This window comes from Pleurodeles waltl, chromosome 8, assembly GCF_031143425.1.
Source record: "Pleurodeles waltl isolate 20211129_DDA chromosome 8, aPleWal1.hap1.20221129, whole genome shotgun sequence".
In the NCBI taxonomy this organism is placed as follows: domain Eukaryota; kingdom Metazoa; phylum Chordata; class Amphibia; order Caudata; family Salamandridae; genus Pleurodeles; species Pleurodeles waltl.
The window spans coordinates 1,502,984,406-1,503,239,980 of record NC_090447.1 but is presented as its reverse complement, the minus strand read 5'-3'; the positions used below and the strand labels follow the sequence as shown (position 1 = coordinate 1,503,239,980).

General features: G+C 45.6%; 1 protein-coding gene across 4 annotated transcripts; it reads right to left on the bottom strand.

The window, feature by feature from the left end:
• Positions 1–16,438: 16,438 nt before the first annotated feature.
• On the bottom strand, positions 16,439–179,822 carry B4GALT4 (beta-1,4-galactosyltransferase 4). Of its 4 annotated transcripts, XM_069202770.1 has the most exons (9): positions 179,631–179,822; positions 141,609–141,705; positions 141,145–141,257; positions 91,112–91,561; positions 60,356–60,588; positions 58,311–58,498; positions 48,463–48,585; positions 19,570–19,674; positions 16,439–17,255 (listed from the first exon to the last, which is right to left on the bottom strand). In XM_069202770.1, exons 4-9 carry the CDS (start codon positions 91,395–91,397, stop codon positions 17,114–17,116), a joined length of 1,077 nt encoding a protein of 358 aa, XP_069058871.1. In that variant the 5' UTR covers positions 91,398–91,561; positions 141,145–141,257; positions 141,609–141,705; positions 179,631–179,822; the 3' UTR covers positions 16,439–17,113. The 4 variants fall into 4 exon arrangements, with proteins under 4 accessions (XP_069058871.1, XP_069058874.1, XP_069058872.1 ...); XM_069202773.1 differs by lacking the exons at positions 141,145–141,257; positions 141,609–141,705 and adding an exon at positions 128,121–128,187; XM_069202771.1 differs by lacking the exons at positions 141,145–141,257; positions 141,609–141,705 and adding an exon at positions 94,461–94,576.
• Positions 179,823–255,575: the final 75,753 nt, after the last annotated feature.

Sequence of the window (255,575 nt, the reverse complement as noted above, 5' to 3'; positions counted from 1 at the left end):
AGGTAAAAACATCTGACTGAGAAAGGTGTTCCCATGTAATAATCTTCGAGTTTTTTTATTCTGGAGTACAGAATTTATATAAATAAAGAGATCTCTACCTCCACCTGAGGAGCACATGAGCTCATTCTTTGCTGTCCATTTCATATTTTTGGAAGGGTCTGAGGCGCAGGCAAGCATGAGAGGCTAATGTAGGCGAAAGAACTTGTCACATTTGCTCTTGAAGCTAATAGTTCAGCCACCTCAATGTAGACCGAACAGTACAAGTGAAGGTGCCCTAACTATGTAATTCAACAATAAATAGATAATATCATAATTAAACTGGAGAGCAGTGGCAGGCTGTAAACATTTATTGTAAGCTATGAAATTGTAGTCATCATGGAGATACTCACTACCTAGGAAGTGGTTTTAGGGGTATTTTACATGCACAACCTAATCCAAATAGATCAGTGGTTCCCAACCTTTTGACTTCTGTGGACCCCTACTTTATCATTACTGGGACCCGGGGACACCCACTGAGTCATTACTTAAAGCTGGAGACCTAATCTGTTAAAATTATTTAATTTTCTAAGCAGTCGCGGACCCCCAGGGGTCCCCGGACCACAGGTTGGGAACCACTGAAATAGATAATTCACTACTTAGTGATCACCCTTTATAGGTGCTTAGCTCACTTTTGTACCTTGTCGGCTTGACCCGTATCGGCAGATATAAATAAGGCAGGCTAGTCAAGCTGCTGGCAAATACCGTTAATCTAGCGATTTTCCATATTACCAAGTGAGAAAGAGCTACCAGTGGGCAACGCCCCTGTAGCCGCGGTGGTCGAAAATAATGAATCAGAGTTATAAAAAAATCAAAATTGCTATTGACTGCTATTCTTTCATCATCCCAGCGGCCAGACTGCTGTAGCAGCACAATCAAGCATGGTTGTTCATTAGCATTGTCAACAATAGAAACCAAGTTGAGGTCACTGCGTGTTTTATATTTTTTCTAAAGTAACCTCAGATTACTACTGGGATTATGGGTACTTCCGTCTGCCCCCGACCAGGACTCATTGACCCAAGCACTAATGTTAATAAACTGGGATTTTTACGGCCAAAATGGCTACTATGTAAACTGCCTAAAAAAAAAAACTCCATGGCCCACGGCCCCCAATAAAGTATCCTGTGAAATAGCTGCCACCTCCCGCACTACCTGTGAGGTTCCAGAACCCCTGAAGCGCATCGGCAAGCCTGTAGGGGGCGTTTAGCCGGTTGCACTCTTCTGGGCTGCGGGAACTTGACAGCCAGGTGATGTGGGCTGTGACTTGCGGTGCACCACTGTGGGCTTGAACAGTGAGAATCACCCGAGCCATGGTGGTCCAGCACTAGGGCACAGCGGTTGGGGACTCCTTCCCACCACCACATGGACGTGGAGGATGAGTCCCCATCAGTGAAGGGAGTTGTAGCGGCTGCTGTGCCCGGCTACGTCAGCTGCCTGAGATCAGGCGCGACTGTGCAGTGTGAGAGGCGCCATAAACATAGAGATTCCTGCCTATTACACGAAGACCTCCTGGAGGAGGGGAAAGCACTATCCCTCTGGCTGGTCCTGGATCAGGTGAGTGACCACCAAGAGGGGCCCAGTACCGCAGCTCTGGCCCCCCACTTCCTTCTCCCTCACAACTGTGGACTGGGGCCTCTCCTGCTGAATGACCTGCTCCACCACAGGACCCTGTCCTCCGAATGATATACTGGTGGCCTTGACTCCAGTTTCACTGGGACTACTCCAGCACCGGGGAACCCGGGGTGCGAACGCATATCCTGCCAATGCCCTGGCCCCAAATCTTGGGCACGGGACTAATGGGTCAGTTGTTAAACCATCACCTCCCACCCTCTTGCAGCACCAGGACTCTACATCAACTTACAACACAGTGGTGGAGCACAGATGAGGAGTATTTCACCCGTGTGCCATTCAGACCTAGGAACTGAGTCGCACTTCGGTCTACGTTCGGAGCGCGCAGCACTTCAGACACCCATACACAACATTGCCTATCGCCAAGGTGCACCACCGTCATGTTTCATCCCAAGCCAGACAAAACGACGGCAGTGGCTACATCTAGCACACTGGAGGGATGCTCAAAAGGTGAACAAATACACATTTCGGACAGATCGCTGGGGGCTACTCTGGCAGCGCAATGACGCAGATTTGACAAGATCCTTACGTGCTAGATATCTGGAACCCAAAATCGATGCTCTGTGGATTGACATGAGCCTTATAAGGGACGATCACAAGAAACTGAAGGAGCGTGTTGACACCACTGAATCTACCCTATTATCCCTAGACCCATCGGTCACCGAAACTAACGCACGCATCAAGGCCCTACAGGTTGAAGTGGCATATATTTCTGTCAACACGCGGACGACCAGGAAGGCAAATCCTGGCGCAATAATGTACAGATAGTGGGCCTTTCGGAACATGCAGATAGTCCCAGCATGGAGCTTACTTCTCCACGTCCACCCTGCAGGGAAAGCACTCCACCTTCTCTGTCAAGCGTGCCCACAGAGTGCCAGGTAGACCTCCTACCTCCCGGGAGCTCCTCGATGCCCGGTGGTCGCCCGCCTATATAACTAAAGAGATAGGGACCATATCCTACAGGTCACTTGAGCTAGGTGCCCTTGGACAGTGGAGAACTCTCGAGTTAATATATTCCCAGACTACACTTTAGAGCTGCAGCATCAGAGGTCCTCCTTCTTACCCGCAAAATGAAGTCTGTGCGAAAATATCATCAAATATGCCCTCCAATTCCCTGCAACACTCTGGGTCATGCAGGGAGACAGTATTACTATGTGCACCACCCCAGAAGATGCGTGGTCTTGGCTGGAATGAAAGGGCATCACAGCTTTGGGGGAACCCTCTTCTCCCCCCCTCAGAGTGGAAAGTACAGAGCCATCGCAGATCCTAAAGTGAACGATATCCAGTTGGCCCCACAAAGGAGCAGTCCACCAAGGAGAGGGTGCAGATGGTCACAGAGGTGGAGCAATGAACGGCGGCTCCTTCCCCGACTGGTTCAGTTGTGGGGTTCCCGATGATGTCCCCCCAGATGCAGACTGGAATTTAACGGCTTCCTTACTAGGAGGAGGCCCTAAAGTGACCCCTCAAATGGTCTGATGGGAAATGGCGGGGTGGTTGTGGTAGGGTGTGCGAGGATTTATAGGGGATGCCGGAGAAGGTGAACCCACACCTTTTCCTTCTCTTTATATTTCCCGTTCTATGCATGTTCAATGGTTACAAATGATAATAGAGCAATGTCACATTATCTATTATTGACATGGAATGTAAGGTGGTTGGCGAGCTACACGAAACAATATAGGGTGCACCAATACTTATATAGACCTGTAATCTAGTTTACATGGCTTCAGGACACCAATCTCACTGCCCCGGGCCTTTAGAGTATGTGCACACAATGGCGTTGCACATTGATAGGGACTTCCTACTCACGTTATGCTAGAGGCGCCCTCCTGTGGGTAGCTCCTAGGGTGTCGCTGGAGGTACTACACACCATGATAGACCCGGGAGGGCGATATGTAATTCTAGAGGGTACTGTGATGATTACCTGGTGTCCCTAGTCTCTCTGTCGCTAGCCTCTCTGTATGCTTCCAACACAAATCAGGCCCTCTTCTTGCAATCCCTTACTCCTGCATAACACACTGGTGCCCTACTAATGGCGTGGAGCTTATAACTGCATCCCATGTCCAGACATGGACTGCTCATGCCCACCACTGCCAGGTGCTTATTCTGAAGCACTTGCCCACCACTTGAGACACTGGGCTTCACACGCACAAGTACTAGATGCCTTGCACAGCTTATACCTCAAGTCCCAAGAATACTCCTATTATTCTGGACTCCACGACTTACACACCAGACTCAATCTTATTTACTGCAGTCTGGAGGCACTGGCGAAGGTCACTCATGCTGAATATCTGGGGTGCACCTCTTCCAACCACTGCCCTTTGCACATCCAACTATCAAGGGGCCAAAGGCGCTCCCGAATTCCCACTTGGAGACTTTTTGTTGAGGATCTGTGCGACGGGGCCTTCCACACTACCCTCTCGGAACACATTACCACATACTTCAATGAAAACGAGGGTAGAGCTACTGATGCCTTCTAGGAGTGGGACGCGTTCAAAGCAGTGCTCCGTGAGCATGCCATTAAGAAGGTTTATGGTGTTAAATTGATGCTGCAGAGGGACCTTCAATCCCTTGAAACAGACATCCGACGGTCTGAGCAAAGGTTACCGGATGACAGGCATGGGTGCGACTCGCCCAAAAACCAGCCCTAAATCAATTATCCAAATTGGATTATAATGAATACTTGACCAGAAAACACGTGGAAGGCGACAAAGCCGGCAGGCTGCTGGCCTGGCTCCTCTGCTCCGGCTCCCCTCAGGTCCCTATTATGGCTATTCAAAGTGAGACAGGTGTGCTCCAACACTCAAGATGCTATCAATGACACTTTTAGCGCATATTACACAAGGTTGTGCAAAGCCCAAAGATCAGTAGGGGTGCCCCAAATTATATTATTCTTAAATGACACCTGTCTGCCACAACTGCAGGCAACACAACGAGCGTTCCTCGAGGCACCCCTGACAGAGGTTGAAATCACGGATGCGATGAAACAAACAGCTCGTGGCATGACACCTGGAGCGGATGATTGGCCAATTAAATTTTATTCCGCTTTTCAGGCCACGTTAACTCCCCGCTTTCTAAAACTCTTTAACTGTGCCTATTCCGTGGCATTCTACCTGCCTCTCTCCATGAGGTGATCTTGACTGCCCTGCCTAAGCCTGACAGGGCCCCTCTGTTAATGGGCTCATATTGTGCCATTTCCCTTTTAAATTTGGACTACAAAATTATCAGCAAGTTGCTGACTAACAAGCCAATACCTGTAGAAAAACAAGTAATTCACCCTGACCAGAACAGGTTCATACCCTGTAGGAATTCTTCCTGAACCTTCGCTGCCTATTCATGATAATGGACTGGGCACAATCTGTGAGCAAGAGCCCTTGGATCGCAACACTAGACATAGAAAAGGAGTTTGACACCTTAGGGTGGGAGTACCTGAAAGAAGTCCTCAAGAGAATGGGTATTCCTTAAATGGATTGACCTGCTATACAAGCATCTTTTGCCATGGTTAAAACCGAGAAAACTATTTCTGAGACTTTTAACATTGAGCGAGGCACTCGTCAGGGATGTCCATTGTCCCCCATATTATTCGTGTTAGCAATTGAACCACTGGCCTGTGCACTCAGAGAACAGGGCACAGACTAGGGACTCAGAGTAGACGACCACTGGCATATAATCTCCCTGTACGCCAACAATGCTCTGGTACACTTGTACAACGATGCTACCATTCTCCCCAACTTAATGATGCTTTTACAACAGTTCGGGAAGGAGTCAGGTCTTCGGGTGAACTGAGATAAATCCTGCTTATTCCCTCTCATGGCCTTGGCTGAGGAACAATTGAGAGTACTCCCTCAAATCCCACTCTCCTGGACATGCTACACCTTTAAGTACTTCCGTGTCCTGGTGTATCACTCCGACAAGGATCTGATAGACTGCAATGTGGGCAAAGCTCTTACAAGTGCATCACTCCTGTTTCACACTAACCTCCCACTTTCTCTGACAGGCAGGATTGCTATATCCAAAAGGCTGTTACTTCCTCGGCTCTCATATTTCTTGTTGGCCATACTCATTTTACTGTCCCATAGACTATTTGCAGAAATGCGTTCTCTGCTGACTGCACTGATATAGGGCAGAGGCAGACAATGAGTAGCCCTTGCTAAACTATATGCACAGTTGGAAAGAGGAGTACTGAGTTTCCCAAACTACGAGCACTATTAAACTGCTGCTCAACTCAAGTGGCCAATGCGCTGGTTGGCAGGCCTGAACACATCCGAACTGGGACATTGGTTTGGTAGGGCCACATTGATCTTGGTGCTACACTGGTTGTTAGGCTCTGAGGCAGAAGTAGCTGCGAGGGGCGGTAATGCCCTCATGCGAGTGGCCAAAGCACAATGGAAAACATACATACCCCAGGTGTTGGGGCGTGGCCACTCACCTGAAAACCAGGCTGTCTGCAAGGGCAATGACTGTTCTCCCGACCTTCTGAGGCACCTCTCGGTGCTGCTGATTGCACCAGGAGCCCTGGCAGGTGACCCAAAAGGGAAGGAGATTTGTAAAAAGAAAGAAAGAAACACTGCACTCCTTTTCACCAGGTCCAGCCGGGTGTGGTTCTTCTGGATATGGAGGACTGTCAGTGGAGCCCTTCAAGTTGCCCTTCTGTGATGAATTATGGTATTGGTGAAGCTATGTGCTATTAAGACACTGTTTCACCACATTCAATAAAGCATGCACTAGTCTCATTAAACAGCATTCAAAAAGGCATTCACTGATCTCATTAAATTTATCTAATTTGGTTATCACAGCACATTCACCACGGATGAATACATACAAAAGGTGATGAAATCTTAATGTCTCTAAACAAATTAGGAAGTCCTGCAAGTCTCTTTCATGGATCTGTACTTTCACATTAGGTTTTCTATGGTAAAACGAGTTGCAATACCAAAAGCAAGAAAACTCACATATAGACTATTCCTAGCACTGAATTGCATAATCAATATTAACATAAAATGAATTGCAATACCAAAAGCAAGTAAACTCACACATAAAGTAATGCTAGCACTGAATTGCGTAATCACTATTAGTACAAAAATAAACAAGTGGAGGACAGTGAAGTTCTGTCACAGTTCTCAGTTACAAAACGAAAGTTGTCAAGGGCCCCATGCTAAATCTGTTATTCAACCCTCATCAAGGCACCACTCATTAATCATGTCTGCGTCCTTAGAAGAGGCCTTTCAAAGTTTCAAGAAGGCTAGAGAGGAATCAGTCTGTTTTCAGCTTTCACCATAAAACAAAGTGACCATAATAAAATTCTACAACAACAGATTCCAGACAGCATGCTCCACTTAGCCGACAGAAGTGTGTTCTTTGCAGAACATCTCTGCTGAGGCTCTTTGCTGCCAGCCGAGTCAAGAGAGGAGGGCCTGGAGGGAATTCCAGAGTGCAGAGGACTTTCCTCGCCAGACAGGAAGAAAGCAGAGTCATGTGCACAACAAGAGTATTAATAGCCAGCATGTCTCATGTCTTTGAAAACACAAGGCAGCTGCTCCCTGGAGACCGTGGGGGCATGGTGGTTGCCAGGCAACCAATAAACAAGTGAACCTGACACATTTAGGAGCACGAGGACTTGACACAGTCACATGTGTTCAACAAGCATTGGTGAAAACAACTATATAATGGAACACGCATTGGTAATATCAAGTACATATCAAACATTGGCAATATATATCCTGTAATGCAGACAGTACAATGATGTTACAAGCAACCCAGGGGTGCCACATGCATATGATTAAAACAACTCACGTGTCCATTATTGGAAGCATTTGTGGGTGGAAAACCAAATAGGTAGTGGAAGAGTGATATGCCGTTGGTAGCATGAATGCTATTATTATACACAAATTCCACGAAGGGCAAGGCCTTATCCCATTCTGTGGACCAAGTGGAGATTAAACACCTCAGGATCTGTTCTAGTGACTGGTTGGTACACTCAGATTGACTGTACGTCTGTGGGTGATAGGCAGAGGACAAACGGTTGTCTATCCCTAACGAGGAGCAGAAACTGCGCCAGAAATGAGAAACAAATTGGGGACCACAGTCTGATACTATTCAGGAAGATGACCATGTTATCGAATTATATGTTGCATAAACAGATCTGACAGTCCTTGGGCTGAAGGAAGAGTTTTCAAGGGTATGAAATGGCCCATTTTGGTCAGGTAGTCTACTACTACCCAGATGACTAAATGCCCATTTGAAAGTGGGAGATCCATAATTAAATCCATGCTAATAGCATGCCATGGGGGTGGTGGGATTGGAATAGGTTGCAAAAGACAAGTTGGGGGTATGTAGAGTTTTAGCTTGAATGCAAGTAGGGCAATTCTGGACCTAATCTTTGACATCTTATGGCAAGGTAGGCCACCAAAAATGTCGTTGGCACAAGTCTAATGTTTTTTTCTCCCCGAGATAGCCAGCTAGAACAGAATCATGTCCCTAATGTAATGCAGTATCCCGTAGTTCTTGTGTGGGAATAAAAAGTTGGTCTAAGTGGTAAGGTAATCCCTCGTTTTCAGTGATTTCGGGAGGGTAATACCTAGTGTCTTTTGCAGCACGTATTTGAGTAAGAAACTCATGGGAAGAAAATAGCGCTACAATTTTGTTGGGAGAAATTATATGGTTAGCATGTTTGCTGTTTTGGTCAATTGAAGAGAACCCCCATCTTGAGAGGGAGTCTGCTTTTTGTTGATCACTACCTGGTCTATATGTGATAACAAAATCAAATTTGTTAAAAAAACAGTAACCAGCGGAGCTGTCGTGGAGTTAAGGCCTTTGTGGCTTGAAAAAATTGGAGGTTGCAGTGATCAGTGTAAATGGTAACTGTGTGTCTGGCTCCCAAGAGGTGATGGCGCCATTCTTGAAAAGCTAGCTTAATCGCTAAGAGCTCTTGTTCTGCCACAGTGTAATTTTGTTCAGCTGGTAGCAGCTTTTTAGAGAAGTATGCCACCGGATGAAAATGCCCAGACTCAGCATCTCGTTGGGAGAGAACACCACCCATCGCTTCCTGGAACGCGTCAGCTTATACAAAAAATGGCTGGGTTGGATCAGGGTGATAGAGAATGGGAGCTTCCGTAAAGGCCTTTTTTCGTGACTGAAAGGCTTTCTCAGGTTGAGAACCCCAAAGAAAAGGAACATCTTTCTTCAGCAAGCATGTGATTGGTGACACTACCATGGAAAATTGTGGGATAAAGCGCCTGTAAAAATTGGCAAAGCCAAGAAAGCACTGAATTTCCTTACTTGATTGTGGAGCTTCCCAGTACAGAATGGCCTGCATCTTGTTTTTGTCCATAGCGATCCCATCAGGAGATATGACATATCCCAAAAACTCTATTGTTCTGGCATGAAACACAAACTTCTCTAATTTGGCAAACAACTTGTGTTCGTGTAATTTCTGAAGAACTACCCGTACATGTTCTGTATGTTTCTCTGGGGTAGATGAATAGATCAGAATGTTGTCTATGTAAACTATTACAAAGGCATTGAGGAACTCTTCTAACACCTCATTTATAAAAAAATTGGAAGGCAGCAACGGCTTTACACAGGCCAAAGGGCACCACTGTATATTCAAAGAGCCCAAACTTCATCCGGAATGCTGTCTTCTATTCATCACCATCTAAAACACGGATCAAATGAGAGGCCCCCCTCAAGTCAAGTTTGGTGTAGATGGTGGAGTTACGCACTTGATCTAAAAGAACCGGTATTAGAGGAAGGAGGTAGCGTTTTTTGATTGGCACCCTGTTAACTGCACGGTAATCGACACAGGTGCGCAAATCGCCATTTTTCTTAAGTACGTAAAAAAAAAGGCGAAGATACTGGTGATCTAGAGTGGTGGATAAAACCTTTGTCCAGTAACTCGTCAAGGTAAGTGCGACGGTATTGAGTTTCTGGCTCAGACAGAGTGTATACTCTGCTGCATGTTAGCGTAACTCCAGGGATCAAGTCTACGACAATCGTAAGATCAGCGTGGTGGTAATTGGGTGGCCTGTTGTTCACTGAAGACGTCATGAAAGTCCCGGTAAGGCCTGTGAGTCAGGGACAGAAGCAGCAGGAGTGGATGCGCAGTGCAAGGGTGTCATCAGTTGAGGTGGTTCCTGATAGCAGGAATGCCAGCAGTGCTTCGAGTCCAAAGTGACCGTCCCAGCCACTCAATCTATTTTTGGGTTGTGTACCTGGAGCCATGGGACACCTAAAATGGCACCAAAAACGTTAGTATCAAGGAGATCAAATTGGATCTCCACAAAATGTTTATTAGCACAGATCATAGTTAAAGGACTTGTCTGATGGTCAATGAGTCCGGAGGATAATTCCGAACCATCAACAGCTCTTACTGGCTCTGGAGTGTCTTAATCATATTGATCCCCTAGGTCTTAGCAAGACCTATATCCAAGAAATTCCCACTGGCTCCTGAGTCAAGTACTATCGAAAGGGCCTTTCGTACTTGGGCAGACAAAATCAAGGTGACTATTAGGGTAAAGTTACGAGGTACCTGCGTCATGGTATTAGCTAGGAAATGTGAGCCCTTACTCATATGGTTGCTTGATAAGATGGTCCCAGGTTTTACTGAGCCTGGTAGTTTTCCACCTGCTCGGAAGTTCCTGAATCTGACATAGTACTGCGCCCACTGCTTTCTTAGAAGTAGTGGATTTATTTGTACATTCTCGAGCACAATGCCCAGGTTCGCCGCAATACAAACAAGAATTAAACTTCCTTCTACGCTCCTTCTCTTCCTTGGACAAGGGTCCTCTCACTCCTCCAATTTACATGGGTTCTGAAGAGTAGTGATTATAAGTGGTTGGTTCTTTACTTTCTGCCTTAACCACCACTACTTGAGTTTCACCTTGTGATTTCTCACCTCTTCTTTCTGCCAAACGGTTATCTAAACGAACCACCAGCTCAATAAACTGTGAGCACTCACTGGGCGGGTCAGCTATCTGGGATAGAACATCCTTAAGTTCGTCACGAAGGCCTCAATAGAAGATAGAGGTGCATTTTTTCTTCAGGCCACTCAGTCTTAGCAATCAGGCAATTAAAAGAGGTAATGTAAGTTAACAAATCTTTATTTCCTGGACATAGACTCAGCAACTCATTGTCACTGGCTTGAATAAACAAATGTTTAGTGAAAAGTCTATGCATTGATTCCTTAAAGTGAGCAAAGTCATACAGCAATGGGTCGTTCCGTTCCACTAGGGGAACAGACCAGGTTGCAGCTTTTCCCCCTAGATAAGAGATTATAAATGCCATCTTGGTGGCATCATTTGGGAAGGCTATTGGATGGCAGAGAAATTGTAAGTGACATTGGTTGATAAAGGTTTGGTATTTGGCACGGTCACCAAACAAACGCACAGGGGAGCTAAGGGAACTGGGGTAGGTGTGGTGATGGTGACCTGCATGGGTTGTGTAGGGGAAGATAAACTTGGGTTAGTACTATGGCAGAAGGCGGTATATTGAAAACGAGGTGGATGTACAGTGGGGGTTCTTGGCTTGTATCTAGTGTCTTCCCATGAAAAATCCTGGGGCTTTTGTTTATGTAACTTGAAACGCAATTCAGTATTTTCAAGTCGAAGGGCTGACACCTCCTGCTGTAAGCCCTAGAGGGTCCTTGTGATATCTGCCAAAGAAGGAGAGTCCTCGTCAGGTGGCAAGCATGCTTAAAGGGTTCAGAAGACTCATCCAGGGATTCCATTGCCCAGGCAGCACTCAATGTTGTGGTTGACTTTTATGTTGGGGGGCAGCCACCCACCTGAAACCCAGGCTGTCTGCAGGGGTAATGACTGCTCTCATGACCTCCTGAGGCACCTCGCAGTGCTGCTGATTGCACCAGGAGCCCCAGCAGGTGCCCCAAAAGGGAAGGGGATTTGTAAAAAGAGAGAAAGGAACACTGCACTCCTTTTCGCCAGGTTCAGTTGGGTGCTGTCCTTCGGGTAATGGAGGACTGTCAGTGGAGCCCCTGGAAGTTGCCTTTCCGCAATGAATTACGGTATTGGTGAAGCTATGTGCTATTAAGAGACTGTTTCACAACGTTCAATAAAGTGTGCACTGGTCTCATTAAACAGCATACAAAAAGGCATGCACTGATCTCATTAAATTTGTCTAATTTGGTTATCACAGCACATTCACTTGTTAATGTCAGCAACTTGGCCCTCTCTCTCTTCTCATGGATTAGTATATACAAAAAGGTGAAGAAATCTGAATGTCTCTTAACAAATTAGGAAGTTCTGCAAGTCTCTTTCATGGATATGCACTTTCATATTAGGTTTTCTATGGTAAAACTACAAAATTGAATGAGTTGCAATACCAAAAGAAAGAAAACTGAGTATTCCTGGCACTGAACTGCATAATCACTATAAACATAAAATGATTTGCAATACCAAAAGCAATTAAACTCACACATAAAGTAATCCTAGCACTGAATTGCGTAATCACTATTAGTACAAAAATAAACAAGTTGAGGATAGTGAAGTTCTGTCACAGTTCTCAGTTACAAAACGAAAGTTGTCAAGGCCCCCACGCTAAATCTGTTATTCAACTCTCATCAAGGCCCCACTCATAAATCATGTTTGTGTCCTTAGAGGAGGCCTTTCAAAGTCTCAAGAAGGCTAGAGTGCAAGCAGTCTCAGTTTTCACCAAAAAACAAAGTGACCATAATAACATTCTACACAAACAGATTCCAGACAGCATGCTCCACTTAACAGACAGAAGTGTACTCTTTCCAGAAAATCACTGCTGAGGCTCTTTGCTGCCAGCCAAGTCAAGAGGGCAGCTGGTGGGGCCTGGAGGGAATTCCAGAGTGCAGAGGGCTTTCCTTGCCAGACAGGAAGAAAGCCAAGCAGAGTCATGTGCACAGCAAGAGTATTTATAACCAGCATGACTCATGTCTTTGAAAACAGGAGGCAGCTGCTCACTGGAGACCTTGGGGGAGTGGTGGTTGTCTGGCAACCAATAAACAAGTGAACCTGACACATTTCGAAGCACGAGGACTTGACACAGTCACATGTGTTCAACAGCCATTGGTGAAAAGAACTATACAGTGGAACCAGCATTGGTAACATCAAGTACATATCAAACAAATGCAATATCTATCCTGAAATGCAGACAGTACAATGACGTTACAAGCAACCCAGTGGTGCTACACGCACATGATTAAAACAATGCCCCTGAGGATGTTGACAAATTAGGCAGAGTTGTTGGGGCCTGACACCAGGCTGGAGCCTGTTCCCCTTATGCACCCGAGCAACCCCTCTGGGCTTTACCAAGTTGCACTGACCTTCAAGCGCCTCCAAATACAGCTCTATAGAAAGAGGCGGGCCTCACTGAATGGGGCGACCTTTTCACAGACAAGATTCTAAACACATTTGAAAGCTTGGTGGATGACCATGGGATACCGTTGGGTTCCTTCCTTCTATACGCTTCACTCTCACATTGCCTACACATGGTTTGGCATAAGACACTTGATGAGCCGCAGAGGTCTCTGACCCTTCGGGCGCTGTTATCACTTGTGGGAGGACGCAAAGTTGTCCTGCACCTTTATGGCTCTCTGAGCATGGCCAGAGAACCCCCTCTTCAAGCGCTACTGGGATGCTGTCCCAGCCACCGTTCTAATAGATAAGCAATGTTCTCAAAGCATAGAGTCACCGAAATATACCTCCACAAATGACAGACTGAACTATACACAATTCAGCTATTTACATCTTACTTACCTTAGCCCAGAACGAGTGGCCTGCATGTACTCCCATACTACAGACTAAATAATATCATAATTAAACTGGAGAGCAGTGGCAGACTGCAAACATTTATTATAAGCTATGAAATTATAGTCATCATGGTGATACTCACTGCCTAGGAAGTGGTTTTAGGGATATTTTACATGCACAACCTAATCCACATAGATAATTCACTACCAGGTGAAAACCCTTTGCTTAGCTCACTTTTGTAGCTTGTCGGTTTGACCCATATCAACAGGTACATTCTGCCATGTCAACGGGGCCGACTTCGCACATATAATGTGGTACTGTCCACTACTTGGTCATCACTGGGAGGGAGGTGACAGGATTTCTTTCCAAAGCCACAGGCACACTGGTGTTGCGATCAGGCCCCACTGCCTATTGGGGCCCGCTACCCGCGCAGCTGCAAACAAACCCATTCGCAAATTTAAAGACCTGGCATTGGTCCTTGCGAAACAAAGAATAGCCATGAGCTGGAAGTATGCCGCCGCCGGGTCGCCCTGTGGCTTTCTGAGCTGCGCACCGGCTTATTGGCAGAGAAGCAGGCACTGCAAGCAGTTGGAACACAAGGCACGACCAAGACCAGACTACCGGACTGGCAACATTATTTAAAGAAGGTAGAGGCCAAATCAGACTATAGACCACCTTGAAAGACACTTTGGCCCCCCCAGTCCAGGGACATCCACACTGGGCGGAAGGTCTTCTCTGACCGGGAAGACCTGGCGATGCCCACACCTACGTCACAGACCCCCTTCCACCCTGCCTCAAACCCATGTCAATAATAACCACCTGTAGACCGGAGACATTTTTCTCTGCCCCCAGCCTATTGTAACAAACTAATAAAGACCTATTGGAAAAAATTGGATTACTGGAGAACACATTAAGAAGACACTCCATCACTTCTACAGAAGAGAAGGAAACTGGTGTAAAACTCTTGCTCCTGGAATACATATCCAGGCTGCCCCTTTCAAGCTCAAAGCACCAATATTCACAGTGATTGAATGTAAGAATTTGGATCCAGCAACTGGCTGATAGAGTAGATCAAAAGTTCCACAAAATCATAGAAGCTACCTACCTACCTACGTAATTATCCCTTCAATATCCCACATAGGTGGTACATGGCGAGCGGCGTTCATTTTCATGGCAATGGCTCAAAAACCACTCACCACTGTGAAATAGAACATCCGTGCAGGTGAGAAAGGGACAAGGTTGAATTTAAAGTACCAGCATCTCCTTTCCCCAAGAGAACTGCAAGCTTTTGTGGGAGTTTAAACATTCTGAATTAAGGAGGTGACTAGTATAGATCATGAGGCCATCGGGTTGGTCAGAGAAAGCCTAATCAGACTTCTAACATGGGAATCTGGCCTTTTACAAGACTACGGCAGGGCACCCCATAAGATGGAGCAGCATCTCAGTGGGGACTTGCCTGAACACAAACCTTTCCATGTCTACATGTTTTCTAGAGGTGTGCCAAGGGCTGAAGACAACATGACGGTTATGAAATGACTTCCAGGGCTCTGCAAAGGGTCAAAATTAAGTGTTCAATGCATATGTGTGGGGACTGGATTTTGACTAGATGTTGTGTTTATGGTGCCAATGACCCATCTTTTAAGTCACCTGCAGGACACAGCATCAACAAAACAACCTTAAAGGAACATTTCTTCTCACAATGGGCAGTAACACTCGTAAGGGAGAAGGAATAGAAGCACAAATCCAAATAATAAGTAGGGTTTTTGGAAACATCGAAAAGAAGGGTGGAAATAGGCAAACTTGATTGGCCTGGCCCTATTTTTCGGTGATTTTTTTCTGCAGGACTTAATTACTCTATAAGAATTAATCATTATGCTAAGAGTTTTACAGAGATGTAGGTAGAACTATAGCTTTTGAGAGCAGGTTAAAGGATTTGGAACCTGCTAACTCTGGCAGTTCAAGTTAATCGTAGTATGGATGCATTACACCACATAAGTACATCTCACTAATTTCCACCTTCTTCTAATCTATGCTTGTATATGTTCATGCCCTCCTAGAAATATATGTTGAAGTAAAATATTGTGATGATGAAATCTAAGAATCATGTCAAAATGGAAGGAAGCATTCCCAAATTACCAAAGTCCTCGGACCATTCTGTCCTGTTGTGAAATGAGACTTATGTATGGCTGTCATATAGAACGTCTATCGTCTATTTTAGTTTCTGAATGTTATAAATCACTGCTATGACATAGCAACAGTTGATAACAAAACTGGTTCCCTACTATTGTGATGTCCTAAAGGCCTTCTAGGTCAGGTTGATAGGCCTCCCTAAGAGCCTGTCAGCGCAGCTCTGCTTGTCTGCTTTGAATGAAATCAGAAGGCACAGCTGCAGGAGGGGGGAAGAAAGGTTTGTAAGGTGGTAGGGGTTGGTTAGGGATAGAAGAAAAGTTTTTTTAAAACATTTGGGACAGGGAGGAGCAGCTGCACTTTGCATGGCTCTCCCATAAATCCTCTGCCCCTGCGTAGCATTTGAAAGCAGGGGAAGATTATTTTGGGACCATACGTAACCTAAAATTACAGATGGGTAAAAATTGAATTATGGGGATGTTATTCTCCTTGAGATTCTGAGTGACATCAAAGACAACTGAGGCTTTGCTCTCATTGTCTATTTGATGTCACTCAGAATCCCTTAGTGAAAAACATCCTCGTAATTCAGTGTTACCCATCTTTAATTGTTTATTTTATTTGCCCAAAACCCAAGACATTATCCATAGTGGATAAATCATTCAACCCTAGCAGAGAAGACAATATTTTGAGGATCGTAGGGCCATATGTACCAAAGCATTTTCCCATTGACACAGAATGGGTAAAACCCTTTGATACATCTGGCCCCTAGTCACCCTCCTGCATGCACCTTTATTCACGGTTTGGAGGTAGCATTCCTCAAGCGGCTTGAAGTTCAGCATCCTCATCCGGGTTTTTCCCTGTGTGGGAAGGTGACATAAGGTTTGTATCACAGTTGTAAGAATTACACTCACAATCGATTCTTCATTTTAATGCTTGTTTTTATGAAACCAATACTGATCAAATATAAAAGCATCATTTTAAATAAAAGGGTTTCAATAGGATTCTATTGCATCGAAGAATGTGAAATTGTCCAGCTAGCATTTGGGCTGCTTAGGTTTTGGATGCTGGATGAAGGCAATTAGAGAAATCATACCTATCTAAAATGTTTCTAACTTTCAATTGTCAACTTCACCAATTATGGTACCAGTAGAAGTCTCTTCTGGTTTAAGAACCTCATCAACAAAGTAAGAGCTTCTTATGGGGAGAGTGGAGAATAAAGGGTTTGGGCACATGTTGTATAGTGCAGAGTCCACCTTCCAACAGAAGAACTGTCTTTTAAAGGTAACAAAAGAAAGGCACCTTTCCATGTTCCAGCCAGACACCCAATATAAAGTTTCTCTGTAAAGGCTCCAGAATCACTGTCTCAGTGCTCGAAATGAAGCGCCACGGCAATCTTTAAAATTAACAACAAAAAATAAGTCGCTCATCCTTTTCGGGCTGTCCTTGGTGTTCAAGAAACCTTTTCCAGGCAGGCAGAAATCTTAGTTTACAAAACCAAAGTGGATGTAGCAGTGTCTCTTCTGTGCACACTCAACATGTCCACTCACAGCGCCACAATGTTCTCCTTCCCAGATTCAAAGTGATATAAACCATTAATGTTTCTCCTTTGAGGTGCCAATGTCTGCCGTGATATTGATGTACAGCGGCTTGTGTTTGACTGATAACAACTTATAGGAGCACGTGTTCAGTCCATCAGTCTTCCAGACCTTGGCAACATTCTTCAAAAGCCTCATTCTGAGGGAGAGTGAAGGGGAGAAAAATATAAAATCAGACAAGAAAATATGTCAATATTATGTAGGTAAAGCTCACTCCTGGTAATGTTCTAAGTACATACCAAAATCCAAGACATTCACTAATTAATTATATATTCATTATATATATATTCATTTTTTGACCTTGTTGGCACTCTTCATTACCATCACTGGGCAGACATCTCTCTTCACATCCGCCTTCTTCAAACACTTGTAACACATCCATCATCACTTGAATGAATTTCAGTCTGCAGCGACATTTCACCCTGCGTTCTGCACTGAGCTATTTTAACTCTCTAATCCCGACTTTAAAAGAGGCGCTCGCTCTTCCAAACTTTCTTCTCGTTCACCAGACAGCCAGTCTCTCCGTTTCCTCCTATGATCTCCACCCAGAGCTCTAACTTTCCAACACCGCCCTTCCAATGCTCTTGCTCTTCCAAGCTTTCTTCTTTTTCATCATGTAGTTAGTTCTCACTCGTAATGTGGATGAGCGGTGGGGCGGGCCACACACGAACACGCATACTCACCTATCCATTCACAGCTGCACGCACATAAACCCACCATTCACAAGCACATACATACACCCATTCACAGCACACAAGCACAAACATGCATAAGTTCTTACATGCAACCAAACATTACAAAAAGGTACAAGCCAGGGCAGTGATGGCCGTTCCAGCGGGAGGGGAAGCACAAATCATTGGAATGAGTTCGATACTTCGGGCAGGGAAAACTAGAAAATACTGTCGCCTCGTCTCATTTGCTGGCTTTGTCATGGGTCAGCTAATGACAGGAGGACCTTTCTTCACTCTTCACAGAGTGGTATGTGGTCAGTGAGAGTTGCTTACCCCACTCCGCTCTGTGACGAGGCGTCACTGATTGACAGCCCAGGGCATTTCATGGCTTTTAACTGAAGCGCTTTTACAATCGGTATTCTCCTCTAATGGTGTCATGCTTCATCATTCAGTAACACCCTGGTCTCTGTAAAGTAGGGTGGGCTTAACCATCTTCCAGGGAGCACTGTGGATAACGATCTAATCCTGATGGGGAGAGTACAGCACAGGCGTTTTTGGTAGCATTATTGACTGTCAGTGACACGCAACCCTTGGAGATGCGTCCCACTAGCCCGTAAATAGTGACTGGATACACCTAGGAGGCAAGGCACAATTGTATACCTCTCAACCAGGGCCTCAGGAAAGTAGGGCAGCCGCAGACTTTTTTGTATGTTTGTCTATGTCCTATGGTTGTGACAATCAACAAGCAACAAACTGGACATTGAAATCTTAAAATAGTAATTCACAATCAGTCCTAATGAGAGCTGAGGGTCCCACGAGGGCAGTGAAAGAGAGCTGAAACATGTTGACTTAGCTCAAGGGTATACGGATAGGACCCCTCACCCTAACTGACCCGAATATTAGGTAATTGTACCCAAAATAAAGGGATAGTGGGGTAACCATATTCCCGCGGGAGCAACAGGACTTTATCATTACTTTTTAACATGAGTATAGGGTGGTAGGATACCCATTATAAGTGTGATTCGCAAAGAACACAGTACCCTACGGTCCCCATCACGGAATCTTTTCTCTCTCACCTCCCACACAACTGTGTGGGTTCTCTTTAAAAAAAAAATAATAATCAGTGCCTACGCTCACTAACATCCTCCACCACTCACTTCTATACTACTTAATACTGTATCCTGAACTTAGCTGAAGGTGGCTGGCTCTGGATTTTTTAGAGCATCTATGCAAAACACTGAAGTTGAAAAACAATGGTTATTTTGCATCATTTCCCCAATACATTTTTTGTTTGGTAGGCACAATTTATTCCGCCCCTGCTTCATGTTAATGCATTATGAACTGAGGTGCTTTTGTGCGATGGGGGCTGCACGTCGACAAAAGTAGTGATCAATGATATAGAACTGATGTTTTTGTGTATACTGAAGAAGGATTTCGTATGGTTTAATGGATTTCATGGTGTGAGCAGTGGATACCTGCAGGTCCACCATAGTGAAAGGCATCGCTACCCACAGAAATAGCTCATCCAGCCCTGGGTGGCCTCACTGTGGCTGGTTCAGTCAGTTTTGAACAATGAGTGAACAAGCAAAATTAACTCCACAAATGGTACATCCATTTGCTTCTCAGAAACAGCTAAAAGAATCCAGGGACAGAATGGACTGAAAAGTTAAGTGATGGAAGCGCTTCTGCTACACTTAATAGAGAAGCTCCTTTATAGATCCAAATAATCAAATAACTCCCCCGACCAAATCACATGGGATTTTAAACCTTTTCCACACTTACCTCTCACTATTGACTTCATTGCCGCTGTCTCGTGTGTGGAACACCATAGTGTACTTGGCTATGTCAGGGGATGGTCGTACTACCTTCATCTTCTGCATGGTCACCCTGAAAGAAATCAGATTGTAAAGATGAGAATTCAAAATGGGGACTGCCAGTGCTGTCACATCAGGTTTCACAGGGATATATGACTACAAGTACTTGCTCTCCATTCTAAAGTCTACCCTGTCTCAAAGATAAAAACAAGCATTTGCAATTAAATGGGTCTCGCATTTGCTTGAGTTAGAGCTATTAGCATTGTTAAATCCTAACTGGACTTTTCTTGCCACATAAATTGAAGATGAAAAGTAAAACAGTTGACTTAAGTGAGCCGTTTCAAAGCGCCATGGCCGCCACAAGCATGAGCAGGAAGGAGAGACACAAAAGGAAAAAGAAGTTCGCTCGTAGTCAAACGTATCAGCAAACGTGCAATTATCTATGTTGCAGGGTCTGCGTCAAAGGCAGTAACAAAACCGCCCCAAGAAGGGACAAACGTAAAACATTTACCAATGATAACAAAGGATTTTAGAAAGGCAAGTCCACAAATGAGTGAAAGTGATAGGCGTGCAGTGGGTGTGGCTAAAAGCCCAGAATACTTGCAACAGGTGAAAGCGCTCGACCTACAAAGGATGATCCTCCTCAAACTCGAGATTCCCTTCTGCCATTCTTCTATCACAGGTTATTTAAATAACTTTACAGGGATTATTAAGGAATACTGACCATTGCCAATAGGTGAATAATCTCTCAGATATCCTCCCTTGCATTCTATTCTTCCAGAGTCACTCATTAGAGGGAAATGTCAATTTTCACTGTTGTAAGAAAGTTTTCTACAAGCACAACTCTCCTAGCCAACATAACATAACCTGACACCAACTAGCTGTAATTCATGCATTTATACTACTGATCTGCAAAGGATGCTCGTGATATTATGTTGTCTGCCTTTTTTGCATGCTTACACAGAGCCATTTTATAACTGTATGGGTAGGAAAGTATATAGCAAGTCAGTTGTGAGATGAGAACTTTCTTTTAACAGTTTTACGTATATCATCACCACTGACCAGCACTTATCTCATAATTACATTCTATTGAAAGCGATGACTTCGAACATCACAAAGTGGTTAAATATTAATAAAACAAACCAGATTATGATTTCCCCAATTTTGGCTTTTTTCTGCCTCTTTGTAATAATATTGTAATGTAATTACAGCAATTACAAAAAACACGTATTTCTGTATGACGGTAACAATTTCTTACTCTGTTTAACACGAATTGCTAAAATAGATATGATCCTGCACACAGAATATATAGAGTGCTTTTATGGCTTGCAAATTTAATAGTAACTTGCAATCTTAATATTTCATGTTATGACATAAATAAACCTATTAGAGCATTTTCATTATCAACTTCTATTAGACATTCTGACTTCAGAAGAAATGTTGACTTTGCACTATTAAAAATAAACTAATTACTCGGAAAACTGCAACTGGACTGAACCTAATAAGTGTCAAAAATAGATGTTGTTTAAAAGTTTACCTATATGCTGAGGATTACATTTTCAGAAAATGACAGCTATGTCTGAAAAGAGACAGAATAGAAGTATCCTATAAGTGGGCCCAACAAATAAGTGAATAAGTTGTCAACAACCAATTTTCTGTTCTCTTACTTGTGGAGTGTCTAGTCATATTTTCTTGTAAAACATAAGGTGCCAAAACATAAATAGATATCCAATCTAGATATTTCTGCGCCATTCACATATGTACTGAGATCTGCTTTGAAAAATATATCCCCATGAATTCTGTTTACTGAATCAGCAATCATAGATCATTTACAATTGGGAAAGGTCACCCCTCCTCTATCAAGTGGTTTTCTCAGATATTTTCCAGTTATCCATGGCTGCGTATTCTGCCATACAAAAGGTAGCGTTATCAAAACGTCTACAGTAATACATAGGGAAAGAGCTACAGGTGTCCAGCCTCTCTGATAAAAAGTAGTTAAAAGTGATGCTATGGTTGTGTATTAAGATTAAAAAAAATGTCTTAGCACATACAAATCTTACAAGGAATCTTCAGTTACTTGGACATTGTGCACCAAACCCCAGGAGTTTCAACTCCCTAAAGTGAGCAAGTTACTTCTAAGGCCCATGGTGCAGACAGAAGAGGGGCGTGGAAGCCTCTGACATAATCGAAATCCTTCGTTATGCCTACACCAACACGAGATGCTCAGAGAAATCCTGTTGCACAAACACAAATTGAATGGGAACTCAGTAAACTGCAATCATTAATTCCTCGTCTCATATAAACATCGGGTTTCAAACGAGCTGTCAACATAGCCCATTGAGCATTTATTTATTTAATACAAAGGTTTCAAAAGATGAACCAAAGCAACATGTTTCTGACACCAGGAGTGGCCTTCCTCAGGGCATCCACTGACCGAATCACAGGGAATTAAGTTTACGATCCAATCTATAAAAGCACTCAAATTCAACAGCAAAGGGGCGGGGGGGGGGACACAAACATAACTTTAACAAATGCACCTTACATTGCTTTGTCTAAATCCAAAATTTCTGACTGGACATGTGATATGTTGTAGGCAATCCAGAGGAAAAAATAATATTATTATTCACATTTAAACAGGGAATAGGCCAATATGACTTGTAATTCAATTGCGTTTTGTCCCTTTGTGAGAAAATTGTGAAATTTTGCTAATTGCCAAATTGGTGACTAGTAATTATCTTTGATGAATGTCACAGCGGTTTGCAAAAGTATAGAACAATATGCAGACCAGAAACAAAAAAAACAAAAATATATATATATATGTATAAAAATCAATGCTTTATTTATAACATGTATCATGAGAGGCACGATTACACAACGGTCCCAGCACCCAATTGATGGCATTTACAGAGATCGTGCAGTGTCTCCATCCACCCTCGGTGTAAGAGAGGGCATTATTGGTGAGTCTGTTGGTGACAAACATTGAAGATGATAGCAAAGCAATGAAACATCAATAAACCCTAAGAACACCATCAGCTGCAATAACAATAGAGTCCGGCCTGTGTAGTAGGGCACTGGTATAAATTCTAACGACGTCAGCCCGGGTGGACTGGTGGCCAGGTGGGCGATGCACACAGTCCCCGAACATAACCATCTCGGTGGCCTCAGCTTCCAGGACAGGCAGGGAGCAAGGCCGCAATCACACCAGTTCCCAGTCCGTGGCCCCTCGGGCACGCCACCATCCCCATCATTTACTCTCTCAGCCCCCTCTCCTCCTCATCAGGAGTCCCCGGCAATTCTCCAGTAGTAGTCCTAGAGGGAGTACAACATTACCAGTCTCAGGGAGGGCATCATCAAGCTCCACCACCATCAACTGGTTGACCATCTCCTCCCAACGCAGACCAGAAAATATTTAAGCCACCTACAAGATGGCTGTTTCTCTGCCTACATGCTATGAAAATAAGGCCCAACTAGAAAGTTTTGCTCACTGTTGCGTACATTTATTTGCAGGTGGCAGATACAAATTTATTTGAAGACGAATAGAAGAACTGGCTGTTTCTATGAGGAGGTGATAACAGTAAACAATGCCATTGGTTTACATTAATGAGACCAAATACCCAGGTAAATCATAAAAATGAAAAAGCTGTAGCTACTTGGTCAGCGAGAGCAGCTGAGTTGAACTCTTTCCAGCATTGATACTCAAAGTACGGCCCGGGGGGCGCATGCGGCCGCTCTGATCTTTACATTGGGCGCCAAGGTCAAAACCAGCACTGGGCGGCCATTTTCTTGAATCAGCACTAACATTGACCAAGAAGTTAAATAAACAAACAAGCCTTTATGTGAAGGTTAACTGAAGTACAAGAAAAGAAGTAGCTAATTTATCCTGCACTGTTTAACTTCAGAAACACCTTTATTTTTTAAGACCTCTTGCAGCAAAATTGTAAATATATGATGAAATCTACTCAAAATTCAGAAAGTGCATTTTATTGACATGTATTCTGTTTCGTCGCCGTACATCACATTTTACTGAGAACTATGTTTTTTAAAAGTGCTCGTTTTCAAACATGAATTTACATTCATTTTTTCACCCACCCTGACACCAGTTTCAATAGAGAGCCAAAATGCAAGCCACTCATTAAGTGCACTCTTTAGGCTGGGTTCCTCTTATACAAGAAGAACATTATAGTTTATCAAACACAGGAGAAGGTTTTGCACACTACACATCCTGAAGCCATTTATTTCGACATCCTATTATATGTGATAATGAAGAAAAAAAGGGAAAGTGGAACAAAACAATTGCCTAGGATCACACAATTTGGTAAAGTGGGGTAGATGGGATTAATTCCAGGTGTTCTGGTTTCAGATTGTGCAATTCAGTAGCTGTATATGCTTCGCTTCCAGTACAACCACCTTACGGTCACCACCCCGTGGAACTCTCCTCCTGAGTGCCACCCTGCTGACATCAATGCAGCCCCCGGTCACATCACAAACAAAACATTTTGGCCCACAGAAAAATGTCTGCGTGCCCATGCTCTACAGACACAACATAGATTGTAATGAGACCCTCTCGCACTGTAAAAATAATATGGAAAAATTAATGGGCTTAGGGAATACCTTCTTGAATGTGAGAAGGCAGATTACTGACAGGAACCTTTATCGAGGCATAATTCTTAATTAGCCACAGAAATGACATCCCCACCAGGACCACCTCGAAGGGCAATCGTAGGGAGGACAAAGCAATGATTGAAAAGATCCTGAGATATGTAACAAAGGCCCTGACATTTCTGTTTGAAAACACTTCAAAGAAAGTTGAGGACCAGAGGATTGTGGCTGGCAGCGAAATAAGTAATATGGCACAAAAGCATGAAATACCCCGCAGTAGATATCTCAGCAGGTTAATACCTACTGTTACTAGAGCATTACCTGTGGTGATGATTTCATTAACGTGGAACACTTCAAACATCAGGAGGGGAAGGCGAAAGCTATGAGGAACAACCTTCGTAGGTTTAACTCTGTGTAGCCTCGAACTTGGCAGATCATGTGCATTCTTTATGTGTTTCTGCTTTTAATCCCAGGCTCTTTCCATTTCAAAAAGATATTAAAAATCACTTGTTCAGACTATACCTTCCTTGTTAATATCTTTCTTATATTCTCCTACCTCTACCTACCTTCACTAAATTGGCCTTGAAAACTCAATAACAATTGTTTATCAAAAAATGTATTGTTTTTACTTGTGTTATCTGCAGTTTCTTTCAAAGTTTCTATTTTACTTGTGGTATATGTAAAGCGCTCTACTGCCCTTACGGTATGTTATCAAAACATAAGAATGCATCTTAAATAAGAGTTTCTTCGCAATCTTGGCTTCCTAACCCAACTCACTGACTGCCTGCTGAAATATAATGATTAAACCACTCAGGAGTACGAAATTTGGAGTAATCGTGCAACTATTCACCTGAGTAACACTTGTATTTATACAGCATCCAAAAGACTACACTAAATAATTTCCTTTACACGTTGCTAAAGACTGCGTCCTTTCAGGAAAACAATTTTGTGGCAAAAAACAAGCATCTCAGATGCACATAGAGTGAACCAGTGCACACCCTTGAGCATGAATAGTTTTCTGGAGGTGAAATTTCCTGCAGAAAGGCTATGTGCTATTCAGTTAAAGTTTTCATGCTCCCACAGTACTTCAGAAGACTACAGCTTTGTTATATGTGGGTCACTAAAAGATGGACAATCCTAAAATGTGGTTTTCCTTATGCTTTTTGTTTTTTGGTTGATGGCTAATTGAATGTTCTGAAGCCGGGACTTGGAATGTTATGCAATTATGTGTGCAGATTGGCCAGATTAATTAGAATTACTACACCAGAAATATATATTGTGTATTCGATGTAAGGAAAATGTGCTTACATTTATCACAGCTGTAAATCTCTGTTGATAAAAGTTTGTGAAATAGTTATTTTCCTATTAATAAGCCTGCATGCAGCACGCATCCAGATGAAAGCTACATATATCCCACAGACTATCACAGAATCTACTGCTGGTCATAATAAATGAAGCAAATGGGGTTGTGCTCTAGGGGTGTGTGAAATATTACATTCTGCTGCATAATTGGTGGAATTTTGTCAATTGCCACATGACAGAATATTTTCTTGCACGCAGCTCCAGGACAGTAACTTAGCGAGATATGGCATCCTGTAGCAAGATTTATAAGCGTAAGTAGGACAGCTGGTTAAATGTATCTAATGCGGGCAGTCGCAGCCTCTTCGTTGTCAGAAACCTGCTGCTCGAGTAAAAAATCTACTTGAGTGACAGCAAAATCAACTCGAGCAGCTGCGCCCTCTTGCAGGCTGCCACGCGTGCTGTTTTTTCAGGGCGGAACTTGCTCCTAAGCTAAATAACAGCGCAGGCAATGTGATGTGCCTATTTCCACCCATTGGCGGAACTCCGCGGAATCTCACTGAGTTTTTATAGAACTCTGTGGAATTCTGCAGCATCTAATTCCGTGGGACCCGCCCACCCCTACTGTGCTTCAGAAACTCACAACATGGTCAAGCCCTTTTCCTACCATAATGTCCTAACTTGATAAACTAAAGGGTACCTCACATATGTGCCTACTGTACCTGGAAACAGTATCTGAGCACCCTAGGCTTTGATCACAGGTTTAACCACGTTACCCAAATACATGGAGCTAAACCTATAGAGATTCCCCATAGCTTTCACCTTCCGGTTCTAAGCGTTGACATGTTCCACGCAAATTATGTTATCACCACAGGTAAAGTTCTGGTTATGTATTAACCCACTGAAGATTTATCCCGTCCAAAAGCCTACTAATATTCTTAAAGTTTCTTAGACATATTTTAGATATCAGAATAATTATCTCTGGCTTGTCTTCATTTTGTTACTTAACATACAATACCTAAAAGAGGACTCGAAACATACAAATTACAGCTCCTTTATATTATATAACTCTTTAAACATGATGAACAACATAGAACTTCCATCAAATCATATTAGAGAAAGCACCACACATTTGCCCTACACAGCTAGGAGATACCGCAGTGAGATTTCAGAACTCAAAGCTAAAATCCAACACTAGGCCCACACACCACTGTCTCATATAGGGATTGTTAGAAATTCGTTTTTTGATTGAGGGGGCGAAACCCCTTCATAAGCAACAACCAGAATCCCTGTGACGGTACCACAAAGGTAATTAAATTAACCTGTGTTTAACCCTGTAGTAGCTTGGCACAAAAGCAGTCAAGCTCCACTTAGAGGGAATGTGTTAAGCAGGTATGCAGTACACATCAGGTCATAAAGTGAAAACACAACACAAGAAAAATCCCACACCAATTTAGGAAAATAAAAAAACATTTTAATACATTTTTTTTTAGACCAAAACGACAAAAATCCAATCATTATTCAATTAAATAAAATGGAAGTATAGTGCTGAAAAGCAGAAAGTAGCACTCGTGGTTATCTGGTTGTGTTGGGCTGGGGGAAAATCATAAATTTAGTCTGACTGTGATGGAGCATGGACCGTATACACGGACCATGGCAGTCCAAATTGAAAGGTTACCTTCTCAAAGTCAGACGCGAAGAGTCCAGTTCATGGAGGAGGCTGCAGGGAGGGCATCATGGACAGTCGTAGCTGTAGAGAAGAGCAGGCTGGGCGTCTTGCCAGTGGTTGGAGCCGTGTGTTGGGGGTGACAGCGGGCTGATGATGCTGTAGCACGAAGTACAGATCTCATGCTGCTGGTCCTCCGGAGCTTCACGTTGGCGGTCGTAGTGGGCAGCAAGACCTCGGTGCGAACAGGCCCTTTCATGGTCACGGTCCCAAAACATCAGGCTTTCTCCTTTTCTTCACAGCAGGATCAAGGGCCCAGGACCTGCAGAGACATATCTTGTGGATCAGGAACTTACTCCAGCAGAGTCCAGCAAGGCTCAGGCATGTCCAGCTGCAGGCCCAGTGCAGCAGGCAGTTGCAGAGAGGCATCTGGAGCTTGTTGTGTCCCTGTAGCTCAAAACAGGAGGTAAGCCACCTAACCCTTGCAGTCACTCTGCCAGGGATAAAGAGGTCCAGCCTTCCTTCCCGGAGAGCAGGGCAGGCCTTAAGAAGAAGGGCAGTCCTCCTTTTGTAGTATCCACAGGCCCGAAGTGTACTGAAGAGTGGGTCTCAGGGTCCTATGTTTAAACCTGGTACCAGCTCTAAAGTGGAAGAAACTCCTGGAGTTCAACCAAATAGTTCTGGACCTTCACTCCTCCCTGCCCTGGTCCCAGGATATCTAGGGTGACAAAATACTAGTGTGAAGTCCTTTGTGAATGTGCTGAGGCAGCTCCTTTGAAAGGCAATTGGGGCTGAGCACAGCTCCGTCCCTTCCATCCTGGCAGGATGGCCCATTCTGCCAACAGCAAGCCCTCCTTTGTGTCCCTGTGTGGGAAGAATACATAAAGGCCAAATGCCAAGTACACCTAGTCATGTTACCCAGGATACAGGCACCAAATGGTTAACTGGGACTTAAAATACAACTTTACAATTAAAGAGGATTTTAAATTACAATTCCCTGAAAACCAAACATGACATTTCTACCTGTTTACAAACAAGTTATCACTTATTAAATGTAATAAGGTAACTAAATATCATATCGGAGATGTAGAACTTGGAGTAGAGGAAAACCAATCTAAAGAGTTTTTCACTGCAGAACATGTAAAACTTAAAAGTGCATGCCACTTTTTAAATACAATGCACCCTGCCCTAAATGTTGCTTAGAGCCTTCCCTTGGGTATTAAAAAGGAAGGTTTAGCACTTGCAAAATGGTTATTGTGCCAGGTCGAAATGCAAGTTTAATACTGCACACACAGGCTGCAAGGGCAGATCCGAGGCATTTTTTACTTAAGTGGGTGGCACAATAAGTGCTGTAGACCCACTAGTAGCATTTAATTTACAGGCCCTGGGTACATGTAGTACTATATGACTCAGGATTTATAAGTTCAATAAACTAGACAGAATCCTCAAGACTACGGGGTGAAGGTACCAGAACTCTAAAATAATTTAATATTTGCATGCCTGCTATGCAAATATCTGTATCATAAGATAGGTCTTTACATAATTGATCTGATTTTGATGTGCCCTAACGCACATATATTCTACCAATCAGTCTTTGTCACTCAGCAGCCACGTATATAAAATGCCAGCATCATCAGCGTAGTAAGGATACTGCTTGATCTGACATTCCTGAGAAATAGCTGAGTTTCGATGCTAAGGTAGTCGAGAGATCACTAAATACAGAAGGTCCAACACATGTAACTGATCCAAACCATTATTGAAGGGGAATCTTTTTTGTTAAGAGTACACTAATCTGCAATAGGACACTGTTGAGTTCCTTTGATTTTACTGTCAGCCACAAAGCAACTTTCTGAAATGCAAGTGTGGCACCTACAAAGTAGCAACACATATGAGGCTTCTCTTGCCTGCAAATTTCCGTGGTCTAGTAGACCAATGTACCACCACAATCTGGCATACCTAAACAATCTCTCAGCAGTTAAGTGCTCCCACTCAGCAAATTACCCATTCAGCTCCTGAAAGTTACGTTTTGTGACGGTCATGCCTAGGCAACCAAATAACAAAATTAGTAAAGCAAAGCCAAGTAAGCTTACAGATGTTAGCTGCAACCATTTAAAACTGTAACTAAATGTCTGAACCACATGATCCCACACAAATGTGGTAGCAAGCTGCACTGCATCACTACGTAGCGGTTTTGAGTTTTATGGAGCAGCATCTTAAGGTAAGACAGAAAGTGGCAGAGTCAGCCGGATCACACCACCCAACCTCACATTATCCAAATGCTCCAGACCAGACTATGTCTATATTCAAATACGTCTGAAGGCTTTCACAGCTTCTCAAAAGCCATTATTTTGCCCTTTTATTTTGAAGGGACAATAACAGAGCTAATCAATAACTCTTCCCTTGCAGGAACCTTTAATGATTATCCCTTTGGATTCTGATAGGGTGGAAGTAAGATCAAATATTTTGATCCTTGAATCATACGCTCTACTTGCGCAGAGGTGAAGTATAAGACTGGAAAGACTATAAGACTATAACTGGAAGACTGGCTCCTGACCAACTCAAACATTCAGAACATACTCTTTTCAGATTCTTGCCAGAAAGGATGCAAGTGCAAACAGACCTGAATAACAATATGCAATTAATGTCTAGTGAATAACAATATGCAATTAATGTCTAGTGAAGTAAATAGCTTACGGCTACTTGCCAATTTGAAGACTAAACAACTACAAAGGCTATGTGAATAGTGCAGAGGAGGCTACTTTCTAGTGGGGTATAATCAGTCCTTCAGTGCACAGTTTATATTTCAAGTGGCTGAGTTCTTATGTTGCTAACTTGGAAACCGTTTCATGCTAGTTTGTATTACTATCGAGTCAATGTAATTCACTTCATCGGCGCCACAGACTGCGCCACTCGGTCTGGCAAGCACAGCGATTTCTTAAAAGGCGGCGTGTGATTTATTATTGCTGGAAATAAAGAGCACTGTCATCTACAGTCTGGACTTCAGGGATAAAATATCCTTCTTTCTTATACCTGCAATGTGTGAGTTGTGAAGGTAACTCCTCCAGACTTATACCCACTAATGTTCTACAGCTGAGCCCCTTGACAGCTCACCTGGCCCATATTAAGTGGTTGTGTCACATAAATAGTGGCAGTGACTGAACTACCCACTCATCCAGACTAATGGTAACTCCATGTAATATAATATGTGCTGGTCTGAGGACAGAACCCAACAACATCTTGGGTTCTACCAGGCAGGGCACTGTGAGTATTGCATTAATCATAGCCTCAAAGCTTGGGTGACCTGGGATGGATGTTGGTACTGCCCGCATGAGAATAACCAGCAACATTTGATAGGCACCTTCTTGAAAGGCATTTAGGATCTAGATCAATGCCCATTCAAATAATTTCAGATGGGACATGAATAGGCAACCTCCATGTGGAAGTCACATGCAGCAACCCATTAGGCTCAGCTGTAAAAAAAAAAAAAAAAATGTCCATGTCATCTGCATAAAATTCTATAGCTGTGCAGATGGCAGTCGGCAAATAGTAAAAAAAAAAAAAAAAAAATAAGAAAAAAGAAATCCACAGATGCTGGCGTGAAGGAGCTACTCTGTCCCATGCCTGACTGCATGTTCCTCCTGCTTGGGGGTTGCTCCGGCACCCTCACCCTTCTGTCTCTGTCCTCCAGCCAGGAAGCAGTTCCTTTGGACTGGCATAGTAACAAACTGGATCAGTTTGGGGTGGGCAGCAAGTACCCACCACAAGTAATAATCAGAGTCCTTGTTAGGGTAAACACTAAAGTCACAGAATAAACCTGAACTCAACTCCCTGGCAGCTATGGCACAAAGAAGACAGGCTTAACTTAGAGGCAATGTGTAAAACCAGAAATACTAAACCAGAAACCAGAAATTAAGTCTGAATGTAAAACAATAAAAATCCAAAAACAAATTAGAAAAATAGAGTAAACCTTAATAAACAAATTGACACCAAAATAATAAAAATCCAATAAGACCAAACAAAGATATGATTTTTTAAAGTTTTAAGTAGAAATAGCACCAACAGCCTACAGTGCCAATGACAATCAGTAGTCACGACAGATTAGGACCTAGGAGCAATTTGATGCCTACCGCGCTGGAACAAGGGTTGGGTTTACTAAACAAGATTTTACCTTCCGACTTTTATCTAAGTCCCAATCCTCCAAGGGAGTACACTTGTAAAGCCCCCCACCAAGACCTCAGAGGAGGCACTTAGAGACTCAGGAGAGTTATTGGAGAATCACAGGGTGGCAGACAGAGGCTGAAAGAAGGGTCCAGTTGCTACTGGCCAGTTGTAGGATAATGCCTCTTATAGCTTGTTATGTCTGTAGTTTTAAGAGAAGGTCAGAATTATAACCCTTGGGGGCCACTTCTTTGTCCTGGGTACAAGGAGAGTAGGTCAAGTCTCCCAAACACTTCTCTAGTATCAGACTGCAGGTTCAGTCCTCTTCTGATCTTCCACAGGTCCAGGATTGTTCTGATGTGGGTGCCTGTCGGTGCCACATTTTGAAACTAGTGGGTGTGAATGAGTGGTTAGGGACAACCCACTTGGGGCATTTTCAAAATGGCCAAAGTCTTAGGCCATAATAAATATGGACTATTAGGGCGGGGGGTTCGGTTGTGTTTTATGATAATCCTAGCACTAAAAGATAGCTTTAGGCAGTCCCTGTACCCCCCACCAACCCGGTTTTAGGCAGTCCATGTACCCCCAACAAACTCAGAGACAAAAGTCTTGTAGAACAAATCTGAAGTTTTAGCAATCAGACAGTAAATACACAGAAGTTGCTTACACATTCTGTTTTTCCCCTTAGAAGTGCATCACAAATGTCATTTGAAAAATCACAGCAGAGCGGTCAAGAAAGTCTTGACACTCCAGCAGGATGTGACACTGTGATGTCAAGAAGACACCCACTGTGATGGAGGCCGGTCTGGCTGGGAGGTACCAAAGAAGGGTGCAGGCCTTAGTGTTAGCTACATTTGCTTGTGACACTGTAGGAAGCCTCCTTGTAGTTAATCAAGTCCTAGGGCCAATCCACAGGCCATTCTGTCAAGGGCACAACACCACCTCCCCACATCAACGGCCTTTGTCCCTGTTCTGCAAACAAGTGCACACCTCATTCATGGCTACGTAAGTGCTCATTACTGGCTGATAGAAGAAAGAGAGCAAAATACATATTTTCTAAGTATTTATTACAAATCTAATTTCACCAGTGAATTGGGTTTGTAGTAAATATTTCAAAATGTCCAGAAATTAAACTTGTTACAGTTTCCTGGCAGAGATAACATTTATTGCATTTAATATTGTATCCCAATTCTTTCCTATGAACATTCAACCATGCTACAGTGAAAATAGCTTTCGGGGATATTTCACTGTAAGAACATGTTTAATATGAAACTTTTACATGTTCTACTTTTAAATAAAATGCATCCTGCTTTATTGAAAATAAGGCCTACTTAGGCTGACTTATTACTATATGAAAGGAAGGTTTAAGGCCTGCCAAAAGGAGTTATTCTGACAGGTTGAATTTGCAGTTGTTAGACATGCTTTACAGGGTCACTGCATTGGATGGGACAATGAATACTGCAGATGACTGGTAGCAATCTATTCACAGGACAAGGGTAGACTTGGTATCATATACTAGGTACTTATGAGAAAATTAAATGTGGCAATCACGGTAACACAAATGTTACCATGTTGAAAGGGGAAGCATTAACACTTTACCACTGGTTAGCAGAGGAAAAACTGCACATAGTTCTAAAGCCAGCAAAAAAAAAAAAATCTGGGGTGACCCTCCAGAAAGGGCAAATTTCCACGTGTCATCTCTACCTATTCTTTGTGTCTCACCTTGTCTCCTGCGTCTCTCGGTCTGTGCCGTCTGTCTTTTTCTGTCCTCTTCGTGCCTTGCTCATCTCCTGTCTCATCTTAACTCTTACTGACTCTATCCTGTCTCTTTGTGCCTCTACTCCCCAGTGTCCTTCATTCTCTGCTACTTTTTTGCTCTTTTTTCCATGCTAGCCCTGCTCTGCTCTCCCACCTTTTCCCTGCCATCATGGCTAGGCACTGCTTGCCCTGGCCACCACCCTTTCCGCCTTCATTCCAATAGCCTTTTAATGGCGGCCGCAGCGCTCTCCAACTAGTCAGCCAGGGAGGTTGTCTAGCCCCTGCCTGTTCCTCCTGCTTGGGTGTGGGGTTCCTGTGCCCTCAATTCACTGTCTTACTCCTCTGAACAGAATTTCTTTGCCTTTCGGACCTGCATCACTGCTGTACCCCATCTTAGCTCTTGCTGTATTCTAGGTTTCTGCCTTGTGTCTTTTTTCTGTCACTCTCTTCGTGCCTTGCTCTTGCTCATCTCGTCTTAACTCTCACAACTGCCTCCTGTGTCTCCTAGGTACCTCTAGTTCCCCAGTGCCCTTCATATTCTGATGCTTCTCTTTTGCTATTTACATGTTTTTTTTTTGCTCTTTGGCTCTCTTTTCACACTTGCCACGCTCCACTCTCCTGCCTTTTCCCCTTTTGTGTGGTTGTGCCTAATGCCTTCTCCTCCCCACTCCCAGTAGCCTTTTATTTGCAGCCGCAGAAAAGACCAGCCAGTGAAGGAGGTTGTCTGGCCCCTGCCTGACCTCCTGTTCCTCCTGCTTGGGTGGTGCTCCGGCACCCCCAAATCTGCCTCGGTCCTTCAACCACAACTTCTTGGCCCTTTCAGGCCTGTGTCATCTCTGCATCGCGTTGTCGCCTGATGGCTCTTGGTTTGTGCCTTCTGTATTTTTCTGCTCCTCCCTTCGTGCCTTGCTCTTGCCGGTCTTGTCTTAACTCTGACTCTCTCCTGTATCTCCATTGTGCATCTCAACCCACCCCAGGGGCCCTTTATTCTCGGTCTCTTTTTTGTTCTTGTTCTCTGTTTGTTCTTTTGATTTTATGCTCTTTTGCTCTATTTTTAAACATGGCCCTCTACGCTGCTGATCTTTCTGCCTTTTCTCTTAAAGTGTGCCAAGTACTGCTATCCCGGGTCTCTGCTCTCTCCTCCCCCTCTTGTCGCATTCTGCTCCCCTCCTTCCAGTGACCTTTTAATGGCAGCCGCAGCAGAGACGTGGCACCGGTGCAGCAAAAGCAAGCCTGCCTGTATCTGGCAAAGCGCAGCCTCATGACTCCTGGACCAATAGTCACTGCCTCCAGCCCAGATGCCATTTAGCCAAAACCCTCTGCACCCTCAACACCAGACACCCATCCCTGCGCACTGCCCCCCTCCCCAGAAAAAAGTAGGTGCTTTCATCTGTCTCACACCCGACCCCCACTCTCTACCTCCACCAACTACAGCACACACATAACCACTCCTAGACTGACACCTCCGCCTACAAGACACAATCCACCCTCTCTTGCAGACTCCTCAATATCTGATCACTCACCAGGCATGCTGCGAGAGTTCTCCTGCATGACCTCTCTCCAGACCTCCTATTTCTCACCAAAACCTGACTCAACCCAGCATCTACTCCAGGCACAGCAGTGGCACTCATCGGGTAGAAAATAATAAAATACAAAAGAACCAACAGGCCGAACAGCGGATTAGCCATCATTTACAAAAAGGAAATCAACTTCTCCATCACTTCAGTACAAAGCAGCTACTGGCTGAACGCCTGGTATTCAAATTCAGCACCTCTACCACCACAACTCTTGGAGAAGAGCTACTCTGCCCCACCATGTCGCCCCTCCCCCAGGACACAGATCCAACTTCAGCGCCACTCTCATAGACCTCATCACCCCTCCTGCCCTTGCATCCAACTCCTGCATCCTGCTCAGTGACTCAACTTCCACTTAGAAGACCCAACTGGCCTCCAACTCAGCCACTCTCCAAGAAGATCTCAGCATCTTAGAACTCACACACACAGCCAGACACGCCCTTGACACAATCTTTACTAACTTCTCCAACATCACGGTACACTGACCCTGGACAGACCACTCCCTTGGTCGCTTCAGCCTACACTTCCCCAATCAGTCCAGAACCACCTACACTACATCCACCCACCACCAATGGAATAAAATCCCAGAGGACATTGGGATCACAGAACTTCAGGCTTGACATTCTCCAGACCACAATGACCTAGAATGATCCATCAAAACCTTCAGCCCGTGGATCACCTCCTGTGCAGAATCCCTGGCCCCTCTGAGATCCACCTGCACACCCCAATTCAAGTCACAGTTCAGCTGGTGCTCTAAGGAGATCCGGCTCACAAAGCAACACTGCAAGCAGCTGAAATTATGCTGGTGCCACTCAAGGATACACTCCTACAAATCAGCCCCCGGATCTACCACCAGGGACTCACCAAGCGCCTTGCCCCCACTGAACAGATCTGAAACCGCACCAACACCACAAAAGAATCTTTCACCATCATGAAGGAATTCATGTCCCCATCTGCCTGCTCCATGACAATAACCCCATTTCAGGAACTTTGCACTGAACTCTTCCATTACTTTATTAACAAAATCAACAGCATCAACAATATCTATGCCCCACCAACAGGACATCTGCATCCTCTAAGTCCTCCACTTCAACAAGAGCAACACCCTGGAACCTGAACAAATCTGCTGGCCAGCCATCACCACAACAGAAACTGCCAATACCATGCTCTTCATTCACTCAGGAGCTTCTTCAGAATCTTGCCTGCACCAAATCTTCGCTAAGGGTCTTAACTCCTTCATTCAACCCTCACATCCACTCAAACTTATCACTGTCCACTGCCACCTTCCCAGACTCCTGGAAACAATCCTGCTGCTCCTCAAGAACGGCTCCCTGACCCTGCCCTTGACCAACTACAAGCCCATCTTCTTCCTCCCCTGCCTAACCAAAGTCCTGGAGAGCTCATCCACGCCCAGCTAGCCAACCATCTTTATACCAACCACCTCCTGGATAATTCACAATCAGGTTATAGGCTCAAGTACAGCACTTAGATCACCCTTATCTGCCACTAACATCTTCCTCATAACGGGCAAAGGGCATACGGTGGCACTCATCCTACTTGACCTCTCGGGTGCTTTTAACACGGTCTCCCACTCCATCCTCCTTGAATGCCTCCATGAGACGGGTGTCTGGGTCCCAGCACTACGATAGGTCAGCTTCTTCCTCTCTGGACGCATGCAAATGATCAGCCTAGCCCACTACTCATCAGAAATTGCCAATCTGATTAGTGCATCCCACAAGGAATGTCTCTGAACCCTACACTGTTGAATATCTATGACCCTCCTCTCCAGCATCATCCACTCCCACAGACACAACATCATCTTCTACGCAGACAACACTCAGCTCAATCTCTCCCTATCAGAAGACACCCAGACCACGCAAGCAAATTGTCCATAAGCGTGTCCTTTTCAAACTCTTCACACATACCTACAAAACATTACACAGCATACCTCAGCAACCACTTCCGTTTCACACATCTGCTCGGCCAACCTGCTCCTCACCTGCATCTGCCGAGCCAAAGCCGGAGGTCAAGCTTTCTCGTCCATCAACCCCCAAAGTACTGAACAAACTCCCCTACCACATCGCAGCTGCCAGATACATCCTGGAGTTTGGGGGGAAACTGAAAACGTGCCTCTTACAATAGGCCCTCAAACTAGCCAGCCCACCTTCATTTACATGCATCAGGACACCCTCCTGGGTCATGTGCTCTCTACATATAATAGTAGCATACCATAACACCAGCAGCCCATCTCAGTTTTCTCCTGAGCAGTGTGGTATGCACTGCTCCAACATGGTTGATCTAGTTAAAAATATTGATGTCTTCTTAGAAGCCAAAATTACGTTTGCTCCCCAAATTCCCTCTACAGTTTAGATATCTACCTAGATTTTCTCCTTTGCATTTTCCTGAAGGTTTCAAGCTAACCTTGTGCTCATCATCTCACTTATACACTGTGTGTGAAGCATTTACCCTCATTGGAGGCCACACACCCATAAAGCCTTAGCCTGAGAGGTCCTCAGATAAGGAAACTGAGATTATATACTGAGAGACCTGCTGCCCTATATACACTAAGAGTACAGGCATCTCACTTTTCATGAGGCAGCACCACTAAACCAGCACTTTGGAACAATAATTATTCCCCTGCACTTCTCTAAATTTAACAAAAAACTGATTACAAGACCACAACCTATTAGGATGATCTTCCAATAAACATCCTCCTAATAACTAATTGCCATCTTTTTCAGAAGCCACTTAAAATCTCCTCTTCCCTTAAATATCTGTTGTTTCTATCACACTTCAGCGGTGTCCAATGGAACTGCTCTACTTTGTGCTGGCTCAATATTCTGTGCGCCAGTTCAGCCCCTTAGGTATATGGTACCTGTAACAATCTACATCTTCTGTCCCCATTTAATTTTAAATCATTTCTGAAATGATTACAATTATAAACTGAAGTTCAGGCGAATAGTTGCTCCATGGAGCCTTGTTCCTAGAAGTTTCTTTTTCAAATATTTTCTTATGTATCAGGTGTTTAGTGCATTACGAAATCATTAAGTTACAGCTAGAAACTAAAACAAACTTTGTGTATCAAAATGAGGATTATTAAAGGGAAAGGAAAATCTTAACTTTACATGACATAAGGAGTGCAGTTTTAAAACCTCTAACATCAAAGTTGAAATCTAAAATAATCTATCATTTTTTTCTCCTTAAAGTAAAATGCTACTCTCACTTGAGCATACAAATGTGCAACTGTTAAAAACAGGGCTAATAATTTGGGAGTAGGAACTACCTTTACCAACTCAATAAAGAATCTTTTCTCAACCCCTGGTAGCTATGGCACAAGCAGCAAATAATCCCCAGAGAAGTGTGTGCTAAGCTCTAACAGCACCAACAATTTTAAAGTAAAGAATACAAACCAATAAAATTCCCAAACCAATTTTTAATACAGAGAATGATTTAATGAGCAAGAAGACTCCAAGGTTTTCGGAACAGGTTAAGGGAAACCATAGATATTAATTTTTAAAAGGTTCAAGTAAAGAAAAATCTAGAAAAAGTCAAGCACTATTGGAAAACAACAATTTGCAGTGAAACATGACCTGGGCACAGTGTTAGGTGCCTGTGATGGACTGAAGGTCTGATGCATCAAGCAGGTTGTCCTGGTCGAAAGTTATAACTTCAAATTCTCCAGCTGCTGGGAAAGCTTATTCTGGCCTGCCCTGCAGCCCCAATCTCCTTCAGACAGGCTTCTCAGCACACTGTCTCTCTCCATCCAAGTCTCTTGCAGATCCAGATGGTCCCCTATTGGAGTCCAGAGTCCACTTGCTTTTTGGGCCCCTGAAGCAGGTAAGCAGGAGGCCAACCACTTGACCCTTGGAGCAGTCCCTGGCAGCTAGTAGGATTTTGGAGTCCTTGAATGTGTACTTCTTCCATCACGAGTCAGATTTCTTCTTCCAGCAGGGTCGCCTTCTTCAGATGGAGTCTTCCCAGGTCCAGGAATGTACTGAGGAGATGGAGGTGGATGTGCTAGATTTATCCTAGCCCTAGCCAGTGAGTGGGGGAATTCTACAACCCAATTCTAATGATTGTTTGTAGTGCCTGCACCTCCTTTTGCAGCACTTACACTTTGCCTTATGGTAAGATTTCTCAGAAGATGGTGGGACCTAGCTGCACCCGGCGGGCCCTGTGTTCAGCTTCTTGCCCACTCCCCTGCCCAACAGGATCAAACCGGATTTCCCTGCCACTGTGGCTGGAACCTAACTGTCCAAGAGGGTCTTGGGTAAGAGTGGGATCAACATGCAATTCAAAATGGACACAAGGATGCATTTGACGGTGAGAAATGGCTAAATGTAACGGAACATGAAAGCCACTGACACTGTCTAAATATGCTCTTGGAGTAGGATTTCCCCCCAACTTACAGCCAACATTTAGCGCTATTTTCATAATGCAAAATGCACCCTTGCATTCAAGATGGATGTGAAGATGCATTTTGTGCTAAGAAAGAGAGCTAAATGCATTAGAACACAAACAGCGAGCGCCAGCTCATGCGCGCTAAATGTACTCTCGCATTGGGATTCCCCTCCCCCAAAAGAAAGTACTCTTGATTACGCAAGCAGGAGTAATTGCGTAATTATTGGTTATTCTGCATCGAAGAGAACTGTGGAATTACCGAAATTACTCTGGTGTAACTGAAATTCCGCCCAGGCCTAGCCCTGGGGATGAAAAGAAGAAACCCAACATGGTATCTCCAAGTCAAGAGGTGGTGCTGAAGCTGCCACTTGTTCTGCCAAATGTCCCGGCACACTCCCAGGTAGCTATTCTCCAAGTGGTCAACAGTTAACACACACTGGCCTTTTCTGGGCCCAGAGGCAAGCCGTTGTGCTTTGATTCAGAGGAGTGAACTCTCCAAATCAAGGATGTGCATTCCAGCTCTGGAGGTGTGATGGCTGGCAGAAATGGTTTCAAGGTAGCTCTGGTTCAAGCAGCCGAAAGTAAATTTTTACAAAGTTACTTTTCTGCTTCAGTTATCAAAAACTGATTTCACCATTGTCACATTTAAAAAAACTAAGCAGTGAATAACTCTCAAGCATTTTCTAGCACTTTTGTAAGTGGAGGTTGGAAAAAAATAATTATTCCCACCTATGCCTTCTGATAGCTTTTGAGTTTTATTTCACTGGAAGGGCACACTAACCCCTATTTGTAGTGTGCCTTTTTTCATGTTAGCACCCTTCCCTGTGGGCTTACAAAGCACACTTAGCAGTGACCCATGAATATATAAGAACAGGCTTTTTTTCAATATTGCCAAAGTATTTTTCCCGCCTTGTGTCACTGCAATGCATTTAAATTACAGCTCAGCTAGAACACACTGGTGCTTGTGGCTGAAATATAATGTTGTCAAATGTGGGTGGTGTAAATACAACCGCAGCCCACGTCTGACATTTAAATGTACATGTCCAGTTAAGTGCACTTAAGGCTCCATTTACAAGGGACTTAAAAAGAAGGTTAAATAGGTGTAAAGGAGTTTAAATGTATTGGACACATTTTAGAGGGGAAATAAAGGTGCCTTACATCTATTTAGCAGAGGTAAAATCCATATGGTGCTAAAGCCTGCAAAATACAGTTCAGAAAAACATCTGGGGTGGCCATGCAGAAAGGACGAATTTGCTCCAGAAACTACAATACCCTATGAAAGTGGACTGCATATTAGAACACTATGGGGGTCATTCTGGCCAGGGTCGGCGGGAGCACCGCCGACAGGCCGGCGGTGCCCCGCAGGGCATTCTGACCGCGGCGGTAAAGCCGCGGTCAGACCGGCAACACTGGCGGTCTCCCGCCAGTGTACCGCCGCCCTTTTGAATCCTCCAAGGCGGCGCAGCTAGCTGCGCCGCCGAGGGGATTCCGACCCCCCCTACCGCCATCCAGTTCCCGGCGGTCCGCCCGCCGGGAACCGGATGGCGGTAGGGGGGGTCGCGGGGCCCCTGGGGGCCCCTGCAGTGCCCATGCCACTGGCATGGGCACTGCAGGGGCCCCCGTAAGAGGGCCCCTACGAGTATTTCACTGTCTGCTTGGCAGACAGTGAAATACGCGACGGGTGCAACAGCACCCGTCGCACCTTCCCACTCCGCCGGCTCGATTACGAGCCGGCATCCTCGTGGGAAGGGAGTTTTTCCCTGGGCTGGCGGGCGGTCTTTTGGCGACCGCCCGCCAGCCCAGGGAAAAACTTAGAATACCCTCTGCGGTCTTTTGACCGCGGAGCGGTATTTCGGAGGGGGGAACTCTGGCGGGCGGCCTCCGCCGCCCGTTAGGGTCAGAATGACCCCCTATGTCTGAGTGTGCGACATATCCCTGAGCGGTATTAACAAAATGCCAGAAAAAGTATTAAGGGTTATTTCCACGATGAGTCAAATTGCAATAGTTGACTACTGGAAAAATGTTTTGTGTTTCATGTTTGGAAAAGGAATAGCCACACTGGGTCCAGACAAGTACTAGAACAATACCAGTATCTGTCAAAAGCTGCTGAGAACTTACATCTTCCTCAAATTATAAAAGCCGAAGAATACTCAAGAGCAAAAGCAGTCCTGCAGTAACTCTAGTTTCGCAAGAAGCCAACGGTGTTCCCAAAAGATGGAACATGGAAGCTCCAGGCGTATGGCATGGATTGTATGATGACTAAATGGTAATTGTCTGGTGGACCAAGTAGTCAATGATAACACAAAGTACAGCGATATCTACCAGTTGATGGAAGAGTCGCTTGGGCCTCCAAACAGCCGGCTTCAATTGTACTTGTGACCTCGACGGTAGCCACTCTGGATTCTGTACACTCGGTAAGTTCAGGCATTGAGAGGACACAACTCTCCACTATCCGACAGCAAGCATTCAACGCTAGATTAAGTTTACTTACCAATCGAAGCAGAATCCGCGCCCAAAGAGCTTCCATGTTGTCCAAATGATGGTGCAACAGGATCAACAGACCAGACGTACTAAATTTCGCCTACTTGCATTGAACAGGGTTGCATCTTAAGGTTATGGACAAAAATGCTCAGACTGTGGTTATAGAAAACTGCAAGCAGCCATCCTCAATTCAACCTACTTAGTTCCACCGCAGACACCCAGCTCCACAATAATTCCTTGGGTTTACCACTAGGCTGAGCCTATAATGTGGAGTACTGTAGGATTTTGCAGGCACTCGCCACAAACACGCAATAGCTTGCTGGGCTCGTCTGTTACATCACTTTCAGAAGACAGACTGACATTGTCAACCCAGGCCCTGTGGCATCTGTGACCATGACAACAATCCCTACATCATTCACACACTGCGGATGCTTGTAGCTGCAGCAACAGATGAGCTTGCATTGCAGGCTGACCCTATGCATTTAACAGCAGCAGAGAGGGATGAATGCCCTACCACTGTTTGTGACAAACAAACTTGCGATAGTTCGGAGTTAACAGTGCAAAATTACGTCCCAAGTAGTACTGTATATTTTAAATGACTTACCTGTGTTGAGTAAAAAACAAAGCCTGACATAACATCCTGGTAATGATTTTGTTTAAACTTTATCTGGTGCGAAAAGAAACATCCTTAACATGGTTAATATTGTTGTGAAAAGCACCTGTAATTTAAATGAAACTGCAGAATGGAGCTATCTAGAAAGCCTTGCTTAAGATAAGAACATATTTTAAAAGCAACTTAACCTAATAACCCAGCCATATTAATCACAAGTGTTAGAAGATAAGAGTTAGAAAAATAGTTGTAGCTCCCACGCCAGCTGGCATCCGAGTCGGCGCTGCTGCTTCTCGCAAACATCTGGCAGGCTGTGAGCCATTACAGTCAAGAGTGCGGCACTGGGGCCCGCACCAGAACCCGAGACTGCGCCTGGGAGGCGGCAGGGGAACTACAACGAATCCCCGTGTGACAGCAACGAAACAGCCGCAGCAGCCTCGCAGCACTATGTGGCAAAGGTTAACCATTAGCTAATCTAATCTTCCCCACAAAAAGAATGTCACCCGGCGAGCAGCTCTGAAGTCTCCTCGTGTCCACACTAAGAGTCCGATAGTGCCCGCGGCCTGACGGATACAAATCACCTGGAATCCGAGAAGGCCGCCCCATCTGAGCGCTCACAGGTGAACTCTGCTCCGGTAAACGCAGGCTGCATTTATCCAAAATGGTTCTCACTGTAAAGCGGTCTGGAGTGGAGGCCTCTGCTGTGGCAGAACATTCACAGTGGTAACATTTCTTAATATAACCGTGCGGCCCACCGCTGAGGGGTATATCCAGTGCTTAATTTGTAAATAAAGAGGTGCAGGTGCCCAAAGCCCTCCTCTTAAACACGCGGCTGCTGCAATTAAATGTGTGAACACGGAATACTGAGGCGGTGTAATCCTCAAGCCACCTCGGGCCTCTTCAATCCATTTAAAGCAACTCGCTGCCCCTTCAGCTCACTCTTGCAGCTTTCTGCTTTCTCCCTTTGTGACACTTTTTCGTTTTTGCCTTCCTCTGTCTTTCCCATATGTCTCTTTTGCTTGCAGCAAATGCTTGAGGCGGAAGAGCAAGCCCCGGCCCTCAAAAATAAGAGCCGGTGCTCAGCACCGGAAAAAACAAGCACAAATTAAGCACTGGTTATATCAGTTGTTACAGGCCCGAGCTTCGGGTGAGGGCGTGTAACGAGGGAGAGGGCCTTTAACAACTTGAACAGCTGAATGCCGGCTGCCCTGTCTGCTCTGGGACCGTCACTGACAACTGTGATTTTCAAACCACTCAGCTATAGGGACAGAGAACTCATTCTGCAGGAAGGAGCTGCAGATGCAAATATAATGCTGTTACCAGACTACACAGTCCAGGTGCAGAAGCAGCAATGCTCATTTGAGGATGCTAAACGGAAGTGTAGGGGAAAAGAGCTAATCCAATAAATCTGATATATTTTCTGGACTTGGGAAGTTCGTTCTTTGTTCCTTTTTCCAATAAAGGATTGATTTTGTGTAATTTGTTGGGTTGGCCGCACCTTGCACAGACTGCAGCGTTAGGGGCCCCCCTGATTGCACACACTGCTGCGTTAGTGGCCCCCCTACGATTGCTGGACTTGAATGTTTTGAGATATATATATATATATATGTATATATATATATATGCATATATATATATATATATATATATATATGTATATGTGTACACTACTCCTGATAGCCAGTAGGTATAGTTAGCACCAACTTTTTGATAGACTAACTGTTTTTTTTTTGCCAATAACTTTGGTACCTTTGGACAAATTTTCACACTTTCAAAAATTGTACACTAATTTGTTTCGCTGCTGCCTGGGAAGTTTTGGGGTGATTCATCAAATAGGAGCCAAAAAAAAGGGAGTGTCCCAAAACATGTTGTCCCCATGTTATGTCCATGGGGATTTTTCAATTTTTTAAGGCGACTACAGCCTGAACCGCTGAACGGATTTACACCAAATTTGGCAGAAAGATAGATCTTGGTCCTGAAACATCTCTTTTTGTTTATTTTGTGTAAATCTGTTCAGTAGTTTCGGAGTAATTAAAGGAAATAAAATACAGCTATCTAGGGACGTGGATCCACTCGCAGTGGGTCTTAAGAGAGAGAGATTGTCATTACAGTAGGGCACAAGTTATAGTCACCTTAGGGCATGAGTTATAGTTACTCGAGATAATTACCTTTAACAGGTCAATTTCTATGGTTTTGTACGTTTAAAATATGAGCCTAACCATAATTCCATCTAACCTTTGATTTTTTAAGTGAATATATATGTATATAATGTTTTTTTTCCCTGTCAACTAAAGATGTTACATAGAAACAGATTGCATTTCTTCAAAATGTCCCAGCAGGCATGGAACCTGTTAGAGACACTTTGCAAACAAGGACTGAAGCAAGAGTTCTTATTTGGACGTAAAATGCTGCCTGCGGATGCTGAAAAATACACAGAGGAAGAAGATGGCGGCACAAACAAGATGGCATAGTAGACTGTTCAAGTATGAGGGTGTACGAGAACTGGGATATTAGGAAGACACCACAACTTCTATATGACAGTATAAAAGCCAAAGTGCCTCCCACAATCCCGCTCCCATGGATCAATCCCAACAAGCGCATGTTTAGTGATGGCCCTTCAGGCAAAGGATCAGCAAAAGAACAAAATTGTGCAAAACTGATTTAGTTAAAAGTTTTGAACACTAGCACACCGCACATTAGGGACCGAGAGCACACTCACGGGGATGGGCAGGTTCCTGAAACATGATTATATGGGCTTTGAGTAGAGCCAGGGTGCACCGCAATTCACCATCTGAGTTAATGCAAACTATTACTCTAGCTGAAGGGCTGATGACGGCTAGACGCGCAGCAAGGGATGGGATGAGGGGCAGGAGCAGTACAGCAGGCACACTGAAAACCGAGCATAACAGACATCATAAAGAGGGTAGCCTAGAATGTTAAAAGGTTAAATAACTACACAAAAAGAGCTACGGTAGAAAAGTATTTACACAACTGGCGAGTGCAGATCGCCTGTTTGCAAGAAATCTTTTGGGGGAAGAAGACAAACTAAGACTGACATCGAAGTGTAGGTTTGATCCTGCGGGTTATAGTACGTACGCTAGAGGAGTCGGAATATGAACAACCCCAAAAGCACCAAACGCTGTTACCACAACCATAGTGGATACTGAAGGACGCTATGTTCTGACCGGACAACTGAACGGCAGGGATTTTAAACCAGTAGGCCCATACGGACCAAACACAGACAATCAAAATCTTTACAGGGAGGTGAGCAGGATGGTCACTCCACATATGGGATAAGCTATGCTAAGGATGGGAATGTTATGGGTGAGCCTTCCCTCCTCTTTCAACCCCAACAAGGCAGTGATTATTTGTGCATGGCTCGTCATAGATGCTACTTATGGAAATACCGAGTAGTAGAATATCCTCGCCAAGTATCGCGAGCCACAATGTCCTCGCTCCTCGCTTTATGTCTAGTTCTCCGGGCCAGCTGCAAAGTCACAAAGCCACTTCATTCAAAGCGACTGACCGCATGCTACACACAGCACAACACAGCACCGCGCAGCGTACTCCAGCAGCGGATGCCCAGCCAAACAAAGCCATGCACATGTTAGAAGACTTGCATCACGAGGGGCAGTAGTGACAACTCCAGCTGCCCACCCGATAAGGATGATGAAGACTGTGCTACTATGTTCAGCTCTACTACCATCAGGGCAATCCACCTATTTTTGCTTCTCAAAAATTCACATTGTTCGCTTGCATCCGGCCCAAGCTCGGATTAATCTTGTCTGCCAAAAAAACTCTGCTTTGAGGTGAATTTGTTTCTAGAGTGGCTAGAGCCTTTTGGAAAAATGCTATCTTAGCGCAATGTCAGCCCACCCGTCTTGTAGCTGTATATCTGAGGCGGTGATTCTTCTCTGATGCAGCAGTCATCGCTGTAGTAGAGCAATCACCCAGGCAAAACCCTCCTTATCACTGAAACTCAAAAAACATTATAGAGCGCTGAAGTAATCATTAAGCAATGAAGCTCCATTTGAAGCAAACTGTACAGCATCAGAAAAAAAAGAGAAAAAGGCAAGGATGTGACCGCTGCTGCTGGCTATGTCATTCTGTAGACGTGTGCATGCGAGATGGCGTATGCATTGAACGACTTATCTTTTTTTTTTTTATTGACGGGTACAAGATGGAGGACTCCAATTAGATTGGTAAATTTTAAAAAATTGGATTTGCATGAAAGTGCTTTTCCTATGGCGGCGTGGCCGTCACAAAAAAATGAACAAACTAAAGAAGTGACTGTGGTATTTGAGGTGTATTGGGTGGGAATCAACAGGGAGTGGGCAGTGGTGAAGGAGCAACTGAGACACACAAAAGTGTTGTATTCAATACACAGCAGCTCAGCATCAAATGCTGGCCAATGCACTCTCCCCCCCCCAAAAAAAAAAAAGTAGTGCCGTAAGGGACGGGAGAGCAATGGAGGAGTGGCCTGGAGGCGGGTGGATGGAAGCAACAGCTGTGGGCACACGGGGAGAGGAGGAAGCAGAATGTGAGAGGCAGCAACGCAGCACCTGTACTCTTATGGAGCGCTTAATGAAAAAGGAAAAAGTAGATCCCCAGGTTTCAGCAGTGGAAGGATGGAACTCAATGAGAAGGATGGTAAAAACCATGCTCCGAGGGAGGGACAAAAACAAGAAAATTAATGCATGCCAGCTAATGAGAAGCAAGCAAATGAGGAATGACACTACAGGCAACCAATGTAAGCAAAAGGTGACTTTCAGCTCACTTTAAGTTTCAGAAATAGTCCAGAAGTGGCTTTGCTCTACCATACATCTAAAAGCGGTCTGACTGGTAAGGCCTAAAAAGAAACCGGGGCACAACTCTGCATTAAGCTGCACCAGGGAAGGTCTACTCCCCCCAGCTGGCAATGCATCATCTAAACTGTACACTGTCTTCGCTAATTACCTCCTTTTGGCCTTGTTGAAGTGGAATACCTAATACTCTCATAAAACCAAAATAACGTTTTCACTAAATGAGGAAAAAAAACTTTACGAGGGAAAATCCTGCACTGCCATATCCGGTGTGACGTAGTTCGGCCCTGGCCATCCACACCTAAAAAGAAGGTGACAGTGCTCCATAGGGGGCGGACAGCAGGTCACTGGGTGTGAGGTGCACGAGGGAGGGATGGAGAGAGGGAGGGAACAGGGGCACAAGGGCGTGAATAAGAGACTGAGAAAGAATAGCGGCGTAGCTATCTCTATTTTTCGGGAAGGGGGTCGGGAGAACTATATGTGGTGACGTCGAGGTAGTGCAGTAGTTAAGTGTGATTGCACGTGAATATTTTCACAAGACTGGAAGGTCAAAGTACTAAAGTTAGGGCATCTGGCGATAATGTTAGGTAGTCTGATGGAAAAACACCTTCGGTGCCAAAGGTCCAGGACCGGACCATTTTGTGAGGGTGGTTACGGGAGCATCCTGGAGGAATCGACCACTGAATGTCCCCGCCCTCTGCACCGGCACACCCGGCACGAGTTATCACTTGTAAAGTGCCAAAACTCTGTTGATTTTCAGGGCAGGCTCTAGGACCATGGAGGGGTGGAGCCGGACCCGAGGGATTCCACTAATGACGCTCCACCCTGCCCCATCAGAATCGAGGAGTGGAACTACAACAGTTAGGTCTAATAGGCAGCTTAGAAGATTACTCTATAGAGCCACAGGCAAACTCTTCTCTGATCATCACAGTAACCACATACTGGGTGTGTTATTTAAAACCATTCAGCTTACAGCAAGGCCATGCTCTCAAATTAAAAAAAAAATAACCACATTGTGTCTCAAATTTCTGCTCATTTTCAAATGTATCACAATATTTCAGAAATGCCACCAAATCTACAAATTCTACATTGAATCGAATATGTTGCTACACTTTGATTGGCTGTGTTTTGTGTCACTCTTTTGTCTTAATGTTTTATCTAAAGTAAGGAGATGTGTTATGTTTATTGGTAAAAATCTGAGCCATGGAACCAGGCGAGCATCACCACACTGGCACGCAAGGTGTTCGAAAGTTAGAGTAAAATAGAAATATTTCTGTTCTGCATTAAACATTTTTGCTAAAACTGTGGAGCTTGTTTAACTGAGAGCTCATATCCAATGCCTCCACCCCTTTATTTCCAAAACCAGACTTTTCTCAAATATTGGTGCCTCCCTCCTTTCTTTATGTGGAACCCAAATGTAGGAGATTTCTCAAGTTCTGGATTTTCCCACAAGCCTTCCTAGTTACACAAACTTCTCAAGTGCACCTGGTCACCTCACACTCATTGCCAATACCTTTCTCTCAGATCGTCGTCTTCTCCGCCCCAGCCCCAGTAGTTATTTGAGTAGCCGTTCACTTTAGCAAACTGCTCCCTGGTCATTGCAGTCACGCCACCAAAATATCCCTTGTAGCGTAACCTAGAACAAAAAACAAATACAATGCGTCACAAAAGGCTGGAGAGGCCAGTGGGCAGTTCTGCTGTCAATCACTTCTAGCATATGTGCACTTACAAAAGCCAGACCCGGAACAAATAAGAAAAGAAAACAGAAGAAGATTATTTACGGGTCAAACATTGTAGTTCCTTTTATAATGGAAATCCTCTTCAACAAAATATACTGTAGCAATATAGCCCACTGCGAATGGCTAAAAAGGCAGTTTGCGGTTCTAAATGCGAGTAACAGGCCCACGCCGCGGGCAAACGCCTATTACAAAGTAAAAACATTTAACACCCATTATTGACTGAGGCAGAAGGGCTAAAAACTTAGTAGAACTTTCCACCTTTTAGGGGTACAAGGCTTTACATTAAAAGGGATAAACAGAAAGGTAAACATTGGAATGTTGGAGCGGAATGTCCATACCAGCCATTATTGGCCTTGAGCCACTCCATTCTCTTCAATGGAGTGCTCAACATTCCAATGTTCTCATACAGCACCATTGCTTGCTATATCGGTTGTTAAATTGCCTCTTCTCAATTTACAGGCTCACACCACAGATGAGGGCCTAAAATGAGGGAGGGGGCCTTTAACAACAGCTACGTCCAAAAGTAGAAGGTCTACAAAGCCATTAGAACATTCTAAATTGAGGGTGGAATGTTCTAAAATGAAGGAGAAACAGAAAGCCAAAAACTGGAATGTTTGATCAGAAGGCAGATACCAGACAATATTGAACCTGAGCCACTTCATTGTTTTCAATGGAACTTCTAACATCTTAATGTTCTAATATGGGATGTGGTTAAAATGTTACAAATGAATGTGTGTGATAAGGGTTGGTAGAGCATCGTCACCGACTGCCAACACAGTAGGTGATTAACGGAAGGGTGGCACTGCTCATGAAGGGAACATTCATAGATTTGGTAATAATTCACTTAAGCTGGGTATGTGTTGGCAAATGGATGCAGTTACTGTAGCAGACTTCTGCATCTCTGGGCAGCAGCCTGGCACGTGCCCAGCGTACCCATCACGCTGCTGTGGTGGGAGTCCAGGTGACCTCCAAACTGCAGCTCCCTAGCTTTGTCGAATTATCATTTCCAATGGGTACTTAATACGAAATAACTTTTACTTTCCACTTCTGGAAATGGATTGGTTCATTTGTTTAATGTTGACATCAAAACACTTTATACTGGAGTGGAGGATGAACTTACATTATCGATAAATATATATGTAAAAAAGCAGTAAATGTGTTAATTTTGAAAATCAATAGTACAAATTCTGTTCCCAGGAAACAGGCTTTATGTTAGTATAGCAAAAATACTATTTATAGATATGTACATGTTCAAAACTGTAAACTAGGTTCTCAGATAGATGAGGGAATGTTAGCGAGAGTGAAGTTAAGTATTGAGATTGACAACTCCAAAATGGGGAGCGGACAAGTTCTAGGAGGGAATGGAGGGTCAGACATGTTTTAGCACCGGCATTCTTTCGCTCTTCTCTTCAGTGTAAGAAGGGGCTTTCAAGGGGATGGGGGAAGCGTACCCCCCCCTGGCAAACCTTTCCCCTTTGCGAATGAGTTGCTACCTCCTTTGAGGAGGTGGTAAAAAAAGATAATGCTTCACAATCAGATTTCGGTCGCAAAACAGTAATACATACCTAAAGGAATCTGTATTTGAAAGGGTCACCCTTAACATGCCCTTTCCAAACACAGATTCAATAGCTAGTACCAAAACCAATTACCAAGTCAGTAACATTCGGTAACATAGTACTGAGTAACTAATTGGGTTTGGTGAATAATAAAATGCCATTTTGCGTTTGGAGATGCTCTGATTTTATGAATCTGAGCCTTACTCGCCTAAAATCGCATGATACATGAGGGCTATAGTATACATGGGATATACTTGACAAATGACAAACGTATGTGCAGTTGTTTGTTAAATGTTTTTATCCGCACTCCCGTTAATTACCAGTACCCTTTCACTGCATTTGAACAAACAGCTAATGATGCTGTGAAAATAAAAAAAACTGTCTGAATGGCCTGACTGTTGTCCGCCATGTCTGTACACTCTCCAAGTTTGGCCGCACCCCTACTTCTAGTGCCCTAGGCCTGGGGGCAAGTCTTGCCTGTCCCCTCACTTGTACCTCCTGTGTTTGTTTGCAGGACATGTTGAATGTTTTAAGATCGTTTCAAATGTTTAAATGTAGAATTGATCTAACTTGGATTATTTATGCTGAAAATAAACACGAGACACCCCCTTAAGATCCCTATGTTAATCCTGTAAAAAAAAAGTATCTTATGGGGGCTTGAAGGTCCCCTCCATAAGTCTTCCTCACATTTTCTGTCTGAATTCCTATTTCTATAATAGAGCACAGGGGTACGGTGCTGAACTCATGGATGTCATACATGCCAACCTCCCCGATACAGGCCGGGGACTATCGATTTCAGGGCTAGTCTCTCGCCTCATGAGTCCTACATGCAGACACCAGATTCGAGTTCCCAAATCATGATCCACCGGCAACAAGGCAAAAGTTAAATGTCCCATCACGCACGCTCCCATCTCTCCCTTCAAGAATTACCTCCAACATCAAAGGCTAACGTTTTGTCATTAATTCCTGGAGAGGGAGAGTAGAACGTGTGACAAGCATTGACATTTGATTTTTGGCAGTTTTACACAGAGCATACAAAAACAGAGTCTAGATCTCTATTTTTTGTGCAATGTTGGTAAAATGCCAAAATGAAGTGCTGACTGACTGTCAACATACATGCCAATAGACCCAATTCAGGTCACTTCTGTTTAATTATAAGTCAAAGGGGAAAATATATTCTTCCAACTATTTTTTTTTAAATCATCCACCTACCTGCCCTAAAATGTTGGCATGTATGGAATGTGCCAGCAGACTGCACTACACTGCTTTTGCCTTTGCTACCAACTTTAATTTCCCTATCCAACCGCCGATTCCTATTTCACCTCCATTCTTCCATCTGTAGAATCATTTTTCTCATACCCCTACACAAATTCTGATAAGATTTATTTGCAAAAAAAAAAAAATATATATATATATATATACACACACACACACACACACACACATATATATATATATATATATATATATATATATATATATATATAAAATTTATGAATCACACATATCAGCGACAGAAGGATCTCCCAGTACCTGATGAGCGTGTAAAACTAATATATAGAAGATACATTTACAGCTTTTCATACACAAAGGATCACATAGTCAAAACCGAAACAAAGACGACAGGTGCAGAGACAGAACCTTGGATAGTACACATTCGACCTCTGAAAAGAAACAAAGTAAACTTTCTGAGCTGAGCGAGTGATCTGAGAACTTCAGGTTTACCATGGCAGACGGAAAGAGAGGCTGTACGCGTCAGCAGCGGCGTAGTCACGTGCCACGGTTAACAGCAAGGAAAATGGCAGCAGATACTACGGTTATGTTAAGGCTATTCATAACAATGTCACAATTCACAGCCATTTTCTATTCCTTATATCATTTTGTGTCCATTCCCTTGCTCCGCGCACCATATTGAAAAGAATTTGCAAAAATAATGAAACAATAGAAAGAACATTTCGCATTTTCTTAGAGAATTTGAGTGTGCCCTTCCATTTACTTCTCCTTCTCCAATTTGCCATTTTGAAATAAGATATTTATTGAACACACTCGCCAGGATTTCTTAAAACCTTTATTTAATTTGGAGGCATTTATATGGCATGGTGGTAGACAGAGGGGGCAGTGGAGGGCTTTACATAGTTCAGGAACAACCAGCATTCTGTTTTCTTCCATGGGTCATAGGCAGGAAGAATGCTGTAAATGGCACAACTGGGTGAGAACTTTTTCTAAGAAAAGTATACAAATGTTTAAATTTGAAAAACCTTCCTCTCTTTAGTTACAAGCTAGGTTGAGCTCTGGCCTTCAGTTGCCTGGTTGTTCGAACCTGAAATGTGTTGGTCGGGATACAAATATAGTAATTACTTCTTTCCTACATTATGGCATTTTTTTTTTTAAAGAGAGGCGACTCTGATTACCCATTTTATAGCAATTAGGAAGGCGAAGGAAGTAGCGTAAAGCTTGGCAGAGGACACAGGCGAATAAAGTTGCTAGATTAAACGTGGAGTAATGTCACTTGAAGTGGTAAGGTAGGTGTTTAGAGTTGGAGGAAAGATTCTCTGCACCAGTGCTTGTAAATGTCCCCAGTGCATAATTATTTTTGGAAACATAGTAGCCAAGGCGATACTGCATAGTTTCTTAGTGAGTTTGCATCACCCGTAACAATGTATTTATTTATTTATTTACTACGCCTACTCCATGTACCAAACCGTATCTGCGAAGAAATTCACCAAGAGAGCAACAGAAATCTAGCAGGATCAGCAGAAAAGCCAGGTTTAGTTTCTTCTTGGAACAAGCTGGTGTGAATTGTTGAGGTATTAAATGCTCTCAAGAGACATTTTTCTAGACATACCATGCTGTCACACTGAAAGGAACGTCCTGGGGAAGGTACTTTAAGGCCAGCTTCCTCCACCCAAAGGAAAGACATAAAAATAGACTGCAAACTCTACACACGTTCTGAAATGTTCTGTAAGTTTGCGGATCAAGAGGTACCATATTTAGCTCCAACCACTAAACCCGCCATTTTTCCCAGTTATGCAGAAGGGTGAATGTACCTATGTTGCTGGTTTCTGACATTTCAACTGCGCATGTGTTGTGTTGTCCCTTTCTGCAGTACAGCCGAAGAGCAAACTCCCTATAGCAGGTATTAACATGCAGGGAGACCCAACCATGATGGGTTCTGCCTGCCTCTGGGAGTCACTCTTTCGCTACAGAGGGAACATCAGTAGCTTTCTTCTTGGGTGGCATCTGATCTTGTAATTGCTGTACTGCAACTTTGGATTCTGAATTGAATCTGAGAACAGTAACCTCTACGGAGACAGAAAATTGGCAGGTGGATAATTGGCTGCATACAGTTAAAGACAACATTTTGGTTGGACTCACATAGTCTCACCACAAATTAATGGGACTTTCAGGTCCATATAGGGCACAGTTAGGGGACAATGTCACATATTGTGCACTAAGTCCTTGAGGTTCTGAGGCCACCTGAAGCATTTTGCACTTAGTGTTGAAATGGAACTTCTTAAGCAGGGGAAACATCCCGAACAACTAGGTCTAAACCACTACGTGCCTGAACCACTACTGCTAAACAACTAAAAAGTCTCTACAACTAAGTACTGAACAACTACTGTCTAAACAACAATTGTGCCTGAATAACAATTGCCTGAACAACTAATCTTGAGGTAAGGTTTTCTTTTTATATATATATATATATATATATTTTCTAAACAACTAATAAACCATAAAAAACAAAAAGAAAACCTTACCTTAAAATTAGTTGTTGAGGCAATTGTCCAGGCACAATTGTTGTTCAGACAGTAGTTGTTCAGTACTTAGTTGTAGATACTTTTTAGTTGTTTAGCAGTAGTGGTTTAGGCTATAGTTGTTTAGGACCTAGTTGTTCTGTCACATATTCCTTAAGCAGTGGTCTACATGGTCCATTAGATAAAAATATATCTTTATGTTATAGAAGAAAGAAGAAAAATAAAACACCCAACATAGGGAAACCAGACTGCACATATTAATATATTAATTTATTAAGTGCACAAATGCCAGCGAGACTCAACAGTAGTTTTTCCTGATAGACATAGATATGGTCCCAGAAAACACTGTGATAGAGAGGACATATGACTTAGAAGTCAGGATGAAAATGCCTGAACAGAAAGAGTGGAGCATCATTCACAGATCTAAGTGCTACTTTGGCATGGTGGGCTCCTGCTCGGGTTATTCTACCCAACCTTTTATGAGGCTGACTGTGCACAGGGAAACAGTAGCTCTATCATTTATATGTATTAGGCTATAAGAATGAATTACGTGCTATATATAGTAGGTATTACAAATGCTGTCCAGGAAGCTTTACTGGTTGTCACGTGCCACGGTCTTTTAGGAAGGAAAATTATATTCAACCGCTTGATTAGCGTTGGGTGAGAGGTGAAGGACTTATTGCTAGCACAAACATATACTGTTTGGACAAGTTATATTTGAGTATCCATTTTTTAAAGGGCTTTTAATTAGCTATCTTAAATAACGCTTAAAGTGACACCTGAGGGACAGAAACTTTGCCATGTGCATTCTACAAACTTCTAACTCACTTTGAATGCTTTTAATTCAGAAGAGGAGCGCGTACCGGTCTAATGTTTGTTTCCACCAAATTCCCAAAGTCACTAGTTGTGTGGTGAGCTCCACTGTTATGTCTAGCATTGCTGCGACCTAACGTCCTACCCCGTTCCAATATTCCCGGATCCTTGGGCAGCTCCAAATCGTGTGTAACAGTGTACCTCTCTGCCTACAAGCCCTTTGCGCAGAGACCGGTATCGCTTCTCCCCATGCCAAACAATCTATATCTGGTAAAGTATACCCTTCTGAAGCACTTTCAACTGGATCAACCGGCAACCTGCCTAATTTTCCATCTTGGGTTTCAGACATTTAGGATCATCTCTACAATATTATAAAGCCCACCTAGGTGACCACCTCTTTTTTAAGTCCAGGAGGCATTCATCATTCTGATTAGTGCATTACAATTGCTGGGGTTCATAATTTCTCCTACTGATTTGAGAGGCGCCAATCACTGATCTTTGGATTCTGAACTCCAAATATTAGAAATGATATGTCACTTATTTATTAAGTTTGGTGCTTGTTTGGAAACTTGGATAGCATTTTACTGAATTTGTACATTCTCTTTTTAACAACAGAAAACATACAGAATATCCTTCAATATAATGTTCAGTAGCTCATGAGTGCAATACTGTGGCCTCATAGATGGGAAATGACTAAGTTGTTTTAACTCAAAGCGTTCAAGTTTGTACGATACAAGATATTTCAAAGACTCAAGATCCAGAAATCACAGTTTCTGTGAGCATATCAGGTAAGGTGACCATGCTTGGTCCTCTACCAGAGGAATGTGCCAGTTGCCCTGGCTGTGGATGCTACCAACAAGGTCTTTACTCTGTTTGATGTATGGCCTAGCAGTAAGAGGTGAGTCAAAATGGTGTCCAATCTCTGTCCAATCCAATGGTGGCCAGTCTTTGTATCTGGCTTTTACCCTGGATCCAAAGTTATCCACTGCAGGATGGCTCCAATGTCACTTAAACAATGGGCCAGACGAGGTCTCAACTTCTGCGACATCTTCTAATCTATGTTGGTTGTCTACAACTGGATTACTAATCACTCTGAGGTGACTGACAGGAGAAGACAGGTGTCATTACGGTCATTATGACAGGAGGATAATACGTAAAAACTCAAGCCCTGGGGCTCATATTTTATCAGATGGAAAAGCCATCGGCAAGGCCTGCTCCCATACGGCCAAGCTGCCAAAACTTCGACTAGGGTCCAGAAAGACTGCAACAGCAAAACACCTGGATATGTAGGCGACTGCCAGGTCAAATTTCACAAAGAGTCTGGATTTCTTCTTGTTGAGAGACAGCTTGTATGTATGAAGAATGACTGTAAATTAGTGCTTTAAAATGCCTATGTAGAGGAATTCTTGGTTCATGCTAGGCAAATTAAGTACTTCACCCATTTCCAGGGCACATATGCAATTGGAGACAAACTGGGTGCTAATCCAACGTGTGATGCACAAAGAAATTGCTGTTCTCTCATTGTTTATAACATGACAACATAAATGAGCCTGCAGGTGTATTCAAGCCCTGTGCATAATTTCAATTACACCAGAATAGTTCGGGTAATTTTGTTACACAAAATGTTCACATATGATGTAATTCTGTGAAGTGTAACGCAATTAACTAAATTAACTATTGCTCAGGTACAAATTTTTGAACGTATGCAGCATTTCAGGTGGATTTTTTTTTTTTAACCTGAACTGACCCTCTGGGTAATTTCTGAGCACGAAATTAAAAACCCGAACATGAACAGCAGTATTTAAATGAGAGCAGCAGTTCCTTTAACATGGATGGTCAACAAATATTTCAGATACATCTTTTATCCAAGTGGACGGTTCAGGTAATTTTTTAGAGCAAAACTACAAACTGAAGATAAGTGTTTTGAATGCAAGCAATTGGAAATTAACTCAAAATTACATTTTTGGGTTGAATTTTTACCCTAATGGATGGATTGGGTAATTTTTTGAGTGAAAGAAACATTTTTCGTAACTATGCATAATTTTGCAGCAACTTTGGCTAATTACGCTCCAGCAGGTTACACAAGCTTCACACACCTCTAGTATATGCCCCAGGAGGTTGCCAAAACGTGTGAATTTGCAACTAGCCATACAAATATAATGCAATACTTCTTGATCTGCACAGGGCATGCTAAACACTACTCATGTGCAAAATGATGCCCCATGTGAAGTTCTACAAACAGAACACAAAAGTAGTGCTATATCTATTGAATTGGTGTAGGATATACGTATAGTACCATTTAATATGTGTGTACCTACTTTGATAAAATGTTGTAAATTGTTTATAAATAAAAATCAGAATTTATGATCACCTGTTAACTGTTTCCATGCCATATTTTTAGAAAAAATATATTAATGTTGCCTTTTAATAAGGGAAGGGAGTCAAGGCATCTAGATGGTGCTGGTGGGGGAAGAACCTTGCACAAAGCCATGCTTGCCCCTTTGACATGGGGATGGGGCTCTTGCTGGGATGATTTCACCCTGGCCTCAGTGAGAATGTGTACACACAACAAGCAGAACACTAGTCAACTGTATCTACCGGGTGCTTTAAATGGGGGTTTTCCTCTCCAGTTCCACAGGCACTTACATAGGACCTGCGCAGAACGAATGGCCAGGTGCGGCAAACAACAAGCAAGTGTGAAACAATACTTGTCGTACAATGTTGGCAAAATAGGAAGGGTCAACTCTCAACACGGAACTAAATAGAAACAATCAAAGAAATGTTCAAATGTTCCTAGTATCCAAAATAGTAGGTTTAAATTCTAGTCCAGGATTATGTAATGGCTGGCAGAAATGCAGAGTTGGGGCCACTTGGGGTCCCCGCACTGCCCAAGACTATGTCGTGGGCGGTGTAGGGGCCCCCTGTCAGCACTCTTGGCAGACAGTGCGCATTCCGAGGGTGCTGTCCCCGGATCTCTCTCTGAGAGCCAAGGCCAATGCCGTCCCATTGTTTCCACCGGTCAGCCCTGCAGAAATATTGTGATACGACTGTGGTGAGGCCCCCGGTTTGATGGCCACCTTCCCACTGCCGTATTGGAGTTCGGGTTGTCAGATTGCCGAACTCATAATTAGGTCCTTAATCAGTCCTCTCAGATGGAATTTTCAGAGCTTGGAGAGAAAACGGAGAATTCGATGTTCTAGTTTTGGTTGAAGTTTCAAACAAGGAGGAATTAATTTTTATTTGCAGTTTGAGAGCTCTCCTTTCCCTAATTTCCTGTAGGTAGGTGGATGGCTTTTTAAGTAATGCAGAATGCTTGAAAGATATTCTTAGCATTAGAAAGAGTTAATGTAGACATACTGCGGAGAGCAAGCACAAGTTTTTTCCAAGTCAATAGATGGACCACAGCCCTGCCAACAGTCTTCAGCTGAATGGATGGTTGGAGTCTCCATCACATAGCTAGTCAGGGGCAGGTTTGGTTGACAAAGAAATGGGTCCTACCTGTAACCAGTGACATTACGGCCGACCACAAGATGCTTTGGTTCATTGTCGCACAGGTAGAGGTTGAAGTCGTTCTCTGGCACCAGGTCCACGTCATGGAATATGAAACAGTCCCAGTTATGCTCCTTCAGAGCTTCCAGATACCCTACGTTCAGCAGTTTGGCACGATTAAATTTGTCATCGCCAGCCTGTAAAAATATATAAATACTTAAATGAATAAAAAATAAGTACAGTTCAATGAAGGTACTCTCACCCACCCAGGATCCGGTCAGTGACACCATCACTGGTCTCATCCTGATATAGGATCGCTGGCAGTGCCAGATAATTGGACTGGTAAATACCCTAATCCAGTGATGCTATTACCAGAACTAGAAATGTCAGCTGTTCTAGTTCACTTCTATGCCATCGAAGTGTTAAGGAATTGTTTGTCTCTATATTTTTGTGCAACATTAACAATATTCAGAATGTATCCTAACACTTGATTACACAAGTATACATTGATACAGTACAGCTTTTTTTAATATATATTTTTTTTAAACAAATATTGCATGATGTGTAGAAGTGTGTTTTCCTGACCCTTATTAACTAGGCCTCACGTTGTGCCTGAACACCATTTTGTACAAAATGGAAGTCACCCTTGTCACCCACCTTTTCTTCAAAGCACCCCACCACATACACACACACATCTCACAGCCTGTTGTTTCTGCAGCACGAAGACAAGTAGATTGAGATGTTTTATTTCAATTGTTATTGTTCATGTTACCTTTCTTGAACTTTTCCCGGCTCAGTCATTAAACTGAAACAATTACTTCAAGGTCTTTCCCCTAGATCACTGTGCCTATTCATTCAAAAACACACTGTTGTTTATGTATTAAATTTGTTCTAAAGTCTCCGGGTGACATCGGCACACAAAGGGCAGAATCATTATTCATGTAATGGAATAGTGCTTAGGTGTTAAGGCAACATGATGTTTAATTTTACTGTGCTGATTTGCTGATGAAAGGGTACAGTTTCTCACTCCCCACTGTTTCGACAGTTTTGTTAATTTCATATGCAAAAATAATGTATAAAAATCCTTCGATTTTCGGGGTGAGCCAGACATCTCCAATGACATGCTCCAGTTCTACTAGGGATGCTGTCCGTTTCTTTCTTGATTTTGTTGCCCTCTAGGGACTTGGTTTAATTTATGATGTTGCCTTTTCTGTATTGCATTATTCACTGAGAACCTATGTGGCATTTATTTTGTATTGCCGTATTTTTGAATTTTAAAATAAAACTCTTTAAATATTCAATTGATTTGGAACTCAGTTATTAGGTGGGCCAATTAAATTAATTGACTACATCTCTGACATTTTGATGCGTTGGGATGGGCCTTAACACAGGGAAACATTGCCTCATGAAATTGTGTTTTAGCACCGTCTCCAGAAAACTGTGGACAACCTGATAAGAGATGTTTTTTGGGGTGTCTAAAATTTAGGGCTCCATTTGTCTCCATCAGCAGTTCCACGTCACAGATAAAGAATGAGATGTGAATGACCTAACCCACTAGTCCTGTTTAATCAATGTTGGAAATGTCAGATTGCACTTCCTCTATTAATACAAGCAAAGGTGAATGGCAACTGGTGGAACCTTTAAAATTAGGTGGACTAGTCCCCCTCACACATGCACTTATATATTTAGGTAACAGACAATGATTGTAGGCACATTCATTTGGAATTATATCATTAGATCATGCTGGTCCTATGATATGTCAGATTAGATTCTGGTGGGACTTGTTTGGATTTAGCAAATTAAAGTGTTACACAGCCCAAAACAGTCACCTTGTGGTCAAATTAGCACAAATACTATGTTTTAAAAAATACTCATTAGCAAGGTTCTTAAAAAACTTGATCAATCAAGTTTGCATCTTGTTGAAAGTGTAATGGCATCCGAATGAATATCAGAAGAAGGCAGGGTTTGAGTTAGAATGGCAGATGTCTGAACCTGTGACGTGCATGTCACACAAGTTACATCTCTTCCGCTGTCACTCAACCTACCACACTGACCTGGTGAATGACGTAGATGCCGTACTCCAGCTGCTGCCGCTGCAGGAATGGGTGGAGATGCTCCAACAGGTACATGAGATGTCTTTCCCGGCTGCGATGCGGGATAAGGATGGCCACCCGTTGCAGTGGTCGGCACTCGTTGGGGTGGTATCGGCCCTCCAGCACTTTGGGGTTGTTTAGCCGTACCTTCTCCATCGTCAGAGACGCCTTAAATGAAAGCTTGAGGGATCCCACTGCAAGAAAAAACATGCTATTTATACAATACATCATAAAGGATCCATCTTTTAAATTGAAAATGCACAGCAAGTGTGGGGAACACTTATTTTCAAAGCTCCAAAATGTATTCCTAGGTGACTCGGGCACAGGTTGAGGCTCTAACGCAAGGAGCAGTTGTATGTAATGTATGCACCAATACAAAGGGTGTGATTTACAAAAACAAGAGTACATTAAGGCATGCATGCCCACAAGTGCATCATTTTTAAATGCTTGGCTATTTATAGGTACTTTCATCAGTCTCATGTTAATTTCCCATGTCATGATCTGCTTGTCAGGCTGTTCACAAAAACAAAGTATATGTTTCCCTGGGCCCTACATGATCATAATGTCTACATTTGCATATATTAGACACTTACAGGGTTAGAAATATTTTACATTCACATTGTTTTCTACTCCCATTTCTTAAAGTTCTAAGAAATTAGTTTCTCTGCAGTTAAATGCACCACCTGCCTCACTTATGCTTAGATCAACTGGATGCAACAGTGATAAATACACGTTTCAGGTTTGTGAAATGTACTACAAGGAATGTATTGACATACATTACTGTGCAAGACCTCAGCCACTCCTCTGCATTCCTTGGCCTAAACTTATAGCACACCCTAACAAGTTCTACTAGACTAAAGGAAAAACAGCATCAGATGGAGTAGCATCAGGCTCTATTAGGGGGCCAAAGGACAGGCTACTGGGCCCCAACCATGGTGGTTGAGGGAGTTTCCCACTGGCGTCCCGTGGCTCTGCAGACTGAGCCAAGTACATAACCTTTTCCTCACTTGACTCTCACAATAGTGAGGTCGCATGGTCCAAGGCTCTCAGGGTTGACGTGCAGTGGGTTGAGGCTCAGAACACAAGCAATCACTCCATAATGGCACTCTCCAGCCCAATGCTGTTTTTTGTAAAGTATTAGTATTTTAATCACAACATAACTTAATACAGCTCACAAGGAGTAAGCAACTCTACAGGGATTTATTACGGGTTGGCTCCAGGGCCCGTTTTGCAGGTCCTGCTTTGGTAACAGGACTGCATGTTTAGGACGGCAGAACTGCAGCGTGTGGCGTGTGGGTTCTAGTTTTTGAGAAACAGGACTGTGTAAGTCAGAGATAATTGATATAAAGATTCTAGACTGGATGAGGTACTCGCATATGAAACTGGGAATCTCGAACGCAATGCTCACAGCCCCAGCATACACGCAACTCTGTCTCCAGTTCTTAATCACACTACTACTCCTGAATCTGGCCCACCACATTATGAAGTGTCAACCACACCTGGCGGTGGAAGGCAGAGGCTTGCATCTACCATCCTTTCTGTGAGTGCCTCATGGCTCCTCTCTGAGAAGACTCCTCTTATAAGCTCTGTCGTAAGAGATGCCACATTCACATCCTATTATCGACGGCTGTACAAATCCTGAGTGGGCGATAATGCACCCGCATTGAATGAGGACTTGGCCGAAGTGGTCACTGTGTGGCTTGAGCCTGGGCAACAGCAGTTCCTAGCCGCCCCTATCACAGGCGAAGAAAAAATACAGACTATTGATGCCCTCAGCAGCTTCCAAAGCATCCTAGTCTATCTTAGCCCCACAACTCTAGGAGGTCTACGCTGAATCAATTGAGCTAGGAACACTCCCCCCTACCCTGCATGAGACTGTCATCACCTTATTGCTTAAACCTGACAAGCCAGCCCACCTGTGCACCGTCTAGAGACCATTGCCACTCCTGAACCATGACAATAAAATATCGGCTACGGTTATAGCCACTCACTTTCCCCTTTAAATGGATCGTATAATCTCCCCTATGCAGTCTAGCTTTGTCCTGCATCGCTCAACCTCAATCAATCTTCCACCATTTTCCCAGCGCTGAATCAGATCGCGCCCACCAATCCCGCTGCAGTTGCCCTATTGGATGCTGAAAAGGCACTTGATTTGCTGAAGTGGTCATTCCTATGTGCAACCGTGATCAAACTGGGGATACTCGATGGTTTTAGGGACCTCATTTTGTTACTTTAAAAGGACCCCTTCAGGTGAATGGTACACTCTCAGACCCTCAAATCAAATCAAATCATATTTATTTCAGTTAATTAAAACCATTAATTGCACAACATAAATAAAAAAGGTTCACAAAGACTTAAAACAATGCACTTGTTCAGAAAGGCAGAATTTCCTCTATTATCTAATTCAATCCTTACCTATCTTGCAGTGCTTGTGCCTGGGGGACCCATTGTAAAGTGCACCGATGGCCGCACAGAGAATGATAGCAGTGCGAGAAAAACATAAAAGAGGAACAAGCAGAGGGAGGACTGTTTACAGGCATCAGTGACCCACCATGCCCTCTTCTTCCATATAATTTATTGTCTTGCTGCCCCTTACGTAATACCAAATATAAAGTGCAATAATAACACAATAACATTTATACTAAAATTTCAGTAGGAGGGGGGAGGCATCAAAGCAGCGTTTACCTCTCCCCACCCCATCCTGTAAAACACAGTAAACATTCCATCTCACAATGACCTGTCCACAGGACCCAATAAATGATGCAAATGTGACAGCTCTAGGATGCTGACAAAGCCTCTTGTCTTGCCCCACACCTTCTATAACACCAAAGTTACTCAACCCCTCACTCTGGAACATCTACAGTTTGACAAGTTATCTAAACAACGACTTGTCCTTTCTTGCAATTGGAGCAAAATGTGCTATGAAGTGCACAAGTTAGTCAAAAGAAGCAACAGAACAGCATAATCCTGAATAATGTCCCCCTCGTGTTCCTTTGGACCTTGATGCTCTTCATCGTGAGCTGTGCAGCCTCCATCACACTTTGTGGGTAAAATGCCGAGGTAAAATTTATGCTAAACTTGCTGATTCTTCATTCTCACTGCAGCCTCTGGGTCTTTATCTAATAGCAGCTTGTCAGCTTTTATGATGAATTTTGTGAAAGCAGCGATAACTCTGGGACATTCACCTTTTAGATAAAAGAGTAAGGCATGACGACGGCAGGCTCTAATACCGTTCTGATTAAAAAGATTACGCAGCAAAGCACAATACAATTGTATTTTGCAAGTTTGCGCCGCTTTTACGTCAAAAAATGACGCAAATGCGGCGCTAAAAAAGTATAAATATGGGCCATTGTATTTTGTACGTTTGCGCCGATTTTGAGTCAAAAAAACGGCGCATATGCGGCACTAAAAAAGTATAAATATGGGCCTAGGTTTTAATTTGAAAAAAAAATTGGGGTAGTCTGTAAGAATTAATCACTGTCCACGCATGCCTTCTTTTACTAAAATCTCTCTTCTCCCTCAATCATATGATCTTCTTTATTTGTTTGTTTGAGCATGTTTTGAAGCAGGCACGTGGCAGTGTTTTTTTCCATAGATCATTTGCCTCGAGGGCATTCACAACCAGTACAAAAGCCTCCGCCCAACTGTTCGTTCTTGGATGATGCCATCCGGATTTCTTCCCATATTTCAACATGCAGAGTCGACTGATCAGCTAGCCTTAGTAATGACATGTACTTAAGTAAAGAACCATGTTGTACTAGCACTTGGTTTAGCAGACCAAACTCCAGCCGCTCTTGTGCTGGAGCAGTGCTTTGCAGTAGACAAAAAAGAATCTAAGATGCTTTCCTTTGAGCAGAATTAAGGCACCAAGCTTCGCCGGAAAGCAGTGCTTAATTTGTGCATGTTGTTTCCGTTGCCGAGCTCCGGCACTTATTTTTGAGGGGCATTTGCTGCGAGCAAAAGACACATATGGTAAAGACGGAGGAAGAGAAAAACGAAAAAGCGTCACAATAGGAGAAAGCTGCAAAAGTTAGCTGAATGGGCAGGGAGTGGCTTTAAATAGACTGAAGAGGCCCAAGATGGCTTCAGGATTACGCTGCCTCAGTATTCCATGTTCCCACATTTAACTGCAGCAGCCCCGGGTTTAAGAAGAAGAATTTGAGCACCAGCACATTTTTATTTACAAATTAAGCACTGCCGGAAAGGCCACTGACCCAAAGCAAATTGTTGGGATGAGTTTGGCTTTGATCACAGCAAGCAGAGATGCCAAGGTAGAACTTTGTAGTTTATGAAGTAAGGGTTGAACGGCTGCAATTAATGAGACGGTCTTTGGCTTTATTGAATTTAGATGTAAGCGGAAGGATAGGCATTCCTACAGCCAAACAAAGAGATGTTTAGTGCCTATTGAGACCGGCAGTCCACCCGGGCAGGTGCCAGCTACTTTTCTTCCCAACCTTCCTTCCGAATACTACAATCTAAGTTAGTGTGAGGTTCACCACTATTTCGTTTTAGGCGCAGTGGGCATGGAGCTTGTTTAAGAGCCTCTGGACCCCAATGAATGTCAAGTTCAACAGAACTACATCATCCGCATATTAAATTGAGGTCACTTGACAATGTCTCCGTTTTGGTGGATGAGATTTGGCAGATTTGGCATCGTCGAGGTGGACACTTAGGTCCCATATGAACAGATTGAAGAGCAGTGGGGCCCGGATACATCCTTGTTTCAGACCCCTTTTGGCTGCTCTTTTGGATGACAAGCCATCGCTTGAACCAAGTTAGACTACTGCCCAGTTGTTTGAATACAATGGTTGGATGGCATTTACTAGTTTTGCTGGAATGCTCCAGTTGGCCAGCTTTCTTCATAAGAGATTACGGTTGATGTGGTTGAATGCTTTAGAAAAATCCATGAAGCACGAGTTGTTTCCTGTTGATGATATATTTCTCAGTGATCATTGAAAGAGCAACTAAATTATCTATGGTGCGAGAATAGGTTATGAATCCAGTTTGGTCAAAGGGAATTCATTTTTCTCTTTCCGCCCAAGCTTTCAGCTCTGCCAATAATAAGCTAGCAAAGATTTTTGCATCTACGTCCAAAAGGGCGATCATTCGATGGCTGTAGGGTGTGTCGTACAGACTTTTCCCAATCACTAGAGGTTTGAGACAGGGCTGCCTGTGCTCCCCCCCCTTTGTTTATTATTGTCATGGACCCCCTTGTTAGACAACTGCAGGAGGGTAATCTCCATAGAGGCCTTCAGTCATGGCCCATTGCTAGTCTCCCTTTATGCAGATGATATATTATTTTTGTCCGTGACCCACCCGTCAATCTGCTCCCACACATCCATGAGGTGATGCACTTTGGGACCTTCTCCGGTTTGTTTATTAACTGGAACAAGTCGGAGCTATTTCCACTGACGGTGGCTAATGCACATTTTGAACTTGAATATTCCCTGCGCTGGTTCTCAGATTCCCCCAAATGTTTGGGTATATTTTTACATAGAGATAAATCCGAAGTTATGCGCCGTAGTTATGGCCCGGCTATTGACAAGCTCACCACCCAGGTTACTACTAGCCATATCGGGGTCCATCGCTGCCATTAAAATGATGGTTCTCTCCTGGTTTTTGTTTCTTTTCACAAATATACCCATTGCTTTTACCAAACATTTGCTTGCCACCTTGCAGGGCCTCTTAACACGATGTTCCTGTCGGCCGCCGAACCTGCATTAGTTGGAAAACGTCAATACTACTCTACAGTCGTGGCGGATTTGGGGTTCTGGATCTTCAACAATATCACTTAGTGGCAGAATCCCACTACGCCTATTACTAGTACCATCCACATGCTAGGCTACCATACCTTAAACCCGAGAGGGCTCAAACACTGCATCTCCCCATGTCCTCCTTACTCCCTCAGGGAATTCCGCGAGACCCTACCGACATACAGACCCTTGTCACCATGTTGTGGGCTTGGTCCAAGCTGTGGCGCTACCGGGGGTGGGGGATGCTATACTCTCCGCACACCCCAATGTCAAACAATACCTGGCTAACATGCACTCAGGATCGGTTGGTGCAGTGTTTGCTTACCCCACACCAGTTGAGTGTACGGGGCGACCTGTTCCTCAATGGCACCTTAAACACAACTCCGCTTTAACGGAAGATGGAGTCCCAATGAGTATGGACAGTTTTACCATTCACTGCTTCAACAGTACACTTTACCAAACCCTACTTACAATACCCTGGGGAACCTAGGGATATCCCACCTCTCACACTGATAATACCTCGGACAGTACTAATCTGTTTTCCCACCTTTATCACACTTCCCTACAGCTGCGCCCCACCAGCCCAGAAAAATCTAGAGCTGCATGGGAATATGACTTGGGACACTCCATTCTGGATAAATCTTGGTATTGCTGTTGTACCAATCAATCCATCAGGATTTATAAATCCCGGCTAAGCACCCAATCCGGTATCCAGGCACTTGCAGGTCTTGGAGGCTTATTCCAATTGCCAGATCTTGAGGGCCCTTCAGAATTCCGTAAGTGAGGTGATGGTCAGAGGTGTGTGGAGGTGATGGTCCAGAGGTGTGTGGAGGTGATGGTCCAGAGGTGTGTGGAGGTGATGGTCCAGAGGTGTGTGGAGGTGATGGTCCAGAGGTGTGTGGAGGTGATGGTCCAGAGGTGTGTGGAGGTGATGGTCCAGAGGTGTGTGGAGGTGATGGTCCAGAGGTGTGTGGAGGTGATGGTCCAGAGGTGTGTGGAGGTGATGGTCCAGAGGTGTGTGGAGGTGATGGTCCAGAGGTGTGTGGAGGTGATGGTCCAGAGGTGTGTGGAGGTGATGGTCCAGAGGTGTGTGGAGGTGATGGTCCAGAGGTGTGTGGAGGTGATGGTCCAGAGGTGTGTGGAGGTGATGGTCCAGAGGTGTGTGGAGGTGATGGTCCAGAGGTGTGTGGCGGTGATGGTCCAGAGGTGTGTGGAGGTGATGGTCCAGAAGTGTGTGGAGGGGCTGTTCCAGGTTTTTGCTGCAATGTGAGAGTAGGAGCGTCAAGGTAAACTGGTCTCCAATAACCACTGACACAAGCTACTGCATTACAAATACCTGCACAAGTGTTAGACCTGACAGCCTTAGGGTGGTCACCCTTAACTTTTTGCATGCCTCCCTCCCCTTTTTGGATATTCTTTTTGCTGGTTTTAAGACTCTGCGCACTTTACCACTGCTAACCAGTGCTAAAGTGCACATGCTTTCTCACTCTAAACCTGATAACATTGGATCATACCCAATTGGATTATTAAATTTACTTATAAGTCCCTAGTAAAGTGCACTATATGTGCCCAGGGCATGTAGATTAAACGCTACTAGTGGGCCTGCAGCACTGATTGTGCCACCCACTTAAGTAGCTCCTTAACCATGTCTCAGGCCTGCCATTGCAGGGCCGGTGTGTGCAGTTTCACTGCCAATTCGACTTTGCATTTAAAAGTACTTGCCAAGCCTAAAACTCCCCTTTTTATACATATAAGTCACTCCTAAGGTATGCCATAGGTAACCCACAGGGCAGCGTGCTGCCCTGTAGGTTAAAGGCCGGATAGGTACTTGTGTAGTTTACATGTCCTGGTAGTGTAAAACTCCTAAATTTGTTTTTACAAACGATTCCTTTTTAATTTATCTTTTCCCTGCTTTTTTTTTTAGGGTCGAGGCTGCGTTGCATGAGCTTGCGGATGCGTTTCGCTAGCGAGGCGCTTTAGGAATTTTAAAAGGGCTCAGACCCCGGTCCACGTCACGTCAGTGTCTTTCATTGGTTCGTGGGCTTGCCTGTTAGAATCGGATTGATTTCACTAGTGGAAGGCACGCATACGTCATGCCTTTTCCGGTGGTTAGCCCTCCTCCAGCGCATCGACCAAGTACAGAAAACATACGAGGCTCGCAGTTTTACGTCCGGTTCGTGCACTACTTTTTCTCTATCTGGGATCTGAAGAGAAATTCACAGATCTTAATTCCCTATCTAAATGAATTTGTTTTGTTTGTGTCGGGTGCATTCACATTCTTTATGTGATTTTTACAGAAAAGTGTGCCTGGTGGGAAACAAATCCCTCCCACTTCTTCGAGCTTGTTTTGTGTTGCAATGTCGTGTAACAAAGTATCTTGACGCTAATCTATTAATTGAATAATTGAGTAAACGTGTTCCCCTGGCAGCGAAAGCATATTGTTTGCACAGTGTCATCTTAGGCCCTCCAGCTACCGGAACCGTGCCAGATATGTTTGTTAAACCCCCAGTGCTTGGAATGAGCACAGAAAACTTGTCATCGAAAGCAACAGGAAATGCCTATCGCAGCTGGGGATCTCGCCGTTATGAATAAAGGAAGAGTTTGTGGAGCAGTTATGACATGTAAAGAGAAAAGGCTTCCCTATTGTGTAAATGTGTTGTAACCCTCAGGCTAGAAGAACTATTGAAATGTTGCTGGCAGTACAATATAATTATTGAGTTAGCGATGGCTAAGTCTGTGGCCTTTCCAAGGTAAAGTCTGAGATCATTTCACTGGGAGGATGCCTCGGTCGGTGCTATTTTCAGGCTCCTTTCTCTACCGTGTTTACATTGTGGCTTTGGAAGTCACTTTACCCTGAAGTTGTCCACAAATGGAGATTATATTGTACTAAATAGAGGTAAAATAAACGTGCAATGTGAATTCATTACTAGTAATATAAAAAAAAAAAAACTAGGGGTGCATGTTTTGGAAACATGTCACACAAAGCGGTTTGAGTCAAAGTAAGGTAGGGTAGGGAGATGATGTGACCTAGCTCGAGAGAGATGGCATCATTGGAAGGAGGGAGCTCGGTTGGAATCCCGGCCTGGGCTCAAAACTCATTATCTTGCCATTCTGGGCAAATCACAAGGGGCACGGGCCAAAAAAAACATGTGACATCTGGTTCTCATGTAAAGCGCTCTAAGGTCCTTGGCACAAGTTCGCACTAAATAAAACTGCGAACAAAGACAGGTATTGAGCCAGATGTGGCGAGTGACCAGTTCTTATGGATTTTCCTGGCGTAAACCCAATTTACACCTGGAAAAATGGTAAGTTATTTGTATTGTAAAGTGCTAGCTTGTGACATGCTGCCACTTTGTAGCGCTAGGTGCAATTCTGTGCGACTTGTTTACGCCTGATTAAGCACATGAAAATCTGGCATACATGCACTCATATGTTTTTACGTATTTAAGACCCCTGGATTCTATGAAAGAAAGGTCAGGGAAAAAGAAATCAAGTAACACGAGAACGCCATCTAGAGTCATAATTCACGTTCTTGTCACAATTCACAATGCATTTCCCTACACTCATCTATGCAGCTGCCAGACACCTCAATGGTTTGCAAGAAAATATAGTAAAATCCCAGTGCACAAAAAGTCATACATTTATACATCCGCAGTCTTTGCCTAAAGGTGGTCAGAATTTACAAGACTCACAAAAGGGTCCTACCTAACCTCACCTCGCGTATACTTCTGTAGGTGTGCAGAATCACAGGTGATGCGCCCAGATCGCTGGTATCTGACAGCCTGATTCTCAGACGTTTTACTGTGTAAGTTACACAGACAGTGTTAAGAAATATATTGAAAAAATAATATTTTAATTGAAATGTCTTTCTGTTATACTCACATTACGGGGCAGATTTACAAAGCTTTGATGCAATGCAGTGCAACATAGCAAGAAAACTTGCTGCGTCATATCCATAGGGCATGAATTTGCCATATCTACTAATATATAGTGCAGTACTGGTCTCCCTCTGAGCTGGTGCACTAAGTCCAGCCTAGCGTCAATGCAGGCACCCATGCACCATGGTGCAAGGTTGCTCAAGTTCCATGCAGGATTGCTTTTGTGCCAGGAGGACCTTCCGACAGAAAAACAATCCTCTGAGGCATGCTCCTCTTTTTAGGGCCGAGCGCACAAGCGCTCCGTCCCTGTTGTAATCTCTGTTTGGGCTTTTAACCACGCCCATGTCATGCCTGTCACTTTCATTGGTTTGTGGGCTTGCCTTTTAAAATCCACTTGATTTCATTACTGAAAGGCACGTATACGTCATGCCTTTTCCGGTGTTTAGCCCTCCTTGAGCGCTCCGACCAACTGCTGAAAACATACAAGGCTTCAGCCTGGTTTCTGCACTACTTTATCTTTTTATTTTCCACGCAGCGCGATTGGGCTGGGTTTTTCATAGCGCAATCGTTTTTTTGGTTTTCAATTTCAGTGCGATCACACTGGGTTTTACATAGTACGATCGCTCTGGTTTTTTTCTTTCAATTTATGTGGCAAGAAAAGTCCGGTTAGGGGTTTACAACTCTAATAGCTCAAACTCGAGCAAATGCGAGACCCATTGCATTGCAAATGCTTGGGTTTTTTTTTGGAAGCGCTCATGTGGGGAATGTCCTTTGTTGTTTCAAACTGTGTAGATTGTTTGGCTTATTTTGTAAAACTGATGAAGTTTAAAGAAAAAATACAACCAATGTCTGGCATTCGCAGCCGTGTGGCTGTGGCCTGGGCAGCAAGTGTTGCATCCTCCGCCTAAGCTGACCATCTCTTGGGCCTTTACTTGCCTACCAGAACCCCTGCCATGAGGCATCTCAAGGGCCCTGTTTAGGACATTCTTCTCTTTCGGTCATCGTGTGATGCCATTTCTTGGCCACCTGGTAGCTGTCCCTCCGCCCCTTCGGCGTCCCTGCCGTGAGGCATCCCAAGGCATAAACTCATCCTCTCTCATGGGATGCGGATTCAGATTTTCCTCTTGTCGGGTTATTTATTTATATTTTTTGCAAACAACTCCCCTGTTTTATTGCCAAGTGTCTCTGCTGCTGCGACACCTGCAATTGTCTGGCCTATGAGGATGGGATGACAATTGCGGTGAACACTGAAGGGGGCCCCCCTGGCAGAGCCTCCTTCTGGCCACACAGTGACCCTGCCCCACACTTCCTGAATGGGCGCTTTGAAACATGTGGGCCAATTGCCACTTTTTTCCCCCCAAGCCTCTCAGTTACCTGCCCCTCTGTCCAGTGGTTTAAATGAAAATATAGAAGTGCAGGTACTCACTATTTAGAGTACTGTTTGCTCCTGAGAAGTGCCGGTACTCTCCCATTATAAGTATTGAAGCAGTGCCGAGAAGGCCAGGTACTGTCCCTTTCAAATTGATTTAAGTGCAAGCTCTCAGTACCGGACAGTACCTGCCCATTTAAAGCACTGCCTCTGTCCCCGCCGGTGAGGGGTGTTTGGTCACAGTCCCTTCTAGGGTCAGACTAACGCCTACTGCGCCTCTTCACTGCACGCAGCCCATGTCTGACGCCCCCGTCGCTGTGTTTCTGTTCAGGCCTCCCGTCTGGTGACTGGCTTTGATGCACCCACGTCCTTCTGTAAATAAACTATACTGCTCTCTAGGACATTGCGTGCACTTCTTACAAGCTACCCATTACCTTTTGTGTTCTGTGTGGTATGGGCTCTGCTCAGCTTAGAATGCTGAACTTGCAGTTCGGGGCATGACAGGGTGGGGTACAGTGCCTAATTTGAGCCGGTGGTCTGCTCCCTTCAGATTTGAACAGTTTGGGGGTGGGGGTGTCAGCTGACTTCCCATGTTACTTTTAAATTAACCCTATTTAGTTTGAAAAAAATCCAACAAACACATTTGTACATCAATGTTCAGGATATGTTAGATAAGACAGTGAGGGTTACAAGGTGTAGCAGTCACATCGTCCTTCGTAGGTCACTGTCCTATTTTAGAAGAATTACAATTTACGAACTGCATTTAACAAAGGTATTTATGTGTTAAAAGCAGTAACCCACGTACTATCCACATAAAATAAAAATCTTTCATTTGCATGTTACATGATGTGCTTTGCAAGAGACACAATAAACCTTGATGCTACTTTGAGCCAAAACTGGTGTTAAACACAGATCTTTCCAGCAAACGTGTAAACCACCAAAGTTATTTTACCATTATTATTATTCCCTCAAATTTACTGGGAACCCAAAGACCTCTTGCAGCATGTGCATTAACCCCATAAGAAATTTTAAAATTCAAAATTTGCATCAATTGAGCAGAACAGATTTACTGCCCATTTCTCTTTGTTGCACATTTCTTGTGGCAACGTTTAAAAAAAAAAAAAAAAACTATAAATTGAATCGCACATTTTGTGTCAGGGTTGCGTTACTTTTCGGGGCACAACCCTGATGCAAAATATATATCTATTTTGGGCTTTACAGTGCCACACAAATTCCGGTTGCATTGATTTGCGGGGAAAAAAAACACGAACGCAAGGCAGCACAATGCTATGCGTTGCGTTACCTTGCGTCAGGTAGGCGTTGCATGCCCACACAGCTAAAGCAATTTAATCTACATGGAAATGTGCTGGATATGGATTATTATGTCTGGCGGAGAAAGTTTGTTCAGTCCTTGGGTAAAGGAAGCCATACGCTGACAAAAGGCAACATTATTTAATGTGTAGCTTACAAAAACGTGAGTCTTCTGTTTAAATCATACGTGTTTGCATGTATACTCAAAATGTGCTTAAATGTACTCATGACAGACCTGCTAAACGTGTGTGAGGTCTTGGATCTGATGTTACTTTGAAAGATGTCACTTCCTGTAAAGTCATGGATTGTGAGGTCACTTTCTTTGATGTCACTTCCTGTAATGACAAGTGCAGTCACATGCCGTGATGTTGCCTGAATACTGTCTGACTTGGTTAGTCCCCTCACTTCTATTTTTTAGTACTTGTGTCCTGGGTGACACTGGTGGGCTCGGGTGACAACACCACATTTTGTGAAATGAAGAAAAGGGAGGCAAAGTGAAATAGAACAATTGCCTAGGATCACACAATTTGGTCAAGTGGGGAAACCAGGACTGCTCATAGGTTTTTTGTTTTTTCATTGTGAAATTCTATTTCATTCCAAATCAATAATGAAGTAACTTTTTTTTTTTTAACACTTGACTCTCCCGAGATAGTTAGTGATAGCAAGTATACTGCATAACACACTATGATCACATCTATGATTTTCTAGAGACCATGGGATTAATTTAGAGGGTCGTATGGGCTGAAACCCTCAAAATAACTCAGTGGATCACTGGCCACACTATGTACATGGTTTGCTTCCCTAGCGCCCACCTTTACCCCAGCCCTCTAAGTCCCATTCCCATCCTGCTGGCACCAATGCGGCCCCTGGGCATACAAACAGACCATATTTTGTGGCCCCAAGGAAAGTTTTTGTTAGTGTCCACGTTCTAGAGCGATCGCTAGGCGGATCGTGTAAATACTGAATAGGGTTTGACAGCAGCTCATCTCATCCCTTGTCCTTGTTGCAGGAGCCGGCCATCATGCTTAGAATGTATCATATACCTTTCGTGTGACAGCGCCTAACAAGTTTTAGGACAAGTCCTCTGTGCCAGATGGAGTCAACAGCCCACCAAACACGTAGTGTTTACCACTTCTTGTGGATGTCTTTTCCTACTGTTCATGTATTCACCACATATAAGGGTTTGATGGTTCCAATGATTGTCCTTTTACTCTGTCGATTGTTTACGTTCGGCTAAGGACGCGCTCTGACATTTTGTAATGTCTGTTTCCTTGGTTTTTAGGTCACTTCCTTTTCCATGAGTAAGCGTTTTCACAGCCTCCAAACATGATTAAAAATAGAAGGAAGAAAAGATGTCCAATGGCAAAGCTGTTGGCTGTGTATATACAGATACCTTGGTTCTATTTCCAGCTTCTCTTATTTAACCTTGCTGCCTGACCAGAAGGAAACGACTACATTTTTTCCTATGACCTTGCTTCCCTTGCAACAATCTGAGAGTAGAAGGCAATGTACTGGAAACTGAACTTTGGTTATTGGCACTTGATAAATCAACTAAACACTTTCACTTTACGCAAAGTCTGTGAGGAAACTCCCTCCTCGGTGAGGCACACCCACGACAATGGGGAGGGGTCTGGATCTAGGGAGGCAGCACAAAACATTGTACATATCTAGGAATTGATCACATGCCAAAACTTGTAAAAAGTGAGCGATAAGAGCTGCCCATGTCCTAAGTTGGCCACTAAATGTCTGGCAATCAGACCTCACAGGGCCTTTGTAGAGATGCGTCTGGCCTTATGACGGCATGCAAGTCGCAGTCTGACTATGTGTTTCACAGTGCGTTCTGCTATTTTTTGAAAACTGAACCCAAAATGTTCTCGCTGAATTGCTATTTATGGTAAATATATATCTATGTCAGACCATTTAAACCACGTGGTTTCAATTTCTGCTGGTGTAGTGCGTAAAGTACAAGTTACTTAAAGACTTGATTCATGGTTTAGCGCCAACCAAGCCTGAAGATTAATGCACAATGATTTGATTCTGGACCAAGATCATTAATGACCTTTAAGTTAGATGAAAAAATTCTCCACTAGCCTTTAAAAATGTATTTGCATTCAGACAATGCTGTGCTTACCAGCCTTTGAAACTCTTTGCTAGCTCCGCCTAAAGGAGTGCCCCATCCTTTGCTGGAGCATGAACTGGCTCTCTCCACTCACACTTTGTGGCTTTCCATTTGTTGGCTTTATCTGCCTTAGGATCTCGAGGTTCAGGTCGATCTTCACTGTTGCTCTCACAGTGTTTTCTGTATCCTTCCAAGGACTCGCTTTCTGTTTACAGGCCTTTAAATCTTGTTCTTATCTCATCACATTTGTTGTGCATTCAAAGACCGAGGTCAAATGTCAGGCCCTGTCTTCCGAGGTTACTTGTTTACTTTTCTTTCTCTAACTTCAAAGTGAGAGGATTTATCTGACAATTTTGCTGGGTACTGGTAATAGGAAAGAGTTTTTTTCTAGCACGCAACATTTAAATGAACTGTTTAAGTATTTTTAAATATATCAAAATTACGGACGCACAAATTAAGCACTTTTTTGTTATTTCTGTAGTTGGTTGGAAATAAATACTTTAATGTGATCAAAATGAATCATTAAACTAGGTGATGAAATTTCCATACATTTTCGTTGGTGAACGTTTAGTTTTATTAGTAAAACTGTATGTCTGTGCAAATGTAATGGTTGTCTCTAATGGCAGTGTGCCTACACACATGAATACTCCATTCTATGCCACTCCACTCTGCACCACTGCACACCACTCCCCTCCCCTCTGCTTAGCACCATTCCACTTTACACCACTCCACACCACTGCACTCTGCACCACTCCTCTCTACTCTACTCTACCTTGGACCTTACTCTATACCAATGTACTCTTTGCCACTTTACTCTACACCACTGCACTCTACACCACTCCAGTCTGCTCTGCAAAACTCTACTCTAAGTCGCTCTGTAACACTGCACTCTATGCCAACACACTCTAATCTAGTGCACTTTCCTCTGTAACACTCAACTATATGTCCCTACACTCTACACCAATCCACTGGCCTCCACTCTATTCTACTCTGCACCAGTGCACTCTATAGCACTGCACTCTACACCACTTTTCTCTACGCCATTACACTCTAGGCCACTTCATTCTACTCCGAAACAATCTACTCTATGCCTCTGCACTCTACTCCACTCTGTGCCACTCCACTGTATGCCACAGCACTCTATGCTGGTCTGCTCTCAACCACTGCACTCTACACCACTGCACTCCGACCCTCAACCCTGAACCCCCCCACCACTGAACTCTACGCCACTCTACTCTGCACTACTCCACTTCACTCTATGGCACTATAATTCACAATGCTCCACTCTATGCTACTGCATTCTATGCCACTCAACTCTACTCTGTACTCTATGCCACTGGATTCTATGCCACATGAATCTACTCTGCGCCACTCAACTCAGTGCCACTCCATGTTGCACCACTCTACTATGCACCACTCTAATCTAAGACACTGCATTGTACGCTGCTGAATTCAATGCCAATGCACTTGATGCCACATTACTCTAAGCTACAATACTCTGCAACACTCTACCAATGCACTCTGCACCAGACCACTCTACTCTATGCCACTCCAGTGTATGCCACTCTATACGTCTCTACACAATACCACTCCAATACAGGACACTACCTCTTCACTCTGCAACACTTAACTTCACTTGTCACCATTCCACTCTATGAGACTCCAGGCACTCTCCTCTATGCCATTAACCTTTAGCCATGCTGAATAGCAGTCACGCTGATGAACAACATGGATAAAAAACATTGGCAAAGCCAACGGCTCTTGCATAGGCGCGATCTATTGGATTTACCAATGTTTCTTACTTTGGGTTGTCGCCCACTGCTCCTTTGTTTTGCAGTCTTTGTTCTGTTCACTCGTCCCCCAATGCCCTCGAGTCATCTCAATAGTTCAAAGATAGCATTAATAAATTAGAGCTAAAAAAATGTACAGCAACAAAAAATAGAGACAAAAAGATAGCAAAAAAGTATATTCCATAAAAGTATTTAAAAATTGTGAAAAAGTTAAAGGGTTAAGGTAATGGAAAGGGTTTATTGATAAATGTAGGGTTCTTACTAGGGTTAGAGTAAGCCATTCTGCGAGGGAGGATGACAAGTTAGGTATACATGGTTAATGTAGAAATAATGGATAACGTTAGAATTGTTTTAAAATGTAGGGATTGGACAAGCAACTGGATAACGGTTAAAATCCATGGGTGGGCTAGAGTTAGCCAACAGAAGGTGTAAAGGAAAGTGCTGGAGTTAGAATTAGAGTTCTAGATAATGGTAGGATTCAGATATAGATTAGGGTAAAGGATTGGATAATGGTTACAGTAGTTTTAAGGCTGGGTTAGGGTTTAAGAAAAAGTGTAAGAAGATGATACAGTAGTATTCACTAGTTCCCCATCCCTGTAAAATGACAGACAAGGGATAAAGGGGACAAAAGGTTAGAGTTAGGGCTCAGGCAAGAGTAACAGGGTTTAGGGTAAAGATTAATGTAGGTCTGCGTCCAATTCATAATTATAGTGGAAAACAATTAGAATTCTTTTTGCCCGTTCATTTTCAAACTTATTATAGAAATACATATACTCTACGATATTACCTCCGTTTTACATCTGCTTTTTAAAATCTTCTTTGTATTGTCATTTTTTTAATGTACTATCTATTTTTCTCTGCATCGTTAGGGGCTAGCGTAAAGCGCTCCGTCGATTCTGTAATCTCTCTTTGGGCTTCCAACCACGCCCATGTCACGTCAGTCACCTACATTGGTTCGTGGGCTTGCCTTTTAAAATCCACTTGCTTTCATTTGTGAAAGGCATGCATACGTCATGCCTTTTCCGGTGTTTAGCCCGCCTACACAGCACCGGTAAATTACTAAAAACATATGAGGCTCGATGTTTTCAGCCAGGGCTCCGGACTACTTTATCTGTTTTTTTTCCAAGCAGCGCAATCGCGCAGCATTTTACATAGTGCGATCGTGCTGCGTTTTTTTTTTCTTTACAACGCTAATAGCTCTAACTTGAGCAAATGCGAGACCTGTTGCATTGAAAATTCTTGTTTTTAAGTGCTATCATGGTGCTAGCCCCTTTGTACCTCCACTATATAATCATTGGCTTTTCATCCCCTGGAATACTTTGATCTGCTCCACAGATCAACTCTCATTCCCTAATTTCAGCCCTTTATGTAATATGGTCCCTTATTGCCTGCTTTGCCTTTGTTACGCAAACCCTTTATCAACTTCTTAAGGAACTTTTGGTATCAATCTTTTAATCTTCACTCTTATTAGATTGAAGCTTTCGTTAGACTTACACTAATTTTGGACTAGTTGTTTAGACTAAACAGTTCTCCCTGCAAATGTCTAGTAAAAACATTGTTTTACCTATTGCTCAAAGAAGAAAGCAGACTTTCATGGTGTGCAGACATGGGTTTTTTGCAAGAATACATTTGCAGTGTGTATCTCAGACTACACTTTTGTTCTCAAACCAATGAGACTGCTGTTCCACTCGGAAAAGACCTGTTCAAGTCTGATCTTTATTAAATTGCATGTAAATGGTGCCACACACTGTATCCATGGCTTCTATCGACATTCTTTGACATTTAAGGTCTCGCCCTACAGGCAGCCTCAGCTGTCTGTTGGTAAAGACATAGGGCCTCATTACAACCCTGGAAGTCTTTAGACCGCCAGGGTCGCGGTGGAGGTCTGACTGCCGCCAGAGCGGTGGTCCGACCACTTTGACGGCGGTCTGACCACCACATTATGACTGTGGCGGTTGTGCCACGTCAGACCTCCAGTTTACCTCCACAGGAGGAACTGGCGGTCCCAATCCTCCAGGGCAGTGCTGCAATCAGCACCGCCCTGGGGATTACGACCCCCCTCTCCGCCAACTTTTACATGGCGGTAACACCATGGCGGTAACACCGCCATGTAAAGGCTGGCAGCGACGGGGTGCAGGGGGCCCCCATGGCCAGCCCTGTCACGCTGTTTGCTTTCTGCATTGCCGACAATGAACAGGGCGACCGGTGCCAGTGCACCCTATGCACCGTAACATTGTCGCCAGTTCAATTATGAGCCGGTGGCAATGTTGTAGGCTGTTCCCCGCTGGGCCAGCGGGTGGAAGCACCATTTCCGCTGGCTGACCCAGTGGGGAACTCTTAATGGCGGCAACCTGACCGCAGGAATTTGGCGGACTGCCTCTTCCGCCAAGCTCGTAAGGACCCCCATAATGTCTACAATACAATATAGAGGGTGGGGGTTGGGTCAGCCCCTTGGTTATGACTGGATGGCTTTGTCAATCTCAGTTCCGAGTTTCTTATATAAATGGTTTTTCTCCCTATTCTTCCTTATACTCCCCACATGAGCATTTCAGTATAACGTTCTTGATTAGTTAACTTTATTGTTCTACTGTTGACGCCGCTTATGTTGAAGAAACTACTTTTTTCTTTCAGCACTTCATGAGAATGCATGTGTTGTTTTCTTGCTCTCCCTTCCCCTGTGCTGCTTCCTCCCTAACATTACCCACAACACTATATTCTTTCCCCACTGTGTGAGCTCCTCATAGCTCCCAGCCACCCCTCACTCTAGTTGCTGCTGCCAGATGCTCACTTCCCCAGTTGTGTTCTGCTTAGTGTACCTCGCTGTGATGTTACTGCAAACTGCACTCTCTCGCTGCTTTTGCCATTGCTTTATGTTGCCTGCTCCATCACGGCTCCATGATTCAGTCTCTCCTTCCGCACTCCACCGTTTGCCACTCATTGCTCCACTTGCAAATTACGTGAATATATCCCAATCACACTGTTTATTTGCCCTCTAATGGTGGGCTTTCTGCTGAAGTCATGCAGCTTGTTTTAGAAGCAGGAACAGCCCTACTCAGAAAACAAGCTGATTAATTATAGAAAAATGCCTTGATCAACAAAAACTGCTGTGGCTTGGATTTATAGTTAATAAGCACTTGCACATTCCTCAAGAGGAGGCTGCAATGGCGGAGGAGGAGGCGCAGAAGTTTGCAGAAGAGCAGTTTCAATTTCTGATGGTTTAGTGTGTAAACTACAATTTACTTGATGAGTTGATTCATGGTTTAGCTCCAACCAAGCCTGAAGATTAATGGACAATGGTTTGATTCTGGACCAAGATCGTTAATGGCCATTAAGTTAGATGAAGACATTCTCCATTAACCTCTGAAACTTATTTGCATTCAGACAATGCTGTGCTTAAAAGCCTCTGAAAATATTTTCTGGCCCCGCCTAAAGGAGTCCCCCATCCTTCTCTGGAGCGTGAAGCGGCTCTCTCCAGGTAGCCTGCACATGCACCTATACATTTGTGGGCCTAAAGTAGTGAGTGAAGAAACTTAAGGCATCTGGAATTACAGTGTAAAACATAGAGAACTTTAAACACCTGGATCTCTATGAATTTCATTAAAGGTGGATGTGTACACAGTTTAGGTTAGCATTAGCGTAATATGAGTAGAAGGATCGATAAATTACATTTACACTGCACACTATAAACAGGATGTCTCTATTATTGAGAATAGGAAACCACCTTTAATTGTTTGTTATCCTATGAAGTTAGTTTTATTTTGTTAGAGAGGTAATTTGTGTTGCTAGTAACTTGTGCATCCAGTATTGTAAATTCTCATTTTATGTGTTATTATTGTACTATGTGTGGTTGCTTGCAGCTCACTTTGCATATAAAATAGATGCTCTGTTTAATACATTACTAAGATAAATGTCTAACATCCCATATAACTTTCCTATCTGTTTGTACTTTGTTCTGTCACCTACTCCTCCTCTGTTTTTCTGTGTTAATTCTGTTCACTTCTTCCCCTCAAACGCATTAAAAAATTTGTGAAAAAAATGGGTTGGGTAATGGAAAGGGGCTCTTGATAAAGTTAGGGTTAGGACTAGAAGTTCGAGGAAGGCATGATGTGAGGAAAGGAAAGGTGTTTATAGCTAATGTAGAGATAAGGGATTAAGGGCCAGATGTACGTATTTACTGAATTGCGACTCGCCAATTGCGAGTCAGAGAGACTCGTAATTGGCGAGTCGCAATTCAGAATGCAGGATGGTGTCCCTGACACCATCTACGACTCACAAGGGGGTCACAAAGGCCCACCTCATTAATATTCATGAGGTGGGTCGCTATTTGCGACCCCCTTGCGACTCGCAGCACTCACAGGGATGGTGGCCTGCTGCGGACAGCAGACCACCATGTCTGTGACTGCTTTTAAATAAAGCAGTTTTTTTTGTGTGTAATGCAGCCCGTTTTACTTAAAGGAAAACGAGATGCATTACAAAATGAAAAAATGAAACGTTTCAGTTTCATTTTTCTCCAGAGCAGGCAGTGGTCCACTGCCTGCTCTGAAAAAAAAAATCCAGGCCATTCACAAAGGGGAAGGGGTCCCATGGGGACCCCTTCCCTTTTGCGAATGTGTTACCACCAGTGTGACACTGGTGGTAACTGCGATTGGTTTGCGACTGCGTTCGCAGTGACAAAGCAATCCTGCATCGCGCTGCGACTCGCAAATAGGAAGGGGAACACCCCTTCCTAACTGCGACTCGCAGTCCCGTTTTGCGAGTTGGTAACCAGGTTACCGACTTGCAAAACGGGAATTGGGCATCGCAATGTGGGTTTTGCACAACGCAAACAGCGAAATTCGCTGTTTGCGATATTCAAAACCTGTGCTACATCTGGCCCATGGTTAGGTTTGTGGTAAAAGTTAAGGAATAGCCCTATTAAGAAAACAAGCTGACTGATTATAGAAAAATGCCTTTATCTACAAAAAAATGTTGTGGCTTGAATTCATAGTTATTAAGTTCTTACAAATTCCTCGAGGGAAGACTGCAAGGGCTAAGGAGGAGGCACAGATGTTTGTAAATGAGCATGGGCCTGAAGTGAGCCCATGTCCTCTCCATCCTTGGGTAAGTTTTAGCCCTGGTTTTAGGAGGCAGGAGTCCTGGGAGAGTGAATGGGTGGAATCACGAGCAATCACACAAAGGCCCTCACAACTTACAATACAAATTGTGTGCATAGCATGCCAGGATCTAGAGACTCGGGTACTGAAAAAATTAGATTTGTGAAAAACCTGTTGGGGTCTTCTTGAGGCAGGTGGGAGTCTTCTAGCGCAAATATTTTTACAAGAGATTCTGCCTTAGCAAGAATCGACCCAAAACCAGGAAGCTTCTCTGAGACTGTGGACACCACACATATTACAACATTGGAATGTTGAGAGTTCCACTGAGGACAATGGAGTAGCTCTGGACTAAGCCTCCTGCTCCAACATTCCAATGTTTGTCTTCATGTTTCTCCCTTTTTAATTTAAGACAATCTACACTTAGTGGGTGTAATGTTATAATAGCCTTAAAGCCCTTCTTCCTCAGGCTATGCTGGATGTTAAAGGCCCTCTCCCTTGTTATAGGTCCTCTAATGCAGCTCAGGACAATAACTCAGGTTCAGTGCCTTTAACAAACTGTATAGCCCTCGGAAGCATAATGTGGACCCATGACTACTGTGTGGAAATGGGCACTGCTAAGGAATGTGCTGTTACGTGAAAGGACTCAGCATTCGGATGCTGTCCAGTGAAGGTTAGAACAGATTGTATCTTTTCAAGGGATGCAATATTTATACCAAAGCTTCTTTAAAAGAAGCAAGGTTGATTGGCTTTAACCATAGTTGTCCAACTTGCAAACTTGGTCAAACACTTTATCTTTTGTTCCTTCAGTTTTGTTATTTGTCAAACCGAGGGCTTATAAACAGCACCGTAAGAAAAACTGTGCATAGTGCTTTTGTTTCTGTCTATCAAAATCTCTCTCCATTTCAACCTGTCTTTTCCTCCACTTACCCCCACCTCAACTTGTTTGTATCACTGAAGAAAATCTGTCCACTATACAACAGCCAAAATGATTAATTTTGCCAATGTTTATTAAGAACATGTTACTCGTTATTTTATTTAAAAAGTCTCCCATCGCATTCCTAAACCCACACCGCGGAACTTATCTTTTATTACCTAACCTCTTGGTCTCTCCTTGATCACAGAGATCTCACAGTTGTGTACAAATTAAACATGGAATTTGTACTGTGGGAATCAACACATCCATATGTATTTGAATTTTACACAAATCCATTCTAAGCAGCTTTATAAGACCCATTTAACGCAATAATCGGTGTTTGGTGGGTTTCCTAGAGCTTTTGGTCCATGTGCCACAGCACTTGCTGCACCATCCAAATCATGGCCCTAGTGCCTGCAAGGTAACTGCACTTGTGGCTGTTTGCCTAGCGGTAACACACAGCATTATTTGGTGCTCAGTGGGTTTCCTAGAGCTTTTGGCCCCAGTATCACTGCACCTGCTGCACTATCCAAATCACTGCCCTAATGCCTGCAAGGTGACTGCGCTTGTGTCCTCTCACTCACCGAAGACCCCCACAATGTCAAAGCCAACTTCCGCAATACCATGACCAACATAGCAACACGGATGAAAAACAACTGCCTCAAACTAAACACTGACAAAACGGAAGTCCTCATCTTCAGGAAGAACACCTCCATATGGGACCACAGCTGGTGGCCAGCAGAACTCGGACCAACTCCCTCTCCTTCAGACGACGCGCGAAACCTCAGCATCATCCTTGACTGACAACTATACATGAATCGATAAAGTAAACTCAGTCGCCTCCTCCTGCTTCTACATCCTCTGAATGCTCTGCCAAATCTTCAAATGGATCCCTACGGACACCAGAAAGACAGTCACGCATGCCGTGGCACCAGCCGCCTCGACTATCATGTCGCTCTCTACGTCGTAGTGTCCTCCCAGCTACTTAAAAGACTCCACACTCTAAAGAACAATGCAGCCAGACTCAACCTCCCCAAGTGCTCAAGCATCAACCCACACCTCAGGAACCTCCACTGGCTCCCCGTCCAGAAGAGATGTCAATTAAAATCCTCACACTTGCATACAAGGCTCTCCACAACCTAGGGCCGTCCTACATCAACCATTGATTGAGCTTCTATGTCCCAGCAAGACAACTGTGCTAAACCTCGCACACACACCCTGCATCTATCACAGCTGCAGCTGTCGGGCAGAAAGCATCCCCAAGTGAACTCCACAAGATGCCTCTCGCTTACCACATAGCTGCGCTGTATGTTAGGCTGTGACCTAAAAAGTAGGCGGTTTGGGCTTTGATGAGTAGATGTGCCTTTTCCCCGACTTCAGGCAGCGCTGGGAAACTGTATCTGACCCCAAGTGACTGTGAACACACCAGCAGCGCACCCCTGAACCTTGTGTGACGCCAAACCCTAGTCTTTTGTTACTGTTTCACAAAAGGCTTTTAATGCAGTTGCGTGGATTTGTGCTATTTTTTTTAAAACCCGCTCCCCTCACTTATCTGTCTTCATCTACTGTCCCTGTACTGTGCAAATATTTTATTTTTCTGATTATATTCAGATATTTATTTAAAGGTGACCTCTCGTACGGTCCATGAAGTAAAGTCCCAGGCTGCTCACTCCCTCTGTGTCCAGAGACACACCACCCAAGAAACAAACCCCAAACATCACCCCAAGCATGACCTGGCGTCCTGCATGTGTTTTATTTGTATCACTGTTAACACATGAGACATGTGCCCAAGTTTACACTAGCAAAGAGGAAATCACAGAAAAGACCATTGAAAATAAACAGTTGTACAATGTAATTAGAGCTGGAACAGGCAATGAAATTAGCTTGTTTCCCAGAAAGCTAAAGTGGCCCTTTAAACCTCGCAGGTGCCCCTTGGATTTCACATGGGCTAGTGTAATTAATGCACTGACCTGATGTCATAAAATGAAAGAGGGCTGCATGTTAATGAAATAAACGTTTTGAATTTTGAAGAGACTTTGTTACATTTTTATACTTTGATGAAAGATGGCTTGAAAAATGAAGGTGTTCCTAAAAATTAAGTGGTACAGGACTCCCTAGTTGCTTCTTTCTTGAACGTCAATTAATCTTTAAGTAACTGCTTGCCTGTTTGCTTAACTTTTTTTATGCTTTAGTGCTCAGTCGAGTAAACAGCAGCCCAGTGTTGCAGTGGACCAGGGGGCCGCATGGGTCCGAGGCCCTAATTTGAGTATCAATGTGCTTGGGTGTCTGGGTGCTGGAACTCTCTATATAACGCTGTGATTGACAGAATAGGGTTTAATCAGGCCTAACACTGTAAACTACAGGTTATAAATTGAGCACACGCTGGAAGTCCAGGCACTAGCTGCAGTGCCAGAATGAAGAAATCCGTGGAAGGTAAGAATAAAAAATATATATTTTTAAACCTGCTGTAAGCCTTTTGTGTGAGTGAAGGTCCCCTTCTGTATATGAAAGAGCAGAAGCGACAGAGAGAATCAGGACATTCGCCGATGATATTTTAAAGAGCGAGGGCCTAATTAAACTTTGGCGGAGGGGATTACATCATCACAAACATGACCGGTATCACGTCCACCGTATTACGATTCCATTATATCCTAAGGAAATTGTAATACAGTGGACAGGACATCCGTCACGTTTGTGACGCAGTAACCCCTCCACCATACTCTATATCAGGCCTGAAGTGAGGAATGTTATGGGCAAGAGAATGTATGAGTGCTGTACCTAATACCAGAAAATAAGCTGTAACTATCCCAAAATCAGAAACGAAAGCATAGCATATTTGGCCTTCATTTCAGTTTTTGGGAGGAGTTAACCAGTTTATATTTATCGCATGTTTTGCTATGTGCTGAAACTGATGCATGTCATTATTAGGGTCGAGCCTGCGTCTCGCTTGCGAGACGCTGCAGTAGTTAGAAAAGGGCTCGGAGCGCCGTCCATGTTACGTCAGTGTCTTTCCTTGGCTCGTGGGCTTGCCTTTTAAAATCTGCTTGCTTTCATTAGTGGAAGGCATGCATACGTCATGCCTTTTCCGGTGGTTAGCCCTCCTCAAGCGCAGCGACCAAGTACTGAAAACATACGAGGGTCACTGTTTTTCGACCGGTTTGTGGACTACTTTTTCTCTTTTTTTCGCAGCGCGATCGCGCTCGTTTTTTCCCCCCATTTAATGAGGCAAGAAAAGTCCGGTTGGGAGTTTACAACTGCTTTAAGCTCTAACTCGGAGAAATGCGAGACCCGTTGCATTGCAAATGCTTATTTTTGCAATTGCCAGGACTTTCACTGGATGCCTGGAGGAGGCTCACCATTAACTCATTAGTGCTATTGCTGGGGGCACATGGCTGTACTGTAGGTTACCATGCTTCTTTTCTCCTGAGTTGGATCCTCTTCCCTCCTTAGCACATCTGACCATTATTCGTGACACTGTAAAGAAGGGATGGGCCCTGGAAGGCATCCTTTCACACTTTATTCACAGTGTGTAGCTACATCTTCTGGGAATGTTTGGTCCAACTCTGCGGGGTGCTTTCAAATTCCACAAACAGAGATGCACTTTCAGTCAAGTTTAATAAACTAACTCAGTATAATGCCAATTATGTTGTAAGTTCATAACAATCAATAATACAATCAGTGCATCTGGGTAATTGAGAAGCTTTGTCTTGAGTATACCCTAACCTCTACATCTGGTGCAAAAATAACTTTATTAAGACACATTATCTACGCCTTGTATACACTATGGCCTGAAATATTCCACATTCATATATAGATTTTCTATAAAAAGTCTTTTAACAGCTAATGTGCACAAACATTAATTATAATAACTCTCCATTTAGAATTAACCACAAAAGAACAAAACACTCTCTTCAAATAGACCAGAGCTGTGCACCCAATCAAACTGGTGCTTCTCAGCATTTAATGACATGTACGGACGATTCCCTGTATACAATGATGTTGTATTAAAAGCACCCATCTCAAATCACCGTGCTGACCCAGTCCATCTAAATACATAGAGTTAGGCCAAGGTCACATAGCCTTGCGGCAGTATCACAAGGCGCGGGCCTGGTATTACAAAGCACAGCCCTATCATAAAACAGCACTCATCCAATGGCCCAACTTCACATACCATCTCACCAACGCCCAATATCCCAAAGTCCTGGGGTCATATTTGCTGGCCTACAACCAACGTGCACAGCTCAATCTGTCAAATTGATCCTGAGGATCCTTTGGCAAGGTCTGGTGTGGTCTATCCACATACACATAGTGAACTGAATATGCCCAGTGTGTGTGTGATTTATTAAGGTTGGAGGCCTTCAAATTAGATCTCTATAGATATTGCCTAGGGTGCAGATATTACCTAGTGGAAATTAAACATTTGGGAAAGCAGTGAAGTGTGTGTCTGTGTTGAAGCTGCCCTGTAGAAACTGCACCTTCAATCCCCTTCCATGGCAGTACTGATAGGTGGAAGGACCATGACCCCTCACAATACAGAGCCCTTTGTATACATTGCAATATATTGGGAATAGTTTTAGAGAAGCCTTATGTTTCATTTCATCAGACTGAAGGGAAAAATATGAGAAAGTTAAAATGTAGTTTTAAGCTAAAAACATCTCCCACCTAAATCATGAGCTTTGCAATTAAGAACTGAGCTCTGCTCTCCTTGAGCATACCCTTATCTTTTCATAGGCTGTGCCCCCACGGGGAACAAAACACTGGGCAAAGGTCTGAAATGACTGAGCCAAGACCCACAGGGCTGAGCCAACATCATGCAGGACTGGAACTAGATAGATCCTCTGTGGTCCAATACCACCAGGTGTTGGCCTACATCACAGCAATGGTTCAAGATCAGGCCAAGATGGCTTAAGATCACACAATGTTGAGCCAAAAACACAAATTACTGACGAAAGATCACGCACCGTGAGTCAATGTCATACAGTGCTGAACCAATATCAGACAGTCTTTGGCCAAAATCAACTAGTTGATGGCACCAGAGCGGGGAATACTGGATCAACTTCATACATACTTAGACTAGATCATATACTGGGGATCGAAAGAACAGTCAAAATCGTGCATGGCTGAGTCAAGGTCTCAAGGCACTGAATCAAGCCAACATAGTGCTGGCACAGTCTTGCCTGTTGCTGACCCAATCTTACTCAACACAAGTGCAAGACCATACATCTCTGGCTTAACAACACACAACACTGGCACAGAATCAAACACTGCTGGTCCATGATCACACAGCGAGTGCCCAGTATCAAACTACTCTTGGCCATAGCAGTCCTAATCTGGCACTGAGCAGATCATTTTGAATTGTTCCAAACTTCAGAAATTTGTACTGAAAATCCAGTGGCATAGAGAGCTTAGTCCAAACATAGCATGTCTCCTTAAATGCAAAGGGCTGCTTACACATTTGAGAATGTCACAGTTGGAGACGGGTTATTAATTATTTATATATGCCTTGCCCACATGTGCAGAGGAAATCTGCACAGACAGGACACTTGAGACTATGAACAAGGGTAATGCAAGAGTAAAATTAATATTTGACAGATGGCGGTAATGTCTTTATATAATCATGTCCTGTCCCCAGCTCCGCCCTTGCCCCACCACAGCTCAATTTGATGAGGGCCAGCAATTGTTTTTTTTTCAATTTAAAGCACTAGCGGTAAGAGGTAGTCACATGACTGACAACTCTATGGAGCAGTCAGGCACGGATGAAGTTGGTGTCTCTTTAGGGCTTAATGGGCTCGGGCAGAGCCAGTCAAATGCCTTGATTCTGATGCTGAAGGGCTTTGTGGAGTGAAATATGTTGCCCAACGTTAAGAGCTACAATACTTCCTCAAGGGTAGTAAGCGCTATACAAAGGTTGCAATACAATATAATACAATGGATCATTTATTATGTGACAGTCTCATAATTTCAAAATTAGAGCATTTTCAATATTTTTACAACAAAGTCATTGTTGTTACTCATTTAACTTACACAGCTAACAACCACTGATAAAGCCAATAGTCCTGGCTTCTTTCAGATGTTATGACAACTGTGTATTATGTATCCGGATGCAATAACAGAATGAGACCGCAAAGTAGCTTGGTGTCAACTTACATGTCTTTTTACCCGTCTTTTTGCCTCTGCTTCCTGTATTCTTGCCTGTGTGCAGCACTTCGTTTTTGCTGATTTTGGTATTCTGGGCACTTTACCAATGCTGACCAGTGCTTAAGTGTAAGTGTTCTCTGTGTAAATTGCAACTCTAATTGGCTTTTCCATGATTGGTATATTTGATTTACTAGAAAGTCCCTAGTAGAGTGCACTGGGGGTGCCCAGGGCCTGTAATTCAAATGCTACTAGTGGGCCCACCCACATGAGTAGCCCTGCAAACATGTCTCAGATCTGCCACTGCGGTGTCTGTGTATGCAGTTTTGCACTGCCAGTTCGACCTAGAAAGTGTACCCAATTGCCAGGCCCAAACCTTCCCTTTTACTACATATAAGTCACCCCTAAGTTGGCCCTAGGTAGCCCCATGGGCAGGGTGCAGTGTATTTAAAAGGTAGGGCATGCACTGGTGTGTTTTACATGTCCTGATAGTGAAATACTGACAAATTCGGTTTTCACTGTTACAAGGCCTATCTCTCTCATGGGTTAAGATGGGGACTGCCTTAAAATATCTTTTAAGTGGAGTTTCCCATTGGGAGCAGATGGAGATTTGGAGTTTGGGGTCTCTGAACTCACAATTTAAAAATACATCTTTTGGTAAAGTTGTTTTTTAGATTGTCAGTTTGAAAACGCCAATTTTAGAAAGTGGGTATTTTCTTGCTTAAACTATTCTGTGCCTCTGCCTGCTTGTGTATTCCACGTCTGGGTTAGACGGACAGTTGGGCTGTTTGTGAATTCCCTCTAGACAGTGACACAAAGGGAGCAGAGGAGTGCCCTGCATATCCCGATGAGTCTCCTGGAGTGGGGAGGGAAGAGCTGACACTTACACCTCAAAGGGCTGTGCCTGTCCTCACACAATGCAGTCTCCAACCCCTTGGTGTGAGGCAGGCCTGGGCAAGGCAGGATCCTGTCAACAGCAGAGAAGTTCCTTTGAAGTGTGTCTACTTCAAAGGCAAAAATAGGTATAAGTAGTGGACCCAAAACCCCAGACATTTAGAACACTCCTGGATCTAGAGGAATCTCCGCCAAGGAGAAGAGCTGGAGGAGGAGTCCTGCCACTTTGCTGTGTGTGCTCTGCTGGGTTGACCTACAGTTGCTTCTTCTACCTTAGAGAGGACAAAGACTGGACTTCACTGTGTATCCTGCTTGTGAAGTTTCTCCAACGGCTTGGACTCAGCTTGCCTCCTATTAAGAAGTCTCAGGGACAGCAACGACTTCACCTCCCAGCCTCTGGGTTCACTTGCTGTGGACTCTAACTCACCTGGTGGTGCCTACTCCAAGTTTCTGGGCCCTTGGGAGTGAAAGCTGGTTAAAGACCAAGAAAATCTAAGTGCACCGACTTTGGACGACGCCCAAACTGACGCCGCTGCCTGACCCCACATTGCCAGCTGTAACTGAAGCTGCAGTCCCCGCTGGAGTGCGACGACCCTGACTGACATTGCATACCTGACACCACAGCAGCCGCTGACGTCCCGTGACTTCGTGAGTTTGGTGTGCAGTGTCACCGATGTCCGTGACAGCCAACTCCGCCGCTGCGCCTGCAACCCTGTGGCATGAGCACGACCCCATAAGGTCACCCCACTGCGTCTTGACCCGCCAGACATCGACCCCAGCGGAGTGTATGGAACCAGACACTGCCTCATCTTCATGCTCCACAGCAAGGACTCGATGCTTTGCACTGACGCATCCGCTCCACAGCACCGGAACCGATGCCGCACTGGATCCAGCAACGCCTCGCGTCTCTGACTCCGTGCACCGGATTGTTTCCTCACTTTCACACAGTAGTGTACCTGGGGGTCTGTGCGACTCAGATACCGGCGCCGTTCGCGTCGAATTGTTAAGGAACAACTCCATCACAACGTTGTGATAACACCAAATTGAAGTATTTGTGTTTCTAAGCACTATATTCAAGTTTAATCTTTGAAAATTCATAACTTTGCTTGTGTATGTTGGGTTTTTGTCGTTTTGGTCTTGTTTTACTCAGATATACATTGGCTATTTTTCTAAACTGGTGTTGAGCGCTTTTGTGGTGTTTTCACTGTCTTACTGTGTGTGATGGTACAAATACCTTACACATTGCCTCTGAGATATCCCTGACTGCTTGTGCCAAGCTACTAAGACGGAGAGCAGGGGTTATCTGAGCTGTGTATCTCCCTTACCATGACTAGAGGGAGGGTCCCTGCTTGGACTGAGTGCAAACTGACTGCCATCCAGAGACCCCATTTCTAACAGTGGACAAAAGCACTAAGGCACAAAATCATTTAAAAAATACCAGGACCATGGTTCATTTACTTACACAGGTAGGGAGACAAAGCGGGACAGAGCTTCAGGTCCGAGTCCTCCATAAATGTTGCCAAAGGCTTTGCTTCCTGTCCCTCTACCTTTACTACAGCGTTTTTTCGGATCCTCTCCCAGGAGCTAGACCAAGAGGCCTCCTGTGCATTCTGCTGTAAGTTCTTTGCTTTTGGAAAGTTCAGCAGAGAATCAGCAAGGAAGTTTGAAGTGGCCCAACCCATCAGCACCACACACAAGGCGAAGAGTAGTAGCAGCCGGAACCGGCACAAGAGTTGGGCCACACCCATGGCTTTCCCTGTTCAGGCAGTAGAGTAAGCCGATCTCCAGGGCTGGCGTCAATGACACCTCGCAAACATTGAAAAACAATCCAAAGCCTCACGTCCTCTCAATCACTGTTCTCATTTGATATTAAGATATCCAAGCCAAAGAGATGTCAAAGCAATCCAAGAACCTGAGGAAAACAAAAAGGATATCCATATTAAAAAAAACATGTCACGTGTACCATCTAGAAAAACAACATGGTTGTACTAGCCAAAACAGGAAGAGATGGACACTCCAGCAACTATTTTATACTTATGTATCCTTACGTGATACAGGAGGGCTCAAAATAAATGAAACATCTACAAGTTATTACTTCCAATTATCACAAAGAATGAGCTATGTTAGCAAAAAGGACTTCTTGCAGCTATAGTAAGGACAAGTATAGATGCAAAGGTGAATTAAGTGAGAACCAATTATTTGGCTTCCCAAAGATGCTGAAAGGCCAACAAAGTATGGAAAACATTAAGCAGCCAACAATTCTGGCAAGTGTAGAATTGTGAATTTACATCTACCATACTTGTCTCAGGAGGTACTGAACTAATCTGGAGTTGATCATTCACCTGGTCACGGTTTGTCCACCACCCTCATGGTAGTTCCACAGTTCCATGCCACACCCTTGGGGTAGCTCTGTTCCACAGCTAAGCCCTTAAGAGAGCCCCAAAGCTATCCACACTCCCCCATCCTGATCAACCTCAACATGGAGTCTGTAGATAATATAGTGGCAAACCAGAACATTTCTTCTTACTAATACTTAGACATCACAGCTATACCTTTGGTTATGCTTTCCATGGAGATGGATGCCCACAACATCCCTAAAGCTAAACCCCACCCAAACAGAATATCTAGTGGCTTACTCCAACCACCACACGTCTTGACAGTGCTGAGTTAGAGGGCAAAATCCATCAGAACAGAAATAAACTCACATTCACAATTCAGGCCAAATCTCATTTACCCCCTCAACAGCTCTATCTATGAGGAACCCCATTAAGAATTCAGGTGTCCCAAAACAACATCAAATTCAGACAAGTTATAAAATCCCTCAAGCTCTTTCATTAGAGCCACGGAGATGCCATTGTAATTGATCTCCTGAATTTCTACCTAGATTAAAGCAGAGTAAATTCACTTGAATGAATATTAGCCATTCATGAACTGGAGGGGAGCTGGAGGGGAGCAGGAATAGGAGAAAGAGTGGGACTTTGCACGTGCCAGAAAGGAGGGGATAGCTAGCACGGTCAATGGGCTGAGAGGGAGGAGACAGGCAAGATAACCCTGCTACCTTCATCTTAAGAGAATTTATTATCTTGCCTTGTTGATTCCCTCCTGGCGCAAATGAAATCAACTGGCTCGGATCTGGATACAACTGGATTTGTATCAACTGGTGTATGTAACGATTTCATACTTCTGAATATTCAATTGCAGTTCCACATTTTCAGAATGTGAATAATCCAGAGATCTCTGCATTCTCTGCATTCTGCACTATTATCTCATCCTTGGTCCCCTGATTTTTCCATGTCACTACCATTCTACACACATTTTTAGCCAGCTTGCACGAGTTCATGTTTCTGCATCATGCCTACATAGTCAGAGCAACAGGGCAACCCACAGACTTGCTATATCTAGACATACTGACATTAATCCCATAAATATTCTTCATACACCGTGGTGGTGCCTTTTTATTCCGTATTATCAACAACATTAAATTTGCCTCTTTTATAGGCAAACTTTCAATTGTCTTAGAAAGTCACCTACCCACTCCCCAACCCCATCAATGTATGGTAGAGCCAGATAGCAAGGAAGAAATATTTTATTTCACCACAACCTCTAAGGACGAGGTCGGTGCTCACGCCCCCAATCTTCATCAGCAGTGGCTGTGAAAACCATATTCTATGCAGCAGTTTGAGCTGTACTAGTTGAAATCCCACTTTGACAGCTATCTCCTGTGGGTGTTGCACGGCTTCCTTCCACTCTATGCCATCTAGATCTCTCACGCGGGCACACACCTTGGTCTCACTCTGTTCAGAGTGTTTGGAGGGTTGCTAATCAGGGTTCTATATTATAAGGAAATCAATTCCTTTCTCTGGGCTTTCTGCAGCTTTGCTAATGACATATACAAAAAATTGTCAATTAGTAGAAAAATGTCATGTCTCTGTGGCCTTCCTATGCTTCAGAGGGGCCTCTTAAATGGACATAGAGCTGGGGGTGGAGCTCTACAGCTTGGCAAAGATCACTAAACCTCTATATTTGGATTGTATACTACCACGCCAGACTATTTTCAATCCAAGGACCAGTGTGAGCAGGTTTGGTACAGAGGGTCTGCATTTTGAGCTATACAGATACAGACGCACATATATATGTTTATGCCATGACAGAGAAAATAAATGTGACAGAGGAGTACATGTTATTTAGAGCAACTGTACTAATAAAGACATTCACACCTTTATTACAACAGTGTAAAGCTCAAAATGCATGCTATCACCACAGTACAGATACACTGCTATACAAACTGTCTATACAATACAATTTTGACTTGCAGCACAAATGTAACAGTTTAAGTCCTTGTTTTGGTTAATTATCTTGTTTGAAAACAAATGTATAAGAAAAACATATATGGTGGTGTGTACCAAAGACAAAGATGCTTAGAGGGGAGCATGCTCTTCAACATCATTATTGAGGGAGGGATGACTTCAACATCCACTCTAGCCTTCACCTCTCATCACTCTAAGCCCCTCCCCACACACAACAATGGTGATAAATGGCATATTACAATCTTCACACCTGCATATACTATATTGACACATACAGACTGGCAGAGTCTGTGAGGAGGGCCAAGAACTCCAAAGCCCATATCACCGTGCTGTGGCTGGCGTGGAAGCGGGGGCCGGGAAAACTACATATTGCGCCACAATCTCCCACAGTGTGGGACACACGATGACTGGGAGAGTGTAAGGGGGGGGAGCCAGGTATTCAATGCTCATATCACCCTGCTGTTGTTGGTCTGGAGTCAGGATCACAAGCACTACATATCTCACCACAATCTCCTGCAGCCGGGACGTGTGCGGGCTGCACCCGAGTGAAGACTGAGCGAAAGAGGGCCTGTTTTCGCCTGGAAAAGACTGGGCCACACCTTGTGGACACACCTGAATCTCTGGAAACCAAGAATCATATGTTAAGATATTTGCCAAATATTACTGCTTGTTGTGTTAACTATTGCTTAACCACCCATGAACTTTACAATGATGCTCCAGAAATTAGCTTGATACCCCAGCCAGAGCTACCATCCCTTGATCTATAACTCCGCAGTGACTGCAGCCGACTAGCCGAAATGAAAAAGACAGAAGAAAGGTTCTATGAAGAACCCTATGGTTGTAAACTCCGATACATTCATCAAGAACTCAGCCATACCACTAGTTGGGATTTTTTTTAATGAAAAACAATGCCATAATGAATCCTGTGGTTTCACCACTGGAGAGAATGGGGGCCCTGGAGCAAGAAATCATGAAACTGGTTATCCATTATGATGCAGCCCCTGCCAAAACCTGGACTGGGGTACCTCCTCCATTAGCACTTGCAACATGGCAACAATTGACACAAACACAGGATATATTCTCTGCTCATTTGTCTAGGAACAATGCTCACTAATTCTGCCAGCGCTGGGGTGGGGGGGGGGGGTTGTCAAGTGGAACATCTAGTAGACAGAAGCGGTAATAACACTGATTTTAGCACTTCTGAGCTTGATCGTCAGGCTGGGCGGAGCCCTGAGGCATCATCACAACTGAGCTTCAGCCTCCCCTCCACCTGAATGCTGCCCATTTGTGGTGGTTGTGTTCAGTGTTCTGCCACGTCCTGCATCTGTGGCAGAATCCACAGTACAACTGAAAAATAAGGTGTCACTGGCGTGTCAAAAATAAAAAATTTAATACTGCAGAATATGGGAACATTTTATTTGCAAGGGGCGTGGGTTGGATTAGGCCAACAGATAAACAATTCAGGGGTATTGTGGTTGGAAAATGGGTTATTACTGAGGGCAGGTAAGGTAGCAATAGGTCCCTAAACTGCACATAGGTCCAGTTAGGTCTCAATAGATTAAACCTAGCTCAACCCTTGGTAGCTTGGCAATGAGGGACAAGGCTTAACAAAGGAGACAAAGCATAAAGCATTCAAATATCACAAAACAGTAATTAACTAAAACACAGGAAACAGTTTAAAAATCCAAAACAATTTTTTATAATAATAGGAAATATGTTTAGCTTTAAAATGACACAAAAATGGATAAAATCAGATAAAGGGAACTGGAGATATGAATTTTTAAAGAATTAATGCTTTTTAGGGCTTAGAAATTAATAGTGCCAATCTGGTCACACCTCGACCGGGGCAAAGTCAAAGTTTAAGGCTGACCGCGATGGAGCCCTGTTCGGTTACAGCCCGCGGGAGGCCTCGGTCAAAAGTTCACCTTCGGACTTAGTTTTCTTGAAAACTTTCTTCAGCAGGACCAAGTCGCCAGTCCAATCCGACCTCCTGGAACTCTTTCTCGGATACGTGTCCCAATAGCCCTCAGTGGAGAATTTTACCTTCGGACGTAGTCCTTTTTTTGAAGATGAAAATCCTTCAACCGGGGCAAACCTGAATCTTGTCCGACGTCATTTGAGGCCTCCTTGGATACACTGCCTGGAAGGTCCCTGTCAACTTTCTACGTTGGGACTTAGTCACTTTTTCAGAGATTTTCTTCACCGGGACAAACCTGCAAGTCAGGCCGGGTCACGGTTAAGGCAAGCCGGCTAGAGTTGCAGCCGCGGGTCGGTCCCTTTATAGAGCTTTTTTTCAAAAAGTTCTCCAAACTTCTGGATCTTCCTTTTAAGGTTCTTTTGAGGTCCACAGGTCACCCCAAGGTTCCAGAAGCTCTGAGATGCTCCTTGAGTGTGCAGGCTACAACTCCCAGAATGCAACTGGTGCAAACTCAAATTTGACCACTGGACGGTGGTCAGCTGGTCAGTTTCTTTAGGAGTTGGTGCAGGGTATACTGGTTAGCAATTTTTCACCTGTAGCAAACAGGGAGTCCCTCCTTGACCCAGTTGAAGCCAGGCAAAGTCCTTCTTGTGCTGAAGTCCAAGTATGCAGCTGGTGCAGTCCTCCAGAGTGCAGTGTCCAGGTGCAGGTCAGGGGTCCATCAGGGAAGTCCTTCTTCTCCTGTAGTTCTACCTTGTAGGGATCTGAGGTGTGGGTGCAGGTCTGCCGATTTTACCCTTGCTCCTGGGTGAAAAACAGGGGGGGCCTGGTTCTCCAATCAGATGCGGGGTCCTTCACCCTGTGATGACCAATTCCTGGGAAGTGTGGCAAAAATCAATTCCAGGGAGCAATATTCCTCAAAAATCCATCATGGCTGAAACTAATTTTTGGAGGTTACATCTGGCTGAACCCACCCTCTGGTGTGGCTAAAAATCTTAAACACACCCCTCTCCTGCCCTCTCCTAATCTAATCAAGGGGGCACCTAATTGTCTTGGTTTGCAGGATGTGAGGGAGGTGCTGGGTTGCTCTAAATGTCCTTCCCTGCCTTTGAATACCAGTTTGGCAACCCTTCCCCCTTCCTGCATCTCCATCTGCTGAGGGAAAGTCTCCTCTCCCAGGCACATCTCTTTGTGTTCTGCCCAGGCTACTTCACACCTCATCAAGGCAGCCTGGCCAGGCCAATCAGAACAGAGCACTACAGGGCTGAAGTTGGCAACTTTGTAGGTAGAGTTTAAAACTCTTCACCTGAACAAGTTATATCAAATCCCACAATTCTAAATTGTGGGATTTAGTATAACAATTAATGTGATCCCAAACTTGAGGTATCTGACACTTACGGGGACTTTATAAATTAAAATAAAGTCTCCCCATTCTAGCCTAAGGAGGCCATTCACTACAATGAGGGAAAAACAAATTTGGCTGTTTTACCTCACCGGGGCTTATAAAACTATTTGTATAAGGTTCCTGCTTATAGTAACATGGCACACCTTAGAGGTGACTTATATTTAAAAATAAGGTAGTTTAAGACTTTTGAAGTACTTTTAATTACAAAGTCGAATTTGCATGTAACTTTAATTTAAAAGCAGCCAGCAAGGCAGGCCTGCCTTTAAAATGACACTAGACACCTCAGCAGTGCACCTATGGGTGCACTACCTATGTTGGGGTCCCTAAGCCTACATGCCCTACCATATACTAGGGACTTATAGGTAGGTTAATATTGTCAATTATAATTAGCCTAATTTGCATATCCACTTTCCACAGAGCACTGGCCCTGATACTGGTAAGCAGTAAGTACCCTGGGAACAGCCAAGGGTCAGTAACCACTAGTATCTGTCCAAAAAGTTCGGGGGTGACCAGGGCAAAAAGGAGGACTTTCCTACAGTGTGGTCATCAATTATAAATAACCAGAGTTAGCGTGTCACCTTAATTCAAAAAGCTCACCTGGCATAAGCATGGATGAACACATTAGTTTACTACCTATGTTTTTTCAATAAACACTTGCAATGTGGTCTGGACTCTCCATGCCTTTTGCAGCCAAAAAATGTTATTTCATCAGAAGGCGCTAACATCTTAACTGCAAACTGCTTTTTTCCTCTTCCTAATATGAATTATATGGACCGACAGATATGGAAGACGTCAGTGCTGACAAGGGCAATGGGTCATAAACGGATAACAAGACTGTTGTCTGATGCTGACGGGCTTGCTTATACATGAACATTTTATATTGTTATGTTGCAAGAAACGTAGTCATTAGATGACACCGTATGAGGGGTACCTAAGTTTTTGGGTACCGGACACTCCACCTGTTGCTGGCTGAGCTTGGGGTGATTTAGCAATCAAGTTCCCAAGGGCCCACACATTTAAGATCATACCACAGCTTTTAGTCACCTAGTTTCCTTAGAAATTTTGATAACTCAGCTACCCAACAGGGCAAGGGCTGTAAGACTGACATTTGATTTTCAATCATAGACATCTTGAGGAATAGATTATATTCGATCCTCCACCGCTTCAACGTTCTCACTGGGGAAGATTTTAATAAGAATGTTGGGACTAGACAACACTTCTTGACCCTTCTAACTGAATTAAAAAGACCCTCATCCCTATATCATGGACAACAAGGGGGTATGGTTGCACAAAAAACCTGTTAAATGTCGGTTTGCGTAACTGCTGGATCTGTGGGAGATATTGTTGACCAAACTGCATCCTTTCTTGGATGAGGCCAGTGTATGATTATTCAATATTTTTATTACAAAGGCTATGAAAAGGTTTGTTCAGTCTGGGGATGTACCGAGAACCGCTACAGAGATCACAAATCTGATGAGCTTGTTTTCAGCTGGCCAGACGGCATTAGCAGTCCACCGGAAAGGGAATATCTGATATGGCCATTATTGATAGGGGTTAAGATTAAGGTGGCGGGCTGCACATATTCCGACTTAGCTAGTTTCAACTACTAGTGTCAATCAGGATCTCATCTATGAACGCCTGGTATTTTAAGCATCCACTATGATGCATTTATCATATTAAATCGATGTGTTAAAACCTCACTGTCAAACCCTGTATTTAGCATATAGTTTAACAAAGAATCAGAGTGGCCAATCAAAGGTTGCATACATCTTTAAACAGCAACCCTAGAAATCAGGCATAAATATGTCCAGAATGAGGGCTGAATATGAATTGACAATTAAACAGAAAAACAGCTATTAAAGAAGAAATCTGGGAAAATCTGGAAAGAGCTAGTAGAGAGAAAGACACCAGAGGCATTTGGCAAAATGTTAACTCAAACATTATGCCCGTCATTCCGAAGGGTTAGGCTCCAACATTATTGCAAATTCATGGGTTGAGCATTTTAATACTACATACTCCTTGGTTCGGAATGTGAACATGCCTCACAGGAAGGACTTCTACACTTCCCATTAGATATTAGATTTGAGCTCCACGAGGTTATCAAAGTCATTAAGAATAACACATCAAGTTACAGGACCAGATGGGGTCCCTATGGACCTCCATAAGAAAAACACTGCACTTTGGGCCGTGAAAAGCACCAAGAAATGACATTTTGCAGTTTATCCCATGTTGCCTACTTCATGGCAAAGTTCCCATTTACAAAAGAAGGAATAGACAATATTCTCATTGATCCAGGCCAATTCTTCTTCTAGATCTGGTTGTGAAAGTAAAGAGCCACATAATTCTTAATAGGGTAGAAGCCAGGGCAGTTCATACTAAGGTTATAACTCTTTTCAACACGGCTTTCGAGAGGGGCTTGGCACACAAGGACAGTGCCAAAAGTTAATACACAGTAGCCAAGAGGGGGCTCTGTACCTTTCTTAGAACTGGTTAACTGGCCTAATTTATGGAATATTCTCTCCCAGATAGGTTTGGCTCAGGATCTGGTGGGCGTTTTACGTGCTTTACACTGCGGGATTATGATTACAGTAAATTCGGGGACAAAGGAAGACTGTACCGAGCCCCTTGGTCAAGTCTGTGTATTAGCCCATACCTTGGTTCTCCTAAATATAAAGACGTGAATGCCTTTTTGATCTCTAATGGGACCAACATGCCAAAGATGAATTCATCCCTTGTCCCAGATTTACTGTATGCAGGCGACACAGTTTTGCTTCCTCTCACTCCGGATGGTCTTAGAAGCTTAATAGATAACTTTGTTAGTTTAATGGACAATTTGGATCTTGAGAACAATATTGCAAAATCTCATTTTATGGCATGTGGTCAACAAACATGTAAAATTAAATATATTTAGGGAAAGTGTATTATGAAGGTGAACGACTCCCCATATCTTGGGGTCACACAGCACATGGCTACCTGTATCTCTAGCAGATGCCTGTTTCAACCATTCTGTTAGAGCTCTGTATGAGTTTGCAAGCAATATTAGGAGTAAACCAAAAATAAAAAGCGCTGTTTACCAGTATTGACTGATGGGCCTGCCATATGGGCTTATCACAACACTTCAAGCTGCAGCATAAGGACAATTGCTTTTTTAGGCGCTCATTAGGCCTACTCATATCAAATCCTCATTCTTGTTTCCTTCAGGAGGATCTGAGCCTCACCTATGCAGAAGGTCAGATAAAACTTGCACCATTGCTTATTTGGATTTCACTATGAGGAAATAAGGAAACAACCTTTAATCGTGAGGTAGTGGCTGACGGGTTAGTGTGTGACTGGGGCCATTTGATCCCTTGGTTTAGATATATTAAGATCACCACCAAAGTTCACGGTAGCCCAGATTTGCTTTTTGTCTCCTAGTTTGATTGTAAGGGGGGCTACTGCAAGGATGCTAAGGCTTCTTGTGTTGTTCTTTAACATGCATAAAGAGGAAAAGGAAATGGAGAGAAGCATCCTAAGTGAATAAGCCATTCTACAAACATCTGTTGGAACAGAACCTTATCTGACCCTGATTAAAAATTCAAGGGAAAGGTGCCTTCTGGGTTCCATCAGAAGCCGAATATGCTTTCCCTGGGTTAGTTTGATTCCGCATCTGTATTGATTTATCCTTGTGACAAAACTTCTCAAACTCTAATCCATTTTGTCTTTTTCTATAAATACTGTGAACCTTTTAAACAACGTTACTTATTACCTGTTCTTAAGTCACATTGATTCTGTAAGTAAATACCTGAATTTTATTTTTGTGTGAAAGTTGTCTGCAATTCTCTAGGATTTTTTTTAATCTGCAATGCACCAGTGTAATTTTAGCTACTGCAATCGTTTATATCAGATAATTTTTTAATTATCATATTGTCATTCTCTTTGTCTGTGTTTTTATTATTTGATAATAAAATAAACTTAGTATGTATTGATACTACATAAACACGAGAGATGGAGATATATGAATAAAGAGGTAGGTAGAGAGCTAGAGGAAGAGACAGAAATACATATGCAAACAGAGCTGTCGGTGCACATAAAAAGTAAAATGGCTACTCCTTGATACACAGTGCAACAACACTGCAATTACCAGAGCAGGGAAAGAGGCGCGTGGCTCGCTTTTTGTGCTGCTCTGACCTGAGCCTTCGCTCTCTGGAGATAGAGATAAATGTTATGTTTATGAGGCCCGAAAGTGCCCTCGAGCAAACTGTAGTGTTACAGGTGTTGACAGTGCATTCGTAATAACATATTTTATGTAAAGCTGCCTGCCCACATGTGCCAAGAGTTTATGCAGCAATGTCTGCAGGTTGCACAGAACACATTTCACTCAGTCTGGGTTTAAAAGGGTTATTTCTTTGATTTCTTTGCTGTCATACTATTGCCGTCTATTCAGACACATTTTCCAGTTTTACAATATTACATTACTCTCTGAAGTCAGCTGAATGACTACTGCCTCTAACAGAACGTTGATAGCTGTGGCTAACATTACCTCATCTTAACTAGCCAGAGGTACTTTGTAGATAAAAGGTGCCCGTGCCCAAAGCTCTCCTTTGAAACTCGCGGCTGCTGCGATTAAATATGCGAGCACGGAATACTGAGGCAGCGTAATCCTGAAGCCATCTCGGGCCTCTTAAAACCATTTACAGCCACTCCCTGCCCCTTCAGCTCACTCCTGCAGCTTTTTGCTTTCTTCCTTTGTGGCGCTTTTTCATTTTTCTCTTCTCCCGGCTTTCCCATATGTGTCTTTTGCGTGCAGTAAATGCCTGATGCAGAAAACTGAGTTCGGGCCCTCAAAAATAAGAGCCGGTGCCGCGCACCAGAAACCACCGGCTCAAATTAAGCACTGTACTAAAGCCGTAAAAGGGCCTTGCAGCTCTGAGTGAATCTATATTTTCTGTTAAGTAGTTACAACACTGGTCGCTTCGGTCCCTGAAGGGCACGCCACATGGTTAAAGCTGGAGATATGTGAGGAGTTTTTTGTTTTTTTTGAACAGTGCTAAAGTTCTTTGAGGTTCTTGGTTTCTGCCATACATGAGGTATGCAAAGTATCCTCGTGCAGGTTTAACTTCACCCGTGTAAAATATTTCTGCACACTTAAGATAGCAGTTCACAACACTACAACAGGATTGTCACTAGTGGAATTCAAACAAGGTGGAACATGTAAACAGGCTTTTCTTCAGCAAGTTTACCTTCAGCAGATGTTTTTTCTGTGCACCGCGCAAATGAAAGCAGAATTCTTCTCTGTCATTTAGTCGATCCATTCCTTCTATCAAACACGTCAGGCTCTAGTATCTTTGGCATGGAAAGTGGATTCCAAACTGTGCCAAAAATCATTTACCAAAAGGCTCTCACTTTGTCTTTTTATCGTTGTATTTATTCAGTGAACATAATTAAAATTTAAGAGCAGTAATGCAGCCAACATAAACAGTAGGAAACAGCAAATCACCTGTGTGCACAGGGCACTGAATTGCCTCAAGAAACAATAGACAATCCAGATTAGAAAGACATCAATCAAATAGGCTTTAGGGTCATTTGGAATAAGTAACAAAATGCTTTGCACGACGAACAAAGCCTGTCAAAATTGTTGAGCACATGTGAAGCAAGCCTGATAACTAAACATACACCAACAGTGCAACTGTGCCAAGTAGATTAAAGTGAGCCTACGAACAAGTTGGTTCTGATGCAATAATATGATTTAAAATATGTTCCTATAAGAAAAAGAGCAGATGTGCACAAGTCCCTGAAAAAAGCTCACAATATGAGACCTAGCAAAATGAGATCCAACAAGTAAAAATAGCAGAGAATGCGGACAGTGCAGGTATGTGCCACTTACTATAACTCAAGAACATTTATAATGCAATGCACAATAAATGTTATGCATAATAAATTGTGACTTTTTTAAAATTAATAACAACAGGCCATAGCTGATTTTGGAAATGCAATGATACACAAAAACAAACAAAAAAACCCACTTATTTTACTTACCGTCTGAACACTTGTATTTTTACAATAAAAATACTATAATATCGTACACGCATTTATTATTTACGTAATCTTTGCACAAAGTAAGATAACTTTAAGATCCATAGCATAAATTCATGCTTTTGTACTATGCTTTCTCTGCATATCATGCTGAAGAAAGTTTCACATATTGGACAATGAAAACATTCACTTGTGCCAATACTACAGCCATAGCCTTTGAAATGTTATATATTTTTGGCTAAGGAAAGGTGCAATGACCAGCAGTTGAAAACTAATTCCCAATATTTTGCTGTTTTACAGGGAAAGGAAATTGTGCACATTTATTTGTCATGCAGTTAGCAACACAAAAATAATGCCAAGTACCTTTTTAAGTTGTTAATAAGCTTCCTCAGCTTTGCCTTATGACATAAATTGTCACAAAAGTAACAATGTTCACACAAATGTTGAAAAGCATAAAAACGTGACACCTGTGTGATGATTACCAGAAAACAAAGTACAACGTCTCACAGACCCAGCTAGTTAAAGGATGTTAAATGGGCCATCTAGTAAATCACAGAACACCTCAAAGCCCAGGCAGGCATCAAGGGAAGCAACATTCTAGAAAGCTTGTTTCTGCTGATTGTTAGAGATGCAGGGCTGGGCAAAGCGAACTATTTTTTTCTTCTCTAGACTGGAAAGTCCATTTAAAGCCAAACAAGAAACCCAAACCAAACAAGGACTAACAGGATATTTCTTCCTTGCAACAAGGACGTTAGGAAGGAGTACGTAGAGCCTGGGTCAGATTTACAACTGCTCTGCAACAAATCTGCAATGCAAAGGTTTGCACACCACAGCTTTGCAACAGGAAGCAGACAACATGCACTTTGTGTATTCTTGAACTTCATGAACTGGACAAACTTGTTGTGAAAGAGCCAAGACAAAAATACACAAACAAAGCTATTGGGCCCTTTGTCCATAATCATGAAATGAGCACAAAAGTAAAGCTTTCTTGCGCCTTGGTTCCCAATGACACAGGGGAAAAGCTACTGGGGTGCGCTGGTGTCAGCAGCCCCCAAATCGCTACCCAGTTGAGTTGGGGAGCACGTATACCAGGGTGGGAATTTAGGATCGCCTAGAGAAATATAACTGATTTAATGAGTAAACTCGAATTAAATCAGACACATTCATGCCCTGATCAGAATATTAGAAAAGCCAAAACGAGACTGACCGGCCTTACCTTTGGCTTCTTGTGGGCATTGAGGAAAGAACGGTCAGGCTGAGAGCAGAAACATGTAAATTATTTCCCGAATGAAAGATCTGCTTGCTTTTTTGCCTCTGATAAGTCCCGTTCACTTCAAGGCCAGCCACAGAACTAGCTGGGAGACTGGTGCCATAAGTGAACCAGGCAACTGACTCGGAAGACAGACCAAGCAACTAGCCCCGCAGGCAGACCAGGCAACTGGCCCAGCCGGCAGATCAGCCAAGTGGCCCCGCCGGCAGATCAGCCAAGTGGCCCCGCCGGCAGATCAGCCAAGTGGCCCCGCCGGCAGATCAGCCAAGTGGCCCCGCCGGCAGATCAGCCAAGTGGCCCCGCCGGCAGACCAGGCAACTGGCCCCGCCGGCAGACCAGGCAACTGGCCCCGCCGGCAGACCAGGCAACTGGTGCCAAAGGCAAATCATGCAGTCAGTTCCGAAAGAACCCAAGCAACAGGTGCCTCAATTTTTTTTTCTTTTTATATATTTTTTCTTCTAATTTATCGGCTGACTAAACTTCGCACCTTGGCAACTGTCGACTTCACCTATATGCATGGGCACCCCGGGAGCAAGTCTTCTCTCGAAACGTTTCTACATGAACTGTTTGTAGAAAGAAGGCCATGTGCAATAAATATTTTTTTCCAACCTTGGGACATCACTACTCCGGTTCTGAACAGTTAAGCACCTTTGCTTTGTTAGTACATAAGGCTGTTCATGGTCAGGTAAGTTGAGCCGCTGCTCAAACTCTTGATCTGGGGAAAGTAGAAGAAATGTAGAAAATCACTTTGTCCCCAGGAGCTAAAAACATCTTTTAAAAATGTGTCCCCCTGTGTGAAGCGTTTCCGCATAGTACTGCTGAGTGCCCATCTGTCTGCTGGGATGAGAAATGTCACCTAGGCAATCTCCAAGAGGATTTGCTATTTTAAATGCGAAAAAAAGTATTAAATAAAAACATTCGCCATGCCCTCTCAAATATTTTTTTAAACCAGTTTGAGAACACAATATGATGTTTTATTGAGGTCTACTCGTTCCAATAACAATGCACAATTTAATAGATATAGCGTGCACAACAAAACTGAATTGAGTATTGGCACTTATTGAGTCTGGAGGGAGAACCCACAAACATTTCAATGCTTTCACCATGTGCCAAGCAATGCCAACCCTATCCAGAATTGTTGCAGATTCACCCTCCCAAAGAAAACGAAATAAAGAACTGGGGGTAAAATGGTGCATTTTTCATCAAAAACTTCCAAAAACATGTATTAGATTACAATGGCTCATCACTGTTACATATATATACTGCTGTTTTCAAAATGTCACCGCTCCTATTGCCTTCTATCCCAACCTTCATAAGTCTTCTCCCTGTCATATGTTGTGACCAAGAAACACTCTGGAAGGGGGTGTTGGAATGTTGAAAAAATACAAGGACCTAACAACTTCAGGTCTTAGATGGCAGAGATAGATGTTACATGTATTCATGCTAACGCTGCCACTTAAGTTAGAGACTTTAGAGGGTTATACAGAACACAGGCTCCATCAAGTTTTATGCCGACAACAGCAGTAGTAATTTCATAAATATTTTAAGCGATATAGATGTTGGAATGACACCGCCTTATCCACTTAACTGCCAAAGCAGCAAGTGCTCTTAGGCACCAAGGAGAGAAAATCAGCAATAAGTCTCAGTATGAGTTATCAACTTGAAATATATTTTGGAAATACAATAATTTTGTCCTCAAACATCAGTTTCTGACAACTGACCTATTCTGCTATTGCTTTCTCGTTAAAAGAACCATACGTTTTGTTCCAGAACACAAGAATTTAAATTTTAGAAAATTCATGTTTGGCCCCCTCAAATATCACCGTGTAATTTGCAAATTCATATGTACTGCACATTTACAGAGTCTGCCTGGCATGCACATGTATCCTCACAACCACTGCCAGGAATGCCCATCATATGCCAGAGATTTTTACCGTTATATCAGTGATGGCCACAGTGATGCGACAGATGGGCAGTGGTACGCAAACGACTGCCATCATGTCAGGAGTGGGCTCATAACGCCAAAGAGGCAAGCATTATACTAAGGTTGTACATCCTTATGCCACCGGCAAGATTATGGCAAGGATAAACTGCATAACACAAAGGGTTATGCACAATGTGCCAAGAAGGGCCAGCATTATGCCAAGGATGGACACCCCCATGCCAGGGGCAAACATCACTAAGCCAGAGACCAACACCATTACGACATTGTACAGTTTTTATACCAGAGGAGGGCTCTTCTATGACAAGAAGATCAACAACCTGTCAAGAAAGGTCGGCGTATGCCATATGTGGGCTCCATCCTGCTAAGGATGCCGACCGTATGAAATGCAAACCATTAGGTCCTTTTTTACCACAATTATGACTGGGATGGGCAGCATCATGCCAAAGATGGCTAACATGCTGGGGGCATCATATGTTATAGGTGGTTCTACATACCACGGTGCGTGTGGACATCACTGAGGGGCAGTGCCAAACAATTGTTACCACATCAAACACACTCACCCACACAAATCACAGACACACACAAATCACACACACACACACTCCTTCTGACCACTCAAGCAATCAAACATACATTTATAGTAATCTACCTCCTTAACACCTCCTCATTCAGACTCTCACTTTCAGTGGCATGACCCCATCCTCACACTCTGCATGATTGACAACTTAGGGGCGCAACACTGCCAGTCACAATGTTGGATCATCGGCACAGTGGCTGCTTGTGTTGTATGCCCTGAGCCATCAATCACACAGAGTGGGTGTGTACAATGCTCAGTTACAGAGCAGAGGGCTCTGGTTTAAGCCCTGGCTCTCTTAACAGAGCCCTAAAGCATCCCTCCACCAAAAACCCCAAACTGGGAATGTGTAATTGGCTGGTTGATCTACTTTGAGTGCTCAGTTTAAAGGTCGCTTCTGAGGTCACTGTTATGATGTGAAACTCTGCCACCTGCAGGAAGAGGGTCCACACAACGTTAGACTCTTAAGAATCTAGGCCAGAATTTCAGACAGGAGTCCACCTCAACATTACTAACAGCAGGACCCCCTCTGCTTCCAGGATTCATATCAATGAAATACAGTCTATGCACACATCTCTCAATTCTACCAGAGATTGCTCAGAGTGGACTATTTCTCCTTTAATGCCCTGTTGATACGCCTGGTCTACCACAATTCAAAGCTTTTTTCAGACATAGACAAGACACATTTAATGCACGAGCCAAACCCCTATGATCTTCATCAAGTCACTTCATCTTTGTCGGTTACTCCATGGAGCTTCATTGCTTTTAAAGCACGCCAACAATAACAGCATCACTGCGATGAACTCCAAATATAGCAAAATGCTGAAGCAACTGGTGCCTCAAAAAAGTTTTCAATGTATATATTTTTTATTTTTATTTATTGACTGCCTAAACTTTGCACCTTAGCAACTGTCTACTTCACATAATTGCATGGACAACCCAGCGACAAGTATTCTCACAGGAGTTTTTTCTGCATGAACTATTTGAGGGAAGAGGGACACCTGCAAAGTTATTTTCCCCAACTGTGGGACATCAGTACTTCTATTCAGAACAGTTAAGCACCGTTGCTCCTTTAGCACATGAGGCTGTTTATGGTCATGTCTCAAAGATGTTCTGTTTACCATCTTTGAGACATGCCTAACTTTGGCCGACAAAGTCACAATTACAGTAACACTGCCTTCAGATGAGGACAAAATCCTATCCTTTCATTTGGAAAACTGAACATGGGGAGTATCCCATGGATAATTTGCAGTCCCCCACAACCTCCACCTTTCACTCGTATTTGACGCGATATACCTCCATGAAGGGCTGAAAACGATGGGTGTTGGATGCAGAATGCTAAGGGACATGGAACTTTTAACTCACTTATTTACTCGACCTATCAATAGGGTACTTTGTATTGCTGCAATTCCAGACATTGGAAAGAGTGATGCAGCACATTTACACGTTTGCTATTCACTGGTTAAATCAGCAGATGTGTACACTGTTACACGCCAACACTGTGACTTCATGGTAACTGTCTGGAAAAAACAGCCTGGCAGATCTGTTGGAGAGAGCTCCTCTGGAAAACACATCTTTGTCTGAGAGAAGTAACAACTCTGGCTCAGAATACAAGCCTCTGTGCTAAGGAAGGGCCAGTGAGTGTTAACTACTGATGACTAAGTACCAATGACTTATGTGGGAGTGGAGAGCAACAGATGGGAGAACAAAGGGAGCTTCAGCTCTACTTCTTTTGACTTGAAGATGCCAAAGAGGGCTTCATCTTGTCATCCCCAGACCCTTCTACACATTTACGCTCCAGCCTCAGAAGGTTTGATCCTGTCAGGTATGGAAGTGGGCAAGAAGCTAAAGAAATGTGTCATATCTGGGTATGCATGAGCGGGTTCCGTGAGCTTGAGCGCTTCGCTGGAGCCCGAACGCGCTTGTGCTATTAAAAGAATGCAGGGTTTTGAAAGCGGCGAGCAGTTGGTTTTTTGTGAGTGTGACACCGCCCGAGTAGGTCGAATAAATGGGATCTTGGCGAAACGAATAAGACTCGTGTGAGGATTTTTATTACATTGTTTGGCAACGAGAGGAGAGCGGACGTATCGACCTACAGAGCGGCGTAGTATGCTATCTGAGCATGCCGATGTTGAGCAGGACACGTTGAGGCAGGAGACCTGTCTTCACTTACAGGAACGACGTGTGGATCAGATGCCTCGTTTCAGGAGATTGAGGCATGTCCTGTAAGATACGGAGGTGGTGCTTAACCGTTTGCCAGGAATTTGAAGGGAAAGTCACCTCTGAAACTGCCAGTGTTCCTGGAATTAAAGGAGAGTGATGACCCTTAAAGGGGAAGTTACCTCTGAATCTGCCAGTGTTCCTGGATTTAAAGGAGAGTATAGTCCTTAAAGTGACTTAAAGTGACAGCGTTTCTTTCGTTTCTGGTGGCGCCTTCATAAACGTTGTGCATCATTGTTTTATTATACTACTTTCAACAATCCCAGTGGTGGGTGCACATGGTCGCTGCGTACAGTGACACACAGTTCTTTTAGTGAAGGTGTCAACAACCGTGGGTTTTTGTGGAATTATTCTCACGTATTGTGCACATCTTAGTCGTCTGGGATCAGCAGTGAGTACTATTCCTCGCACATACGGTGATGTGCACACCTTAACGTTTATTGCGCGTCTGGGATTTGTGCGCTGCTGCAGAGCCTTTATGTTGTGAAGCGTGGTCTCGAATTTTGGTGCGAGTCATGGAGCACGTTTCAATTACTGCACCACCTTGTTTCCTTCCACATCAAGGTACGCCAGCGATCCAGTGGGAAGACTGGATAGACATGTTTGACAATTATTTGTTGGCCTTGGACAGTGAACAGTTTACTGCTGCTCGTAAAAAAGCAATGTTATTAAACTGTCTGGGTTCGGAAGTGCAGAGACTGTTTAAGTTTATGCCAGTGGCTACAGACAATGGGGCACGCATTATGTATGAGTATAGGGAAGCTAGATTAAGTTTGAGTAATCGGTTTACTAAAGAAACTAATGTGGTCTTACTAAGATATAAGTTCTATACCCAACCACAGAGAGTCAATTGATGAATTTGTGCCCAGATTGAGGGAGTTGTCTGTGAAATGCCATTTTGGGGATATGTGTGAGGAAATGATTAGGGATCAATTAATGGTTCAGTGCAAGAGCAGGAAGATTAAAAAAAGGCTGTGGGCTTCAAAGTATTCCAGTTTGAAAGATGCAGTTGACATGGCCAAAATTGTATAAGAGTCTGAATTATGCATGAAAGAAATGGGAAGGTATGGTAATGGGGTAGGGAGCAACAAATATTGCAGGAAGTTGTAGGAGATGTGGAAACCAAAAGCAATAGTGTGGCTGCAGTGGAAAAGAAAACACAAGATGTTCAGAAAACTCAGAGAATGAATGTGAACAAGAAGAGGTGTAACAGATGTGGTAGTAGTTCACACAACAGTGAATTTAAGGGGTGTTTTGCGGTGGGTAAGGAGTGCAGAAAGTGTGGGCGTAAAGGTCATTATGCGCGGATATGTGTTGAGTGGTCTAAGCATAAAGGTGTGGCGGCATGTGAAGATAGATGTGAGATGGTGGATCGTATACTTAGCGTAGGTGAGGATGATAAAGTCAACCGTGACAAGAGAGAAAGTAGGCCCAAAGCGTGGTTCACTGTTGAAAAAGTGAGTGTTGAGTTGATGGTGGATACTGGATCAAAGTATACAATTATTCACAAGGATATCTTTATGAAGAATTGGCCACAGCTTGAGTTGAAGTCTAAAGATATCTGTCCTGGGGGTTGACAAGGCTAAGAGCTTGAGATCTTGGGTTTCTTTTCAAAAGTTATAAGCTTCAAGTCAAGAGAAACCTTTGGTAAAGTGTACATGGCCGAGTCTGGACCACCAATATCGGGTTGGATGCACCAGTATGACTTGAATATAATTGTAAATCCTAGAGGTAATGAACAAATATTGATTGTTGATGATGGGGACATCAGTGCAATTCCTGAGGAAGTGAGGGAGGTGTTTCGGGAGGAGTTGGTAGAGTTAAAGGGTTATGTCCATAAAATTTGTATGAAGCGGGGAGCTGTTGCAGTGAAACATAAGGTGAGGAAAGTACCTATTGTTGTTAGGGAGGAGGTGAGCAAGTTGTTGAAGGATATGTTAAAAGAGGGGGGTCCAGTGGTCATCAAGAGAAAATCGAATGGCCAATTAAGATTTTGTGTGGATCTCTGCAGCGTCAATCAGAATATTGGGACGGATAACTTCCCTCTACCAAACATCAATGAACTCATTATGTTACTTAATGGAGGAAAACAATTTTCCAAATTGGATCTCAAAAGTGCCTATCATCAGATATGGCTACATCATAATTCGCGCAATGTTACCGCATTCATCAACATGGATGGTACCTTCTGGTTTGTCAGAATGCCCTTTGGGTTATCATCTGCTGCAAGTGTTTTTCTGCGTATGATGTCATGTGTTTTTGAGGGTTTCAACAATGTTTTATTTTTTTTGGATGACATTTTAATTTTTGCGTCAACTATTGTGGAACATAATCAAATTTTGAGGAAGGTATTAAGGAAGCGTTTGGAGGTGGGGCTTACACTAAGAAAGGAGAAGTGTGTTTTCTTGACTAAAGAGATTGAATATTTGGGACACACCATTTTGGGTGAAGGAGTTAAACCAAAAAAAGATTTGTTGGAGGCCATCAAACTCTCTCCGTGCCCAAAGAACAGAGATGAGTTGAGGTCCTTTATGGGTCTCATAGAATACTACTCTAAATTTGTTGAGAACTTTGCTGACAAAACAGAGGGGTTGAGAGTGTTATTGCGCAAAGGTTGAAATTTTGTGTGATCAGATGTACAACAGGATTGTTTTGATAATATAAAGTGAGACGTGAGTGCTGAGAAGATTCTGGTCCCCTTTGAAACGTCTTCTACTATACTTACGGTGGATGCTAGTGTGTCTGGAGTGGGTGCCGTTTTGTCTCAAATTCACCAAGGTGTGGAGAGGACGGTGGCTTTTGCTTTGCGCTCTCTCACTGAGAGTGAGAGGAACGACTCGGTCGTTGAACGGGAGGCTTTAGCGGCTGCGTGGGCAGTAGAATATTTCAGGACATTTTTTGTGGGGCACTGGTTTCAAGTTAAAAACTGACCACAAGCCTTTAGTTAAAGTGTTATCAGCAGGTGGTGCTGGTAAGAGATTGGCCAGATTGGCAGCTCATTTGCAGGAGTCTGTGTACAGTGTTGAATACATTCAGGGATGGAGGAACGTACAGGCTGATGCTCTCTCACGGGTGACTGTGGATTGGAAATTGGTTGATGGTGAGGCACTGCTGATGAAGGGAGAAGAAGGAGCGGTAGCATTGGTGGAGGATTTAGCGCAACATGGTGTGGCTGCCTTCTCTAAAGAAGAGTGGTTGCAAGGGATGATGGATGATTCTGTACTGCAGTACATGAGTAAAATGATTATTGAGGGAGGAATGAGAGAGAGCGCTGTGGTGGTGTCGGTAAGACCCTACATCAAGGTTTCGGATGAGCTGTCGTTGGGGGATGGAGGTGTAATAATGAGGGGTGACAGATTTGTACCTCCGGAGAAGTTACGAAGGAAAATTAGACATTTGGCACATGAAGGACATTTAGGACAAACATTGACTCAAAGAAGAGTTAAGGAAAACTTTTGGTGGCCTGGGGTTGATATGCAAACTGCCCAGTGGGTGGAAGAGTGTGTTCAGTGTAAGGAGAGTGAAAAAAGGCTAAAGCTGGGAAAAAAATCTTTGATGGGTCATATTGAAGATCCAGGTGAAGCATGGCACACTGTTTGTATGGACTTTATTGGACCACTGCCTGGGGTGGGTCATGATAAAAAAAATTGCTTTAGTCCTGGTGGATGTGTTTTCTAAATGGATGGAGGTTGATTTTTTGAGGGAAGTGTCAACAAAGAGTACTATTTCTGTTTTAAAGGTACTGTTTCGGAGGGAAGGTTGTCCGCATACCCTCATTACTGACAATGGTACACAGTTGACGTCCCTTGAGATGAAGGAGTTTTTGCTAACTTATGGTATCACTCACAGACGTACTGCACTTTATAATCCCCAAGCCAATGGCGTTGTTGAGCATATGAATCGTATGGTCAAGGGTACAATTCAGTTGGCGGTGCAGGTAAACCAAAACGTTGATTCAGTTGTGCAAGAGATGATCTGGGCTCATCGTACCACGCAGTTGAGAGACAAGGGAAAAATGTCATTTGAGTTCATGAGGGGGCGAAAGGCCAGATCGAAGTTGGTTCCTGGTTGGCTGGAGGGTGGTCGGACCAAACTGGACAATCATGGGGAGAACCACGGTCAGGCGGATGTTCGGATATACAAGTCGGTGATTGTACGAAAGTCAAGGATGGACGTGGGGGTGCAGGTTGGACAAGGTTTTGCGGCAATGAGGTCAAACAAGTTAACAATTTTTATGTGGTTTTGGCCAATGGCACTAAGTGGAATAAAAGGAGGGTGGCTTTATATCAGAAAGGTGGTGTTGGTGCAGGAAATTTGAACGCCATTGATGAGGATGAAGAATGCAGTGGGTTTATGCTATCTGAGGGAGGAGTTGAGAGACTGGGTTGTGACGCTTCGCTAAGGTTCTCGCTTAATGAGAATGAGACGGGGATTTGGAGGAACAAACTTGTGTGGAGAAAGAAGGAAGTAAGATGGAGTTCAGGAGTGGAAGAGTGAGAAGACCACCTGCATATTTGAATGGTTATGTGAGGGACTTAAAAAAGAAATGAAATCTTCCTTGAAGTGTATCTTTCTTAGTTTTGGTTTGCTGTATTCGTTAGTTTTATATTTCCTTTTGAGATTAACTGTTTATTATTCTTTTGTAAATTGTTACTCTAATTCATTCTTGTTGTAAAATGATGATGGAGGGGGATGTGTTGTATCTTGGTATGCACGGGCGGGTTCCGTGAGCTCAAGCGCTTCGCTGAACCCCGAACGTGCTCGTGCAATTAAAAGAATGCAGGGTTTTGAAAGCGGTGAGCAGTTGGTTTTTTGTGAGTGCGACATCTCTAGAGTAGGTCGAATAAATGGGATCTCGGCAAAACGAATAAGACTCGTGAGGATTTTTATTACAAAAAGCCTCCTTGTGTATATTTTAACAGTAAGGCAAAGAGGAAGTGCTGTAAAAGAAGGTGGGAGGAGAGTAAAAAAATGGCTAGGGCTGGGTAGTAGAATTCCTTCAATCAATGGCTAGTGCACAGGAAAATTGTGGCACTTTCACCACCACCTTCTCAGAACTTTTTCGGCCCCGGGAAGACTTGATCGGAAGAAGGCTCTGCTGGAAGAAGAATCCTTACTCCTGGCTCAACTTGGAAGAATATGACTCACACAAAGACACAAGGATTCGTCAATCCAGCTGAGACCCAGGGACTCAAACTGCTTTCCATTGGGACAAGTGGATGCATTCTGTTTACCTGCTTCGGGGACACAAAATGCAGGAATCCTAATTCCAAGAAGGCCAAGTGGACTAAAGAGGACTAGACCTGCAGGAGACCTGGCTGGAGAAAAACGTAGTGCACAGAAGGTTCCCCTGAGGAGCTAGGGGCTGAAGGACTAACCAGAGTAAGCTACCCCAGCAGCTAAAGACTAGGCCTGAATGTAAAACTCACTTGGTGTATCCAACCTCCACTCAATCACAGTTGGCCTGAAAATGTGCCTAAGCCTCTGTTCACTGCGAACCATTGTTTAACCACGGTGCCCAACTTCTTTCTTGGCACTTTTTGCCTTAAAACTTTAAAAATCTGTATCTGTGGTTCACCTTAACCGATTTCCATGATCTTGGTGTCTTTTCTGTTCATTCATGGGTGTGGAATTCTTATAATCCAATGCCCAGGACATATTGTTTGAAGTCAAGGACAACATAATGTCATGTTTACTTTGTCCTTGGTAAACTATGAACAAAATGTTTTATTAAACTACTGTGAAATTTTAGGTATAATTTCTTTGAAGCATCATTTTGTAAAATGTACTGATGCATGCTAGTATTTCCCAAAAAATATTCATGGTGAAAAATCAGAGTAACCAGTTTCAGTGAGATTATGGGAAACATGAAAACAAGCATTGGCAAAGCCAATAGGTCAGACATTGGTGGTCAGTCTATTGGTTGTGTCAATGTGTATCTTGTTTTGACAAGGCTTTTGTAAAACTTTATTGTTGTGGGAGCTGCCAAACCCTCACCATTGTAACAAACATTGGCAAAAAGCAAAAATATTTTTGGGTCTCAAAAAGCACACATTAACAAAGTAGTTCCAGGTACTGAACAAAATTAATTTGTGTGCCAATCTGCTCCTTGTGAATTAGCAGATAGTTATAACTCACTGTGAAGCCAGACAATAGATGGACAGAGAGAGATAGAATTTTAATAAAAACAGAAGGTCTTGGTTAATACCAGACCTAATTGGGGGGCCCAATTATTAAAGAAAGTCACAAAAGTGCACCCATGGTATAGCTCTTTACATTAGTACAGATTATTTTATTTCGTAAACTCACAAGAATTTACAGAAGTAGAACATAAAATCGTACTCCTAGAAAGTATTTGCAAACCGTATCTCAGCACAAGCAAATATGCATGTGTAGATTTACTCATGTGAAAATCTGTTGAGCATTTTCAAGTTCACTTTCCCTCCAACCACTTTTTTCCCCAACCATGGCAGAAGCTTTAATTCTGCCCTGGTCAGGAGTAAATTTCCAAACATGCAAGTTAGTAGGTTTGCCCAGACTCAAAAAGGCATTCCAACCCTGGAAATATTGCTTACCGTTACCTCCAGCCCTAGCATGTAGATCCACATAAAGGTAGCAAAATAAGGAAATTACTAATATTAAAGGCCTACTACGGTATTAGCCATGGCATAATCAGAGAATCTTTTTTTGTCAGAGCTCTTATATAATGAGATTACTGCCTTAAGTCGTTGCAGCGCTACATAGCACCAGAAGGACAAGTAGATTTGTTTATTAAATTCCAAGCCCCTGTAATTTACTCCATTCTTCTAAATTGTTTTAGGCATTTTATTATGTCATGTTCTTTGCAAATGTTGGTACAGCTTCAACTTAACACGTATTTTTCTGTTGACTGCCTGCTACTTGTGCCACAAGTACAAGGGATTGAGCAGAGATACTCTCAGAATGCGTTTTGACCTAATCAGTGGGGATTTATTGTGTTGGTAGGCATATTCCCCTCCAAATAAATAGCCCCATTTCTGACGAGCATCCTGTATGTGAGATGAGTATACCCATACCTGTGTTCTGTAGCTCGCTGTGTCATAGACCACAAAGTGCATGGGTTGCTTGTGTTCCCTTGTTTACTTTGTTTTTCTTACTGTAACAGGCAATACACATGATCACATACCCCCCAAAAAATATGCTAACCTCTAACAATGTGTTTAGTTGCCCGGACATAGGGGGTCTTGAGATAAAAGACTGATTATGAAGTCACTGCTTGAACCGCTGAAGATGGCGAACTTGTCCTAGCAGACCTCCAGCAAGCAGACTACGCAATCCCTCACAATCCTACCGCCATATATTGTAATTGTAATTGTAATTGTAATCGTATTTATATAGCGCTTACTACCCCTGACGAGGCGTCGAAGCGCTTTTCGATGAGTAGCACGCTACTCCGGTACCCAACAAGAATTAGTGATGGATTAGTATAATTTAATAAGGAGTACAGTTTTAGTATTATTATGAGTTAATTTGAGTTGCGGATATGAGAGTTTGTTAGTTAGATTGACTGGAGTAATGGAGGGGTGGAGGAGGAAAGAAATCCAGAAGTGTTAATTGGGAGTTTATCCTTCATTTGCTCAATCCAAAGGCTTGAGATGAATAAAAGGGGGGCGGAGGGGAAAGAGGATGTGGAAGGGTTAGGGAGAGCATAGTAGCAGGGTGAGATGAATGCAGGAGAATTTAGTAGGGTTGTGTGGGAGGTCACAGAGGTAGAGTGAGGTTTGGTGAGTTAGATGTGGGGGTGGAGGGATGAGCTTAGGCAGAGATATTTAGGAGATGGAAGTGGTCGAAGGGATTTGGGATGAGTCCGAGTGAGAATGGAGGATAGTTTGATAGAGACATGACATAAGAGCGATGAGTAGATAAGTGTGATAAAAAGAGAGCAGAAATTCATAGAAACATGCCAGGCACAGAAACAACATATACACATATATATATATATATATTTATACACACACACACACGACTATACACACACATCTGCACATACAATACATAATTAGAAACATGGGTAAAAATACTTAGTCGTCCATCCATCATCTTGGTAAAAAGGCGGGAACTCCCCCACCTACCTCGAGGGTGGACGGGGCGTGGCCCAGCGGGCGGAGCCCACAGGTGCTCCACAAAGGGAGAAACCCTCCACTCTGTGTCTCCAGCAGAGGAAGACAGAAACCGCGCGTCCCAGTCAGACACAGACCACGCTCCAGCACATCATCAGCTCACCTCCAGGAAGGATTCCAGATCCCCTCCGCCATGGGATCTCTGAGCGCACAGCCCCGCCCCGCCCCATCCCTGCTAATATATGGCACAGACAGGCCAAAGGCAGCCAAAGTGTTCTAGACCAGCCACTGAGAATGGAGAGGAAAGCGTGGCTGGCCTGCCAAGAAATGCATATCCCCTCCCCCTCGCACCCGTCTCATCCCCCCCCTCCATCACTGAAAATGCTCTAGGCACAGGCCCAAACGTATGAAAACAATCAGCTATACTACAGGCCTTTAGCTCAAATTACGCACAGCTTGTACAGGGTGCCTCTTGCTCCAACCCGAGACACGATCAGACCCCAACACGAGAAACACAATGAAATAATCACAGTGGACGAGGTAAAAAAAAGGCGATATACAACCTGGCCCACATAAAACTCCAGGGTTGGACGGAATCCCAAAGACTAGTCGAAATGTACAACAACAAGGCCCTCAGTACCGGAGCGCTTCGAGCCTCCGTTTAGAAGTCCCTTCTCATATCCCTACTGAAAGGAGATAAGGACTCCACCCGTCTCTCCTCTTATCAACCCATAGCCATATTGGACGCCGATTACAAGATACCTGCCAAGATCCTAGAGGAACAGTACTTACAGGTGCTCCCCACCCTGGCTCACCCTGATCAGAACATTTTTTTACCGGGACACAACACATTTAACAACATCAGACGACTCTCTCATGTCATGGTTCAGGCCTCATTAAATTACCCACAAGCAGCACATCTCTTATTAGACCTCTAAAAACCTTTTTATTCCGTGTCCTGGGATTACCTCTTTGACGTCTTGTGGGCAACAGGTATAGGCCAATGCAGGCTTGCATACACAAACCAGTCATCAAGGGTGCGCGTAGACCGCTTAATCTGGTCTCCTTTCCCACTGGCTGAGGAACACGCCAGGGCTGCCCCCTCTCCCCTAACCTATTTGCCATCGCCATGGAGCAGTTGGCCCGTCACCTCCGCCAGGAGGGCCAGCTTTGGGGTATTCCTCTAGACAGGTCTACATACGCTGTGCCGCTCTATGCAGGTTACCTGTTGGTATATATCCAAGACAGATCCACAGAAATGATCTCAATTTCAACAACCTGCTGAGACTATGAATAAGCTGCAGGCTTCCAGGTAAACTGTAGGAAATTGTGTGCATTCCCTCTGCAGCAATGCACTTCCACAGGCAATCTGCATGGGTGATGCTCCATTAACTTGGATGACAGCAGCGGTTCACTACATAGGGGTCAGATTATATAATTCCCAAAGGGATTTGTTTGAGGACAATCTGCAGCAGGCTTTCGCATCCCTCAAATCCCACATGTAATTCTGGCAGGGCTGCCCCTCGCTGTTTACGGGTAAGGACTATGCTATCGAAAATGGTCATCCTACCCTGCCTCCTGTACTATTTTGTTAATGTACCAGTGTTTCCCCTCTGGCATTTTTTCAGGGATCTGGACCAGATGCTAGGGGACCTGCAGTGGAACTGTGGGGGATGACTAGTGGCCCTCCTTAAACTCCAACTGATAGTGGTCAGGGAGGGATGGGGGAGCCATACTGTTAAACACCTTACCTTGTGGCACAGCTTCAATGGGTATCCCGATGGTTAGCAGGTTCAAACCTATACGAAACGAGCAATGGGGCAGGCCCTCTTCTCCTACATATGATACGTCAGCTCTTTCGCCCCACTATTAAAATACACCAATCATGGACCTTCCACATGTGGGTCGCCTGAAAGTGCCAGCTGATGAAACATGTATACCCCTACTACCCTCACCATCCCCCTGTAGGGCCTATCAGGAACCTCGGGCCCTTTACGGCTGATCAGTTATCAGAGTGGCACAGTCACTCCTCAGATAACGTAGGAGAACTTTTTCAGGATACCCAGGTCCTCACATTCGATCAACTACACCAGCACCATAACGTTCCCCCAGGTCAGTTTTTAACATGGACAGCTACTAGTTGCGCTCCACTCACTATGGGGAGCAATAGATGAAGAACCGCTGACCCACGCTGTGATACACACCCTATACATCATGGAGGGGGGGACGATACCTCTTCACATGGCTATATAAAGCGATTAGGGAACATATCAGGACCCGACTGGCGTACCTTCAATGCCTGTGGGAAGAGGACCTGGCGAGACCTCTCCACAACACTTGATGGCCCAGAGACCTGGAGTCCCCCCCAGACCATCTCCAGAAATGCTCATTTTAAAAACATTCAATACATGGTCCTCCAAAGGGCCTATCTCACACTTTCCCGGCTAAATTACATGTTACTCACAGCTAATCTCACCTGCCTCAGATGGCATGCCCAAACTGCTAACGTTCAACATATGCTTTGGTCATGCCACAGCATAGCGAGCTTCTGGCACACTATGCCCACCTCATTGGCCACCGTCACCAAACTTAAAACATTAAACTCCTGGGAGGCCACAGTTCAATGCATTTTCCCTGGGAGGAAAAACAACAAGGTGAGGGCACATTTCGTCAACCTCACCCTCCTGCTGGCTAAACATCTCCTGACCATGGACTGGCGTGCCCCACATCCCTCTCCTCACCCCCAGGGGCACAAGGCGCTACTTCGATAGGGAGAGCTACACTGGAGAGAAGACTGATGAATACGCAGGCGCCCAAAAGCCGCAGCCTGGGACACCTTGCTTCTGCAGGATACTGATTAAAGAAAACCCCCTCCCACCTCCCTAATTACTGTGGACTCCAAGACCGCCATAGGCAGTCCCAGACCTGGACTCTGTGAGATTGATATCCTCCTGCGCACCACACAAAAATAACCCCTCAAGATTCCTCCTCCCCCACCTTGGAAATGTCGGAAAATGGCAGTCAGACCACTGCCCCGGTGACCGTTTCCATATCCGCCCGCCCATCCCAGAACACCCCCTAATCCCTCTCAGTAACATTCTACCAACTTTGCTCGTGCCCCTTCCTAGTTGCGCTCCCCCCCACCCAATTCCCCCTGGCCCTGAAGTCCCCCACCACTGCACTGCCCAGCTGGTCAACAGAGGTTCCGTGCATTATTTACTTTTTCGGGCCCCTCTCATCCTCTCAGGACACAAAGGGAAAATGTTGCCGCAGCACGCATTTACCGAGAATGCCCTCCCCACAATACTAACCATCATTTTTGTTCTCTCCCCACTCTGAGTGCTAAATAACCAAATCCTGTGTTCTCCTGTTCTGTTATCTCCAGAAAATGTCATGTTACTGTCGGAAATTGCTTTTTTTCTTCTCCAACTTATTCATTTTGCAAGTGACAAACAACATAAAAAAACAAAAAAAATGTTTTTTTTTTAAATGGACTCACAGCTTTCTTAGATGATGTCAAACTGTCTTTTTCGGCACATTTGTTGCCTCCAAGCTTTGAGAGGCACAGTAAGGTTGATAGCCTAGTTGATGGAGCTACCACGTCCTTCAAGCCCTTGGAGCACATTCCGCCTGCCTCAGTTTTGGTTTTCTGCTTAAGACACCCTAGCCTGTGGTCAACCCTTAAGCTCTGAACGACTTGTTACTCAACGTTCAACATGTCTCCTGTTTTTTTTCTCTCGAAGGTACCACCTACATTAGGTGTTGCAATATCACTGACCCGGTCAGTGCATTGCTCTGGCTCCCGTGGCTGCACCTTGTAAGTAGAGCCCTTTCCCTGGCTCCTCTGAACTCCTGACCACTGTCAGGAGTTCGAGGCCCTCCTCCACTGCCCTGCGCCTTATCCCTGGTGTCGAGTGGGAGAGCTCTGCTTTCCTACTAGGCTACCTCCTGCCTCTCTCCTCCTTTTCTCAGCTTTGCTCTCTGTTCTGCTTCACTTCTGTCCCTTTGTGCTCCTTTTGCTTCGCGCTACACTCTTCCTCATTTTTCTCTCACTCCGCTCTCTCTCTCACTTTTGCTCTCTCCCCCGCTGCTTCTGCCCCTGCGGCACCACCCCCCTCCTCTCTCTCTCGCGCTGCACTCCCGCCGCTGCTGCTGCCCCCGCCCCCCCTTTTTGAGACCCACCCCTCTTTTGCACAGTTTTTCATCTCCACGTCTGCCTCCCAGATGTCTTCTCCTCCCCCCCACCTCCCTACTTAATGGCAGCCGCTGCGTGGTAGGTCGAGCAATATCACTGACCTGGTCAGTGCACTGCTCTGCCTCCCGTGGCTCCACCTTGTAAGTAGAGCCCTTTCCCTGGCTCCTCTGAACTCCTGACCCCTCCTCCAAGCCATTTTTCACCCCCGCTCCTACCTCCCAGCTGTCCTCTCCCCCCCCCCACCTCCCTACTTAATGGCAGCTTCACACAGCAGGCGTGCCACTGGCATGCCAAAGGCAAGCCCGTCTGCACCCATCCGCGCCTGGACTGCGCCCAGCGCCAGAACCTCGGGCTCCGGATACCCCCACCGCTGCCACGCACGTCTTCACTACGACACCGCCACCCTCCGCGCCCTCAACACCGGCCACTCTCCCGCCTGCCTTCAAGCCTCCCTGCAGACCACCTGCGGACCCTTCTCCTGCCGGAACTGCACCTTCACCAGCCTCCACGCCAATGACCCCACCCACCAAGGCAGGACGCAACCATCTCCGATGTATTCTCCTCAACACCCGCTCCGTTCACAAGCATGCAGTAGAGCTATGGAATCTACTCGACTCAGCCTCCCAAGACGTTGCCTTCCTGACCAAGACCTGGATGAACCCCTCCTCAGTGCCTGACATCGCCATAGCCATCCCGGACGGCTACAAGATCACCCGCAGGTACTGCTCCAACAAAAGAGGAGGAGGCATTGCCATCATCCACAAGAACACCCTCAGGATCACAACCAGCACCGAAGACACCCTTAGCACCACCGAACACCTGCACTTCCAGATCCACACCGACCAAAACACCACCCTCCAAGGGACCCTCGTCTACAGCCCCCTCACCCCCGACAGCAGTTCAGCGACTCCATCACCAACATCATCAGCACACACGCGCTCGCATCCACTAACTACATACTACTCGGGGACTTAAACTTCCACTTCGAGAACACCAACGACAACAACACCGCCACCCTGCTCGACAACCTCTCCAACCTCGGCCTCAAACAGCTCGCCACAACACAGACCCACTCTGCAGGACACACACTCAACCCTATTTTCTCCGCCAGCAATCACCTCTCCTTCAGCCACACCACCGAACTCCACCGGACAGATCACCGCTGCATCCACTTCGCCTTCAAGAAACCCACAACACACCCCCACCCACAACGTATCCCCCACCGCAGTTAGAACACGGTCACCCAAGACCAACTTATCACAACACTCTCCTAGAACGCACCCATCGACACCACGGACACTGATGCAGCTGCCTGCAACTTCAGGCAATGGGTCGACACCTGTGCCAATACTCTTGCACCAATCAAGAATCCCTCCAACAGACGCACCGACAGAAAAGCCTTCTGGTTTACCGCCTCCACGAATCTAAACAAACCTGCCAAAAACTTCAAAGAAAGTGGCGCCAAGATCAAACTCTGGACAACCACATAGCCTTCAAAAACGCTATCCGATGACACCACCAACTCATCTGAGCCCCCAAGAGACACGCCTTCAAAGACCGAATCAACAACGCACACAGCCACAAGGAGCTCTTCAACATTGTGAAGGAACTCTCCAACGCCAACGACATCCCACCATCCCAAGACCTCTGCGACTCCCTAGCCTCCTACTTACATCGCAAGATTGCAGATATCCACAAAAGCTTCAGCACCCAGAACCCCCTGGCAACCATCAACACCACAGATTCACCTCCAACCAACCTCCTGCTCTCCCGGACCCCCATCAACGACAACAACACCATCAAAATCACCATCCACTCCAGCTCCCTATCTGACCACTGCCTTCCCCACATCCTCAAGAAGGCAAGCTCCGTCATCGCACCCCAATTTCGGAAGATCATCAACAGCTCCTTCGAGTCCGCCACGTTCCCAGAGAGCTGGAAACGTGCCGAGATTAACGCCCTCCTCAAAAAAACCAAGGACCTCAAGAACTTCCGGTCTATCTCCCTGCCCCCCTTCCCGGCAAAAGTCATTGAGAAGGCTGTCAACATACAACTAACCTGCTTCCTCGAGGAGAACTGCACCCTGGACCCTTCCCAATCCGGATTCCGCAGCAACCACAGTACCGAAACCGCCCTCATTGCCGCCACCGCCGACATCAGAACCATACTGGACAACGGTGAAACATTGGCTCTCAACCTCCTGGACCTCTCGGCCACGTTCTACACAGTCTGCCACCACACCCTAGGCTCACGCCTCAGCAATGCAGGAATCCACGACAGAGCCCTGGACTGGGTCTCCTCCTTTCTCACCGGCAAAACCCAGAGAGTCCGCCTCCCCCCATTCTGCTTGGAGGCCACCAAAATCATCTGCAGCGTACCCCAGGGTTTGTCCCTCAGCCCGACCCTCTTCAACATCTACATGGCCCCACTCGCTAACATCACCCGATCCCACAACCTCAACATCATCTCATACGCTGACAACACCCAGCTGATCCTCTCCCTCACCAAGGACTCCGCCAAGATCAACCTCCACGAAGGAATGAAGGCCATCGCCGAATGGATGAAGAGCAGCTGCCTCAAGCTCAATTCGGACAAGACGGAAGTCCTCATCTTCGGCTCCACCCCCTCCGCATGGGTTGACTCCTGGTGGCCTGCCACTCTCGGAGCCGCTCCGACTCCCAACGACCACGCACCCAACCTAGAATTCCTCTTGGACTCCTCACTATCCATGACCCAGCAAGTCAACGCCATCTCCTCCTCCTGCTTCAACATCCACCGCATGCTCTGAAAGATCTACAAATGGGTACCCACTGAAACCAGAAGAACAGTCACCCAAGCCCTCCTAAGCAGCAAACTGGACTACGGCAATGCCCTCTATGCAGGAACCACAGCCAAACTCCAGAAGAGGCTGCAATGCATCCAGAACGCCTCCACACACCTCATCCTTGATATCCCCCACCACTGCCACATCACAGACCACCTGAGAAACCAGCACTGGCTCCAAGTCAACAAGAGAATCACCTTCAAACTCCTCACCTATGCTCACAAAGCACTGCACAACCCCGGACCAGAATACCTCAACAGACAGCTCTCTTTTTACACCCCGACCCAGCATCTCCCCTCTGTCGACCTTGCCCTCGCAACCGACCCACGCGTCCGCAGAACTACAACCAGCGTAGATCATTCTCGCACCTCGCCGCCAAACCGTGGACCACTCTTTCCACCCACCTGCATCAGACCAAAGACCTCCTTACCTTCAGGAAACTTCTCAAGACCTGGATGTTCGAACAGTAGCAGCACATCACCCCCCCCCTCAATCCCCCCCCTCAGCAACTTGAGACCCACGTGGGTAAGTAGTGCACTTGACAAATTCCTGATTGATCGATTGATTGAATTTTCGCAGAACAATCATGAGATGGCCTGCTGTACCTCTTTATATTTGATGCGCTATTCTACTCTGTCAAACGTGAACTTAGAACAAGGGCTCGTTTTGCTAAAGTAACCACTTTTCTGGAGTCTTGTGTTGTGCAGCATTTTTAGCACCAATGTGGACTGACAAGAAGGATACATTTCCTATTTAAAACATATTTGAAAAGCATGCTTCTGCACTAAAGAAATGTGCAAATAGGATATTTTAAGTACGTAAGCATGCAGTGTGAGCTCTACCGAAAGATAGAGGGAGTGTGCAGAATGATTCTGAAGAGAGTATGATGGGTTTTGACGTTCATACCCAAAACTGAAACGAGCATTCACAAATCCAAAGGATCTGGCACTGACTGTCAGCCTTTTGGCTTTGTGGCTGCTTGTTCTGTTTTGTCATGGTTTTCACAAACGTTTATTATTGGGAAGGCTTCTGGAACCTCATCACTCTTTTAAATTAAGAAAGAAAAAAAAAAAGGTTTGCTATTCTGCCATACTAATGCCTGGCGGCCAAGGGAACTACTTTGTGTGTGGGTGTGTTCCTGCGAAAAGAGGGGTAAGAAATCACTCGCAGTGAAGTCAGCCAGTGGTGAAAGTCTGTTCCATTGCTTCATGATGTACGCAGTAGTGGGAGGAGGAAATATTATAAGCGACACAACACCTGACCAATAGATCAACACGGTTTGCTGGAAGCCCTTATCAGTATATAGAGGTCATGGCTAACGCCAGCCCTAAACAAGCATTGGCAAAGCCAGCAGGTCAGGCATTCGCTCACAGCCTTTTTTTGGCTTTGTCGAAGCTTGTTCCATCATTGCTTTTGCAAAACCTTATTGTTGGGGGTTGCTGAGTCTTTGCAAATATAAAAAAAAAATGCCTTTTGTAGTTTCAAAAAGCACATATTTCTATGGTGTCCACTACCATAAAGGGAACTATTTTTGTGTGGATGTGCTCCTTATGAAAGGGAAGAACCCATCACTCGCAGTGAAGTTAGCCAAAGGCTGAAGTTAGCAAACACTCCGCCCTATGCTATCGCAGAGGGAAGAAAAACGTGAGTAATACAAATACAGACTAATGGATGAAGAGGATTGGCTGAAAGCCTTATACGTCTATTATACGCATAATTGTAGTGACGTCAAAAGGCCTTGGCCAATACCAGGCCTAAAAATGTTTATAGCAACTGGAAACTAAATGAATGCCCAAATAATAATCTCACAAAACGATACTGAAAAGCATTATTTGTCGGGCAAGTAGGAATATATGTAGTCGGATATAAAATCCGTGAGAATGTTTTTAAAAAACTGTTCCGCTGCACAAATATATCCTCCCCACCGCGGGCGTTCTGAGGTGCAGGTCTGCTGAGGTGTTAGTCGCAGGACATCTGGCGCAAAAACCAACACAATTAATGGATTTTACAGATCAAAGCAAATTTACGCCGGTGGAAATAAACTCCGATAGGCCCTTTGTCCTAAGCAAGCGATTCCCTCTATCTAATCTTCCAGGTGTTTGTGCATTACCCCGAGGTCCGCCTTGGTAGCTGTAATCAGCTGCCGGAGGTGAAACATTAGCTCTTCCTGAACTATTCACAGGCCTAACCATTCCATCCTGCTCAGGTTACCCCTCTTCCAAAGGAGGCAGCGAGTTGCACAAGAACACACAATGAGGAAAGGTGTAATTTCGTTTCAATTATTCACAGGTCTAGGATTTCTTACTTGGAAGCCCAGATAAAGTGCCACAATTTTACTAGAAGGCTTATCGACCGTGTTCATCGGCATACTGTGCGCACACAAACACGGAGTGAATGCACGAGCGCCGATTAGAGCAATTACACAACATAAAGCTAAAAGGTGGCATTTTATTTATATTGTAGGTTCTATATTAGTGATTTAAAAATCCAGTATCTCTCTGCTGCTTGTAATAAACTCCTCGGTTATCCTTACTCTGGCAACAATCCCAGACTACCAGAAAAGCCTCAGTAAGAAAACTAAACTTGGGCTCTGAAGAAGGCCACGGGTAGGGTGACCAGGCTTCCCGGATTTACCGGGACAGTCCCGGGTTTTCACCAGCTGTCCCGGCAGATTTCGAGAAATGTAGCTCATGTCCCGGTTTTTTTAGATAGTCAATCCAAAACCGTGAGAGGCGACTTTTGTGTTTACAAAAGCAAGGATAGTTAGCAGCTGTTATAAGAAAGCAAATTAAATAAGAGGCATAATACTGGATTGAAAAATTGCACTTTATTTATGTTTTTAGTGTCTCTTCTGGAATTCTGTGCTATCGGGTGCAGTCATTCTGTGCGCTCAGTTGAAGTAAATATGTAGTCCATCTATTTTTGTGCAATGTCCCGGTTTTGGGCTTTAAAATTCTGGTAACCCTATCCACGGGGCCCCAAGGCACTGACCTGCCACAACACTCATACCCACTAGTGGAGTGAGCCAGGCTCCCATCTGCATCTCTCCCTAGCGCTGGTCGCTACAGCATTCATGTCCGTGGAGTAAACTATCAGCCAGGCACTAGAATTATGCGGTCAGGCAGCCATGGCATTTTCTGCATAACAAATGGGTTTGCCTTATCTGCCATTTAATCCAACATATGCTACACAATCTCCAGATTTTATTTAAAAAAAAATAAATAAAAAAAAACATTTTCTTTCTAGCTCTAACAGATCAAAAGTTACTAAAAGTGCAGCAAAGTGCATCGGTGCATTGGATGGATTTATGATGGTCACCTTTCAACTAAATTATAATGCATAACTTATGAGGTTAAACTGGTATGAATAAGGTAAAACCTTTTCCCAGACAGTGTTTACATGTGAAAAAAATAACAGAATTATGAAGTAATATAGTGACAAAATGTGCTGCATTACACTGCATCAATTCCTTTTCTTTTCGCATAATTTGATCCATACCTTCCACATATTTCCAGTGGCCCTGGATGTCAGCGCTGGAACTCTCTTGTCACCAACCAACCACTTCCCAGAATCTGACTGGATAAAAAGTCAAAGAGACAACAACACTGCAAAAGTATCAAGACTCTGACACACAAAGTGTTGGAAGTGGACTGTTGGTCCACAACCCAAGGACTGCCCAGACTAGCCTCTCCAGTCACTTACCCGCCTTCCTGGTTCCTTTCTTCTCAAACTTTCATCAAGATGCATCAAGTTCCTCTCCGTAAAGCATCTGCAAATCCACCAAGCCGGATGTCACCAAATGCACTCCACTAAAGGCGCTCTCACTCAAACTGAAAGCTCCTGCACCACACTCATGTTCCTGCACAGCTCACATGTCGTTAGTCACTCATTTAAACATGGGGTGCCAAATACCACAACACACTTGTCCATTTTAAGTGGCATGGATTGCAATCTAGAGTTAGCCTCCTACACAGGAGACAGTCGCATTCCATGGAATGATTCTTCTCGATTCCACATCACCAGTTGGTGTTCCAAAAGGATCGGTCAACATCTCCTGGTCTGGTTTCTCTGGACTGCTACCCTCATCAATACCATCTTCTCTTTGATCATTGCAACAATTTCCGGATGTCTCCAAATAATTTTTTTATCTTCTGGTTACTACTCGAATTGAGTTTTTGACTTGGTTTGAGGCTTGGGTTTGCATTTGTGGGTGAGAGTCGGAATTGTGATAGGGGGTTGTAGATGATTAACTAGGGTTGTGGATTTAGAGTTTAGTTATGGGATTAGTTATTGAATTAGAGTTAAGATTAATATGGGATGCTGTGTTGGTGTTGTCTCACAGTTGGATTTGTGAAGTTCTTTTGTAGCTGGAGTTATGTTGTCATCATTGTTTTGTTGTTGGGAGTGTTGAGATGGTGGGAGTTGCTGCAGCGAGATGAGAAAGTGAAGTCAGCGGGCCCTACAGTGCAGCATTTTACCATAAAATGTGAAATTGCACGTGCCAAAATAGTTTATGGTCACAACTGTACCTATTTTGGCTACTACTTTCGAAAACAATTGTGCATAAGGTCCAATGCAAAAAAAAAAAAAGAAAACTGAATTTATGCCTTATTCAAAGCCAATGGGTCTGGATTCTAGTTAAAGGAAGTGCTTGATAATAATTTGATTACTTTGTGTATATTGTCCTAGAAAGAAAATACCACAACAAAGCAACATCTTGTGCTGCAACAGCACATAAGCAGATAGTAGGGACACAATTATTAACTGACTGCAATGGAAGAGTTCAGCTGTATCTTCAAAGAAGAGTGCTATGAGAAGGAGCCAGAAGATAAAGTTTGCATTTTAAGTGGGGGCCCTAAAAGCAACCACAGCAACATATTATAAAGTAAACAATTTTTACATAGGATCAGTATATTCAGTGCAATTTTGAAAAAAGCCTATGTGCATGCATTCCACTACTATGTGATTGAAAAAAAAGTACAAATTGAATAACATGTTATAATGGCAGCAAAGTAAAACATGAGAATAAGCAAAGACAATTAGTGAAAAGCACTATGTCTTTATGACAGACTAAGGCATCCAACCAGCCTACACATCCTAAACAAAAAAATCCATAAATCTGCATTTAGAATGTAATTGCATGAGCCAAGCAAGTGCACTCTCTGGCTCTCAATTACTACCTAAACGTCAATTTGCATCTGAAGTGTATTAGCAGAAAACGAAACCACGAGGCGCGGCCCATCCTTTAGGGAAGAGGGACCACGCCCCCCCACCTTCTGCCCCTCTTGAAGAGTGCCGGTCAGGCTGAACAAAGGTCAGCCTGACAGACACTCTTCATGTTCAGGTCAGGCAGTCAGGAGCAGACATGAGTGATTTGCGTAGACTCCTGGCTGCCTGAGCTGAACTTTGCTGGGCTGAAGAGGTCACAGCTTCTGTGGGCGTGACCTCCTCGGCTCAGCAAAGGTGCCTCCAGGCCCTCCTCCGGGTGAAGAGGGAAGCGTCACCCATTGACTTCGACCTGGACGCTTCAGGTTTAAGCCCTGAAGCGCCCATGGTGAGTGTCAGTCAGTGACACCTCATCACGGAGTGGGGTGGGGTCATCAAAGTCTCTTGCGAGCCCTGCCTGGAATATTCAGTTCAGCAAAACCCTACACACATACTATGGGTGTGAGGAGCTTACTCGTTCCCATAGGCATCTGAGCTTTTATTTATGGTGGCAATTTCCTCCTCCCACCAGATGCCCTTGTCATATGCACTAGTGCTCTTTCTGCCTACAAATATCCAGCCACAAGCACATTACTGTATATAGATGAAACTTTTAACTGCAGCTATAGGAAAGGTACCCATAATAAACTTTCAATATCTTTTTTTGCAATTTGATGAATAAGCTCGCAGCAGGATCCAGTTACCTTTATAGTGACTTTTAGTCTATCGTGTTTTTGCAACCAACCCTGTGGTTATCATGCCACCAAAATGACTAGACCGGAAAATGCCTCTCTAATCTGCTGATTCTGAGCCTTGCAAGAACCATACTATGCACGCATCACCATACATAATTTGCCTGTTGGGACCGTACTGGCTAGGTTTCTATATTAAAAAATATTGTGGGGAAAAATTAAGAGCTTAGGGACCAGAATTAATGAAGGCACGATGAAGATCGCTCTGGTTCACTCTACGCCTCAACCTTTGGAAAGATTCTGCAGCACAGATTGTAAGAGAGAGGAGGAGTAGAATTGCAGTACTGGGACTGTCTGAACTTTGCCCTATGATGCAATGAAGGTCTGAGACCCTACTGCTTTCAGGAGGTCTGGTGGGCCCCACATAGTCTCTACCAGGTATAGACTTTGAGGATGCCACCAATGAGGCCTTAGTTCAACTGGAATGAACATGGATGTTCCAACTAAGCGTCCCTCCCTGTGAGCACAGAAACAGGGTGTGTACAGGAGGTAACCTTTATGGATGTTTTTGTAGCTATTTCTCCTGTGCCTAGGCCACTTGGTTGGGCTAAAATCTGACCAGAAACGTGCACACTGCCCAGCCAAAAAAAGAAGAGCACACCAGACAGTCACACCCAAGGAAATTTAACAGCACAAAACAACAAGCATCGCCTTTGCGACCTACTGACTTTGCCAATGTTTTTTAGCATTGTTGTGCAGCATGGTAAAGAGTATGGATTTTTTTTTGTTTTAATGGTTGGGGAACAAAGCAATGGGGGTGGAAGCAACCCAGGGATAGCTGGGGACATAGCAGCAATACAGGGGACTGCAAGGGACACAGAAGAGGCACAGGGAGGGTGGGGACTCATGGAAGCAGCAAAGAGAGAACAGGGTTACAGAAGAAACTCAAGAAGGCAGGGGCATGGAAACAACACAGGCAGAGGAGTGGATGCAATACAGAGAAGCACGCAGGGAAGCGCAAAAGGGAGGGGGGCCGTGAGACGGACATGGGGACAGGAAGCAGCACGAGGGGGGGAGAGGTACACAAGTATGACAGCTCAAAAACACATGCCCTCTCCATGAGTGCTTGCAAAAAAAGGAAAAAAGTAGTTCTGACATCAAGCACAGTCACCAGGCAAACTCCTTGGTAAAGAGGCAATTCTCCATCGGAGAATCAAACACCAGATTGACAAGCTGGGACACGAATAAGAAGACGGCAAATAAAAGCGACAAGGAAAGCGAGCAAATGGTAAGCAATGTGTGGGCTCCAAGCACCTCTATGTTCATGGTAAGCAACAATATGCCTAACAACAAGACAGCACATACTTAGACTGGAAAGCTTGACCAAAAAATGAATTCCCACCACCGCCAGATAACTTCAGGATTAAAGGACATCATCCATCAAGCAAGCCTTTAGGTTGAGACCAGTGGCATAATGTAGACCCTTTGTTCTTGTATTGAGACCTTTTGGTGAATTTCCCAGAGTAGCCACAAGGACAGAAGTGGACAAAGACTGGCTGCTCTAGATTCAAGTTATCAAAGTAGACAACTGAGTATTAGGTAGAGAGTATCCCTTTAAAAAAACATACAGAACCTTCGAGAGCAATACATGCACGGCAGGTTTATGCCACTACAATGACCATGTTTAGATTTAATGCACATCACAGGAAAATTGGATTCTGAGTGGCGCAAGAAAATGTACGATTGGCTTTGAATCACTGCAACTTGAAGAAACAGTTTAAACACACAGGATGGCTAAGAGAAAGCAAAGCATGATAAATAATGCAAGGAATAAAGGAGGGCCAACTACAGTATTGCCCCACCAGCTCTGGTATTTAAGGGCCCAATTTTTAGGAGGATGTCTAACCGTGGTCAGGCAAAATGCCATTACTCGCAGTTCATGAGTGCCGATGACTTCAGTGGGATGACCCATTGCCACATACTGTGGAGAAGAGTGGCCCAATGGTTAGAGCGGCAGACCCTGATGCAGAGATCTGGCCCGGGACCAGGGTTCAATTCACACCTCGGTGGGTCATGGACTCAATTCCCTTGGACCAGATAATTCTCGGCTCAGTGCCTAATCTAATTAATAGGCCCCATTCTGTACCTCTGGGCAATAGCTTGCTTAATCTCCACAATGGCCCTGACAGCGCTTGGATGCCTGGCTTCACCCTGGGAGTTGCGCCTCACAGGGAAAAGCCAGGAGGGGTTCCACAGCGGTATGCGTACAGCGCCTTGAGACCCTAACGGGTGAGTAGTGCACTATACAAGTGCGAAGTTTATGTTTTTACGTTTACGTTTTATGCTGTGGGTGACAGAAGCAAACCACGAATGGCAATAAAAAAAGTGGCTGAAAAGGGGTGTCCCCTCTAGCTCTAGATCAGACGTGACGATCTAGAATCAGGATATCAATAAAAGTATTTTACAGCCCATCTCCTTCCATCACACGTTACTCAATCGCCAGTCCCATCACATACGGTGGTTAAGATTGCCACAGGTTGGCAATGCAGAGTAGGCAAGAGAGATACACACTCAACAGAAGTTACCCAGGATACAGATCCAAGAAGCTCATGAGTGTTAAGCAAGATACAGCTCTATAACAATATCTTGCATCATTCTGCTTGTTTACAAGAACATCTAGTCTCTTTAAACAAAAGATCTTGTTTGTAACGGTTCTAAATCCCTCTTTAGCCTCTGAGCCTATATGCGAGTGGGCTTGGCCCTGCTGCACTCGAGCGGACCCCAGGAAACATGAAGAATGTGAGGTGGGTTCTCAGTATATTACATCCCTGTGCCAGTATGGTTCCCCAGTGTGGAAATGGACTGATTTGTCAACTCACAGCTTACGATTGAGCTGATGGGAAACTGCTGGGACTCTGAAAAGAAAAAAAGTGTCTGCATTTATTTGTGTTCCTGATGCTGCGATGGATAGGCAGCAACCTTCAATCTCTTGGTTTGCCCCAACATTAGGCGTATCTAGTTCAGGAAACTAATGTTTGTTCCACTCCACCAGTAACTTATCACAGTGGTATGTGCTATTAAATTCACTCACCCGGTCTTCAAAAAACGACTGACCCGAGAACAGCCTTATCTCACTTAGGCCTTTGGTCGGGTCCGGAGCCACCGGAGTTTCTCCAGATGTATCCAGATGGATTTACATCTGCTCCCTGGTGCTCTGTGTGTAAATTGACACAGGATGTGCATCTCTAGTTGCACTCTCTTTATCAGACTGATGTTGCTGGAAATCAGCCTCACTCGTCCACAACCCACTGATTTGGTTGCTATGTCATCTAGACTACAAACATCTCTTGGTGATCTTCTGCCTCTGCTCTCCTCAAAAACAGCATGGCCTGCAACAACTAGACACAAGCATTATCGTGGGGCCCTGGCAAAACAGGCACATGGATACTGGTTCGGCAGGTCTGTAAACCACCTTTTAAATGGTTATATTGATCTTGACTCCATAAATCCTGAAGCATACGCTTACTTTTCTAAATTAGTAAAGTAGAATAGTCAAGGCTGAGCCAGAATAATCAACAAATATTAGGAGACTCTGATCTCCAAGACTAGGGGAGGAGAGCAGTGGTATATAAGAGACTGAGGATGAAACTTCTAGGGGGAGCATACAATAGGAAGGCATCACTAGCCAACCTTAGTAAAGCCTACACGTCTTGCCTTTTGAACCTACTGCGTTACCAATGCTGCTTGTGGGGATTTAAAGGGGGGGCAGGATGTTGTGTAGGAAAAGCACATGATGGAAAACACCAAGATGAATCGCATGAGGATGGGGAGATTGCAAGGGGGAGTACAAGGGGGAGTACGAGAGAGAGTGAGAGAGAGAGAGGGCACGCAACACAGAGCATGGGGTGGCAAAAGCACATGAGGAAGGAAGCCGCGTGGAAGAGCATAGTTTTCATGGGGAGAAGCAAATGAGGAAAAGAGCAACACAGAGCACGAGAGAGAGGATGAAGTTTGCGGAGGAAGCACACGAAGGAGAGAGCAACACAGAGCATCGTGTTTTCAGGGGAGGATGCACACAAGAGAAAGCAACATGGAGTACAGCGCTGGGAAAACACAAACGTTGACAGAGTACGGGGATCGGTGTAAAGAGACTTTGCTCCAGTGGAAGGGCAAAAACAAGATGGGACAATGAAAGCCGCTTAGTAAGAAGCAAGTAAATAAGAGGGACAATAAAGCCAATCAATAGGTGGGGTGAAAGCCCATTGCAATTTAACAATATTTCTTCCGCAATCTAAAACAAGAATACAGAATATGAGCATTCCTGCGCTTCATGGCAAAGAGGTCATATGGAGGAATGGTCCAGCGAGTGTTGGATAACTGAGCCTTCATGTTGCAGGCCAGTGCAGAAGGTAAGGAAGGAAAAGATCTGACTGTTGCGCACAAACGGATGGTAAGTGGTTTTAATTGAAAATGTTTCTAAATAAATTTAGAGTGAGGAACGTATTGGCTCACGGACTGAGCACAAAAGACAGAGATGTCGGGACGTTGACAGAAGACCATGGCACTGATAAAAGTGGGGTCACAGTAGCGGTGGGGAGGACAGCAAAGTGTGAAATCGGCCACGTGCATAGCTGCAATCTTGAGAAAGTAGAAGAAGGTCTTAGAGAGAGGTTAGCTTGCGGCAGTGCAGGTTGGTCTAGCATTTATGGAAAAAAGAATTGTGATATACGGACTTTCCAACTCCCTGCTCATGAAGAAATCATGAAAAGCCGCTGGGGCTGGATAGATCACACCCTCCCCAAGCCTACATCAGACATCACCATTCAAGCCCTGACACGGAACCCTGAATGGAAAAGGAAAGGGAAAGGCCAAGAAACACCTGGAGGTAGAGTGAAAGAAAAGCCCAGGACAGAGGTGGCTGGAGTGTCCTGGTGGATGGACTGTACCTCAGCAGGAGTCGTAGGCATAAGTGAGTAACTCAAGGAAATGTGGACTACAGTGGTGGCCTTGTACTGGTCCTTCTTTCTGTCAGGAGGGAGTTATTCTCCAGCCCTACCACCTTTCGAGTCTATTCCGGGGCCAGCCTATTTTGTGGCATTCACCGGAGAACGCTGCTTTCAGCAATCCTTGTCTACATTTATGTGCACTCTGTCACTGCTATTAGAAGATCTTTTGGAGTGGACTTTGTATGTTAAGCTGATAACAGCAGTTGATCCTGTACTTTAGCCTTCTTCCCTCTGTGCTACAACACATCTTCCAGTTCAGTTCATTATCCTCTTGTATTTCGATGATCAGGAATTCGCTGGTGCTCACGCCCAACAGGACAGAAGTCCTAATTTTTGCTTGGGCAGCTTATTGGCCAACACCCTGTGACCTAGTCAGAATGAGTCCTCCACCCTCTCCAGTGGCCAGGATAAAATATATATACATACATATCAATACATATATACATATACACACATATATGCATATACACACATATATACATACATACACATATATATACATACACATATATATATATATATACATATATATACACACACATATATATACATACACATATATACACACACATATATACACATACACACATATATATATACACATATATATATACACATATATATATATATATACACACACATATACATTCATACATATATATATATATATATATAGCTTCATTTTGGATAAGAAGTTGTTTGGAGATCAGGAAAAGGTGGTGGTTTTGTCATCTTTCCACAAGTTGAGGCTCTTGCCTCCCTCAGCAACTAAGAGCCCCAGTGGTGAATGCAAGCATTGTTCCTTATGCTGGTCTATGACAGCTCTTGCTATCGTAGGGCTCTCACTATCCCCCAGCACAGTGTTCAGAATGTAGCCTAGTGCTCACTCCTATAACTCCCCATGCTGCACTAAGTCTGTTTGAGCCCCTGTGCCTAGTTCATCAAGTTACATACAGGGCAAGCCTCAAGTAATTCTCTTAAAACTTCACACACACGTTCCCTATCAAGCCCTGCTTTGGGTCCCTTTTTCGGTTCACCGTCCCCTGTTTCAGGCGCTCCTAATTGTGGAGCTGGCATTCTCTCGTCTAGCAGTCAGGTCTGGAATTTTCTCCCTTTGGTTCTCTGACAAATCATCTGTTATATAAGTTTTTATAAAGCCTTGAAACTATCTCTGTTCTGTTAACAGTCTCCACCAAAGGCTGATTTTTTTTTTCTTTCTGTTCTGCAGTCCTAGCACCAAGAAGTCCAAGGCATATGTTGCACTGACACATAGGGGGGCATTATGACCCCGGCGGAAGTCAAAGAAGCGGCGGTAAGACCGCCAACAGGCTGGCGGTCTTTTTTTTTTTGTATTATGACCATGGCGGTTACCGCCATGGTCATCCGCCGGTTCTCCGTTCCGCCCGCGGGGCTGGAGACCTGGGTCTCCAGCCCGGCGGCCGTCACTATACCGCCGGCGGTATTCTGACCCGGCTGACCGCCATGGATTTCATGCGGTTTGAAACCGCCATGAAATCCATGGCGGTAAGCACTATCAGTGCCAGGGAATTCCTTCCCTGGCACTGATAGGGGTCTCCCCCACCCCCACCCCGACTCCCAACTCTACACCCCCCACCACCCTTGCCACCCCCCAAAGGTGGCAGGGCCCCCCTCCCCACCCCGACCCCCAACATCACAGAACTCACACACACACAACACGCATGCAGGCACCACCAACACACACACACACACACACCGACATACATGCCTACATCCACACACACAGTCAGACATGCACACCCACATACAAACATACATGCACACATGCATACAGACATACACGCACTCATTCCCAAAACACGCAACAACCCCGCAAGCATACAGGCACTCACACACCCCCTCTACATACACAGACGCACACCCCCATGCACCCACACAACACACAACACCCCCCCACCCCTCTCCCCTAACGGACGATCGACTTACCTGTTCCGACGATCCTCCGGGAGGGGACGGGAGCCATGGGGGCTGCTCCGCCGACACCACACCGCCAACAGAACACCGCCACGCAGAATCACAGGACAGTATGGCTGTTGGCGGCTCTCTGTCGGAAAAAGGACAGAGAGCAGCCAACAGTCATAATACGCCGAGCAGCAAACCGCCACTACTGGTGGCCTTCCGCACGGCGGTCCCGCGGCGGTCTTGTAAAAAGACCGCTGGGGTTGTAATGACCACCATAGTCTCTTCTCCCAAGCAGTACTCCAGCCACCCGGGAGCGGGGTGTTTGTATCTATCTACAAATGAATGATGCGGATAGAATATTTTCATAAGTACTGTATAAATATGCGCTGCTGCAAACTGCATACTCAGTCACAGAATCACTATTTCCTAGTATCTGCTGGTAGGCTTTGGCTAGTTAGTGGTAAAGAGCTCGAAAGTGGAGCAGGAAGCTATAAGTCTGCTAGATCACCTAGCCACCTTGATCATGCATGCATGCTGGATGCACATGCCACCCTACATACTCTCCCTTCGGTGGGGTAACACTGCACAGGTCTCCACTGGTTTCCACCATCCATCATGAAGGAGAATTGCCCTGATGAGCAGCAAAGGGTTTTGTAAGCTCAAATGTAGCACCAAGTGACTGAAGGCAGTCTAGGCACTTGTGTATCTCTAGAATTAAGTGCCATCAGGATGCCTGGCAATTAGATAAAAACAAACACCTGGAAAGAGCTAAGGGCCTGATTCAGTGCTCAGCGGATGGATGGAATAGTCCATCACAAACGTGACAGATATCCGGTCCGCCATAGGACAACCCCATTACATCCTATGGAGATGGTAATACAGCGGACGGGGTATCCTTCAAGTTTGTGATGGAGTATTCCATCCGCCGAGAACTAAATCAGGCTCTTAGATCTGATATAATTTGAAGTTTTTCTGGCTTCCATGGATACGTACATGGCCACGAAGGCAGAAATTCCACGTTATTGGAAAGCGCTTTACTTGAACATCAATGCAAACATGATCACAGACGTTTACGCAGGTATTCAGATTTTTTTTTTTTTTTTATAAAAACAAGTTTATCAGTTAGATTATGTGCAAAAATGAACCTAGAGGAAGCTAATACCACATATCTTATTTGGCTTTGTTTCTATAAGCCAAAAACACACCTACCGTGGACGGATTTTTCCCAGCTATCATTTTAACAGGCAAACCTTTTACTTTCAGGATCCTTTGCTTGGCTTTTTGCTGTGTATGGCCTACATATGGCATTTCACATGGACAAAGCATCACACAAATCATATTGGAGGTATTGCAATTGGAATGTTTAAGCATATATCTCGTTACCATGCACAAAATACTTTGCTTCCACACATAATTCACAAGCTTTAGATTTCCAGTGGCCCTGTAGTGGTGGTAGGTGCCACAGGGACTGTAAATTTGGTTGTCCCTTTAATGGCAGGTAAAGGCGCACTACCTGATCGCTGATGTTACTACCTCGTTTCAAAGACGAAAAGAAGGGGTCTTTTGTACCCAATTCATCTCCCACCAGGTTCTAATGTTTTTAAGATACTTTTTAATGGCGTTACTGGAACTACACAATATTGTAACACAAACCATGGGGTCCTCTTTTTGGGCCCTACCTATTGGGGTCAGTAGGGTCTCGCAACCCTTTCTCAGGTCCCTTTGGTGTCCTCTCTCCAGTAGATTCAATACTAAGGCATCAGATTCTTTTTTGCAGTTTCTCTTCAATCTCAGGAACTGCCCGAACAGGAGGTTAGCCATACTTCCTGAGATGGTGTCTGTTTTCCGTAAGACCTTATTGTCAGCATGCGTTATGGTAAGGTCCAGAAAAGTAATTTCCGTTATCGATAAACAGGTAAACGTTTTGTCTCCTGATGTGATGTGAACTGGTTTATCAGTAGCAGCACAGTCCAGGCCCTCTGAGCATCAAAAAACTGTAAGTAGCAATGAAGGGGCGAATCAGCCATGCTGGGCGAAGGAAGGGAGTAATTTGTGGTTGGGCACAATAGACATGGATGAGCGAGGTGGGGTGGCATAGTAGGGGGGTGGGTGGGGTATCCCAACAAGCCAGTGTCCGGAGGAGCTGGGGGGGCCTTACCAATGCTCATTAAGGTACCATTGAAAAAAGGGGGAGACCTTGAGCTCCTTAGCACAATCCCCTAAACTAAAGGTAGAAGCAGTTTTTGGGGTTTTTTTTTTTTGCAGTTTCATATAGTGCAAACTCGACCCAAAGGTACTGGACCGCTTTACAGATGCACCAGTTACATTACACAAAGGGCACATTCACTTCTGGTAGACACCGGTTGATTAAGTGATTGGCCCAGAATCAAAGGATGTTGAGCCGACGCCGAGATCGAACCTGGTTCCCCAGCTCCAAAGACGGCAGCTCTGACCTCAAAGAGGTTTCTCGACCACGGACGTCTTTTGCCGCTCGAACCACACCAGCATGAGGCATTTGACACAGTTTCAGGTCAAATAAGGTAAGAGGAGGCGAAAAGCACGCGCCATAACCAAGCGCCTTTGTGTCCCTTATTTGCTCTCGCAACAGATGCCGGAGGGGGCCGTCCCAACCCAGAGTAAAGAAAGGGTTTAGGACTTCATTAAGCAGCGCTCCTTTGAAAGTCAGGGGAGCAGCAGCTCGGCGAGGCCGGATGCTGGCGGCCTGCGACGCATCTCTCCCTCCAGGATGCAATTCCTGGACACTCTCCTCACGCTTGGCACACGGAATTAATAATTAAACATGGCTTAACCTTGCCTGGTGAAGGGACAGCGTTTGATGGCAGCAACACGTGCAAACAGAACATTGGCTGTGTTCAACATCTGGTCGACGTGCACGGGAATGTGAATTAAATGCGAGAATATTCCTGGGGTCACCTTGCCCCAGGGCCGCCATAAATCCAAGGTTGGGCCCTTTCCTCTCTGAAAGAATGCCTGAAGATGCCGCCTTTGTTTAGTTCGTTCTGGGATTGGTGCTTCGCCTTTCTGTCACATCCCGGCACAAGTGATGGGTGAACCATAAACAGTGTGAAGTCGGGGTGAGGGGAGAACCCTCGGGTGTGGGCAACCGCCAGGAGACCAGATGAAGGATATTTAAATAGATCGGTTGAGGGAGTATCAGTACCTACCTCATCCTGAACTTTAGCGGTAGGACTGGGGCCTAACCTGCAAAACCAGGGTGTGTGCACGTGGTATGGCCCTACACCGTACACTGCGCCATTTGTTGTCAAGTTAAGATGAATATCATTTGGCGACGGGGACACGAATGTGAAAAATTCAGATAAGACAAGTAACATTTACACTTCCCTTTGTCCCATAAAGTGTTCCCACCAAAGAGAGTTATAACAACTAACCTGTTAGCAGTAAAACCTGAAGCTATAGAACTGTGTAATGATTTCCTCCATGTTCTCTACACAAGTGTCCCTGATCTGATTGCCAGATCAATGCAGTCTGCTCCCACTGCTTTCACACCTTCTGCATGCTCCAAAAGATCTTCAGATGGCTCCCTGTCAACAACAGGAAGCAGTCACCCAAGCCAGAGTTACCAGCTGGCTGGACTATGGCAAGACACTCTAGGCAGGAATCACCACCCAACTCCCGAAGAGATTCCAGACAATTCAGAACACAGTCGCCAGACTCATCCTCGACTTCCCGAACGGACCCACATCACCCCACCTCAGGATCCTCCATTGGCTCCCGATCCAGAAAAGAGGCCACTTCAAGATGCTGAGACACTCCTACAAGGGCCTCCATGACCTAGGCCCAGCATACATCAACCACTGCCTGAATTCTCAACAACCCTCCAGACATCTGAGATCCACCTACCTCGCCTTCACGCGCACTCCCCACATCTGCCGAAGGTACGGTGGAGGACGATCCTTCTACCCACCGCCAAGCCCTGGAACTACCTCGCCCTCCGCCTCTGAACAGCATTCACCCTGCAGGAATTCAGAAATAGACTCAAGACATGGCTTTTCGAAAGAGCTCAGCAAGATCCCAGCACCTGGATACCCTCACAGGTGATTAGCCGTGCTTCATAAATCCAAGTTGATTGATTGATTCGACTGAACACAAAAATGCATAATTTGTTAGATCTGCACCTCGTCTAGACCCATGCCCGCTGCTAACCACAACAGCTCTAGTTTAAATTTTCCTCCAATTCCAATCACATAATTGTGCGTCAACCTGACACTGAATTTTGGTTTGGTGTGACATTGAAAACGTTGTTACCAACACTCAAATTAAAATCGTTACAGATGTTGAAAGTGCATGTGGAGAGAAGCCCTCACCTTCTTAAAAATTCTGTCGTAATTGTAAGTAGAAAGACTGCAAAGGAAACCTCTGGATGGTGGGCACCCACATCATCTTATGTCAAACAGTTGACCACTAAATGAAGAAAATTATGTGTTACAGAGATATATGTCTCCTTTAACAAAGCACTGTTTCGAGACGGATCATTAAAACAGTCAAGAACATTTTTGTTATGGGTAACCCACCACACGCAGACCAAGGTGTTTAAATTCATCTGCAGGACAGAACTGTATCACCCTAACTGTTTCATAAATGCTTAGTTTCAGCACAGTTGACAGGTTAGCACACCATCTTTCTGCCTCTTTCACGCACGCAACCTAGGATTCATCTTGGACCCCTCACTATCCATGACCCAGCAAGTCAACGCCATCTCCTCCTCCTGCTTCAACACCCTCTGCATGCTCCGAAAGATCTACAAATGGATACCTACCGAAACCAGAAGAACAGTCACCCAGGCCCTCGTAAGCAGCAAGCTGGACTACGGCAATGCCCTCTATGCAGGAACCACGGGCAAATTCCAGAACAGGCTGCAACACATCCAGAACATCCCCCGCCACTGCCACATCACAGACCACCTGCAAAACCTGCACTGGCTCCCAGTCAACAAGAGAATCGCATTAGAAATCCTCTCCCACGCTCACAAAGCACTGCACAACACCGGACCAGAATACCTCAACAGACGACTCTCCTTCTACACCCGACCTGGCATCTACACTCCGTCGACCTAGCAACGTCCCACGCATCCGCAGAACTACAACAGCGGTAGTTCATTCTCGTACCTCGCGGCCAAAACGTGGAACACTCTTCCCACCCACCTGCCCCAGACCAAAGACCTCCTTCCCTTCAGGAAACTTCTCAAGACCTGGCTGTTCGAGCAGTAGCAGCCCCCCCTCCTACCCCCTCCCCTCCTCAGTGCCTTGAAACCCTCACAGATGAGTAGTGGACTTTACAAATTCCTCATTGATTGATTGCCTTACCCGATTAGTGATGCTAAACATGTTCTTTATGGCTTTTTACCTGTCCAACCAGAACGGGACCAGAACATAATACTAAAAACATCTAATAGCTGCATGAGTTAGATTGCAGCAAACAATTGAAATTCTGTCATGATGCTCCCTGAATCAGCTAACAGTGCTTAAAGGTCATGCTCATGGCAGACTGTGTACTCAATATAACATACTACGTGGCGTGTAGTTTGGGATGCTGGTGTCATCTGTCAAAAAACAATAGTTACTGATTCAGGACTGATGTTTCACAAGAAACTCATTCGATCATATAATTTTGGTCTTTGATAGCCCCAAAAGATGCCCACACCTGCACTGCTGCCCACTGCAGTCTTCCGCAACACTGCTTTTTATGTCGGTGTGGTATGTTCTGCTGCATTTGGATCAGAACCTGCAACTTACTGCTAGTCCCTCTGCCCTATTGCAAGCCACAAATAAAAGGGCTACATAGGAGTATGTCCTTGTGAAACTGCCTGTACCCTCATAAGTAACTGAGACAGTAACTGCAGCTGGCATTTTCACTATGAACACTACCCCCACTTTGTAGAAGGCTGTGTACCTTATGGCACTTGAAAGCACTTCACTCATTTTTTTTTTACTAATTGTTTGCACATTTGACACTTTAAAACAAGTACACCTTTTTCCTTGAAGTATGTAACTCCCTAAAACCCAAACTGGTTTCAACAGATGTTCAAACACATCTTTATAGTGTTGACTCGCGCTGCCAGATTGGAAGGACCTTTCTCGCATAAGACGGGCGTTGGGCAAGCCAGTTAACATGGATTATATAGTTAAAAGGAGCTTTACTTTTTCTACTCACACCTTTGCCAGCTGCTACCTGCTGAACATCTGCAAGATACTCCCCTCCTCACCTATTCTCACTACTAAAGGCTACTCTGTGGATTCACACTACTTCTTCCAATTGCCTAGAAAACATCTAAAGCTTGCGACACGTCCTTTTTAGGTCCAGCGTAAGCATACGACCTCTTGTATACTTTTAAGTATACTTCTGTGGGCTTCCAGCTATTTCATTTGTTAGTTTCAGTGTCATTTAAAAATCCTTATTTGCTCATGCTCATGTCAGTCAAGCCTCTTTGTCCTGCCTTTTTCTGTGTGGGAGTGGGGACCAACTACTGTATAAATAAGCTTTGTCATGTTTATCTTGTCTGTAGGGGATATTTGTTTTTAAACTTTGTTTCCTGCTCCTGTCCAGGGAAGCTTTGCTTTTCATCTGCAGAGCATTCTTCCTCTGGGCTTAGCTGTAAACAAGGTTATAAATCAGGCTGTTTTCTTGATCACATTTGGTCTTTGTGGGTGTTCTGCACCCTCTCTCTGCCTCCTGGCTCCTACCCTTCCTTGGCTTGGATTTTCTTTACCAAATGGGTCTGCCTGTGTGCTGAGAGCAAGGGCGGAGGATCACCTGTAACTGCTTATAGCCTAAGCGCATATCACTAATCCACAATCCTTAGAGACAGTGCCCACTTCTGCTCCACACTGGGATCCCACACACAGCTCCATCAGTGCACCTCAGTTCACACACTCAAAGCCCTCAGCCGTGCCAGTGCCAGGAACCCCACACACACTGTCTGCCAGAGCACCTCAGTTCTTACAGTCAGTACACTCTGCTGTTCCAGTACTGGGACCCCGGCCCCAGCTCAATCAGTGCACGGTAGTTCACACACTCCAAGCCCTCAGCAGTGCCAGTGCCAGGAACCCCACACAAGCTGTCTGCCAGAGCACCTCAGTTCTCGCAGTCAGTACACTCTGATGCTCGAGTACTGGGACCTCGGGAGCAGCTCCATCAGTACACCTCAGTTCTACCCTGCCGAGGTCACTTCCTGTCCCATACTGCGACCTCACTCACATACAGTTACATCACAGCAGCTCAATTCTAATATCCAGTCCCACTGCCAAGCCAATACTGGACCCAAAGGAGCAAAACACAGCTCAGCCAGTGCACCTCAAGTCTAACATCCAACACCACTGTTGATGGGAACCACCACTGCTCCCCCAGAATCCATCAATTCTAACATTCAGTGAACATTTCTTCTCTGTACTAAGGCTCAAACACACCCTTCAGGACTCCGCGCTTCTGTGGTTCAGAGGCAATGCCACTCCCATGCTGGGCCCACTCGCAGCTTCACCAGGGCACCCCCAGGTTAACACTCGGCAACACTGGCACGCCAATACTAGGTTACACACACAGCTCCATTAACATACCTCACTTCTGACCTTGTGTGCCCGTTACTATTCCACTACTGCAGCCCACATACAACTCTGTCAGTGCACCTCAACCCTAACCTGCAGAAACCCATTATGCCAATACCAGGAATTACATAACACTCCGTTTCTCATCCCTCACCCTCTGTATTTATAATATTCCCGTACTGGGCCGGGACACAGCTCTGTCTATACCCCCAATCCGGATCTGAAATGCCCCAATTCTGCTGTATTGGAGTTCACATACAACTCTGCTAATGCACCTCCTGCTGTTCTGCAGTGCCCCCTGCTGTTCCACAAGCTGACTTCTGTTTGAGGACGTGGGGGAGCAAATTAAATCTATTCTTAGCTGCCACCTTTATTTGGGAGGGTCTGTTTCACCTATCTCACTCCGTTCTTTCCTTTACTCTGTTTACTACAATGTTTTGTTTCTCCCCCAACTTTCTCTTTCCAGCTCTTAAAATCCACATGTTAACAGTTTTGCTCATTTTTGCAACTGTTTATTTTTACTCCTCTCCCTTTTTTTTTTGTTTCCCTCTTCCTCTTTCTACTTCCTCTTTCAAACTCAGAAAAAAACCTGGTTATTTCTTTCCTTGTTTCGTTCCTCTTTTTTCGTCATCAGGCGTTCATTCTTTCCCTATTTCTTTCTTTTCCATTTATTCTTTCTTTGTCTTTTTTATTTGCTATTTCCTTTGACTCGCTATGCGTCCTTTCACTTTTTTTTTTTTTTACGACCTTTCTTCCTTCCTTTGGTGTTTTTCTTATCTTCCTCTGTCAATTCACGCTTTACTATAAATCCCTCTTTTGCCTGTCTGTACGTGGAAGCCACAAGTTACTTGTCAGGACCCGGAGTGTCAAAGTGGTTTTCCAATTCTGTTTCTGTGGGAAATGTGTCCGTACATACATGCCCTGATTCTTTCGCTGCTTGTTTCTCTCACAATCTCTTTTTTCTCCAATGCTCATTTTTCTCTAACTTCATTATTTTTTCCCCTTAATCTTTCACCTGCTAGCTTCCTTCCCTTTTTTCTTTTGTCTCACACGTTTACTCTATTTCTTTCCTTAGTAGTGTTTTTATTTTCTAGTTTTCTTTCCCTTCTTTCTTTTATTTCTTTGCGACCCCTTCTTTTTCTTCCTTTTGTCTGTTGTATTCCTTCCGCTTCTCTTTTTCTGCCCCATCCACTTTCTCTCCTGAGGCCTAGATATCGATGGAGCAACAGGTGCAGTGGCACCAGGGCCCAGAGACCTATGGACCTCACTCAACTATAATTACTGCTGTATTTTCCTACTGAAAATGCAGTAAACCATTTTCCTTTCTTACTCCAGGGCCCATGACACTATTACTACGCCACTTGTCTTCTTCATCTTCACTCCCGACTCCCTCTTTCCTTCCACCCTACAATCTGTCCCAAATTATATTTTTGTTATGGTGTTTTGAGCATTACACTCTAATGCCAAAAGTTTATTTCTGATAAAACATATCCAATTATCATATAAACCTTTAAGATAGAGGAAGCAGGTACATGGGAGTGCTTTAGTTAAATGATGGGCTACTGGAATTATATGGCAGGAAAAGATGAAATTATGAGGCAGGGTTAACCAATTTATGTGGCAAGAAAAGCCCAGTTATGAATTTACAATGCCAATAGCTCTAACTCAAGAAAATGCGAGAAAACTTGTTAAGTTTGCCAATTTCACCCCTGCTCCAATGACAAAGTAGAGAGTTCAGCAAGTTTATACATTTTTAAAAACCCCAGTCCAGTGGTCCACCTTGAATAAAGGCACATTAGCACACTATTCAAACGGATCTACCGGTAGCCGCTGTGCAGAAACGAGGAATGGAAGGCTTATATACGAAGTCCAGTTCTGACAAAAGGAAACACTAGACAGCTTGTCCAAACTCATTTTTTACTGGGCCTTCTTTACTCTGGAAATGCCTGAAGTCAGGCGCAATGTTTCCAAGATGGAATTTCAAAGCTTGCACAACATTTGCTAAACTGAATGAAGCAGCCATCTTCTTTTCCTGGTGAGCAAAATATCCATGAAGCATTGGGCCACACTGTGCGCAGAATGCATACTGCTTCTGAAAGAGCAGAGAAGTGATCTGTCGAAGGAGTAAGTAGTAGGCACGTCAAATAACAAAACCAAGGTGTGATGGAGGTTGGTGCCAAAAACCAAACAAGCACTGGCAAAGCCAGTAGGTCTGGTGTTGGCTGACAACCTTTTGTATTTATTAACGCTCATTTTGTTTTGGCATTATTTTTGTAAAACATCCCTTTTGAGGAGCTGCCAGGGCCTCATAATATAAAAAAAATAAACATTAGCTAAAATCAAAAATCATTTTTTGGCCTCAAAATGCACATTTTTCCATAGCACTCACTCCTATTGAAGGGGACTGCTTTGCATGCAGCTGTGCTCCTTGTGAAAAAGCAGAATGTGTCACTCAAAGTCAGGCTAAGAGCTGAAGTGGGCTCACCCACTGTGCCATGCTGTATGCCGTAGTGAGCGAAAGAGAAATGTGACTGCACACCCGATGAATGGTAGACTGCTTACTGAAAGCCCCCATCAGAAACTATAGCATATACATCATTGTGATAAAATCAAAATGTCTTGGATAATGCAGGACCTAAAAATTAGGAGGTGAGATGAATGTTAATCCTGACAAGCCGTGCTCAGGACTAAGGCACACACAGTAGTGACAAATAATCTATCGAATACGTATCAACAAGTTTTAACCATTGTCCATGGATGGCGCCCTTTACTCTACTAACTGAACGTCTGGAGGTGTCAAACATAGCACCATCCCTGCTGAGCCACCTCAACCCACCCCAAAATCATTAAAGGGATGGACTCTCCAAGTTCACATCAATATACCTTGCAATGGTAACTCCATTGTATTGGGATGTCCTTGAACTCTCTCTACTAATATTTTATTTGCAGTATTTGTAAAACACCGGCACTCATTCCCTATGCGATATCACGCCGCTGAAATTGCGGAAAACTCTAATGTCAGAGGTCGGGGTTTCACAGGTGTATTCAGTTAGATAGAGATTAATCTGGAAAAAGCAACTTTTTAAAAGTTTTTTTCCTGAAATTGACTGCACATAGCAATAGAGACTGTTTTATCTACTTCCCGTAGCCTGGTCCTAGCCCCAAAGAGCAGGACCATTCATATGAGTCAGTCCTGGCTTACGTCTGGATCAGTTCTAGAAGCTCTGCGGTCTGGTAACCTCTGCTGATTTGCTATACACCGGTTCTGCGGTTTTTCTAGGGTACTTGTGTATCTAGTTTAGCCAACAACCCTGTTACAGAGAGTCCAAGTGATGACAGCAGAAGGGACACGTTCTTGCCCACTTGCTGCTGTGAATTTGTTTACCCAGTGGAAGAATCAGAAAGCTGTGATGTCGAGGACCAACAGAACATTAGCTCTACATATGCTTTGCTGGAGACAACACATAGGATATCACATGCAGCACCAGTAACTATACATAGGAGAGCGGACAGATGTGACCAGAAGAGGAAGAGTTCCTGGTCAATGCCCTCGTCCCATTTCCCAGCCTGGAGCAAAACTTTGTACAAACTCTTGCAGTCAAGTTAATTGAACTTTTGCAAGCCTTCTAGTCACTTATGCAAGCAGGAAGTTGGACCTGCGTTTGTAAAATGCAAACATTGTTTAACGGAATCGGGATTTGTAGTTTTTTTTTAATGAAATCAAGTCTGCCTACTTGGTGGACTTCCGCATGAGTCAGTTTCAATAATAAAATAGGAAAGGGGTGTGAAAGGAAAAGGGCTAGGGTGGCCCGAGAGCCTTTGTGCACACCCAAAAAATGAACCTGGGTGGTTTCACAGAGTTTCAAATCCTGGCAATGCAGAGAAATCCACTTCAGCGACAGGAGACAGAAGGGAACACTCCCCTTGTAATTAAGCTGTAGGGTAAAGGATTAGTCCAAAATGAAAATAATATACATGTGGGGAAAACAGAATAAAATGCACATTTACACTCAATGTGGGTTGTTCACCCAGTGTAGGAGCATGTATGGAAATCTACAGCATTCATAGATTTAAAGAGTAGTGAAGGAGAGTTTTGGGAATCCCATAGCAGCTGGACATCTACTTCAAATGCAGGTGGAAAACTGCAAAGAGTAGATAATGTTCAGAGAAATCTATTGTCGAAGAATGAGTGGTATCGTGCAACAACTGCACCTATTCAAGGTATTTATATAACTGCTTAACAAAAGGAACCTATTATGTAGGCAACTTAATACAAAGTTGTGGAAGTTGTAAAGTTTTTGAGTAATTAAGATGTGTGCAATCAAATACCAGAGAAATAACAGATTGCTACTGAGAAAGAAACTACCCACACATCGGTAAGGAACATACAAAGTACAGGAACAGAAGTGCCAAGAAAGAGGTACAAATGTGGAGCAACACCAAAGAGATTGCACGTGAAAGTAGGAGGTCTACAGGTGCGAATTCCCCCCAAAAACGGAAGACTATGCAACACAGATCATAGTGGAAATGTAGTTAGTTACTTAAGATCTTTTTCACAAACTCCAAGTGGAAAAGTCAGAAATATACTTCTGTAGATTCCCTCCTGCATTTTGAGTCACCCAGATGTTAAGTTAGCAAGATTTAGGGCCAGATGTAGCAAAGGGTTTTTTCCATTCTGTGTCAATGGGGAAATGTGTTCGTACATATGACCCTTAGTGCGTTTATAAACATTTTTTTCTTCAACATTTAATGTTTTTTTAATTCAGTAGCAGTTTGTTAAATGTCTTGTTAGGTAGGTTTGTGTTGGTTAATGCGAAAATGAGTTTCAGCTTTCATAAGATCTTTGCAGTGTGTTATGTAGACGGCCACGGCTATTTTTCGTTCAACTCTGAAACCGACTGTCCAGTTTGTGCACACTGTTCTGTACATTACTACCAGCTAGGTAAACATCTATGGTGTGATACTGCACACATAAAAGAATTGTGTTTAACGCAATGTGAATTTGAATGGCTCCAAGATGTAGGTTGGTGTGGTGCAAAGGCTTACATTTTGGTGAAAAAACATTTGTGAATCGAGCTCCAAGTGTCTTCAGTTAAAAAGGGGATATTTGTAGAAACAAAAAAACAAGCAGGGGTAAATGCCAAAAGCTTTCATTTACATATAGCAAAAAAGGTCCTCCCCAGAACGCCTTAGATGTAGAGCTCCATATTTTGAGCACACCTCACCTCCGTAACGCAACCTTCCTTAATGCAACTTACCCTTTCAAGCCCATTGGCAGCTGTTGACTGAATGCAGAGGTGGGGCCCAAATACAACATGGAATTGCACCTTGTGAGTGAGCCTACCTACCCACTTATTTCCATTCACCTACTCACCCACTGTTTTTGATTACCTACTCATTCACTCATCCACATTAAGCCACCCACTGCCATTCACCCAGATCTTATACCCAGACACCCACATTTTCTCAGCCACTCAGTCAAGCCCTGCAATCACGTATTCAAACAAAAGCACATAGCCTCAACCATCCAGAACCCAGCAGTTTCAGTGATGAAAGCTACACTTAGAGGTTTTGTTAATGTTTCTTTAATTTGAGCGCCAGATTACATTGGTTTCATATGACATATCACGCCATCAGCCTGCAGAAGAGAGAAAACGAGCATAACTAGTTATGATCAGACCTCGAAAAATCATTAAAATGTTACTAGACCTGCAGGTCGAGTAGCTTAAATAATCTACTCAATCTACCTGTAATGTACTTGTCACGGAAACAGGTCTCAATTTGTGTGATCCTAGGCAAATATTGTATTTTACAGTCGCCTTTTTCTTCGTTCTCACATATGAGTGCACCTTCAAATATGCAAGTTCAGCATTTATGATGTAAAAAAAAAAATATCTCTTTTGTTTGATTAAATACACTAAACATTTGCTCCATGTATAATACATCTAGCCCACATGTAGGGTACACATGATCCATGCATTACTTGCCTCTTAGGTTACTAATAGCTTTGCCATCAGGGCAAGAGTGTTTCTCAGTTTATGTTTAAACACTCACTTTTAATAAATCTATTACTAAAGCATGATGTGGCAGTGCACTATCACTTACAGACAGTCAATTTCCAAGAAATGTCCAAAAACATTCCCACTAACTTGAAGCTTAACTGCTAAAACTATATATAGTGTATTATCAATAATTTGTGAAAATTGGGTTTCAGAAAACATAATTTGCACATCACCAAGTAAAGTGTTCTGACTTTTTTTTTCATTCTATTAAAATATTTTTTTCAATCACACAGAAGTAGAGAAAATGGTCTTTCACAGCTACTGAAATATATTTTGTAATGTTTGTAAAGTTGACTTTAGTTATATAAATGTGTGTTAGGAAAAACCTGATACCAAAAGCCTTTCATTTCACATAGGTCAGACAGTTCACCTCGCAAAATCCTGGAACTCTGCAGTCACAAGGAAAAGTATTTGCATTGCAAGAAGACAAATGGCTTTGGACCCCTGTCTCTAAACACAGAGCAAATGTGACAAGAGTGCCAGAAGGGTCCAGGGGAGTCTAAAAATAGCTCCACCTCATAAAATAAAACATCGAAATCGAGCCCTGAAATAAACTACTGAGATCATTTCTGCCTTGAGAGGCACCAGCACCCAGAAATGCAGGGAAGGGACGGGAGAGCTGAGAGAACAGATTTGTTCTCATGTTCTGCAAAAAGACAGAGATCCAACTTACTTGTGTGTGCATTGTCCCTGGCATACTTATGGCTTGAAGTCTGGTCAGGTCACACACTCATGTCTCCCCGAGAGCACTGGATAACTTTATTAATTGATTTCTATTCTTCTGTCACAGACTCCTTGCACTGCCAGAAACTGGGATTTCTTCTGTGTAATTCCACATTCTCTTAATAAAATGTGACCGTTAGTAACATGCTTATTAACGCACCCTTACACATTTGGTCATAGAGTGGGATCTGGTCAGTAAGGTCTTCTGATCACACCCCATCATTTGTGTATAGAGGAAAGGGTGGAGTAATAGCATCTGAGTGGCGTGCAATCTTTAGTAGCCCGGGCAGGACAAAAAAACACTCCAGGCTGTATTCTATCTGCGATCCTGGTGGAGGAGGAGGTAAGCCAGGGACGTCACTGTGCTCTGAGAAAACGTAAGGGCTTTGCGGGGGCAAGCCCTCTCAGCCCTACTGGGCAGCTTCAGCCACATACCCACGCAGGCGCAGTGGGGCTTTTGAAAGTGCACGCCTTATACTCAGAAAATGTTGTGAAGTAAATGCCTTACTTTAAAAATGTATTTAAATATCTGCTTACACAGAGAAGCCAGAAAAGGCTAAGGGTGCAGCCCTTTAACACCAGCCGCTCCTGTTCAAGCCACTTCCTCGCCTCTCCCTCCGGCTGTGGCATTACGGCTACCGGTAAGGATATACCACTGTCTCTTAGTCATACTAACGTCCACTTATTCAAGTCATGGCTTTTGCTTTACAAGTCATTCTTTCAAGGTATGCAAGTCAAATTGGTCCAATTCAAGTGTACCAAGACTACATAGAGGGAGCACAGGTCAGGTACACAACGCGTCTGACTTTGCAGCCTAGGGTGAATTTTCACTGGGGCTCACCCCTACCAAGGTCACAAAAGGTGGACAATAGGCGATTCCCCCATATCACCTAGGTGACGGGTTCTTAACCTGTTTTCCGGGGACCTCGGGTGTTCCGCGAAGCCTACTCAGGAGTTCCACAACTGCTTAGAAAATTTAACAATATTAACGGATTATTAAAGTGTGTATAAATAAAGAAGCAAACTGGAATTTGAAATAGGAGGCTAAAAATTAAGTTAATATCCTCAGATTGATTTCTAGGAGCAGCGTAAGTGCATCAAAACAGAATATAGTACGGACGATGAGTGGGCACAACTGAATTTAATAAAGCTCCAACTTTCATCTCAACAAGTTAAAATTCCTATATTTTAAAACATTTGTTCATGAATTAAATAAAATATTTCATCACTTGTTTGATGAATGCTTATTTCTGTATTTTTTGTGTAATGTTTTGTGATTCAAATAATTGAAAAAGCTTTGGCTAGCGTCCCCGGCTTCCAATAGTGACTCAGTGGGTTCCCCGGATTCCAGTAATGATTACATGGGGGTCCACAGAAATCAATCGGCTAAGAACCACTGAGCTAAGTGACATAAAGAGGAAGGCCGAAGTTTGGGGTGGGTGTGGCACCAGGGCTTTAAGTGCAATGAAAAAAGTGGGGGGTCTCTCAAAGGGGCGTGGCTGATGTAATTAAGGGCATGGCTTTAAAACATGGAAGCTAAAAATCTGTCTTTAGCATACTGTGCTTCTTTCTTTCATTGAATCCAGATATATAGTACAACACGTAACATTACATCTGCAACAAGCCAGTACTATTGGCTTTGTAAATGGTTGTAAACTGCTTAAGATAAATAAATAACGATAGTGGTGTCTCTGTATAAAATATTTAAACTGCTTCAGTTAATGATGAGACTGTGAAAGAACTATAACGAGTCTGCCTAATTAAGATTGTTTTTCACCCTCAAGGGGAGGGCAAAAATCGAGAGCCCGATAGAGACTGCTGAGCGCAGGCAGGACCCGGCCCACTTAAAGCCCTGTGTGGCATCCTTGTGCACTTCACTGCTGCTCCCTTCCTCAATGAGTGAGGGAACAGGAAGGAGTACCACCCTGGACCCACTGCATCATTGGTGACAGCCCAGCCAATCACAGAGAGGCAGCATCAATCTGCATGAAATACAGTATTTGTCCCATACTCTTGGTCGGAACAGTAAAGGGCTATTTAGTAATAACAAGCATTTGCAATGCAACGGGTCTCGCATTTCTCCGAGTTAGAGCTATTAGCAAGTTGTAAACTCCCAACCAGATTTTTCTTGCCAAATTAAATGGAAAAAAAAAAGCGTAATCGTGCTGCTTCAGTTCACTCGTAGTGAAACCTACCGGCAAAAGTGCAATTACCTACGTAACCGTCAAAAGTGCAATTAACTATGTAAGAGGGTCGATGCCATGCAAAGTGCTCGACTTCTGCCAAGCGAGATCAAGCTGCGAAAAAAGATTAAAAGTAGTCCACAAACTGGACGGAAAACAGCGAGCTTCGTATGTTTTCAGTTCTTCGTCGCTGCGATCTGGAAGGCTAACCACCAGAAAAGGCATGACTTATGCGTGCCTTCCACTAATGAAAGCAAGGAGATTTTAAAAGACAAGCCCACGAACCAATGAAAGACACTTACGTGACATGGACGGGGCTCCGAGCCCTTTTCTAACTACTAAAGCGTCTCGCAAGCGATACGCATGCGCAAGCACATGCGACCCAGGCTCGACCCTAAAAACTTGTCTTTTCGGAATAGGGACACATGTAGCCGCAGGCCAGGGCTCTGCCATTGCACTTGGGAGGTAGGGCACAGCAAGCATGCTATCCACGAACTCAAGGAGGCGCACTGCCAACACCAAACAAGCACCGGCTAAACACAGAGCTCTGGCTTTAATGTGCAGAAGGAATTCAAACACAGATTTGCATCAATTTTCTGTGCGTCCTTCCTGTTCAACCTGCCTCTTTTTATACTTTTTTACTTCCCTAAATTTCCGGTTACTCAGTGACACAGCAGAAATAATCAGTGCGTGCCTGTGTTTAAAGTCAGGCCTCTAAACGTTCCCCAAACTTGTTTGTTATACGTGTCCAGAGTGAGCAGAGCTGGCGTTTGCTCTGACAGCGCTGTGGGCGAAACCAAACCTGACACCAGCACCCTACCGAAAAAGTGTTCAAAGAACACTCTTCATTGGACCCAAGGGAGGGTTCGGCGCCCTGGGCGTGTGGCCAGCTCGCACATGCTTAAGGCTGGCCCTTCTGAGGGCAGTTTAGCTGGCAAGCACAGCAGATCCTAGATATGCGTGGCAGATTTATCTCAACCTGAAGCAATACTTAACCGTGCACACAGGAAGCCACAGCTGCAGGGCTGCCAACTGTCTGCGGTTCCCTAAAATACCACAGGTATGGGTGTGTATTGTTAAAAAAACACATTGAGCACATTTCTTTAAACTGTCTGTTGACACAGCAATGGTGGTTGCCTTCGAGCACGCGGTATACCCGGGAGTGCATGAAGATTATTAGAATGCTATTTGCAATAAACAATTTTAATCTCGATTTTTTATTGGCAAAGTTTTCTGCCTCGTTATGGATGGTAAAGAACTGACGTCGTGGCAAGAATAACTTTATATTAAATGAAATGCCGCACGCCAGCAAGATGGGCTCTACAAGTTAAGGGCCTGTTCGTGACAGCTGGCAAGACTAGCACAGCCTTTCATTCTTCTAAGGTCGTAAAAGAAAGAATACTGAATCGAGCTACAGTAACCCTCATTATTTACAATAGTTATAGGAAAACGGTGATATTCAGAGCTACATAAAAACAAGCTATCACTAATAATAAAACTGAAATCATGATAGTCATGGAATTCGGCCGGCGAGGAGAAGTCTCCTGCAACGTGCCCCGCAGTCCTCTGCTTACCAAAGCAACAGTCAGCTGAGGCCAGGCTGGGTGGTACAGAGGGATCACCCCAATACAATTCAGAATTGTTATAACCTAGATTTGGGGATAGGTGGCAACAGGGTAATGACCTCGGCTCCAAGCAGGCCTCAGCTAGGCGCATTTAGGAGGAGAAAAACGTGTAATGTGATAATATAGGAGACAAAAAGGTGCCCCTGTTAAGTTATGCTAGCCTTTCACTGGAATTATGCAGCAGGGGTGCACCAAATTATCCAAAGGGGTTTACTAAATTATGTGGAAAGAAAAGGGAACTTACGCAGCACATTTTTTAAATTATTAAGTACTTCATTATATTATAATGTTTTCACTTGGTAATACTATCTGGGCAAATATTTCACCTCATTGGTACCAATTTAACAACTAAATACAGAAATAAGCAATGGAAAGATGAACAGTTAGCCTTTTCAAAAGGCCTTCCACTCCTCGCGAATACATGTTGCGATATTTTTAGTAACTTTTGATCTGACTTAGCTAGAATCAACACTTTTTTTTTTCTTTTTTTTTTTAGTACGCAGAATATGCGGCAGATAATGGAATATGTGGCAAATGCTTCAAATTCATAATTACAGGAAAAAAGCTGCAGCCGCAGAATGACATAGTTCCATTGGCCCGGAGCATATTGCTCATATTCTGCAAACACTCTGCCAATAGGCTGGGGTCTTGTACACACTTTTGTGGACCCAATAGTATTAATACTGAAGATGTAGAGAAGAAGGATATACCACAACAGATAAGAAGGAAAGCCTTCCAGTCATCTGGACAGACCAGGACCCAGGGATCGACCACTCGCTATGGCAAGTTATAATTGATCAGGTCAAGCTATTTCTAGGACTTACTCGCCCCTTCTGGCGAGTTGACAAAGAACAGGTGTTCTGTTGAGTCAGAAAGTGGAGGGGCAATAAAAGATGTAAATCTTGTTCTTACGTCACAATTGCTCTATGTTCACAGAAGTAAAAAAGTCAGTTTTTCTTACAATTAATTTCCCTTCTGACTGCAGAGTTCCAGGATTTTGTAAGGTGAACTGTGTGACCTGCTGTTTAAAGTGTAAACAATTATATAGGGTGCCAGGCTTTTCCCCAACTCAAAGCATTTAATTGACTAAGTCAACTGTAGAAACACTTCAAAATTTATTTCAGTAGTTGTGAAAGGCCATTTTTTGTATTTCTGTGTGATGAAAGAATATTTTAATAGGATGAAAACAAATCAGAATACTTTACGTGTTGCTATGCAAAGGATATGTTTTCTGAAACAGATTGTTAATACACTATATAGTTTCATCAGTAAAGTTGCAAGTTGGTGGAAAGGTTTTTGGACACTTCTTGGAAATTTACTGTGTGTAGATAACAATATTACTAAACCACCTTGTGGTTTAGTATTATATTTATTAAAATTGAGTGTTTAAACAAACTGATAAACACTCCTGCCCTGATGGCAATGCTGTTAGTAAACTATAAGCAAGTCATGGGTGATGTGTCCCCTATATGTGGGCTAGATTCTTGTGATACATGCAGCAAACTTTAGTCTACTTAATCAAACAAAAGAGATTTTTTTGTACTGCAAAAATGCTTAGCTCACATATTTGAAAGTGCAATTATATGTGAGAATGAAGAAAAAGGGGACTCTGTAAACTATTTGCCTAGAATCACACAATTTGAGACCCGTTTACCGGTCGGGTACATTACAGTTGAGTAGATTAAGTTACTCGACCTGCGGGTCTAGTAACATTTTCATGATTTTACGAGGCCCGAGGACCTCCATGCTCCACATCCTCCTTTCATCTGCCCTCTCACTGTACTGTCAAAGAGCTTCTGATGCCCCCTCTTTAAGTACAGTTCTCCACTGCTTTGTGGGAACGTCTGAACTCGATAAATGCCCTCCATACACAGAGACTAGAGGCAACACATGAAATTTCTACACGCTTGGGACCAGATTCACAAATATTTTGCTACAACTTACTCTTGTAGTATTCCCAGCTTACTCCTAAATTGCAGTAACCAGTCAGTAGCAACCCTGGCTTACTCCTGGAAGTGGTTCTTAAAGAGTATTTTTCCTGGCTTATTCAGATTAGACTATCTTTGTAAGAACACTTTACAACAAATGTTAACAGAACAACAGGCTAAGGCCTGCAAAACCACAAGCAGGTGCAGTAATGGACACATTAGGTGGATTTAATAGTCCTTCTCTAGTTTATTATCTAACTGTGTAGTTACTCAAACCCCTTTCATGACACTGACAACAAACGTCCCCAAGGGTCACTGCTTGGGAAACAAAAGAATTCTCAAGAATCACGTCTTGGAAAAATTAAAAATTACATCCCCAGACTGTGGCCAGAATACAGAGAGGGATGCTAAGGAACACATCAAAAACGCCATTATTTTCAAACTTCCAGCCTATGCAAAAATGTAGTACCATGTATTTTTGCCAGAGATTCTTAAAATGTTAAATGTAATGCAACTTCATCCAGCGATCAAAAAGTATGTGGTTGCAACATCAGCAAACTGACCGTGGACAAGAAATGCAGTTGTCATGCAAGGCCGGTCAGGTCGTTCTTGCTTCATATTTTTGTTGCCTATATGGACAATGGTATCTGGTGTGTGAAGAGGGGGAAAACCCCACTGCCAGCAAGCCACAGACAACTGCTTTCAATTCTGGCTTTCTTTCCCTCCACTCTCCCTTTTCTCATCTCTCAACCTGCCATGTAACCCATCGCTCCCCACTATTCCCCCTACCACAGTACACTGCCTCCCATTTCAGCACTTCTCTGGAAACCTTAGGTTCTTGGGGCAGCAGTAAATGGTTTTATGACCTCACTTAACAGTTAAGGTTCCGCAGCAAGGACTTGATTCTGACATGAGAAACCTATAGCTTCAAGTACTGCAGAATGCTACAGCAAAGACGTGTGTTTGTGTGTGTGACTCCGGGGCCTTCTAGTAATGGCTTAAGAAACTGTTGCAGCAACGGACTCTGTCTGACTCAGGGAGGCTCTAAAAATAGACCAAAAATACTGCAGGCTGCATCAGGGAAGTGCAGGTTGCAGATTTTCAAGGTCATGCGAATCGGCTCTTTAGGTAAGATAGATTGGCTTTGCCAATGCCTGTTCCAGCCCTGCAACGTTGGAACAAATTAACTTAAGATAAGGCTGAAAAACATGCAGCCAGTGGCAAGAGGGGAAAATGCAACCTAGTCCCACATGAGAAAGATTCAGATGAGCATTTTGCTTTTTAGGTTGAGCCTCGGCAGGGTGCATGCACTGTCTGCATGACATGCTGTATTCAATCTATAGGCTTTAACCCAGCCCACAGTTAACATTTGTTCTTTGTTGTGCTCATCTTAAACGCTTCCTTTTTATTGGTGCATTTTTCCTTTTTGTGCTTATTTCCCTCCCAGACGATTTCACTAAGAGAACATTTTTGTTGGCCACCACACTACATTCACGCTTCCTCCCGTTACATCGTGTGATGGCCCCTCCTCCCTCCTTCCGTCTGGGCATTGCAACCTTAGCATTCTTTTGTTTGTCCACAGAAATGTGTTCACACCACACCAGTGAAAACAGTGTTTAGAAAGGCACCAAAGGTTTCAGGTTTAATTTCTTCTTGTGCCTCTGCTTGGGTATACTTTAATTGATGTTTTCCAATTTTCATCTGGATTGTGAAAAAAATGTGTGCATTTTACAGAGAGAAGAAACAAAAATGCCTTTATACTACTTTCACTGTGAAAAATGACTAAAGTACCAGGGAAAGAGGTGGGGGAGCAGGTCATACCTTGAGGTCTTTAAAGTAAAATTAATGCGAAACTGTCTGAACCGTAAAAGAAACATGTTTGCGTAGCCAATATTAGCAGCTAAAAAGTAAATTTGTTTTTAAACTATTTATCACACAAACATCCTTATTCAGAAGGGATGTTGTGCTTGCAGTATTCACAGTTCAGCAATATATTAGAAATAATAACACAAGCTGGACTTAGGAGTGTGCCCGCCTTCAAAACAAACCTCCTCCCTTGTCTCATTAGTTTTTTGGGGACACCGCCCACGGCCACCGGATAGGCAAGATACAATGGTATATTTAAATATATTTGTAATTTGAATCCTTTCTAAAGCTGTTGGTAGTGGCATTTTATAGCGCTACATTGCGCTAGGCTTACTTAAGGCACGCACCATATTATTCCAGTGGATGCTGTCGTGAATTGGGCAACTTAGATTCCAGCGTCTTCTTGCTACTAAATAGATTGCATGGATTTATTTCTCTGACAAATAAGCATTTTCTGTTATTAAAGGGCTGCCTTTAAAGGACGAAACATTTGTTGGATCCAGTATCTACCTTGGGAAAGTGCATTTGTTTTTTAAACTTGTCTGCAGGTTTCTGCGTCAATTTCAATTGCCCTTCAAATATGTTTTATTAACGTTGCCACTAACTGCTTAGGTTATTGAAGGTATGTTTAACTCCACATTAACATCATAGTCATTCATCTGCAAACATACACCACTCCCGCCTTTGTCACTTTTTGTCAGAGCAAACTATCAAGAGATTTGTTTTGGGATTCTCAGAAGGCCAAGTGATAAGTTGTTTTTTTAACTATAAAAACCTAGATTATTGCATGCAATTCAGTCTCCTAATTACTTCAGGTGAGATAACTTTAAAAAAATGACTTGTAATTTGCTGTTTTAACTTTATATTTCTTGGGGGAGCGGTGATGGGATAACAGCTGTTATTTTCCATAATTTAGTTTTATCTCACCCTTTAGGTAGAAATACCCTACCGTAGACATCTGTAAAATACTGCTAAGGCGCTGACCCTAATTTTTCTTGCATGTTGGTTACATCATTGCTGGGATACCGGTTCTGTTACTGATCCTGCATTTGAATATGGTTTCTCTGGTCTCTTGCTCCTTGGATTGAAACTTAAGTTTTATAGTTTGTTTTTTTAACTGCCAATGCAGAGACTCAAACCTGGCTTCCCAGTTCCAATGTCGGCATCTCTAAATGTTAAGCCACATCCTTTCTCCAAGAGAATTGGCATTTTTTTATGGTTGTGTGTAGCAATTGTATAGCTCTTCAGTCCCTGGCAGCACAGCACCCAGGATAATGTGCTGCACGGTTAAACACTTATAAGGTCCCAAAGGCGAGACCTATTGGCTAAGACAGTGCTTGTTTTTTTTTGGCTTGAGACTCAACCACATTCCTGATGCAGAGAGCAGGCGCCCACATTCCTCTCCCCACAGGATATTACGGCATACAACTTCTAAATTTCCATGTGGGGGCTGAGGTATAATGCATGACCTTTGACCTTGATGGCATCACAAGAAGTGACATAAGCAGACGTGTAGACATCATCCTCAACTTCAGAAGGTCTCTATACAGAGACATACTTGGATAAAGAAACAAAGTAAAATAGGGCAGTGCGCGCTCCAAGTGGTAAGCTCGCGTCCTTCATAAGTCTCCAGGGACTCTAGAGAGACAGGCCAGCTTCACTGCTCTCCCCACCCCCTTGGGAAGCCCACCCGGTAACAGAGAGGAGGAAGAGAGGTGGGGAAGGGCATGCCTCTGCCAACTCATACAGGCATTGTTGTTTCAAGCTCATCTTCTACCAGCCCGCATTAGAAGAAAATAAACGGGGGCGGGACTTCACGTAGACCAGTGGTTCCCAAACTGGGAGCTGCAGCTTCCTGGTGCGCCGTCAAAACTAGCCAGGGGCGCCGCACACAGTTTGGGAACTACTGGCTGTAGTTTTATTGTGTCCGATTTGGAAATAGCTCAGTGGTTCCCAACCTGTGTGCGGCGCCCCTGGCTAGTTTTGATGGCGAACCAGGGAGCCGAGGCTCCCAGTTTGGGAGCCACCGACGTAGACAGTTTTGTTTTTGGACGGGGTCACGACCCCTGGCCTCCAAATAAAATATTCATGCATCAGTTGGAATGAGTACACGGAGAAAGCATAATGTCTTGAGTCTTCGGTGCAACATTGCACAAATCAGGCTGGATGCCTTCAGTTTTAGCATTCTTTCCTGCAGGTCATTCATTGGTCGGAAACCAGTCATCATATTGAGGTGGGAACACAGATTACCATACTTATGCGCTTACTAAGATCTGACATCACAGTATGGAGTTATTTAATGCCCTGACCTCAGGTAATTATAAAAACTAGCTTTCATTTTCATGGCCTTAGATCAGAGGTCTTCAAACTAGGGGGCGGGCCCCCCTAGGGGGGCTTCAAGTGGTCCCAGGGGGGCACCAGACAAGGGCCAAAAGAAGCATTATACAGATAACAGGCCTTTGTTTTAAGCAGAAGTATGTTATTGCATTTAAAAAAAAGTAACAGTACTTAACTACAATGTTTAAATAGGTCTAGACATATTTAGACAGTGCCATCTTTATAAAATAATTCTGAAAAATTCTGAGGGGGGGCCCAATGACTTATTTTTTGACTGAGTGGGTGTGGCATTAAAAAGTTTGGAGACCACTACCTTAGATGAACTGCGATGTCCTTGTAATATACAGTAAAGGGTATGCTAGCCCATATATAATTATTTTTCTAATTTCACCATTTTATGTGCAATTTAAATATAAAGTCTTCCGCCACCGTGTCTGGTTTCATCATGACAAGCTCCCACACCCTCGAAAAGTCCCATCCCCTGAGGACTCAAATCAGTAAGCAGGGTCATTGTTTGAGCTTCTCAAAAGAAGTCAGGCTACATGTCAAAAACATGTGATTGATTAGTTAATTGGCAGCTGGAGCTAAGGGCCATATGGCTAGGTGCCATTTAAGGGAAAACCCTGAAGAATCTACCACATGCACAAAAAAAATTAAATGTCAAGTTTAGGCCTTACTGAAGTATACAAAAAAGTGATGGATGAAATGCTTGAATTAATCTCAGCCACTGGTAGTTACGCGGGCCGCATTACATTCTATCGTTATTTTCAACACAATGTCACCTCAGTTTGGACCCAGCCAAACGAAAATCACTCTTAACCCTGCTCCAGAGGAAACAGTCCAGCCCGAACTGCCAAGCCAGGTCCTTCTGGAACTGGAACACAAGCAACCCAAGAACAGTTTACCTCTTATTAGGGAGAGTCAGACATGTATAGCTTGGTTCCAGTGGCAGCGTGTGAATGGGACCCACGTCTAACCATACCCGTCCCACTTAGGGCGACACACTGAAGTATACAAAAAGAAATGGATAGAATGCTTGAATTAATTCTAACCCACTGTGCCACTGGAAGCAAGCTATGCCCAGCTAATGAATCCATAACAAGGGTGATACCGCACAATACATACTAATAAAAAAAAACTATCTGTACCGAGAAAATAAGGAAATGTACCTTCAGTAAAGAAGCCATACAATTCCAAAGTGCATGTTTTGTTTATGGTATTCTAAAACCAAATAAGTGTAGATACAGGAACAATAAACAATCTATACCATCAATATTCGGATGGACAAAAGCAGACAGACAAACAGAGCAAGATGCTGTCAAGCATTGTATCTCAAAAACACATTCACCAAACTCACTCTGATGACAGACAGTCCACTACTAGCACACGGATTAAGCACCGACAAAGCCATCAGGTCTTGTCCTCGGCAGACCTACTGGTTGTGCCAATAAGGATATTCAGAAAGAGGGGAACAAAGGTGCACGGACGCATGCAACATCAAAAACACGGAGTAGGCATCCTTATGATACTTCGGCCCAGCATAATGACATATATGCGTCTATAGGTTACCGCGCAAGCACATGCAGATGGCATGAGTCAGGCAACATTTTATTTTGTTTTTTTTTTCTTACTATTGCAAGCTGATGGACACCAATCTAAGAGCAGTAAACAAGATTAACGTTAAATGTACACAAAAGTGTAAAATCAAAAAGTAACGGCCCAGCAGCAAATTGCAGCTGCCAGATCCTTCAAAATATTTTAATAGAAGCCCTTTTAATGCTGTGAAGAGGAAAGGGTGCAACAGCTGGTTGAGCAGGTGGGGAAAACAGGGTAGAACAGCAAGGTGTTGAGGGGCGGGCGAGCAACAGAGGAGGTGAAGGCTGGGAGATGGAATAAGAAAAATAAAGGGAGAAAAGTAAAAACAGAAGGCCAAGAGAGGTGGCAAAAACAACAGAGTCGATAAGGAAGGTGGGGGGAAAGAGAGCAATGCAGAGAATGTGAAGGGATTCGGGGAATGCAGCACACAAGGGAGACAGCAAGAAAACACATGCAGTACTGAAAAACAAAGTTCCTTAAATGTGAGCACAGTAGGATATAATTCATTCAATAAAAAGGACTGCAAAGAAGCTGTGCTCCATGGGAGGGACAAACACAAGAAGGGGAAGGAAAGCCATGAAATAAGAAGCAAGCAAATGAGTGGCAAGAAGGAAAAGGAATGGTAAGCAGTAGGCTGGCACTAAACGCACTGTCCAGTTTTCGCAAGGTCCACAATAGGTCTCTCAGCAAAAGATAGCTAAAAGCTATCTGTAGGTGTGACCTAAGAATGTAGAGAAGGTTGCAGCTGCACAACAGACAAACTAATATCAGGGCTACCATTAGGGGCATACATGTAACAGGTCAGAGGTCCTTAGTGGGTTTTTAGTAAATAGCCACTGACTAAGGATTTGTTTCGATTCAGATTGCTCATGTTTATGTTTTTGTATATGTTTTGTAGATTCTGCCCCCTTGTTTCACCGTCTTAACCCCTTCGTTGCCAGGCCTTGCCCCTTCAGGTGCCAGGCCTTTTTTGGCTATTTGGGGCAGTTTACGCTTAGGCCCTTATAACCTTTTGCCCACATAAGCGACCCATCCAAATTTGCATCTTTTTTTCCCCAACATCCTAGGGATTCTAGAGGTACCCAGAGTTTGTGGGTTCCCCTTGAGGACACCAAGAAAATAGCCAAAATAAAGCATTTTTGTTTCTTCAATGGAGAAAAAGGGCTACAGAAGAAAGCTTGCGTTTCTTTACCTGAAAGTGGTATCCCCAAAGGGTTTGCGGTGCTAAAATCACCATCTGCCCAGCTTTTAGGAACAGGCAGACTTGAATCAGAAAACCACATTTTTCAACACAGTGTTGGCGGTTTACTTGGACACACCCAATTTTTACAATTTTTTGTGCTTTTAGCCTCCTTCCAGTTACTGACAGAAATGAGTGTGAAACCAATGCTGGATCCCGGACAGCTAGACATTTCTGAAAAGTAGACAAAATTCTGAATTCAGCAAGGGGTCATTTGAGTAGATCCTATAAAATTTGACTACAGAAAATAACAGCATAAATAAAAAAATATTGAAATTGAGGTGAAAAAAACAGCAATTTCTCTCCACGTTTTACTCTGTAACTTTTTCCTGCGATTTCAGATTTTTAAAAGCAATTTACTGTTACGTCTGCGGGACTCTTCTGGTTGCAGGGATATATAGAGCTTGTAGGTTCATCAAGAACCTTAAGTACCCAGAATCAATCAAGGAGCTACACCTTGCAATGGGTTTTCATTGTATACAGGGACTACAGCAATTCATTTGGTGGAATATAAAGAGTGAAAAATAGGTATCAAGGAAAGCTTTGTATTTCCAAAATGGGCACAAGATAAGGTGTTGAGAAGCAGTGGTTATTTGCACAGCTCTGAATTCTGGGTGTCCCCATACTAGCATGTGAGTTACAGGGCATTTCTCAAATAGTCGTCTTTTTTACACACTGTCTTACATTTAGAAGGAAAAATTTTAGAGAAAGGCACGGGGCAATCACACGTGTTCTTCTATTCTGTGTTCCCCCAAGACTCCTGATACAAATGGTACCTCACTTGCATGGGTAGGCCTAATGAGACAGGAAACGCAACATAGACACATCACAATTTTACATTGAAATATGACGTGTTTTTTGGAAAGTGCCTAGCTGTGGATTTAGGCCTCTAGCTCAGCCGGCACCTAGGGAAACCTACCAAACCTTTGCATTTTTGAAAACTTGACACCTAGGGGAATCCAGGATGGGGTGACTTGTTGGACTCTCACCAGGTTCTGTTACCCAGAATCCTTTGCATACCTCAAAATTTGGCAAAAAAACACTTTTTCCTCACATTTCGGTGACAGAAAGTTCTAGAATCTGAGAGGAGCCACAAATTCCTTCCACCCAGCATTCCCCCAAGTCTCCCGATAAAAACGGTACCACACTTGTGTGGGTAGGCCTAGTGCCCGCAACAGGAAATGCCCCAAAACACTACTTGGACACATCAAAATTATCAAATACAAAACTACCTGTTTTTGCGGGAGGGGGCACCTGCGTTTTTGGTGCTGGGCTCAGCAGCCGTCTAGGGAACCTTACCAAACACAGACATTTCTGAAAAGTAGACACCCAAGGGAGTCCAGGGAGGTGTGACTTGCGTGGATCCCCCAGTGTTTTCTTACCCAGAATTCTCAGCAAACCTCAAATTTAGCTAAAAAAGAAATTCCCAAATTTCTGTGTTGAATCACCGCACCGGCACAAATTTCCTACCACCTAAAATTCCCCTCAGTCTACAGATAAAAATGATACCTCATCTGTGTAAGTAGGCCAAGTGCCTGTGACAGGGAGGAGCCATAAAGATGTCGAAATTGAGGGGGAAAACAAAGCGGGTCCAAAAGGGCAATTTGAAAAAAAAAAAAAAAAGGTTTTAGACTGACAAGTGGGGCAGCTTCCGGAAGGTTCCATCACAAAAATGTGGGTAAAATGTGTGATTTCAAGAAAAGTTGGAGGTTTGCAGGACATTTTGGGTAAGAAAATGGTGCGGGTGCATGTGAAGCACACCACCCGGGACTCACCCAGATGTTTAGTTTTCAGATGTGTCTAGGTCTGGTAGTTTTTTTTTATAGGGCAGCGTCCCAAAGTCCAAAAAGTGCAGCCCTCACCATTCCAAGTGGACAATTTTGAGAGTTAGCCAAGAATGGCCCAAATCTGAAATCAAAACCCAAAATAATCAAATGTCCTCTTGCTTGCCGTTGAGATAAGATCTTTTAGTGTCCGGGGGGAGAGCTGAAAGACTGTTAAACCCTTCAGTTGGGGTTGGGGCATGACCATGCCCTTACTGGTTGGTAGCCACCACCCCACTATTTTTTTATTTATTCCCTGGCATCTAGTAGGCTTTCTGCGCCCCCCGGGAGTGGATCGGGGGTAATTGCCCTATCTGCCCACCGGTGGGCAGAACATCTATGTCCCCATTTATTTGGGGCGTGGTATGGCCATACCCCCATCCTCTTTTTTTGAAAAAAAAATCTTCCCTGGTCTCTGGTGGGCTTTCTGCCCCCCTTGGGGGCATATGGGCCTTACAAAAATAGGCCTATCTGCCCCAAAGGAGGGCAGTAATGGCCAACAGTAATGTGCCCCCATGGGGAGTGACTTTTGCCCAAGGGACTGCCCCCCCCCCCCAAACAAAACACACACACACACCTATCCCTGGTCCCTGCTGGTGGGGAAGGTTTCTTCCCCACCAGCCCCCGGGGACAGATCAGCCTAATAGAAATAGGCTGATCTGCCCTCAAGGGGGCAGAAATGGCCTAAAATAAATTTGCCCTCCAGTGAAGCGAACCTTGCCTAAGGGGTCGCTCCCCATCTTTAAAAAGATTTAGAAAAAAAATCCCTGGTGCCTAGTGGTTTCTGCCCCCCTTGGGGGCAGATAAGCCTAATTAAAATAGGCCTATCTGTCCCCAAGGGGGGCAGAAATGGCTTAAAAACAATTTGCCCCCTAGGGGAGCAACTCTTGCCTAAGGGGTCGCTCCCCACATGTAAAAAAGTAAAAAATAAAATAACAAAAACAAATACCTGGTGTCTAGTGGGTTCTGACCCCCCTGGGGGCAGATCGGCCTAATTAAAATAGGCCAAGAATAGGCCTTATTAAAAAAATGCCCCCCCCCCCCAGGGAGCGACCCTTGCTCAAGGGGTCGCTCCCCTCATGCCAATTACACAAAACAACAAACGTCCCTGGTGTCTAGTGGGCATTTCTGCAGCCCAATAGCTTCACGATCGAGCTGCAGAAATGCTCAAAGAGACATCAAAGGAAAGAAAATGCCTTTCCTTCGATGCCTCTCTGCCTTCCCCACCCTCCCTGATCGGAAGAGAAATGCAAGCATTCCAATCGCGCTGAAAGCTGGGCGACCTCTGATGAGGTCAGCGCATGACTGAGCGCTGATGTCATCAGACGTCACTAGAGGTGTGGAGGGGGGCAGGGGTGGAATGGGAAGACATTCCCTTTCCATCACTGCCCTCGACTCATGATGAGCCGGTCACAGGACAAAACGGTTACGTCCTTGGCGCCTCGGCGCTGCAGCCAAGGAAGTAACCGTTACGTCCGTGGCGACCAAGGGTTTAAAGTAATCACATTGTAGTGTGGTCCTGAAGGTGACTGGACTATTAATTTATTTTTCCCCGAAACGTGCGTTGAACACTGTTTGGAGGGATTCCAACTCACAACAGTGCAGCTGCTAAAAATCAAAATTGTTTTTTCCATTGTATGGTTTTTGTATGTGTAGAATGGCTGGAATGGGATATGAATAGAGAGTATGAGAGGGATTGGTTTTGTATGCAAGCAGAAGTGAGTGAACAGTAGGGGTCTTTGAATATGTATTTAGGTATTTTTTCTTTTGTTTGTTGTCTATTATATGTGGGTTGCTGTATAGTCTGTACATAGTTTTACAGAGAAAATATTCAGTGAAATTTTGTGAGATATTTTCAGTAAACATGTTATTGATATTGTTAGATGCAATTATGTTCAAATTAAGTAAATACATTAATTTACATAAACTAACTTCAAGATATTAAGGCCCATTGGGGGGTCAGAACCGATAGAATTTGTTTAGGTGCATTAGAAGCAATACAAGTCTCGTGGGACTTTGTTTTTTGTTAGTTTGCTTATTCCCACTCGTCCCAGACCTACATTTATTTCATGAAGGGGGACCTTTCTTTTTATGACAGGTCTAGCAGTAAGCAGTATTTTCGATACAGCACATGGGTTTTTAAATATGTACCAAACATTATACCAATAAAGGGCAGTTGATAGTCAATACCTCACCCAGACACAAAATCCAGGCAAAAGCTACGAGAGTAAACTACTGAGAGTAAAAAGGATAAAGGCAATGAAACTAGGAGGCCTATAAACCACTAAGAGCTGGCAGCTGTCTAGTAGATTGTTTGAAAACATCATGCACTGAACAAAGAGCACATACACTGCAGAATTAGAACAAGAATGGAACCCGGGCACAAGCTAACAAAGCAATCATTTATTCTAAAAAGAAAGTAAATAATTTAAGAAACTATCATTTGCAAAGCTAATAGATTCTATGCACACTTTGGAGATCTGAATACAGCAATACAAAATGATCGCTGCAGTGAAAGTAGTAAAACTAAGCATTGGCAAACCAGTAAAACTCCATTTAAAGGGTGACTGCCAAGCTAATGGCTTTGCCAATGCTTTTATGCACTAAAGAAATAAGGAAGATAACGATCTGCGGCTGCTGGTGTGTTACAATGCAGGCACGCACATCTACACTCATGGGCAGCCATCTTGGAAGGACTGCTTTCAATAAAAAAATCATTCCAACATGGCTACCAAGGCAGGGCCATGCACCAACCAAATATGCTTCACTAAGTTACTGAACAGGTACAAAACAAGCAGCAGAAGTCTGCACTTACATGCACACACACACACACACCAGCAGTTAAAGCTTCCCCGCATATTCAGACCAACTGGAATATGCACAGCAACAATAGAAACATCCCCACGTACAAAGAACAGTTGGAGCAGAGGTAACTGCAGTGAAAACTTTGATTAAGCTCAATCATCCTTGAGTTTGGATAAAAATACATTATGGAAGGAATGCAGTGGGATTTTGCAGGACACATAAAAATATGTGGACATCAACTCAGCATGGGGGGAACAGGTGGGTGATGTATGTGACCTCAATGGCTGGAGTAAACTTGTGACTCAACTGATGCAGTGTTAGAGAGGACACAACCTGGTTTTCCATCCTCTGGCCTGATGCAAGGGGTAGGAGAGATAGGCAGGAACAAAAGGTAAAGGGGTAGGGCTCACAGTCAAAGTAATGCGCAGCTGGGATGCAAAGAGCGGAGGGTCACCCACAGTTAAGAGGATCACTTGGTCACGCGTAGAGCGATATATGGCAAAGGAAAAGAACATCTATAAGAGCACTGGCAGCGGCGAGGAAGGATGAAGTAATGAGGCTTGATATTTTCATACCTCCTGTACCCACTTCTTCAAATACCACTACAAAACATGCCATCTAGCGGCTGGCCTACTGGACACCAAAACAAAAACAAACAAAAAACTGATCGAAACACAAAGAACAGAGGGAACCACAAACTGAATGCACTCATCAACACAGGCATTCAAATAAGGATGTTTACTAGCAAGCAGGTTAGTGGGAGCAACAAGAAGAGCTGTTCCTGCAGAAAGGAGAGGGTCTGCATAGGCCAGGGAGCATTCAGTGCTACACAGCAGATTCACTCATTGTGCTCCACATAAGGCAAGTTGCCACCAGGCTGATGGAGCTGGCACGTGCCCCTGCCATCCATGAGCTTACTCAGAAAAGGAAGACTGGACATGAGGTAATCATTAGCCAGCCCCTTGGGGTCCACAGCACTTGTTATCAACAGCCATGTTATAATAGTATATTTATGCAAAGAGTACTGTTGGAACGATGCATCTATGTGCTGCCAAGGTCTGCAGAGAAGATGCCAGTTTGTCCATTAACTACTGAGACCGAGTAGGGATAATCCCAACCTACTCTTTTGAGATCTCCCATACAATCAGCTTTTAGCTGTCAGTTGTGGAGGGCCTACTGTGTACAGTACTTCTAGTTAGAATGGACTTTAGTCAGTCCGTTGCTTATCATTGGTTGGCTTCATGTCAATCTGATTTGCTTTGTTCTTATTCAATAGCTTTCCTTCACTGTCTTTCTAATCCTTCTCATTGGATGACGTGGATGCTTCCAGGCGCACAGCAGAGAACTACTTTTGTCTTTTTCTTTGGGCAGTCCATGGGAGTGAATGTCCTTTTTTGCACTCTGCGTGTGCTGCTTCCCCCTCACATCCCTGGCCCCTCTCTCTGTGTTGCTCCCCAGGCTTCTCAGAGGTCTTCTGTTAAAGCATAGCAACAGATAGATAAAGAGGAGAGTTTATGGTGTTTATTTTGTTTTATCCTCAGATTTCCACTTGTAACGTAAAAGTCCAGGTCTTGGCGTCAGACCGACAGACTCGTAATGAGGGCCTAAGTGTCATGTGCTATTACGTACCATGCAGCACTAGATTATGTGAACCAAAGTGCCTGTATCTGTGTGTGCAAATTTGATCAAAATCCATGGCAACCCAGAGAACCATTTAGACATGGGAGGCATCCATGGAGTATACTAGTATATTCTTAGGTACCTGGGAATATCTGTGATAAATGTACACAACAGTAAGTCTTACCCAAAATGACCAATCCAACATTATCATCTCTACCAGGGGGCAATGCGGTCTACTACAGACTCAACGAGGCACTAAAACTACAAGCAAGGTTAAAACAATGAGCAGAACACTGGCTTTGTAGGGTGCTTCCCATAAGGAACTGTCACAAAGACCAGCTCTCAGTGAAAGAAGACTAAAGCCTTTAAAAAAATCCACTCTACCATATGTAGTGTCTTGCATGATTTAGATTGGAAACTTTCTGGCTCTTAACAGACTCTGTGTCACTGTGATGTAATCACTAGAATAGAATGTAATGAGAGCTTGGTTTAGAACGTTGTTCACAGGTGCACACAGAGGAATAATAATATGTGATTTACAGCTCTGTGTGTGACTTATTTATTCGCGGGTACCCAGGCTAGGGAAGACACTAACACCGTACTCACCATTTTTCATCAAAATACTCAGAGTAAAGACAACTACCACTCACTGCACTGAGCCTCTGGTGCAGGAACTAGTAGAACAGAGGATGAGCACATTTAGAACCAGTCGCATCTCCTCCCCGATAGCATCCATCATGGAACACTAAAAATGACGATGCTCTGCATCTCCAGGAACAGGTCATTCCAGTCCCTACATGCCGCTGAACACTTAACAGCAGTCTTCACATGACTAGCAGTAGGACTGGCTAGACGCCACACCTTGCAACAGGTTTGAATGGACGCCACATGCCGAGCAACATGGTTTCCTAGCTTCCATATGCCCAGCAACAGATATTGGTAGCCTCCTCTCATCAGACAGGGCCAGCTCCAAGAAGCCCTGAAACAAGTTACTAGCCCCCAGCTGCATATATGGTCAACATGCAAAATGAGACTCCATATGTCCAGCACCAGGTCTTGCTGGTTTCCAGAAACATGATTTATCAGTTCCGGAGCTAAAAAGAAATATCAGCTTTAAAAATATTGAGTAAAACATAATTTGCTCTTAAAACAACAGTCAAACTCCCATACTACAGTAGGTATTCCCCAATTTGGGAATCGCCAGGTTCCCCGGAGTGGACAGGAGATAAGTTGGCTGTCCCATTGAAAGAGGCAAACTTCTTGGTTTGGGGACAACTGGTTAAATAAGGGAGGCTGGCATCCTTTGAGATATTGAATAGTGAGATTGGAGGTCGCTTATCTAGGTTCAAATATCTTAAAATCTCCACTTGGCTGAAGAATGTGAAGAAGGAAATAGGGGCCTTGAATGTGCTGGAAGAGTTTCTACATTCAAATCCCCCTCTAAACAATGAGACAACTAAGCGGGACTGGTTGATCATGGAGACAGTGGAAGGAGCTTTCTATTATCCGGAGAAAGTGTGGGGGGGGGAGATTTGCCGGGCCAGCAACTCATGGACTTATGGCAAGCTTCTAATTCCGTCTTACATGAGACAGTCTGACCGGCATCTTTCAGAAAGAATCATCTTTATACTAGTCACAGGGCCTACTGGACGCCTGCCCAATGATCTAAGATTGTGCAAGGAGTGGTTTTAGCCTATAAAAAGTGTGTCCTGGATAGTGCAGATAATCTCCATATGTTTGTGAGCGGTCCCCAGTTGTCTAAATTTTGGGGTAAGGTGGAGGAGGTAATAAGGGAGATATTCTCGATCAATTGTCAACTTGGCCCCTCCCTGGTTATGTTTGGCTTACTTCAGAAACAAACTCAGTTAACAATTAAGAGGGGAAAGAAGAAGCTGCTGTTTTATATCATCCTCCTGGCTAGAAGAGAAATTTGTAGAAAATAGGTGTCGGTCTCCCCCCGACATTTCAGGAGTGGTTAGAGGCGTTAATATACAACTTTACGATGGATATGAAGAGGGGGAGGGAAGAGCAAGAGCTTTGAGCTCCTTTCACAGTCTGGTTGGAAGGTTCGCATTTTTTATTTTCCTTCTTGGGACCTTGATTGGCCGATGATTACATTGCTTTTGATCCTAAGTACATTTTGTGGATCTCATACAGCACATGATCAGTGATTCAGCTCTGTTCTCCGGACAGGAGCCTCCTCATGGAGAGAGGTAAAGAGCGGTTGGAGGATGCCTGAGGTTTCGGGGGGGCCCCCTCTGAGTCAAACTATGGTAAAGGAGGAAAAAAAAAAAAAAAAACAACAGTCAAAATACTGATTTTGTTCCCACTTGTGACCACTGGTATATTAAGGAGATATATGAACTTTGTCACAAAATGTCAGTATGTAAAATTCAATAATATTATCCATTAGGCCCAGAATTATAGTTAGGATACACAAACAGCTCTACAATTAAAAAACAAAGTTAATTTCATGTTGAAATGTATTTGTTATGTTTGGGTCCCTTTATGAGCCACAAACACAAGATTGTGAATCTGGCAATCCACTGCTATGATGTAGCAAAAGATGTTACACACTGTTGCTAAACTATAAATAAATTCCAGGCTGCCCTGACAGCCCTCTCTGAAGAAGCCTGTCAGTGCTCTGGTGACATTCTGCTCTAATGGAAGGCAAAGGGCATCATTTTAGAAGGGGAGCGTGGATGGCACAGTGGGGGAGGAATTGGGTGGCTTGATATCAGTTATATTTAGACAGGGAAGAGGCAATATGCTAGGTATAGCTCCAGATTACTCCTCTGTCCCTGCATAACAGATGAAAGCAGGGGAAGGGGATTTTGAGGACCATACGTAACATAACATTATAGATGAAGAAAAAGTTAACAACAGGGATGTTTCTCACCTTGGGATTCAGAGTTATATCATATACAACTCTTTGCGTTGCCTATTTGACCTCGCTCAGAACAGGCAGATCTAAAATGTACTTTCATATACACAGCTAAATACAATGCATCAAATTAGAAATATGAACAAAAATTCAGTTGACAAAAAATATAAATCCCTTCCTAGGTTTGCCTAGCAAAGATTCTTAAAGTACAAATCTTCTACCACTAGGGTTTTCTAGTGAGGAGGCAATAACAAAACCCTGGCCTCCTATGGTATTACCAAATTACCTGTTTACAAACTGCAACACAGTGTCATAGCATTACTCCCTTAAAAGACTATCGGCTCTACATATACACTTCACCATAAATAAGTCAGAAAAAAAAAACATTATAGTAACTTTTCATAATAAACAGATCAGACCTCCGTTACCAAACATATGGCATCACTGGTTTGACTAAATAACCAACCCATACACACTGTATCAAGTACAAGCTTTCAACAAGGCATACAATCCACTGGCCTGCACTTTCAGGAGAGGTACACAACTTATGCCCAATCAAATGCCTTATCTTAATAATACTTCTTAAATGTTTTTTTTTTTGAGTGAATAAATACTAGTGACAGCTGTGCAGTGAAGCCAGGCATAAGAAGCGATATGAATTTTTGGACATGATCAATTTGCAGAGGTTCAAACGTGTCTTGGTGAAATGCCTGAATTTAAGACTTAGAAAATCAATAAATCTGAATCAAAACGTGAAAAAACAGATGGAAATGTAATTCGGTCTATGTAAGCAACAATTTGACAGACAACTTGAAAGTGTCTGCATTTTTTAATGCTGCATTTTGTTTTAAGGTGTACTTACCAAACCGTAATGTATGATTAACCTAATCCCAAAATCAATTGTCCATGTCATTGTATTTAAACGTGGCTCACTCAGAGGGTCAGGTAGTTAACTGTGTACTTTCTCTATGGCAGCTAGGGCTGTTCGCACCACTGCCCTTACTGTTTTTAATGAACACATCCGTCTTCCAGTCATGTTACAACCACTCCCTTTAAAGTATTTGACGAACACATAAGTCACTCCACAGCCCATTCTTTCCCATCTTCTGCTTCTCACACCACAACGCTGATACTATTTGCAAAGCAGAACTGGCACTCCATAGTCCTCTCTACAGTATACCAGCAGCTGCTCCTCACCCCACTGCTCTTAAAGTAGTTACTGAAGACATCAGCCCTCTGCTCCGGACACCATTGCCCTCATAACATTTACTAATAACATTTTTATTTACTAATTAAACTCAAGTATTAATACAAGGTTCGATTCTGAGTAACAAAGCCCACCTAATAGTCCAAAAATACAAAGGCATCAACTTTGGAGTACGCAATAAAGCTGGCAAAATACTTGCGCCTTATTTAAAACAGACCCATCAGAAGACAAGAATAACTTCTATAACCAACGAACATGACGTCACATTGGCAAACGAGAAGGACATCCTAAATGCCTTCAAAGAATATTACCATACCCTCTAATCCAAAAGTAATAACATCTTATAATATATGCTTAAACAACCTCAACAAAATTAATGTATCGAAGATAGATGAATCAACGAAAGAATTACTAGAACAGCCAATGTCTCGCAAAGAAGCCATAAACGTGATTAAAACAATGAAAGCCAGGAAGGCACCAGCCCAATGGCTTCCTGGCGTCATTCTATCAAATTTGGGGTACCTCCCTAATCACTCCCTTAGAAGACTTATTCACCCACTTCTCCTCCTCTGGCTCTGTGGAGGGCTCTGCCACTGAAGCAACCATAATTGTTATACCCAAAGAAGAAAAAGACCCATCCAATTCCACGAACTATCGAGCCATATCCCTCATAAACACAGACTGCTAAATATACACAAAGATCCTAGCCCTCAGAATAGAGCCCATACTCAAAACATAATGCATCCTTCTCAATCAGGATTTACCAAAGCAGATTCAGCGCAGATAATATCAGACTTTTTAGCCATGCAACTGAAATATGCAAAATATGCTCAATAGCATTAGATGCAGAGAAGGTCTTTGATAAGGTATCGTGGACCTTCCTCCAAGCCTCACTCACCTCCTTCAACTTTGTCACTGCTCTCTCAAAAATGATCCTTGCTCTGTACAAAGAACCGAAAGCTAGAATACACATCAATAGAAAACTGTTAAATCCCTTTCCCCTCCAACAAGGATTCAGACAAGGATGCCCTCTCTCCCTCATTTTTCTACTAACACTAGAACCCCTACTTACACTGATCACAGAAAATCCATTCATCCCCTGTATCCCTTTCTCATCAGGCCCACAAAAACTAACCGCCTACGCAAAAGACATTCTCCTTTTTACCACCCAGGAAGACTCAGCGTTGCCGCACATCATAGCCACTATAAACGACTACTCTAAGATGTCAGGCTACTGCCTCAACAAGGAAAAGACAGAAGTTCTTCCTCTCAATGTGTACTGCAACAACTCACAAAGTAGCCCCTATGGACTCAAATGGGCCCTAGATAAGATAAAAAACCTCTTATATGGTTCACCTATAACCTTAAAGACTCTATTGATGGCACTGAGAAAAATATGTTAGAGAATATCAAAGAAAGTTTAGACAAATGGTCAACCAAGTTCATTACTTGCTGGCATAGAATAATCTATCAATATGATGATTATCCCTCTCATTACCTTTTTAATCAGCATGTCCCCCATATAGCTCTCAGGCACCCTTTTTACTAAAATAGACACAATACTTACCGAATTCCTCTGGAAGTCTAAAAAATCCAGAATTACCCTAAAAAAAATGAGACTTCCTAAAAAACTTGGGGGCTTAAACTTACCTGACCACCGGAGATCCCAACATGCCGTCCTACCGAAACAGAGGAGCCACTGGCTCTAACCACCTCCGACCCCTCGCCACCGTGGCTCGCTATTGAAACTGCCCTCAATAGACCCTTATGCCCCACTTCATTTCTAACCTTCAAAAAAATTAAAACACATCACTTTATAAAAACGTTATCCGGCATAGGCACTCTGGAAAAATGATAACAGACTACCCAACAAAATTAAACACTCCTTCCCAGCCTTGCTATAGCACAATGAAAACTTAAAACTAGAAGAGAGAACAAGGTATATAGAGAAATGGGCAGGAAACGATATTCTACTGGTGAGAGATATCAGCAGCACCTCAGAACCCATACCGTTTTCTCAAATTAAAGACACATTTTACCTAAACGACCTAGACTTTTACCTTAAAATAAAATCACTTATAGCCAAACAAACTTCCACCCTCCCCCACCCGATCTACTCAACACATTAGAAAAATTTACCAAAAGGCAGTCACCTAGCTTCCAAACTGTACTCCCTCCTAAAACACATGCTAATGGAGTGCACCTGCATAAAAACGTTCTGGCAGGACATTAGTAATACAATATTTTAAATACTTCATACAAAACAGACTCCTACTTTAGCCTCTATTGCACTGGGCATCCTCCCCACTGAAATTAAACTGGCATTAAACAAAGAGGACCATCTCCTGAGGGGCATTCTAGTCACAATACGCCTTAAAGTTATCCTGAATTAATGGAAAGACTCATCCAAACTATCCCCCTCAAACATGGTGGGAATGGGTCCAATTCACTGGCACTGCCTGCAACTCACTAACCTTAGAGTTGAAGACAACACCAATGAAGAATGGTAAACTCCGGTGCCATCTAGACAACTTTATGTCTCACTCGCCTTTGTAACCTCGATCATCTGATCATTCATGCATTCACTCATTCTCCCAGCCTCACCCTCCGCTCCCCAGTCTCCCACCCTCTTCTCTCCCTATCCTGCCCTCCTTCCCCATACACTCCCTACTTTTAATATGTTATTTAATGTTTCTATTGTATACATTTTGAATACAATGCTCTTAAAATAAAAATAAACAAATACTGAACAAACAAATCACAGCCCTGCCTCCATCACAGCTATGTTAGTGGCACTGCTGCCTTTATACCAGTTACTAGGCATGCCAGCCTCTCCAGAGCCTGACAATATACAGGGGCGTAGCTTGGCCAGTTAGACTGGGCAGTGTGAGCTTCAGATTTTAATGTTGACATACACAGAATGACAAGCACAGTGCGTGAGAGGGATGCAAGGGGTAGAGGAATAGGAAAGGAATGCGGACTGCTAGGGGTACTAAGTGTGAGAAAACACAATATTTTGTAAAATAACCAATAGTTTAAAAAAAAAATCGAAACAGAGTGTGTGTGCTGTGTGTAAAAATGATTGGTGAAATCCGACAGACACCCGACTGAAAGCACTTGTAACTGACCATTTACCAGCAAATATATTTAAATGGGTGTATAACACCCCAAACAACTCCCACCCCTAGGGTGACCAGACGTCCTAGATGTCCCCGGACAGTCACAGTTTTTAGAGGGGTGTCCCGACGCTTCTCTTAATTTTAAATAAATGTCCCGTTTTTTTGGACAAAGATCAGATTATTAAATAAATGTCCAGGTTTTTGGGACACACGTCAGATCATCTAGGGAAGCATAAATTAAAGAGGCCTAAAAAGTATGAAATAATTAAAGTATTTTATCTGTTACTGTCAGACAACGCAGTCCCCTGTCTGCTCCCAGCAGAGAGACAGAGTGGGGAGCACAGAGATGTGTGGGAGGTAAGGCCATAGATAATTTTATATATGTGGTCCTGTAAATGTGTGTGTATAGATAGATAGATAGATAGATAGATAGATAGATAGATAGATAGATAGATAGATAGATAGATAATGTGTGTGTGTAAATATACACCCACATATAGGCACACATTCACAAAGCTACGCACAAAAACGGGACAGGCCAGACATAAAAGTGAGAGTTACGGGTTTAGTTCTTCTTTTATGTCTACTCTGTCCCGGTTTTTGCTCTTCAAAACCTTGTCACCCTACCTACCCCTGGGAACTACGCCCCGGACAATATACAACACTGCCCTTACAGCATTTATTTAACATATCAGTCAGGAGTCAGTACGTTCTCCATCCCAGACTCTGCTCCTCATACATGCAAGAAACACATCAGCCTTTCTTTTCGCCTGTGGTACTGCCCTCCACGCGCCTACACTTGCAGCATCTACTGAACAGGTCACTCAGTCCTCTGGTATCTCTGCCTCTGATGCTTGTAACGTGTGTTGAAAATACCAGCTGCCCCTCAGCCATATGTATCTATAAAGTGCTTGAAATGGAAAAATAGAACAGAGTACCTGCCTATTTATGAGAAGTACCGGTACTCTCAAATTAAAGGTATTACGTTTTTCCCAAGAAGTGCAGGTACCCTCCCTCTCGAAATAAAGTGCCGGTACTCAGTACCCGCCCATTTAAAGCACTGTCTGTAGATACCACCTTCTGCCCCTCGCATCCCTGCCCTCATAACATTTAATGAACACAGCTCTCAGTCCACGGTATTCCCTCAATCGGGGAAAGAGATCTCCCTCCACAGCCCTGTGACAACTACTGATGCTCACAGAGCTGGTTTTATAATGTTTACTCAACACATCAGTCCCTCCATATCCGCACATCTACCCCAGAACCCGCACCCAACCCCACTACCAGAGTAATGACACGTAGTGGGCACATCAGTCACTCCACAGCCCTGCCTGAGTCACAGTCTCTGCTCCTCACAACACTGCCCTTTTGTAGTTAGCTGTCCACATCAGCCTCTCCACAGCCCTGTCACAAGCCCTCCTCCTCTCTCCACTGCCCTAGTAACAACCCTCACTTAGGGGCACCTAGTGGCTGCCCCCACCCAGCCTTCTCACCAGCGTAGCCCAGAAATGGAGGCTGTTTCATCAAGGAAATGCCAAGGGAAAATATAACTCAGCCGGGGGGTCTGGAGGGCACTGGCCTCGTCACTCCACGGAGGGCAGGCGGAGGAGAGTGGGTGACTGAGGGCAGCCGGGCCCAGGCGCCCCACCGGCAGTCAGTGAGAGGGAGGAATGCAGGGGCCCCTCCTCTGACACCCCGAGAAGGGCTGAGAATCCGCCTCGTTCGCCCCAGCAAGGGCAGCTCCGCGGTGCATCCGGAAGGGGCACTTACCTGCAGCCGCGAGGGGTCATCCTGCCCCCGGGGAGTCACGCCATCCCTCACCGCAGCCAGCCGTGGAAGAAGGCGTCCGGCCCGGCTCTGCCTCCCTCCTGCACAGGCCAAGGCTGCCCTCCACGCTGGGGGAGTGGCTCCCCACTCGCCAGCGTGTCTAACGGGCCTCCTCCGCTCCCCGCCCGCCGGCTGCAGACTCCGCCCCGGGCCCTCCTCCCTGCCCGGCCGGGCCTCGGTGCAGGGACTGCAGGCGAGGCAGCGCCGCAGGAGGGTGTCACGGCGCTACAGCACCCTGCAGCATCTGCATGCCAGGGCCTCATTAATGAGCTGTCATTTCACTGTTTTCCCAGTGCAAAAATAATATATATGGAAATGGCTAGCAATCATAATTTAATTTAAAAAAAAATCTGCAAAAGAAAATCATAATTTTCACATTTCAAATTACTTTTATTTCTCTTTCTAAACCCAGTTGTGCATTTTCAAGTCCCACTGGTTGCTTAATAGCAGAAATGTGTCCGAATTTTATACCGAGAACATATTACAGAGCATACATGCCAGCAGTCCCAATTTAGGCAAGACACTCATAATTTTATCAAAATTACTTCATTTTAGTTTTTCTCTCCTTAAAACGTCTCCCCTACAGTGCAAGTGGATGGATGATTGAAATTCCCCCAGTGTATTTTTCCAAATCTCCTTATCTGTTCCCAAATGCTGACAAGTATGTTGTTAATAGCATACTACAATGTATAGTTTTCACTCGTAGAAACATTCTGCAGCCCTTTCATTTTAGTTATTTGTTCCTTGCAGGTTTTGCTTTGGCTGTCCTTTTTTCCATGCTTCATGTTATTTCTTTCCTGCTGTCTTTGTTCTCCCCTTTCTTTTTATTTATTTTCTTATCATTTTTTTCTTTTGTACTCTTTTCCATCGTTCTTCCTTTTTGCTTCCCATCTGTACTCTCTTCATTTGCGTTCCATTCCTCCTTCCCTCTCTCCCAATCTCTCTCACGCCATTTGCTTGTTACTTATTTTGTCTTGACTATTTAAATAATTTCCCCTTCTGTCTCTCACCTTTTGGCTTCTTCGACAAACTTTGCCCCTCATCCCACAGCGTCATCATGGTAATTACTGTTGCCACACTGAGCCATATTGCGAAGTTAGAAAGGGCAGTAAAACAATGCATTCTCCTCCAGTGGCCCCCGCTCAAGCTGATAGAGCAGGTGCTTTACTACTCCCTTGCCTGAGGCACATCCATCTCTCACACAAGGTCGTCCGCAATCATAGGTTCATTGTTTGAGGTGCACGTACAGTAACATCTGTCTCACGCCCACAGCCTCTTGCATGTCAGTAGAGTAATGTCACATGTAAAGGTCTGCCACGCAGGTTGTCCCCTGCGGAAACCTAGATAGGGAGGGAGTACGACAGGTATCCTTTCTAGGATAGCATGTTGGAAAAATGGAGGCACACCAAATGTACCTGACATATGCCTTCAAAAGACCTTAAGACAGTTGTCACATTCTTTCAGGTAGACAGCACTTTCCATTGCGGTAAATAAGAAAGGACTGGAGGCCAGCTGTATCCAGGGGTGGAGCTTGTGGACATCAATGTCTGATTAGCTTATTTGGGGAGCGTGGTGGTCATTTGTGCCAGAATGCAACCGAGGCACTTGATACAAAGAGTACAGGACACTTTAAATGCTACAAACATTTTAAAGTCACTATGTTGCTAGTAATTAGTACAGAAGCTAATGAAAAAAAAAATCCAGAGTCCCCAGAAGAGATTAACCTTTGCCTTTCAGTGAGCTGGGGAAGTTTGACATCTTGTTGCAATTACTTTGTTGCATAATCAATTCCCACAAAACCGCATCCAGAGTCATAGATGAGTAATATTGACAAATACATACAAGAGTTAATCAAAATGACCAAAAACCTGGTAATCCTCATCCCAGAAATGGCCCAGTGACTTGGCACTTTTGATGTATTTAAAAGGGCTGCCACTCCTAAATTTGAAGGTGAGAAAATGGGCAACCTGAAGAATATTATACGCCAAAGAGTTACCTGCCCTCAACTAAAGATCTAACATGAATGTCTAAATGTCAGAAATAATCTCTGAAAAGCATGACTTTTCTTTTGCAAACGTCTTCAGAATGGTCATTGGTAAAACACGTACATCTTTGTAGTAAGGATCTTAGGCCCTCATTACAACCCTGGCGGTCGCTGTTAAAGCAGCGGTAATACCGCCTACAGGCCGGAGGAAAAAAAAATGGACTCACAACCATGGCAGAAACCGCCAATATAGACAGCCACTTTAACACTCCGACCGCCACGGCGGTAGAAACAAACACTGCGGCGGTAACCACCAACAGACAGGCGGAGGACAAAGTACAGCCCACTGTATTCCAACATGCCTATCCGCCACCTTTTCCAGGCGGAACCAATGCTATCAAAAGCACGGCGGAAACAGTACACAGAAGGGAAACCACTCACCTGTCAACACCCAGCGAGGAACCAGGACGTCATGGAGCCCGAGTTACACGTCCTGCCCATGCTGGTCTTCCTCCTTCTGTATCAGGAGCAGGACAGATGCCGTCAACGACCACGGTGAGTACTGCACCTACAACACAGGGTTGGGGTGGAGGGAAAAGAGAGTTACACCCACACGCAACACGCAATACCCCCACCCTCACGCACAACACCATACACACAAATACATGCAGCAACATTACATATACACCCCCTCACCCCCTGGAAGAACACAAGGACAAAAGGAAATGATTGTAACGATTGTAATCAAGAAAAATCAGATAGTGCAAGTTCAAAAATCCGTATATACAAATATGTACACCAACTACACAAGTCCGGATAGTGTTCCAATCATTGTCCGTGGACCAGTGGTCCCAAAATGCATGGGCGAAGCCCACACAAGATACCTGACTCGAAACGGAGAGAACACTACAGGGGCATCAGATAGAAATTAAACAGGCACCTCAGGGGGAAGGGGAGGGGGCACCTCAGTCGGATGAACGCACGGCGCCACTGCTGCACGAGGGGGCTCCATGCCCATTGCTGTATCCTGGGGCGTGCAAAGCCACAATCTCTCAAATCTTTCCAGTGGGTGTTTGCCCACTGCTTTATCCTGGGGAGTGCAAAGCCACAGTCTCTCAATTGGATAACAGTCTCCACTGGTTCTGGAGGGGGCTTTGTGCACAGAGTGCTTTATCCTGCCAAGGACTGAGTTAGTGGATGCCTTTCTCCACTGATTCTGGATGGGGCTTGGTGTCCAGAGTGCTTCATCCTGCCAAGGACTGAGGTAGTGGATGTGATTCTCCACTGGTTCTGGAGGGGGCTTGGTGCCCAGAGTGTTTCATCCTGCCAAGGACTAAGGTAGTGGATGCCTTTATCCACTGGTTCTGGAGGGGGCTTGGTGCCCAGAGTGCTTCATCCTGCCAAGGACTGAGGAAGTGGATGTGATTCTCCACTGGTTCTGGAGGGGGCTTGGTGTCCAGAGTGCTTCATCCTGCCAAGGACTGAGGTAGTGGATGTGATTCTCCACTGGTTCTGGAGGGGACTTGGTGCCCATAGTGCTCCACATGCAGTGTGGCTGATCCCATTACCTCACATGGGTGTGTGTGCCACGAGATTGCCTAGGAACAGGTAGCATGATACGCCATGGAGGCAGAGACATACCCCACCCTGCTGTGGCTTCGCCTGCCACCTGCAGGTGCAAACAGTGATGAGAGTCATGCCTCATGGAAGCTGGGCAGGGTCAAGGAAGTCTCCTCCAGTCTCGGACGGCTGGCCACTGGGGATGGTAGCCATGTCAGCTGTGGTGGCACTGTCTGAGCACATTGCAGGGCTGGTGGCGGTGCTTGCGGCGGTGTCTGTGGCGAGGTGCTGGCGGTGGTGCATGTGTCAGCACCTGTTGAGGGACACAGCAGGACGTCTCCTGCAGCCTCGAACGGGTGCCCACTGGGGAAGATGCTGGGGACTGTTGCTGAGGCCGCAGACGTGCTGGTGGTGGTGCAGATGGCAGTGCAGGTGGCAGTGCAGGTGGCAGTGCTGGTGGCGGTGCAGGTGGCCGTGCTGGTGGTGGTGCAAGTGGCGGTGCAGGTGGCGGTGTCCGCCGCCGTACAGGTTGGTGTAGTGGTTGACAGAAGGAGTGGCTCTAGTCCCTCAGTCGAAGCCACCTTGCCCTGTTCTGACCTGCTCTTCGGCTTGTGTCCCTTCCCCACCTTTGATGTTGCTGCAGGTGTCTTGCCACTGTCCCCTTTTGTTTTGGAGGAGCCCTTGGTGGCTGGTAGGTGCGGCTTCTCCCTCCAGGATGTGGGCACCTTCTTCACCTTGGCAGGTGGCGGAATGTCCTTGGCCTCACTAGGTGGCACACTGGCAGCCCTGGTGGGTGGCGCACTCAATGACACCGCAGTTGCTGGCACCACTGTGCCTGGGGATTTAGTGTCTGAGGTGCTGGGCTGGGACCTGGAAAGGCTGGTCCTAGGGGAAGGACGGGGGGGAGGTGTAGGGAAGAGGTCAATGTTAGCCAGGAAATGCTTCTTAAACACACTGGGACGGGAAGATGGAGGGGGTTTGGGAGTGGAGGAAGAGGTAGTGGTTGTAGGAGGTGTACGTTTGCTGAATTTGGGTGAAGGTGCATGGGCCGGAGGCCGTTGTGAGGTGGATGGCTGTTGGGTGGGTGTGTGCCTGCGTTTGTGTACTTTGGGAGGACAGCTCACAGACACACTGGGAGAGGACACTGGGGATGTGTGAATGGCAGTGGGGGTGGTGATTGCACGTAAGCGGTGTGTGGTGATGGGCGAGCTGGTGATGGATGTAGTGGCTGAGGGTGTAGTGCATGCAGGTGTGAGTGGAGACGAGACAGGGAGGGAGGAGGGGAACATAGTGGAGGCAGTGGATGTTACTGTGTCTGCATGGGGATGGTGCTTGTGTGAGTGCTTGTGGGATGTGTGGTGCTTATGTTTGCCATGTCTACTCTTGTGTGTCGATGTGTGTGCATGCTGGTCTGATGGTGTGCTTGGGATAGGCTGAGGTACAGGGGATGGGGTCTGGGTGGAGGAAGTTGGAGGGGGGAGGCTGGACACAGGGATGCATTTGTTTGTTGCAAATGCCTCTCAACACCCTGGATGGCATTCAAAATTGCAGATTGCCCAACAGTGAGGGATCTCAGGAGGTCAATAGCCTCCTCACTGAGGGCAGCAGGGCTGACTGGGGCAGGCCCTGAGGTGCCTGGGGTGAAGGAGATGCCCACTCTCCTGGGTGAGCAGGCACAGGACCCACGCTGAGGGGCTGCTGGGAGGGCGGTGCTGGTAGGGGGGGTGGCGGCTGTACCTGTTGATGCGGTGGGCACAGAGGTGCCCGCCACCTCAAGGGAGCTCCCATCAGAGGAGGAGTCGCTGTCGCTGGTGTCTGCTCCTGTCCCCGTCATGGATCTCCCCTCGCCCTCCGTCCCACTGGTGGCTTCAGACTCTGTTGCTTCACCCTCCAGGGCCATGTGGGTTTCAGCTCCCTCCTGCTTCGGTGCCACTGCTCCTCCGCCACATGATGCTAATGCACGCAAGAACAGGGAGACAAAACAAAAAGGGTGGGGAAAGACAGAAGAAACACATGTTCAGTGCATGCAACACCACTACCGTTGGCGGACACAACACACAGGGAGCAGCCCTATGCACTAAGCCATGCACTAACAGTTCTTAGCAAAATCACATGCCCATGGGGGACAAGGCCTAAGCCCAATTGCTGCACACCTGGAAGTCACAGGAGCCTGACTAGCTGTAGATGGCTATTACCAGTAGTGGGGTTGGGATGCCACAGAGCCTGCCTAACAAGGGACCTAGCCTACCAAGTTTGCCCTGGCCTAGGGGAACACACAGCCCACTTCGCCCACCCAGACACCTCGTAAAGCGCACTGAGTCACTGAATTAGAGTGTACTCATCCCCTTGTGGCTGCTGTGATGCCCTCAAGCGCCCATCCAACTCCAGATAGGCCACCGCCAGGATCCGGTACATCGGGGGGTCATGGTGCGACAGGCACCCCTTCCATGTTGGGAGGCCATCCCCAGCTGGGCCTCGGCCGTCTTCTTGCTCCAGTGGCGCAGGTCCTCCCATCTTTGACGGCAGTGGGTGCTAAGGCTATGGTAGACCCCCAGGGTCCGGACGTCCTTGGCGATGGCACGCTAAATACCCTTCTTCTGGTGGGCGCTGACTTAGAGGAAAAGTGAAGTAAAGATGGATGTTTCTATCCCGTACATTTCATCTCACGCATAGTCAAACACCTCCCACCCTGGCCCAGACATACATACACACACAATCCTGACATGCTGGCCTGTCCCCCTCCCCACCCTCTTCCATCCACGACACTCCATACAATCATGTGCCATCCACCATGCTCACAGGTTATTCACCTGTTTGTCTGGAGGACCGTACCGTTGCGTGTACTGGGAGAGGACCCCATCCACCAGTTTCTCCAACTCCTCCAAAGTGAAGGCAGGGGCCCTTTCCCTGGACACTGTTGCCATTGTCGCTTTCAGACACAGGTCACAGCAGCACTTGCAGTGTAGGTCCTCTCCTGTTGAAGGTCAGGTATCAAGTGAGGGAACAGTAAGAAAATGGTGGCCATGTCCGCGGCAGTGCGCACCGTCACCGCTGGCGTACATCGTCATTGGCCCCTGGGACCCATAGGGCCCAATGTTAACCAATGCTGAATTGCGCTGCGTTCTTCGACTGCCTACCGCGATGGTGTACAACGCCAGCGTAGTTACCTCATTTGCGGTTGTCCCACCTTACAGGTCAGGCAGCCGCCATTTCAGGGGGCCACATGGCAGGGGAAAAAACTGCGTTACACCTATTTAGGCCTGGAATACGAACAGATAAAGTCACATTGCAAATTTCCAACGTTTTACCAAATAACACATTGTGATACCTAAGTGTTGGATGACCCTCTGCTCGCTGTTCTCCTCCATAGGGCACGGCTGCTGGGGCAGGTGATGAGATGGCGGCATCCTCCGGTGTACAGACCCCTGGTGGACCTGTCGACAATGGAAGAGAGACACATCATTATCACTTACAGACTTGATCGTGCAACAATCCTGGAACTGTGTGCCCAGTTGGAGCCAGACCTGATGTCAGCTATCCACCAACCCACAGGAATCCCCCCTCTTGTGCAGGTTCTATCTGTACTCCATTTCCTGGCCAGTGGGTCTTTTCAAACAACAGTGGCCATGGCATCAGGGATGTCCCAGCCAATGTCTCAAACGTGTTGTCCAGAGTGTTGTCTGCCCTGCTGAAACACATGCGCAGCTATATCGTTTTCCCTCAGGTGGAGGATTTGCCCACAGTGAAAGGTGACTTCTATGCCCTGGGACATATCCCAAACATCATTGGGGCCATTGATGGTACACATGTGGCATTTGTCCCCCCGCAGGAATGAACAGGTGTACAGAAACCGGAAAAGCTACCATTCAGTGAATGTGCAGATGGTGCGTTTGGCAGACTAGTACATCTCCCGTGTGAATGCCAAGTATCCTGGCTCTGTGCATGATGCTTACATTTTGAGGAATAGCATCATCCCTTATGTGATGGGGCAACTCCAGAGGCACCGTGTGTGGCTGATAGGTGAGCCCAAGGTCCCAACACAGTTGACATAGGTGTCTGGCTATGGGGTTGTCCCTAAGGGTTAGTGTCTGTCTAACAGTTGTCCCTCGACATTTACAGGTGACTCTGGTTACCCCAACCTGTCATGGCTACTGACCCCAGTGAGGAATCCCAGGACAAGAGCAGAGGAATGCTACAATGAGGCACATGGGTGAACTAGGAGGATTATAGAATGCATCTTCGGCCTCTTGAAGGCCAGATTCCGGTGCCTCCATCTTACAGGTGGCTCCCTATACTACTCACCGAAGAAGGTGTGCCAGATAATCGTCGCCTGCTGTATGTTGCACAACCTGGCTTTGCGATGCCAGGTGCATTTTCTGCAGGAGGATGGGCCAGATGGTGGTCTTGTGGCAGCTGTGGAGCCTGTGGACAGTGAAGAAGAGAAGGCAGAAGAAGAAGATGTAGACAACCGAAACAACATCATCATGCAATACTTCCAGTGAGACACAGGTAAGAAGATGTAACTGCTTCCCACATCTCATACTATTGTTAGAGCTAGCATAAGTCTGTCATTTTCACTCAGTGTATGGACCCTGACTTGTTACTTTGCCTTTCCATTTTACAGATCTGGGTCCCACTTTGTGCCCCCTGCTATGTTTACTGCTGGCCTACAGCTGTGTTACATTGGTATGTGAACAAGTACATTGACATTGCTATATTCCAGAGGTTTTGCAATTACACATTTGTGAAAGCAAAGACTGACTCCAGATTGTTTTGTGATTCAAGGGTGTTTATTTCGGTGCAAATAAGCGGAGGGGGGTGTGAAATGGGCTGGGGTGATGGTGGAGGAATGCCCATGGCAGAGTCCAGTTTATGTGTTTCACAGGTGCATTGTCCAATGGGGCATAGGAAGTGGAGCAATGGCAGTTTAAGGTGGACAGGGTGTCAAAGTGGGGCAGAAGGGTGACATTCAGGGGGGTCTTATTTCCTGGCGGGGATCTTGGCAATGTTCTCTGTCTTGTTCCTGGATCTCAGGGACCGTTTGCGGGGTGGTTCTCTTTCTGCAGTGGGTGGGGTGCTGGTGGCCTGTTGTTCCTGTGGCGGTGCCACCTGTCCACTAGCGCCGGTGGAGGGCTGTTCATCATCCAGGCTAGTGTCAAGGGCCCGTTGGTGTGCCACTGTGTCCCTCCTGGTGTTGACAAGGTCTGCCAGCACCTCTGCCATGGTGACCAGGATGGTGTTGATGGACTTCAAGTCCTCCCTGATCCCCAGGAAGTGTTCCTCCTACAGCTGCTGGGTCTCCTGAAACTTGGCCAGTACTGTGCCCATGGTCTCCTGGGAGTGGTGGTAAGCTCCCATGATGTTGGAGAGTGCCTTGTGGAGAGTGGGTTCCCTGGGCCTGTCCTCCCCCATCGCACAGCAGTCGTCCCAGCTTCCCTGTTATCCTGTGCCTCTGTCCCCTTAACCGTGTGCCCACTGCCACTGCCTCCAGGTCCCTGATCGCCCTGTGTTAGTGGGGTTGCCTGGGTTCCCTGTAGTGGTGGACACGATGCTGATTGACATGTCCTGGAGACAGAGGGATGGGCCTGCTGGGTGGGTGCTGTGGCGGTGTTTCCTGAGGGGGGAGGTTCAGTGGTGGTTTGTGACTGTCAGGGGAACCAACTGTCCCGAGGTCCCTGATGGGTCTGGTTGGTCATCTTGATCCAGGCGTGCAGAGCTGCTGTCATCACTGTGGGCCTCTTCTGTGGGGGGACTGGATATGTCTGGCACCTCCTGTCCGGTGACATTGGGTAGGGGTCCTGTTGGGGTATGAATGCATAATCTTAGTATCTGTGTGTGCCATCTTGTGCAATGGGTGAGTTAACCTCTACTCCTGTGCTTGCATTATTGCCGTGGCCCTTGTGTGATTGGGGCATGAGTGAGTCTCTCTACTGGACATGCTTTGGTGATTGGTGGCGATGCATTGGTGTTATATGCAGGGCTTGGTTTTGGGATGTGTGGGTTGTGGTAGTGGGGTATCTGTGGGGTGTTGGGGTGATGGTTGTGAGGGTGAGGGTGGGAGTATGTGTTGGCATGCAGGTGGGGTGGGGGGGATAAAGTAGTTAAGATATGACTTACCAGAGTCCAGTGCTCCTGCTACTCCTGCGAGGCCCTCAGGATGCAGTATTGCCAAGACTTGCTCCTCCCATGTTGTTAGTTGTGGGGGAGGAGGTGGGGGTCCACCGCCAGTCCTCTGTGCAGCAATCTGGTGTCTGGATACCACGGAACGTATCTTCCCCCGTAGGTCGTTCCATCTCTTTCTGATTTCATCCCGTGTTCTTGGATGCTGTCCCACTGCGTTGACCCTGTCGACAATTCTCCGCCATAGCTCCAAATTCCTAGCAATGGATGTCTGCTGCACCTGTGATCCGAATAGCTGTGGCTCTACCCAGATTTTTTCCTCCACCATGACCCTGAGCTCCTCCTCTGAAAACCTGGGGTGTCTTTGAGGTGCCATGATGTGGTGTGGGTGATGTGTGAGGTGCTGTGTGTTGTGATGTGTGAGGGGATGTGTTGGTGTGTGTTGGTTGAGGTGCGTGGATGTTGTATAAGTGATGGTGTTGTGTGTCTGTGGATGCTGGTGTTGTGTTAGCTAATCTCTCTCTCTGGCCTTCTTTCAAAATTTTGGTTGTAAGGGTTTGTGGGTGATGTGGGTGTGCTTTATATTGGATTGGGTGTGTGGGTGTGGTGTGTGTATGTGTACCAGGTGTGTGTATTTTGAATTGTCCAATGTGGTTGTGTTTTGTAAGTGTGTGTGTATTTAGAGCTCTGCAGTGTGTCCTGCCATTGGAATTACCGCAGTTGAAAGACCGCCGTGTTGATTCGTGGGTCGTGATAGTGTGGTCGAATTCTTGTTGGCATGACGGTGTGGGTTTTGGTATTGCCAGTTTATCACTGACTTTTAGTGTGGCGGACTTGAGTGGGAGTCTGTATTGTGACGGATTCCGAGCTGTGAGTCATAATACCTGTAGCGGAATTCCACCGCCGCAACGGTATGTTGACGGTCTTCAGCACCGCGGAAACCGGGATTTACCGCCAGGGTTGTAATGAGGGCCTTAATGCCAGAAAAGACTAACGCTGCAGCAGAATTCTGATTTATAGACAATGGCCCTCATCATGACATTGGCGGTAAATCCCGCTCACCGCCACGGTGACGGACGCCAACATACCGCCACGGTGGCGAATATCTGTTCGCCATATTATTACATACACACACCAATTCGACAGAATACTGCCACATACACAAATCTGCCAGCCCAAAGGTCAGTGTTAAACTGTCAGCACCAACACCCATACCGTTACGCCAACAAAATAACACCCATCATCATGGCCCAGGAATCACCACAGTGGACATTCAGTGGTGGTAAACCATTGGCAGTACACACCGGCATGCTCAGAATGGCCACCCAAATACTAAACTACACAACATTGGCCAATACCAAATACACACACCTGACACTCATACACACACTACACCCACCCATAGCACTATAAAACACACACCCACATCACCCAAACCTTTACGAATACAAATTATTGCCACCAGACTGACATCAAGACCACTGCGACAACTAGACACACACACACCCATACATCCCTCACGCACCCCACTACGCACACCCAACCACAGTACCCAACACCCACACACTTACACACACCACACAAAACCATGTCCCCACAAAGGCACCCCCGTTTCACAGATACAGCAAATATCCATTGCCAGGAAGATGGAGCTATGGTGGAGAATCATGGACAGGGTGATCGCCGTGGGACAGCATCCAAGAACAAGGGACGACATCTGGAAGAGGTGGAATGACCTATGGGGGAAGGTACGTTTCGTGGCAACAAGGCACCAGCTCGCCATCCAGAGGACTGGCGGTGGACCCCCACCTCTTCCCCCACAGCTCACAGCATGAGAGAAATAAGTCTTGGCATTACTGCATCCTGAGCGACTCACTGGAGTTGCCGGAGGCCTGGACACTGGTGAGTCAACATTTACTACTTATTAACCCCCATACTTGCATGCCATCTTACACCCTCACCCTTACTCCCATCATTCCACTCCATCCCACACACTGCACCTACACATATGACTAAACCCAATGCCAAGCCCTGCATGCCATACCAATGCATGGACAGCCCTCACAGCCCTGCATGGACTCCCATCACCAAAGCATTCACAGCATGGAGAACTAACAATCTCACAATATATCACCATACACAATCAAAGGTGGCAGGGCAACAGCAACAATAGAGGGGAAGCTAGGAATTTGCAATATGGCACAGGCATAAAGCATAATTTATCACTTACATCCCGCAGGTGCCCCTGCCAATATCAGCGGAGAGGAGGTGCCACGACTATCCAGTCCCTGAAAAGAAGATGCCCCCAGTGATGACAGTAACTCTGGACTTCTGGATCTGGATCAACAACCTGGACCATCAGGGACCACTGGACAGTCGGTCACCCATGCCCACTCCCAGTCCACCACAGAGCCGCTCCCATCAGAATCCAACACCACAGCACCCACCCTGTGTCCCCAAACCTCTGTCCCCAGGACACGTCAATCAGCAGTGTGCCCACCTGTACAGGGACCCCAGTCCACCCCCAAGACAATCAGGGACCTGGAGTTAGTGGCAGTGGGCACACTGTTCAGGGGACAGGGGCAAAGGGGAACAGGGACTCTGGGAGGCCTGCTGTTCACCAGGGGGAGGACAGGCCCAGGGAACTGACTCTCCAGGAGGCACTCACCAAGATCCCGGGGGCCTAAAAACAATCCCAGGACACGATGGGCCAGATCCTTGACAACATGCAGAAGAACAAGCGGCTGCAGGAGGAACACCATCAGGAGATCAGGGAGGACTTGCAGGCCCTCAACACCACCATGATCTCCATAGCAGAGGTGCTGGCAGACATGGTCAACATCATGAGGGAATCAACAGCAGAGCAGCGGGCCCCTACCACTAGCCAGTCTATTGACCAGCCCCCCACTTCCGCTGCAGCTAGTGGACGGGAGGCCCTGCCACAGGACCCACAGGCCACCAGCACTCCTCCCCCTGCAGAAGGTGAACCACCCCATAAACATTCCCTGCGACCCAGACAGAAGCCAGAGACACTTGTCAAGACCAAGACCACCGCCAGGAAATGAGACTCTCCTGATTGGCCCCCTTGTGTCCCACCCTGTCACCTTGTCCACCTTGAACTGCTCCCCTTCCTATGGCCCCTTGGACACTGGACCTGTGCTACAAACAGACTGGAACAATACCCTGGACTTTCCTCTACCATCACTCCATTCCATTGCGCTTTTCCATCAATTGTATAGCACTACCATAAGCACCCTTGAACACAACTTGACTGATAGTATTTTATGTGTTGAGAATGTGCATTTAGGTTAACAGTCACATCTAGTGCAAATGATATGAACACTGTGATAGCATACAATTAATGACCTCTAACTGTCTGTAGTAATCACATCAGGACACTGTTGTCATATCACTAACATCTGTAAAATGACAAGCCGTAGGTGACAGTAAGTTGAGATGCAACGGAAGTGAATGCCATCATGCTACAGTCACACAGATGAAATCAATAGTCAGAGCAGTGATCCGTTCCACTGTCTCACTTGCATGTCATTGGAGGTATTGACTTATAACTGATGTCCTGTTGTCCACATCCTCATCCTCCTCATCCTCACTGTCCTCATGGTCCACTGCTGCCACAGGGGCATCTCCAGTTTCCTCCTCCTGCAGAGAAGCCACATGTCGTCTGAGGGCCAGATTGTGCAACATGCAGCTTGCAACTACTATCTGGCAGACCTTCCCGGGTGAGTAGCACAGGGATCCACCTGTGAGATGCAGGCACCTGAACCTGGCCTTCAGGAGGCTAAAGGTCCTTTTGATTATTCTTCTGGTTCACCCATGTGCCTCATTATAACGTTCCTCTGCCCCTGTCCTGGCATTCCTCACAGGGGTCAGGAGCCACAATAGGTTTGGGTAGCCAGAGTCACCTGCAAGTATTGAGGGACAAACATTAGCCTGACACAATGCTATGGGGATAACACCTGAAGGCATACACTGACATACAGTGGGTGGGGACTCTGGCTCTCCTATTAGCCACACCCTGTGCCTCTGTAGTTGGGCCATCACATTTTGGATGCTGCTATTCCTCAGGACAAAGGCGTCATGCACTGACCCAGGATACTTGGCTGTGACATGGGAGACGTACTGGTCCGCCATGCGCACCATTTGCACATTAATTGAGTGGAAAATCTTCCAAATCCTGAACACCAGTTCAGTCTGGCGGGAGGGTGAGGGGGGGTACAAACGCAATATATGTACAGCCGGTCGCCCCAACAGGGATATGCCCCATTGCATAGAATCATGCCTTCACAGTGGCCAAATCTTCCACCTGGGGGAAAGCAATGTAGCTCCACATGTGTTTCACCAAGACAATTCCCTTGCCAGCACGATTGAGAACATTGGCTGTGACACTCCTGCTGCCAAGCCCACTGTCGCTTGGAAAGAACCAATTGCTAGGAAATGGAGCACTGATAGCACTTGCACAAAAGGGGGGATACCAGTGAGATGAGGGATAGCTGATATCAGGACAGGCTCCAAATGGGCACACAGCTCTGAGATTGTGGCCCTGTCCAGTCAATAGATGACTATAATGTGCCTGTCCTCCAGTGTAGCCAAGTCCAAAAGCGGTCTGTACATGGGGGGGTTATCTCCTCCTCCTATTCATCTGCAGCAGTAGGTATCTAAGGGGCAGAAGAGTGAGTAGGCTGTCACAATTTGAACAATGGAACCACCACCTCAGTGTACATACAGCATCAATGTGATGAGACAGTGGGAATGGCAATGTATGTGCAATTCTAGGCAAAGACGCAGTTATGGATAATTTGATCGTTGTTCACCACCATGAAATGGCGACCGCCTGTCCTGTATCTTGGGGCAGGTGGAAGTGAGGTAACTCAGCCGACGTTGGGCGTTGTGGCGGAAGGTGGTCTTGCACCGCCGTGCAATTCCTCATTGGCTAATATGGGGCTCTATGGAGTACAGTGGCCAATGGGGATCAGCGCCAGAGCTAACGGTGTACACCGCTGCGGATGTGACCGCCATTTTCTATCTAAATCCTGACTTGTTTCCTGAATTTCCATGAAACAACACCTACACTGCGTGTGCTGCTGTGACCTGTGTCTGAAACCTACCAGGGCCCGTGTGACCGGGGAAAGGGCCCCTGCCTTCACTTCAGAGGAGTTGGAGCGACTTGTGGATGGGGACCTACCCAAGTATGGACTGCTGTATGGTCCTACAGACCAACAGGTGAGTACACCTTGGGCACAATGCATGTGGGAAGGATGCATGGAGATGTGTGTGAAAGCATTGTGTCATGGGGGGAGTGTCTGGTGGTACTGTAGATGGTGGGCGACGGGCGATATGTGTGCCAGTGGAGATGGAAACGGGATTGGTGGGCCATATGTGTGACAGGCTGGATTGTATGTGTAATGGTGTCCTCCAATCTGTATCACCTCTGCAGATCAGCGCCTTTTAAAAGAAGGGATTGTGGCATGCCAAGGACGTGCGGACCCTGGGGGTCTACAGCAGGCGGAGCACCCACTGTCGGAAAAGGTGGGAGGACCTGAGATGCTGGGCACGGAAGACCGTGGAGGCCCAGCTGGGGGTGGCCTCTCAACGAGGAAGAGGTGCCCATCGGAACCTGACCCCCCTGATGGCCTGCATACTGGCGGTGGCCTACTCAGAACTGGATGGGCGCTTGAGGGCATCACAGCAGCCACAAAGGGGTGAGTACAGTGGGAGTTACAACAATAATTGGTAGATGGCATGGGATCCGGGTGGTGGGTGTGAGTTAGTGGATGCCCCTTAATGCCAGGCCAGACATTGCAGGGTGACCCAGCTCAAAGGTAATGGGTATATAGAAAATTCAGGAAACCTGGCTAGGTTGTATTCCATGTCAGACAGGGCTTAGTGGGTCCCAGGAGGACTGCAGTTGGCGGTGTTTGGCCCTCATCTTGCTGTGGCACATAGCCAATTGATTGCCAGTGTGGTGCATAGTGCTCAATCTTGAACCCTTTGTGTGATGGTAATGTGTATGCCAACTGTGGTGTTGGTGCTGTAATTGACCCAGTGTTTCCTCCCCCCCCCCTTTTTTTCTTCTGCCATCCTGTTCATGTGTGCATTGGCATTGTCTGGTGGAGGACCAGAGGCACCGGCGACAGAGAGAGCTGCATCCCACAGGACCCAGGGGGCAGAGTCCACCGACTCCGAGGGAACCAGTGGGACAGAGGGCGAGGGGAGCACCACGGCGGAGACAGGAGGTGACAACAATGAATCAGATACCTCCTCCGATGGAAGCTCCCTGGTGGTGGCGGACACCTCTGTGACCACCCCAGCTGCAGATACAGCCGCCACCCCGTACCAGCACCGCCTTCCCAGTAGCCCCCCAGCGAGTTGCCTGTGCCTGCTCACCCAGTAAGGTGAGAATCTCCAAAGCCCCAGTCACCTCAGGCCCTGCCCCAGTGAGCCCTGCAGCCCTAAGTGAGGAGGCTACTGACCTCCTGAGATCCATTTCTGTATGGCAGTCAATCATTGTGAATTCCATCCAGAGGCTGGCATCCCAGATGCAGCAATGTTATGCATTCCTGGAGGGCATCCACGGTGGATTGGCGGCCCAACAGAGATTGATTCAGGCTCTGGACTTCTCTCTGATGGCAGCCATTGTCCCTGTGCCTACCATCCCCCCTCCAACCACCACTTACCAGTCCCATTCTCCTCAACCCCAACCCATTCCATGCACACATACAGACAAGCATGCACACATGACATCACACAATAGTGGCACAGTGTAGGAGGCTGGACTGGCTTGTAGTGAGTACCTAGGGGTACTTGCACCTTGCACCAGGCCCAGTTATCCCTTATTAGTGTATAGGGTGTCTAGCAGCATAGGCTGATAGATAATGGTAGCTTAGCAGAGCAGCTTAGGCTGAACTAGGAGACGAGTGAAGCTCCTACAGTACCACTTAGTGTCATATGCACAATATCATAAGAAAACACAATACACAGTTATACTAAAAATAAAGGTACCGGTACTTTATTTTTATGACAATATGCCAAAAGTATCTCAGTGAGTACCCTCAGTATGAGGATAGCAAATATACACAAGATATATATCCACAATACCAAAATATGCAGTAATAGCATTAGAAAACAGTGCAAACAATGTATAGTTACAATAGGATGCAATGGAGACACATAGGGATAGGGGCAACACAAACCATATACTCCAAAAGTGGAATGCGAACCACGAATGGACCCCAAACCTATGTGACCTTGTAGAGGGTCGCTGGCACTATTAGAAAATAGTAAGGGTTAGAAAAATAGCCCACCCCAAGACCCTGAAAAGTGAGTGCAAAGTGCACTAAAGTTCCCCAAATGACATAGAAGTCGTGATAGGGGGATTCTGCAGGAAAGACACAAACCAACAATGCAACAACTATGGATTTTCAGTCGAGGGTACCTGTGGAACAAGGGGACCAAGTCCAAAAGTCACAAGCAAGTCGGAGATGGGCAGATGCCCAGGAAATGCCAGCTGTGGGTGCAAAGGAGCTGCTACTGGACAGTAGAAGTGTAGGTTTCTGCAAGAACGACAAGGGCTAGAGACTTCCCCTTTGGAGGACGGATCCCTCACGCCGTGGAGAGTCGTGCAGAAGTGTTTTCCCGCCGAAAGACCGCCAACAAGGATTGCTAGCTGCAAATCGTGCGGTAAAGATTTTTGGACGCTGCTGTGGCCCAGGAGGGACCAGGATGTCGCAAATTGCGTCAGGGGACAGAGGGGACGTCAAGCAAGACAAGAAGCCCTCTCAGCAGCAGGTAGCACCCGGAGAAGTGCCAGAAACAGGCACTACGAGGATGTGTGAAACAGTGCTCACCCGAAGTCGCACAAAGAAGTCCCACGTCGCCGGAGAACAACTTAGGAGGTCGTGCAATGCAGGTTAGAGTGCCGTGGACCCAGGCTGGACTGTGCACAAAGGATTTCTGCCGGAAGTGCACGGAGGCCGGAGTAGCTGCAAAAGTCACGGTTTCCAACAATGCAGTCTGGCGTGGGGAGGCAAGGACTTACCTCCACCAAACTTGGACTGAAGAGTCACTGGACTGTGGGAGTCACTTGGACAGAGTTGCTGGATTCAAGGGACCTCGCTCGTCATGCTGAGAGGAGACCCAAGGTACCGGTGATGCAGTTCTTTGGTGCCTCCGGTTGCAGGGGGACGATTCCGTCGACCCACGGGAGATTTCTTCGGAGCTTCTAGTGCAGAGAGGAGGCAGACTACCCCCACAGCATGCACCACCAGGAAAACAGTCGAGAAGGCGGCAGGATCAGCGTTACAGAGTTGCAGTAGTCGTCTTTGCTACTATGTTGCAGTTTTGCAGGCTTCCAGCGCGGTCAGCAGTCGATTCCTTGGCAGAAGGGGAAGAGAGAGATGCAGAGGAACTCGGATGAGCTCTTGCATTCGTTATCTAAGGAATCCCAAGAGACAGAGACCCTAAATAGCCAGAAAAGAGGGTTTGGCTACCCAGGAGAGAGGATAGGCTAGCAACACCTGAAGGAGCCTATCACAAGGAGTCTCTGACGTCACCTGGTGGCACTGGCCACTCAGAGCAGTCCAGTGTGCCAGCAGCACCTCTGTTTCCAAGATGGCAGAGGTCTGGAGCACACTAGAGGAGCTCTGGGCACCTCCCAGGGGAGGTACAGGTCAGGGGAGTGGTCACTCCCCTTTCCTTTGTCCAGTTTCGTGCCAGAGCAGGGCTAAGGGGTCCCTGAACCGGTGTAGACTGGCTTATGCAGAAATGGGCACCAAATGTGCCCATGAAAGCATTTCCAGAGGCTGGGGGAGGCTACTCCTCCCCTGCCTTCACACCATTTTCCAAAGGGAGAGGGTGTAACACCCTCTCTCAGAGGAAGTCCTTTGTTCTGCCATCCTGGGCCAGGCCTGGCTGGACCCCAGGAGGGCAGAAGCCTGTCTGAGGGGTTGGCAGCAGCAGCAGCTGCAGTGAAACCCCAGGAAAGGCAGTTTGGCAGTACCGGGGTCTGTGCTACAGACCACTGGGATCATGGGATTGTGCCAACTATGCCAGGATGGCATAGAGGGGACAATTCCATGATCATAGACATGTTACATGGCCATATTTGGGGTTACCATTGTGAAGCTACATATAGGTAGTGACCTATATGTAGTGCACACGTGTAATGGTGTCCCCGCACTCACAAAGTCCGGGGAATTGGCCCTGAACAATGTGGGGACACCTTGGCTAGTGCCAGGGTGCCCTCACACTAAGTAACTTTGCACCTAACCTTTACCAGGTAAAGGTTAGACATATAGGTGACTTATAAGTTACTTAAGTGCAGTGTAAAATGGCTGTGAAATAACGTGGACGTTATTTCACTCAGGCTGCAGTGGCAGGCCTGTGTAAGAATTGTCAGAGCTCCCTATGGGCGGCAAAAGAAATGCTGCAGCCCATAGGGATCTCCTGGAACCCCAATACCCTGGGTACCTCAGTACCATATACTAGGGAATTATAAGGGTGTTCCAGTAAGCCAATGTAAATTGGTAAAATTGGTCACTAGCCTGTTAGTGACAATTTGAAAGAAATGAGAGAGCATAACCACTGAGGTTCTGGTTAGCAGAGCCTCAGTGAGACAGTTAGGCATCACACAGGGAACACATACCTATAGGTCACAAACTTATGAGCACTGGGGTCCTGACTAGCAGGGTCCCAGTGACACATAACAAACATACTGAAAACATAGGGTTTTCACTATGAGCACTGGGCCCTGGCAAGCAGGATACCAGTGAGACAGTGAAAACACCCTGACATACACTCACAAACAGGCCCAAAGTGGGGGTAACAAGGCTAGAAAGAGGCTACTTTCTCACACACAGTCAAACACAGGCACCACTCTTCAGTCTACAAGCACTCATGCAAACACCAGATAGTTGCTGTTGCGTCGTGGCCCGCCGCGGCCTGATCAGGAAGATCGTCTCAGGCCGCGGTTGGGGCCGCAGTTCGTTTTTCTGGCCGCAGGGCTTACCGCGGCCCCTTTTTCCGGCCTCAGCTTGCACAAAGCCCTAGATTGGGCACCGGGCCTCAGCGAGTTCAGGGCGCAGTGCGCTCTCAAAACTGAGAGTGGTCGGCCTCCCTCCACCCCTCACTTACCTGGTGTTCACCTGTTCTTTTTCTCTGTCTTCTTTTCTCTTCTTTCTCCTTTTTTCTTCTTTCCTTCGTTCTTCGTTATAGGAGCCATGTTCTTCTTTTCCCAGCATGCTCTTCTGCTACCTCTTTCCCTGCATGCATAAGGTTCCTATTCTAAGATGGCGTCTTCATCTATTTTCTCCTATAGTCCTTTCCCAAGCCAACATAGCTCTTTTACCTTCCTGTATGTCACTTCCTGTTTTAGGGTATATAAAGAGTTCTCCTTGCTCTGCAACACTTCCTTTGGTGGTGATCACACTCTGGTTGTTTTTCCTCTAGCATTTTTTTCCTCACCTGCTCCAGTTTCCCAGTTTCTTCCAGTTATTGTTTTCTTTTTATTGGAAGATTTACCTTTTTCTTGTGCTTAATCTTGGTTCCAGGGAGTTCCAGTCATAGAGGTTTTTTCCCTTTGGGGGTTTTCTTTCTGGGACTCCTTCTGGGGGACACGGACTGCCTTTTGACATCCCATTGTCAGCAGCACCATGGCTACCAGAAAGGGCTGCCCTTACCTTGGTCACGGCAGGACCTACAAGGATGATGACCAACCTGCAGTTTCAGTTGGCCCGAGCCATAAGCGATGAAGAAACCGTGACAGTTGCACATACAACCACATCCACTGCCTCCACTGTCTCCCCTTCCTCCTCCTCCTCCCTCACAGTCACATCCACACTCACACCTGCATGCACTGTTTCAACATCCACCACCAGCATCACCTCACCAAGCAGCACACACATTTTACTAGCAGACACCTCCACAACATCCATCCATGCGTCCCCTCTGTCCTCTCCCACCCTGTCTGTCCCCCCCACTCCCAAAGGATACAAACGCAGGCACTCAGACACCCAACAGCCATCCACTTCACATCAGCACACTGCCCATGCACCTGCACCCAAGTCCAGCAGACGTACTCCTCCAACAACCACTCCCTCAACCTCCACTCCCATCCCCAGTACCAGTGAGCAAGTACCCCACCTAAGAGACTGTGGCCTTGCACTCCACAACAATGAGTACTGGGCATTGAGCCCCCTCCAGAACCAGTGGGCAAGTACCCCACCTGAGAGACTGTGACCTTGCACTCCCCAGCAAAGGATAATGGGCATGGAGCCCTCTCCAGAACCAGTGGGCAAGTACCCCACCTGAGAGACTGTGACCTTGCACTCCCCTGCAAAGGATAATGGGCACGGAGCCCCCTCAAGAACCAGTGGGCAAGTAACCCACCTGAGAGACTGTGACCTTGCACTCCCCAGCAAAGGATAATGGGCACGGAGCCCCCTCCAGAACCAGTAGGCAAGTACTCCACCTGAGAGACTGTGACCTTGCACTCCCCAGCAAAGGATAATGGGCATGGAGCCCCCTCCAGAACCAGTGGGCAAGTACCCCACCTGAGACACTATGACGTGCACTCCCCAGCAATGAGTACTAGGCACGGAGCCCCCTCCAGAACCAGTGGGCAAGCACCCCACCTGAGAGACTGTGACTTTGCACTCCACAGCAAAGGGTAATGGGCATGAAGCCCCCTCCAGAACCAGTGGGCAAGTTCCTGACTTCAGCTGAGGTGCCCCCCATCCACATACCCCCTGAGGTGCCTGCCCACTTCCAAAATGATGCCCCTGCACAGTTCTGTGCGGATGTGGTCAGGAAACAAGTTGGGCCTTGGACTGTGCCCTGTGGCCATGTGGGCCCTTTGTACTTTGGACTGGGCATTGGCCCTTTCTGGACAATTGTGCATATCTATTTGTTATCCAATTGGTTCATTTGGTGGCTGTTCCCATTCAATACATTCTCAGTACTGCTTTACTGTAGTCCTTGCATTATTATGATGTGTGTCCTGTACTATTGTTTTTCGTCTGCAGCTGGTTGTGTGTATGGTGTGTGTGAATGGTGTGTGTTGTGGGTGGGTGTGTCACTCTCCTTTTCCTCCCTCCCTCCCTTGTGTGCTAGGCAGCTGTACTCATCGTCGTCGTCTTCGTCGGTGTTGGTGTTCCAGGTGGAGCATGGCGTAGAAGAGCATCAGGAAGACTTGCAGTTCCGATTCCATGGCGGCGTTGATCTTCTCTGTGTCTCTGATGGTGAGATTTTTGTCTTCTGTGATGTGTTTCCACCAGGCTTTTGATGGCATTGGTACCTCCCCAGAAATCGTGGTGGATTGCAGTGCCATGATATGGTGGGCGGTACCTTGTCTCCTACCTGGCTATTGGATGCTACCGCTGTGGTGCGTGATGTTAACGCCCTGGCGGATGGTGTGGTACATTGGCTGTCTATAGGAGTTCTCACTGCCATGGTCTTACTTTCGCAGTAATTACCACCAGCCTGTTGGCGGTATTTCCGCCACTTTAACTGTCACCTCCAATGTCATAACGACCACCCATATGTTTTGAGGAATTCAGCCTAACAGAATACTGAAAGTTCGAGAAACGCAATTTTTTGCAGAATGACATTCATATCAGCAACTATATTGGCTACATTTTTAAATCAATAAGATAAAAGTGAGATTTCATGCCTTGATTGCGACTTAGGGCTCAGGGGGATTTTTTATTGTGAATGACCTGTTAAGAAGGTTGCTGCCACTGAACAACTGCATACATTAGGGGATTTCAGAAAAAGTTAAACATTTAGGGGGTCATTCTGACCCTGGCGGCCGGTGGCCGCCAGGGCCACCGACCACGGGAGCACCGCCAACAGGCTGGCGGTGCTCCCATGAGCATTCTGACCGCGGCGGTTCAGCCGTGGTCAGAAGCGGAAAGTCGGCGGTCTCCCGCCGACTTCCCGCTGCTCGGGGGAATCCTCCATGGCGGCGGAGCGTGGGATTCTGACACCCCCTACCGCCATCCTGTTCCTGGCGAGTCTCCCGCCAGGAACAGGATGGCGGTAGGGGGTGCCGCGGGGCCCCTGGGGGCCCCTGCAGTGCCCATGCCAATGGCATGGGCACTGCAGGGGCCCCCATAAGAGGGCCCCACTGTGTATTTCAGTGTCTGCAATGCAGACACTGAAATACGCGACGGGTGCAAACTGCACCCGTCGCACCCCTGCAACTACGCCGGCTCAATTCTGAGCCGGCGTCCTCGTTGCAGGGGCATTTCCTCTGGGCCGGCGGGTGCTCTTTTGGAGAGCGCCCGCCGGCCCAGAGGAAATGTCTGAATGGCCGCCGCGGTCTTTTGACCGCAGTGCGGTCATTTGGCGGCAGTACCTTGGCGGACGGCCTCTGCCGTCCGCCAAGGTCATAATCACCCCCTTAATTACTTAAGAAAGAACTTTATCTGAATCGTATCCAGTTGCACCTCAACCATCTAAGCAAAACACATAGATGTGGCCTGATTTACAAAGGTGATCTTACACTTTTGTGTAAGTTTACGATTGTTTGCTATTCACAAAGGTATTTACAAGTTGTCTCTTTACGAGTGCGGAGTCTCCGAACATAAAAAGTAGTACGATTGTTTGCTATTCACAAAGAGATTTACAAGTAGTATCTTTATGAGTGCGGAGTCTCGGCAAATACACCTGTTTTTGTGCAGAGACTCCCGACTTGTAAAGATACTACTTTTAAATCCCTCTGTGAATAGCAAACAATCATAAACATCAAAAATGTAAGTTTATGTTTGTGAATCAGGCCCATAAACGCATTAAAAAAAAAAAAAAATTCTAAAATTAGGTTTGGGTAAATCATAACTCAGCAAGTCAGATTCAACAATGAAACGCAAGTCTAACACAAATGAGGGGGTAAGGTAACTACATACAATGAAGTGTTGGGGGCAAGCCTGGGTGGCAAACTGCTGGCAGCGGGAAGCCAAAACAACATGACAACTGAGGACTGATGAGGGGAAGCTTTGCATTAATGTTGCTTTCCATGGCCCAGAAGTACCGCCCACATAACCCTAAAATGATTTTATCACAAGGCAGTCATGTGATTAGTGGGAAACCTGCCATCATCCAGTCTACTGTACCCTCCATGTCTGACCGCTCTGTACCCTGAAGGAGGACTGAAAACCAATTGGTGAGTAAATGCTCACCCGCCTCTTACATTTCTTCTCCATCTTCCATTCCCGTAGGTGACTCTTAACGTAAACATTTTCCAAGCAGAGAAAATAAAGAAAACTTCTACCATCCTAAGGACCTCATTATGAGTGTGGTGATCCGAGAACCTCCAAACTCACAGTGACAGTCTGACTGTCATACTCTGAGCAGACCCGCCTGGGGGACCGCCGTTCCTGCCAGGAAAATTTTTCCCGACGGCCTGACAGCGGTCTAAGTTGTACTCAGCCATATCAGCAGTGAACTCAGAACCACCATGCTGATTACAACTCAGCTTTCTGCCAGCCTGTCCATGGCCTTCGCTCTGCCATGGAAAGGCTGGCAGAAAGCAGGTGCTGGGGGCTACAGGGGGGCCCTGGCATGGGCAGTTCAGGGCCCCCCCTGCCCAGCACTATTGGAATGCACATTGCCTGCATTCCAGAGGTGCTGGTGTGCTATGGTGTTGGCCTCGGCTCCCTTAAAGGGGCCAAAGCCAATATCTTAGCACAGTTCCTGCTGGTCAGCCCCTGCGGAACGCAAAATACAATGTTCACGTCAGTCAGCCCAGTGGGAGCATTTGTAATACGTTTGGGTGGGACGCCGCCGGTATGATGGTGGCGTCCTCTCTGTGAGTTCGGCAGTCAGCTCGTTCAACCGCCAAACTCGTTAATTTTGAAGAACCAGCACTCCCGCAAGTGTCTTTGCAGACAACCAGCACTCCTGCAAGTTTCATTACTGAATTACCAGAGATCTATATTTTTTGCCAATTTGGCCCTCCAAATATTGAAACAACATTGAAAAACATTCAGACTATAACAAGACTATTCGATATATGGTCTATAAGATGTGTGAAATAGTCGCAGATCCAGGAAGGGTTTCAAATTACCCACTGAAATTCACTGTCACAAAAGGTAAAGATTATGAACTTGCCAACACAATAAGTAAGAAAATTATTTTTATTGAAGTGAAGTCCTTTCCAATCACAGCACTCCCAGCCACTCCAGAACTCTCAAAGTTACTTCAGAATCCAACTGCCAAAAAGGCAACGGAATGTGCCAAGTAGGATGGGTTTAAGGGACAATACACATTGGATGTAAATATAATATAATGATAATAAAGATTACAACACATCTTCTTTCTAGAATAGAATTTAAGATAACACATAGGCCCTCATTCTAACCCTGGCGGTGTAACACCGCCAGGGCCGAGGGCAGAGGAAGCACCGCCAACAGGCTGGCGGTGCTTCCTGGGCCATTCTGACTGCCGCGGTCAGAAAAGGGGAACCGGCGGTTTCCCGACGGTTTTCCCCTGGCCCAGGGAATCCTCCATGGCGGCGCTGCAAGCAGCGCCGCCATGGGGATTCCGACCCCCTTACCGCCAGCCTGTTCCTGGCGGTTTTCACCGCCAGGAATAGGCTGGCGGTAACGGGTGTCGTGGGGCCCCTGGGGGCCCCTGCACTGCCCATGCCACAGGCATGGGCAGTGCAGGGACCCCCTAACAGGGCCCCACCATGATTTTCACTGTCTGCTGAGCAGACAGTGAAAATCGCGACGGGTGCCACTGCACCCGTCGCACCCCTGCAACTCCGCCGGCTCCATTCGGAGCCGGCATCCTCGTTGCAGGGGCATTTCCACTGGGCTGGCGGGCGCTCTTTTGGAGAGCGCCCGCCGGCCCAGCGGAAATGTGAGAATGGCCGCCGCGGTCTTTTGACCGCGCTGCGGTCATTTGTCGGCGGGACTTTGGCGGGTGGCAGAATAGGCCCATAGTCCTTGTGCCAGACTGGTGCTCTTAAGTTCCTTTGAGCACAGAATGTTCCTCTTGGATCTACATCCAGGGAAGTCACATCTTGAGAATGAGTGGTTTCCTTACTTTGGGAAGCTATGCATTTAGACAATCCAGCCATGCTCCACATACTTTAATCTTCTAAAGTCACAACATTTTTCTTTACTTTAACAGCTGTTGAAGATTTAGAGAAATTGCTGCTCCCTATTTTATGTGAGTCTGGTATTTTAACTACTAACCGATCTCCTAGTTTCCGTTTCCCACTCTTGGTATCATGCTTCACATGGTATCTATTTTTGCATCTATTTTGATGTTGATAAACGTTTAACAAACCTTCTCTCGTTTGCACCTATCTCCGTTCTCCACCATCTAACCAATTAGGCAATAGCTTAGTGCCAGCAAGTCTGCCTTTGAAGGACAAGAAAGAAGAGATATTAGTGATGGAATTAGAGCAGTATGATATGACCATAGCATTTCTGGAGGGATTTATCTCCACGTTCCCCCAAGATATAAGCAAGTTGAGCACATTTTTTGATCTTTTTATTTACACATTCAACTAACCCATTGGCCATGGTACAATACAGGGCTGTTATAAGATGTTGAATGGACATCATAGTAAGAAACTCTTTAATTTCATCTAAAGTAAACTGCACCCTGTTATCTGGTATAAGAGTGCTTGGCATGCCTTCCACCATAATGTGTCTGTCAGGAATCCACTGAGATCATGCTTGGTGGTGTGATTCACTACCTTGGTAACTATCCAATGAGTGAGGTAATCCACAAGCATCGGCATCCATATTCCTGCCCACATTGAGTATTTGAATTGACCTACTATAGTGCAAGTTTATTCCATGGTTTGAGGGATACATCCACTGGGGACAAGGGTGCCTTTGTGGTTCTTTTGGTCTTATCACTCATTGCTCATTTCAGACAATCACTGACGTTGTTCCCAATGACGTTGTCCACACCCGGGAACCAGTAGTTTTCCCTGGCCATGGACTTGGTGATGTTTTTCCCCAAATGCCACTCGTGGACTATTGCAGCAATCCTATCCAAAGTTCCTGGGGGGTACCATTTTGTCACCTCTTATTATAATATCATCATTTGCACTCAATTCATGCTGTACGTTCCAGAAGTTTTTGATTTCAACTCAAGCTTTCGCTGGCAAACCTTTGACAATTTTGTCTTTTAGCAACTTTGATATAACATCAGTTCTGCTCATCTCTTTCACTCCTCTTTGAAACACTTGGAATGGTGACCCATAAAGTTGGTTCTTTGGAATTGCGTGTCCCACTCTTCCCCCTTCCAAAGTAGCCTAGACAGGCAGTCAGCAGCCAGATTTTGGTTACCTGGCATATATTCTATTTTGAAATTGTATCCCTCTGAGCTCAAGACCCATTTAGCTATGTGAGGGGTAGTGTGGCCCATCCCTTGTGAGGAGATTAATGTGAGGGGTTTTGGTCAGTGCATATTATGAAGAGCAGCCCCCACAGGAAGAATGTAAAATGGTTGATGAGAGGTCAATGGCACTAAAACACTAGCTTCCTCAATCAAATATGATTTCACTTATTCGGGGTAAAGGAAATCTGCAACCCATATGTTGGCATTTAGATCTCTTACGTCCACACATAAGCAAATTCCTCTTCCCCTGACTTATTAGTCACAAAAATTGGGGCAAAACATAATGAGCTCTCAATGGATTTTATAATCCCTTGCAAGACCAGTTTCTTGATCTCTTCCTTTAGGGGTTCTTGCATTGAGTGAGGAACGGGTCTTGCCTGTAAGCCTCACAGGCACCGCTTTATCCTTTAGCTTGATCTTGTGCTCAAAAAGTGACCCAACCTTTCCTCAAAGAATTCAGCAAAGTGTCAGCACACTTTTTTACCTGTAAAAGATCTTTCTACCACCCACTAGACTTGTTCATCATTATAAGAAGCCAGTCCAATTTCAAGTTCCTTTTGATGTCTCCGTCGCAACAAATTGGAGCCCTGCTTAGCAATATAAACCTCCCCTTCTGTGGAACAAACTTAGAATGAAATATGCATGGTTAGCATACTGTGGTATCCTGCTTGTCGGGTTATACAATGATGCCATTAAATGTCAGGCTTATGAGGGGTCCCTAGAGGGGGTTGAGCTAGACAGGCCAGGTTTGAGCATATAACTACATCTGCTCCTGGTGGGGTCATTTATGTATCCATATGATTTACATAAACCCTCTCCTAATCTACTGTTGTTGCCTGTATATTTCTCTATGCCAACTTGTATTGCAACAGTGACAAAAAGATTATAGAACTCATGTGTGTAAGGCCCAGTGAAATATAAGGAAAAGGGAATGCTGCCAAGAAGAAAGCATGGAAGGGTCAGTACTGCCTGTGGTGTTCTTGTTTAAACTAAGAGGATACAATGGTACAGAATGCAACACTCTTAGTCTAAGTAATTAATTTATTAAGGCACTTCCCAGATATCAAATAAAAGCATACAAATATATGAAAATAAGCATTTAACTCAAACGAAGTAAAACATATGTATACATAAGGAGAATCGGAGCAGTTAAACAATCACAAACAAAGATGTGAAACGCATCAACACTGAGTATATATGTTTATATATATGTATCTATATATGCGGAATAATTAAAAGTTAAAAATGCATCACCATGAGGATTAAATGCTTCATCCTTGCCAGCGCAGACTGGAGGAGCCCTCAAGGAGATCACACATGGAATTAATCTCCTGTGCAGCGCGTCCACTCCACAGGTGAGTTCCTACCTTGGCTCCAAGATTCCCTCCCCTTTTATTCCTTAACCTATCTCAAGAGGAAGATTCTAGTAACCCATCTCTGTTCTGTTATGGAATTCAAATGCTGGCTGTACTTTGTTTGGGTCGAAAACATGCAAAGGCACTGGCCCGGCCCCAATGCTCATTCCAGAGACAGAGCTGTACGTTTCCCTGAGGAAAACATTCCCAGCCTGAAACTCTCTTATCATGTCCTCATCCCCCATAATATGTTCCAACATGGTATGACCCTGTTCTGGTGAGAAAAACAAAAACACGCTCTCTGTGGAAAACAAGCTCAGTGTGGAAAAACCCTGCACCACCGCTGTGACGACACCTGAAGCTAAGCACAAAATGGAGTCAGTGGTCAAGATGGAGTCGGTGGTCAAATACAAATACACATAACATTACAGTGCCTTGTATGAACTGTGGACCGCGCCAGTGCCATTTTATCAGGAAGCCCTGAGGTAGTAAATGCTCGGATTCTGTGACAGTGGTTCAGCTAACTGAGAATAGGTGTCAGCTTTTAACCCCTTCTGTGCCGCAGACGTAGTGGTTACGTCCTGCGGCACAGTGCTGCTGTGCCGAGGACGTAACCACTACATCCTCGGCACACAGCCCAGAGGGAGCGCTCTCGCTCCCTCTGTGTGCTTACCCCCACCCCCCAAAGTCAGGGATGGAAGGGGAAGCCCTTCCCCTTCCACCCCGATCCCCCCACCCCCCCCATAATGACGTCAGCGCGCGATCGCGCGCTGACTTCATTATGGGGTTCTCGCCGCACAGGAAGCCATTTGCTTCCTGTGCGGCGAGCGGAGAAGAGGTGAGTTCCTCTTCCCGGTGGGTGGGGGGTTTGGGCTAAAGAGGCACCGGGGGAAAGGAAAGGCTTTTCCTTTCCCCCGGTGTCTCTTTGAGCATTCCTGCGATCGGGCAGCAGGAATGCCCACTAGACACCAGAGATTTGTTTTTTTTGTTTTACTTGTGTGTTTCTGACTTGCGGGGAGCGGCCCCTTGGGTAAGGGTCGCTCCCCTTTTGGGGGCAATTAGTTACGGCCATTTCTGCCCCCCTTGGGGGCAGATTGGCCTACTTTTTAGGCGGATCTGCCCCCAAGGGGGGCAGAAAACACTAGATCACCAGGGTGTTATATTTTTATGTGCATTTTATGTGGGGGGGTGCCCCCTTGGGCAAGGGGCGCCCCCCCCCCCAAGGGGGCAGAGAACTGTTGGCCTTTTCTGCCCCCCTTGGGGGCAGATCGGCCTATTTTTTTTAGGTCCATCTGCCCCCAAGGGGGGCAGAAGCCACTTAGGCACCAGGGATTGTGTGTGTAGTGGATGGGGGGGCGCCCCCTTGGGCAAGGGTCGCTCCCCTTTGGGGGGCATGTCTTTTAGGGCCATTTCTGCCCCCCTTGAGGGCAGATTGGCTACTTTTTAGGCGGATCTGCCCCCAAGGGGGGCAGAAAACACTAGATCACCAGGGTTTTTTATTTTTATGTGTATTTATGTGGGGGGGGGTGCCCCCTTGGGCAAGGGGCGCCCCCCCAAGGGGGCAGAGAACTGTTGGCCTTTTCTGCCCCCCTTGGGGGCAAATCGGCCTATTTTATTTAGGTCCATCTTCCCCCAAGGGGGGCAGAAGCCACTTAGGCACCAGGGATTGTGTGTGTAGTGGATGGGGGGGCGCCCCCTTGGGCAAGGGTCGCTCCCCTTTGGGGGGCATGTCTTTTAGGGCCATTTCTGCCCCCCTTGAGGGCAGATCAGCCTATTATTTTTAGGCTGATCTGCCCCAAGGGGGGCAGAAACCACTTGAACGCCAGGGATTTTTTTTATGTGTTTATTTTTGTGGGGGGCGTCCCCTTGGGCACGGGGCGCCCCCCCAAGGGGGGCATTGACCTGTTGGCCATTTCTGCCCCCCCTGGGGGCAGATGGGCCTATTTTTGTAGGCCCACCTGGCCCCAAGGGGGGCAGAAGCCACTTAGACGCCAGGGATAGTGTGTGTGTGTGTGTTAGTGGATGGGGGGGCCTTGGGCAAGGGTCGCCCCCCACTTTGGGGGCACATGTACCCAGGCCATTTCTGCACCCCTTGGAGACAGATCAGCCTATTATTTTTAGGCTGGTCTGCCCCCAAGGTGGGCAGAAACCACTAGAACGCCAGGGATTTTTTTTTATTTGTTTATTTTTGTGGGGGGGCGTCCCCTTGGTCACGGGGCACCCCCCCAAGGGGGGCATTGACCTGTTGGCCATTTCTACACCCCCTGGGGGCAGATGGGCCTATTTTGTTAGGCCCACCTGCCCCCAAGGGGGGCAGAAGCCACTGAGACACCAGGGATAGTGTATGTGTGTGTGTTAGTGGATGGGGGGGGCCTTGGGCAAGGGTCGCCCCCCACTTTGGGGACACATGTACCCAGGCCATTTCTGCACCCCTTGGAGACAGATCAGCCTATTATTTTTAGGCTGGTCTGCCCCCAAGGGGGGCAGAAACCACTAGAACGCCAGGGATTTTTTTTTATTTGTTTATTTTTGTGGGGGGGGCGTCCCCTTGGTCACGGGGCGCCCCCCCAAGGGGGGCATTGACCTGTTGGCCATTTCTACACCCCCTGGGGGCAGATGGGCCTATTTTTTTAGACCCACCTGCCCCCAAGGGGGGCAGAAGCCACTTAGACACCAGGGATAGTGTGTGTGTGTGTGTGTGTTAGTGGATGGGGGGGCCTTGGGCAAGGGTCGCCCCCCACTTTGGGGGCACATGTACCCAGGCCATTTCTGCACCCCTTGGAGACAGATCAGCCTATTATTTTTAGGCTGGTCTGCCCCCAAGGGGGGCAGAAACCACTAGAACGCCAGGGATTTTTTTTTATTTGTTTATTTTTGTGGGGGGGCGTCCCCTTGGTCACGGGGCACCTCCCCAAGGGGGGCATTGACCTGTTGGCCATTTCTACACCCCCTGGGGGCAGATGGGCCTATTTATTTAGACCCACCTGCCCCCAAGGGGGGCAGAAGCCACTTAGACACCAGGGATAGTGTGTGTGTGTGTGTGTGTGTGTTAGTGGATGGGGGGGGGCCTTGGGCAAGGGTCGCCCCCCACTTTGGGGGCACATGTACCCAGGCCATTTCTGCACCCCTTGGAGACAGATCAGCCTATTATTTTTTGGCTGGTCTGCCCCCAAGGTGGGCAGAAACCACTAGAACGCCAGGTTTTTTTTTGTATTTGTTTATTTTTGTGGGGGGCATTGACCTGTTGGCCATTTCTACACCCCCTGGGGGCAGATGGGCCTATTTTGTTAGGCCCACCTGCCCCCAAGAGGGGCAGAAGCCACTTAGACACCAGGGATAGTGTGTGTGTGTGTGTTAGTGGATGGGGGGGGGCCTTGGGCAAGGGTCGCCCCCCACTTTGGGGGCACATGTACCCAGGCCATTTCTGCACCCCTTGGAGACAGATCAGCCTATTATTTTTTGGCTGGTCTGCCCCCAAGGTGGGCAGAAACCACTAGAACGCCAGGTTTTTTTTAAAATTTGTTTATTTTTGTGGGGGGGCGTACCCTTGGTCACGGGGCGACCCCCAAGGGGGGCATTGACCTGTTGGCCATTTCTACACCCCCTGGGGGCAGATGGGCCTATTTTGTTAGGCCCACCTGCCCCCAAGGGGGGCAGAAGCCACTTAGACACCAGGGATAGTGTGTGTGTGTGTGTTAGTGGAAGAGGGGGGGGGCCTTGGGCAAGGGTCGCCCCCCACTTTGGGGGCACATGTACCCAGGCCATTTCTGCACCCCTTGGAGACAGATCAGCCTATTATTTTTAGGCTGGTCTGCCCCCAAGGGGGGCAGAAACCACTAGAACGCCAGGGATTTTTTTTTATTTGTTTATTTTTGTGGGGGGGCGTTCCCTTGGTCACGGGGCACCCCCCCAAGGGGGGCATTGACCTGTTGGCCATTTCTACACCCCCTGGGGGCAGATGGGCCTATTTTCTTAGGCCCACCTGCCCCCAAGGGGGGCAGAAGCCACTTAGGCACCAGGGATAGTGTTGTGTGTGTTTTTGTGTTTTTGTGTTTGTTTGAGGGCTGTCCCCTTTGGCAAGGGTCGCTCTCCATGGGGACACACTACTAAAGGTATTTTCTGGCTTCCTTGGGGCAGACAGGCCTATTTTATTAGTAGGCCCATCTGCCCCTATGGCAGAATCCACTTAGGCACCAATTTCTAAATGTTTGATGGTGGGGTGTTTGTCAACTGAAGAAGTCTTTGCATTTGTGATAAAAAATGTTTTCCTCCTTTTTGTTCTAGTTCAAAGCTTTTGCTTTATTTGCTGTGGCTCCTTGCGGTTTTGGCGGTGGTTGACCTGCAGTTTGCACAGTTGCATGTTTTAGGTAAGTAAAAACAATTTACTCCAAAGGAGTATTGTTGCCATGCATGAATGACATGTTTGTAGGGGGTGTACTAAATGCAGGATTGTGTGTGAAATTGTCCTTAGGTTTGTGCACAATGATATTTATTTTGTCTTATTTGTAATTTGCCTTTCTTTCTTTATTTTTAGTGGGATATCATTGGTGATTGCTGTGTAGTTGCTGGTGAATCAAGCTTTTTCAGGCAAGTGAGCGGTATAGTTTTTGAGTTTATAACTCTTACTAACAAAGCTACACTTTGTTACTTGTCTTACACAGTGCTGGTTGTTGGTGGTGAATTTGTCCAGTTAATTTTAGCAGGAGAGATCATGGCTAGCCGCAGGATGACCGCTCAGCAGGTGGTTGGTATGCTTTTGAGTCACAGTCTGATCATGACTATGAGACGGACTCCGCATCTGAGGCAGAGGAGTAAGTCAGAGATTCTGGCAGTGATGTTTCTGTTGGAGGGGAATCTTCTGATGATGAAGCCACACTCAGTGCAGATGAAGGGCCTGTTTTAGAGGAGGACATTGATGTGCCAATAGTGCAGCAACCTGGGGCTGAAAGGTTTCCCGTTATAAGACCTGATGTCTGGGTTGCCCCAAACATGGAGCAGCCAGAGTTGCCTGCCTTTACTGGTCTCCCGGGGTGAAACGCCAATACAGAGAACTTTATGCCTATCAATTTCTTTGAGTTATTCATGGATGATATGTTTTTGGAAGAGATTGTTGAGCAGACTAATTTGTATGCGGAGCAGCATTTGAGGGACAACGCTGCTAGACTTAGGCCACACTCTAGAGCTGCCCAGTGGATTCCCACAAATTTGGAGGAGTTAAAAAAGTTTTTGGGTTTGACTTTTTTGATGGGGTTGATAAGGAAGCCGTCACTGGCTTCTTATTGGTCTACTAGTCCCTTGATGGCAACAGCTATATTTCCAGCGACCATGAGTCGTAATCGGTATTTGCTTCTTCTTAGGATGCTGCATTTTGTTGACAATGCATTAGCCTTGCCACGAGATCACCCAGATTCTGACCGTCTTTTTAAGATTAGGCCTGTCCTTGATCATTTTGTAGATCGATTTTCGGAGGTCTATGTTCCAGGCAAAGAGTTAAGTGTGGACGAGTTTTTGGTCCTCTTCAAGGGTCGTTTGGTTTTTAGGCAGTACATTCCTAGCAAAAGGGCACGATATGGAATTAAATTGTATATGCTGTCTGAAAGTAGGACAGGATATGTGTATAGTTTCCGTGTGTACACTGGTAGGGATTCCAATATTGACCCCCCTGGTTGTCCTCCCACTTTTGGAGTTACTGAGAAAATTGTGTGGGATCTTGGTAGACGACTGTTCAATAAAGGTCACCATTTGTATGTAGATAACTTCTACACTGGTGTGCAATTGTTCAAGGAATTGTTTAGAGTGGACACAGTTGCTTGTGGCACAATCCGTTCTAACCGGAAAGGCTATCCAAGGGAGCTTGTCTGTAAAAAACTTGAGAGAGGACAGTGCTGTGCCTCGCGGAACGAGGAGCTGCTAGCTTTGAAATTTTCAGACAAGAGGGATGTCTACATGCTAAGTACCATCCATGATGAGAGTACTTCCCCTGTGACTGTTTGGGGCCAGGTTGCTGAAGTGCGCAAACCTGTGTGCATTTTAGATTATAATAAGCACATGGGAGGTGTAGATAGAGTTGACCAGAGGTTGGAACCTTATACTGCTATTCGTAAGTCTTACGTTTGGTATAAGAAGTTAGCACTTCACCTCTTCCACTTAGCAACCTTCAATGCTTTTATTGTGTTTAGGGATAGGTCTCCAGAGTCAAAGATGACATTTGTGAAATTTCAGGAGTCAGTGATAGAGAGCCTTATTGTGGTGGAACAGGCCAGAGTTCCTAGAGAAGCAGTGGTGGAGGATGTGGCTAGATTGAAAGATCGCCACTTTGCTGAGCACATTCCTCCCACACCCAAAAAAGACTTTCCAGCTAAGAAATGTAGAGTGTGTTTTCGAAGAGGTATCCGGAGGGAGACTCGAATGTACTGCCCAGATTGTCCTTCAAAGCCTGGGCTGTGTGTCGGTGCTTGTTTTAAGAATTACCATACCCAGAAGAATTTCTGGGAACAACCATGAGTGTAAACTCATGTCTGTTTTGTATTTTCATGTGTTTAGTTTCATGGTTAGCATTTCTGTCATGTTCTTAGTTAGAGCTTTTGTGTTTGTAGTTTTGTAATTCTTTCTACTTAGTTAGGGGTTCCTCTGTTAAAAATAAAATAAAAATAATGATGCCATTGTGTGTGGAGTGGGGCTTGGCTGTGAGTGTACATATTGACTTGCTGTTGGCTACTGCAACACATTGCCAGCCAAACACCAGTCCACACACTCCCATCAGCTGGTGTGATTGTTGTATCAGGCATGTGGGCGTATGTAAGTGATGGGCCCTTGAGTGGCGCTGTCTGTCGATGTGAGTGTTGTAATGTGCTGGGCCCGTGGCTGGCGGTGTGAATGGCCTTGTGTGTGTCATGTATGAAAGTTGTGTGAATGCACTGTAAAGCGGTTGGTGCCTTGTCGCAGCTTTACAGCTCACGAGCTGTGAGTCATTGGTTAAGTTTTTTGCCTTTCAGTTACTAACAGAGCATTTCATTTTTGTGAAAGCTCTTGTTAGTAAAATTTGATCCACTGAACCATCACTCACCCTTGTGCCAAATCCAACCAGTATGTGTGGTAAAAATGACAAAACCTGCTCCGCTGTAATCAGGCGTCGCAGCACACCTGTGACACGCTAGGTGCCTCAGGTGGGACCCCGATGATGAAGCATGCCACCAACTTGGTTGGTGGGTGAGGGGTCTTTTTCACATAACCTAAGTGTGTTTCTTTTCAAAATTTTTGTGTTTGGCACATCACGGACGTATGTGGGCACATCAAAACGATATATTACAAAACTACCTGTATTTGAGGGGGAGAGGGCACCTATGTTTTTGGTCCTGTGTGCGGCCTTCATCTAGGGAAACCTACCAAACCCAGACATTTTTTAAAACTAGACACCCCAAGGAGTCCAGGGAGGTGTGGCTTGCGTGGATCCCCCAACATTTTCTTACCCAGACTCCTCTGTAAACCTCAAAATGTGCTTAAAAAAGCATATTTTCCTTACTTTTCTTCGTAGGATCACCACTCCAGCACAAAATTCCTACTCCCCAGTGTTCCCCTCAGTCTCCCAAGTAAAATGACACCTCACTTATGTGGGTCCCCAAAGCAGAGTCAGTCTAAAGATGTGTAAAATAATATGTCCTTATAAACTTGCTGTGCTATCCCCTCTATCTCTACAAGTTTTGGGCCTTATTCTGTTGCAGGCACCTGGCCCACCCACACAAGTGAGGTATAATTTTTATCGGGAGACTTGGGGGAACGCTGGGTGGAAGAAAATTTGTGGCTCCACTCAGATTCCAGAACTTTCTGTCACCGAAATGTGTGGAAAATGTGTTTTTTTGGACAGAATTTGAGGTTTGCAAAGGATTCTGGGTAACAGAACCTGGTCAGAGCCCCGCAAGTCACCCCATCTTGGATTCCCCTAGGTCTCTAGTTGTCAAAAATGCACAGGTTTGGTAGGTTTCCCTAGGTGCTGGCTGAGCTAGAGGCCAAAATCTACAGGTAGGCACTGTTTTCAATGAAAAAATGTGATGTGTCCACGTTGCGTTTTGGGGTGTCTCCTGTCGCGGGCGCTGGGCCTACCCACACAAGTGAGGTATCATTTTTATCGGGAGACGTGGAGGAACGCTGGGTGGAAGGAAATTTGTGGCTCCACTCAGATTCCAGAACTTTCTGTCACCGAAATGAGTGGAAAATGCGTTTTTTTAGACAGAATTTGAGGTTTGCAAAGGATTCTGGGTAACAGAACCTGGTCCGAGCCACACAAGTCACCCCATCTTGGATTCCCCTAGGTCTCTAGTTTTCAGAAATGCACAGGTTTGGTAGGTTTCCCTAGGTGGCGGCTGAGCTACAGGCCAAAATCTACAGGTAGGCACTTTGCAACAAACACCTCTGTTTTCCTTCAAAAATCTGGCTGTGTCTACGTTGCACTTTGGGGCGTTTCCTGTCGCGGGCGCTAGGCCTACCCACACAAGTGAGGTATCATTTTTATCGGGAGACATGGGGGAACGCTGGGTGAAAGGAAATTTGTGGCTCCTCTCAGATTCCAGAACTTTCTGCCACAGAAATGTGAGGAACATGTGTTTTTTTAGCCAAATTTTGAGGTTTGCAAAGGATTCTGGGTAACAGAACCTGGTCCGAGCCACACAAGTCACCCCATCTTGGATTCCCCTAGGTCTCTAGTTTTCAGAAATGCACAGGTTTGGTAGGTTTCCCTAGGTGGCGGCTGAGCTACAGGCCAAAATCAACAGGTAGGCACTTTGCAAAAAACACCTCTGTTTTCCTTCAAAAATGTGGCTGTGTCTACGTTGCGCTTTGGGGCGTTTCCTGTCGCGGGCGCTAGGCCTACCCACACAAGTGAGGTATAATTTGTATCAGGAGACGTGGGAGAACGCTGGGTGGAAGGAAATTCGTGGCTCCTCTCAGATTCCAGAACTTTCTGCCACAGAAATGTGAGGAACATGTGTTTTTTTAGCCAAATGTTGAGGTTTGCAAAGGATTCTGGGTAACAGAACCTGGTCCGAGCCACACAAGTCACCCCATCTTGGATTCCCCTAGGTCTCTAGTTTTCAGAAATGCACAGGTTTGGTAGGTTTCCCTAGGTGGCAGCTGAGCTACAAGCCAAAATCTACAGGTATGCACTTTGCAAAAAACACCTCTGTTTTCCTTCACAAATTTGGATGTGTCCACGTTGCGCTTTGGGGCGTTTTCTGTCGCGGGCGCTAGGCCTACCCACACAAGTGAGGTATCATTTTTATCGGGAGACGTGGGGGAAAGCTGGGTGGAAGGAAACTTGTGGCTCCTCTCAGATTCCAGAACTTTCTGCCACAGAAATGTTAGGAACATGTGTTTTTTTAGCCAAATGTTGAGGTTTGCAAAGGATTCTGGGTAACAGAACCTGGTCCGAGCCACACAAGTCACCCCATCTTGGATTCCCCTAGGTCTCTAGTTTTCAGAAATGCACAGGTTTGGTAGGTTTCCCTAGGTGGCGGCTGAGCTACAAGCCAAAATCTACAGGTAGGCACTTTGCAAAAAACACCTCTGTTTTCCTTCAAAAATTTGGCTGTGTCTACGTTGCGCTTTGGGGCGTTTCCTGTCGCGACGCTAGGCCTACCCACACAAGTGAGGTATAATTTTTATCGGGAGACGTGGGGGAACGCTGGGTGGAAGGAAATGCGTGGCTCCTCTCAGATTCCAGAACTTTCTGCCACAGAAATGTGAGGAACATGTGTTTTTTTAGCCAAATTTTGAGGTTTGCAAAGGATTCTGGGTAACAGAACCTGGTCCGAGCCACACAAGTCACCCCATCTTGGATTCCCCTAGGTCTCTAGTTTTCAGAAATGCACAGGTTTAGTAGGTTTCCCTAGGTGGCGGCTGAGCTACAAGCCAAAATCTACAGGTAGGCACTTTGCAAAAAACACCTCTGTTTTCCTTCACAAATTTGGATGTGTCCACGTTGCGCTTTGGGGCGTTTCCTGTCGCGGGCGCTAGGCCTACCCCCACAAGTGAGGTATAATTTTTATCGGGAGACGTGGGGAACGCTGGGTGGAAGGAAATTCGTGGCTCCTCTCAGATTCCAGAACTTTCTGCCACAGAAATGAGAGGAACATGTGTTTTTTTAGCCAAATTTTGAGGTTTGCAAAGGATTCTGGGTAACAGAACCTGGTCCGAGCCACACAAGTCACCCCATCTTGGATTCCCCTAGGTCTCTAGTTTTCAGAAATGCACAGGTTTGGTAGGTTTCCCTAGGTGGCGGCTGAGCTACAAGCCAAAATCTACAGGTAGGCACTTTGCAAAAAACACCTCTATTTTCCTTCAAAAATCTGGCTGTGTCTACGTTGCACTTTGGGGCGTTTCCTGTCGCGGGCGCTAGGCCTACCCACACAAGTGAGGTATCATTTTTATCGGGAGACATGGGGGAACGCTGGGTGAAAGGAAATTTGTGGCTCCTCTCAGATTCCAGAACTTTCTGCCACAGAAATGTGAGGAACATGTGTTTTTTTAGCCAAATTTTGAGGTTTGCAAAGGATTCTGGGTAACAGAACCTGGTCCGAGCCACACAAGTCACCCCATCTTGGATTCCCCTAGGTCTCTAGTTTTCAGAAATGCACAGGTTTGGTAGGTTTCCCTAGGTGGCGGCTGAGCTACAGGCCAAAATCAACAGGTAGGCACTTTGCAAAAAACACCTCTGTTTTCCTTCAAAAATGTGGCTGTGTCTACGTTGCGCTTTGGGGCGTTTCCTGTCGCGGGCGCTAGGCCTACCCACACAAGTGAGGTATAATTTGTATCAGGAGACGTGGGAGAACGCTGGGTGGAAGGAAATTTGTGGCTCCTCTCAGATTCCAGAACTTTCTGCCACAGAAATGTGAGGAACATGTGTTTTTTTAGCCAAATGTTGAGGTTTGCAAAGGATTCTGGGTAACAGAACCTGGTCCGAGCCACACAAGTCACCCCATCTTGGATTCCCCTAGGTCTCTAGTTTTCAGAAATGCACAGGTTTGGTAGGTTTCCCTAGGTGGCAGCTGAGCTACAAGCCAAAATCTACAGGTATGCACTTTGCAAAAAACACCTCTGTTTTCCTTCACAAATTTGGATGTGTCCACGTTGCGCTTTGGGGCGTTTTCTGTCGCGGGCGCTAGGCCTACCCACACAAGTGAGGTATCATTTTTATCGGGAGACGTGGGGGAAAGCTGGGTGGAAGGAAACTTGTGGCTCCTCTCAGATTCCAGAACTTTCTGCCACAGAAATGTTAGGAACATGTGTTTTTTTAGCCAAATGTTGAGGTTTGCAAAGGATTCTGGGTAACAGAACCTGGTCCGAGCCACACAAGTCACCCCATCTTGGATTCCCCTAGGTCTCTAGTTTTCAGAAATGCACAGGTTTGGTAGGTTTCCCTAGGTGGCGGCTGAGCTACAAGCCAAAATCTACAGGTAGGCACTTTGCAAAAAACACCTCTGTTTTCCTTCAAAAATTTGGCTGTGTCTACGTTGCGCTTTGGGGCGTTTCCTGTCGCGACGCTAGGCCTACCCACACAAGTGAGGTATAATTTTTATCGGGAGACGTGGGGGAACGCTGGGTGGAAGGAAATGCGTGGCTCCTCTCAGATTCCAGAACTTTCTGCCACAGAAATGTGAGGAACATGTGTTTTTTTAGCCAAATTTTGAGGTTTGCAAAGGATTCTGGGTAACAGAACCTGGTCCGAGCCACACAAGTCACCCCATCTTGGATTCCCCTAGGTCTCTAGTTTTCAGAAATGCACAGGTTTAGTAGGTTTCCCTAGGTGGCGGCTGAGCTACAAGCCAAAATCTACAGGTAGGCACTTTGCAAAAAACACCTCTGTTTTCCTTCACAAATTTGGATGTGTCCACGTTGCGCTTTGGGGCGTTTCCTGTCGCGGGCGCTAGGCCTACCCCCACAAGTGAGGTATCATTTTTATCGGGAGACGTGGGGAACGCTGGGTGGAAGGAAATTCGTGGCTCCTCTCAGATTCCAGAACTTTCTGCCACAGAAATGAGAGGAACATGTGTTTTTTTAGCCAAATTTTGAGGTTTGCAAAGGATTCTGGGTAACAGAACCTGGTCCGAGCCACACAAGTCACCCCATCTTGGATTCCCCTAGGTCTCTAGTTTTCAGAAATGCACAGGTTTGGTAGGTTTCCCTAGGTGGCGGCTGAGCTACAAGCCAAAATCTACAGGTAGGCACTTTGCAAAAAACACCTCTGTTTTCCTTCACAAATTTGGATGTGTCCACGTTGCGCTTTGGGGCGTTTTCTGTCGCGGGCGCTAGGCCTACCCACACAAGTGAGGTATCATTTTTATCGGGAGACGTGGGGGAACGCTGGGTGGAAGGAAATTCGTGGCTCCTCTCAGATTCCAGAACTTTCTGCCACAGAAATGTGAGGAACATGTGTTTTTTTAGCCAAATTTTGAGGTTTGCAAAGGATTCTGGGTAACAGAACCTGGTCCGAGCCACACAAGTCACCCCATCTTGGGTTCCCCTAGGTCTCTAGTTTTCAGAAATGCACAGGTTTGGTAGGTTTCCCTAGGTGGCGGCTGAGCTACAAGCCAAAATCTACAGGTAGGCACTTTGCAAAAAACACCTCTGTTTTCCTTCACAAATTTGGATGTGTCCACGTTGCGCTTTGGGGCGTTTTCTGTCGCGGGCGCTAGGCCTACCCACACAAGTGAGGTATCATTTTTATCGGGAGACGTGGGGAACGCTGGGTGGAAGGAAATTCGTGGCTCCTCTCAGATTCCAGAACTTTCTGCCACAGAAATGTGAGGAACATGTGTTTTTTTAGCCAAATTTTGAGGTTTGCAAAGGATTCTGGGTAACAGAACCTGGTCCGAGCCACACAAGTCACCCCATCTTGGATTCCCCTAGATCTCTAGTTTTCAGAAATGCACAGGTTTGGTAGGTTTCCCTAGGTGGAGGCTGAGCTACAGGCCAAAATCTACAGGTAGGCACTTTGCAAAAAACACCTCTGTTTTCCTTCAAAAATTTGGCTGTGTCTACGTTGCGCTTTGGGGCGTTTCCTGTCGCGGACGCTAGGCCTTCCCACACAAGTGAGGTATCATTTTTATCGGGAGACATGGGGGAACGCTGGGTGAAAGGAAATTTGTGGCTCCTCTCAGATTCCAGAACTTTCTGCCACAGAAATGTTAGGAACATGTGTTTTTTTAGCCAAATTTTGAGGTTTGCAAAGGATTCTGGGTAACAGAACCTGGTCCGAGCCACACAAGTCACCCCATCTTGGATTCCCCTAGGTCTCTAGTTTTCAGAAATGCACAGGATTGGTAGGTTTCCCTAGGTGGCGGCTGAGCTACAGGCCAAAATCAACAGGTAGGCACTTTGCAAAAAACACCTCTGTTTTCCTTAAAAAATTTGGCTGTGTCTACGTTGCGCTTTGGGGCGTTTCCTGTCGCGACGCTAGGCCTACCCACACAAGTGAGGTATAATTTTTATCGGGAGACGTGGGGGAACGCTGGGTGGAAGGAAATGCGTGGCTCCTCTCAGATTAGAGAACTTTCTGCCACAGAAATGTGAGGAACATGTGTTTTTTTAGCCAAATTTTGAGGTTTGCAAAGGATTCTGGGTAACAGAACCTGGTCCGAGCCACACAAGTCACCCCATCTTGGATTCCCCTAGGTCTCTAGTTTTCAGAAATGCACAGGTTTAGTAGGTTTCCCTAGGTGGCGGCTGTGCTACAAGCCAAAATCTACAGGTAGGCACTTTGCAAAAAACACCTCTGTTTTCCTTCACAAATTTGGATGTGTCCACGTTGCGCTTTGGGGCGTTTCCTGTCGCGGGCGCTAGGCCTACCCCCACAAGTGAGGTATCATTTTTATCGGGAGACGTGGGGAACGCTGGGTGGAAGGAAATTCGTGGCTCCTCTCAGATTCCAGAACTTTCTGCCACAGAAATGAGAGGAACATGTGTTTTTTTAGCCAAATTTTGAGGTTTGCAAAGGATTCTGGGTAACAGAACCTGGTCCGAGCCACACAAGTCACCCCATCTTGGATTCCCCTAGGTCTCTAGTTTTCAGAAATGCACAGGTTTGGTAGGTTTCCCTAGGTGGCGGCTGAGCTACAAGCCAAAATCTACAGGTAGGCACTTTGCAAAAAACACCTCTGTTTTCCTTCACAAATTTGGATGTGTCCACGTTGCGCTTTGGGGCGTTTTCTGTCGCGGGCGCTAGGCCTACCCACACAAGTGAGGTATCATTTTTATCGGGAGACGTGGGGGAACGCTGGGTGGAAGGAAATTCGTGGCTCCTCTCAGATTCCAGAACTTTCTGCCACAGAAATGTGAGGAACATGTGTTTTTTTAGCCAAATTTTGAGGTTTGCAAAGGATTCTGGGTAACAGAACCTGGTCCGAGCCACACAAGTCACCCCATCTTGGGTTCCCCTAGGTCTCTAGTTTTCAGAAATGCACAGGTTTGGTAGGTTTCCCTAGGTGGCGGCTGAGCTACAAGCCAAAATCTACAGGTAGGCACTTTGCAAAAAACACCTCTGTTTTCCTTCACAAATTTGGATGTGTCCACGTTGCGCTTTGGGGCGTTTTCTGTCGCGGGCGCTAGGCCTACCCACACAAGTGAGGTATCATTTTTATCGGGAGACGTGGGGAACGCTGGGTGGAAGGAAATTCGTGGCTCCTCTCAGATTCCAGAACTTTCTGCCACAGAAATGTGAGGAACATGTGTTTTTTTAGCCAAATTTTGAGGTTTGCAAAGGATTCTGGGTAACAGAACCTGGTCCGAGCCACACAAGTCACCCCATCTTGGATTCCCCTAGATCTCTAGTTTTCAGAAATGCACAGGTTTGGTAGGTTTCCCTAGGTGGAGGCTGAGCTACAGGCCAAAATCTACAGGTAGGCACTTTGCAAAAAACACCTCTGTTTTCCTTCAAAAATTTGGCTGTGTCTACGTTGCGCTTTGGGGCGTTTCCTGTCGCGGACGCTAGGCCTTCCCACACAAGTGAGGTATCATTTTTATCGGGAGACATGGGGGAACGCTGGGTGAAAGGAAATTTGTGGCTCCTCTCAGATTCCAGAACTTTCTGCCACAGAAATGTTAGGAACATGTGTTTTTTTAGCCAAATTTTGAGGTTTGCAAAGGATTCTGGGTAACAGAACATGGTCCGAGCCACACAAGTCACCGCATCTTGGATTCCCCTAGGTCTCTAGTTTTCAGAAATGCACAGGATTGGTAGGTTTCCCTAGGTGGCGGCTGAGCTACAGGCCAAAATCAACAGGTAGGCACTTTGCAAAAAACACCTCTGTTTTCCTTCAAAACTTTGGCTGTGTCTACGTTGCGCTTTGGGGCGTTTCCTGTCGCGGGCGCTAGGCCTACCCACACAAGTGAGGTATAATTTGTATCGGGAGACGTGGGAGAATGCTGGGTGGAAGGAAATTCGTGGCTCCTCTCAGATTCCAGAACTTTCTGCCACAGAAATGTGAGGAACATGTGTTTTTTTAGCCAAATGTTGAGGTTTGCAAAGGATTCTGGGTAACAGAACCTGGTCCGAGCCACACAAGTCACCCCATCTTGGATTCCCCTAGGTCTCTAGTTTTCAGAAATGCACAGGTTTGGTAGGTTTCCCTAGGTGGCGGCTGAGCTACAAGCCAAAATCTACAGGTAGGCACTTTGCAAAAAACACCTCTGTTTTCCTTCACAAATTTGGATGTGTCCACGTTGCGCTTTGGGGCGTTTTTGTCGCGGGCGCTGGGCCTACCCACACAAGTGAGGTATCATTTTTATCGGGAGACGTGGGGGAAAGCTGGGTGGGAGGAAATTTGTGGCTCCTCTCAGATTCCAGAACTTTCTGCCACAGAAATGTTAGGAACATGTGTTTTTTTAGCCAAATTTTGAGGTTTGCAAAGGATTCTGGGTAACAGAACCTGGTCCGAGCCACACAAGTCACCCCATCTTGGATTCCCCTAGGTCTCTAGTTTTCAGAAATGCACAGGTTTGGTAGGTTTCCCTAGGTGGCAGCTGAGCTACATGCCAAAATCTACAGGTAGGCACTTTGCAAAAAACACCTCTGTTTTCCTTCAAAAATTTGGCTGTGTCTACGTTGCGCTTTGGGGCGTTTCCTGTCGCGACGCTAGGCCTACCCACACAAGTGAGGTATCATTTTTATCCAGAGACGTGGGGGAACGCTGGATGGAAGGAAATGCGTGGCTCCTCTCAGATTCCAGAACTTTCTGCCACAGAAATGTGAGGAACATGTGTTTTTTTAGCCAAATTTTGAGGTTTGCAAAGGATTCTGGGTAACAGAACCTGGTCCGAGCCACACAAGTCACCCCATCTTGGATTCCCCTAGGTCTCTAGTTTTCAGAAATGCACAGGTTTGGTAGGTTTCCCTAGGTGGCGGCTGAGCTACAAGCCAAAATCTGCAGGTAGGCACTTTGCAAGAAAACACCTCTGTTTTCCTTCAAAAATTTGGCTGTGTCTACGTTGCGCTTTGGGGCGTTTCCTGTCGCGGGCGCTAGGCCTACCCACACAAGTGAGGTATCATTTTTATCGGGAGACGTGGGGAACGCTGGGTGGAAGGAAATTTGTGGCTCCTCTCAGATTCCAGAACTTTCTGCCACAGAAATGTTAGGAACATGTGTTTTTTTAGCCAAATTTTGAGGTTTGCAAAGGATTCTGGGTAACAGAACCTGGTCCGAGCCACACAACTCACCCCATCTTGGATTCCCCTAGGTCTCTAGTTTTCAGAAATGCACAGGTTTGGTAGTTTTCCCTAGGTGGCGGCTGAGCTACAAGCCAAAATCTGCAGGTAGGCACTTTGCAAGAAAACACCTCTGTTTTCCTTCAAAAATTTGGCTGTGTCTACGTTGCGCTTTGGGGCGTTTCCTGTCGCGGGCGCTAGGCCTACCCACACAAGTGAGGTATCATTTTTATCGGGAGACGTGGGGAACGCTGGGTGGAAGGAAATTCGTGGCTCCTCTCAGATTCCAGAACTTTCTGCCACAGAAATGAGAGGAACATGTGTTTTTTTAGCCAAATTTTGAGGTTTGCAAAGGATTCTGGGTAACAGAACCTGGTCCGAGCCACACAAGTCACCCCATCTTGGATTCCCCTAGGTCTCTAGTTTTCAGAAATGCACAGGTTTGGTAGGTTTCCCTAGGTGGCGGCTGAGCTACAAGCCAAAATCTACAGGTAGGCGCTTTGCAAAAAACACCTCTGTTTTCCTTCACAAATTTGGATGTGTCCACGTTGCGCTTTGGGGCGTTTTCTGTCGCGGGCGCTAGGCCTACCCACACAAGTGAGGCATCATTTTTATCGGGAGACGTGGGGGAACGCTGGGTGGAAGGAAATTCGTGGCTCCTCTCAGATTCCAGAACTTTCTGCCACAGAAATGTGAGGAACATGTGTTTTTTTAGCCAAATTTTGAGGTGTGCAAAGGATTCTGGGTAACAGAACCTGGTCCGAGCCACACAAGTCACCCCATCTTGGATTCCCCTAGGTCTCTAGTTTTCAGAAATGCACAGGTATGGCAGGTTTCCCTAGGTGGCGCCTGAGCTACAAGCCAAAAGCTACAGGTAGGCACTTTGCAAAAAACACCTCTGTTTTCCTTCAAAAATGTGGCTGTGTCTACGTTGCGCTTTGGGGCGATTCCTGTCGCAGGCGCTAGGCCTACCCACACAAGTGAGGTATCATTTTTATCGGGAGACGTGGGGGAACGCTGGGTGGAAGGAAATTCGTGGCTCCTCTCAGATTCCAGAACTTTCTGCCACAGAAATGTGAGGAACATGTGTTTTTTTAGCCAAATTTTGAGGTTTGCAAAGGATTCTGGGTAACAGAACCTGGTCCGAGCCACACAAGTCACCCCATCTTGGATTCCCCTAGGTCTCTAGTTTTCAGAAATGCACAGGTTTGGTAGGTTTCCCGAGCTTGCGGCTGAGCTACAAGCCAAAATCTTCAGGTAGGCACTTTGCAAAAAACACCTCTGTTTTCCTTCACAAATTTGGATGTATCCACGTTGCGCTTTGGGGCGTTTTCTGTCGCGGGCGCTAGGCCTACCCACACAAGTGAGGTATCATTTTTATCGGGAGATGTGGGGGAACGCTGGGTGGAAGGAAATTTGTGGCTCCTCTCAGATTCCAGAACTTTCTGCCACAGAAATGTTAGGAACATGTGTTTTTTTAGCCAAATTTTGAGGTTTGCAAAGGATTCTGGGTAACAGAACCTGGTCCGAGCCACACAAGTCACCCCATCTTGGATTCCCCTAGGTCTCTAGTTTTCAGAAATGCACAGGTTTGGTAGGTTTCCCTAGGTGGCGGCTGAGCTACAGGCCAAAATCTACAGGTAGGCACTTTGCAAAAAACACCTCTGTTTTCCTTCAAAAATTTGGCTGTGTCCACGTTGCGCTTTGGGGTATTTCCTGTCACGGGCGCTAGGCCTACCCACACAAGTGAGGTATCATTTTTATCGGGAGACGTGGGGGAACGCTGCATGGAAGGAAATTCATGGCTCCTCTCAGATTCCAGAACTTTCTGCCACAGAAATGTGAGGAACATGTGTTTTTTTAGCCAAATTATGAGGTTTGCAAAGGATTCTGGGTAACAGAACCTGGTCCGAACCACACAAGTCACCCCATCTTGGATTCCCCTAGGTCTCTAGTTTTCAGAAATGCACAGGTTTGGTAGGTTTCCCTAGGTGGCGGCTGAGCTACAAGCCAAAATCTACAGGTAGGCACTTTGCAAAAAACACCTCTGTTTTCCTTCACAAATTTGGATGTGTCCACGTTTCGCTTTGGGGCGTTTTCTGTCGCGGGCGCTAGGCCTACCCACACAAGTGAGGTATAATTTTTATCGGGAGACGTGGGGGTACGCTGGGTGGAAGGAAATTTGTGGCTCCTCTCAGATTCCAGAACTTTCTGCCACAAAAATGTTAGGAACATGTGTTTTTTTAGCCAAATTTTGAGGTTTGCAAAAGATTCTGGGTAACAGAACCTGGTCCGAGCCACACAAGTCACCCCTTCTTGGATTCCCCTAGGTCTCTAGTTTTCAGAAATGCACAGGTTTGGTAGGTTTCCCTAGGTGGCGGCTGAGCTACAAGCCAAAATCTACAGGTAGGCACTTTGCAAAAAACACCTCTGTTTTCCTTCAAAAATGTGGCTGTGTCTACGTTGCGCTTTGGGGCGTTTCCTGTCGCGGGCGCTAGGCCTACCCACACAAGTGAGGTATCATTTTTATCGGGAGACGTGGGGGAATGCTGGGTGGAAGGAAATTCGTGGCTCCTCTCAGATTCCAGAACTTTCTGCCACAGAAATGTGAGGAACATGTGTTTTTTTAGCCAAATTTTGAGGTTTGCAAAGGATTCTGGGTAACAGAACCTGGTCCGAGCCACACAAGTCACCCCATCTTGGATTCCCCTAGGTCTCTAGTTTTCAGAAATGCACAGGATTGGTAGGTTTCCCTAGGTGGCGGCTGAGCTACAGGCCAAAATCAACAGGTAGGTACTTTGCAAAAAACACCTCTGTTTTCCTTCAAAAATTTGGCTGTGTCTACGTTGCGCTTTGGGGCGTTTCCTGTCGCGGGCGCTAGGCCTACCCACACAAGTGAGGTATAATTTGTATCGGGAGACGTGGGAGAACGCTGGGTGGAAGGAAATTCGTGGCTCCTCTCAGATTCCAGAACTTTCTGCCACAGAAATGTGAGTAACATGTGTTTTTTTAGCCAAATGTTGAGGTTTGCAAAGGATTCTGGGTAACAGAACCTGGTCCGAGACACACAAGTCACCCCATCTTGGATTCCCCTAGGTCTCTAGTTTTCAGAAATGCACAGGTTTGGTAGGTTTCCCTAGGTGGCGGCTGAGCTACAAGCCAAAATCTACAGGTAGGCACTTTGCAAAAAACACCTCTGTTTTCCTTCACAAATTTGGATGTGTCCACGTTGCGCTTTGGGGCGTTTCCTGTCGCGACGCTAGGCCTACCCACACAAGTGAGGTATCATTTTTATCCAGAGACGTGGGGGAACGCTGGATGGAAGGAAATGCGTGGCTCCTCTCAGATTCCAGAACTTTCTGCCACAGAAATGTGAGGAACATGTGTTTTTTTAGCCAAATTTTTAGGTTTGCAAAGGATTCTGGGTAACAGAACCTGGTCCGAGCCACACAAGTCACCCCATCTTGGATTCCCCTAGGTCTCTAGTTTTCAGAAATGCACAGGTTTGGTAGGTTTCCCTAGGTGGCGGCTGAGCTACAAGCCAAAATCTGCAGGTAGGCACTTTGCAAGAAAACACCTCTGTTTTCCTTCAAAAATTTGGCTGTGTCTACGTTGCGCTTTGGGGCGTTTCCTGTCGCGGGCGCTAGGCCTACCCACACAAGTGAGGTATCATTTTTATCGGGAGACGTGGGGAACGCTGGGTGGAAGGAAATTTGTGGCTCCTCTCAGATTCCAGAACTTTCTGCCACAGAAATGTTAGGAACATGTGTTTTTTTAGCCAAATTTTGAGGTTTGCAAAGGATTCTGGGTAACAGAACCTGGTCCGAGCCACACAAGTCACCCCATCTTGGATTCCCCTAGGTCTCTAGTTTTCAGAAATGCACAGGTTTGGTAGGTTTCCCTAGGTGGCGGCTGAGCTACAAGCCAAAATCTGCAGGTAGGCACTTTGCAAGAAAACACTTCTGTTTTCCTTCAAAAATGTGGCTGTGTCTACGTTGCGCTTTGGGGCGTTTCCTGTCGCGGGCGCTAGGCCTACCCACACAAGTGAGGTATCATTTTTATCGGGAGACGTGGGGAACGCTGGGTGGAAGGAAATTCGTGGCTCCTCTCAGATTCCAGAACTTTCTGCCACAGAAATGAGAGGAACATGTGTTTTTTTAGCCAAATTTTGAGGTTTGCAAAGGATTCTGGGTAACAGAACCTGGTCCGAGCCACACAAGTCACCCCATCTTGGATTCCCCTAGGTCTCTAGTTTTCAGAAATGCACAGGTTTGGTAGGTTTCCCTAGGTGGCGGCTGAGCAACAAGCCAAAATCTACAGGTAGGCGCTTTGCAAACAACACCTCTGTTTTCCTTCACAAATTTGGATGTGTCCACGTTGCGCTTTGGGGCGTTTTCTGTCGCGGGCGCTAGGCCTACCCACACAAGTGAGGCATCATTTTTATCGGAAGACGTGGGGGAACGCTGGGTGGAAGGAAATTCGTGGCTCCTCTCAGATTCCAGAACTTTCTGCCACAGAAATGTGAGGAACATGTGTTTTTTTAGCCACATTTTGAGGTTTGCAAAGGATTCTGGGTAACAGAACCTGGTCCGAGCCACACAAGTCACCCCATCTTGGATTCCCCTAGGTCTCTAGTTTTCAGAAATGCACAGGTTTGGTAGGTTTCCCTAGGTGGCGGCTGAGCTACAAGCCAAAATCTACAGGTAGGCACTTTGCAAAAAACACCTCTGTTTTCCTTAAAAAATTTGGCTGTGTCTACGTTGCGCTTTGGGGCGTTTCCTGTCGCGACGCTAGGCCTACCCACACAAGTGAGGTATCATTTTTATCGGGAGACGTGGGGGAACGCTGGGTGGAAGGAAATTCGTGGCTCCTCTCAGATTCCAGAACTTTCTGCCACAGAAATGTGAGGAACATGTGTTTTTTTAGCCAAATTTTGAGGTTTGCAAAGGATTCTGGGTAACAGAACCTGGTCCGAGCCACACAAGTAACCCCATCTTGGATTCCCCTAGGTCTCTAGTTTTCAGAAATGCACAGGTATGGCAGGTTTCCCTAGGTGGCGCCTGAGCTACAAGCCAAAAGCTACAGGTAGGCACTTTGCAAAAAACACCTCTGTTTTCCTTCAAAAATGTGGCTGTGTCTACGTTGCGCTTTGGGGCGATTCCTGTCGCAGGCGCTAGGCCTACCCACACAAGTGAGGTATCATTTTTATCGGGAGACGTGGGGGAATGCTGGGTGGAAGGAAATTCGTGGCTCCTCTCAGATTCCAGAACTTTCTGCCACAGAAATGTGAGGAACGTGTGTTTTTTTAGCCAAATTTTGAGGTTTGCAAAGGATTCTGGGTAACAGAACCTGGTCCGAGCCACACAAGTCACCCCATCTTGGATTCCCCTAGGTCTCTAGTTTTCAGAAATGCACAGGTTTGGTAGGTTTCCCGAGCTTGCGGCTGAGCTACAAGCCAAAATCTTCAGTTAGGCACTTTGCAAAAAACACCTCTGTTTTCCTTCACAAATTTGGATGTGTCCACGTTGTGCTTTGGGGCGTTTTCTGTCGCGGGCGCTAGGCCTACCCACACAAGTGAGGTATCATTTTTATCGGGAGACGTGGGGAACGCTGGGTGGAAGGAAATTTGTGGCTCCTCTCAGATTCCAGAACTTTCTGCCACAGAAATGTTAGGAACATGTGTTTTTTTAGCCAAATTTTGAGGTTTGCAAAGGATTCTGGGTAACAGAACCTGGTCCGAGCCACACAAGTCACCCCATCTTGGATTCCCCTAGGTCTCTAGTTTTCAGAAATGCACAGGTTTGGTAGGTTTCCCTAGGTGGCGGCTGAGCTACAGGCCAAAATCTACAGGTAGGCACTTTGCAAAAAACACCTCTGTTTTCCTTCAAAAATTTGGCTGTGTCCACGTTGCGCTTTGGGGTATTTCCTGTCACGGGCGCTAGGCCTACCCACACAAGTGAGGTATCATTTTTATCGGGAGACGTGGGGGAACGCTGCGTGGAAGGAAATTCATGGCTCCTCTCAGATTCCAGAACTTTCTGCCACAGAAATGTGAGGAACATGTGTTTTTTTAGCCAAATTATGAGGTTTGCAAAGGATTCTGGGTAACAGAACCTGGTCCGAACCACACAAGTCACCTCATCTTGGATTCCCCTAGGTCTCTAGTTTTCAGAAATGGACAGGTTTGGTAGGTTTCCCTAGGTGGCGGCTGAGCTACAAGCCAAAATCTACAGGTAGGCACTTTGCAAAAAACACCTCTGTTTTCCTTCAAAAATTTGGATGTGTCCACGTTTCGCTTTGGGGCGTTTTCTGTCGCGGGCGCTAGGCCTACCCACACAAGTGAGGTATCATTTTTATCGGGAGACGTGGGGGTACACTGGGTGGAAGGAAATTTGTGGCTCCTCTCAGATTCCAGAACTTTCTGCCACAAAAATGTTAGGAACATGTGTTTTTTTAGCCAAATTTTGAGGTTTGCAAAAGATTCTGGGTAACAGAACCTGGTCCGAGCCACACAAGTCACCCCTTCTTGGATTCCCCTAGGTCTCTAGTTTTCAGAAATGCACAGGTTTGGTAGGTTTCCCTAGGTGGCGGCTGAGCTACAAGCCAAAATCTACAGGTAGGCACTTTGCAAAAAACACCTCTGTTTTCCTTCAAAAATGTGGCTGTGTCTACGTTGCGCTTTGGGGCGTTTCCTGTCGCGGGCGCTAGGCCTACCCACACAAGTGAGGTATCATTTTTATCGGGAGACGTGGGGGAATGCTTGGTGGAAGGAAATTCGTGGCTCCTCTCAGATTCCAGAACTTTCTGCCACAGAAATGTGAGGAACATGTGTTTTTTTAGCCAAATTTTGAGGTTTGCAAAGGATTCTGGGTAACAGAACCTGGTCCAAGCCACACAAGTCACCCCATCTTGGATTCCCCTAGGTCTCTAGTTTTCAGAAATGCACAGGTTTGGTAGGTTTCCCTAGGTGGCAGCTGAGCTACAAGCCAAAATCTACAGGTAGGCATTTTGCAAAAAACACCTCTGTTTTCCTTCACAAATTTGGATGTGTCCACGTTGCGCTTTGGGGCGTTTTCTGTCGCGGGCGCTAGGCCTACCCACACAAGTCAGGTATAATTTTTATCGGGAGACGTGGGGGAACGCTGGGTGGAAGGACATTTGTGGCTCCTCTCAGATTCCAGAACTTTCTGCCACAGAAATGTTAGGAACAAGTGTTTTATTAGCCAAATTTTGAGGTTTGCAAAGGATTCTGGGTAACAGAACCTGGTCCGAGCCACACAAGTCACCCCATCTTGGATTCCCCTAGGTCTCTAGTTTTCAGAAATGCACAGGTTTGGTAGGTTTCCCTAGGTGGCGGCTGAGCTACAGGCCAAAATCTACAGGTAGGCACTTTGCAAAAAACACCTCTGTTTTCCTTCAAAAATTTTGCTGTGTCCACGTTGCGCTTTGGGGTATTTCCTGTCACGGGCGCTAGGCCTACCCACACAAGTGAGGTATCATTTTTATCGGGAGACGTGGGGGAACGCTGGGTGGAAGGAAATTCGTGGCTCCTCTCAGATTCCAGAACTTTCTGCCACAGAAATGTGAGGAACATGTGTTTTTTTAGCCAAATTTTGAGGTTTGCAAAGGATTCTGGGTAACAGAACCTGGTCCGAACCACACAAGTCACCCCATCTTGGATTCTGCTAGGACTCTAGTTTTCAGAAATGCACAGGTTTGGTAGGTTTCCCTAGGTGGCGGCTGAGCTACAAGCCAAAATCTACAGGTAGGCACTTTGCAAAAAACACCTCTGTTTTCCTTCACAAATTTGGATGTGTCCACGTTGCGCTTTGGGGCGTTTTCTGTCGCGGGCGCTAGGCCTACCCACACAAGTGAGGTATCATTTTTATCGGGAGACGTGGGGGAACGCTGGGTGGAAGGAAATTTGTGGCTCCTCTCAGATTCCAGAACTTTCTGCCACAGAAATGTTAGGAACATGTGTTTTTTTAGCCACATTTTGAGGTTTACAAAGGATTCTGGGTAACAGAACCTGGTCCGAGCCACACAAGTCACCCCTTCCTGGATTCCCCTAGGTCTCTAGTTTTCAGAAATGCACAGGTTTGGTAGGTTTCCCTAGGTGGCGGCTGAGTTACAAGCCAAAATCTACAGGTAGGCACTTTGCAAAAAACACCTCTGTTTTCCTTAAAAAATTTGGCTGTGTCTACGTTGCGCTTTGGGGCGTTTCCTGTCGCGGGCGCTAGGCCTACCCACACAAGTGAGGTATAATTTTTATCGGGAGACGTGGGGGAACGCTGGGTGGAAGGAAATTCGTGGCTCCTCTCAGATTCCAGAACTTTCTGCCACAGAAATGTGAGGAACATGTGTTTTTTTAGCCAAATTTTGAGGTTTGCAAAGGATTCTGGGTAACAGAACCTGGTCCGAGCCACACAAGTCACCCCATCTGGATTCCCCTAGGTCTCTAGTTTTCAGAAATGCACAGGTTTGGTAGGTTTCCCTAGGTGGCGGCTGAGCTACAAGCCAAAATCTACAGGTAGGCACTTTGCAAAAAACACCTCTGTTTTCCTTCACAAATTTGGATGTGTCCACGTTGCGCTTTGGGGCGTTTTCAGTCGCGGGCGCTAGGCCTACCCACACAAGTGAGGTATCATTTTTATCGGGAGACGTGGGGGAACGCTGGGTGGAAGGAAATTTGTGGCTCCTCTCAGATTCCAGAACTTTCTGCCACAGAAATGTTAGGAACATGTGTTTTTTTAGCCAAATTTTGAGGTTTGCAAAGGATTCTGGGTAACAGAACCTGGTCCGAGCCACACAAGTCACCCCATCTTGGATTCCCCTAGATCTCTAGTTTTTAGAAATGCACAGGTTTGGTAGGTTTCCCTAGGTGGCGGCTGAGCTACAGGCCAAAATCTACAGGTAGGCACTTTGCAAAAAACACCTCTGTTTTCCTTCAAAAATTTGGCTGTGTCCACGTTGCGCTTTGGGGCATTTCCTGTCACGGGCGCTAGGCCTACCCACACAAGTGAGGTATCATTTTTATCGGGAGACGTGGGGGAACGCTGGGTGGAAGGAAATTCGTGGCTCCTCTCAGATTCCAGAACTTTCTGCCACAGAAATGTGAGGAACATGTGTTTTTTAGCCAAATTTTGAGGTTTGCAAAGGATTCTGGGTAACAGAACCTGGTCCGAACCACACAAGTCACCCCATCTTGGATTCCCCTAGGTCTCTAGTTTTCAGAAATGCACAGGTTTGGTAGGTTTCCATAGGTGGCGGCTGAGCTACAAGCCAAAATCTACAGGTAGGCACTTTGCAAGAAAACACCTCTGTTTTCCTTCAAAAATTTGGCTGTGTCTACGTTGCGCTTTGGGGTGTTTCCTGTCGCGGGCGCTAGGCCTACCCACACAAGTGAGGTATCATTTTTATCGGGAGACGTGGGGAACGCTGGGTGGAAGGAAATTCGTGGCTCCTCTCAGATTCCAGAACTTTCTGCCACAGAAATGAGAGGAACATGTGTTTTTTTAGCCAAATTTTGAGGTTTGCAAAGGATTCTGGGTAACAGAACCTGGTCCGAGCCACACAAGTCACCCCATCTTGGATTCCCCTAGGTCTCTAGTTTTCAGAAATGCACAGGTTTGGTAGGTTTCCCTAGGTGGCGGCTGAGCTACAAGCCAAAATCTACAGGTAGGCGCTTTGCAAAAAACACCTCTGTTTTCCTTCACAAATTTGGATGTGTCCACGTTGCGCTTTGGGGCGTTTTCTGTCGCGGGCGCTAGGCCTACCCACACAAGTGAGGCATCATTTTTATCGGGAGACGTGGGGGAACGCTGGGTGGAAGGAAATTCATGGCTCCTCTCAGATTCCAGAACTTTCTGCCACAGAAATGTGAGGAACATGTGTTTTTTTAGCCAAATTTTGAGGTTTGCAAAGGATTCTGGGTAACAGAACCTGGTCCGAGCCACACAAGTCACCCCATCTTGGATTCCCCTAGGTCTCTAGTTTTCAGAAATGCACAGGTTTGGTAGGTTTCCCTAGGTGGCGGCTGAGCTACAAGCCAAAATCTACAGGTAGGCACTTTGCAAAAAACACCTCTGTTTTCCTTCAAAAATTTAGCTGTGTCTACGTTGCGCTTTGGGGCGTTTCCTGTCGCGACGCTAGGCCTACCCACACAAGTGAGGTATCATTTTTATCGGGAGACGTGGGGGAACGCTGGGTGGAAGGAAATTCGTGGCTCCTCTCAGATTCCAGAACTTTCTGCCACAGAAATGTGAGGAACATGTGTTTTTTTAGCCAAATTTTGAGGTTTGCAAAGGATTCTGGGTAACAGAACCTGGTCCGAGCCACACAAGTCACCCCATCTTGGATTCCCCTAGGTCTCTAGTTTTCAGAAATGCACAGGTATGGCAGGTTTCCCTAGGTGGCGCCTGAGCTACAAGCCAAAAGCTACAGGTAGGCACTTTGCAAAAAACACCTCTGTTTTCCTTCAAAAATGTGGCTGTGTCTACGTTGCGCTTTGGGGCGATTCCTGTCGCAGGCGCTAGGCCTACCCACACAAGTGAGGTATCATTTTTATCGGGAGACGTGGGGGACCGCTGGGTGGAAGGAAATTCGTGGCTCCTCTCAGATTCCAGAACTTTCTGCCACAGAAATGTGAGGAACATGTGTTTTTTTAGCCAAATTATGAGGTTTGCAAAGGATTCTGGGTAACAGAACCTGGTCCGAGCCACACAAGTCACCCCATCTTGGATTCCCCTAGGTCTCTAGTTTTCAGAAATGCACAGGTTTGGTAGGTTTCCCGAGCTTGCGGCTGAGCTACAAGCCAAAATCTTCAGGTAGGCACTTTGCAAAAAACACCTCTGTTTTCCTTCACAAATTTGGATGTGTCCACGTTGCGCTTTGGGGCGTTTTCTGTCGCGGGCGCTAGACCTACCCACACAAGTGAGGTATCATTTTTATTGGGAGACGTGGGGGAACGCTGGGTGGAAGGAAATTTGTGGCTCCTCTCAGATTCCAGAACTTTCTGCCACAGAAATGTTAGGAACATGTGTTTTTTTAGCCAAATTTTGAGGTTTGCAAAGGATTCTGGGTAACAGAACCTGGTCCGAGCCACACAAGTCACCCCATCTTGGATTCCCCTAGGTCTCTAGTTTTCAGAAATGCACAGGTTTGGTAGGTTTCCCTAGGTGGCGGCTGAGCTACAGGCCAAAATCTACAGGTAGGCACTTTGCAAAAAACACCTCTGTTTTCCTTCAAAAATTTGGCTGTGTCCACGTTGCGCTTTGGGGTATTTCCTGTCACGGGCGCTAGGCCTACCCACACAAGTGAGGTATCATTTTTATCGGGAGACGTGGGGGAACGCTGCGTGGAAGGAAATTCATGGCTCCTCTCAGATTCCAGAACTTTCTGCCACAGAAATGTGAGGAACATGTGTTTTTTTAGCCAAATTATGAGGTTTGCAAAGGATTCTGGGTAACAGAACCTGGTCCGAACCACACAAGTCACCCCATCTTGGATTCTGCTAGGACTCTAGTTTTCAGAAATGCACAGGTTTGGTAGGTTTCCCTAGGTGGCGGCTGAGCTACAAGCCAAAATCTACAGGTAGGCACTTTGCAAAAAACACCTCTGTTTTCCTTCACAAATTTGGATGTGTCCACGTTGCGCTTTGGGGCGTTTTCTGTCGCGGGCGCTAGGCCTACCCACACAAGTGAGGTATCATTTTTATCGGGAGACGTGGGGGAACGCTGGGTGGAAGGAAATTTGTGGCTCCTCTCAGATTCCAGAACTTTCTGCCACAGAAATGTTAGGAACATGTGTTTTTTTAGCCACATTTTGAGGTTTACAAAGGATTCTGGGTAACAGAACCTGGTCCGAGCCACACAAGTCACCCCTTCCTGGATTCCCCTAGGTCTCTAGTTTTCAGAAATGCACAGGTTTGGTAGGTTTCCCTAGGTGGCGGCTGAGTTACAAGCCAAAATCTACAGGTAGGCACTTTGCAAAAAACACCTCTGTTTTCCTTCAAAAATTTGGCTGTGTCTACGTTGCGCTTTGGGGCGTTTCCTGTCGCGGGCGCTAGGCCTACCCACACAAGTGAGGTATCATTTTTATCGGGAGACGTGGGGGAACGCTGGGTGGAAGGAAATTCGTGGCTCCTCTCAGATTCCAGAACTTTCTGCCACAGAAATGTGAGGAACATGTGTTTTTTAGCCAAATTTTGAGGTTTGCAAAGGATTCTGGGTAACAGAACCTGGTCCGAACCACACAAGTCACCCCATCTTGGATTCCCCTAGGTCTCTAGTTTTCAGAAATGCACAGGTTTGGTAGGTTTCCATAGGTGGCGGCTGAGCTACAAGCCAAAATCTACAGGTAGGCACTTTGCAAGAAAACACCTCTGTTTTCCTTCAAAAATTTGGCTGTGTCTACGTTGCGCTTTGGGGCGTTTCCTGTCGCGGGCGCTAGGCCTACCCACACAAGTGAGGTATCATTTTTATCGGGAGACGTGGGGAACGCTGGGTGGAAGGAAATTCGTGGCTCCTCTCAGATTCCAGAACTTTCTGCCACAGAAATGAGAGGAACATGTGTTTTTTTAGCCAAATTTTGAGGTTTGCAAAGGATTCTGGGTAACAGAACCTGGTCCGAGCCACACAAGTCACCCCATCTTGGATTCCCCTAGGTCTCTAGTTTTCAGAAATGCACAGGTTTGGTAGGTTTCCCTAGGTGGCGGCTGAGCTACAAGCCAAAATCTACAGGTAGGCGCTTTGCAAAAAACACCTCTGTTTTCCTTCACAAATTTGGATGTGTCCACGTTGCGCTTTGGGGCGTTTTCTGTCGCGGGCGCTAGGCCTACCCACACAAGTGAGGCATCATTTTTATCGGGAGACGTGGGGGAACGCCGGGTGGAAGGAAATTCGTGGCTCCTCTCAGATTCCAGAACTTTCTGCCACAGAAATGTGAGGAACATGTGTTTTTTTAGCCAAATTTTGAGGTTTGCAAAGGATTCTGGGTAACAGAACCTGGTCCGAGCCACACAAGTCACCCCATCTTGGATTCCCCTAGGTCTCTAGTTTTCAGAAATGCACAGGTTTGGTAGGTTTACCTAGGTGGCGGCTGAGCTACAAGCCAAAATCTACAGGTAGGCACTTTGCAAAAAACACCTCTGTTTTCCTTCAAAAATTTGGCTGTGTCTACGTTGCGCTTTGGGGCGTTTCCTGTCGCGACGCTAGGCCTACCCACCCAAGTGAGGTATCATTTTTATCGGGAGACGTGGGGGAACGCTGGGTGGAAGGAAATTCGTGGCTCCTCTCAGATTCCAGAACTTTCTGCCACAGAAATGTGAGGAACATGTGTTTTTTTAGCCAAATTTTGAGGTTTGCAAAGGATTCTGGGTAACAGAACCTGGTCCGAGCCACACAAGTCACCCCATCTTGGATTCCCCTAGGTCTCTAGTTTTCAGAAATGCACAGGTATGGCAGGTTTCCCTAGGTGGCGCCTGAGCTACAAGCCAAAAGCTACAGGTAGGCACTTTGCAAAAAACACCTCTGTTTTCCTTCAAAAATGTGGCTGTGTCTACGTTGTGCTTTGGGGCGATTCCTGTCGCAGGCGCTAGGCCTACCCACACAAGTGAGGTATCATTTTTATCGGGAGACGTGGGGGAACGCTGGGTGGAAGGAAATTCGTGGCTCCTCTCAGATTCCAGAACTTTCTGCCACAGAAATGTGAGGAACATGTGTTTTTTTAGCCAAATTATGAGGTTTGCAAAGGATTCTGGGTAACAGAACCTGGTCCGAGCCACACAAGTCACCCCATCTTGGATTCCCCTAGGTCTCTAGTTTTCAGAAATGCACAGGTTTGGTAGGTTTCCCGAGCTTGCGGCTGAGCTACAAGCCAAAATCTTCAGGTAGGCACTTTGCAAAAAACACCTCTGTTTTCCTTCACAAATTTGGATGTGTCCACGTTGCGCTTTGGGGCGTTTTCTGTCACGGGCGCTAGGCCTACCCACACAAGTGAGGTATCATTTTTATCGGGAGACGTGGGGGAACGCTGCGTGGAAGAAAATTCATGGCTCCTCTCAGATTCCAGAACTTTCTGCCACAGAAATGTGAGGAACATGTGTTTTTTTAGCCAAATTATGAGGTTTGCAAAGGATTCTGGGTAACAGAACCTGGTCCGAACCACACAAGTCACCCCATCTTGGATTCTGCTAGGACTCTAGTTTTCAGAAATGCACAGGTTTGGTAGGTTTCCCTAGGTGGCGGCTGAGCTACAAGCCAAAATCTACAGGTAGGCACTTTGCAAAAAACACCTCTGTTTTCCTTCACAAATTTGGATGTGTCCACGTTGCGCTTTGGGGCGTTTTCTGTCACGGGCGCTAGGCCTACCCACACAAGTGAGGTATCATTTTTATCGGGAGACGTGGGGGAACGCTGGGTGGAAGGAAATTTGTGGCTCCTCTCAGATTCCAGAACTTTCTGCCACAGAAATGTGAGGAACATGTGTTTTTTTAGCCAAATTATGAGGTTTGCAAAGGATTCTGGGTAACAGAACCTGGTCCGAGCCACACAAGTCACCCCATCTTGGATTCCCCTAGGTCTCTAGTTTTCAGAAATGCACAGGTTTGGTAGGTTTCCCGAGCTTGCGGCTGAGCTACAAGCCAAAATCTTCAGGTAGGCACTTTGCAAAAAACACCTCTGTTTTCCTTCACAAATTTGGATGTGTCCACGTTGCGCTTTGGGGCGTTTTCTGTCGCGGGCGCTAGGCCTACCCACACAAGTGAGGTATCATTTTTATCGGGAGACGTGGGGGAATGCTGGGTGGAAGGAAATTTGTGGCTCCTCTCAGATTCCAGAACTTTCTGCCACAGAAATTTTAGGAACATGTGTTTTTTTAGCCAAATTTTGAGGTTTGCAAAGGATTCTGGGTAACAGAACCTGGTCCGAGCCACACAAGTCACCCCATCTTGGATTCCCCTAGGTCTCTAGTTTTCAGAAATGCACAGGTTTGGTAGGTTTCCCTAGGTGGCGGCTGAGCTACAGGCCAAAATCTACAGGTAGGCACTTTGCAAAAAACACCTCTGTTTTCCTTCAAAAATTTGGCTGTGTCCACGTTGCGCTTTGGGGTATTTCCTGTCACAGGCGCTAGACCTACCCACACAAGTGAGGTATCATTTTTATCGGGAGACGTGGGGGAACGCTGCGTGGAAGGAAATTCATGGCTCCTCTCAGATTCCAGAACTTTCTGCCACAGAAATGTGAGGAACATGTGTTTTTTTAGCCAAATTATGAGGTTTGCAAAGGATTCTGGGTAACAGAACCTGGTCCGAACCACACAAGTCACCCCATCTTGGATTCCCCTAGGTCTCTAGTTTTCAGAAATCCACAGGTTTGGTAGGTTTCCCTAGGTGGCGGCTGAGCTACAAGCCAAAATCTACAGGTAGGCACTTTGCAAAAAACACTTCTGTTTTCCTTCACAAATTTGGATGTGTCCACGTTTCGCTTTGGGGCGTTTTCTGTCGCGGGCTCTAGGCCTACCCACACAAGTGAGGTATAATTTTTATCGGGAGACGTGGGGGTACGCTGGGTGGAAGGACATTTGTGGCTCCTCTCAGATTCCAGAACTTTCTGCCACAAAAATGTTAGGAACATGTGTTTTTTTAGCCAAATTTTGAGGTTTGCAAAAGATTCTGGGTAACAGAACCTGGTCCGAGCCACACAAGTCACCCCTTCTTGGATTCCCCTAGGTCTCTAGTTTTCAGAAATGCACAGGTTTGGTAGGTTTCCCTAGGTGGCGGCTGAGCTACAAGCCAAAATCTACAGGTAGGCACTTTGCAAAAAACACCTCTGTTTTCCTTCAAAAATGTGGCTGTGTCTACGTTGCGCTTTGGTGCGTTTCCTGTCGCGGGCGCTAGGCCTACCCACACAAGTGAGGTATCATTTTTATCGGGAGACGTGGGGGAATGCTGGGTGGAAGGAAATTCGTGGCTCCTCTCAGATTCCAGAACTTTCTGCCACAGAAATGTGAGGAACATGTGTTTTTTTAGCCAAATTTTGAGGTTTGCAAAGGATTCTGGGTAACAGAACCTGGTCCGAGCCACACAAGTCACCCCATCTTGGATTCCCCTAGGTCTCTAGTTTTCAGAAATGCACAGGATTGGTAGGTTTCCCTAGGTGGCGGCTGAGCTACAGGCCAAAATCAACAGGTAGGCACTTTGCAAAAAACACCTCTGTTTTCCTTCAAAAATTTGGCTGTGTCTACGTTGCGCTTTGGGGCGTTTCCTGTCGCGGGCGCTAGGCCTACCCACACAAGTGAGGTATAATTTGTATCGGGAGACGTGGGAGAACGCTGGGTGGAAGGAAATTCGTGGCTCCTCTCAGATTCCAGAACTTTCTGCCACAGAAATGTGAGTAACATGTGTTTTTTTAGCCAAATGTTGAGGTTTGCAAAGGATTCTGGGTAACAGAACCTGGTCCGAGCCACACAAGTCACCCCATCTTGGATTCCCCTAGGTCTCTAGTGTTCAGAAATGCACAGGTTTGGTAGGTTTCCCTAGGTGGCGGCTGAGCTACAAGCCAAAATCTACAGGTAGGCACTTTGCAAAAAACACCTCTGTTTTCCTTCACAAATTTGGATGTGTCCACGTTGCGCTTTGGGGCGTTTCCTGTCGCGACGCTAGGCCTACCCACACAAGTGAGGTATCATTTTTATCCAGAGACGTGGGGGAACGCTGGATGGAAGGAAATGCGTGGCTCCTCTCAGATTCCAGAACTTTCTGCCACAGAAATGTGAGGAACATGTCTTTTTTTAGCCAAATTTTTAGGTTTGCATAGGATTCTGGGTAACAGAACCTGGTCCGAGCCACACAAGTCACCCCATCTTGGATTCCCCTAGGTCTCTAGTTTTCAGAAATGCACAGGTTTGGTAGGTTTCCCTAGGTGGCGGCTGAGCTACAAGCCAAAATCTGCAGGTAGGCACTTTGCAAGAAAACACCTCTGTTTTCCTTCAAAAATTTGGCTGTCTACGTTGCGCTTTGGGGCGTTTCCTGTCCCGGGCGCTAGGCCTACCCACACAAGTGAGGTATCATTTTTATCGGGAGACGTGGGGAACGCTGGGTGGAAGGAAATTTGTGGCTCCTCTCAGATTCCAGAACTTTCTGCCACAGAAATGTTAGGAACATGTGTTTTTTTAGCCAAATTTTGAGGTTTGCAAAGGATTCTGGGTAACAGAACCTGGTCCGAGCCACACAAGTCACCCCATCTTGGATTCCCCTAGGTCTCTAGTTTTCAGAAATGCACAGGTTTGGTAGGTTTCCCTAGGTGGCGGCTGAGCTACAAGCCAAAATCTGCAGGTAGGCACTTTGCAAGAAAACACCTCTGTTTTCCTTCAAAAATTTGGCTGTGTCTACGTTGCGCTTTGGGGCGTTTCCTGTCGCGGGCGCTAGGCCTACCCACACAAGTGAGGTATCATTTTTATCGGGAGACGTGGGGAACGCTGGGTGGAAGGAAATTCGTGGCTCCTCTCAGATTCCAGAACTTTCTGCCACAGAAATGAGAGGAACATGTGTTTTTTTAGCCAAATTTTGAGGTTTGCAAAGGATTCTGGGTAACAGAACCTGGTCCGAGCCACACAAGTCACCCCATCTTGGATTCCCCTAGGTCTGTAGTTTTCAGAAATGCACAGGTTTGGTAGGTTTCCCTAGGTGGCGGCTGAGCTACAAGCCAAAATCTACAGGTAGGCGCTTTGCAAACAACACCTCTGTTTTCCTTCACAAATTTGGATGTGTCCACGTTGCGCTTTGGGGCGTTTTCTGTCGCGGGCGCTAGGCCTACCCACACAAGTGAGGCATCATTTTTATCGGGAGACGTGGGGGAACGCTGGGTGGAAGGAAATTCGTGGCTCCTCTCAGATTCCAGAACTTTCTGCCACAGAAATGTGAGGAACATGTGTTTTTTTAGCCAAATTTTGAGGTTTGCAAAGGATTCTGGGTAACAGAACCTGGTCCGAGCCACACAAGTCACCCCATCTTGGATTCCCCTAGGTCTCTAGTTTTCAGAAATGCACAGGTATGGCAGGTTTCCCTAGGTGGCGCCTGAGCTACAAGCCAAAAGCTACAGGTAGGCACTTTGCAAAAAACACCTCTGTTTTCCTTCAAAAATGTGGCTGTGTCTACGTTGCGCTTTGGGGCGATTCCTGTCGCAGGCGCTAGGCCTACCCACACAAGTGAGGTATCATTTTTATCGGGAGACGTGGGGGAACGCTGGGTGGAAGGAAATTCGTGGCTCCTCTCAGATTCCAGAACTTTCTGCCACAGAAATGTGAGGAACGTGTGTTTTTTTAGCCAAATTTTGAGGTTTGCAAAGGATTCTGGGTAACAGAACCTGGTCCGAGCCACACAAGTCACCCCATCTTGGATTCCCCTAGGTCTCTAGTTTTCAGAAATGCACAGGTTTGGTAGGTTTCCCGAGCTTGCGGCTGAGCTACAAGCCAAAATCTTCAGTTAGGCACTTTGCAAAAAACACCTCTGTTTTCCTTCACAAATTTGGATGTGTCCACGTTGCGCTTTGGGGCGTTTTCTGTCGCGGGCGCTAGGCCTACCCACACAAGTGAGGTATCATTTTTATCGGGAGACGTGGGGGAACGCTGGGTGGAAGGAAATTTGTGGCTCCTCTCAGATTCCAGAACTTTCTGCCACAGAAATGTTAGGAACATGTGTTTTTTTAGCCAAATTTTGAGGTTTGCAAAGGATTCTGGGTAACAGAACCTGGTCCGAGCCACACAAGTCACCCCATCTTGGATTCCCCTAGGTCTCTAGTTTTCAGAAATGCACAGGTTTGGTAGGTTTCCCTAGGTGGCGGCTGAGCTACAGGCCAAAATCTACAGGTAGGCACTTTGCAAAAAACACCTCTGTTTTCCTTCAAAAATGTGGCTGTGTCCACGTTGCGCTTTGGGGTATTTCCTGTCACAGGCGCTAGGCCTACCCACACAAGTGAGGTATCATTTTTATCGGGAGACGTGGGGGAACGCTGCGTGGAAGGAAATTCATGGCTCCTCTCAGATTCCAGAACTTTCTGCCACAGAAATGTGAGGAACATGTGTTTTTTTAGCCAAATTATGAGGTTTGCAAAGGATTCTGGGTAACAGAACCTGGTCCGAACCACACAAGTCACCTCATCTTGGATTCCCCTAGGTCTCTAGTTTTCAGAAATGGACAGGTTTGGTAGGTTTCCCTAGGTGGCGGCTGAGCTACAAGCCAAAATCTACAGGTAGGCACTTTGCAAAAAACACCTCTGTTTTCCTTCACAAATTTGGATGTGTCCACGTTTCGCTTTGGGGCGTTTTCTGTCGCGGGCGCTAGGCCTACCCACACAAGTGAGGTATCATTTTTATCGGGAGACGTGGGGGTACGCTGGGTGGAAGGAAATTTGTGGCTCCTCTCAGATTCCAGAACTTTCTGCCACAAAAATGTTAGGAACATGTGTTTTTTTAGCCAAATTTTGAGGTTTGCAAAAGATTCTGGGTAACAGAACCTGGTCCGAGCCACACAAGTCACCCCTTCTTGGATTCCCCTAGGTCTCTAGTTTTCAGAAATGCACAGGTTTGGTAGGTTTCCCTAGGTGGCGGCTGAGCTACAAGCCAAAATCTACAGGTAGGCACTTTGCAAAAAACACCTCTGTTTTCCTTCAAAAATGTGGCTGTGTCTACGTTGCGCTTTGGGGCGTTTCCTGTCGCGGGCGCTAGGCCTACCCACACAAGTGAGGTATCATTTTTATCGGGAGACGTGGGGGAATGCTGGGTGGAAGGAAATTCGTGGCTCCTCTCAGATTCCAGAACTTTCTGCCACAGAAATGTGAGGAACATGTGTTTTTTTAGCCAAATTTTGAGGTTTGCAAAGGATTCTGGGTAACAGAACCTGGTCCGAGCCACACAAGTCACCCCATCTTGGATTCCCCTAGGTCTCTAGTTTTCAGAAATGCACAGGTTTGGTAGGTTTCCCTAGGTGGCAGCTGAGCTACAAGCCAAAATCTACAGGTAGGCATTTTGCAAAAAACACCTCTGTTTTCCTTCACAAATTTGGATGTGTCCACGTTGCGCTTTGGGGCGTTTTCTGTCGCGGGCGCTAGGCCTACCCACACAAGTCAGGTATAATTTTTATCGGGAGACGTGGGGGAACGCTGGGTGGAAGGACATTTGTGGCTCCTCTCAGATTCCAGAACTTTCTGCCACAGAAATGTTAGGAACAAGTGTTTTATTAGCCAAATTTTGAGGTTTGCAAAGGATTCTGGGTAACAGAACCTGGTCCGAGCCACACAAGTCACCCCATCTTGGATTCCCCTAGGTCTCTAGTTTTCAGAAATGCACAGGTTTGGTAGGTTTCCCTAGGTGGCGGCTGAGCTACAGGCCAAAATCTACAGGTAGGCATTTTGCAAAAAACACCTCTGTTTTCCTTCAAAAATTTTGCTGTGTCCACGTTGCGCTTTGGGGTATTTCCTGTCACGGGCGCTAGGCCTACCCACACAAGTGAGGTATCATTTTTATCGGGAGACGTGGGGGAACGCTGGGTGGAAGGAAATTCGTGGCTCCTCTCAGATTCCAGAACTTTCTGCCACAGAAATGTGAGGAACATGTGTTTTTTTAGCCAAATTTTGAGGTTTGCAAAGGATTCTGGGTAACAGAACCTGGTCCGAACCACACAAGTCACCCCATCTTGGATTCTGCTAGGACTCTAGTTTTCAGAAATGCACAGGTTTGGTAGGTTTCCCTAGGTGGCGGCTGAGCTACAAGCCAAAATCTACAGGTAGGCACTTTGCAAAAAACACCTCTGTTTTCCTTCACAAATTTGGATGTGTCCACGTTGCGCTTTGGGGCGTTTTCTGTCGCGGGCGCTAGGCCTACCCACACAAGTGAGGTATCATTTTTATCGGGAGACGTGAGGGAACGCTGGGTGGAAGGAAATTTGTGGCTCCTCTCAGATTCCAGAACTTTCTGCCACAGAAATGTTAGGAACATGTGTTTTTTTAGCCACATTTTGAGGTTTGCAAAGGATTCTGGGTAACAGAACCTGGTCCGAGCCACACAAGTCACCCCTTCCTGGATTCCCCTAGGTCTCTAGTTTTCAGAAATGCACAGGTTTGGTAGGTTTCCCTAGGTGGCGGCTGAGTTACAAGCCAAAATCTACAGGTAGGCACTTTGCAAAAAACACCTCTGTTTTCCTTAAAAAATTTGGCTGTGTCTACGTTGCGCTTTGGGGCGTTTCCTGTCGCGGGCGCTAGGCCTACCCACACAAGTGAGGTATCATTTTTATCGGGAGACGTGGGGGAACGCTGGGTGGAAGGAAATTCGTGGCTCCTCTCAGATTCCAGAACTTTCTGCTACAGAAATGTGAGGAACATGTGTTTTTTTAGCCAAATTTTGAGGTTTGCAAAGGATTCTGGGTAACAGAACCTGGTCCGAGCCACACAAGTCACCCCATCTGGATTCCCCTAGGTCTCTAGTTTTCAGAAATGCACAGGTTTGGTAGGTTTCCCTAGGTGGCGGCTGAGCTACAAGCCAAAATCTACAGGTAGGCACTTTGCAAAAAACACCTCTGTTTTCCTTCACAAATTTGGATGTGTCCACGTTGCGCTTTGGGGCGTTTTCAGTCGCGGGCGCTAGGCCTACCCACACAAGTGAGGTATCATTTTTATCGGGAGACGTGGGGGAACGCTGGGTAGAAGGAAATTTGTGGCTCCTCTCAGATTCCAGAACTTTCTGCCACAGAAATGTTAGGAACATGTGTTTTTTTAGCCAAATTTTGAGGTTTGCAAAGGATTCTGGGTAACAGAACCTGGTCCGAGCCACACAAGTCACCCCATCTTGGATTCCCCTAGATCTCTAGTTTTTAGAAATGCACAGGTTTGGTAGGTTTCCCTAGGTGGCGGCTGAGCTACAGGCCAAAATCTACAGGTAGGCACTTTGCAAAAAACAACTTTGTTTTCCTTCAAAAATTTGGCTGTGTCCACGTTGCGCTTTGGGGCATTTCCTGTCACGGGCGCTAGGCCTACCCACACAAGTGAGGTATCATTTTTATCGGGAGACGTGGGGGAACGCTGGGTGGAAGGAAATTTGTGGCTCCTCTCAGATTCCAGAACTTTCTGCCACAGAAATGTTAGGAACATGTGTTTTTTTAGCCACATTTTGAGGTTTGCAAAGGATTCTGGGTAACAGAACCTGGTCCGAGCCACACAAGTCACCCCTTCCTGGATTCCCCTAGGTCTCTAGTTTTCAGAAATGCACAGGTTTGGTAGGTTTCCCTAGGTGGCGGCTGAGTTACAAGCCAAAATCTACAGGTAGGCACTTTGCAAAAAACACCTCTGTTTTCCTTAAAAAATTTGGCTGTGTCTACGTTGCGCTTTGGGGCGTTTCCTGTCGCGGGCGCTAGGCCTACCCACACAAGTGAGGTATCATTTTTATCGGGAGACGTGGGGGAACGCTGGGTGGAAGGAAATTCGTGGCTCCTCTCAGATTCCAGAACTTTCTGCCACAGAAATGTGAGGAACATGTGTTTTTTTAGCCAAATTTTGAGGTTTGCAAAGGATTCTGGGTAACAGAACCTGGTCCGAGCCACACAAGTCACCCCATCTGGATTCCCCTAGGTCTCTAGTTTTCAGAAATGCACAGGTTTGGTAGGTTTCCCTAGGTGGCGGCTGAGCTACAAGCCAAAATCTACAGGTAGGCACTTTGCAAAAAACACCTCTGTTTTCCTTCACAAATTTGGATGTGTCCACGTTGCGCTTTGGGGCGTTTTCAGTCGCGGGCGCTAGGCCTACCCACACAAGTGAGGTATCATTTTTATCGGGAGACGTGGGGGAACGCTGGGTAGAAGGAAATTTGTGGCTCCTCTCAGATTCCAGAACTTTCTGCCACAGAAATGTTAGGAACATGTGTTTTTTTAGCCAAATTTTGAGGTTTGCAAAGGATTCTGGGTAACAGAACCTGGTCCGAGCCACACAAGTCACCCCATCTTGGATTCCCCTAGATCTCTAGTTTTTAGAAATGCACAGGTTTGGTAGGTTTCCCTAGGTGGCGGCTGAGCTACAGGCCAAAATCTACAGGTAGGCACTTTGCAAAAAACAACTTTGTTTTCCTTAAAAAAATTGGCTGTGTCCACGTTGCGCTTTGGGGCATTTCCTGTCACGGGCGCTAGGCCTACCCACACAAGTGAGGTATCATTTTTATCGGGAGACGTGGGGGAACGCTGGGTGGAAGGAAATTCGTGGCTCCTCTCAGATTCCAGAACTTTCTGCCACAGAAATGTGAGGAACATGTGTTTTTTAGCCAAATTTTGAGGTTTGCAAAGGATTCTGGGTAACAGAACCTGGTCCGAACCACACAAGTCACCCCATCTTGGATTCCCCTAGGTCTCTAGTTTTCAGAAATGCACAGGTTTGGTAGGTTTCCATAGGTGGCGGCTGAGCTACAAGCCAAAATCTACAGGTAGGCACTTTGCAAAAAACACCTCTGTTTTCCTTCACAAATTTGGATGTGTCCACGTTGCGCTTTGGGGCGTTTTCTGTCGCGGGCGCTAGGCCTACCCACACAAGTGAGGTATCATTTTTATCAGGAGACGTGGGGGAACGCTGGGTGGAAGGAAATGCGTGGCTCCTCTCAGATTCCAGAACTTTCTGCCACAGAAATGTGAGGAACATGTGTTTTTTTAGCCAAATTTTGAGGTTTGCAAAGGATTCTGGGTAACAGAACCTGGTCCGAGCCACACAAGTCACCCCATCTTGGATTCCCCTAGGTCTCTAGTTTTCAGAAATGCACAGGTTTGGTAGGTTTCCCTAGGTTGCGGCTGAGCTACAAGCCAAAATCTACAGGTAGGCACTTTGCAAAAAACACCTCTGTTTTCCTTCAAAAATTTGACTGTGTCTACGTTGCGCTTTGGGGCGTTTCCTGTCGCGGGCGCTAGGCCTACCCACACAAGTGAGGTATCATTTTTATCGGGAGACGTGGGGGAGCGCTGGGTGGAAGGAAATTTGTGGCTCCTCTCAGATTCCAGAACTTTCTGCCACAGAAATGTTAGGAACATGTGTTTTTTTAGCCATATTTTGAGGTTTGCAAAGGATTCTGGGTAACAGAACCTGGTCCGAGCCACACAAGTCACCCCATCTTGGATTCCCCTAGGTCTCTAGTTTTCAGAAATGCACAGGTTTGGTAGGTTTCCCTAGGTGGCGGCTGAGCTACAAGCCAAAATCTACAGGTAGGCACTTTGCAAAAAACACCTCTGTTTTCCTTCACAAATTTGGATGTGTCCACATTGCGCTTTGGGGCGTTTTCTGTCGCGGGCGCTAGGCCTACCCACACAAGTCAGGTATAATTTTTATCGGGAGACGTGGGGGAACGCTGGGTGGAAGGAAATTTGTGGCTCCTCTCAGATTCCAGAACTTTCTGCCACAGAAATGTTAGGAACATGTGTTTTTTTAGCCAAATTTTGAGGTTTGCAAAGGATTCTGGGTGACAGAACCTGGTCCGAGCCACACAAGTCACCCCATCTTGGATTCCCCTAGGTCTCTAGTTTTCAGAAATGCACAGGTTTGGTAGGTTTCCCTAGGTGGCGGCTGAGCTACAAGCCAAAATCTACAGGTAGGCACTTTGCAAAAAACACCTCTGTTTTCCTTCAAAAATTTGGCTGTGTCTACGTTGCGCTTTGGGGCGTTTCCTGTCGCGGTCGCTAGGCCTACCCACACAAGTGAGGTATCATTTTTATCGGGAGACGTGGGGGAGCGCTGGGTGGAAGGAAATTTGTGGCTCCTCTCAGATTCCAGAACTTTCAGTCACAGAAATGTTAGGAACATGTGTTTTTTTAGCCATATTTTGAGGTTTGCAAAGGATTCTGGGTAACAGAACCTGGTCCGAGCCACGCAAGTCACCCCATCTTGGATTCCCCTAGGTCTCTAGTTTTCAGAAATGCACAGGTTTGGTAGGTTTCCCTAGGTGGCGGCTGAGCTACAAGCCAAAATCTACAGGTAGGCACTTTGCAAAAAACACCTCTGTTTTCCTTCACAAATTTGGATGTGTCCACGTTGCGCTTTGGGGCGTTTTCTGTCGCGGGCGCTAGGCCTACCCACACAAGTGAGGTATCATTTTTATCGGGAGACGTGGGGGAACGCTGGGTGGAAGGAAATTTGTGGCTCCTCTCAGATTCCAGAACTTTCTGCCACAGAAATGTTAGGAACATGTGTTTTTTTAGCCAAATTTTGAGGTTTGCAAAGGATTCTGGGTAACAGAACCTGGTCCGAGCCACACAAGTCACCCCATCTTGGATTCCCCTAGGTCTCTAGTTTTCAGAAATGCACAGGTTTGGTAGGTTTCCCTAGGTGGCGGCTGAGCTAGAAGCCAAAATCTACAGGTAGGCACTTTGCAAAAAACACCTCTGTTTTCCTTCACAAATTTGGATGTGTCCACGTTTCGCTTTGGGGCGTTTTCTGTCGCGGGCGCTAGGCCTACCCACACAAGTGAGGTATCATTTTTATCGGGAGACGTGGGGGTACGCTGGGTGGAAGGAAATTTGTGGCTCCTCTCAGATTCCAGAACTTTCTGCCACAAAAATGTTAGGAACATGTGTTTTTTTAGCCAAATTTTGAGGTTTGCAAAAGATTCTGGGTAACAGAACCTGGTCCGAGCCACACAAGTCACCCCTTCTTGGATTCCCCTAGGTCTCTAGTTTTCAGAAATGCACAGGTTTGGTAGGTTTCCCTAGGTGGCGGCTGAGCTACAAGCCAAAATCTACAGGTAGGCACTTTGCAAAAAACACCTCTGTTTTCCTTCAAAAATGTGGCTGTGTCTACGTTGCGCTTTGGGGCATTTCCTGTCGCGGGCGCTAGGCCTACCCACACAAGTGAGGTATCATTTTTATCGGGAGACGTGGGGGAATGCTGGGTGGAAGGAAATTCGTGGCTCCTCTCAGATTCCAGAACTTTCTGCCACAGAAATGTGAGGAACATGTGTTTTTTTAGCCAAATTTTGAGGTTTGCAAAGGATTCTGGGTAACAGAACCTGGTCCGAGCCACACAAGTCACCCCATCTTGGATTCCCCTAGGTCTCTAGTTTTCAGAAATGCACAGGTTTGGTAGGTTTCCCTAGGTGGCGGCTGAGCTACAAGCCAAAATCTACAGGTAGGCATTTTGCAAAAAACACCTCTGTTTTCCTTCACAAATTTGGATGTGTCCACGTTGCTCTTTGGGGCGTTTTCTATCGCGGGCGCTAGGCCTACCCACACAAGTCAGGTATAATTTTTATCGGGAGACGTGGGGGAACGCTGGGTGGAAGGACATTTGTGGCTCCTCTCAGATTCCAGAACTTTCTGCCACAGAAATGTTAGGAACATGTGTTTTATTAGCCAAATTTTGAGGTTTGCAAAGGATTCTGGGTAACAGAACCTGGTCCGAGCCACACAAGTCACTCCATCTTGGATTCCCCTAGGTCTCTAGTTTTCAGAAATGCACAGGTTTGGTAGGTTTCCCTAGGTGGCGGCTGAGCTACAGGCCAAAATCTACAGGTAGGCACTTTGCAAAAAACACCTCTGTTTTCCTTCAAAAATTTTGCTGTGTCCACGTTGCGCTTTGGGGTATTTCCTGTCACGGGCGCTAGGCCTACCCACACAAGTGAGGTATCATTTTTATCGGGAGACGTGGGGGAACGCTGGGTGGAAGGAAATTCGTGGCTCCTCTCAGATTCCAGAACTTTCTGCCACAGAAATGTGAGGAACATGTGTTTTTTTAACCAAATTTTGAGGTTTGCAAAGGATTCTGGGTAACAGAACCTGGTCCGAACCACACAAGTCACCCCATCTTGGATTCTGCTAGGACTCTAGTTTTCAGAAATGCACAGGTTTGGTAGGTTTCCCTAGGTGGCGGCTGAGCTACAAGCCAAAATCTACAGGTAGGCACTTTGCAAAAAACACCTCTGTTTTCCTTCACAAATTTGGATGTGTCCACGTTGCGCTTTGGGGCGTTTTCTGTCGCGGGCGCTAGGCCTACCCACACAAGTGAGGTATCATTTTTATCGGGAGACGTGGGGGAACGCTGGGTGGAAGGAAATTTGTGGCTCCTCTCAGATTCCAGAACTTTCTGCCACAGAAATGTTAGGAACATGTGTTTTTTTAGCCACATTTTGAGGTTTGCAAAGGATTCTGGGTAACAGAACCTGGTCCGAGCCACACAAGTCACCCCTTCCTGGATTCCCCTAGGTCTCTAGTTTTCAGAAATGCACAGGTTTGGTAGGTTTCCCTAGGTGGCGGCTGAGTTACAAGCCAAAATCTACAGGTAGGCACTTTGCAAAAAACACCTCTGTTTTCCTTAAAAAATTTGGCTGTGTCTACGTTGCGCTTTGGGGCGTTTCCTGTCGCGGGCGCTAGGCCTACCCACACAAGTGAGGTATCATTTTTATCGGGAGACGTGGGGGAACGCTGGGTGGAAGGAAATTTGTGGCTCCTCTCAGATTCCAGAACTTTCTGCCACAGAAATGTTAGGAACATGTGTTTTTTTAGCCACATTTTGAGGTTTACAAAGGATTCTGGGTAACAGAACCTGGTCCGAGCCACACAAGTCACCCCTTCCTGGATTCCCCTAGGTCTCTAGTTTTCAGAAATGCACAGGTTTGGTAGGTTTCCCTAGGTGGCGGCTGAGTTACAAGCCAAAATCTACAGGTAGGCACTTTGCAAAAAACACCTCTGTTTTCCTTAAAAAATTTGGCTGTGTCTACGTTGCGCTTTGGGGCGTTTCCTGTCGCGGGCGCTAGGCCTACCCACACAAGTGAGGTATAATTTTTATCGGGAGACGTGGGGGAACGCTGGGTGGAAGGAAATTCGTGGCTCCTCTCAGATTCCAGAACTTTCTGCCACAGAAATGTGAGGAACATGTGTTTTTTTAGCCAAATTTTGAGGTTTGCAAAGGATTCTGGGTAACAGAACCTGGTCCGAGCCACACAAGTCACCCCATCTGGATTCCCCTAGGTCTCTAGTTTTCAGAAATGCACAGGTTTGGTAGGTTTCCCTAGGTGGCGGCTGAGCTACAAGCCAAAATCTACAGGTAGGCACTTTGCAAAAAACACCTCTGTTTTCCTTCACAAATTTGGATGTGTCCACGTTGCGCTTTGGGGCGTTTTCAGTCGCGGGCGCTAGGCCTACCCACACAAGTGAGGTATCATTTTTATCGGGAGACGTGGGGGAACGCTGGGTAGAAGGAAATTTGTGGCTCCTCTCAGATTCCTGAACTTTCTGCCACAGAAATGTTAGGAACATGTGTTTTTTTAGCCAAATTTTGAGGTTTGCAAAGGATTCTGGGTAACAGAACCTGGTCCGAGCCACACAAGTCACCCCATCTTGGATTCCCCTAGGTCTCTAGTTTTCAGAAATGCACAGGTTTGGTAGGTTTCCCTAGGTGGCGGCTGAGCTACAAGCCAAAATCTACAGGTAGGCACTTTGCAAAAAACACCTCTGTTTTCCTTCAAAAATTTGGCTGTGTCTACGTTGCGCTTTGGGGCGTTTCCTGTCGCGGTCGCTAGGCCTACCCACACAAGTGAGGTATCATTTTTATCGGGAGACGTGGGGGAGCGCTGGGTGGAAGGAAATTTGTGGCTCCTCTCAGATTCCAGAACTTTCAGTCACAGAAATGTTAGGAACATGTGTTTTTTTAGCCATATTTTGAGGTTTGCAAAGGATTCTGGGTAACAGAACCTGGTCCGAGCCACGCAAGTCACCCCATCTTGGATTCCCCTAGGTCTCTAGTTTTCAGAAATGCACAGGTTTGGTAGGTTTCCCTAGGTGGCGGCTGAGCTACAAGCCAAAATCTACAGGTAGGCACTTTGCAAAAAACACCTCTGTTTTCCTTCACAAATTTGGATGTGTCCACGTTGCGCTTTGGGGCGTTTTCTGTCGCGGGCGCTAGGCCTACCCACACAAGTGAGGTATCATTTTTATCGGGAGACGTGGGGGAACGCTGGGTGGAAGGAAATTTGTGGCTCCTCTCAGATTCCAGAACTTTCTGCCACAGAAATGTTAGGAACATGTGTTTTTTTAGCCAAATTTTGAGGTTTGCAAAGGATTCTGGGTAACAGAACCTGGTCCGAGCCACACAAGTCACCCCATCTTGGATTCCCCTAGGTCTCTAGTTTTCAGAAATGCACAGGTTTGGTAGGTTTCCCTAGGTGGCGGCTGAGCTACAAGCCAAAATCTACAGGTAGGCACTTTGCAAAAAACACCTCTGTTTTCCTTCACAAATTTGGATGTGTCCACGTTTCGCTTTGGGGCGTTTTCTGTCGCGGGCGCTAGGCCTACCCACACAAGTGAGGTATCATTTTTATCGGGAGACGTGGGGGTACGCTGGGTGGAAGGAAATTTGTGGCTCCTCTCAGATTCCAGAACTTTCTGCCACAAAAATGTTAGGAACATGTGTTTTTTTAGCCAAATTTTGAGGTTTGCAAAAGATTCTGGGTAACAGAACCTGGTCCGAGCCACACAAGTCACCCCTTCTTGGATTCCCCTAGGTCTCTAGTTTTCAGAAATGCACAGGTTTGGTAGGTTTCCCTAGGTGGCGGCTGAGCTACAAGCCAAAATCTACAGGTAGGCACTTTGCAAAAAACACCTCTGTTTTCCTTCAAAAATGTGGCTGTGTCTACGTTGCGCTTTGGGGCATTTCCTGTCGCGGGCGCTAGGCCTACCCACACAAGTGAGGTATCATTTTTATCGGGAGACGTGGGGGAATGCTGGGTGGAAGGAAATTCGTGGCTCCTCTCAGATTCCAGAACTTTCTGCCACAGAAATGTGAGGAACATGTGTTTTTTTAGCCAAATTTTGAGGTTTGCAAAGGATTCTGGGTAACAGAACCTGGTCCGAGCCACACAAGTCACCCCATCTTGGATTCCCCTAGGTCTCTAGTTTTCAGAAATGCACAGGTTTGGTAGGTTTCCCTAGGTGGCGGCTGAGCTACAAGCCAAAATCTACAGGTAGGCATTTTGCAAAAAACACCTCTGTTTTCCTTCACAAATTTGGATGTGTCCACGTTGCTCTTTGGGGCGTTTTCTGTCGCGGGCGCTAGGCCTACCCACACAAGTCAGGTATAATTTTTATCGGGAGACGTGGGGGAACGCTGGGTGGAAGGACATTTGTGGCTCCTCTCAGATTCCAGAACTTTCTGCCACAGAAATGTTAGGAACATGTGTTTTATTAGCCAAATTTTGAGGTTTGCAAAGGATTCTGGGTAACAGAACCTGGTCCGAGCCACACAAGTCACTCCATCTTGGATTCCCCTAGGTCTCTAGTTTTCAGAAATGCACAGGTTTGGTAGGTTTCCCTAGGTGGCGGCTGAGCTACAGGCCAAAATCTACAGGTAGGCACTTTGCAAAAAACACCTCTGTTTTCCTTCAAAAATTTTGCTGTGTCCACGTTGCGCTTTGGGGTATTTCCTGTCACGGGCGCTAGGCCTACCCACACAAGTGAGGTATCATTTTTATCGGGAGACGTGGGGGAACGCTGGGTGGAAGGAAATTCGTGGCTCCTCTCAGATTCCAGAACTTTCTGCCACAGAAATGTGAGGAACATGTGTTTTTTTAACCAAATTTTGAGGTTTGCAAAGGATTCTGGGTAACAGAACCTGGTCCGAACCACACAAGTCACCCCATCTTGGATTCTGCTAGGACTCTAGTTTTCAGAAATGCACAGGTTTGGTAGGTTTCCCTAGGTGGCGGCTGAGCTACAAGCCAAAATCTACAGGTAGGCACTTTGCAAAAAACACCTCTGTTTTCCTTCACAAATTTGGATGTGTCCACGTTGCGCTTTG

Bases quoted from the DNA above. Each gene is read 5' to 3' on its own strand.
- B4GALT4 (XM_069202770.1), bottom strand. From the start codon at position 91,397: ATGGGTGTGGCCCAACTCTTGTGCCGGTTCCGGCTGCTACTACTCTTC. The intron at 60,589-91,111 runs GTAAGTAAATGA...TTTTTCTTGCAG, and splicing joins CGCTTTGTCTCCCTACCTGT to TGGGATCCCTCAAGCTTTCA. The intron at 19,675-48,462 runs GTATTGGCAATG...GATTTCTTTCAG, and splicing joins GACGACGATCTGAGAGAAAG to GGTGACCATGCAGAAGATGA.